The sequence below is a fragment of the Notamacropus eugenii genome, chromosome X, assembly GCF_028372415.1.
Source record: "Notamacropus eugenii isolate mMacEug1 chromosome X, mMacEug1.pri_v2, whole genome shotgun sequence".
Taxonomy (NCBI): Eukaryota; Metazoa; Chordata; class Mammalia; order Diprotodontia; family Macropodidae; genus Notamacropus; species Notamacropus eugenii.
Genome location: NC_092879.1, coordinates 57,930,817 through 58,178,771, shown reverse-complemented (window position 1 = coordinate 58,178,771; position 247,955 = coordinate 57,930,817). Strand labels below are relative to the sequence as shown.

The window sequence follows — 247,955 nt, the reverse complement described above, 5'->3', positions numbered from 1 at the left end:
GAAAGGGTATTCCCGTGCTTGGCCCCTCTGTTGTAACAAAAGCATGTTTGTAGAGATTCACTCACGATGAACATTTTACATGAACTGTATTTGATATAAAAACTTAAGAAAGTTAGAAGGAAACCAGTGGAGTTGGGAGAGGAAAGAACAGAGGCAGACAGATGTTCTCTGGTGGTAATCCAGTAGGGGTTATCGCATCTTTCTCCTAGCTGGTCCATTGATTGACAAGCTCATTTAAAACAAGAACAAAGACCTGTGCCTTCTAATACGCCAAGAGGACAAAATTGGGGCTTAAGCCCTGAGACTGCAAAAATGGTAGGGGAATCTGGAGGGAAGAGGTGTGTGACCTATAATATAAGGTAGGGAGAGGAGGATTAAGGAAGGAAAAATAGATCAGAGGACTGAAGAAACCTTGTGAAAAGATTTGAAAGGGCCACTTGGCATGGTTGGATTGGGTACTATTGTCCTAAGAAAGGGGAGGTGAGAAATAATCCAAAACTGGATAAGGGAATACTGTAGGGACAAGTGTCCTGTTCAGAGAAAAAGTAATCAAAAGATTACATGAAAAAAAAAAATTACACAAAGCATCCCCACCCACCCTGTGCCCTTACTCTCTGAAGAATGATCAGACACGGATTCTGCTTAGCCATTGGAAAGGAAAAGGAAATAAATGGAAGAGAGGAAACAAGATACAGGAAATACAGAATTGTGTAAAAGAAGAATGAGCTTCCTTACCAGAGGGAAAGGATGGAAATTCAGCTGAGTTCTTCTCCTCCCCTTCAGGAAAGTTTACTCAGGCCAGAGACTCCAGTAAGAATCATCCCCACAGGAGGAGCCTTATCAACACCTGAAGTGAAGGGGAGGAAAGAGCCAAAATGAGGTGGTAAACCAAGGAAATTACATTTGAGGGCATTGGGGGGGGGGGCAGACAAACAACTGGGAATGCCAGAAAAAACTTGAAAGACAAAAAGGCCAAGGGAAAAATTCTGAGTAAAAGCCTAGCTCACAGATTAATAAATCAACAGACATTATCATATACATGAAGGGAGAATGAGTAAGAAACTACAGGAAGTCCAGAACACAATGAACTGTGAAGGTATATGAACCAAAAGAATAGACTGACCCATATGGCTAGAGGTAGTGGTTCAGAAAGATCCTTAACTAATGTCTGAGTGGTTCCAGAAGAACACAGTGATGCACTGCAGGGGGGCAGGCAGTTAGTGTCATAGGACCAAAGTGATAAATGGGACTTTTCTGGAGGCCAGCATGGGTAAATGCCTGGGAGAGAGGGCAGCTCTAAACATAGGGAGAAGGGAAGACTGGGGATCATAAAGGTACAGTCTATATGGAAAAGAGCTCTACATATAAGACATCAGAAAAGAAGGAGCACCTGAACTTGAGCCTTCATGTTTCACATGAAGGGCATATAAGACCATTTTCCTTACCTATCAAAATGCACAGGTGCTCCCATTCCATCCTGTCCTCTCCAGCAGATTGTCCCTGCTGTCATCCCTACTCTCTCATTAAGATTTAATCCACCTTCCCTGCTGCCTACAAACATTCCCATGCCTCTCCTATCCTCAAAAAATCCTTACTGGATCCCTCCATCCTCACTAGCTATCTTTTATATCTTCTCCCTTTCATGGCTAACTCCTTGAGGTGGTCATCTACAGCCAGTTACCTACACTCCCTTTTCTATCCCTCTCTTTGAAACTCTCTATAGTCTGGTTTCTGACCTCATCATTCAACTTAAACTGCTCTTTTCAAAGTTACCAATGATGTAACGGTAAGATTTAGTAGTCTTCTTAATGCTCGTCCTTCCTGACTTCTCTGCACTATTGATCACTCTCTTCTCTTGGACAGGCTCTTCTCTCTTGGTTTTCTAGACACTGTTCTCTCCATGTTTTCCTCCTACCAGTCTGACTGCTCCTTCTCATGATCCTTTTCTAGCTCTTTATCCAAGTCATGCCTACTAACTGTAAGTATTGCCCAAGGTTATGTCCTGTGCCCCCCTTTACTCCCTTCATACTCTGTATTTGGTGATCAGTTTCCATGGATTCAATAATCATCTCTATACAGATGATTCTCAGATCTCTTTATCTAGTCTTAATATCTTTCCTAACTGAGTCTCACATCTGCCCGTTGGTCATCTTGAAATGGATGTGCTATGGCTACCTTAAACTCAACATATCCAAAATGGAACCTATTATCTTTTCCCTCAAATCCTAGTTTACTATTCCTTTGTGAGGGTGCTTACCATCCTCTCAGTAATCCAGACTCATGACGTAGGTATTATCCTAAATTCCTCAGTGTTATCAAATTCTGTCAATTCTAACTTCCCAACATCTATCTTATATACCCTTTTGTCTCCACTGACCAATCACCTCATCCCTGAACTATTATAATAGCCTGCTCGTTGCTCTCCCCTACTTCAAGTCTCTCTCCACCACATTCCATCTTCCAGTCAGTCAATGAACATTTATTAAGTACCTTCTATGTGTCAGGCACTGTGCTAAGCACTGGGGATACAAAGAAAGGCAAAAAGGTAGTCCATACTCTCAAGCAGCTTACAATCTAATGGGAAAGAAAATATGTAAACAACTATGTACAAACAAAGCTACATCCAGGATAATTTAGAAATAATTACCAGAGAGAAAACACTAGAATTAAGAGAGATTAGGAAAGGTTTTCTGTTGCTGGGATTTGAAAGAAATTAGGAGGTAATGAGGAGGGAGAGCATTCCAGTTCTAGGGGACAGCCCCCATCAAAATGCCAAGAATTGGGAAAGAGTGTCTTGTTCAAGGAACAGCATGGAGGCCAGTAGTAGTGGATTGAAGAATATGTTGCTGAGAGGGGGAAAATGGGAGAGAGAGGGAGCAGATTCTGAAGGGCTTTGAATGCCAAAGTGGGGGTTTTCTATTTGATCCTGGAGACAATAGGGAGCCTCTGGAGTTGATTGGCATGGTCAGACCTGTGTTTTCAGAAGATCACTTCGATGGTTGATTGGAAGGTGGAACTGAGGGAAGAAGGTGTGGAGGCAGGGAGACCAACCAGCAGGCTCTTTTAGTAATCCAGATGTGAAGAAATGAGGACCTGCACCAGGGTAGTAGCAGTGTCAGAGGAGAAAAGGGAGCTATTGTAAGATTTCAAAAGTTCAAGAGACATAATTTCTGATTAGTCATTTAGTCATTAGCCATTTCTCATTAGTCATTAGAGATCAGTGGCACTCTGAAATGCCAAAGACCTTCATGGTGGTAGGCTCACAGCTTATATGCCCTTGAAAAAGTGGGTAACAATCAATTCTGATTGGTTAACAATTAATGAGAGGATGAATATTACAATGAGAAGTAGGGTCACTCCAAAGAGGGGCTGAGAGAGTGACAGATCACTCTAAGATAAAGAGACTGTCTCAATACCCAGACCACCCCCAGCTTTGGGCAATCTAGACAAAGGATCTACCTCCACCCAAACTTGTTTGAGTGGAACAAAATGGACTTTCCCACTTTAGATTAAATTCCTTTAAGGTTGGGTGGGGTCTGACCAAAATGGAGGAGAGTTAATTCAGTCATATTATCAATAATGTCCTTCAAGAGACTGAACTTTGAAGTGAGGATTATAGAAAAAGGGGAAATGCGGATTTCCCCAAACCATTGGTTATTAATAATCATTTATCTCACTATGTAAGAGGTGCTTCAAAGGTAAAATCAACAGGCCTTGGCAACAGATTGGATGGGGGTGGTAGTGGTAAGGTCAAGGTACCCTATGGGGTTTGGGGTGCTCGGGACCCCAAAATACCAACATGCCAGGGCCTGCCAAATAAACTCGACTCAAAACTTCTTACAGGCAAAGTAAAACAAAGTTTATTAAAGGTTCACCATAGTGGGTTGAATCTTAAGGAGCCTAAGCATTTTGTGATGCTTGTATTGACAAGCTAGATGCATTGACAAGCTAGACATCTCAGCTAAACCGAGTCTGAGCACCTTCATGGAGACGAGTTGGAACTTATATACAGAAAATCCGTGGGAAAGATCTAGAGGTGGTCTAGTAGTCCGGGAGGAGAGTCTAAGGAGGATCTTCATGAGACTGGGGTGACTAGTGTTGTATTCAATGGTGGGAAACAGCTGTAGACAATCAGGAGATATCAGACAATGCTGGGCTTGGGTGGGAAGCAAGTGGGGCAATCCAGAAGCAACAGACAATGGAAGGCCAGGCTAGGCCAAAGGTAACAGATTTGAATATGAAAGGCCAGATTAAGTGGGAAGATTCAAGGGGAATTCAGAGAGGTTCCCAGAGTCAGAACCCCATCAGGTCAAGGGGAAGTGAGGAGTGGAGGATACCCCCTAGGTAGGTTGTAAGCACTAAGCTGCCAAAGTGATCTTCCTAAAGCGTATCTCAGACTATGGCACACCCTCACCCCCATTCCTTTCAATCAACTCCAATGGCTCCCTATTACCTCCAGGTGGGGCAGCTAGGTGGTGCAGTGGATACAGCACCAGTGCAGGAGTCAGGAGGGCCTGAATTCAAGTCTCTCCTCAGACACTTGACACTTGACACTCACTAGCTGTATGACCTTGGGCAAGTCGCTTAACCCCAGTTGCCTCATCCTGGATCATCTCCAGTCGTCCTGATGAATATCTGGTCACTGGTTTCAGATGGCTCTGGAAAAGAAGTGAGCCTGGTGACCTGCACAGCCCTCCCTCACTCAAAACAAAGTCAAGTGCAAGTTATGTCATCACTTCTCTGATAGCTTAGTCTTCTTTGGCAACGAAGGACGAACACATATTACCTCCAGAATCAAAAATCTAAAAATCCTATTTGGCTTTTAAAGCCCCCTTCATAAGCTGTCCCCTTCCTATTATTTTACTCTTCTTACACTTTATTGCCCTCCATACATTCTATAAACCAATGATTCGGGGCTCCTTGCTGATCTTTGAACACAACATTGTTCCATTTCCCATCTCAGTACATTTTCACCGGCTCTCCCTGGAATGCTCTCTCTCTCTTCCCCTCTGGCTCTGTTTCCTTCCAGTCCAAGCCTAAATCTCACATTCAGCTAGAAGCCTTATGTGATCCTCCTTAATCTTGGTACTTCCCCTAAGGTTATCGCCAATTCATCGTTATCAAAATCATTCATCAAAAACAAAAACAAGAATTTTGTTGGTTTATAGCTGTCTGCACCAGCAGTATTCCCAATAAAAGTGGGAGCTTCCTGAGGGCAAGAACTAGGTCTTTGCTTTTATTTGTATTGTTGACCTGAAAACTTGGTTAGAGAAAAGGCAACAGGCTAAATGCATACATTTTATGATTTAATTAATTAATCAATTCCCCATAAAGAAAACGGTTACATAGCGCTATGGAGCCAGGATCAGAACTGGCTGCTTAGTACAGAAATTGACTGTCTTAAGTACATTTTGCCATGAGAAAGGAGTTCTCACATTGTAAACACATTGTAATTGGGTTTTGTGATCCCAGGCTATGGGCATCTTCCTTCCTTAGCATACCTTTGTGATTCGAGGTAAGGAAAAGTCCCATCACCCAGATGGCAGACATCCTGTCCTCAACAGGCCTTTGAATTGTTTATTCACAACCCAAGGTGTAGGCATCCTCTAAACAAAGGAGACTATTAGGTCCAGACTCTTCTTAATTCAAACTTTGGCCCTTATTAAAGTCTGATAATGTTTAATATAAAATTTTGGAATAATCTCTTTGTTCTCTCTGAAATAAACTCAGAGAGTGCCTCTTCCTATGTCAGCAAAAGCCAGCCAAGGCCAACTCTACACTCCTTAAGGAGACCTTTAACCTAAGACACTATATCTTGAATAATGAGACTTTCCTTTGATGAATCTTATTATCTATAGACACATACTATGTTATGAATAATGAGACTTTCCTTTGATCTATAGACATATACTATGTTATGGCATATTAATGGTAAAGAAAAATAGACATCTTAGGTCATAATTTCTATTGAACATTGTTTACCCTTTCCTATGTCAGTTATCTGTTTAGGGCAGAAAGCCTCCCACTTACTAGTGGTGGGATTTCTTTCCTTATCACCGAGACATATGCTTACCCAGCCTGAAATCCCAAGGCCTGACTGACATTGCTTTGTTAATTGTCCTGTCTTACTGAATTTATGATTTGTTCAACTAGGAGAGTTCCTTTCTCACAGCAAAATGTATATAAGCCAGAAGATTTCTGCACTGGGTAGCCAGAACATTTCTGGCTCCATAATGCATTATGTTACCGTTGTCTTTAATAGGGAATTGATCAATTAATTAATTAAATCATAAAATGTATGCAATTAGCCTGTTGCCTTTCTTTTTAAGTTTTCAGGTCAACAAGTCTAAAATTTATATTAAATATTAACATTCCCTCCTTTTGGTCAAAGGCAAGCCGAAGGCTTTGCCTGTAGACCAACAAAGATATGAAAAACTAAATCTTCATGTAGGTCTTGGGAAAGCTGTCTCTGTCTGATGTCATCTTCTTCAGGCCCTTGTAAACTTGGAGGGCATGGTCCACTCAGGAGCAGGGGCAATGGAGGTGACAGATGGATCCAAGAGTCTATACAGAAAACCTGACAGGGTCTCCCAGAAAATATATGATTTGATAGTTGACATGAAACAATACAACATAGTTAACATGGTTAAAGGCACTTAGCAATAGTTCAGTTTCCCAGCCACGCAGGGCTAGGTTCAAACAACACATTGAAGTTTGTTTTTTTTTTCCAGGTCACAAAATTGCATTTTTACATTGTCAGGTACAGATGGCTCACAATAGACTAGTTTTGAAAGGGAGATTTACATGCACCAATATAAACAAGAAAACTTAAACATGAACCGTACAAATATATGTAATCATTAATTAACATTAAATTCCTGATATCTTAATAATCCATGCTTGATTTTCATTCAAACATCACTTTTTTGAATCCCAGATTTCTCATGTAGTTATCTGATACCTAGATATCTTTTCTTTAATAACAGGTTTTATTCTTGGGATAGTTCAAAAAGAAAATTCTGCCTTTCTGGTTCAAATCTAGAAGTTCCCAGATACTTCTGACAGTATAAATTAGTACAATTACTTAAAATTTGTTCTCCATTTTTGAAATTTCAGAAAATTTCAGTTTATCTTATTTGCTGTTTCTGTTTTTACCTAAATCTTCTACCTGCAATAAGAATCTTTTAAAATATAAGAGTTCAACCATAAAATGAACTCATCTGCCCTTTAAATTATTGGACAGGTACTTTAACAGAGAAGAAATAATTTACCACTATCTTATACAATCTTGTGCAAAAATCCAGATTTGAGATCTTATTATCAAAAGCATGATAAATTTTAGAAGCCAATCATATACTCCTGTATATAATTCTTAGAGGAATCAGTCTGATCCTGTTACCTTTCCTCAAAATTTGCTGTTATTACTTTGTCTAATCATTTCCTCGATATTATCTCTATATTATATTTCTTTTTATTTGGCCAGGAATGTAGGTTAAAATTGTAAGCTATTCATTCCTGCATCCCATTTTAGTAACTCAGAGATGCTCCAATTTCCATTTATTATTTGATAGACTTAGTTGTACTTACAGAACTTCTTAATTACAAAGATTTGCTATAAAAGAAAAAGAGAGGGACAATGTTAACAGAAGGAAAGGATTTCCTTAGTTCTGGTTGATTCCAGGAATAAGCTGTTATCTGACATGTGAGGTCACCAGGTGCTGAAAGCAGGGCTTCGGAGTAATCAGGTGGGGAATTTCCTTTTTCAGAAAGGAAGTAGCACATTTGGGAAATAGAGTTAGGAAGATCCTACCTAGGCCGTGTCCAAGGTCGTCTTCAAAACCTTTCCATGCATCCACCGTTAGCCTGCAGCACATGTCAATTGGCTTTATGATAACTTAGACAAGTATTCCTGTAATCAGAGCTTCAAACAATAGTAAATTGCAGGGCGGAGCCAAGATGGTGGAGTAGAAAGACGCACATACACATATCTCCGAACCCACAACCCACAGAACGGCTAGAGGGGACCAACCCATGGTGAATTCTGCACCCAGATGTCACAGAATATTGGAGCAAGGGAGATTTCTGTTCCGGAGAGACCTGCAAACCTCTCGCGGGGGGTCCTTCGAGCTGTGGACTGGGCGCCGGGACTGGGAGCTGAGTGCAGCCCTGCAGCGGCTGCGACACCATGAGGAAAAGATCCGAGCGGGCTATGGGGACGGGATCTCCAGCGGCCATGCGGGTCCCTCCACCCACAGAGGGACCTGCAAACCTCTCGCAAAAGGTCCGTCACTGCAGACGCGGAGCCCAGCCCGGACCTGCGGCGGCCGCAGCTCCAAGAGGTACAGATCCGAGCAGGCTTTAGGGACGGGATCTCCAGCGGCGGCACAAGCCCCCCCACCCACAGGTGACGAGGGTCGGTGAGAGAGTCTCTTTGGCGGGTCGAGAGGGGAGTGGGGTGCCCCCATGGCTTTGGCCCCCCTGGGAGATAGAAGCTGAGAGGAGGCTGCAGACGGGCTCCCCAAGCGGGGCGGGAGCCTGGATCCATTGTGGAAGGTCTGTGCATAAACCCCCTAAGGGAACTGGGCCTGAGAGGCGGCCCTGCCCCGACCTGACCATCTGAACTTAATTCTCACACTGAATAGCAGCCCTGCCCCCGCCAAAAGCCCTAAGGCGGGAAGCAGCATTTGAATCTCAGTCCCCAAATGCTGGCTGGGAGGACCAGGAGGCGAGGTGGGTGTGAGGAGAATATTCAGAGGTCAAGCCACTGGTTGGGGAGAATGCCCAGAAAAGGGAAAAGAAATAAAACTATTGAAGGGTACTTTCTCGGAGAAAAGACACTTCCTCCCTTCCTTTCTGACGAGGAAAAACAATGCTTACCATCAGGCAAAGACACAGAAATCAAGGATTCTGTGTCCCAGCCCACCCAATGGGCTCAGGCCATGGAAGAACTCAAAAAGAATTTTGAAAGTCAAGTTGGAGAGGTGGAGGAAAAACTGGGAAGAGAAATGAGAGGGATGAAAGAGAAGCATGAAAGGCAGATCAGCTCCCTGCTAAAGGAGAACCAAAAAAATGTTGAAGAAATTAACACCTTGAAAACTAGCCTAACTCAATTGGCAAAAGAGGTTCAAAAAGCCAATGAGGAGAAGAATGCTTTCAAAAGCAGAATTAGCCAAATGGAAAAGGAGATTCAAAAGCTCACTGAAGAAAATAGATCTTTCAAAACTGGAATGGTACAGATGGATGCTAAGGACTTTATGAGAAAGACAGATACCACAGAACATAGCGTGAAGATTCGAAAAATGGAAGATAATGTGAAATATCTTATTGGAAAAGCAACTGACCTGGAAAATAGAATCAGGAGAGACAATGTAAAAATTCTGGGACTACCTGAAAACCATGATCAAGAGAAGAGCCTAGACATCATCTTCCATGAAATTATCAAGGAAAACTGCCCTGAGATTCTAGAACCAGAGGGCAAAATAAATATTCAAGGAATTCGCAGAACACCACATGAAAGAGATCCAAAAAGAGAAACTCCTAGGAACATTGTGGCCAAATTCCAGAATTCCCAGGTGAAAGAGAAAATATTGCAAGCAGCTAGAAAGTAAATTGCAGTCCCAGTCTTATATAGCAAATCAATATTGGCTGGTATCCTTCAGAGAAAATACTTCCTCACTCTTTAAACCATCTGAAACTGACACAAAAGTGTCCAGAACAACTATGGGGGAGCAAGAGGGGTTTAGATAACCCATATTTATTCCCAAATCTTATCTACCTTTCATAGTTCAAGCAGAACTTAATTTATCTTTCCAAATCTCTCAATCCTATTATCCAGATTATTCCATTTGCTTTTGCATTTTAACCATAAGATAGCTCCTAAGTTATTACTTTTTTACTAGCATAACTGTACTGGAATCCTATTCCAGCTTAAACAAAGCAAAGAAGTTAATGACTAAACTTATAAATTGATGGAATTGTCTTTGTTTCACAAGTTGTTATTTTTCCCTAATTATATTCACTCTGGAAGAATGAGATACTTCAGGAATTAAATCTTTTACGTAATAAATTCAAATGCAAACTTTAACTAATTTAGGCCATAGAATGACCACATATTCAGATCAAAATAGCTTAATTTAACAGTATATTATTTTGAAGCTTTAGTAGGCCTTCTAAGAACCACACATGATTTTTCAAAACATTTCTTCTAAAAGTATTTCCCTTCCTTAAAAACAGTTTAAAATTTACTCTGATGTTCACTAAACTCTTATGAAGAAAACTAGTTGGAAACTTTTAAAATGCTTGATATCGCTTTCCTTTTTTTTTTAAGCAAAAATAAACCTTTAAAACTGGAAATCATTAAAGCTGAATTGTTACAAAAATGTTCTTAAGTAATATGAATTCCAAAGTATTATAACAAACTGAATTCTTAATTATTGCAATATTCTTAGATGTAAGAGACTGACTCACAGAAAAACACTGTTGCTTTTAAAATCCTTTTTTAAACAATGGGAACATCTTAAGGTGTCTTAAGTAGTTTACATAATTTTCTGCACATGTTCTAATTTCAGATAAAAATAATATTAGATTTCCCAGTAAGATTACACAAAAGGCTCACATGTTTTGCTGGTCACTTGTTATTGACCACAGAAATTTGCCATAGAAGGAAAAAGCAGGGACATGTGACATACCAAATATGACAGGATAAAACATTCTTTACTCTGTTGAATTCAGATGGGACTGAAATTCTCCAATCATGCAGTATCTGTTCATAGCCAGACTCAGGAATAGACAGGTGAGAAACATTCCTTTTTAAGGAACACAATAGGGAAACTGAGGCAGGGGGATCCCATCCTAGATTGAGTTTAGAATTGTAAGGAATCTTCCTTCCTTAGCATACCTTTGTGATTCCAGGTAAGGAAAAGTCCCATCACCCAGATTGCAGACATCCTGTCCTCAACAGGCCTTTGAATTGTTTATTCACAACCCAAGGTGTAGACATCCTCTAAACAAAGGAGACTATTAGGTCCAGACTCTTCTTAATTCAAACTTTGGCCCTTATTAAAGTCTAAAATTTATATTAAATATTAACAGTATCCCTAGCATTCAGCACATTGTAGGCACTTCATAAATGTTGACCTGATGACTGTTGTTGCTAGAAAAGAATTTCAACCAGCAGAGATATAAGGAAAAGTGTTCCAGATCAGAGAAACGGAATATGCAAAGCCATCGAAATACATGACATACTGTTCCAAGAAGGAATGTTAAAAACAAATTCGTCATTTGGAATTTTCAGGGACAGGAATAAAATCCAAGTTCAAACATCTCACCTCTTTTAAACAAAAAGCATCATTAAAAAAGCAGAAGGTACAACTTTTAAAATACCATCAAAAATGTCCAAAAAATTATCAAATCCAGTGTTGGCAAGGGTACAGAGAAACAAGCCCTCTAACACATTGTACGTACAACTCACTAATTAGGAAAGGTGTGAGAATAAGACACGAGTTACAACATTTCTTGTACTTTTCAATGCTATGTTTCCCTGGCTTGAACTTTGATTCCAAAAAGATCATGAAAAAAAGAGGACCTAGTTGTACAAGAATATGCATAGCAAAAACTTGGAAACTGCCTATATATATCCAACAATTAGAGAATGTATTAATACATTTTGGCAAGATGATGTGTAATGATATATTGAGGTACCATTCCCCCACCCCAAAAAACCCCCACAATAAAAATGAACCATTTAAGGGCACCTAGAAAGGGCTTATCTTTGCCCCCCAACCCATTCTTCTGCCTAACTTCCCTATTTTTCTCACAGATTCTGATTGCCATACCAATTCACCACCTCAGTCATCCTGGTTTGTCCTTCTTCTCCCTCATCCCTCTCACACACATACACAAATATCCAATCATATGCTAAGCCTTCTTGAATCTCCCTTCCCAACAGCCATCCCCTTCTCTTCAGTCTCACAGCCACCACCTTAGATCAGGTCCTCATCATCTCTCACCTGGACTACTGCAATTGTCTCTCAGTTTGTCTCATAGAATCACAGGATCTCAGATTAGGAAGAGATGTACCTGAAAAGAGACTCTGCTTAAAGGCCTCCAATAAGGGGAGCCCACCCTCCCTCCCCCATCAACTATGTTAGGCCTAAATCTACCCCTCTGCAACTTCTTCTTGTTCTTGGTTTGCCCTTCTGGGGCTAAAGCAGAACAAGTGTAATCCTTCTTGACCACAGGAGGGCCCCTCCTTCAAACATATACCTCCCCTGAGTCTTCTACAGGCTAACATGCCCACTTCCTTCAACCAGTCCTCATATGATATGGCCATCTACCATCCTCCTAATGAATATCAGGTCACTGGACCCAGATGGCTCTGGAGGAGAAAGTGAGGTTGGTGACCTTGGATAGCCCTCCCTCACTCAAATCAAAGTCAACTGCAAGTCAAGTCATCATCTTGATATCATGGTCCTCTGAGAATGAAGGACAAACACAACAACATATGGCATGGATTCAAGGCCTTTGACTAAACTTGTTACCCTGCCTTGAATGCTTTGCAGCCTTCAACCTCTTTCACAAAGTGTTGTACCTAGAACTGAACCCTATATTTCTATAGAGATAGATAATCAACATGGAGAGAGAGAGAAAGAGAGAGAGAGAGAGATCCATTCTCTATCCAGCAAGCTGTCTCTTTTAAAAAAGAATGAAAGGAGAGAAAAAAGCAATTCAGCAGAACTAACCAACATATCAACTGTCTTAACAATACATATGCAATCTCCCCATCCCTACTCTCCCAACCCAACAAAAAAAGAATGGAGATGCATTTTCTCATCTCTCCTCCAGAGTCACACCTAGTAATTACCATTCTATAGCATTAAGTCTGAGGCATTCTCAGAATTCTATTCATTTACATTATGCATGTTGTTTTCCTGGCTCTCCTTTTATCCCTCTGTATTAGTTCCCAGAAACCTTCTTATGCTTCTCTGAATTCTTCATATTTGCCATTTCTTATAGCACAATAATATTCTATTACACTCGTACCACAATTTATTTCGATGTCCCCCAATCAATGGGGAAATCTATCCTTTCCAGTTCTTTGCTACTACAAGAAGTGCTGCTATTACTATTCTGCTATGAACATTAAGTATGGGACCTATTTTTCTGTATTGGACCTCCTTGTAGTATGAACTGAGCAGTGGGATCTCTGGATCAGATCTGTTCTTGAGACAATTCTACTGGCTCTTTAGTCATTGATTGTATTCTTGATGCTTACTGTCTCTTTGATCTGTTCTAGAATTGTCCTGAGAATTGAAGTCAACACTAACCAGCAGCGTATAGCTTTTGTCTTTCCATTTTTGAAAATCAGAATGAGATTTCTCCTTCTCTATTCCTGTTGCTCCTAGCTTCTCTCCTAACCTTTATTCCTTTCTCCAATCCATTCTCCACATAACTGCTGTGTCTAACCCTAACCCTAATTCCTAAAGAACAGATATAATCATGTCACTACCCTTCTCAAAAAGCTCCTTCTTTCCTCTAGGATAAAATGCAACTCCTCCAGCATTGAAAATGCAGCATCGGTCTACCTTTCCGGGCCTGATCTCTTGTTATTCTCACTTTTAAATTCCAGCCAAACTGGTTTACTTTCTATCCTTTACAGGAGACATTCCATCTCCTACCTCCATGCCCTTGTACAGGCTGCACCTCAAGTATAGAATATGCTTCCACTTCCCCTCCCATCAAGGCTTGACTCAACTGTCACTTCCTACAAGAGGCCTCTCCAAAATTTCACAGTTAGTGCTCTCTGTCCCCCCAAAATGCAGTACAGAGTATTTACCTGTCTCATGGAACTCCTTGTGAGGACAAAGATTGTTTCTGTTTTTTCTTTGTATCCCTAAGGCCAACAGAGTGCTATCAGGGACCTAATAAATGTTTTCAGAATTGATCTATGGGAAGGAATACGAAGCAAAATCTTATTTTAATAAGTCTGTGCACATTGGCTACAATTGTATGTAATCTATATAAATTCTGAGAAGTCTATCCCAACTCCTATTCTCTGAAATGTGTCTCAGGTCCTAGAGCAAGTTTGCATCTCCCTTTTAACATTCTAGGGGGTACGTGGAAGAGCCAGAGTTGATTCTCTAATGCCTTGAGCCCCCACTGATGTGCTTCTCCTGAAAAATTATCAGCTGAGAATTATTTTAATCATCTAGGGATTTTTTACTACAGGTAAGGTTGACAATCTTTACTATCTTTTAACTACAAAAACAGTATCAAGCAAATTCTTTAAACCATGATTTCATGAGGCAACTGTTTCTGTGAATATTTTTTAAGAAACTGAGATTCAGTAATGTCCCTCAATTACACGGATACTTTGATCATTCTAGTACAATATTTAAGATAACTTTTGATGTACCAAGAGATACACTACTGGGGTGAAGAGCCAAGATGGCAAAGTAAGAGCACCAACTTTCTAGAATGCTTCCTCCAAGCTCAGTCAAATAGCTGTAAAAAATAGCTCTAAACAAATTCTGGAGCTGCAGAACCCAGAGAATGATGGAGTGAAGCAAATCTCCAGCCCAAGACAGCCTTGACGATAGCCAGGAAATGTCTATCATGCCACACGAGGGCAGGGCACAGTCACCAGCACAGAAAGTACCTGAGCAGGCACTGCGGAGACTGAATCTCTGGGCCTGTGGCAGTTTCCAGACTTCAGGACCCCAAAACACCAAGGACAAATTGGAAGGTCAGTGAAAAAGCCTGTGGGACCAGTGTGCGAGAGTGGAGTAGTCCAGTCCCAGGGAGGCAGAGGGGGATAGGGGGCACAAGAACCCTCAGAAGCCGCAGCAGCAGCAGGGGCAGAGACAGCAATGGTTTCTGGAGCTCTAAGACTACAGACTGTAGGGGAATCAAGTCACTAACATTACACCCCCCACCCCCACTGGAAGCAGAGATCTACCTTGACAAAGAGCTCAAAAGTCAAGTAAATGGCTGGGGAAATTAGCAAAAAAAAAAAAATCAGATTGTAGAATCATACTTTGGTGACAAGGAAGACCAAAACATGCAAACAGAAGACAACAAAGTCAAAGCTCCACCATCCAAAGCCTCCAAGAAAAATATGAATTGGTCTCAGGCCTTGGAAGAACTCAAAAAGGATTTTGAAAATCAAACAAGAAAAGTAGAGCAAAAATTGGGAAGAGTAATGAGAGTGATGCAAGAAAATTATGAAAAATGAGTCAACTGCCTGCTAAAGGAGACCCAAAAAATGTTGAGGAAAATAACACTGCAAAAAAATAGACTAACCCAAATGGCAAAAGAGATCCAAAAAGCCAATGAAGAGAAGAATACCCTAAAAAGCAGAATTGGCCGGATGGAAAAGAAGGTCCAAAAGCTCACTGAAGAAAATCCTTAAAGATTAGATCAAATGGAAGCTAATGACTTTATGAAAAATCAAGAAATTATAAAACAAAAGGAAAGGAACAAAAAAGAGCAGACAATGTGAAATATCTCATTGGAAAAACAACTGATCAGGGGTGAAACAAGGATGTCCATTATTACCACTGTTATTCAATATGGTACTAGAAATGTTAGCTTTAGCAATAAGAGAAGAAAAAGAAAGGGAAAGCATTAGAATAAGCAAAAAAGAAACTAAGTTATCACTCTTTGCAGATGATATGATGACATGCTTAGAGAATCCCAGAGAATCAAGTAAAAAACTACTTGAAATAATAAACAACTTTGGCAAAGTTGAAGATTACAAAATAAACTCAGATAAATCATCTTCATTTCTATATATTACTAACAAAGCCCACAACAAGACATAGAAAGAGCAATTCCACTTAATGGTATGGTAGACACTATAAAAATATTTGGGAGTCTACCTGCCAAAACAGACCCAGTGACTATATGAACACAATTACAAAACACTTTTCTCACAAATAAAGTCGGATCTAAGTAAGTGAAAAAACATCAGGTTGCTAATGGGTAGGCTGAGCCAATATAATAAAAATGACAATTCTACCTAAATTAATTTACTGATTCAGCGCCATATCAATCAAACTACCAGATAATTATTCTCTAGAGCTAGAAAAAAATATCAAAATACATCTGGAAGAACAAAATGAGCAAAATATCAAGGGAACTAATGAAAAGAAATGCTAGGGAAGGTGGCCTAGCCCTACTAGATCTCAAACTGTATTATAAAGCAGTAATTATCCAAACCACTTGGTACTGGCTAAGAAGTAGAGGGGTAGACTAATGGAATATGTTAGCTACTCAAGACACAGTAGTCAATTAATATAGCAATCTACTGTTTGATAAACCCAAGGACCCCAGTTCCTGGGATAAGGACTCACTGTTTAATAAAAATTAATGGGAAAACTGGAAAACAGTGTGGTGGAAACTGGACATAGGTCAATGCCTGACACTGTACATAAGAATAAAGTTTAAATAGATACATGATCTAGGTATAAAGACTGATACTATAAACAAATTAGGGGAGAAAGGAATAGTGTATTTGTCAGATTGATGGAGAATGGAGAAATTTTTGACCAAACAAGAGATAAAGAACATTATGAAGTGCAAAATGAATCATGTTGATTATATTCAATTGAAAAGTTTTTGCACAAACAAGCTCAATGCAACCAAGATTAAGAGGGAAGCAAAAAACTGGGAAAGAATTTTTGCAACTAGTGTCTGTGATAAAAGCCACATTTCTAAAATATATAGAGAACTGAGTCAAATGTACAAGAATACAAGTCATTCTCCAACTGATAAATGGTCAAAGGATATGAACAGGCAGTTTTCAGAGGAAGAAATTAAAGCTATCTATAGTCATATGAAAAAATGCTCTAACTTACTATTGATTAGAGAGATGCAAATCAAAACAACTCTGAGATACCACATCACATCTATCAGACTGGCTAACATGACAAAACAGGAAGATGATAAATGTTGGGAAAGATGTGGGGGAGTTGGAACACTAATTCATTGTTGGTGGAGCTGTGAGGTGATCTAACCATTCTGGAGAGCCATTTGGAATTATGCCGAAAGGGCTACAAAAATGTACATACCCTTTGACCCAGCAATATTGCTTCTAGAACTGAAAGGGTCCCACATGTACAAAAATATTTATAGCAGCTTTCTTTGTGGTGGCCAAGAACTGGAAATCAAGGGGATGCCCATCCATTGGGGAATGGCTGAACAAGTTGTGGTATATGAATGTAATGTAATACTATTGTGGTATGAGAAATGATGAACAGGAATATTTCAGAGAAACCTGGAAGGACGTATATGAATTGATGCTGAGTGAAAGGAGTAGAACCAGGAGAACTTTGTACACAGCAACAACCACAGTGTGTGAGGAATTTTTCTTGTAGACTTAATCCTTCACAGCAATGCAAAGACCTAAAAAAATCTCAATGGACTCTTGAGGCAAAATGCCTTCCACATCCAGAGAAAGAGCTATGGAATTGGATTGCAGAATGAAGCAGACCAATTTCTCTTGTGACATGTTTTATTTTGTTTTGTTTTATCGCGTCTCCCATTCTATGCAACATGACTAAGGTGAAAATGTATTTAATAAGAATGTACGTGCAGAACATATATAAAGTTGTATGCCGTCTCAGGGAAAGAGTGAGGAGGGAGGAGCGGTGGAAGGGGTGAGAGGGGAAAAAATCTAAGATATATGGAGGTGATTGTAGAAAACTGAAAACAAAATAATTTTTAAAAAAAGAAAAAGAAAACAACTGACCTGGAAAATATATCCAGGAGAGACAATTTAAAAATTATGGGACTACCTGAAAGCCATGATCAAAAAAAGAGCCTGGATATCATCTTTCATGAAATTATCAAGGAAAACTGCCCTGATATTCTAGAACCAGAGGGCAAAATAAATACTGAAAGAATCCACCGATTGCCTCCTGAAAGAGATCACAAAAGGAAAACTAGGAATATTGTAGCCAAATTCCAGGGCTCCCAGGTCAAGAAGAAAATATTGCAAGCAGCCAGAAAGAAACAATTCAAATATTGTGGAAATACAATCAGGATAACACAAGATCTACCAGCCTCTACATTAAGGGATCAAAGGGCTTGGGATATGATATTTCAGAAGTCAAAGAAACTAGGATTAAAACCAAGAATCACCTACAATATGCTTCAGGGGGGAAAATGGTAATTCAGTGAAATAGAGGACTTTCAAACATTTTTGATGAAAAGACCAGAGCTGAATAGAAAATTTGATGATAGAAGGGAGGGCAAATGGGAGGAGGGCATAATTAGAAGTAAATACTTTTGAGGAAGGTTAGAGTCAAAAAAGAGAATAAGAATAAATGAGGGACAAGATAGGATGAAGGGAAATATAGTTAGTCTTCCACAACATGACATTTATAGAAGTCTTTTACATAACTACACATTTATAGTCTGTATTGAATTACTTGCCTTCTCAGTGGGGATGGATGGGGAGGGAGGGAGGGAGAGAAGTTGGAATTCAAAGTTTCAAAAACGAATGTTAAAAATTGTTTTTACATGCAGCTGGGAAATAAGAAATACAGGTAATGGGGTACAGAAATCTATCTTGCTCTACAAGAAAATAGAAGAGATGGGGATAAGGGAAGGGAAGGGTGTGAAGGGAGGGCAGATTGGGAGAAGGGGTAATCAGAATCCACACTGCCTTGGGGTGGGGGGAGGGGAGAGATGGGGAGAAAATTTGCAACTCAAAATCTTGTGGAAAGGAATGTTGAAAACTAAAAATAAATTCATAAATTAGAATTTTAAAAAAGGAGATACACTACTACATTTAAACTGAACTTACCTTTTTCTAATATTCATCTTAAGTTCTTAACCAGTTCTTGTTATATAGCTAAAATAAAAACATGCAAATATCATCACCTTATGCCCCGTTAATATTTACTACATTATCACTCAGCCTTTCTTCAAAGATTCAGTGTATTAGGTTCACTGTATAGATTTAACCAATCTTAAAAGACTATTGCATTTAGAAGTTCGTTATCTTGCTTAGACAGCGGATTGACTTCACATTTGGTAGCCCAGCTGTGTGTATGCTAATTTAAAGTCTTTACTTCTCAATATATTTTTGTACATTTCATAAGCCCTAAGTTATTACATAACCTGCTAATGAATGTATACTTCGCATTTATAATTTACTGTATATAATTTAAACATCATATAGGTGATTTATAAATGCCAGCTAATAAAACAATAATTACAACTTAATAGTTATGAACATAAGAGCAAAATTAAACATGCATATTTCTCTCGACTTTCTTTGAATATTTCTCTAAGTCATGTCTACAATGGTAAATAAAATCTACTTTCAGTAAGAACCTGATTTAGCTAACTTCTACATGGCTTCTGCTCATTTTATTTTTCTCTTAAAATTAATTAAATATCATTGTCTTACGCACTTCAAATTGCAGACCAAATGCTTTAATTCCCATGTTTACAACAACGCAAATTATAAATGATGCAGTTTCCAAACTGGGAGGAAGGCACCAACAATGTGATAGCTAAACAGGATATTGTACATAGTAGGTGATCAACAAATATTTGTTGATCATAGAATGAATGATTTGAAAGACAATTATTATTGAACTAGTGTATCTGTTATTATTCCATGGTGAACTTTATTGAGCTAGAGAAATCAATCCCCCGATATTGTTCAATTGTTAGCCTGGAATTTTGAAATAAAAGACAACAAATCATCAAATAATTCATTGAAATAGTTAATTCTAGATACTATATAACAGTACTTGATAAAAAGAAAACCATACAATACTTACAGTATCTTGCATGTTTAACCAAATGAGGCACTGATAATTATTGAAATGAGAACTTGGGTTAATTTATACAGATTTGTACAAGTAGAATTATTCTGTTTTTCCAACTCAAAAGAATTTTATTATCCCAAGTTTAATTCCTCCATCTCCCTGGATACATAATATTAATGGAAGGGTGGTGCAAATATAAATATACAATATTTAGACATTCTAATGTCTTATTTTTCTGGGTTTGATATTTTTCTAAGTATGCAAATGTTTAATTAAAGTATGCTTTGAGTTCTAAGATGTGTTAGTTTCAATGTTCAATTTTTACCGTTCATACTGTCACTTCTAATGCAATAATAAGATAATTAAATAATATGAATAATTTTATTCAAGAAATTTGAATTTGATTCAATTTCTTATGTTAAAGGCACTGGTATAACATTTTCATTCAGTTACAGGATAAGAGCAATGGCAAAAACATTGATGATACAGTTCATAATTTGATTCTCCCATTTTATGGTACAGGTTCCATCAGATGTAGTATCTTGAAAACATGAGCTGCTGTGTATAAACCACTCTTCTACATCATTGCACAAGTAAGTATCTTCCGGAATTTTACCAAATGTGTTAGGGATTGTTCCACTATAGCTGCAGTCCATTGGCTGACATTATCGTGATTATAATGCACACTGCCCAATATAGCATCTACACTCTTTCACAATACAGAGTGCTTCATCAGTATAGAACCTAAGTCATGGTGGTGGGGCTGCTGTATCTACTCTATTAAGTAGCTTTTAGAAAGTGGTATTTGCTAAGATGGCACAATAAAAGCAGTTGATATAAATATTCCTTAAAAGTCTGTGATATACACACCTATCAGATCAGCTAACATGACAAAACGGGAAGATGATAAATGTTGGAGAAGATGTAGGGGAGTTGGAACACTCATTGTTGGTGGAGCTGTGAGCTAATCCAACCATTCTGGAGAATAATTTGGAACTATGCCCAAAGGGCTACAAAAATGTGCATACTCTTTGATCCAGCAATATTGCTTCTAGGACTATATCCCCAAGAGATCATAAAAATGGGAAAGGGTTCCACATGTACAAAAATATTCATAGCAGCACTCTTTATGGTGGCCAAAAACTGGAAATCAAGGGGATGCCCATCTATTGGGGAATGGCTGAACAAGTTGTGGTATATGAATTTAATGGAATACTCTTGTGCTATGAGAAATGATGAACAGGAAGACTTCAGAGGCCTGGAAACACTTATATGAACTAATACTGAGTGAAAGGAGCAGAACCAGGAGAACTTTATACACAGCAACAACTACAATGTGTGAGGAATTTTTCTAGTAGATTTAGTACTTCATTGCAATGCAAGGACTTAAAAAATTCCCAATGGACTCTTGAGGGAAAATGCCTTCCACATTCAGAGAAAGAACTATGGAACTGGATTGTAGAATGAAGCAGACCATTTTCTTTTGTATTATATTTTGTTTTGTTTTGTTTTATGGTTTCTCCTATTCATTTGAATTCTATTCAACATGACTAGATGAAAATGTATTTAATAGGAATGTATGTGTAGAACCTATATAAGATTGCATGCCATCTCATGGAGGGAGTGGGGAGGGAAGAGGGAAAGAGAAGGAGGGAGGGGAAAAAAAATCTAAGATATATGGAAGTGATTGTAGAATACTGAAAACAAATAAAATAATTTTTTTTAAAAGTCTGTGATATACTCACCCATAAATACATACTGAGTAGGAGAAAGTTGACTCCAGCTTAGAGAGCACAAGTGGCAAAAGGGTAAGCTCCCAAACCTATTGGAAGTCCATTCTTCCTATATAAATAGGAGGTACTCGGGAAGTTTTCCCAAGGCATGGTGTCTTTTCCTTTTTTTAATCAATTTATTTGTTTTTACTTTTCAACATTCACTTCTGTAAGATTTTGAGTTCTAAATTTTCTCCTCTCCCCTTTTTCCCCTCCCCATTCCTCAAGACAGCATATAATCTGATACAGACTCTACATGTACAATAATATGAAAATTTCCACATTAGTCATGTTTTAAAGAAGAATTAGAACATGGAATGTTTTCTTTGCTTGTCTCCTTATGGAGCCATAAATCTATGACCCATCTAGAATTAGCTCCTACTGCCATTGCTGCCAACTCATCTGTTGTTTGTCCTTAGTTCTCAAAGAGGACCATGATATCAGGAAGGTGGTACCATGACTTGCAGGTGAATTGAATTTAAGTGAGGGAGGGCTATGCAAGGTCACTAGCCTCACTTTCTCCTCCTGAACCATCTGGGTCAAGTGGCCAGATACAGATCAGGACAACTAGAGGTGAGGCCCTGCTGAAGAGTAATTAATAATAGCTGCAGAGGAAGAACTTTCCTAAAATTGTCCAATTTTTTCTCTACACCAATTTAAGCCTAAATTTGGGAGAGGGGGAAGGAATGCAATTATCCAGCTTCACACTTGATAGTATGGAGTTCAGCACCTAGAACCAAGGAGAAAAACACAGATATATGCTTTTCTTAGGCTTTTCAAAAATGTTCACATTAGACAAATTTCTACTTGGTCAGTCAACAAGAATTTATTAAAGACTTACTATGTGCCAGGCACTATGCAAAGTTGCTTTGGATACAAAGAAAGGCAAAGACAGTCCCTGCCTTCAAGGAACTCAAAATCTAAAGGAAGAGATGAGCATAAAAGTAACTTGGTACTTGAAGGTAATCTCAAATGAGAACACACTGGCAGCTTGGGAAATTGGGATAGTCCTCCTGCAGAAGTAGAGTCTTTTTTGAGTTTCAAATTCTCTCTCTCCCTCCATCCCATCTCCCACCCACTGAGAAGGCAAGCAACATGCTATCAGTTAAGAAGTAGAGAATATTAAAGGAAGCCAGTAAAACTACAAGGCTGAAGTAAGGAGAGAGCTCCTTCAAGGCACGAGGGACAGCTAGTGAAAAGGAAGGCCCCGGGATGAGAGATGGGCTGTCCTGTGCAAGGAACAAGAAGTGGACCACTGTGGCTGGATCATAGAATGTATGAAGGGGGAGAAAAGTGTAAGAATGACTATGAAGACACAATGGGGTCAGAATGTAAAGGCTTTCGATGCCAAACAGAGGACTATATTTTTGGTCCTAGAAGAAATAGAGAGCTACTAGAGCTGACCAAAGTGAGATGAAGAGTGGAAATATGGTCAGTTCTGTGCATTCAGTCTGACTCATGTTAGGCCCTGAGTGGAGGATGGATTGGAGTAGAGAGAAATCTGAGACAGGGAAACAAACTAGGAGGCTATTGCAATAGTCCAGATGAGATGAATCTGTAGAGTGAAAGAGAGTGAAGGGAGTTTGCCATTGAAAGACTTAATCCAATCTGGTTGCAACATGTTTCATGGGTTGATTACATACTCTACAACTCTCAGGTCCTGATGACTTGGTCTGCTTGCTATTTCCCAGATACACCTCCATGCCTTTATATAGGCTGCTTCACAAATGCTCTCCTTCCTCCTCACCACCCGTTGGAACCTCTAGATCCCTTAAAAGCTCAAGCTCAAGTGATGTCTTCTTCAAGAGACCTTGCCTGATTCCTCTCCCTTACCTTGCTGTCACAATCTTTTTTTGAAGTATGTGCTTCATGTAAATGGTCTTACTTTTGTTTTTCTATTCCCAGCACCTGGCACAGAGTAGGTACTTTATACGGGAATGCTTTGTTTGATTAAATTATTAAAATAATTTTATTGAAGCCTCATTGATTGATGGAAAGATGATCAAATCTTTGATTTTACTCAAAGTGGAGGAAAGGAAAATTAGGAGGAACAGGTTTGCAGAGGAACATATGAAATCAGTTTGGGACAGAATAATGTTGGGGTGATATGATGCAGAACATCCAGGTGAAGGAAACATTGAGTGGGCAGCTGAAAGTGAGGGGGCTAGAGCTCAAAGGGAGTATCAGTTCCAGAACCATCTGCATAGAGATGACAAGTGGAACACTGGATGTAAATCAGATTGACAAGTGAGAGGGTCAAGAGGAAAGAAGCAAGACTAGAGGAAAAGAAAGACAGGAACATCTAGGGGCAAGAGGGAGCTAGAAAAGGAGCCATGGGGGGAGCTAGACAATAGAGAGCTGAGGAGTACTGGAGCAATAGGGATCTGGGGCTAGGACCTAAGGGCCACTGTCAGCAATACCTCTTCTTAAGTAGGACACTATCATTCTCTACGTGACTTCTCCCATAGGGTCCAAGAGTCTCAGAAACGTGGGACCTTTTACTTTGGCAAGAGCACATTTTAACAGATCATACCTGATCCATACCCTCAAAGATCTGCCTTTGAAAACAAGAGAATAAATATAGTAAGCATGCCAGAGGAAACTAAACATTGATCACATCAGGAACTAAATTTTAGCCCAAAGACAAGTATGCAAACTGTTCTTCATCCAAATGGGAATTAGCTCAATCAGATAATAATTCTGTACAAGGAACTAAGTTCCAAGAGCATCTAACAATTATTCAGACAGAGAAAACACATACGGAAGAAACTTGAAGGGTATTGAAAGAGACAGGATGGAGGCCCACTGAATAGTAGGGATGGCAGTAACTCATAGGAAAAGGATTTACCAGAAGACATGGCCAAGCAGCTGAGATATCTTTCCAAGGGTTCCACCACTCATGTTCTTGCTACTTTGACAGAAAGCAAGAAAATCTCAGAGCCTCTCACCCCTGGGAGAACTCAAAGAAAGAACATGTGTCCTTCAAGAGAAGGTCAGAATAGGAGCCCTCCTGAGTCTACCTGCAAAGGCCTCTGGAGACTGAGAAAAACTTGACCTCTGTGCTCATTTCCAAGCCACAAAAAGAAAACAAAAACCCAGTCACTCCATGAAGAAAAGAAGCCAGAGAGAATCAAACTTTCCTCTTTGTTTGAAGACATACAGTCTTCAAACTGTAAAATATATTGGCAACTCCAACTGTCTCATAGTCAGGATGTACTAGAAGAGTTCTTTTTGCTATCTTATCTCCACTCCAGTTCTGGCTAACCTTGAAAACATTTGTTTCCCTTTTCCTTATACACATAAGAATTCTTTGGGAATCTTTTTTCAAGGCTCCTAATAAGTTCTTGCTAGAGAGAAAGAAAGATTTCCCTTGCAGAGACATTTTTTGTTCATGATGTTCTGCCAATGTCTAGTGTCACACAAGCTCTGGACTTAATTCTCTTAAGTCTTACTCTTGCTGGCAGACTAGATCCCCAACCAGCTGCTGTTACTTCTCCCCTTATGGTTCTTGGAGTTTCTGAGGGACTGAGGTGGTGAGGTGTCTTTTTAATAGCTCACAAGCCCCCACCTGTCTGATTCCCCTCGCTTCTTTCAGTTGATATCAATTAGTCAGCCAGACTTAATTAGCTTGTTTAAAGAACATCTCACTAAGGTGGTATAGAATGAACATTTGGTCACAAACATCCCCACTCACCCAAGTTTTCTCCCACCAGTGCCTATAGAGTCCAGGGGAGAGTGAGCTCAAGCTCACATAAGCATAAGTAGCACAGAGGGTGTTATCAATTCATGGAAGTCCTTTTGCTAGAGTCCTCAAGATGTCCCTTTTAGGTATAGTGTAACTTTCTCCTGGCCTCCTTGTAGAGTCCTTAAGCTGCCTTTTCTCGGTGTCTAGTTTGTCTTTGGCTCCCAAAGCTATTCCAGGGATGCTGCTTCCTTGCTGCAGCTCTTTCTTTGGTTTGGAAGAGGAGGACCAATGGCATCATGGGATGACATCTTGACTTGCTCTCCAACTGGATCTAAGTGGAGCAGAGCTGCACCAATCATCAGCCTCTCTCCTCCAGAGTCAGTCAAGACAACTAACTATGGCTGGGGATACAGTGGGTGACCTTGGCCTTTCTAAATTAAGGTCTTTCCTAGGCCTCAGTTTGTCTGAGGCAATGCCTTTACAATGTCTAAGGGCTAGCTAAGAATTGTCAAAAGACGGCCCATCATAGCTAGGACAAAGTGAAGAGTTCCACATCCCAATCATCTGACAATCCGAAGTTCACAAGGTCATTCTCAGGTCCCTGAGGGAAGAGAAAAAGGTGCTCTCCTACCTTTCTTGGCAGCAATTCCCTCTTGGGGGTTTAACTAGCACCAACACCAAGACTATTAAGCCAGACAATGGAGTATACAAATGTTAACTAGTTTGTTGATTTTAGGTAGGTGGCCCACAAAGCATGGCTAAAGTGTTCTCAGACAATCAGATTATACCTCTTATCACATAGTTAAAATGTCTTTGACCATCAATTGATTCACTCTTCTTACCTTTTTAAGTAGTCACTGTAAGTACCGAGATTGATTCTGTCTTCACACCCTTCTTAGCCTCCACGTCTCTTTTACTAGTCTGGGAATTACTGGCTGCCTTTCCTGACTTTTTGCTGGGCCTGGTTTCTTTTAATACTGCTTTGATCCTAAGTACAGTCTTATCCCAAAATTGCCTGTTCATTCAATATGTCTTCCTGCTACCCAAGGAGTATAACATGTAGCCCTGTGGTCAGGTTGCCCCTTTCAAGGAAGGAAAAGAAAATTTTGCCACAACCTTTTCCAAGGATGCTCCTTAATCTTCACGGCTCCTGGATATTGTTGACCTGAAAGTTTGGTTAAAAAAGGCAAACAGGCTGAATGCATATTGTTTATTTCCTTAAAGCTAGCAGTTACATGGCCATGGAGCGGGAAGGAAATCTCTGACTGACTGTTACAGGAATGATCAGGCTTAAATCTGTTTTAGGACAATTCCAGGGTGTCTGTGTCTCTCAGATGTATGGTCTGTATGTGTGTTTATTCCATGAGAAAGGAATTTCTTAATTACATAGGTTGCAAATACAATAAGATAACAGAGTTGACAAAGTTTCAATTGAAATTACGACCCAGGATTTGTTTTCTTTACAATTAACATGCCATAACATAGTATATATCCGCAAAATATTAAGATACAGAAAAAGTCCCCTTATTCAAGATAGTGTCTGGGGTTAAGGATCTCATAAAGTATGCTAAGTCAGTCCCATCTGGCCTTGTTGACATAGGAAGAGGTATTCTCTGAATTTACTTCAGAGAACAAAGAGACTGTTAGGTCCAGGCTCTTCTGATTGATTAATTCAAGCTCTGGCCCTTATTAAAGTCCAAAAATGATATTAAATGTTATCAATATCCACCTGGGACTTCTTCAATAGTCAAATGTGACACTTGGGACCACTATTACCATGGCTGAAATATGTTCTTCATGTGCATTCCAGGAAGTAGAATGCCAATACCAGATGAATGGGAACAGATTTAGTGAAGACTTCTCAGAGATATGGAGTTTTCTCCCTAGAGTAAAAGAGACCTTAGGCCCAGGTTTTGATTCCTCCAGAGTTAGGTGATTTCCATATAAGGCTATGTAGTGCATTAGGATCAATAACTGGCTATAACTCACTAACTCCTCAATACTCAGTTTGCATATGCGCACGCAGTCTGCAGTCCTCACATAGGTCCACCTGATTTGGGTAAGTTCTCAATGCCCAATTTGCATGAGTCATCAATGCTTCATTTGCAATGCCTAATTTGCATATAATGACTTATTTTCATAGGCTTTGTAACATCCGGGGAGTGGGAAATTTGAACTGGGTTCCAAAAGGGATTGGTTAGATTTTGCACCTAGAATGTAAGACCTAGCTTCTCGGCCAATGAGAATAATGGTCAGCAGTGGCAGGGGGATTTCCAAGTCAAGGTCTATATAAATTGCCATTCTGCTTCTGTAAGGTGCCTCCCAACTCCAGCTTTACTGGTGAAGGGACTTCTCGGTTTCTCTCGAGAACCAAATAAAGGAGATTTTCTGTTTTTACTTTGAGATGCCTCTGAGTAGTCAATTTGAGTAAGGAGGTGGGGGCGGTTCATGCTTTCCCTACACACCAGAGCTACAGGGACCTAGGTTGCAATGGATGCTGGGTACACAGGCTGACTTCCAAGAAGCTAAGTGATCCTTCCATTCAATTCTGTTCTGTCAGCATTTATTCAGCAGTTACTAGTCCCAAGATATGTGAGGTGCTAGGAAAATAATCCTTTGCCCTCATGGGACTGAGAAAGCCTTTAAGACAGGGAAGGCCTGGAGCTCAGAGTAGGCAGAGGCACAAGGCAATACCACACGATGGGACATGGGGAATGGAGGCACCCAGGGTCTCTAATGACTTCATCATGGTGGGATGCTGCCATATTGTTTCACTGGTTTAATGACTTTATTGGAAAATGTTGCTTGGAAAAACTGTGGTTTGGGAATAAAGGAAAGAAACCTTATAGTGTCAAATTTCTAGGAGCTATTAAATTCCAGCTATTCTATCCTCATCATCCCAAAATGTATTAGGGCCAAGTTGGTAAAGATGCAGGCCTGAACAGAGGACATTTGTAAAACCCAAACAAAGCTATTATTTGATCATCTTTCTCAGATATGTGACGTAGACTATAACTATCAAAGAGGAAAATTAAAAAAAGAAAATACACTTCCCTACAAAAGCAGGAAATAGTTCAGGACCACACTGAAGAGCAGTGATAAGACAGATTTGATTCAAAGACCATCTTTGAATTGTTTTTTATTTGTTTGTTTTAAAAGCAAGTAACAGATCTCCCCTTCCTTTCCAACTAGCAAAGCTCCATTTCTCATTCTCTCTCCTATACCTTTCTCTTTGTATACATAGAGAAATGAATAGTAGAATGCAATTTCTGAAATCTTGTTCCATTGACATCCATGTTTCCAAACCAGAATGCTAGAATGCCTCTGGTCATCAAAAAGCCCTATTTATTCCTCTAGTTCTTCTCCTATCTAGAAGCTCCTTCCCTATGCTCAGTGCTTTTCCTCTCTTTGCCTCCCAATAATACATGTTCGGCCAACTTGTAAGTCAGTTCAGGCTTGCTCAGTAGGAGCAATCTTCTGGTGGGGCTCAGGTAGCATGAACTTATCATTTCATTCAAACTCCCAGTGAGGAAACTCCCTCTATAGATACATGTCAGCTCCTGCTCTCTACCTTCCAGTGTAAAAGAGTGGTCTGGTTATGGAGAGGTTAAATGTTTCACCCAGAAGCACGTCAACCCAGATCTCCTGAACTGAGGCCAGAGGTCTATCCACCCCATTCATCATGTTGCTTCTCACATGGACAGTATGCAGTGTTAAGTTGGGGTGACTCCTCCTGAACAATCACCTCCCCCCAAGCGGGCAGCCTGGGCAAAATCATCCCTCCATTCCCTTTTCCCAGTACAGTTAAAAGATCTTTTCAAATGACTCCCTTGACCAAGACCCCCAGCCTCCACAAATGGGCACACATTTTTCACATTTTTGGGGTGCTGAGGCAAGACCACAAATTTACAAGCAGCCCGGAGGATGAAAAAGACAGAGTAGCCCTAGTTTGCCTGCTTCTGCTAGTTGTGGCAGGTGTTAACCTCCAAGGATACAATCAGAAGATACATGAAAACTTAGATCACTGATAATGTGTTTCAAGATGGCAGATAGAACCAATTAAACCTTAAAAAAATAAATTAACATTATAAATTTATAAACACTCTCAGTAAATGCTAATGAACAGGATATGAGATTGACCCCCCCACACACACACATATAACCATAGAATCAGAATGATTTCTATTTTCATTTTTTAAATAATGCTATTAAAAGTCCTTCTCCAAAAGCTTACTGTAGTATATAGGTGTCCCCAAGCTCTCAAAGGATGTGCCAGCAAAGCACAGGCCCTGGCTGGTCCTGTCAAGGTAAGAAGACTGCTTGTCCAGTCTTAGGGGTGCACCATGTCTCTTTCCTGAGGACCAGCTGAGCTAGGGAACTGGTATATATTATTTCACTATGACAACTTTGCAACTGTACACAGTTTAGTGGAAGTATAGGATTACAAGTGCTAACTCTAGAATTGCAAGAAACCTCAAAGGTCACCAAGTCCAACACCTTTATTTGCCAGATGAGGAAACTGAGGCCCAGACATTTTCAGTTACTTGCCCAGAATCCGAGAACTAATAAATGGGGCAGAATTTGAAGGTGGGTCTTCCTAATTCTAAGTCCAGTGCCCTATCCATTATGCCATGCTGCCTGTACTTGGAGTTAGGAAGACCTAAATCCAGATTTAACAAACTAAGTAAGAATACAATAAAACATACACAGTATTACATTTGAAACCTAGGTCAATGTGCAACCCACAGGGATCCTTAGGTATAGTTTAGTGGCCCCTTTTCTATTTGAATGTGACCTCACTGGGCTAGTCTAGACTCCAGATAACCATCACATAGCATGCATGTGGTTCTTGGATTGGTCCTAGGCCTTTCATTAGGTCTGGCCAAGAGCCTGTTAATGATAGGCCAGTGAGCTTGACTTCAATTCCTGCTAAAATGTCTTATTAAAGACATGACTAGTAATTGTCCAGAAAAGGATGAAATGATTCCAAAGAGCCAGCATAGACCCCCCTCCAGAACAACCACATGAACTTACTTTCTCTCTCTCTCTCTCTCTCTCTCTCTCTCTCTCTCGACACAATTATTAGACTGTTAAAACAGGGGGTACTATAGGTGTAGATTGCCTAGATTTGAGCTACACCCAAAGTATGCATTTTAATCAATGACTTGTGTAAGACAGATAAAACACAACACACTTGAGGGCTGCTAGCACAGGTTCACTCTTGATTTGGTCAGACAGGAAAGACACTATAAAGGGTTAATAATCTCACTTTATTCTAATCTAGTTCTCTCAGAAGAAGTTGCTGATAATGAGAGCACAAACTCTTCCAGCATTCCCTAATCACCCTTCACAGGGCGGGTGAGAGGGGGGGTCAGTTGAGACGGGCACAACTTGTACTTCCCTTAAATCCCCAAGCCTCAATGGGGGCCAGTTGAGGCACACACAGCATTTGTGCATTCAACCCTAAGGGTTCCCCATTCACTATCTAGTGACCACCTATTTTATAGGCCAGCAGACAAAGAAGGCATATTGCCAGCAATAGCCTCAGGAGTTCACATCACCTCACCCCTGTATCTCACTGCGCCACTGCAGTGGGTGTTTATATTATTTGCCATTATATAACTGTGTAAGCGTGGTGGAGACGTTTTGAACCCTAACTGTGGAAACTCATATCTGGTACTTGGGAATTGTTGATTGTTATGCCTGTGGATCCTGGGAAACTGAACTCTGAGAAATAATAACAAAAATTCACGTTACACACACACTAAAATCCACCTTACTTACACTAAAATTTACCTTACATACAATTTGCATAAAAGTATATGGGGTACATTTATCCCATTTGCAGCTAAGAGCGTTAACTAACCAGAGTCAACAGAATCAGTCAGGGCAAAGGACAAAGGACAGATAGGTTACACTGCAGTGAAAACTGTCCAGCCTGGAGTCAGGAAGACTCAGTTTCCTGAGTTCAAATCCAGGCTCAGATACTAATCTATGTGACCCTGGGCAAGTCACTTCACCCTGGTTGCCTCAGTTTCCTTATCTGTAAAATAAGCTGGAGAAGGAAATGGCAAAGCACTCCAGGATCTCTGCCAAGAAAACCCCAAATAAGTCATGGAGAGTCAAACACGACTCAAAACAACAGTAGAATTAGGCTCCTAAGACATCTTGACAGGCTGAGATGCTTTGCTGCCTTCATAGGGGGGGCTCCACAAGAGCAAGAGCCGTATTGTTTCATTCCTCCTTCCTTAATTTCTCTTGCCCCTAACAATCTTGGCATCATGCTAGTGACTAGGGGATGATAAAGTTGAATGAAAAATAATTCCTGTCTTCCAGAAGCATCCCTTCAAATGGGGGAATACATCATGCAAACACATGTATGTGTGTCTATATCTGTACACATACAATTCTGAGGTCCCTTTCTGCTCTAGCAGGATCTTTATTTAGATCTAGATATATCTATAGCTGAAAAGGGAGGGAGCACAAAGAACCAGGGTTAGGAAAAGTTTCTTCTTGGTGGGGGAAGCACATGAGCTGAGCCTAGAAATGTCTGTTCTCCAGCACATTGGCCCTGCTTCACCAGCCCCAGATCTTTGTGGAGTAAGGGCCCTCCTCCCTGGCCACCATGTATGTCAACTGCCAATCAAGTGCTGTCAATGGGGCAGCTGGAACCTTTCCCTGAGGGAGCATGGGCAAAAAGGTCAAACCATCCTTGGTGCCACCCCTCTGACCCCAGAGAAGACAGCCAGGCCCATTTATCCAAGAGCTCTGGCAGTAGCATGGGACCCCAGGCCATCAGTTCTGCTTCCAACCTCCCCTTTCAAGGGCAACTTGGTCCCTTGTCATGCAAGAGAGCAACTGACCTTTGGGGTTCCCATGTTTTAGACATGATGGGATTGAATTGCCTGAAGGATGTGCGAGTAAAGATGCCCAACAGGTAGTTGGTGAGATGGGTCTAGAATTCAGGAGACAGATTAGGGTCAGATACAGGATGTCCTAAAAGTCTTAGTGCAGTTTTAAGCAATTAAAGGCTAAAATTACATAGGGATGATAGTTGAAATCATGGCAAATGATGAGATTCCCCAAGAAAAAGGTTGTAGAGAGAAAGGAGAAAATCCAGGACAAAGTCTTCGGGAACATACACAGTTCACAGTTAGGGGCCAGGATAAGTAAATAAGAATTTATTAAGCACCTACTAGGTGCCCTGGCTAAATGCTTTAGAAATGCAGCTGATTCTCCTTTTAAATAACTTTACATCACACAAATTCAACATTAGTGAAGAATTTTGTAAGATATCCGCATTCCAAAAACACATCCGTATGAATTTTACTGTATAGCACTCTGCTCTCTTTCTGCTCCTTCAGCCTTCTATCCCCCTACCAAAAATAACTCCCAAAACTCAAAAAAAGAAAAAAGAAAAAACCCCACCAAAACCTATCCAAGTGAAAGTAAAACAGAGGAGGAGGCTGGAAAGATACCCCCCCCCCCCCATGGCCTGCAGGATAGGGGGCTTGGCTTGGGACCTCTGACACCCAGAGAGGAGACCTTTGCCTGCCTAGCCCACCCACACCAGCATCCGCCCCATGGTCCTTCCCTCCAGTTCTTGCTTCTCTGACCCCAGCCCCCACTCCTTCTCCAACAGTGTGCTAGCTCACTTCTTCTACAAGGTGCTTCCGGGTTCCTGTCTCCCTCCCTCCATCCCTTCCCACCTTTCCCAGGCAAATGAAAAACTCACTTTACATAGAGGTCAGCAGAATAGTCAATCCACTTATTTAAAGTGAAAAATGTATTATCTCATTTGATCTGCACAACAATCCTAAGAGGTAGGCACTATTATAACCTGCATTTTACAGATAAGGAAATTGAGACATATAGCAGTAAAGTGACTTGCCCTGGGTCATGCGGCTAGGAAGTATTTTGAGACTAGAGCTCAGGTTTTTCTGACTGCAGGCCCAACACCTGGAGTAGTTTTAGTTGAGCCACTTACTCTGATGCCAAATTGCATGAAGTTGAAAAGTGAGTGGGAGGTACCGAGTAGAGGCAAGGATTACGGACATTTTATTCTAGGATTTTAAATGTGAAAGGGAGGAAAGATATAAGATAACAATTTGAAGGGATGGTAGGGTCCAGTGAAGGGCTTTTTTAGGGACGAGGGAGATGACCATGTTTATATACAACAAGGAAAGATCCTACAAATTGGGAGAGACTAAAGATTAATTAGAGAGAGGAATGAATGAAGGAGCAAGATCCCAGTGCTAGTGAGAGAGAATGGAATGAAGGGCTAAAGCAGAAAGAAGAGTTAGTCTTGGTAGGAAAAAGGGTCACCTCTTCATCAGAGATTGGAGCCAAGGATACAGAAATGATGAGGGATGCTTTGGTGAGGAGCACCAAAGGAGAGGAGGGGAGGAAGCTCGTGACAGATGGCCTCCAGATTCTGGGGAAAGTAGGAAAAGTCATCTGCTGAGAAGGAGAGGAGAGGAGGTAGTGTAGGAGGCTTGAGGAGAGAACATTAGGAACAACTGCTGCAGGGAGTCAATAGCTGAGGAGAAGATTGCAGTGAAGCTCTGGTTGCTATTAAATCCAATCCATTGGTAGTGGATCCAGGTGACACTGTTGTGACTTCCTCCAGCAGTATTCAGCACTAGGATCAGAGAGGGAGGTTGGTGGGAGTAAACTAGGTAGAAAGGTGTGGCTGGAGGCCGGAAAAGATGCTTAAAGAGGACTATGCTGGAGTCAGTTCCTATCCTGCTCTGCAGAGCCAATTGTTAAATTTTCGGAATTGGAAACCCACACATCTGATCGTGAATGGATTTGTTGTTTTGTTGATTGTCTCTAGACTTAAGAAAGGGATGAGGAAAATGGCTAATAATTCAGATTAAATTTAGGAAAGTGTTGTGTGTACTTTCTCCACCCCCATAGCTGGTTGTTAAACATTTACCAATACACAACTTCACATGACATAATTTTTAAATTTGATTTATATTTTTTAATTTTTTATTATTTTATTTGTTTTCAGTGCTCTACAATCACTTCCATATAACTTCGATTTTTTTCCCCTCCCTCCCCCTCCTTCCCCCTAGGTCGGTCATCCCTCCCTGAGATGGCATACAATTTTATATAGGTTCTACACATACATTCCTATTAAATACATTTTCACCTTAGTCATGTTGCATAGAAGAATTAAAATGAACGGGAAAAATCATAAAACAAACCAAAACGTAATACAAAAGAAAATGATCTGCTACATTCTGCAATCAAATTCTGTAGTTCTTTCTCTGGATGTGGAAGGCATTTTACCTTAAGAGACCACTGGGAATGTTTTAAGTCCTCACATTGCAATGAAGTACTAAGTCTACCAGAAAAATTCCTCCCACACTATGGTTGTTGCTGTGTACAAAGTTCTCCTGGTTCTGCTCCTTTCACACAATAGTACTCCATTACATTCATATACCACAATTTATTTAGCCATTCCCAATAGATGGGCATCCCCTTGATTTCCAGTTTTTGGCCACCACAAAGAGAGTTGCTATAAATATTTTTGTACATGTGGGACCCTTTCCCATTTGTATGATCTCTTGGGGATACAGTCCTAGAAGAAATATTGCTGGGTGAAAGGGTGTGCACATTTTTGTAGCCCTTTGGGCATAGTTCCAGATGGCTCTCCAGAATGGTTGGATCAGCTCACAGCTCCACCAACAATGAATTAGTGTTCCAACTCTCCCACATCTTCACCAACATTTATCATCATCCTATTTTGTCATGTTAGCCAATATGATAGGTGTGATGTGATATCTCAGAGTTATTTTGATTTGCATCTCTCTAATCAAGAGTGATTTAGAGCATTTTTTCATATGATTATAGATAGCTTTAATTTCTTCCTCTGAACTTGATAAATCTAACCTCAAAATAAACAAGGAACAAGTGAAGGAAGTGAACAAAACTCTGGATAAGGTGGATATGATAGATCTCTGGAGAAAACTGAATAAGGATAGAAAGGAATATATCTTTTTCTCAGTGGTATATGGCACATATACAAAAATTGACCATGTACTAGGGCATAAAAACCTCACAATCCAGTGCAGGAACGCAGAGACAGTCAATGCATCCTTCTCAGATCATAACGCAATAAAACTTATGTGTAATCAAAGGCCATTGAAATACAAACCAAAAACTAATTGGAAACTAAACAATCTAATCCTAAAGAAGGAGTGGGCTAAACAACAAATCATAGAAACAATCAACAACTTCATTCAAGAGAATGACAATAATGAGACCACCTACCAAACCTTATGGGATACCACAAAAGCAGTTCTTAGGGGAAGTTTTATATCTTTGAATGCCTACACGAATAAAATAGAGAAAGAGGAGATCAATGACTTGGGAATGCAGCTGAAAAAGCTCGAAAAAGAACAAATTGAAAATCCCCAAGTAAATACCAAATTAGAAATATTGAAAACCAAAGGAGAGATTAATAAAATTAATAAAATTATTTAATTTAATAAAAATATTTATAGGAACTCTCTTTGTGGTGGCCAAGAACTGGAAATCAAAGGGATGCCTATCCTTTGGGGAATGGCTGAATAAATTGTGGTATATGAATGTAATGGAATACTATTGTGCTGTAAGAAATGATGAACAGGAAGACTTCAGAGAGGCCTGGAAAGACTTATATGAACTGATGCTGAGTGAAAAGAGCAGAACCAGGAGAACTTTGTACCCAACAACAACCACAGTGTGGGATGGATTTTTCTGGTAGACTTAGTACTTCATTGCAATGCAAGGACTTAAAAAATTCCCAATGGACTCTTGAGGCAAAATACCTTCCACATCCTGAGAAAGAACTATGGAATTGGTTATGTTTTGGTTTGTTTTATGATTGCTCCCATTCATTTTAATTCTTCCATGCAACATGACTAAGGTGAAAATGTATTTAATAGGAATGTACGCATAGAACCTATATAAAATTGTATGCTGTCTCAGGGAAGGAGTAGGGAGGTAGGGGGGAAAGAGGGGTAGGAAGGGGGAAAAAAAAATCTAAGATATATGGAAGTGATTGTAGAACACTGAAAACAAATAAAATAATTTTATTTTTAAAAAAGAATGAAACAATCTCTAAGTCACAATGAGCTCCCCTTCTAGCAGGGGAAACAAGAGGTCAAAATATAGAGAGAATAAATATAAAGTATAAATCACTTTAATTACAGAACGCCCTACATCCATTATCTCATTTCACCCTCACAACCCTGGGAGGGAGGTGCTATTATTATCATCCCTATTTTACAGATGAAGAAATTGAGGCTGAGAGGTGAATCATATGACTGTGTTTAGCCAGTTTGAGTGAAGGTCATGAGAGTTCAAAAGGTTAATGTACTTGGAGGCCAGACTACTTAAGGAGAAAATAAATAACTACAGCGAGACTGACCTGGGTGATAGAGCAGGTTAGAGGAGGCCAGATGCTGAGTGATGGCAGCAAAGGAAGGCTCTGCAAGTGGCAATGAGGAGCCAAGATGACACCAACACCTCCTCCTCCCCCTCTGGGCCCAGGGTGGCAGATGGCATGAATGAATGAATGAATGCATGAGTGGATAAATGAATGAATGGCAAAAGCATTTACTAAGCACTTACTATGTGTCAGGTACTATGCTAAAAGCTGGGGAAACAAATAGAAGCAGACAGTTTCTGCCCTTAAGGAGCTGACAATCTAATAGTGGGAGACAGCATGGATAAAAAGTAATTGATTTCCCTGCCTCAAATCACTCTCATTCTGATTCATCTTCTTCACAGCCGCCAGTGATGTTCTTAAATTGTAGATCTGACCATAGGGCAGCTAGGCGGTGCTTCAGTGGATAAAGTGCTAGGCCTAGAGTTCAAATTTGACCTCAGACACTAGCTGTGTGACCCTGGGCAAGTCCCATCACCTTCTTTGCCTCAGTTTCCTCATCTGTAAAATAACCTGAAGAAGGAAATGGTAAACCACTCTAGTATCTCTGCCAAGTAAACCTCAAATGGGATCATGAAGAGTCAGACACAACTGACTAACAATAAAAGATCTGTCCATGTCAAACACCAGCTCCCTCTCTCCCCCCCATCTCTTGTTCATTGAGCTTTCCATCTGCCCCCAGGATCAAAAGTAAAGTCCTCTCCTTGGTGTTTAGAGCTCTTTACCACCTGGCCCCCTTGCTATCTTTCCACTCTTTTTTAAGAATTAATTAATTTTATTTATTTTCAGTGTTCTACAATCACTACCATATAACTTAGATTATTATTTTTCCCTCCCTCCCCCCTCCCTTCTTCTTCTCTCCCCGAGAAGGCCTGCAATTTTGTATAGGTTTGACACATACCTTCCTATTAAATACATTTTCACTATAATCATGCTGTGTTGAAGAATTAAAATGAGTGGGAAAAATCATCTAACAAACCAAAACGCAATACACATACGCAAGGAAAAAAATGATCTGCTACATTCTGTGACTGAATTCCATAGTTCTTTCTCTGGATGTGGAAGGCATTTTGCCTTTGAAGACTATGGGGAATTTTTTTTAAGTCCTTGCATTGCAATGAAGTTCCAAGTCTACCAGAAAAATCTCTTGCACACTGTGGCTACCTTTCCATTCTTAAACTCTACTGCCCACCACATAGACTCCAATATTGGTCTATTTACTGTTCTTTAAACACACACAAAATTCCACCTCCACTCTCCAAACCTTTGCCCAGTCTGGAATGCTATCCCCCCTCCTCACCTTCACCTCTTAAGACCCTTAGCTTCCTCGAAGATTTTACCTGCTGTAGGAGGCCTTTCCCGAGTCTTTCCCTCTTAAGGTTACTTTCCATCTACTCTATATATCTTCTATGTATCTATTCATTTGCCTCACTCCCATTACAATGTAATCTTTTTGAGTGCCTGGATTGTCTGGTAACTAGGCTAGTTTCTCCATTTGTGTAAGCCCTCCACCCTTTTGGGTTGGACAGTGCCCTAAAGGTCAGCCCTGAGACCATTCTAGGCTATGTATGTATAAGGGCCTGTGACTCTTGCTGGCCTAACAGATCCCTGAACCTGTGGTAATGCATATAGAACGGAGAAGCAACTTAAGAAGGTTAGAGGTTTTGGGTAGAGGCAACTGAAAGAGGTAAGAATGGGTTTTTGAATACTACTGGTAGTGCTGAAAGCCTCAGACCCAGAGGGAAAGCCAGCCCCCAATATGTTCCTTGGCATGTTCCTGTGCTTGCTACCCTGACCTTTGCAGAGCAGAGTACCCCCCCTCATTCCCCCCCACCCCACCCCGCCCGACTCTACCCCCTTGTTATTGTCTTCTCTCAGATCTGTAGAGCTGAGATCTTATCTCACTCCCAGCTGAAAAACTCATTTATGCTTTCTTTGGTCTATTGTCATCTGTATAATTCTCACAATTTCTGTTTACTGCTTATTTTGATAAAGAGGCTTATTAGCTACTCAAAATGGTCTTTTGTGGTACCTGCTTTTTGTAGGAGGGAGCTAAGCTGGCAATAAGCTAAGTATTATCTCTTCTCCAGAGATCATGAAAAGTGGCCCCAAAGTAGTGTACCCTTAGACTGCTGTACCCTTAGACTACTAATTAGGGGCAACTAGGTGGTTCAGAGGATAGAGTGCCAGGCCTAGAGTCAGAAAGACTTCTCTTCCTGAGTTCACACTTGGCCTCAGATCCTTACTAGCTGTGCAACCCTGGGCAAGTCACTTCACCCTGTTTGCCTCAGTTTCCTCATCTGTAAAATGAGCTGGAAACAGCAAACCACTCCAGTACCTCTGCTAAGAAAACCCCAAATGGGGTCACAGAGTGTTGGGCACAACTGAATGACAGAATATTAATATGTGTGATGTGGTGGATAGATAGAATTCTAGCCCAGTCCTTCTCTTGGAGATAGATGAGGAAAGGTAGAGGTCCCCAGTCATTTCCTCCTATTCCTCATAAAGACCAAAGTAGAAGTCTACTTTGGAGAGGTGTAGGCCAGATTCCAGGTTAGATATTTATCTATGCCACACATGAACCAAGCCATCTTTTATATTATGCAGCCTACAGAATGTGTGTGTGTGTGTGTGTGTGTGTGTGTGTGTGTGTGTGTGTGTGTATCTTACACATTTATGTTCCTAGACCTTGGCACAATGCCTGCACATTGAATACCTGCTGATAGTTTGCCAGTTAGAGCCTGGGGATGGAGAACTATTTCACTGACGTTCCTATCCTCAAAGATCTTGTGATGGAATAGTTCTAAGTTCTCTCTCAAACACCAGCAGCAGACGTGGGAGATAGACTCAGTTATCTAGGTCTATAAATAACCTGGTGAGCAGGACCATCCCCCCTCTCCCCACCCCAAGTGTAATTCACATTCAGTGCCAGGTCCTTTGCAACATCCTAAGATGGGGGAAATAATGTATCAGAGCCAAAAGATTCCCTTCATGTGGAGCCAAGCATTGTTCCTGATGCTAGGGTTCCTACTCCAGGCTGAGATCATGATGATGAGGGCCACTTCCCAGGCATCTCCACATAGCCCACAGCTCTAGCTTCCTCAGAATGCAGCCTCCTACCCTGGGCTCTGGCACCATCAGCCTCTCCCCTGCTCCACTCCGCCATCTATATTGTCTTCCCCTATTAGAAGCTATGTTCATTGATGACAAGGCCAGCCTTGCTGCTTCATATTGGTGTCCCTAGCACCTAAACCCAGTGTCTGACACATAAAGAGCTTCATAAATGTTTTTCCATTCATTCAGTGACAAGAGGCCTGATGTCTGAGGCTGTATGTAAGGTGAATTGCAGTGTAAGGTGGATTTTAATGTATGTAAAGTGAATTTTTGTTATTATTTCTTAGAGTTCAATTTCCCAGGATCCACAGCCATAACAATCTCTTGTTCCCAGGTATTCGATGAGTTCCCCAAATTATGGTTCAAAACATCTCCACCATGCCTACATGAATAAAATAGAGAAAGAGGAGATCAATGAATTGGGCATGCAGATGAAAAAGCACGAAAAAGAAGAAATTGAAAATCCTCAAGTAAATTCCAAATCAGAAATATTGAAAACCAAAGGAGAGATTAATAAAATTGAAATTAAGAAAACTATTGAACTAATAAATAAAACTAGGAGTTGGTTTTATGAAAAAACCAATAAAACTGATAAAACTAAAAAAATTGGTCAATTTGATTAACAAAAAGAAAGAAGAAAACCAAATTACCAATATCAAAAATGAAAAGAGTGAACTCACCTACAATGAGGAGGAAATTAAAACAATAATAAGAAATTACTTTGCCCAGCTGTATGCCCATAAATTCGATAATCTAAGTGAGATGGATGATTATTTTAAAAGATATAAATTGCCCAGACTAACAGAAGAGGAAGTTGAATACTTAAACAACCCCATCTCAGAAAAAGAAATTGAACAAGCCATTAATAAGCTCCCTAGGAAAAAATCTCCAGGGCCAGATGGATTCACAAGTGAATTCATCAAACATTTAAAGAACAGTTAATTCCAATACTATACAGACTATTTGGGAAAATTGGGGAAGGAATCCTCCCAAATTCTTATTATGATACAAATATGATTTTGATACCTAAACCAGGAAGAGCCAAAACAGAGAAAGAAAATTATAGACCAATTTCTCTAATAAATATAGATGCAAAAATTTTAAATAAGATTTTAGCAAAAAGAATAAAGCAACTAATCATGAGAATAATGCATTATGATCAGGTAGGATTTCTACCAGGAATGCAGGGATGGTTCAATATTAGGAAAACTATTAACATTATTGATCATATCAACAACAAATCTAACAGAAACCACATGATTGTCTCAATAGATGCAGAAAAAGCTTTTGATGAAATACTATACCCATTCTTATTGAAAACACTGGAGAACATAGGAATAAATGGAACTTTCCCCAAAATAATAAGCAGTATCTACCTAAAACCTTCAGCAAGCATTATCTGCAATGGGGATAAGCTAGATGCATTTCCAATAAGATCAGGGGTGAAACAAGGATGTCCATTTTCACCACTATTATTCAATATGGTACTAGAAATGTTAGCTGTAGCAATAAGAGAAGAAAAAGAAATTGAAGGAATTAGAATAGGCAAAGAAGAAACTAAGTCATCACTCTTTGCAAATGACATGATGATATGATGATATAATATACTTAGAGAATCCCAGAGAATCAAGTAAAAAACTACTTGAAATAATAAACAACTTTGGCAAAGTTGCAGGTTACAAAATAAACCCACACAAATCTTCTGTATTTCTATATATTACTAACAGAGCCCAACAGCAAGAGATAGAAACAGGAATCCCATTTAAAGCTACAGTAGACACCATAAAGTAGCTGGGAGTCTACCTGCCAAAACAGACCCAGGGACTATATGAACACAATTACAAAACACTTTTCTCACAAATAAAGTCAGATCTAAGTAAGTGGAAAAACATCAGTTGCTCATGGGTAGGCTGAACCAATATAGTAAAAACGAGAATTCTACCTAAATTAATTTACTAATTCAGTCTCATACCAATCAAACCATCACAAATAATATTTGTGTTGCTAACTTCACAAGCTCTTGACCTAATTGTCTCCATAGTATTACTAAGAATTAAAGGACCCTAACTTATTGTTGTTGGTCTAAAGTCCTATGCCTAAGAGCTTAAATTTAGACTTAACCTTGGATGTTCCCTACCAATAATCTATAATTGAATAGATCTGGTATTAAGCTTACAAACCTTTTGACTATAGGAAATTGCCACCAATGGTAAGGACATTGCAGGGAAACAATATCTCCCCAACTTCATGTCAATTCCAGGCGGGGTTAGATTATCTACTTGCATTCAGTCAGGCTTAAAGTCTGCCAGGTGTCAGTGGGGAAATTGAGTCAGGAGAATCCCACCTCAGCCCCTGCTGAGCAGCCACTCTCCCACCCTTCCCTTGAGATCACCTATGCAGTTCACACCAGCATCTCATCAGCTTACTGGCATCATGTATTGGAGGCTCAGACCACCTTTCTTGCTACCCATACCTGGAGCTAGACTCAGAAGAACAGTCACTTAATAGTCCCATAGCATCTAAAAATGGCAAGTTCCAATAACCAGGTTTCAAATATGATTATAGTTTCACTTTGGCTAAGGAACATCTTTTAGGCAAGTCTTAAGTGGCTTACATGTCTTTCTATACATGTTCTAGTTCCTGATTAAATGGCAATCATAAAATCAAATTTACCATTAAAACCTTGACTTTCCCATCAATGCCAAATTTTACCCAACGTTACCTTCCTCTAGGAAATTTAGACTGAAATTCATTTCTCCAAACTAAAGATGTCATTGATTTATTCTCAGCAGTTAATTCAGTCTATTGTTTTAATACTAATTGCTTTTACCTCACTTTGTAACATGTCCAATTTTTCTCCCTATCACTCCCCTCCCCCCGCCCAATGGTCTCAAGGTAAAATGCCTTCCATATCCAGAGAAAGAACTATGGAATTTGATTGCAGAATGTAGATCATTTTCTTTTGTACTACGTTTTGGTTGGTTTTATGATTTCTTTCATTCATTTTAATTCTTCTATACAACATGACTATGGTGAAAATGTATTTAATAGGAATGTATATGTAGAACCTATATAAAATTGCATGCCATCTCAGGGAGGGAAGGGGGAGGGAGGGGGCAAGAAGAGGGAAGGAGGGGAAAAAGAATCTAAGTTATAGGGAAGTGATTGTAGAACACTGAAAACAAATAAAAAAAAATCTCCACCACATTTGCGTGGAGTTAGATAAGGTTAAATTATATAAACATCCATTGCAACTATGTAGTGAGATACAGGGATGACGTAGTACAAACTTGTGAGGCTATTGCTGGCAATGTGCCTTCTTTGGTTGATGTCCTATAAAGCACTTGGCCATTGATCAGTGAACAGGTTACCTTAGGGGAACCTTATGGTTGAATTCACAAGCTGGGATGCTCTGTGTGTATGTGTGCCTCAACTGGCCCCCGTTGAAGCTTGGGGGGAACCTTAGGATTGAATGCACAAATGCTGTTCCTGCCTTGATCTGCTACCATCAAGGCTTGGGGGGAATCTGTGTTTGCCTCAGCTGGCCCCTATTGAGGCTTGGGGATATTTAGAGGAAGCACAAGTTGTACCTGTCTCGATTCACCCCATGGAGACAGTGGTAGTTGCCCCCCTTCTTTTGGCCCCTCTGAGAAGGGTGATTAGGGAACACTGTAGCAGTTATGCTCTCATTATCAGCAATCCTCTTCTGAGAAAACTAAAGTAAGATTATTAACCCCTTTTTAGTGTCTTTGCTGTCTGACCAACTCAGAGTGAACCTGTCCTAGCAGCCCTCCTGTGTCTTAGAGAGGCTCAGACTTTAGAAGACCTCAGTCCAGGAATAAGCAGTTCTTCCAGGCATCCAGCTTTGTGGCGGTGGAGGAGTGGAGTCCCGAGTATACAAGGCCCCAGGGGAGGGAGTTTACTCTTGTGAATCTGAGGATGGTGTGTATAGCCCTCCAGAGAGCAGCTCCTCCCTCCCCTTGAAGGAGGCATTTATTCTTTGGGAGCCTTGAGATGGATTTCCTACCTACTTGGGTGGTGTTTACTCTCTGGGAGTCTGGTGATCACTCTTCAAGGTCCTGGACCTAGATGTAAGGCTTGCAAAGCACTGTACATACATTATGTCACTGAAGCCTCCAAAAATACTTGTGAGGAAGGTACAATAGGTCTTATTTCCATTTGACAAATGAGAGGGGGAAAAAAGCCATCCACATGTAGCCATGCATTTATTTATTATTAACTGGCTTATGCAACTGTGAAATTCTAGTATCAGATAAGATATTTTGCACCCTCTCAGACATCCTAATGTCCCCCAGGTGATTTGTAGGGAATGTAAATGGTTCACTGAGGGTGATTTCAGTTTTTGGCTGATTTGTGGGATGCAATAGGCAGGTAAAAAGGCAAGGATACGGAATGGTGAACCCCATGCGGATTTGGAATGGTTTCATTTACTCCTTATAAATAGTGTGCCCCTTTCCAGATGTGTGGATATTATGTGGAACCTTATAGTGTTTTAATCTGAGTGCCTCATTTACATATTAAAAGGCCAGGAAAGATACCAAGCCCCAGGGCAGACTACTAACCGGTTCCCATTCCTACCCCCGCCCCTTTGCAGTAGAAGCAATAATGTGTTTACTGGAAACATTTGCATATGAAAACAACAAATTCTGGTCTTGAGTCTGTGAGTAGACAGGTTTTGAGAGGGGAAGTCGAGGAAAGAGCAGACCTTCCTTGGGATTTCCTCAGTCTGGGTCCTTGTTTTTACACTCCTGGTAAAGCTGCTGTCCGTCTCTCCCCTTTATTTCTCTTTGTGTTTCTCCTCAGTATTTCTTTTCTCTGCTACCTCTGTGGTTCCATTGCTCTGGGCTTGCTCCACCCTCTCAAATACAGGTGTTCTGGATCTCACCATCCCCCATGCTGGAATATTTTCTCCCTTTAATATAAATGGCTTAGGGTGTGATCCAGTTTCTAACATAATGACTGGAATTGATTTAAGCTTTGGTCATCCTCAGTTTGTTTCCATCTGTAAGGGTTTTCACCTAGTCTAGATAGCTGAGCCAAAAGGAGTGATTTCAACCCCAACTCACTCGTCTAGGAAGATCAGACAGAATCATCAGTCAAAGTTCCAAGGGGCCTTATCTAATCTAAGCTCATCTAAACTGCCCTCAAAATGAATCGCCAGTCTGTACTCAGAGATCACTTAAGCCTCAGCTAGAGATCTCATTAGGGGGTAAGGGCAGGGATGGGAACCAGCACTTCTCAAGGCAGCCTACTGCACTTTGGGCCTGATCTAATTCAGACCAAGGTGTTTCTTTTTTAAAAATTATTTTATTTGTTTTCAGTGTTCTACAATCACTTGCATATATCTTACATTTTTCCCCTCCCTTCCCCCTCTCTCCCCCCCTTCCCCCCTCTCTATCCCCCTTTCCTCCTTCTCTCCCTGAGACGGTGTGCAATCTTATGTAGGTTCTACACCTACATTCCTATTAAATACATTTTCACCTAGGACTAAGGTGTTTCTGACCTCAAACTCAAATGTGCTTTTTTTTTTATAACTTTCACTTATCAGCCTTGATTCTTTCCTCTGGGACAAACAGATCAAATCTTAGCATCTAAATCATTCTTCCACCAGACTGTCCTTCAGATACTTGAAGAAAGTTAGCAAGTCTTCTCTCTGCCAGCTCAAACATGGCTAGTTCCTTCCAGCAATTCTCATGTAAAGTAGGCTCAATGCCCTTCACAATCCTAATTGTCTTCCTCTGATTATTTTCAAGCTTATCAATATCCTTTTTAAACTGTGATTCTTAGAACTCAACACAATATACTAGGTGTGTTCTAATTAGAGGAGAGCACAGAGGGACTCCTGATTCCTGAAATGGATGCCTCTCGACATGGCATGTGTAACTTAGGCTCATGACAATGTTTTCCTCAGACGGGAAATTAGGCATGTGTGGGGCAGTACATAGTAGATGTTCGATTAACTGCCTTTTTGGTGGGGTGCTAATAAGGTCCAAGCTCATTTCTTCCCCGTGGTGTCTTTCTTTCCTTCAGAGACCTTATGAATCAACCTCTCAACACTTTTAAAATTGGGTCACTTTGGCAGCGTTCCATGACAAATTGGAAATGCTGGACACTCAAATGTATCTGTGATTTCATCAATTCTGGAGTTCCCTTGCAGCAATGCAGATCACACCTCATCCAGGCTTGCCAGTTTTCCAGAGAAGGTTCACCTAATATGGTGTCAATATTCTTTCCTTGTGTTTTCTTGCCATTGTAAGGATATCAGTGGAGCATCCTGGCTGTCATCCCTGTCTTTTCATGACTGAGTGATCTTCATTTTCTCTTCTAAGATCCCTTGATGAAATCCTCACTGTTTTCCTAAGGCAGCCTGCTCACATCCATCGTTGACCTTGATGAAAGAAGTTGGTTATATATAGTAATAAGAAATCAAGCTGGTTAAGGCAGGCTGAAGCTATATTTGGGATGGCCTTAAATGCCATCCCAATGAATTTTATTCTAGAGACCACAGGAAACCATTCAAAGGTTTTGAGCCAGGGAGTGACATGATCAGGCCTGAGCCTGGGCAATTTGATTTTGCCAACTGTGTGGAGGTTGGAAAAGAGAGCCTGACAGGAAGCAGAGAGAGCAATCAGGAGGCTTTTATGATAGCCTAGTCTCAGGTAGTTGTGAGAGAAAAGTTCAGAGAGTTTGGTGGGGAGGGGAAATAGTGATGTTGAATCTTTTCATTTCTTTTGTAACCTAATATTTAGTTCAGTTCCCTCCGCGCACTAATTGCTCATTAAATGCTTGTTGAATGAATTTAATTCAATATACACAGGATTCTGGGTCATAGATTTAGAGCTAATAGGTACCTTTAAGGTTATCTAGTTGAACCCTTTTATTATATAGACAAGGAAATAGATCCAGAAATATTTTATATATATTATAGATACACACATATGTGTATATATATACATATACACATACACACACACGCACACACGTGCACGCACACACACACACACACACACACACATATATATATATATATATACACACATTGTCACCTTCCTAGAAGTTGGTCGAATTGACTTAACATGGACCTAATATTATAAAAGCTTTAAGAGGATTTCCTATGATATTTAAAAATCAGAGATTGTTTAGGAACGCTATCAATCTGATCTGCAGTCTGGCATAAGTGTTTTCTGAGTATGACTCTTAGTGACCACTCAGCTCATGGTCCAGTTTTCATGGTTTGCTGCTCCTGGTGCCACTAGAATTCAAGATGAGATGTAGCTTGGAGATCTAGGGCTGGAAGTGACCTCCAAGGCCAGCTAATCTAAACCTCTCATTTTACAGATGAGGAAATTGAGGCCCAAAGAGGTGAAGTCACATGGGTAAGTAGCAGCACTAGAATTCAAATTCAGGTCCTTAGACTCAAAATCCAGTGCTTTTTCCACTGACTTCTTCTGGAACCATGCTACTAAATTACACTTCCAGTTATTGTGAACTTCTGAAAAGTTCAAAAAGCCTTTTACAGGAAGTCTAAGGGAGGCTCCGAAAGCTATTCTGCTCCCAGTGCCAATGAAGTAATGAGGCTGGTGAATTCTTTCGTGGTTAATGAGAGGAAATGATTTCTTTATGTTCACATTGTGTACTTCAGTCTCCTACATTATGTAAACTCAGAAACTGCCTTATTGTTTTGTTTGTGTTTTTTTACCTTAGTTTTTAAATCTAGCCCAAGAACAGCAACTACTAAGCATTGTTTCCCAACTAACTTTCTAGGGAAGGAAGATTTTTCTTCCATATACTCAGAACCTTCATCAAAAAGACTTCTTTCTCCTTGAGGATCTTTAGGGGAGCACCTAAGGAGGCCACATGAGAAAGAGACCTAGAACTCCATTTCCTCCTCTGTAAATTGTGGGGATTGGACTAGATAAGTCTCAGAAATCCATTCCATGAAGTCTGACCAAAGGGTTACAAAAATGTGCATATCTTTTGACCCAGGAATATTGCAAGAATGCATCCCCAAGAAATCATAAAAATAGGAAAGGGTCCCACATGTACAAAAATATTTATAGCTTCTCTGTTTGTGGTGGCCAAAAACTGGAAATCAAGGGGATGCCCATCAATTGGGAAACAGCTGAACAAGTTGTGGTATATGAATGTAATGGAATATTATTGTGCTATAAGAAATGATGAACAGGAAGACTTCAGAGGGGCCTGGGAAGGCTTACATGTACTGATGAGTGAAAGGAGCAGGAGAACTTGGTACGTAGTAACAACCACAGTGTATGAGGAATTTGTCTGGTAGACTTAGTATTTTACAGTAATGTGAGGACCTGGAAAATTCTCAATGGACTCGAGACAAAATGCCTTCCACATTCAGAGAAAGAGCTATGGAATTGGATTGCAGAATGAAGCAGACCATTTTCTCTTGTTTTGTTGTTTTGTTTTGTCTTGTGATTTCTCCCATTCATTTTAATTCTTCTATGCAACATGACTAAGGTGAAAATGTACTTAATAAAAATCTATGAGTAGAACCTATATAAGATTGCAGGCTGTCTAGGGGAAGGAGGAGGAAAGGAGGGGGAGAAAATCTAAGATATATGGAAGTGATTGTAAAAAACTGAAAACAAATTAATTTTAAAAAAATCCATTCCATGTCAAACTATAAACTATGAATGAAAGAGCTTTTCACTCTTCCACTTCCCCCCAAAAAGGAGCTGTGGCGCAGTGGAAAGCGGGCAGAATCAACAGCCAGACAGCCCGTCTAGAAAATTAGGCTGTGCCTTGAACGTGGAGTAAGTTATGTACCAGGAGCGGGCTTCTCCACGCAAGCCGGCGCCCGGACGGGGGAGGGGTCGGAGCTGGGGTGGGGGTGGGGGTGTTCCTAAGGTTTGGAGTAAGTGGGCGGGCGGATGGGATTCAAGCTCGGCCCCAAGCCAAAGTGATTGGGCGACGGGTCGAGGCCTTGGGCAAAGAGGCGGGTCTGTAAGGGGTTAGTTCTGCCCCTTACGCTCGTGCTACGCTTTCATCCGGGTACTGTAGCCTCGTTCCCGGGCTGTATAAAGTTCGCCGGCCCCTTTGTTCGTTCTCATTGCGTAGTTGCGTCTGTCCTGATCTCGTCGTCTAGGCATCTTGGGGACCTTGGAGACCAAGGGTAGCTAGAACGCGTGCGTACAAAGTCCAGTTTAGAACGCGTTGTGGTGACGGCGGGAAGCCGAAGCGTGTGAAGCCAAAAGTAGCCGGAGAGCCTAGCGCCCTCCTGCCTAATCGGTGCGTAGGAGATGCCCAGCGGGAGGCTTTCGCTGCACTCCCCCCAGTTAGGTTGGTTTGGGCGGCGGTGGCCTGCACTTTATTTATAAAGATGGAGGGAGTGGGCGCCATTTTAGGTGGCACTTAGGGTGGGTAGAGGGAGGAAAGGAAGGGGGGAGGGGGGAATCGGGCCTAACAGCGGCTTGTCCGAACAGCCTTGGGCGCTGCTGCTCGGACTCGCGGTTTCAGCCTGGTTGGAGAGCTTGGTGGGGCGGGGATGGGTGGGAGGAGGAGGGAGGTCGGCGGCCTGTGAGCGAAAATGCCGGTGGAGTGGCAGGAGGTACTGTTTGGCCTCTGAGGCCGCTGGCTGGCCCCTGGAACGGGGAAGGGGAAGGGGGAGGAGGGGAGGAGTGGAGGAGTGGGCCGAGACGAGGTGCCGTGGCTCTTCCCGGACTGCCGCCATTTTGTCAACCACGCGGTAGCCCGCGCCGGCAATAGGGCCCCACTTGGGGGGAGGGGGAGTTGGGAGGGAGCCAGCAGTCTCCTTCATAGCCCTCCTCTCCCAGCGGGCCCTGCGCGGCTGTGGGCAGGGGAAGTGTGGGGCCAAGGCTTCTCCAGGGAAGTTCCCCTCTCACCCCCCCCCCCGCCCAACTTCAGCTTCCCGCTCAATTACTCAGAAGCGAATCCAGCCCTGCAGGGGCTTGGGCTTAGTCCTGCCTGAGTCCTTGGTGTGTCCTTGGACGGCTTGGCCACAAGCCTTTTAATCCGGCTCAATTTGGGGCAGCAGAGGGAGGCGCCCCTAGAACTCCCGAGAGGAGGGAGCCGGGCCTGAGGAAGGGGCTAGGGAGAGAAAAAGGAGTCTTAACACTGCGAGCAAGAAGAGGGAAGGGTGTTAACGATTCCTAGCAAGTTAGTTAAATATGTTGGGATACTTTTGTGGAAACGACTTGGTGGACTAGAAACTGTTTTTAGACTCTTAATTAAGAAGCTTCTGAAGAAAGAGGTCATCCTCTAAAGCATTTACTTTTTGATGGTCGTGAATTTCATGAACGTAAACTGTATCCTTTTGTTTTCTTTTGTGGATAGAATATAACAAAATCAGAATGGTTGAAGCAGATCGTCCTGGGAAGCTATTCGTAGGTGGACTCAATACAGAGACAAATGAGAAAGCTCTTGAAGCTGTATTTGGGAAATATGGGCGAATAGTGGAAGGTGAGATTACCTACTTGAAAATATTTTATCCCTTGCGTCCCTCCCCAAAGGCCTGGCAATGATGAATTTAATAGCATTGAACATGTGAAGTGATGATGTTTTTCTCTAAGAAGTTCTGAGCTGATTGATAATGATGTTCTGCCTTTAAAAAGTGGGAGGGGGGAGGACTAAAGTTTCGTGGGTTAATGCCAAGTTAGAAGAACTCATATTTCTCTCTTTCCTGTGTAGTACTGCTGATGAAAGACCGCGAAACCAGCAAATCCAGGGGTTTTGCTTTTATCACTTTTGAAAGTCCTGCGGATGCAAAGGATGCTGCCAGAGACATGAATGGGAAGGTGAGATTATACTCCTGGCAAATTGTACACCACCATATTTGGTATTATAACTAGCATTGTATTGTAGTTTGTGTAAAGTACAGGATACTTTGAATTTCACTTGTATTTCAATTGTCTAGGTTTGTCAGTTATATAAATAACCAAAATTAAGAAGTTTTCTTATCACTTTATTTATAACCAAAACCTAGTATATTTTCTTCAGATTTCAATTTTCCAATGTGGTATGTGGGGTTGTGTATATATTCTATAGGTATGATGAGGTGGAGGTGACCAAACTGCTGCAGACTACAAATGATTTTAGAATGTTTGAAACTTTGCTTAAAGTTATATAGTCCATTCTAGACTTTATGTGGAGAGGGAGGAATATTGATGAAACCACTTCTATATCCTTAGCCAGTGTTCTGCACTTAGGTTCTTGATGATTAAGCCAAATGTTCAAACTAGACTTGTATCAATTCACAGTGTAGGAGCACAATTTATTGAGACTACCTAAATTGAAAGGCAAGTTGAGCCAATGTAGGAGCTGTGGAAAATGCACGGGGCTGTTTTCTGGGTGGATTTCCTTGTCCCAACTCCATTTGTAAGCTGTTTTTTTCTTCAGTAAAAAAGCATTGGGGTGGCAGGAATATTGGTGTCATTACACCACAGAAAAGAGTTAGCATTAATGTGTTAATGCTCTGCTGCTTATAAACTCATTCTTTTTAGCTCCTGGATGGAAAATCAATTAAAGTTGAACAAGCCACCAAACCAACATTCGAGAGTGGTGGTAGGCGCGGGCCACCACCTCCACCAAGAAGCAGAGGCCCTCCAAGAGGTCTTAGAGGAGGAGGGAGAGGAGGAAGTGGCGGAGGAACCCGGGGGCCACCATCACGTGGAGGACACATGGGTATAGTTTCTAAGCTAGCTTTTAAATGGTACAAGGGCAAAATTTTTGACTTTGACCATTTGCAGTAAAATTCATAACATGTTCTACTTGTATCAGACTCACAGTCTTCCACCAAAGTATAGGCATAAGCCTAAACTGCTCCTTTTGGGCAAGTTCCTTATCTAACTGATAAGGTCCAGCGTCAACCAACAAACAGCTCCCTTCAGCACAACCAATTCAAACTTAAGGGCTCAGTACACATCTGCATGGGTGTTTGGATAAGAAAAATCAGCCTTATTATGCAGCTGGAAAAAATGGCTAGCGTTTCACCACAGAGAAACAAGAATTTTCCTTTTATGGTCCTTTGAGTCTTCTCTCTCACACACACATACACACACTCCTTTAAAACTACATTTACTTTTTACTTAAGCATGCTTTTAATCTAAGATTGAATAAGATAGCCAAAAAAAATGGTATTCTACCGCTGCATGCCAAGTAAATAGCTGAACTAGTATAAAAATATCTACAACCCTACCTATTAATCTAGAATAGTTTTTAATTTGCTTGATAGCCAGGTTCTATAGTGGACAGACAACATAGACTCCTTGGACATTATTTGTGCTATTATCATAACCTATGGTCATTGTCAACTGGTGTAACACTATTTTTTTTTCCTAATATAGACGATAGCGGATATTCTCTTAACTTCAACATGGGGTCTTCCAGGGGACCTCTTCCAGTAAAAAGAGGCCCACCACCACGTAGTGGTGGGGGTCCTCCACCTAAAAGATCTGCACCTTCAGGGCCAGTGCGCAGCAGTAGTGGAATGGGAGGAAGAGGTCAGTTCTATAGGTTGCCTAGCTGTAAATTTCGTTTCGCAAATAATATAGTTTGGAGTGGGGTATCATTCAAATAATCATCTATATGGTACTTTCACAGAGTGAGGCTCTTAAAAGCAAGAAATCTGGGAGGTTGGTTGGCTTAGAATCTTCAGAATAGAAAGTGATCCTGGTTTATCTAATCCAAATATCTACCTAAGCAGGAATCATGTCTGTACACCCGAGCAGACTTGTAGATGTACTTGTAGAACATTCTATTTTTGGACAACTTTAACTGTTTTTCCTTACTGAACAAAAGGATGCCTCTAACTTCCATCCATTGTTTCTAGTTCTGCCCTCAGGGACCAAAGAAAACAAACCAAATATTCCATGTGAAAATTTATCAGATATTTGAAAGACTACCACCACATAGGCAGCACCCCACCCCCACCAAGACTAGGCAACATATTAGATGGTTCAATGGATCCTTGTTTTGACTTAGCTCTTAAACAATGTGCTTCTATTAATAGGCTCTAAGATCTCAGTTGCGCCTGCCACATCCCCTTTAAATCACATTGGCCTGAGTCACATCTTCCTCCATCCTGTACTTTGTACAGTTGACCACAAGTATGAGACTTGAGTTAAATGCCTACTGTGTGCCAGGCATGATGCTAGGTATAAGGAAAAAATACATATCGTGATCTGCTGCCTTTAAGGACCTTCTCTGGTTTTAAAAAATTTTATTTTCTCCCCGGTCACATGTAAAGTCAATTAAGTGTTCATTTTAAACATTTTTTGACATGCAAATTTTTCTCTCCACCTTCCCCCTACCTGAGACAGTAATAAATTTGATAGAGCTTGTACGTGTTCAATCATGCAAAACATGTTACCATATTAGTCATTGTGAAAGAAGACGCACCCCCAAAGGGGGAAAAATACAGAAAGTGAGAAATAGTATCCTTTGATCTGCATTCAGACTTATCAATTCTTTCTCTGGAGGTTGGTAGCATTTTTCTTTGAGTCCTTTGAAATTGTCTTGGAACATTGCATTACTGAGAATAGCCGAGTCATTCAGAATTGATCATAATACTGTATTGCTGTTTATGTGTACAATGCTTTGGTTTTGCTTACTTCACTTTGTATCCTTTTATGTAAGTTACTTTATCTGAAAATCCCTTGGTTATCATTTCTTAACAGTAATACTTCAGTGTAGCTATTGTTCAGCTCTTGCCCAATTGAAGACCTCTATTCCTAACAATGGTTACATTCTTAACTGGTTGGATTTCCTTGATTCATTCGTACCTTCACATAAAGAAGACCCTGGGGGTGGAGTCCTTCTGTTAGAGTTAACATTCTTCCCTATGTTAACCTTTATAGCTACTCTTTAGGTTTAATGTAACCATTTTTCAGTTGACTAGGTTGATTATCTTGTGAGACTGTAACACAAGGTTATCTTATCTCTGGCATCACCTGAGAGTAATCTTACCCAAAAGGGGCACATTCTGTCCCAGTTTGTTTGTTCTTGATAAAGAACTATCCATTAGCAACTTATCTCTGAAAGAAAGACTTTTCTAGACTTGCCTAGGAATTTAGTCTGGCTAAACTGGAAGCCTCCATTAGGGATACCAGTGTATTTTTCATGTATAGTAACTTGTCACCTTTGGATCTGGTAGCTGGATTGGTGTGATTGAGGAAATGAGCACTACCTTCTGAAGTTGTCTCCTTTGGTGTAGAGAATGGAGGCGAATAGATAGGATTTCCTCTCTGACTGTCCTATTCTCACCATATATGGGCTCAGTCCTACATCATAGCTGTATCTGTAAAATGCAGATGAGGAAAACTGACATTCAGAAGTCCGTGATTTACCTTACTGCTTATTATCCACAGTCTCACATCAAGTAAGTTATCAATGGCAGGATTCGAAGCCAGGTTTCGAAAGTGCAGTCTCCACATAAATACATTTTTATCAGGGTCTTGCAATGTGTAAGCCTTCTAGGCATCAAGTGAGGGAAATTAGTCAAGTGCTTTTTGACTAATTACCAAAAGTAGGCCACACTTCTTTGTAAATGGTTGGAATCTGGGTAATATGTGGAAAAACCCGGGTTGATAAACATAACAAATTGGAATTATGTTAGATCCAAGATTAGACAAGAGCATTAAATGGTTAGCATTGTATTATATGTGATTATTTTATATATCTGCTTTCCTGGAAATGCAGATAGTTTTGTATGGGAGCTCTTACTTCATAATTATAATGCTTAGTATTGTAGATTTAGGGATATTGAACTTTAATGAAACTGGCTTTTAAATTGGAAAAAAAACTAAATGGAAATTTAAAAATTTAGAAACAACTTAAGAAGCATTGCTGTCAGTTTGGTATACTTGCCACTGTTTTAGATGAAGTTTGTTTGTTTCAAGCTCCAGTATCACGTGGGAGAGACAACTATGGAGGTCCACCACGCAGAGACCCAATGCCATCTAGAAGAGATGTTTATATGTCACCAAGAGATGATGGATATAATACTAAGGACAGGTAAAAAGAAATCCCAGAAAACTTTTGAAAAACTTTGGTTTTAGAAACTCAGATAATAAAATAGTTCTCTTCTCTTTAAGCTATTCAAGCAGAGATTATCAGAGTTCTCGAGACAACAGAGATTATGCTCCACCACCAAGAGATTATGCATACCGTGATTATGGTCATTCCAGTTCACGTGATGAATATCAATCTAGAGGCTACAGGTATAGTGCTTTGCATTTGTGGCTTGGGGAAGCACATAAGTGTCCCAAAAGTCTTAGTGAAATTTTCATTTTTAATAACTTAACATTGCTGGAGATTTGAGACAACTATAAAATGTGATGTTTCTGAGCTGACTCAGTCAAATGCTTTGGTTTCTTGTTAAATTTAGTGATCGTGATGGCTATGGTGGTCGTGATAGAGACTATTCAGATCACCCCAGTGGAGGCTCCTACAGAGATTCCTATGAGAGTTATGGTAAGAATTCAGTTTGAGGGTCTCTTAAGTTGACCCGTGCTTCTGTAGACCATGCAAACCAGTCTCAGGCTGCGCTTGCTTTTGAGGGATTTTATTTGCTTTGTGGGGTGAACTGATAGATTGAGATATTTTTTGAGTTTTAAGGGCCTTGAAGTTTTGCTAAGGAATTGATCTTCAGGCTTTTTGCTTGCCGTGGGGGAGGGTTGCTTGCTTTTTGAGGGTAAATTTGGCAGTATTATGTGTTTTCCCCCCCAACAGTGAAAGTACCATTTAAAATGCTAATTGACAAGATCAAATATTTACCATTACAATATGAAGCAAAATCTACAGTTGCAACTTACCACTGGACAATATGGCTGAGTTTCTACTGTAAAATAACAAGCTGTTCTGGAATGTCCTTAAAAGATGCCTCTTGAAATACTCTTCAGTTTTTTCAAACAAACGTAAACCATTCACTATTTCAGCAGATGAGCAATCCCCACTATAAATTACCAGCAGTGGCAGATTTTACACCTCCATTCCAAAAAAGTAAACATGTAATACAGGAATTCTTTAAATTCAGATTTAACTATTGTGTATATGTAAGATTTATAGTGTTGCCATATTACCTGACCATTGACCCTGCAGGTAACTCACGTAGTGCTCCACCTGCTCGAGGGCCCCCGCCATCTTATGGTGGAAGCAGTCGCTATGATGATTACAGCAGAGATGGATATGGTGGAAGCAGAGAAAGTTATTCAAGCAGCCGAAGTGATATCTACTCAAGTGGTCGAGGAGATCGTGTTGGCCGACAAGATAGAGGGCTTCCCCCTTCTATGGATAGGGGATACCCTCCTCCACGTGATTCCTACAGCAGCTCAAGCCGTGGGGCACCAAGAGGTGGCCGTGGAGGAAGTCGATCTGATAGAGGAGGAGGCAGAAGCAGATATTAAAAAGAAAAACTTTTAAGTTTTTGGACCAAAACCCCCTTTCAAAAAAACAAAGCAAATGGAGCTTGTTCTATCTTTACTGCCAGAGGACTACTAAAAAGGAAACAATTGTTTTTCCTTTTTTTATTGCCTGTTAAGTTCCCCTCCATGATTTTTATGCTTTTGTGAAGAACAAGTTAAAGCAATGTTTAATTTCATTTCAGATTTGTTTATTTCTTTCCAAAAAACAGATGTTAAATGTGTGAAATTTGAGCTCTGTGTACCAGTATTGTAAGTTCCAAAGTAAAAGTTTCCCTGAAAAGCTACTTCCCATCTGATTTCCTGACAATTGAGACACAAACCGTTCTTAAGACCTTCCACAAACATCCAACCATCTAAAATGGAAATGGATCCTTCTACTTGTTCAAACCTATCATTCTAAACTAATTAGCTGTTTTGGAGGGTGGTTGGGGGTATGCTGCTCCTTTAAGATTTCAGGTTGTCCTTTTTGAAACTGAAACCTATGCAAGATTTCCCAGTATATCAAATGCTTAGTGAGGAAAAAATTCAGTAAAAAAAAAATCTTTCAGTAAACTTGAAACCGCAAATGGATAGTCATGACTATACTTTGCCTTTCTACCATTTTCTTGTGAATCTGCAAGACCATCCCCCCCAATAAAAAAGCATTTACATGTATTAAACAACTACAGAATTCTAAATAAAAGTTTTGACTAGTTCCAACAACGAAGCTTCAAAATGATGCTTACTCTTACTGTTTCAAATTTTTGCAACTCTGTAGTGTCTCACTTTTAAAGGAACAGCTTGATTCCAAAGGCAAAGGAGAAAATAGATTTAATCTTCAACTTCTCAAAGGCTTATGACTTCTAAAAACAAGTGACTCTTTCAGCATTCCACTTCAGATATAAAGCATCAAATGCCTGTGAAACAGCAAAGATGGTAAGCAAAGCAAACTAGTTTTTCCGTCTAAGTCAAAATTGAACAAAGTATCTTCCTCATAGTACAGCGAGACATGGCTGTACGTCATGGCAAATGGAAGTGCTTTCTAGATAACCTTTGGAAAAGCAATGTTCACTAGAGTTAGAAGTCTTCCAAATTCATCATTCTCTTCTTGGATTTTTTAAAAGCATGTATAAGGCTTAAAGGCATTTACAATGCAACTCTTTATAGACAGATGTTTACATTTTGGGTTGGGGAGGGGGGGGTTTTTTTCTGTGTTTTGAAGACAAAGCTGCATATGCAATTTTTTTTCCCCAAAATTAATCTTTAGACATCATGAATTGGCTTAAAATTGGGTTTTTTTTCTCCAAGCAAGCCATTCCAAACTTAACATTTAGTTGGATGCCTGACTGAATTGTTTTAGTTTCATTGGAACTACACTGTATGGGGAAGAGTAGTCTCTTTCTTTTTTTTCTTCTTTTCTTTTTTTTTTTTTTTTTAAAGCAAAACACAAAACCTGAGGCAACATTAGCCAGGTCCAGCCGTGAAGTTGAAATGATGCTCTTGAATGTAGTAAACTTTGAAGACCTCCAACTAAAAATCCAATCTTTACACTGCACTATTCCTTCACAAATAATTCAACTTAATGGATTTAACATGGCAATCCACCATTGGAAAGGAATGAGAATCTATAAGCCATGCAACTTACCATTAAGCCAGTCCAGACCAGTGAATCTGCCACCACTTAAAAAAGAGTAAAACTTGAAATAGTAAACTGCAAGTCTGAACTTGACTTGAACATTCTGGAATCAAGGGCAGTTACATAGGCTGGCAAATTCAATGTTTTCTTTGAAAATTTCATGAGATAAGTTCTGTTTGTAATTTTTGCAGGGTGATCATTGCTGTCAGGAATGCTGGTTGTTAAATGCTGTCTCTTGTTATGTACTAGAGATGAGAAAAGCAGCTAATATATAAGGTAAGCAAATACGCAGGAAGCAACCCAAGTCTTATAAAAGGGATGATGGAGAAATTATTTCATTTGAGCTTTGATGCAACCTTTTGGCAAATATCTTTTTGTAAAATAAAGCCCAGAGGACCTTTGAATGCAGGTCTTCTTGACAATAAACTTGAAGAGGTTCTGGTCTATTGGGATCATAAGCTCAGTTGTAAAGAGGATTACATAAAGAATAGGGGGTTAGTCACAATATTTTGAGTGATAGAACCAGGTTTCAAAGCCATAAATTGTTCTTTTCCATTGTGCCACAATGACTAGGTTCAACCATAACCTGTGAAAGAGATGGTAGGAGTGTAATAGTTGAGTTGTAGGGACTAAACAAGTTAGTGATGACTGAAAGTATTCTTCCATTTTGCAGAGTCACTACAGAAGCTGGATGCTGAAATGTCACTGAAGTCATATGCATCTTAAAGTTGATTTGGGCTTGCACTACAGTTTTTGCCTTGGGTGATTTCCTCTGAATTGAGCTGAGCAGAGACAACTGATGTTGGCTACCATTACCCTTACCCTAACGTACATAGTCTTTATCGGAAATGTTAAAAGTTTGGCTGTATAGAGAGAGCAGAGAAAGTTGTCATTTTGAGCAACAGCTGATTTGTTACATACCCACAAGACAGTAAGGTTTTACAATTGGATTTTTGGGGGGGGGGGAATCATGCTGGGTGTTTTATTAGTGAAATTGTAGCACTTTGCCATTTAAATCTTTTCAATTTTCTCACACAAGAATGGTTGGATTGAGGTTTGGATAAATGGAAAATAGTAGAGCTAACTATAGGGAAATAATTGTTAGGAAGTAATTCATTACTAAATGCTTAAATGACAACTGAACCATTTAGTTAATACCTATATGAAAAGTTGGTTTACCATAAAATCCCCAAATTGGAAAAATCAATTATTTAAGTTTCCCAACAGTGTTTAAGTGGTTGGGAGTGATATTTTTTTGTTTTGAACTGTTACATTATGTGGTATCTCCCTCTCCCTTAACATATCCTATAAATTGGAAATGTAGTAACTGAAGCTAGCAGAAACAGGCAACTGCTAAAAAAGTAGATCATGGAGGGTTATTTTTTTTTTTAATCAGTAAAGATTGACGATGTGATATTTGATTCAGTTTGTGCCCTTTCCCTTATGTACTTGGAGTACTATCTTACTGTAAAATGGGAATTCATAGGGTAGGATTTTTTTTTTCCAGAGCTCAGTAGTGAAACCTAAGCTTACATTTAGGAAAAATTTAATCTACATATCAACTTTTGGTTTTATCTTTGTCAAATTGTCTGAAAACTTATGTTCTAAATATATTGATATAACTCCTATTTAGACTCTGTCCAGAAGCTTTAAATAGCTGCTTGGGACAGAAATTGATAGATTTTGCTTATTGATTTTTTTTTCTGGTTCATCCTACTTTAAGAAACAACCTTAGCTTGCATTAATATAGTGCTTTTGAGGGGGAGCACTAATTACTCTTTATAAATATATATATATAAATAAGTTTTGATTTCTTGAGTAGATGATCTGCGTGGTAGTAGACCTTTGAAAAATATTGAGCAGATATAACATGGGAGTACTGACAAGTTTAGTTTATGTAGTAAAGGATGAAGAATTGTATATCTTTTAAGATAAGAAGCTTGAGAAAGCAGAAAAAATACTTGGGTCCAGGTTTCTTTTTTACTGTTTGATTTGTAAAGGTCAGTCTTTGATCCACAATTTTGAGAGGAAGTAAAGGGAATGGAAAACCTTTTGGCTATCAGGTTGGCCACTGATTTATTTGGAACATACTTGGCAATTTCTTATAACACAATGTAATGTGACTGTGCTATCACTAGCTGTAATGTTTGTGTTCAGAGCCTTTCATCTCATTAAAGTGTTTATACTGTACATTCTTGGTTTTCTTAAATAAATGTATGGTTTTCTCTGATGGCTTCCTTGTTCTCTAAATCCGAAGTGCCATGCTATCTTATGACTCAGCACATTTTTAATTCATTGGAGTTAGAGCTAGTTGCAAAGGTGAAAGAAAAGGCACAAAACCATGTAAGACACTGATATCCCAGACCTGCTACAATGAAATAGCAATTTGGCATGTACTGAACTTGAGATGGTCGAAGCTCCCCAAATTAAGAGTATACTCTAGTGGTTGTTGGACTCTCTAATTTAGCACCTCCAACCTTATCTAGTTAGTAGTACTAACTTCTCTAGTGAGAAGGCTCCACCAGGGCTGTTGATCCAGAGATAGTGACTTATGTTTCGATTTCATGAGGAGATCATGATAGTGGATAGCAGATAATAGACCTTAGATGAGCAGGGAGTACTTACCGGGTAAGTGTAGTTTATGTAGTAAAGGAATTGCTAGGGAAAGCATAACAAATAGTTGGACCCAGGTCTCCTTTGTACTTTGACGGGAAAGGTTAGTCTTTGATCCACAATAACTTGAAGGGAACGAATGGGGAGAAAAGTCATATTTTTGCCCACGGTTTATTTGAAAGATTTGGCCATTTATAATAAAACATGGTTTTACTGTCACTAGCTGCATGCATGCACAAGTATAGCTAGTGGTCCTTTTTCCTATCTCTAGTTGGGAACTAGATACTAGAGTTCAAAAGAGCTGTTGTGTCTCTGCTCACTTCTCTCTGCTCTAACCAACTTTCTAAGACAAAGTTGAAGAGTTCTTGGTTGAGAGTCCCTTCGTACCAATGGCATGACAGATTCAGTCAGCCTATTGCTATGGTTTTTATTTCCAGACGTGTTGACAGGGTGGAAGGGACGCATACTGATTTACACTCCACATGGCAGAATTTGGGATGTCATGTATTTTTGTATGCTCAGCATCTACTCTGCCTTATTTTGTAGCTAGACTTGTGGGGGGAAGGTATTCCAACAGGAGCTTTTGAAGGTTAGCAAACCTTATCTTGCACTGTTTTCAGGCCCCAGCAATTATACTTCTTTTGTATATATTTACATTTTGCAGGGTCTTTTTTTCAGTAAGACCTGAGGTGAGCAGATTGGTGAGCCAGGGTAGCAATTTCAGACCTTTTCATACTCTCAGGGTTCCAAATTTGGCTACCGAATTTCACAGGGAGATCATGCTATAGTTCTGGAGCCATCCCTAGATACCACAGCGCAGGAGAATAAGCTTCACTCTCCCTGCCTTGAATTGCATCTTCTGACTTTCATCTTGCCTGTGCTTTTAATCTTAGCCTATCACATCTTCAAATCCATGTGGGATTATTCCCCAGAGGGAATCTCAAAAGTTAGAATAGCATAGTTAAGTGGCATGGCAAATCTTCCTAGACTTGAAAAGATTGGAGTACCAACCTACTTCTGCCCTCAGTAAGTAGGAGAGGCTTATTATCAGATTGACCACTAGGCCATTTTTCCATCTTTAGAAGGTCATGGAACCATTTAAGATGTTGATGAGTTGTGGCTTCTGTCTGAGTGTCCATAACCGTGAAATAGCATCCTTAAAGTAAATTTACACACAGATGTTTCTACCTAGAAGAATGTTCAGCTTGCAAGGGCAAATATTCCTTGCTATTCTCATCTTTCCTTTTAAACTTGCTACATTCACATGGCAGCTAGGTGGTGCAGTGGATATCACCAGTGCAGGAGTCAGGAGGACCTGAGTTCAAATCTCACCTCAGACACTTGACACTCACTAGCTGTGGGACCTTGGGCAAGTCACTTAACCCTAATTGCCTCATCCTGGGTCATCTCCAGTCATCCTGATGAATGTCTGGTCACTGGATTCAGATGACTGGAGGAGAAGTGAGGCTGGTGACCTGCACAGTCCTCCCTCACTTAAAACAAAATCAAGTGCAAGTCATGTCATTTCTCTGATGGCATGGTCTTCTTCAGCGATGAAGGAGGAACACACACACACACACACACACACACACACACACACACACACATTTGACATCAGATATTTGCAGCAATTTTTTTCACTCAGGAATGTAACGTGCTACATTCACATGAAACTTAGAATGACCTGACCCATTAAACTTGTGCCAAAATTGCTGACTTATACAATATTGTAATTTCTGTATATGTCTTGCCTCTTCCCCACTATCCTTAGCTCCTTAAGGCATTACACCTTTCTCGACTTTGTAAATACCACGCTTTGTATTCTCTATCCCAATAAACAATTATGGGTCTAGCCAAAGCTTCCTTGAACTGAGGATAGTTTGCAATAGAATTGCTGTTTGTTAGACTTAAGGATGGTCTGAGGGATTGCTGGGGATGTAGGATTTTCAGCCACTGGCACACACGGATATTGTTAATCAAAACAATTTGGTGAAAGCCAGTAAGTTTCTGCCTGTCTCCATGGGGAATGGGTTATGACAAGGGAATTGATTTGCTTTCCCTTACCCCTTAAATGATCTAGCATGTAGAGTTCTTAGCAAGTATACTTGACTGAGTTCATCTACTAAAACATACCAGTTGTCACACTGGAAAGCCAAAAGCCTGCCTTGGGAGGCCAAGAGAGTGATGATCAATATCACAGTATGATAGAATTCTTCAGTCTCACTTGTTTCTCAGCTATCATATTTAGTTCATTCCCAGGCTTAAAGCTGGCAGCTCCTATGACCTTAGAGGCAGCACAGAAACACAAGACCTGTTTGCTGGGGCTATAAGAATTTATGATCTGACGATTTTCTGTGTGTTAATGATAGCCTACTCTTCCCACAAGGATTAGGATGCATGTATTGGGTGGGTTGGGGAAGTATAAAATCCCTTGCAAGGGAATATTTCTGCAGAACTGAATGGTTATTTGATTTGTATGCTTTGCACCATATCAAAGCACACCTTAACTGAGATATAACATTTGTACCAGTGGTTGAATTCCTAGTGCAGTTTTCACAACCTCCAGTTAAACTTGGAAAGGAATATGGCATTGATGTTTCAAAGATTCATTTTATATGTGCTTTGCATTATAGACTAACAAATGTCAACCCAGCTCCAGAAGGCTTAAAAATGAGAAGGAGTGGCACCTAGTAAGGTAGAGTTTACTGCTAAGTAATAGGCTACTTACATACTTCAACCCAGCAATCCCACTACTTGACATATACCTCACAGAGAAAAAAATCAGAAGTCTGTACTGTATATCAAAATATTGTTAGCAGCACTTTTTCTTTGAGGTTGAAAAGGTCTCAACCCTTTTATAAGAAATTTATTTATTTTTAGTTTATAACATTCAATTCCACAAGCTTTTGAGTTTTAAATTTTCTCACCCTCCCTTCCCTCCTCCCTTCCCAAGATGGCATGCAATCTGATATAGGCTCTACATATACATTCATATTAAACATATTTTCACATTAGTCATGTTGTAAAGGAAAATTATAGCCAATGGAATGAACCATGAAAAATAAGAAATAAAACAAAATAAACAGAGCAAATAGTATGCTTTGAGCTGCATTCATACTCTAATTCTGGATAGTATTTTCCATCATGAACCTTGTCTTAGAACCTTGCATTGCTGAGCAGAGGCAAGTCTATCAAAGTCATAGCACAATGTATCTGTAACTGTACTATGTTCTCCTGATTCTGCTCCCTTCAACATCAGTACATATAAGTCTTTGCAGATTTTTCTGAAGTGCACTTGCTCATCATCCCTTATGAAATAATAGTATTCTGTTACATTCATATGCCACAACTTGTTCAGCCATTTCCCAATTGATGGGCATTTCCTCAATTTCCAATTCTTGGCCACTACAAAAAGAGTTGCTATAAATATTTTTATCCATGTAGGTCCTTTTCTCATTTGTATGATCTCTTTGGAGTACAGCCCAGAAGTGGTATTGCTGGGTCAAAGGGTATGCAGAGTTTTATAGCCCTTAGGCATAGTTCCAAATTGCTCTCCAAAATGGTTGGATCACAACTCCACCAACAATGCATTAGTATTCCAATTTTCCCGGAATTTATAATTTTCCTGTTTTGTCATGTTAGCCAATGTGACAGGTGTGATATGGTACCTAAGAGTTGTTTTGATTTGCATTTCTCTAATCAATAGTGATTTAGAGCATTTTTTTTTCACATGACTATAGATTCCTTTAATTTCTTCCTCTGAAAACTGCCTGTTCATATCCTTTGACCATTTATCAATTGGGGAATAACTTGTATTCTTATAAATTTGACTCAGAGACACTGGTTGTAAAAATTCTTTCTCAGTTTTCTGCTTCCCTCCTAATCTTGGTTGCATTGCCTTTGTTTGTATAGAAACTTTTCAATTTAATGTAATCAAAATTATCCATTTTGCATTTCATAATATTCTCTTATCTCTTGTTTGGTAATAAATTCTTCCATTCTCCATAAATCTGACAGGTAAACTATTCCTTGCTCTCCCACTTTGCCTATAGCATCAGCCTTTATATCTAAATCATGTACGCATTTTGACTTTATTTTGGTATACAGTGTAAGATGTTGGTCTATGCCCAATTTCTGCCATACTATTTTCCAGTGTTCCCAGCAGTTTTTGTCAAATAGTGAGTTCTTATCCCACAAGCTGGAGTCTTTAGGTTTATCAAAAAGTAGATAGTCACTCACTACTGTGTCCTGTGTACCTAACCTAGTCCACTGATCCACCACTCTGTTTCTTAGTCAGTATCAAGTAGTTTTGATGATTGCTGCTTTATAATACAGTTTAAGATTTGGTGCAGCTAGGCCACCTTCCCTAGCATTTCTTTTCATTAATTCCCTTGATGTTCTGGACCTTTTGTTCTTTCAGATGAATTTTGTTATTATTTTTTCTTGTTCTATAAAATACTTTTTTGGTATAGGAGCATTTTTCATAAAAAAGAACTGGGGAATGGCTAACCAAATTAATATAGGAATATAAGTGTGGCTGAAGAGCTGGCCTCGGGACCAACTAGGCCTGGGTTCAAATCTAACCTCTGACAGAGACTGACTGTGTGACCTTGGGCAAGTCACTTAAACTCTCAGTGCTTTCAAGACTATCCAGGTTGCAGAGACGGTTCCAACCTGCATTGGTGGAAGAAGTTCCTCCTCCACAACTTCCTGCACCAATGAAATCATAGGTTCAGTCCTTGTCCCTGTGAGGCATTGAGATGAAAAATATGAGGAATTCAAAGAAAAACTGGGAGATTTGTGTGAAGCAATGCAGAATAAAATAAATAGAGGCAGAAGATGTGTGCATGTATGTATATATTGTATACATATATACATTATATATAAATATATACACACATATACGTATGTGTGAATGAAAACATCACTAGTACTAGTACTAGTGAAGCCAGTACCAACATTGGAGGACAGATAATGAGACATCCCTTCCCTCAGCAGAGACATGAGAGGACTATGAGGGTAGAATGTGGCCTACATTGTCAGAGAGTGACTGTAAGTTTGGTTTTTGTTGATCTTTTTCTTTATTACAAGGAATGATTCAGTTCCTTACAGGTAGAGGGTTGGGTGTAACCAAAACAGACTGTGTTAAAACTGAAGGCATCAATAAACATTTTAAAAATCATGCTATTGTTCTGAAATGTAAGAAACCCATATAACGTGGAGCCAGGCTATCTGAGAAGGATTCTGTTGATGCACCAAATTTTATCCTGTCTGGTCTCCCTTGAAATGGTCTTCAATTTGTCCACTGTCTTTCATGATGAAAAGTAAAAGCTAAAGGAGATAGAGATATTGTTCCTTCAAACAGAGGACCATAGATCTCCAGCTGGAGTGGACCATGAGGCCATCGAGTCCAACTCTTCCATTTTACAAAGGACTAAACAGACCCAGAGAAATTAAATGAGTTGCCCCAGTCATATAGCCAGTAAATTTCAGAGGTGGGATTTGAACCCATATCTTTCCATCCACTACGTCATGCTACACCGTTCATCTTCATTTCTTTCCTATCTTAAAAGAGAAAAAGGAAAAAAAAAATCAACCCCTTTACTCTGTCCTACTGTTCCATCTAGTTGGCCAACTAATTTCTTTCTTTTCCACTGCCAGCAGATTTTCTATAGCTACTGTCTCCCTCCTTACCTTTCAGTTGTTTTTCAGTCATGTCCGACTTTTTGTGATCCCATTTGGAATTCTCTTGGCTGGAGTAGTTTGCCATTTCCTTCTCTAGCTCATTTTACAGATGAGGAAACTAAGGCAAACAGGGTGAAGTGACTTGCCCAGAGTCACACAGCTAGTTAAGTATCAGAGGCCAGATTTGATGCACTCTAGTCACTGCAGCGCCACCTAGCTGCCTTTACTATCTTATTCTTATTTGTTTTTAGTCCCTCGCTATCTGACTTGCATCCCCCCATCCCCACTCTACGGAAATGGCTCTTTCTAAGGTGACTAATGACCTCCTAATCACTAAATCTGGCTTTTTCTAAATACTTTTCTTTAGCCTCTAGAGCATTTAACATTATTTTTACCTTCATGAAGCCCATTCCCTTGCTTTCTGTGACAATATATTGTTCTGTGTATTTGACAAGGAGGGACATGGAGTCCAGAAAGGATGAGTTCAAGAAATGGAGAATTGACATAGAACACAGAGTGTCTGAGCCTGATTATGGAGGGCCTTGAATGACGAGGTAGGGGCTTGGACTTTAATTTCCCAGTGCACTACTCTGATCATACTTCTGCTTAAATGGTCTAGATAGAGACAATGGGAGCTCTGAACTGGAGTGTTCTTTGTGGGAAGAATTGAGAAAAAGCCAGTTTGGAGAGCACTGTAAGTCAGGAGAGATAGAATCTGACAACTGGTGGAATTCTCCTTTTTCCTTCTTTCCCACATCCAAAGCTCAGGAACCTGGAGAGGTAGGTGAGGGCAGAGAGATAAAGGTAGAAGCCAGTGATTTCCAAAGTTTGGGGCTGCAGAACCCCTTTATACTTTTGGAAATTATTGAGGGCCCCCCCACTAGAGAGCTTTTGGGGTAATGTGGGATATATGTATATGCATATGAATATGTGTGTATGTATATATGCATATGTATATATTTACTGTATCAAGAATGATATATTTGTATTATTATGCACATTATTTTGACCTTTTAGACCCCCTGAAAGGGTCTTTGGGACCCCCAAGAGTCCTCAGACCATACTTTGACAACCAACAGTGAAAACTGGGGAGTAGTTGAGATCCCTGAGGGACAGAATGTAGAGAAGAGATCCAAGGATGAGGCGTTATATACTCATACATATACACAGGCACATATTCATGTATATCTATACATATATGTGTGTATACTTACATGTATATGTATATACACACAACATATTCACATATACACACATTCATATAAACACAGATATATACTCAGTCATGTGTATGTGTGTATACACACATACATACGTGTGTGCATATATATTCACACATGTACATATACTGTATATGTATATTATGTATGTATATGTATGTGTACATATATGTATATGCATTTGCTCACCCACACACATATATACTCATACTCACATATATATGAACTCACATATTCATATACATATGTATACATACTCACATACATATAAACTTACATATGCATGTGTATATGTGTGTATATATACACTCATGCAGACATATTTACATATACACACTCATATATGTGTGTGTAAATATACTCACATAGACATATATACTCACAATACACACTCATGTATATATGTACACACAGACATATATACTCACATATACACACTCATGTGTATATACATACGTACATACACATGTGTATGTGTGTATATATACTCACAGACATATATGCTCACAATACACACTTATGTATATACATATGCACATACATACACATGTGTGTATACATACATACTCCCACAGACATATATTCTCACATATACACACTCATGTATATATACAAACATACACATGTATATGTGTGTATATATATATACTTACACAGACATATACTCACAATACACACTCATGTATATACATACATGCATACACATGTGTGTATGTATCCACACACACTCCCACAGACATATATACTCACACACATGCACCTTCACATATTCACATTTCAGAGGTGAGAAGATCTGGAGGAGAGCTGGCACACCCGGGGGAGGGCTGGGGTGAGGATTTGAGGGCAGTCCTACAGTGGCAAATGCCTCAGAGGTGAAGGAGGATGAAGCCTGGGGTCAGGACTCTTGGTTTGGGGCTGGTTCTGCCATTTTCATCCTCTACAACTGGATTCCTTCCCCTTCCCCTAAGAGTATTAAATCACATAGCGCTGCCTTTCATTAACAGAGCCCGGTTCTTTTTTGCTGTCATTAGTCTTTAGTCTTATTTAAAGTCATATAAGTCAATGTACTCAGCTTTTAGCTTTTTCGGCACGGCTGGAGTTCCTTCGTTGTGGGTGTTTGCTGAGTTCCTGCTGCTTTGTTCTTCCCCTTTGGTGTTGCAATAGTCATTTGTGTTAAAACTTGGTCGTTGTTTTAAGGCTTATCTTGCTGGTCTTTGTTTTTTGTGGAATGAATATGGGGTACCTAGGAAGAAGGGACTGGATTTGGAGTCAGAGAGGCCTGAGTTCAAATCTTGGCTCTGCTAGGCATACTATCCGTGTGCAGGTTGGGCAAGGCACTACTCTGGCCCTCAATTTCCTCCTCTGTAAAATGAGGAGGTTGGTCTAGATGGTCTCTGAAGTCCCTTCCCACTCTAGATCTGTGGGGTGTGTGTGTGTGTGTGTGTGTGTGTGTGTGTGTGTGTGTGTGTGTGTGTGTGTGTAAAACCACACAGAATTTAATATAGGCCCTTCAGCCCAGATCCTCAATAAATGTTTCTCATAGTTTCAGCAAAGATGAACTTCTGCCTCCAACGAATCTAGTTGTAGTGGGTAACATGACAAAAATACACATAATGCTACGTGCAGTGGGAGAAATGTAAAAGCGATGAAGTGCAAAGAAATGAGATCTCATTCAGGGAAAGGTTCATAAAGGAGGGCCATTTCAGCTGGACTTCGGTGGGTAGAAAGAAAGAGTTTGACAGCTGGGAGCTGGGATGACAGCTGGGATGAGGGAGCATGCCTGAGAACAATACCGTAGAAGCAGAATCACAGAGGTGGGAAAGCACGTTGTCTCCTTAGAATAGTGAATAGTCCATTTTACAAAATAAATATTTATGGATTTCTGTTGTTTTTAGATCACTTACATTTCCCAAATATCCTCTCCACCTCCTTCTCTCAGTAAGTCATCTCTGATAAGAAAGAATGAAAAAGAGGGGGAAAGAATGAACCCAATTTAGCAAAATTGACTGACACATTGGAAAAGGTCTGATATTTATTTGGTTAAGAAAATGTTATCTGAGGACACAATTTGGCTCAAAATGTGGGCATGAAAGAGACAGTGGTACAGTGGAAATAATACTGCTTCTGGAATGAGAGGATCCGAATTCAAATTCTACCTTCACACTTGCTATCTGTGTGACCTCAGGCAAGTTACTTCCCCTCCCTGTGGCTCAGTTTCTGCTTCTGTGAAATGAGAGGGTAGGCCTCTGAGGCTCTTCCCAGTTTTCAGTGTATGATCCTACGAGCCTATGGCCTATTGGCTAGTTAGGGTTGGTAAAAATGCATTTACCAGCAGGTTCACAAATCTAATCAAAAGGGCTTTCACCTGAAAAGGAGGAATAGTAGTAGAGGTAGACATAAATTTCCAGGAGACACAATTCAAGAAAGGAGATAGGAATAAACCTCTAGTCTCAGCTACCTATACACGAATGCACTGAGTACAGGTAACAAGCAAAGTGTTCAAACTAGAGCTTCTCATTTTTGTCATTCAGTTGTTTTTCAGTTGTGTCCGACATTGTGACCTCATCTGGGATTTTCTTGCCAAGGATACTGGAGTGATTTGCCATTTCCTTCTCTGGCCCATTTTATAACTGAAGAGCCAGGGCCTAATCTCTCATAATCCTGATCTATATCTGGCCACTGGACCCAGATGGCTCAGGAGGAGAGAGTGAGGCTGGTGACTTTGCACAGCCCTCTCTCATTTAAATCCAATTCACTTGAAAGTCATGGCATCACCTTCTTGATGTGATGTTCTTCTTTGAGAATGAAAGACAAACAACAACAGATGAAGAAACTGAGGCAAACAGGTTAAGTGATTTGCCCAGGATCATGCAGCTAATAAGTGTCTGAGATCTGATTTGAACTCATGTCCTCCTGACTCCACAGCTGGCCCTCCCTCCACTGTATCACCTAGTTCCCTAGGGCTCCTAATGTAAGGAAGCAAATTTGCTCTCATAGGTATCATTGAGACTTGGGGAGATGGGACATCTAACTGGATTAGTACTCTGCAAGGATACATGGGATTCAAGAGAAACTGACCAGATAAAAGGGGAGGGAGTGGGATGGATTTGCAATGTATAATCCACTGGGTCTCTAGGTCTGTAGAGTTCCTTCCAACAATACAAATTCCAACTCATCCACCCCTATTCATCCTGTATGACCCATCTTTCCATTAAATTCCCTTCAATAGGTCTGCCCAGTGCACTGGAGGCTTTGATTTCTTTTGATATATTCAAGATGCCAGTAAGACACTGGGGCTGTTCACTTGTCATCCCTTGCCCCAACCATGTGAGTGACCCATCTTCTTTTTCTAGTGTACATTTTCAGATTGTACCCATAACACCATTTTTTGGGTGTTCTATATTGCAGCCAGCTCATATTTAGCATGAGCCTACCTTGTCACTGACTGCTGCCAGATAATAATCCTTAGTTCCTGTGGTGCTCCATGCCTTGCATCCATAGAATATTGCTATTAAAAACATGGTCCTTTGTTTCTGGGAGGAGTTTGGAGTTGTTAAGGGAGATTTCTAATTTCCTGAAGCCAATTCAGTCCCCTTTCTTCTTCCTGCTTATATTGTGTCTTTGAACAGTCTTTCCCAGACACACTCGTGGAAAGAAATCTAGGAACCAGAATGGGGGAAGCGTAATAGAGAGTATTTAAGTGAAGACCAACTGAGACAAAAGTAGAAGTAAGAATGTCATCAGAATATACGAAAGATAACTTGAACAGAAACAGGAAATAGATGAGTTCAGGAAACAAATCCCAAGCCTGGTATGGAGGCATGATATAATGGTGATGGATGATTTCAATTATCTGGACATCTGCTGGCACTCTCTCTCTATCAAAAGCAGAGCACTTAATGAGTTCCTGACTTGCTTTAATGAGCATCAGTGGTATAATATGACTAAGTGATCTGGGATCTTAGACTGCTTCATGAAAGGCATGATATGTGAGTCTGGGGGATTGGAGTCTTGCTGCATGCACTGTCCTCAATGACACCATATCTCAAGTATTGCGGTGAGTCCTGGACACCATATTTTCAGAACATTGATAAACTGGAGAGTATCCAGGGGAACATGACTAAGACAGTGAAGGGCCTGGAGGAAAAGAAGTTGAGGTGGGAATAGTAGGGAAAGAGAGGAGAGCTATCTTCAAGTAGTGCAGGACTGCCCCGTTGAAAAGGGAATCATCTTGCTCCGCTTGGCCCCAGAGAGCAGAACTAGAAACAATGGTGAGAAGATTGAGTTTGCACATAAGGAAATGTTTCCTAACAATTAGGGCAATACGAAATTGGGAAGGGGCTGTCTTGGATGGTAGTGGGCTTCCCTCTAAAGCAGTGGTCACCAAAGTGCAAACTGTGTCCTCCTAAGGCTATTGTATTATTAGCCCAGGGAGGCCATGATCTGACTTCAAGTGAAATGTAATCAACCAATCAGAGGATCAGAAGACAGGTCATATACCACTCTCCCTGTGATAGCCAATCAGAGCTTGTGTCTCACAAAACATTTATCCTTGTCATCCCCACCCCGCACAGATGCCCCACTGTTCCTCCCCTCTCTCTCTGCTGTGCTGGCTGCCCACCTTCCCCCTTCTAAAACTGGTGCTGACTGATAATTGCTAATTAACCACTACACATGGCAGGTGCCACTGGGAAAATTCCATCTTCACCCCCTACTCCCTAGGTGGCTATAATAGGGGCCCTACAAGAGTAGACTCTGCTCTGGAGGGCAGTGATGGGTGAGTAAGAGCCTCACCTCCCCCCTTTCCATTTTACGTGGGCCAGAGTTGAGTCACACCAGATGAGCAAGCTTGGATGGATGAACAGATAGATGGAGAGTGGCATCTTTACTTTCATTATACGTTCTTTCTCCCCAAATGTACCTTCTTCAGAACTCTCATATTCTTGTTTTTAAATAAAATTTTATTCTTTTAGTGAACAAAGATCTATTTTCTCTCTCTCCTATCTCTCCCCATCCATCTAAAAAAGAAAACCTTTGGGACAAATATTAGTTATGTGTATATACATACATATATGTATATAGTGTACACATATACATATATGTGTGTATGTAATATATAATAGATATTATCTTATACAATAATATAACATAATATATACACTACATATATATAATCTCATTTGCATCCTGACTCCATGTAGCATGCTTCATCACAGGTCCTTTGGAATCATGGTTGGTCACTGTATTGATCAGAGTTCTGAAGTTTTTCACAGTTGTTTCTGAACTTGCCCTCTTACTGGTGAGGGGGCACCATCGTCCCTCCAGTCATTCAGGTTTGCAATAACCTTGTTGTACTCCTCAACTCCTCAATCTTCCTCATGCCATGCATTCAACTGGCTTTCAAATCTTGTTGTTTCTACTTCCATGTCTCTCACATCTGTGACCTTCTTTTCATTCCCACAGCCACCACCCCAGGACCTTCATCACCTCTAGCCTAGATTCTTTAGCAGGAAGCTTCTAATTGGTCTCTCTTGCTTCAAGTCTTCACCACAATTCATCCTCTATTCAACTTCTCAAATGATTTTCCTGAAGTATAGCCTGGGCTCATCACTTGCCTCCCCAGTAAACTCTAGTGACCTCCTTTAAAGTCTAGGATCTTGTTGGCGGAATTGTGAACTGATAGAACCATTCTGGAGAGTAATTTGGAACTATGCCCAAAAGGCTATAAAAATATGTATACCCTTTGACCCAGCAATACCACTACTCGGTATCCCAAAAGATCATGAAAAAGGGGAAAGGACCCACATGTAGAAAAATATTTATAGCAACTCTTTTTGTAGTGGCAAAGAATTGGAAATTGGGGGGAATGCTCATCAATTGGGGACTTACATGAACTGATACTGAGTAAAGCGTGCAGAACTAGGAGTATGTTATACACAGTAACAGCAACATTGTGAGATGATTGACTATTATAGACTTAGCTCTTCTCAGCAATGCAGTGATCTGTGTATATTTGTCCTTCATTGCCAAAGAAGACCATGCCATCAGAGAAATGATGACATGACTTGCACTTGACTTTGTTTTGAGTGAGGGAGGGCTGTGCAGGTCACCAGGCTCACTTCTCCTCCAGAGCCATCTGAAACCAGTGACCAGATATTCATCAGGATGACTGGAGATGACCCAGGATGAGGCAGTTGGGGTTAAGTGACTTGCCCAAAGTCACACAACTAGTGAGTGTCAAGTGTCTGAGGTGAGATTTGAACTCAGGTCGTCCTGACTCCTGCACTGGTGCTCTATCCACTGCACCACCTTGCTGCCCCTAATGCAGTGACCTAAGACAATTCCAAAAGACTCATGATGGAAAATGTTATCCATATCCAGAGAAAGAACTATGGAATCTGAATGCAGATGGAAGCATACTATTTTTTCTTTTTGCTTTTTTTTCTTTCTTGTGGTTTTTCTCTTTTGTTCTGATTCTTCTTTTACAACATGACTAATGTAGAAATATGTTTAATATAATTGTACATGTATAGCCTGTATAAGATTGCATACCATTTTGGGGAGGTGGGAGGAGAGGGAGAGGGGAAAATTTATAACTCACAGTCTTATAAAAGTGAATGCTGAAAACTAAAAATAAATAAATAAATTTTTAAAATTAAGTCTAGGATCAAATATCATTTCCTTTTTTAGCTCTTTTTAAATGTCTATTTTTGTTCAAGTTTTATAGTATATGTAATTATTAGCACTGGTAAGCTAGGTGACGCTGCTGTGGCTAGAGTGCTGGGCCTGAAGTCAGGAAGACTCCTCTTCTTGAGTTCAAATCCAGCCTCAGACACTTACTAACTGTGTGACCCTGAGCAAGTCACTTGTTTGCCTCATCTGTCAAATGAGCTGGAGAAGGAAGTAGGAAACCACTCCTTTATCTTTGCCAAGAAAACTCCAAATGGGGTCACAGTGAGTCAGACATGACTGACCAACAATAACAACAACAAAATTATTAGCACAGGAGTACATGTATATAATTTATAAAGAAGCATACCAGAAGATACTAAAAAATCTTTTACTCATAGGGGACCATGTCTTCAGGACTGATTGGATGACTCCTTATCAAATAGGGTTTTTTTTTCTCTTTACACCTTGGGTAGCTTAGATGGCCTCTGAGATTCTGTGATCACTAAGCTCCCTTTCACCTTTAAAGTAGATTCATTTCGAGCTTGCAGACTACTAAAACCCCGAGATCTTCCCCCAGAATTGGTTGTGTAGCTTGTTCTCCTTCATCCTGTGCTTGTGAAATTGATTTAATTGATCAATCATTAGCCACTTTCCAAAATACTCTGAATCCCCCCAAATGCCTCCTGATCATTCAGGTAAGAATTTTTTTAAACTTGGTACAATCTAATCAGATATTGTACTGTGTTTCTGACCTCACACTGATTAGTAAGAATGTGGAAGTCTGAAAAAGACAGCAGCAAAGCCCTGACCTCTTAAACATCACCTCAGCTTTCTCTTTGCCTTGTCAGAAGGGTAATGTCTAGTCTACCTGCTGAAATTTGTCAAAAGGAGACAGGAGCTAGTGTTCCAAACTATCTCAGACTCAGTGTGTACACACATATATTTCCTCTCTGCTGATCATTAATGGGTATAATTTATCAAGGAAAGGCAGTGTACCATAATGGAGAGAGAGCTGGTGTTGGCTTTAGAGTCAGGAAGATGAGGGTTCAAGTCTAGCCTCTAACTCATAATGATTTTGTGACCTTGGGCAAACAACTAACTTTCTAAGGTTATAAATTGCTGAGCGGGCTCTGATCTGCTTTGGTAGAGGAGTTTGCTTACCAGGAGTTCCTTGTACCAATGATATTACAGGTCCCCCCTCTCCCCCTAAGATTTCAGGGATATGTGATTTACTAGGTATAGCTCCCCATTCGTTGACACAGATCATAGCCCCTCTGTAACTTATTAAAGAGCCTGTGGCCAAACTGATGTAGAGCCTCAGTGAATTGAGTGAGTGTGGGTCTCCAGGGCCATAGTAGGTCTGAGAACCTCGCAGTGGGGTCTGTTGGTGTTGGCCACCCTCACCATAATGAGGCAATAGAATAAGACTTTGAGAGGGCACAGGAGGGATAAAGGGTTAAAAGCAATGTCATCTTCAAGGTTGTATGCTCAAATCTCCCTTTCCGATCTCTGCTCTGGGAGAGCAAATAGCCCACAGTAATCTTCCAAGTATTCATTCATTCCTCTTAAGTCCCTTTAAACTCTTTTGCTCTGGTACTGTAGCAGCTACTTTGAAGGGCGAGGCCTGCTTTCACAAGTTTCCACAGTACAGTCAGAGCCCATGTAAAATTGCCCAAGCAAACACCATTTCACAATAACAGCATTAATATGTTATAGTCAAACTCTCACCTTCATGTTAATTTTATAGTTTCTCCAATCTCTGGTGATCAGCCCAAGCCCTGCTCCAGTTTAGCCTCTTCCCCCAGCAGCTCCACCCCCACACCTCTGACATGCCAGCACCACCCTACTCCCATGGGACCCAATGAATTCAGTTCCAATTATCTTTTGTTCTGCCCTCTGGTCTCTTTGCCCCTTGACTCCATGGGCCTGTGGGGCTTCAATGGCATGTACCATTATTCTTCACCCTCCTCCTTCTTGACCTGTTGGCAATTTTGGACAACATGGACCACCTATTCTTCCTAAAATACTACCCCCCTTTTGGTTTTCATGATACGTCATTCACTTGGCTCTCCTCCTATCTGTCTAATTGCATCTCAGTCTCCTTTACTGAATATTCATCCATATCACTAACCTTCAGTATTCCCCAGAGACTCTGGCCTGCATCCTATTCTTTTCTCCCTCTTCAGTGATTTCATAAGCCCTCACAGGTTCAATTTCATCTTTATGCAGATGACTCCCAGATCTGCATATTCAGACCTCATATCTCCACTGAACTGAACTCCACTTCTGACTCACCAACTGTCTAGACATTTTGATTGGATGTCCTGTAGACTTCTCAAATTCTCAGAAACAGAATTCATTATCTTTTCTCCTAAACCATTCCCTCTTCTTTACTCCCCTGTTACTGGTGACACTACCACCAACCTCCCATTCATTTGGGCCCACAGTGTAAGTGACAACACTTCAACTCAACTTCTCAACTCTTCGCTTGCCTGTGTTCCACATATTGACTTGGTTGTTAAACCTTGTTGGTCCTACTTCACAACATCTCTATTCACCTAGCCACCATGCCAGGTCTGTCTTCATCACCTTTCACTTGAACTATTGCAGCTTCCTAACTGGCCTCCCTGCCTCATGTCCCTCCTACCTTCAGTCTACCCTGTGCATAGCTGACAAAATGACATGTCTTAAGCACAGACCTGACCATAGCACTCCTTTGCCTAGTAAGCATCAGTGACTCCCTATTGTGTCTAAGGCTCAAATATAAGCTTAGCTGTTTGGCATTTAAAGTAGATCATAACTTGACTCCAGCCTATACTTCAAGGTCTATTAAACATTATTCTTCATGGAGTTCATGATACATCTAAAATGATATTCTTTCTGATCATCACACATAACATTCTATCATCCCTCTCTATGTCTTTGCTCAGGCTACCCCCATGCCTGGAATACACTACTTCCTTGCCTCTTTGAGTGCTCTCTATTCAAATTTTACCTTCTACTTTGAATCCTTTCCTTATCTTCTCAAAAGATTACCTTGCATTTACTTGTATGAATTTTGTATTTTACTTCTAAGTGTTCAGGTTTTCTCCTATTAGAATGTAAGGTCCCTGCAGGCAGGAACCATCTCATTTTTGTCTTTGTATCTCTAGCACCTGCCACAGTGTCTGGAGCATAGCATAGACATCATAAAGAGTTGTTGATCAATTCATTGATTGATAAGTTTATTCCTATGTTGGTCCACCTAAAGATATACTTTTGTGGACCTGCCACCTCTTCCCTATTCCTGTTTGTAAGTATGCTTCCATGGTACTAAGCACCCATGCAATATTGTTTCCCCTAAAGTTGGAGAGTGGCTACAAGCATTATCAACAGTTGATGGGATTAGTGAAGTCAACTTTCATCCAGTAGACCAGTGTGACTGTACCTCTCTCTGAGCCCTCTCTGTACTAGGCTAGCATCTAACTTCTACATCTCTGAATGCAGAGATTGTTTGATTTTCCTATTAGCAAATTCAAAGAACACCTGAATAACCTCAGCAGATTGTGATTGTCTCTGAAGCCAAATATTGATCGGTATTTGGGGAAAAAAAATGCTCAAATGCAAAAAAATGTGTTAAAGCAGATGATTTCTGCTTAAAAAAAGAAAAGTTATTATGTATATCTATATGTGTGAGTATGTGTATGTATGTTTACACATACACACATATATAAACACACACACACCCACACACATAAACACATCACTATTACTTGCCCATATGTCCCTCCCTTGTTATCCAGAAGAGTTGGGTCAATGGACCATTCCAGTAGGTGTCTATTAACCCAGCTATCTCCTCTCATCCTCTCTAACCTTTACCATTTTTTTTCTGCCACCTTTGCTAATCTAAAGAGCAGGAGGGGAAACCTCCAGTTTTAGTTTCCCTTTTGTCATTTGTGATTAGAAGCATTCTTTCATATGGTTTTTGGTAGTTTGCTGTCTTTATGAAAACTGCCCGGCCCCAATCTTTGTTGTCTCTCTGTTGGAAAATGGTTCATGCCTCTGAAATAATCAATATTAATTCCCTCTATTTTGCATATTGGACCTTTATCAGAGATCCTTGCTTTGTTCCCATTAATGGTTCCTAATTGGATTGATTCTGTCTAGGGAAAAACTGTTCTGTTTTTGAGAATCCAGATTTACCATTTTCTCTTCTATGATCACATCCTTCTCTTGAATTAAGGATTCTTCCCACAGCCATAGTTATGTGAAGCATCCCCTTCCATTCTCCTTTTTTTTATAGTGTGATCTTTTCTACAAAGTATATCCAAGAATCTAAGTTATTAAAGTTTAAAACTGCTCAAAGACTGTTGGTACCTGCCATACCAATCAAACTACCAAATAATTATTTTCTAGAGCTAGAAAAAATAATATCAAAATTCATCTGGAAGAACAAAATGTCCAGAATATCAAGGGAACTAGTGAAAAAAATGCTAGGGAAGGTAGCCTAACCCTACCAGATCTCAAATTATATTATAAAGCAGCAATCATCAAAACCACTTGATATTGGCTAAGAAATAGAGGGGTAGACCAGTGGAACAGGTTAGGTACTCAAGACACAGTAGTCAATGAATATAGCAATCTACTGTTTGATAAACCCAAGGACCCCAACTTTTGGAATAAGAACTCACTGTCTGACAAAAATTGCTGGGAAAATCAGAAATGATGAACAGGAAGACTGTACATGTGGGACCTTTCCCATTTTTATGATCTCTTTGGAATACAGTCCTAGAAGCAACCTTGCTGGGTCCAAAGGTATGCATGTTTTTGTAACCCTTTCTGCATTTCCAAATTGCTCTCCAGAATGATTGGATCAGCTCACAGCTCCACCAACAATGAATTAGTGTTCCAACTCTCCCACATCTTCTCTTCCTGTTTTGTCATGTTAGCCAATCTGATAGGTGATTTGTATTGTTGTGTTATAAGAAATGATGAACAGGAAGACTTCAGAGAGCCCTGGAAAGACTTATATAAACTGATGCTGAATGAAATGAGCAGAACCAGGAGAAGTTTGTACACAGCAACAACCACAGTGTGTGAGGGTTTTTTGGTAGACTTAGTCCTTCATAGCAATGCAAGGACCTAAAAAATTCCCAGTGGATTCTTGAGGTAAAATGCCTTCCACATCCAGAGAAAGAACTATGAAATTGGATTCCAGAATGAAGCAGATCATTTTCTCTTGTGTTATATTTTGTCTTGTTTTATTTTCATGGTTTCTCCCATTCATTTTAATTCTTCTATGCAACATGAAGGTAAAAATGTATTTAATAAGAATGTATGTGTAGAACCTATATAAGATTGCAAGCCATCTTGGGGAGGGAGGGGAGAGGTGGGAAGGTGGGAGAGGGAGGGGGAAAAAATCTAAGATATATGGAAGTGATTGTAGAAAACTGAGAACAAACAAATAAATAAATTTTAAAAATTATTTTAAAAAGATGTTGGGACAACCTTGTATATTTCATACAAATACCTTGCATTTCACTACCTTATATCCATTTAGAGCATGTTGTAGCATATGATGTTCATATAAACTTAATTTCTGCAGAACTGCTTTCTAGTTGAAGCTTTTGTTGAACAGAGAGTCCTTACCCTAGTAGAAAGTGTCCTTGGATTTATTAAACTTTAGACTACCATGTTCCATTGTTTCTGGGTCTCTTTTATCTAGTTTGTTCTGTTGGTTAACTTTTCTATTTTTTAATCAGTATCAAATAGTTTAGATTATTTCTGCTTCATCATGTGCCTTAAAATCTAGGACAGTTAGACCCCCTCATTTCTGCTCTTTTATGATTTTTCTTGAAGTTCTTGACCTTTTGTTCCTGCAGATGAGGAACTCTTCACCTTTTGAATGTAGGGCAAACCCTACATTCCTTGGGCAGTCTGGGGAAGCATAGAGACAGTTTTTAAATACATAAAATAGAATGCAAAGAATTACAAAAGAAACCAATTATATGGAAATATACATATAGTTATCAAAATATATTTTAAAAAAACAAGGTCAGGGAGCCCAGATTAAGAAGCACTTCCCTCAATGAATTTTGTTAGTATTTTGTCTAATTGCATAAAGTAATGCATTGGTAGTTTGATGAGTATGTCACTATAGCTGTACATGAATTTAGTTGGTATTGTCTTTTTCCCCCCACTTGAAAAGTCAGCTGTAAACAGTTACTATCCCCCCAAACAGTTGTCTTCCTTTAAGTCTTCATGTACTGTAGTTATATTTATAAATCTCCTGAATGCATCTTTATTGGTTGACCCCCAATGATATTTTACATTTGGTAATTATTTTGGGTGGAATTTTAAAAATTTCTTCTTTTGCTGAATTTCCCAAGTAATATATAGAAAGACTGATGATTTTTGTAGGTTTGTTAGGTACTGTTTGTCACATTAAGGAAAGATTGAGTTATTCCTATGATTGCTAGGTTTTTTAAAAAATTAGAAAATGAGTTGTATTTTATGAGCCATATTTTCTGCATCTATTGATATAAGCAATAAAAGTCAATAAAATTATATAAAAATAAAATATGTGAAGTTATATATAACAAATAAAACAATGCAATGTAATTATATATAATATGATGTAAAATATATACTAAAATTATAAAAATAAATTTTAAAATGCTTCTTTGGTGTTGTTCTTTTTTTTTTATTTAACTTTTAACATTTATTTTCACAGAATTTTGGGTTACAAATTTTCTCCCCTTTTCTCCCCCCCCCCCAAACCCGAGCTTTCTGATTGCCCCTGTGACCTATCTGCTATCTTCTCTATCCTCCTCCCTGCCCTTGTCTCCGTCTTCTCTTTTGTCCTGTAGGGCCAGATAGCTTTCTTGACCCCTTAACCTGTATTTTTTGTTACCCAGTGGTAAGAACATTACATTTGGTCCTAACACTTTGAGTTCCATCTTCTTTAGCTCCCTCCCTCCCCAACCCTTCCCCTTGGAAGACAAGCAATTCAATATAGGCCAAATCTGTTTAGTTTTGCAAATGATTTCCATACTAGTTGTGTTGTATAGGACTATCTATATTTCCCTCCATCCTATCCTGTCCCCCATTACTTCTATTTTCTTATGGTCCTTTCCCTCCCCATGGGTGTCAACCTTGGATTGCATTCTCTTCCCCATGCCCTCCCCTCCATCCTCCCCCCCACCCTGCTTGTGCCCCTGTCCCCCACTCTCCTGTATTATGAGATAGGTTTTCCTATCAAAATGAGTGTGCATTATATTCTTTCCTTTAGTGGAATGTGATGAGAGTAGACCTCATGTTTTTCTCTTGCCTCCCCTCTTTATCCCACCTCTAATAAGTCTTTTGCTTGCCTCTTTTATGAGAGATAATTTGCCCCATATAACTTCTCCCTTTCTCCTCCCAATATTTCGCTCTCACTGCTTGATTTCATTTTTTTTTAAGATATGATCCCATCCTCTTCAATTCACTCTGTGCACTCTGTCTCTATGTATGTGTGCGTGTGTGCATGTGTGTGTGTGTGTGTACTCCCACCCAGCACCCAGATACTGAAATGTTTCAAGAGTTACAAATATTGTCTTTCCATGTAGGAATATAAACAGTTCAACTTTAGTAAGTCCCTTATGACTTCTCTTTGCTGTTCACCTTTTCATGGTTCTCTTCATTCTTGTGTTAGAAAGTCAAATTTTCTTTCTAGCTCTGGTCTTTTCATCAGGAAAATTTGAAAATCCTCTATTTCATTGAAAGACCATTTTTTCTCCTGAAGTATTATACTGTTTTGCTGGGTAGGTGATTCTTGGTTTTAGTCCTAGTTCCTTTGACTTCTGGAATATCCTATTCCATTCCCTTCGATCCCTTAATGTAGAGGGAGCTAGATCTTGTGTTATCCTGATTGTATTTCCACAATACTTGAATTGTTTCTTTCTAGCTGCTTGCAATATTTTCTCTTTCACCTGGGAATTCTGTAATTTGGCCACAATGCTCCTAGGAGTTTCTCTTTTTGGATCTCTTTCATGCGGTGTTCTGCGGATTCCTTGAATATTTATTTTGCCCTCTGGTTCTAGAATCTCAGGGCAGTTTTCCTTGATAATTTCATGGAAGATGATGTCTAGGCTCTTCTTTTGATCATGGTTTTCAGGTAGTCCCAGAATTTTTACATTGTCTCTCCTGATTCTATTTTCCAGGTCAGTTGTTTTTCCAATAAGATATTTCACATTATCTTCCATTTTTCGAATCTGCACGCTATGTTCTGTGATATCTGTCTTTCTCATAAAGTCCTTAGCGTCCATCTGTACCAATCCAGTTTTGAAAGATCTATTTTCTTCAGTGAGCTTTTGAATCTCCTTTTCCATTTGGTTGATTCTGCTTTTGAAAGCCTTCTTCTCCTCATTGGCCCCTTGCACCTCCCTTGCCAACTGAGTTAGGCTAGTTCTCAAGGTGCCAATTTCTTCAAGATTTTTTTGGTTCTCCTTTAGCAGGGAGCTGATCTGCTTTTCATGCTTCTCCCTCATTCCTCTCATTTCTCTTCCCAGTCTTTCCTCCACCTCTCTAACTTGATTTTCAAAATTCCTCTTGAGCTCTTCCATGGCCCGAGCCCATTGGGTGGGCTGGGACACAGAATCCTCGATTTCTGTGTCTTTGCCTGATGGCAAGCATTGTTCCTCCCCATCAGAAAGGAAGGGAGGAAGTGTCTTTTCTCCGAGAAAGTACCCTTCAATAGTTTTATTTCTTTTCCCTTTTCTGGGCATTCTCCCCAGCCAGTGACCTGACCTCTGAATGTTCTCCTCATGCCCTGCTCGCCTCCTGGTCCTCCCAGCCAGCGTTTGGGGACTGAGATTCAAATGCTGCTTCCCGCCTTAGGCTTTTTGGCGGGGGCAGGGCTGCTATTCAGTGTGAGAATTAAGTTCAGGTGGTCAGGGGCAGGGCCGCCTCTCTGGCTCAGTTCCCTCTGGGGGTTTATGCACAGACCTTCCACAATTGATCCAGGCTCCCGCCCGTTTGGGGAGCCCCTGTCTGCAGCTGCCTCTCAGCTTCTATCTCCTGGGGGGGCCCGAGCCATGGGGGCACCCCACTCCCCTCTCGATCCGCCAAAGACACTCTCTCACCTACCCCCATCAGTCACCTGTGGGTGGGGAGGCTTGTGCCGCCGCTGGAGATGCCGTCTCTGGAGCCTTCTCGGATCTGTACTTCTCGGAGCCGTGGCCGCCGCCGCCGCCGCAGGTCCGGGCTGGGCTCCGCGTCTGCAGCGCGACGGACCTTTTGCGAGAGGTTTGCAGGTCCCTCTGTGGGTGGAGGGACCCGCGTGGCTGCTGGAGATCCCGTCCCCGTAGCCCGCTCGGATCTTTTCCTCACGGTGTCACTGCCGCGGCAGGGCTGCCCTCTGCTCCCCGTCCCGGCGCCCAGTCCACGGCGCGAAGGACCCCCCGCAAGAGGTTTGGAGGTCTCTCCGGAACAGAAATCTCCCTCACTCCAATATTCCATGGTCTCTGGGTGCAGAATTCGCCCTGGGTTGGTCCCCTCTAGCCATTCTGTGGTTTGTGGGTTCGGAGCTGTGTGTATGTGCGTCTTTCTACTTCGCCATCTTGGCTCTGCCCCCTGGTGTTGTTCTTAATATCATGTATGATGTGCAACTTGGCTTCCATTCAAGCCTGGGGCAGCTTGTAGTCTGCTACATATATGGGGGAGGACACACGATTCATGATTATTGACTAAGAGAATGTTGAACATAGTGCTGTATACCTGTGTAAGGGACTTACTGAATTGCTTCCAGACAATCTTTGGAGAGAGACAAGTGCCAAGATCTCTCTAGAGCTGCAAACGCACAGAGAATGCTGGCACCCCAACATATCTGAATTTCTGGAGCTTGTAATCCAGAAGATTCCCCTTGGTTGAGCCTATTTTCTTTCTCCTGCTTTGAAATGAGATATCATTTCCCTCCCAGCCAAAGATCCATTCACTTTTGTGTCCCACAAAAGAACAACAATGGGGAAAATGGATACTGGGAGCAATAGTGGACCTGAGTTAGACGAAAGTGATGAGAGTAACCAAGGGGGACAACCTCCATGACAGTGAATAACTTCTGTTGTTGTTGGTGAGAACACATACACACACACACACACACACACACACACACACACTTTAACTGAGAAATTTGAATTGGCAGATCAGCAAGAGGAGCTATGCCTTCAAAGAATGGGCAGATAAGCATGGATTCTGAGAATGAAGATGAAATTGGAGTGTGGTGATTAAATCAGGACTTGGTACATGGCCCTCATTCATCTTATGTTGCTGTAGCTATGCAGTCAAAGAAACCACTGCCAACAATTCTTGAAGTAAGACAGGTACTTCTGACCTTAAGGGGTCAATCTACTCCAAAAGCCTTGGTTCCACTAGGTTTGAGACTCTCTTCTTGAGTGGGGGTCACAGAAGCAAACCAAAGGAATGGCACCGCCAGTACAGAGTTAATCAGGTGAGAGATGGAACAGGGCACAACACCATTTTTCTTGGAGAGGCAGAGAATCAAGGGAACTGAGCACATGAAAACCCAACACAAGAACATTTCTATCCAGTAATCACCAGAATAAAAGACTTGTCATTTGTTCTAACTGTGAATCCAGGGGCCATGTGCACATTTATCGTACTAGTGCCAGAAACACAGAGCTGGTTGTACAAAAATGGTCTTTTCCAGCTTCAGGAAACAGGCATGGAGGGAAGGAAGTTGCTCTGGACTCTGAAGACTTTGACTTCATCCTCAATTCCTTATAGATCTCTTCTACCTGGATGCATAGGACCTCATACAGAGATGATGGCAAAAACTGAGAACATGGATTGCCTCTGACACCAACTAGCTATGTGACCTTGGGTGAGTCACTTGACACTTCTTAGCCTCAGTTTCCTCATCTTTAGAATGGGGATAATAAGACAGCATTTCTCTCATAGGATTGTTATGAGGTTCAAATGAGAAAACAAAATGCAACCTTAAAGCTCTATGCAAATGCTAGCTAAAATAAAACAAAACAATAAATATGCAGAAGGAAACATGGCTCCTGAATGGCAGAGAGAACGCTGAGCATGATGCCACATACCTGCATAAGTGACTTACTGAGTTAGTCCCAGACATTGTTGGAGAGATAATGGTCTCAAACTATCAGCACCCCAATCTACAGAGAGCAATAGATATGTAGAGGAAGCTGGCACCTCAGCATGTCTGGATTTCCATAGCCTGCAATCCAGAGAGGACTCCCATTGGGTGAGACCATTCTCTTTTGTCTAGTTTGAGCTGAAATATTATCTTGCTCCCAACTGAAGAGTTCATTTGTTTTTATGTATTTTCTAATCTGTATAATTTCACCAGTTCAGTTTTCTTTTTACTTAGATAAATGGGTTTACTTGATATTCATTATTTGTGATAGTCTTTTGTGTAATCAGCATTTGGTGAGAAGAAGAGAAGCTGGTGAACATAGACTAAGGGATACTCTCTCCTGTTAAGAGCAGCCAAGGATAATGCCTCTTATGTCCTGAATTTCATAGCCCTTAGACTATATGAAGTGTTGGACTTGGGAATCAAGAAGACCTGAGTTCAAATCCTGCCTCAGACACTAACTGTGTGACCCTGGGCATATCGGTTAACCTTTCTCACTCTTGGTTTCATCATCTATACATCTATACAAGGAATAATAAGAGTACCTCACAGGATTGCTGTGAGATTCAAAAAAGATAGTGTATGAAAAGTACTTTGCAAATCTTAAAGTTTAACATAAATGCTAGCTATTATTATTAATATTCTATTTGAAGTGAGGCAGATAGATATGATTCTAGCCTGATACCCATCTCAGATATTCGAGAAGAGAGTGCCCAGCCTCAGTAGTACCCCTGTGACCATCTTGACCTTTCCCTCCAGCTACAGTGATGGAGGTCCAGGCTCTTGGCTCTCTTCTCATATCATATCTATCCATGTTCTCCCAAGAGCCCCATCTCCACATTTAGATGACTCATGAGCATGCTGAATTTTACATGTGGATACACCTAGCTCACAGATGCTTATAGTTTTCCTAAAGTTACTTTGCATTTCTGATATAAATATCATCTGCTAATATTTTATTCACTATTTTACATCAATATTCATTACCATATTTGAGTCATAGAAGGAGTTTGGTAAGGTGCCTTCTATCTCTATTTTTGTAAACATTTTGAGAGTTGGTTATTCTTTGAATATTTGATAGAAGTCTCTTGTAAATCCATCTGGACTTGGGTTTTTTTTTCCTTTGGGAATTCATTTTTATCTTTCAGAAATTGGGTTGTTTAAATTCCCTATTTCTTACTCTGTTAATTTGGGTATTTCATATTTTAAAAATATTCATCCATTTCAATTCAGTTTTCATATTTTTGTAAATATTCATTTAGATTTTCAGTTTTGTTGGCATACAATTGGGTATAATATTTTAAACAATTGTCTTTATTTCTTCTTCATCACTTGTGAATTTCCATTTTTCCTTCCTGATTTGGTAATTTGATTTCCCCCCTTTTTTCTTTTCACTGAGGGGAGAGGAAGACAAAGGAGCACACATTTAGATTACACTTATTATGTGCCAGGCACTGTGCTAAATGCTTTATAAATATTCTCTCATTTGATCCTCAGACCACCCTGGGAGACAGGTGCTATTATATCTTCAGTTGAAGAAACTGTGACAAACAGAGGTTAAGTGACTTGGCCAGGTTCACATAGCTAGGAAATGTCTGAGGTCAAATTTTAACTCAGGTCTTTATGACTCCAGGACCAAAGCTCTAACCACTGAGCAACTTAGCTGCCTCATTAAACCATTAAGTTAAACAAACCATTAATGAATGGCTTATTTAATTAATCTTTTAAAAAATCTCCCTGTTAAGATGATGAATGTTGGAGAAGATGTAGGAGAGTTGGAACACTAATTCATTGTCAGTGGAGCTGTGAGCTGATCCAACCATTCTGGAGAGCAATTTGGAACTATGCCCAAAGGGCTACAAAAATGTGCATATTCTTTGACCCAGCAATATCACTTCTAGGACTGTATCCCAAAGTGTTCATAAAAATGGGAAAGGGTCCCACAGGTACAAAAATATTTATAGAAGCTCTCTTTGTGGTGGCTAAAAACTGGAAATCATCCATTGGGGAATGACTGAACAAGTTGTGGTATATGAATGTAATGGAATACTATTGTGCTCTAAGAAATGATGAACAGGAAGACTGTTCTGATGCTGATGTGAAAGGAGTAGAACCAGGAGAACTTTGTACACAGCAACAACCACAGTGTGTGAGGAATTTGTCTGGTAGACTTAGTACTTCACAGCAATGCAAGGACCTAAAAAATTCCCAATGGACTTTTGAGGCAAAATGTCTTCCACATCCAGAGAAAGAACTATGGAAATGGCTCACAGAATGAAGCATTTTCTTTTGTATTATGTTTTGTTTTCATGGTTTCTCCCATTCATTTTAATTCTTCTATTCAACATGACTAAGGTGAAATGTATTTAATAGGAATGTATGTGTAGAACCTATATAACATGACATGCTGTCTTGGAGAGGGAGGGAGGGGGGAAGGAGGAGGAGGGAGGGGAAAAAAATCTAAGATACATGGAAGTGATTATAGAACACTGAAAACAAATAAAATAATTTTTAAAACTCTCCCAGTTTACTTTCAAGTACCAGTATGCTACACGAGAAAAGCCATGAGTTTGGAGTCAGAACATTTGAGTCTGCATTCTGACTCAGTCATTTACCAGATGGTGACCATAGATAAGTCACTCAACCTTTATGAGACTATATTCTCCCATCTACAAACTATAAATGATAATAGTAATGGGTCAACTAGGTGGCACTACAGTGGATAGAGTGCCAGGCCTGGAGTCAGAAGTCTCTTCTTCCTGAGTTCAAATCCAGCCTCAGACACTTTCTAGCTGGGTGACCCTGGGCAAGTTACTTCATGCTGTTTGCCTCAATTTCCTCATCTGCAAAATGAGCTGCAGAAGGAAATGGCAATGCCCTCTAACATCTCTGCCAAGAAAATCTCAAAAGGGGTCATAAAGAATTGGACATGACTGAGGAACAAGAAACATCAACCTCCCAGGGCTTTTCTTTTTTTTAAATTGAGGATGTTCTATAAACCACTGTTGTATAAATAGTGTAAAGCACTATTGTGACTTGTGTCAATGCTAGTGTTGATTCTCTCAGTTACATGGGCCTTGGTTCACTGCTTCCTTAAAATTGATGAATAATGTGACATGATATGTCTGCCAAGAATATTTCAAAGTGGTGAGCGAGGATACCTGCTTCCTCCTCTTCGTTCTGCCAGTTTTTTGTTGTGGGACTGAGCTGTGCTTGCCTGAGCTTTAGTTGAACCATCTGAATGATTTTAGGGTTGGTTGCAGAGTTTCTAGAATTTTAAAATAATACTAGTCCTGATAGTGTTGTAAAGATCTGCCGAGATACCATATGCAAAAACTCTTTGTAAGCGCGAGATTGGCCCAGAGAGGCAAATAGTTATTTTACAGGGGATGATCATTTGTCAAGGACAAAGTTATGCATATAGATTTTACATGACATCACATGTGTAACTGATATCATTGCTTGCTTTTAATATGTGGGACAGGAGCTGGAAGGAAGAAGATAAGGTGGAATTCAACATTTAAAAAAATGAATGTTAAAATCAAGTATTCTTTTTAAAATTATTATTAAATAATTTTATTTGTTTTCAGTATTCTACAGTCACTTCCATATATCTTAGACTTTTTTCCCCTCTCTCCCCCTCCTTCTCCCTTCCCTCCCCATTCCCTCCCTGAGATGGTGTACAATCTTATATAGGTTCTACACATACATTGCTGTTAAATACATAAAATCAAGTATTCTTTAAAAACCTATATACAAAGCATTGATCTTATGAAGGATTTCAAAACCATATAGATAATTAAAATTTATTCTTCAGAGCAGTAATTTTAAAGGAAAATACTGCTATGATATAGTATAAAGGGAGATGTATTGACTTTGGAGTCAACAGCTTGCGGTTTGAATCTTAGCAGTCTTATTTCCAATCTGTGTGACCTTGGGTAAGTCCCTTCACTTCACTGGGCCTCAGTCTCCTCCCCTCAAAAATGAAGGGGTTGGATTGTGCCATAGGGGGTCTCCTCAGTGTAGGTTTGTTGTGCTAATTTTCTGGGGATCTCTTCCTAAGGGTGGTAGACAACGAGCATATTACAGCAAGGCCTATTATGTACGCCAGGAATTGGACCAAGCTCTGGGTTATAAACGAAGGACAAACCAATCTCTGTCCTCAAGGAGCTTCCATTCCACTAGGGGAGAGGACATTAACTAGCTAACTCCATATAAGATAAAGACAGAGTTGAAGGAAGGTAATTTGGAGTGGAAAGCTCTTGGGTCATTGAGGACTGGGAAAGGCCAATCACACAGAGAGAAGGGGGGCTGTAAGCAGAGTCTTGAAGGAAGCCAGGGAAATTAAGAGGGGGGAGGCCAAATGAGAGCATTCTAGGCCATTCCAGACATGGGGGCCAGCCAGTGCAAAGGGAGGGAGGCTTGAGATGGAGGGTTCTGTTAGAGGAAACAGAAGGTCTAACACTAATCCAGTGTAGCTGGATCCAGTGTGTGCCAGGGAGCAGAGTACAAAAAGACTCACAGGTAGGAAGGGGCCAGAGTGTGAAGGGTTTAACTGCCAAATAAAGAACTTGTATTTGCTCCTGGAAGTAATAGGGAGCCACCGGTGTGGGTCATGGTCAGAAATAGTCAGATCCGAGTTTTAGGAAGGTCCCTGTGGCAGCTGAGTGGGCCATGGATTAGAGACTATGTAGGAGGCTCTGGTCGTCTAGGTATCATGGACCCAACCTGAGTGCTGCTGATGGCATGAGCAGAGAGAATATTTAGTTTCCCATCTTCTTCTGATGACAACAACAATTACTGAGCAGTCACTTCTAGCTTTTGCAAAGAACAATGCTATGGTATTCGTTTCCCACCTATGAGGGAGTGACAGTTTGGAGAGAGTCTACCACGTTGCCAATCTCATCCAATCCAATGCAGTCCAATAGACATTTATTAAATACCACCGAGGATCATGGGCTTTGAGCTAGAAGGAACTTTAGAGATCACTGAGTCCAAGCCCTCCCCACTCCCATCAGATCTTCTTCAGAAGAGAGGACAGTGATGCACAGAAGCGTCAAGTGACTTCCCCGAGGCCACATAGCTGGTAAACGTCTGAGGCAAGATTTGAACCGAGAGCTTCTGAAGGCCCCGTTCAGCTCTGACTCCTCTAATCTAAATAAGAGCAACAGCTTTCATTTGACTAGTGTTTTTAGGTTTGCAAAGTTCTTTTCTCCCAACCAGCCCGTGAGGTAGAGTTGGAAGATCCCCAATTTCCCAGTGTGTGGTGTGCACTCCTGGCAAATGCTATTTTGTTTTCCAATTCTTCCTGTTTTTGTCATTATTTTCTTCAATCCCCCGATCCCTTCTTTCCCCGCCACCCCCAGACACACTTATTTTTAAAGCAACATGTTCTGGCCCATGTTACTGTGTCCAAGCCTTTGGCATGGGTTTTGCAGCTGGATTGTGCAGTGGGCATCAGGTCCGGAAAGAAATACGAAAGGAGGTAAGTAAACAGGGTGGCAGATGTTCTCCTTCTATTTCGCTCTTTGTCATGAAAGAAAATGCCATCCTCCCCGCTTCTGTGCCAGCCTTTAGACTTCTGGGTCCTCCTCCCCAGACCTCTTAAAGAGTATCCCAAGAAGTCGTGGCACCCAGCATCTTTGGGTGAGAACTTGTGGCTGGACAGCCATTCCTGGGATACATTTCCTGCTTCTCCCTTCTTGGAGCCCCACTGCCATTTCCACTGATTCCCCGAGAAAGCCTGGATCTGATCTGTTGGACATCCAAGCCAGTTGGCACCCACTTCCTGACAGAAGCCAGATTTTGTTCACTGAGGCTAGACTATTGACAGCTTGTCCCCAGGCTGGCCCACTCACTTTCTCATTTGCAAGGTTCCCTGCAAGGCTGGCTCACCTCTTTTTTCCAAGTGTCCCTACTTCCTTCTGTCCCCTCCCTCCCCAGCATCCTCTTCACTTCCTTCCCTTACAGCCCTGGCTCCTTCAAGTGTCTGTCAGTAGGAGCTTGTTTTTCAGTTGGGGGGTGGGGTGATGTGTATTGAAAAATACAATCATGCTTGTCCCTGGTTCTTCCCCTTGCTCTTTCTAGCTTTGCATAACTGAGTGTGGTCTCTGTGGTTAGAAGATCCCACCTTTGGAGTGGAGGTCCCACTGTGGCCAGAGAAGAGTTATCTCCACTGTTTGCACAGCAAGTGCCCGAAGAGAGAGCCCGGAAAAAAGGAAGACAGCACCCGATGCAATCGCGGATGTGGGTAAGACCTTGCAGCTGCTTCGGGTGCACAGTCCTCGGCAATGAATCCCGAGGAACGCATCGTGACATGGCTCATCTCTCTGGGAGTTTTAAATTCCCCCAAGAAGACCATCTGTGATCCGGAGGAATTCTTGAAGGTGTCTCTGAAAAATGGGGTAGTGCTATGCAAACTGCTAAATCGGCTTCTTCCTGGAGCTGTGGAAAAGGTAACTGAAATGGCCATGGTCTGCTTCCTTGGCCTACTTGGCTGCTTCCTCACCCAGGGCCCACTGCCTCCTGCTTCTAGGTCTGGGCCCCGGCTTTCCCCCAGACCTGAAGTGCCCTCCCTGCTCACTTCAGCCTCTTAGAATCTCTAGCTCTTCCTTCAAGGCTCAGCTCACCTGCCTTCTCCTCTAGGAAGCCTTTCTTTATCCCTTTAGTTGGTCTTCTTCCTCATTAGGTGGTGTATTTGCCTATCTGTTTATGTGTTGATCCCCCCAGTGGAATACAAGCTTCTTGTGGGTAAGGACTGTTTCTTATTTTTGTCTGCCTCTCCGTAGCACATAGCACAGTGCTTGGCACATCAAAGTAGATGTTTAACCAATATTTCTTGGCTTCAGACTGCCTAGCCCACATAACCTGTGAGTCAAATACTTTGTGTCTTTCCACTAGCTAGCAATGATTCCTCATCATTCATGTCTGAGAGGGATGGGATATGGTTCATGGACCCCTGGTAACTACCTCAGTACGGCCATTCTAGCATTGAGACAAGGGCAACATCCACCAGAAAAGTATTTCTTGTTAGAGTGAGTGAGATGTCAACTGACCTCCCCATGAACTAAGGACACAATTTAATCAGAATCTATGAAATTGTAAGATGTTTAAATCTAGGGCTGATGGCATAGCTGAAATGAATGTATTTCTTTAAAAGTTTACTTTTAGCAACAAGGAGAACCAAGCTAGGATGCGTGACTTCCGATAACAACTGAAACTAAATGGGTATTTGAAATGGAACACATAATTCCAGGAAGATTAAAATGTAGGCATTCCCCCCCACCCCATCCTCCTTTTTAGATTAGCACAGTTAAATTTTTGATGCTTCCCCTGAGGCTAGATCTTTACTCCAAAGGTAAAGGCAGTTTTCTAAAGGAGAACTCCAGTATTTAGGGAGTGTGCCCAAATAAACTGAGAACTGGGGAATAGAGGTGGGAGCCAAGTATGACTTGGACTTGAGTTTCTACAGCCAGATTGTAACAACTTTCTAGGCTAGAAAAATGATATATTAAAATACCGTGCAGGATGCATTTGGACCTGGTACTTGTTGGGTCAAATGTCCAAGTGGGGTGCAATGGAAAGATTTCTATTTGGGACCAGAGGTCCTGGTTTCAAATCTCAGCTTGGTTGCTTATTAGCTGTGAGACACTGGGAAAGTCATTTAATTTCCCTGGGCCTCAGTTTACCCACTGTAAAAGGAGGGGGTTGGCTTGGATGACTTCTGAGGTCCTTTCCTTTTTAGATCTGTGATCCACTGTGTTTTTGCCTTGGGCAAGAACTTTTACCTTAATGGGCCTCAATTTCCTCCTCTATCAAATGAAGGAGTTCTACTACTGAAGGACTTTAAGGTCCCTTCCAGCGGTAGAGCTAGGATCCTACCTGTGATCTTGGACCAGTCTTTCCCCTCCCCTCATTTCCTCCTCTGTCAAATGAGAGGGGCTGAACTAGATGCCCCTGAGGTCCCATGAACCCTAAATCTCTGATACTATGAAGGTTCCTATGAAATGGTAGAAAGCAGCAAGGTGGAAAATGTGCTTTTCATATATTTGAAAACAGTAACACAGTTTAAAAAATCCAGACACATCCTAATATCTTGGGATGGGGACAGAGAATGAAGAAATGTATATAGTCCAAATAATTTTGGACTCAGAGTTGGGAGACCCTTCAGTGGGCCTTTAGCCTGGGGCTCTGTTCTGAAACTGATATTTGAAACAAAAGGCCGTTTAGATTTTTACATCATTTCCTTCAATGGTTACTTCTCTTCCTGGTTTGAAAGCAGCCTTCCCCTTTGCCTTCAAAAAAAAAAAAACCCCAAAAGCAAACCAAAACCAAAAACCTACCTAGTTCTCATAAAACATGAAGCATGCTGGGCCTGCTTGGGAAACCCAACTCACAGAGGTTCTCTTGATCATTTCTTTAGTACCATCAGGAGCCCCAAACGGAAGCTGACTGCATCAGTAACATTAAGGACTTCCTCAAAGGATGTGCAGGTCTTCAGGTAGAGGTAAGTCAGTTGGCCCTGGCAACCTCAGTATCAGCATCATTAGTGCTTTTGGTTTTGTTTTGGGCTTTGTCATGCCAATAAAGAGGGGATTTGGTATTGGAGTAGAGGAAATCTCACTTGTTTGCTTTTCCCAATAGCCATTGCAAGGTTGAAGATTAGGCCCTTTTTTATTCACCCCACAGGAGAAATTGATGGTCACTTTGGTGGGAGGCTGTCTTTCTCAAAAATTCCTGGAAAAGACAACAGCAGAAGCAAGATGATTGTCTTTCACAGTCCAGCATGAAAGTTTTAAGAGTAAACTCAGATGGAACTGATGTGCTCTATGGCTGCTTTTCTCAGTCTCGAGGAACATTAATGGTTTAGACCATGATGTCCAACTCAGACAGAAACTGAGGATCATTAATCTGCACATAAGGATTCCTGTGGCCTTCACACTGACCTAGTTTTAAAATGTAATATTATCTTTGTTTTACTGTACTTTTATTTCATTTGTTGGATATTTCCCAATTCCATTTTAATCTGATTTGGGCTACACTCAGGAGCAATGTGTGCCTCTAGCCTTCTGGTCAGAGTTTGACACCTCTGATTTAGACAACAAAGAGGACCACAGCTGTAGAGACAGTATTCCTTTGGGTTTCAGCTTGCCTTTCTATGAAATGAAGGGGTTGGGCTGCATCCTGGGTTCCCAAACTGGGCATGTGTACTTCCAGGGGGTTTGGAAAGCTTGGCAAAGGAGTACTTTTTCTTGATGATAATTTATCTCTTCAGTTTCTAGAATTTATTTCATATTTTATACTGAGTAGGAGGTGTGGGAAGGTTTCCTGAAAGCCAAAGGGTATGGAGATGGGAAAAGACCAGAAGCCTCTGACCTAGATTGTCTTTTCTGGGGTCTCTGAACTCTATGGTACTAAGATTTACAAGGTCTGAAAACAGAAGGAAGGCCCTGGCATCCTACAGCCTTTCCCATTAGCACATGAGCTTGAGGGCAGTTGATCAGATGAGAAGAGTGATGCCTTGGCTACAGAAAGCCTGACCCCTTGGTGGAAGTTATGTGACTGGGAATCTCCACAGTAGGAGAAAGGAAGATAGATGGGCTGGCACACATCAACAGGATACAAATCTTGCTTGACTCAAAACATTGCTTCTGACCAACTCGGGACAGAGGCTACATTTGGAATGCAAAAGGATTCCCATTAGGGAACCTTCTTAGAATGCAAAGTATTAGATAGGAAGGCAACTTTTGTCTGCTTATCCTTGCACATCTAAATCTCCCATTCTAGTGTCTTCAAGTCTCAAGATCAAGGGATTCTAAGCCCTGAATGTTTAACCATGCCCTTCCACTCAATTCCACCCATAGCTGTAGGCTCACTTCCCTTATAGTAAAACTGGTCTATGTCTGTTTCCCCACTGTCCATTTTGATGTATGTGTGTATGTGTTTTCTAGCTGAGGTGGTTTGAAAATTAAGGACCTCAATGGTACACCAGAATTTGATGTGGTATTTTCCCCTTGAAATCAGATGCAAATAGCTTATTTACTTGGAATTATGTAGGGATGCACCATTCTATATGAATTTTCCAGATAGTCAAAATTATTGTCAACCATTTTGAATGAAAACCTTTCTAAGATGTATTTATTATATGTTTCTTTTCCTTCTTAAACAGATGAAGCTGAACATGATCTAACCTTTTCTTTCTGGCTCAAGATCATCATGTGCCCCCATAATTATACGATTACAGTGAGGTTCTCAGGGTCATGGGTTCTTCACCCCTGCAATAGATGGCCCCAAATTGTTATACTTTGTGCCTTTTATAATTTTGGTTCTCTTATAATCTCATATTAATTATAATGTATAATAGAGGCCATAGAACTGGCCTGGAAGCCAAGAAGGACCTGGATTCCATCTTTGAGGCACATTGGCTGGGTGGCCTTGGGCAAGTAGCTTAACTTCTTAGTGGTCCAAGCAACTCTTTAAGACTCTAAGTTTCAGAAGAGGTGCTGGCTGCACTGGAAGAGGGACTTTCCTCACCTGGGAGTTCCTTATACCAATGAAACCACAGGCCTTGTTTCTGTTCCTGTTCACTCTATCCTAATCCCTCACTGTCAACTGTCATTTTTTGCTGCTGTCAATGTCCGCCTCAAGTAGTTCTCCCTCCATCTTCTTGCTGGCTTTTATTCTGCTAGGAGATGGAAAATCTAACCACCAAGACTTTTGAAATTCTGTCTAAAATAAAAGTTAATAGGTTCTGAGTGAGGGTCTGGGGCATTGTTCTCTGAGTTTTCAGCCTGGACTTTGTGCCATCTGTTTTGGCTGCTAAGAGGCATCTTTTTTTTTTGCTTACTTCCTGTTCTCAGCTCTGGTTTTTTTTTTTTACAGTGAGGTTGATGGATAAGTGACCTCCAGACAACTGAAGCCTTGTATTATACTGTATTCATTCTCAGCCAATGAGGACCACAGGGCTGTACTCAGAGGGGGGAAAAGCAGCCTGGAATATATGAGAGAATCATAGGGATTTGGGTTTGAAGGGATCTTATGTTGTAAATAGGCTTCCCTTTTTTCACAGAACCAAGAAGGCAGGAAAGGCCCTCAGCCCCCATCTAGTAGCATCAGTATGACCCATAGACAGCATCTGGTTTTAAGGGGCTGAAAGGAAAAATGGATATGTCTGATCTGATTACCATTTAGGCTTCAGGGAATGTGTGTGTGTATGTGGGGGGGGGGGGGTAGGCAGGTGTTGGGAGGAGCACTCATATATTTCCTCACCCAGTAAGGCAGGAGGCCATGGTTCCTAAGTGTCTAGCAGTCACTGTCTCCTTAGCTGCTTCCACTGTCCCAATGTGGAACAGGTGGGGATTTCCTTTCCCCTCTGAGTTCAGAGCGACCTATGAAAATACCTCAGGAAACATAACTTTTTACAATGGCCAATGTGTTTTGTGAAAAAGAATAATTAATAAGAATATAACAACCTTCACTGGTCTTGCAATCTAGGGTTTACAGAGCACTGCCCTCACAGTAACCCTGCAAAATGGGCAATACAAGTATCCCGATCCACAGCTGACTGAGAAGGAAACTGAGGCACAGAGAGGGGGCAGTGACTTTGGATTGTAGGATCATAGGAGAACAGAATTTGAGCTGAAAGGGACCTCAGGGGTGATCTGGAACCAGCCTCTTTTTGTTTTACAGAGGAGAAGACTAAGGCCGAGGGAAGGGAAGTGATTTCCCCCAAGTCACACACAGAACTGGTCTAGAGCTTGAAGGAACCTCAGGGGCCATCTAGTATAAGTCCCTCTTTTTTCCACATGAGGACACTGAGGTCCAGGGAGATGAGGCTTGTTCTGGGTCACTGGGATAAGGATCAGAGGTGTGGTTTGAAGCTAGGCCCTCTGATTTCCAAGACCTGTGATCTTCCTAGCACGCACTGTGCTTTCTCTCCCTGGCAGAGCCTTCTTCCAAAGCTGAATGCCTCCCTGGGGACATTCCATCTGCCCAGTTTCTACGGCAGTCTTCCAGCATGCCCACCCCTAAACCAGGACTGATTTGCCAACTTCAGGGGTGGGTCTTCATGGAAATAGTGCAAAAGCCTACTTGGAAACAGTCAAGCCCCTACTTTGCCAATTAAAAGAGGGTCCATAGGTCTAAGTTGGGAATTAAGCATGTCAGTAAACAAGCATTTATTATTTATTAAGCACTTAATAAAAGCTTTAACATTCACGATTAATACTGGCGACTCCTTAAGTCTAGCTAGTAACATTAGGAATACTATGTCTAAGAAAACTCAGTTTGAAATCCACCATCTTCTATAAAGAAAAATGCACAAAAGAAAATAAAAAGACTTTCTACTTTGCTCCATAGCAGGAACTTTGGTAGGTGGTGGGAACAAAAAGAAAGGTAAAAACAACCCTGGCCCTCAGGAAGCTTATATTCAAAGGGGAGAGTCCATATAGAAATCGATGTATGCAGAGTACATGGAAAGTAATCTCAGTGGGGAAAGCACTAGCAGCTGGGAGGGGGGTGGGGAGGGGACGACCACAAGGCAGTTTCCGGGCCCTGGTTACTTACTGTTCCTTCCTCCAATCCCCATTTCCTGAAAGAGTGTAGAAAAGGGATATTGCCCTGTAGGATATTTACTTCCATTTCGTGCCAATAGAAACACTAGAGGATCTATCTTAGTGTCTCTTTCTCTTCCTTTTCTTTAAGTCTCACGTCCCTAATGGATTTTTAAAAATTGATGCTTTTAAAAAAAATTCATTTTCCAGCATTCCCTCCCCCTCACCTCATCCCAGTAGAACCCGCCCTAGTAACAAAGGACAGTTAAGCAAAACAAATCCTAATGGAATTTCCATAAGTAACAAGAGTGCTCAGGAGGATATCTACTATCGCATTCATTGACTTAAGTGCTCTCAATTTTTGCCTTTTCTAATTTATGAATACCGAAGCCTGGTAAATATTCCCAGTTTTGTAGGCACTAGTCACTCCCCTTCCATAGCCCCCCCCCCCCCCCCCCCCCCAGCTTGGATCTTAAACCCCTCAGGATTTCTAATAGATAACCCTTGAGTGCAGAGGATAGAGGTTAGGGAAAAGAAAGCAAACCCTAACCAATGCATTGCAACAAGCATTTATTAAGCGCCTATTGTATGCTAAGCATTGGGCTAGGGTTTCAAGGGCAAAAACTGGACTAGTTCCTGCTCTGAATGATCCTCGGCTACCCCTTCCCCCTTCAATAACTTTGCTGAGCCAGAAGCCATCGGGTCCCCAGGAGCCCACGGTGGGGATCAGGGTGCCTAATTGAAAGAGGGGGCTCCGCGGGCTGCCAAGCTGTCTGCTAGGCTGCGATTCTAGGGTTGCTCTTCTGAGGGGGTCCAGCCAAAGTAAGGAGGCTGGGGACTCTCTCTGTTGGGCAGCAGCAGCATGCGCAGTATGGGGAAGGCGTTGCTGCTGCTGCTGCTGCTGCTGCTGCCGCCACCACGGCTGCTGCTGCTACCCGCGCCGAAGCTGCTGCTACCGGCGCCGAAGCTGCTGCTACCGGCGCCGAAACTGCTGCTACCCGCGCCGAAGCTGCTGCCCGGGTCGCCGTCTCTGCCGCAGCCGCACAAGTAACTGCTGCTGCTGCTGCTGCTGCTGCCGCCGCCGAAGTTGCTGCTGCTGAAGTTGCTGCCGTCGCCGAAGTTGCTGCTGCTGCTGCCGCCGAAGTTGCTGCTGCTGCCGCCGCAGAAGTTGCTGCTGTTGCCCCCCCAGCCACCGAAACTTCTGCTGCTGCTGCCGCCGAAGCTGCTGCTGCTTCCAAGGCTGCTGCCGCCGAAGCTGCTGCTGCTTCCAAGGCTGCTGCCGCCGAAGCTGCTGCTGCTTCCAAGGCTGCTGCCGCCGAAGCTGCTGCTGCTTCCAAGGCTGCTGCCGCCGAAGCTGCTGCTGCTTCCAAGGCTGCTGCCGCCGAAGCTGCTGCTGCTTCCAAGGCTGCTGCCGCCGAAGCTGCTGCTGCTTCCAAGGCTGCTGCCGCCGAAGCTGCTGCTGCTTCCAAGGCTGCTGCCGACGAAGCTGCTGCTGCTTCCAAGGCTGCTGCCGACGAAGCTGCTGCTGCTTCCAAGGCTGCTGCTAACTTTGCCGCCGTAACTGCTGCTGCCGCCGCCGCCGCCGCTGCCGCCGAAGCTGCTGCTGCAGCTCTGCCCTGCGCCGCTGTCACTTCCAGTTCCTACTCCTCCGATCCAGGTCCGGGTCATCGCTTCCCCGCCGCCGCCGCCGCCGCCGCTGCCGCTGCCGCCGCCGCTGCCGTCGCCGCCGCCGTCAGGAGCCCACCGGCTCAGCTCGGGCTCCGGCCGCTGCGGGCCCTCCACCCCAGCCTCCGCCGCCGCCGCCGCCGCGGGGAGGGGGCAAACGCTGGCGCCTTTCGAGAGCTGGGCAAGGACAAGTTGCAGACTGCGGCTGGTCGCCTCGCCTCCTCGGCCGGGCTGGGCCCCCCGCGCCGCCCCTGCGTGGCCGCGCTCCAGCCGCTGGGCTGCGCGCTGTACCGCGGGAGCCGGGCCGGCGTTGGGGCCGGGGTGCGGGCGAGGCCGCCGCCGGCGCCCCCCTGCCCCGCAGCCCGCGCGCTTTCCGCGGCCACAGCGCGGCGCCTCGTGCGCCGCTGCCTCCGCCGCCGCCGCCGCCAGGGCTAGGGCAGCGGGGGCGGCTCCGCAGCCCCGAGGACTTTGCGGCGCTGTCGGAAGTTGCGGGCGGCTTTTTCTTCTCTCTCCTCCCATTTGGGGTGGTTGGCTTGCTGGGGTCTGGGGAAAACTGAAATAATTCCTTTGGCTCGGCTGCGGCGGAAGGAGACTCGGGGGTCCGCTGGCTCTGCCGACGTCCCCTTCGGTCGCAGAGGCTGAGAGGCCGGGGCTCTGGGGCGCAGCCAGACTGCCCGGGGCGAGCGCTCGCTGCTCGGAGCCTTGGCACCGGCTTGCGCTGGCCAGGCTTGCCCTGCGATTCGGGGGCCGGGGCTCGGAGGTGGCAGCGGCTGGAGTCCGCGGGGGCCGATCGGCCGGCTGGACGCGGGCGCACGCGACCCAGGCGGCTCGGCTCAGCTCCGAAGCAGGGGGGTTGGGGGGTGCTGGAAAGGGGGGGGGGGCTCAGCTCAGTGGCCCGAGCATCCCTCGAGAGCTCCTCTTTGGCTTGGCGACCAGCTGATTTGTGGCCCCGCTCGACTAGTCGGCGGGGCAGGCGCTCCGGGAGATTGCGATCAGGGGCAGTGGAGGGAGGAGCTAAACTCGGGACCAAGTCTGGCCGCAGAAAGTATCTTCATTTGACTTCTCTCCACGGTGAGATCGCAACACTTTAGCAGTCCCTGAACCAAAGCGCCCGAAGGACCTCTCGGCACCCAGGCTGCCCCAGGTACGTAGGGGCCCCGAGAGGCGACCCTGGCCCTCCAGCCCACCTGCCCGAGGTGCGTAGGGCGGGCCGGTGAATCCCGACTTTGCCCTGGTCTCGGGGCTTACTTCCAGGTGCTTCTTCCCGAGCCCTTTAGGATCCCAACAGGTTCTCCGAGCTATCCCGTCGGACCTCCCCAGTACATCGCCCTGAAGTGACTCCTCGCCATGTCGGGGAACCCACTTTTTGGGGGGGTGGGGTGGGGTGGATGAGTGGGTGCGCCCTTTGTAATGTTTCCTTGGGAGGAGAAACTCCGGAGTGGTAGGACGTTTATCAGTACACACGGTGTTTGTTTTTAAGGCCAGCACCACTCTGCATATCCAAGTGGCAGTGAGATTCCCTTGCCTTCCCCCATCAATGTCTTCAGGGGACCGGCGTCGAAGCTTGAGTTCCGTAAAGAGTTGAAAACAAGCTGAAACCCCTTTAGTCACAGTGTCAGGGGCCAGATTGCCTTTCTGACTTGGGTTTTCCTGGAAATGGAGTTATTGGCTCTCCAGGCACAGATTCCTAATTTTGACTTCTACCGAAGCCCCAAGTTGGCCCAAGAAAATGATGCAATATTGTCTGGGGGATGATGGCAAAGAGCACCCCTGAAAGCAGTGGAGGACCCGATCCCGCCCCTTGTTTTTCAGTTCTTACATTTACCCCGGAGAAGTATCTTAAAACAAAGTTCTGTGCTACCCACCAGGCACTGCTGCAGCCCTTTCTTACATAAGCTCTTGTGCTCACTCACTCAGCGAGCTTCCTCGAACAGTTAAGACAACTGGGAAGGAGCTTGGATGGTGGGGGCTAAAGCCTCCCTTTGTCACAGAAGGACATTCCATTCGTGACCATCCCCTGGATTTGGATCACACTCTTATCTTATCAGAGTGTTTCCTGCTTTGTTGGTGGTTACTTACTTTATATTTTATCTTATTTTATTATATTGAACCGCCATCAAGTATGTAGGCCAGGCATTGGTGCCTTTGAAAAGGGATTAGCTTAGATCTGCTTGACCTCAGAGGGCAGAACTGGGATCAGTGGGTCAAAATTACCTAGAAGCTGATTTGAACTGTACATAAGGAAAAAAACCTCAACAACTTTTCTAACAATGAGAGATGATCCAAAGTAGAATGGGCTGCTTGGGGGAGTGGGCGGCTGATGGGAATAACAGTAGCTGGCATTTCTATAGCATTTTAAGGCTTGCAAAGAGCTAAACAAATGTGATTTCACTTTATCCTCAAAACAACACTGGCAGGTGGGTGCTATTATCCCCACTTTCCAGATGAGGAAACTAAGGCCATCAACAGTGAAGTGACTTGGCCAGGGTCACACAAGCTAGTAAGCTTTGAACTCAGGTGTTCATACAATGTAGAATGAGCTGCCTTGATTCCTGCTCCATGCAGGTCCTGAGGCCAAGGTTGAATGACCACTTTTCTGTATGGATTTTTGTTCCAGCATGGGTTGGATCAGATGGTTGCTGAGGTCCCTTTCCATTCAGAGATTCTGTGATTCTCCAGTTTACCTATGGGGAAACTGACATGGCTTAGTGACCTGCCCAAGGTCACACAGCTAGCTATTGATAGAGTCAAAATTCAAACCCTGATGTCCCTGGCAAGGGTACCTCTCACTAGACCAGGGTTTTTTAAGCTTTTTCCACTCGAGACCCCTTCAGCACTTCTTAAACTGTGGGCCAAGACCCCATATGACTTCACTAGACCATGTTTATGATATTTAATCCCGGGTTTGAGTGAGTTGTGGCTTTTCCATCTCTGGTAGAGAGGTCAGGAGGGATGAATGATAAAGGAAGTTGGGTTCAATCTGCTAATTTCATTTACTGATGTTATGCTTCCCTTTACCTTCTCTTAGAGTCCAAGGAGGCCAACTCTCCGTTTGAGATAGTTAACTCAAGTACAATATAACTAGCTACCTTTACTGAGAACCTCCATGGGGTGAAATTGGAGGATCAGGGTCTTTTTCACTTTTAGCATAATACTTGTTCATCCCTGTGCTTAAATCAGGAGTGGGGAACCTGCCACCGTGAGGCCGCATGTGGCCCTCTAGGTCCTCAAGTGTGGCCCTTTGACTGAATCCATTCTGTGAAAGGACTGCACTTGGGGACCTAGAGGTTCCCCTCCCCTGGTTAAATACTTTGATTTAAGGCTTTGTACTTTACTTATTGGTTTCTCAACTCTCAGTGGCCTTCACTATTTCAGATCCCAGGTGAAAGTCCATACCCTAAAGGTCCTGCAGTTCCCTTGCTGAGGAGGGCTCCTTAGGTATTTCACTCAGAGCTTATTTGTTTTTAATTTGTGCATAATTTTCATAAGCTTGGTGAGCTGGTTTCCAAGCTTGGCAAATCAAAAGCAGATTTTTTTTTTTGGAGGAAGCTTGTAGGGGATCAAACTGGATGGGCAAAGACTGTCAGAGGCATCTACACTTTAGCAGGCTGAAGACCTAGCTGATAAAGAAGAAATGGGAAACTAGAAAAAGCAGATACGAGAACTCAGAAAGCGCAGCAATATGGGGCCATTTGGCTTGGGGACAGTCTTGTGTACCTTAATGACCATTGGATGGGGGTGCCATGTATTATGATCCAGTACAATAATTAATATTTATAATGATGATACTGAGAGGCTGCTGGTCCTAGTGAAGTCAAGAAGACCCATGTTTCAGTCATGTCATGAAAAAGTGGTAGTGGGTTAGTGACTTAACCTCTTGGTGGATGCCTCATTTGCAGAATAGCTGCCAATCTGTGTGTAATTCCTTACATCAATGAAATCACAGATCTGAACTTCCTCCCCCCCATTATGATGATATTTCTAAGCTATCAACTAAAGGTTAAATTATGTTCCTTCTGTATAATCTGTTTAAGAAGGCAGGGAAGTGTGGCTATGTTAGAGAAAGATGCTTAAGTGTCTCTCACATGTTTCCTATGTGCTAGGTACTGTGCTAAGTTCTGGGGATACAGATCTAGGCAAGGAAGACAGGCCATCCTGCAGTTCATATTCCAATAAGGGAAGATACCCTATGGAATGGAACCCAGTAACCCTGAGTGTTTTGGCCAGTAATTGGAGTCGGTGCAGATTTTGCTATTGTTTTCAAAGTCTGGGGCTTGATTTCAGAGCTGGAGTTTGAAAGGGGGCAGGTAGAGTGGTTAGGGGACATTTTGTGCATGACATGGAGATGCCTGGGAGGTGTTGAGCCTGGCCCAGCAAAGACAAGTGAATGCTCCCTTATCAAAATCCAGGGTCACAAGGGTGAGAGTATGGGTTCTGTTAGGCGGAAGATTGTCATAAATAGTGGTGCCCACTCCCCCACAAAAAACAGCTTGATGCTTAAAGGGGTCAACTTTCAGCTATCCAGAATGACTTTTTCTGGGGGTTCTGGATAGATGAAATTTTACTTTTTGAGGTAAGGCAGGTTTTGAAACCCAAAACGTGAAAAGCTGGGCATCCTCTCCTACTGCATTCAGTAAAACTGTCATTTACTCGGCCTTCCTGACTCCTCTCTGTTCTCTCTCCCCTTCTCCTCTATCTCATGGATAATCAGCCGACTTTTTTTCTTAACTGTGCCTTGAGGTCTGGCAGTTTCTAGTGGTCATGCATGGGAAACTCATAGCCTCTGAAAATAAAATGGAAACCCCAGTCACTGACTCTCTGGGCTTCAGTTTTCTCATTTGTAAAAGGGTAGCTCCATTGGACTTGGGAGCTCCTTACCACTCTGAATGGATGATCCTGTGACAGGGTATTTGATAACCAGCCTAGCTAAGCTGTGCATCTCCATTGGTGGCCATCTGGGGTTGGCATACAAAGCAAGGGTAGGAGAAATGCCACCCTCAGACTGAAGATGAAGGCCCCATAGCCACGTTGGCAGTGCCACTGTGCTGCCATCTTTGTGAAAACCTGTCCCTGGGGACCCTGCCTGCTTAGCCTAATTAATCCTTAATCTCAGTTTCAGCTCTTGCTGACAAATTAGACTGTACCTGCTATAGAACACTCAGAGACCCAGCTAATGTTCTCTCCTCTCCTCTCCTTCTTTTTCCTGTCCCTTTTCCCTCCTTTTCCTCTCCTCTCCCATCTTATTCTTTCCTTCTTCCTTCCTTCCTTCTTTCCTTCCTTCCTTCCTTCCTTCCTTCCTTCCTTCCTTCCTTCCTTCCTTCCTTCCTTCCTTCCTTCCTTCCTTCCTTCATCTTTCTCACCTTTTCTCATTTTCTTTCATTTCATCAGTGCCTTTCGTTTTTACACCAGCCACTTCCAGATACGACATTCCTCCTGACCACACACAGAGTGAGCCTTCCCTTGTGCCAAAGAACAAGAGTTAGGCAAAAGCAGGCCTGCATCCCGGCAGCCATCCCTCGATGGTTTTTCATTCCCTCCCCATTTGGCCTCTAGCCTAACTTCACATTATTTCCCTTTGCACACTATGTTCCAGCCCCATTGCAGATGTGCTAGTTGATCTTCCACCTCAGTGTTTTTGCACAGGCTGGCCTCTGTGCCTGCCGTACATTAATTCTGGCCTATAGCTACCTGCTGGAGGGAACCTTAGAGGCCATTGAGTCCAACTCCCTTATTTTACAGATGAGGAAACTGAGGCCCAGAGAGGTTCAGTGACTTGCCCAGGGTCCCCTGGCTTGGGAGTGTCTAAATCAGGGTTGGAACTCAAGTCTCTCTTCCCATCCCTCCACTCCCTTTCTTCAGGCCTGAGCTCAGGCACCACTATCTCTTCTCTGGGAAGCCTTTCCTTATCTCCCTGGTAGTTGGTTCTGTTTCTGTCTTCAGATGGTTATATCTCCTCCAATAGATTGGAAGCTCCTTCAGGGCAGGAGATGTTTTTCTGTCCCATGTTGGGTTGGGGCTTCCTGTCCCCAGTGCTGAGCACACTCCACCAAGCGTTCTGGGTTGGGGTGGCTTAGCTTGGCCTCTTCAGCTCTGACCTCTGCTATATCTGACACTGGGTAATGAGCTCTGTTGGAAGTGTCTCCAGAGGCAGCCTACAGAAGGTGTGGTGTGTGCACGCTGAGGCCCAGAGCTCAATGGATGGCATTCCTGATGCTCCTTGTTATCTGAGCCCGCTTCTCCCCTCCTCGGGCTGTTTGGATTATGTCTCCTCAGCACTGACTGGCCCTTCTAAAAATGACAGACCAGTTTTGGAAAAGCAGCTTCTATATAGACCTCTGCAGGAAGCCCAAGAATTCCTTGCCCAGTGCATTTCTATTGGTTGCCAGCTCCAAAGGGGGAAAGAAAAACCACCCCAGCTTCAGAGCAACCCTCTAGTTGCCCTGAAGACTAGAGGTAGTGACAGGGACCTGCTGCAGCCTCTGACACCGTCTGTGGCTCCTGCTGGCTTGCTCAGGGTGAGTTCCCTTGCTGGGACATGGTGGGCTCAGCTGGCCTGGCTTTGTGGAGAGGGCCACAGCTGGGGCTAGGTTACTCTGGGCTCCTCCTGCTCTGTTTGGGGCTGTTGACAATGACACTCTTAGATTAGGGAAAGTATCGCACACCTATCCCCAAACTCAAGCCCAGCCCCAAGCCCAAGTCCATGGCTTTCTACCTTCCACCCTCTCCTGGGCTAAGCCTGGCTCCAGAGTTTGTGTGGGAATAGGAGGGAGTCAGATGTCCTGTATCAAGTGGAACAGGATAGAAATTGTGGGCTCCATCTGGACCAATAGAGCCAAGCTTTCTGCTTTAAGTGCTAGGTGTGTTTCTAGAAGGCTGAATGTAACTTGGAATGCTCTTTTTCATTCATCAGGGGGCAAGCTGGTATAGTAACTAAAGTATAAGATTTCAACTCCGGAAGGCCTGGGTTCGAATATTGCCTTTGACTCGTGCTAAGTGTGACTTTAGACAAGTCATATCACCTTCTGTGCCTCAGGCAACTCCCTGAAACTTAGTCATAGAAAGGTTGTGATCTTCATTAATGATGGAAGCTTCCATGCTGGGAGTTCCTCAGGCTAACAATTAAGCATTCATTGAGAAGGTTCCATGGTGGCAGCACTATGCTGGGGACTGGTGGGGTGAAAGAAGATACTGAAGACAGAATGATTTCTATCCTGCCTCTGATTTCCCACCCCCCCCACCAAAAAAAAAAGTTCAGTTAGGGGGAAAAGATGAACACACAACGTACAACAAAGGACAATTGAGTTAAGTCCTCTTAGGGATTGCCTCTCTGGTGCTGTAGAGGAGGAGGGAGGAGGCTGGAATAAGCTGGCCCTGCCACTTAGGAGCTCTGTGATCTTGGGCCAGTCCCTTCCCCTCCCTGGGGCCTCAGCATCTTCCTCTATTAGAGGAGGCAGTTGCCCTTCATGGCCTTGCAGGTCGCTTCCAGATCTGGTCAGGGGAGGCTTGGTGGAGGAGACACTTAAGTGCACCCTGGGAGCTTTTAGTGAAAGGGTCTCCAAAACCCTAGGATGCTGGAGCCCTGGGTGAGCTGAGAGCTTGTCTCACCTGGCCCTCTGTTCTTTTATGAGGACACCTCCCCAGAGAGGGGTGATACCTGTTCGAGGTCATATGTGAGGAGATGGTGGAGCTGGGTCCTGAGCCAGGGTCTTCCTAGCCCTAGTCCAGGGCCCTTTACTATATTGTCCCCTGTCTCCTGGATCAGGCAAAGCCAAGCCTTCTTCTGCACTGGGGAATGTAGTGCTCATTGCCACCTTGACTCAGTGGGAATAAGGGGAGCCATCACTTCTGCCCTTCTTTTTGCCCTTGGGCCTAGTATCCCATTTAGCCCCCTCCCTCCCCATCCCCCATCTCGGAATGCCAACCAAGCCAAAACTAGATGAGCTAGACACGTTGCTGTGGGTGAGGAGGGCTGAAGGAGCCCCATCTCTCGGACCTACCGCCTCCCCCCACCTGTCAGAATGGGAGATGGGCAGGACATGGCAGGCCTCTTGGAACCTAGCCCAGGCTGTCCTGGGCCATTGGCTTGGCTGGTCAGCAGAGCGAACCAGTGGATAGGGCCCTGGCTTTGGGGTGCCGAAGACGTTGTTTCAAGTCTCTTTAATGCCTGTGATTTCATGGAGCCTGGAGCTTTTCCTTCCCTAGGCCTCAGTTATCTTTTCTGGCAATTGGAGGTGGGGTTGTAGTAGCTGACTTCCAAGGGCCTTTCCAGCCCCGAAACTGAGTAGGGGGCTAGTGCCAGTGCTGGAGAATGATAGAGGGAAATTGGCCTCAGAAGGGTATACATCTTGTCCAAAAGGAGGAAAGTTGAGCATATGTTGGTTTTAGAACACATTTCGTATGAGAAAGCCAACAAGGGGAAAGGTGAATACATAAAAGCAGCTTCTAGGAGCCTCTTTAAGTCCATTGTAAGTTGGATGAAACTTGCAAAGCATTTTTTCTTTTTAAAAAAAAAAAAAGGTTATATTGATGCTTTATCTTTTATATTGTTGTCATGTCCCAATGACCACCCCCTCTAGAAAAACCTTTCCTCCCCCCATGAGCCTACCTGTATAACAGAGTATGGCAGCAAAGAAAAACAAACCAATAGGTCACTTCTCTCTGGTGACTGTGCCCCATTTCACACCCAAGAGGAGTGGAGGGCTTCTTCACGATCACTCCTTTGGAGTCATGGTTGGTCATTCTGTTGATGCTAGCTCTACAGTTATATCTTTTATTGTGGCTCTCTTGTATGTTTTGTGGTCGTGATTTAATGTGTTCCTTTGGTTTTGCCTACTTTGCCCTGCAAAGTTCTTCTCAGGCTCAGTCTGGGAATGGGGCAGGAGAACATAGAGCACTGGACTAAGGGTCAAGAAGACCTGAATTCTAACCCAAGAATCTCTGCTGCTTAGGAGCCTCTGAACCTTGGGCAGGTCACTCAAAACCTCTCTGACTCTGTATCCTCCTTCTGAAATCAAGGTTTTATACTAGCTGGCCTCTGAGCTGAGGTCCCTTCAAATACCTGTGTGTGACCTTGGGCAAGTCACCAGAATCTCTCTGGGCCTCAGTTTCCCTATCTGTAAAAGGAGTGAGCTAAACTAGATGGCCTCTGAGTCCCCTTCCAGCTCTAAATCTTTGGTCTGCTGGCCTTATGAAATACACTCCCCATAGAAACGGCATGCTGTTTTTATGGGCAGTTACATTAAGAGCTGACTCTTGGTAGGGTGGTTTTTTGTTCTAGCTCTGGGAGCGGCTAGGAGCTGGAGTGCCAATTGCAGAAGCCCAGCCCTGGCAAGAGGTGGGGTGGGGGCTCAGTGATGGGGCTGGAAACTGGGGGGAGGGGAGAGAAGAGGAGGGGGCTGGGAGCTGGGGGGAGGGGAGAGAAGAGGAGAGGGCTGGGAACTGGGGGGAGGGAAGAGGAGGGGCCTGGGGCTCTGATGGGGGAATAGGGAGGGAGGGGGATTGAAGGCAGCAGGTGCTTTGGAAGTCATGTGTTTGTGAGGCGGGACCGATCGCAGCAGCTCATTTGGCCGGGCTGGTTAACAAGGAGAGAGGCTCTCCTTTCTCTCATGCCTATTTATTGTTGGGTAGGTTGTCCAAGGACAGGACTATTCCCATTTTGTCATCTTGGGGGCCTCCTCCAGCACAGGCTACTTCTCAAAGATCAGCCTCGTCCACAAGAGTTCTTTCCCTTTTTGTGTGTTCAAGCCCCTCCCCACCCCCACCCCCAGGAGTCCCAGTAGCAACAATGACTTCTACTTCTCCCCTGCTTTCAGTCTTTGCAAGGCTCCCTCCCCCACAAGACCTGGGGCAGAAGTAGTATAAAAGTTATTGTCCCCATAGTACAGATGAGGAAACTGAGGCTGAGCAAGGTGACCTTCCTCGTACAAGGTCGTCTTATTAATGACAAAGATAAAGCTGCCACCTGTTGTGTCTGGGCTTTTTGGTGCCTTGGGTCCCCTGGCCCAGCCAGGGAAGCCTATGGGGAAGAACTCCTTGACATCATGTCTTGTTACCTACATTCATAATGGAAGGAAATGCCAAAAATCAGGTAAAGGTTAGGGAAAAAAATCATTTTCCCCCATCCAAATTCACAGACCCCTCTGCCATCTTTCTGTGGGCCCCCAGGTTCTGAACCCCCAATGTAGTCTCTTAAGGTCTGCAGGGCACTTTGCTATATACTGAGAAACCCTGGGATGGATAGTCTTGGGCCTAGAGTCACCAAGACCTGAGTTCCGTTCCAGTTCTACCTCAGATATCTATGAGCTGTGTACCCCTGAGCAAGGTACTTCCCCTCTGTTTGCCTCAATTTTTCTTCTCCATAAAATGAGGGCAGAGAAATCATTCCTCTCTGATACTTCTTTTCATCAAGCCAATCTTAGGAGGTTGGTAGGATCTCATTTCCATTTTATGGATGAGATCACTGAGGCTCTATGAAATACAAGAGACTTACTCAGGGTCTCCCAGCAAGGGAGTTTGTGTGTTAAGGGACTGGTCCTAATTTGTAGGCCAACACCTCCTCTCCTGTACCCTAGAAGTGCCGGTGCAGAGCACTGTGATAAGGAGAGTCAAACAGGGCAGGCACCTGGGGACTTTGCTCAGCTTGGTATCCCAGGGAGCCCCTAGCCCTGAGTCCTTGATCCCCATTCCAGGAAGCCCTAGTGATCGATCGAGCAATCATTCGATTTTAAGGATTGAAGGATCTCTGCAGTTATTCCTCCTGAGTACCAAGCAGACTGTGTTCCCTTAATTGTTGAAAGGACAAAAGATAGATAAGCAGATAAGGCTTTCACATTTCCTTAAAATTAGAAAAAATCATAATGAGCGGCACTGTGGCATCATGGGTAGAGAACTAGCCTAGTAGTCCAGAAGACTTGGATGGAGACTTGTCCCTTTCTGGCTGCATGATCCTGGGCAATGGCCTGTTCCTCCCTGCTCTGGGCAGCTCTTAGACTCTATGGGGCGGTGATGGGTCAATCTGTATTCACAGAGGGAATTTGTAGTCCCTTTCTCTAGAAACTTAATGTACATACTTAATGTATATAGAAATAGAAGAAGACTTATTTGAAGAGTTCCTAAGGGTGTAAGAACTCTTTTTACCAACTGAGCCCCCAAATCCTAGGGGGTGGCCTGAAGCACATGGAGGCCCAGTTGTGGTCAACGGCTGGGCCACCATAGCACTCATTCCAGAGTCCACTCTTCCTCTCGAATACAACGTAATAAACAAGAACAGTCCAATCAATATGCAAAATAAAGAACACCTGAAAAAGCCTGACATTTAGTAACAAAGGACCCAAGTACCAGCCCCCAAATCCTTTTGTTCTCCTGCCCATTCTCCCTGCATCCGAGTTTGATAGCCGTTACATGTTTACATGTTACTTTGCTACATGTTACTTTACATGTTACTTTGTTTACATGTATTATACGTTATATAAGATGTCCATGTACAGAATATATTCATGCACATTATTTATCACATTTGCAAACTGGTTACTTCAGAAAAAGCTTAATTGATGCCTTTTCTTTTTATATCACAGCTCCTCGGTGCTCTTCACCCAAGCATTGAACCCTCCCTTGTTAATAGGGGAAAACAATTAAGCAAAAACAATCATTATGTTGAGAGCATCTGACAGCATATTGAAAATCTTGCCCCTGTGGTAGCCCTCCCCCCCTTTGAGGAGAGGAGGGAAGGCATGTTTCATCATTTAATGAGCTTTAATTTGGACATGTTGAGTTTGAGATGACAGCAGGCCATGCAAGTAGAGATGTCTGACAGTTGGCACTTTGAAACGGAAGTCAAGAGAAACATTTCAGCTGGAGATATAGGTTTGAGAGTTATTTGCTTAGAAATAATAATTGAGTCCATGGGAACTGATGAGATCTCAGAGGTATAGAGAGAGAAGAGAAGAGGACCCCAGCTGGAGCCTTATGGGATACCCATGCTAAGAGGAAGGGAGATGAGTCATGAGGTAGTGAGGAAGACCAAGAAGGTAGCAGGGAGAGCCAGAAGAGGCAGTGGCTTGGAACTTCAGAAATGTCGAGAAGGAAGAGGACTGAGAAAGAGGCCATCAGAGTAACCATGAAGACACCATTGGTAACCTTGGCGAGAGCAGGTGTAGTAATTTCATTCTAGCTATTTCTTCAGGTCTGGGCACTTGCAATTGCAATTTGGCAATTTCCCTGGGAAGTTTGGGGCTGTTATCACAGGACCAGACAAACAGCCTGCTCTTAAACGGTCAGAAAGCAGTCAGCCTGGCCACTGGCTCTGATAGTTCCGATGGGCTCCCATGGCTCCCACACACCATCCAAACACCTTTACTAGTAGCTGCTTCTCTCCTTTGAAATGGAGAGAGACTTTAAGTAGGCTTAAATAAATGTCCCTTCCTTAATTTAAGCCTTGCAAGTAAAGGCTGCTTAGTAGACCAGTGGTGGAAGAATTTGAGCAAATAGCTTTGAAAGGAAGAAATATAAACTATCAAAACCACATGAAAGAAATTTTGACAATCATTGTTACTCAGTGAAATGAAACTTAAAACAATCCTCTCACACCCATTAAGCTAGCAGGGATGGGAAAAATCATTGTTGGAGGGACTGTGGGAAGACAGGCGTGCTAATTCACAGCTGGTCCAGCTGTGAATTGCTTCAACCGTTCTGGAAAACAATTTGGAATTATGCAAGAAAAATTACTAAATTGTTCATACCCTTTGACTCAGACATTCCAGTCCTGGGACTATCCCCCAGGGAGGTTATTGACAGAGAGAAAATATGTACAAAAATATATACATAGCAGCCTTACTTGCCCAAGGACACCCAGTTAGTTAATGGCAGAGCTGGGATTTCCACCCAGTTCTTTCGACTCCAAGTTCATTGCTTTTTCAGCATTGTTCCACATTGATTCTTCTCAGTGCTTGTGGTTAAGAGTGTAGAATGGTGAAAGCTTTGTTTTTGTTTTTGGCTTTGCCAAGCACAATGCCTGGAACTGAGGATTCACTTACTAAAATGCTGGTTTAATTGGATTTAATTTCCTCAAATTTTGTGGCTATTGTAAACATCGGTGCTGTAGGGCTGCAGAATCCTCAGGTCTATTTTTAGAAGCAGTAGTTAGGAAGAGACGGAGAAAGTTTGCCTGGACAGGGCCCCTGACTTATTCTGGGTTAGTAATGTGGAGCTGGTGGGCAATAGCATAACATGTTTTAGCTGAGTTCCTGCCAAAAGGATGAGAAGCTTTAGCTGAACTCCCCTCAGAGGCATGGGAGGGTTTCTGGAGACCAAGAAGAATGGTTTTGCTTTGGTGAGTTCCATGCTGGTGGACAGACCTGCTACTTTATAGAGGAGAAAAGAAGAGATTGATTCTCCTTGGCATATAGATCTCCCCCAAAAGAAGACCGGGGGGGTGGAGGGAACCTTTGCAAAAAAGATCGCTCATTGTCAAGTTCTGCCTACCAAGATAGGGTGGGACTTCATGATCATTGTGGTTTCTCTTTCCCTAGCTTGAGTTGAAAAAATCTCTGCTAATGCTTGTGCGGAGAATAGAGCTGATAGGTGACTCGTTACATGATGTGACTGCCTGTTGACAGGCTCTTTCAACAAAGATTTAGTATGTGCTCTTTCACTGTGGGAGATACAAAGATGAATAAGGACTAGTCCCTACCCTCTTGGAGCTTAAAATCAGATTCTCTGCAGCAAATCTACATTTCCTTCAGTGCTTTCTCTTGTCTTGCTGCTGTACCCTACCCCAAAAATCTTCTACTTTTTTTAGGGCCACCATTTCATTTGTGCTTTGGCCAGACCCACTTCATTTTACGAGTGGACATGGCCAGTTGCTAGCCAAATGGTTCCTGCTCAAGTTCCCCAGAGCCATTTTCCCCACTAGATGGGGTATTTCCCTGTGTCTGCTCAGTCTGAGGCCCCAAGGGCCCACTTGCCCTCTCCCATTAATCCCTGATCCAAGTCATCTTGGATCTTTCATTCACACTGAGAAATAGCATGATTTAATGGAGTCCAGAGATCTGCTTTCCAGTCTCTGCTCAATCACTTATTGGCCTTGTGACCACGGCCTGCTTCCATACTTTTCTGGGCCTCAGTTTCCTCGTGTAGAATGGAGATGATAATAACAGTATTTGTACTACCTGCTTCACAGAAGGCTCTTGTTAGTTTCACAAGTCAATGCAAGTGCTAGTGCCCATGTTAGACATAACTATTTAAGGGATAGTTTAACTAACAAATCCCTTTGGGAAAAACGAATATTTTAAGTATGGAACCTAAGCATTAAGGTAGAAGTTCTGGTATCAGCCACTGATTTCAAGCAAGGAGCCCAAGTCCAGGAAGGCGGTTACAACAACAACTCAGAGCCCAGGCCGGCGACTGAGGCGCAAATAAAGTGGGTGTCAGGTAGAAGGCCTGGGCAGTATGAGGGGAGAGTCAGGACCTAGGCACATGGGCTATGTAAGGGGGAAGTAAGGCCATTCCTGTTCTCAGGACTTGGGAAGCAGGCCTGAACCTGAAGTGGGGGCCTGGAGAGGGGCAGAGAGAGGGGACAGTGCCAGACAACAAAGAGCCCCAAATAAAGAAATGACCCATTAGGATAAAAACTGAAGTGCCAGCCTCTTTTATTGGAAGTGTCACCTCATTTATCTGTTGCTAATTATAAACAGTGACAGCCACACAAGCATGGGAGGCAGTGTGGTGCTGTGGCTAGGGTGTTGCATCTGGAGTCAGAAAGCTCTGGGTTTTAATCCCAACTCACTAGCTGTGTGACCCTGGCCAAGTCCCTTAGGTTCTCTGAGCTTTAGGCCCTTCTTCTGTCAAACAGGGATAACAAGAGTGCCTCCCTCTCCAGACTCAGATGTTTGTGAAGGACCCTGTGAATTTTAGGGTGTCATACACATGGGGGGTGGTTACAATGGCAGGGCAAGCTAAGTGCTTGGAGATGGCCTGGGAAGGGAGAGGCTTTCCTCTTGTACACCTTGAGGTGGGGGGGGGGGGGGAGGGCTCGCTCTCACCTGCTTTTCATGTTCTGTTCTCCTGTATTAGGCAGACTGATGGGCAGGTTGGCTGGCAGGTCAGGTGAGTGGGTGGGCAGGTGGGCTGCCTCTTTTTTTTGGTCCCACAGTATACACTGAGGCTTGCTTCTTGGCTTTTCAAATTGGGTTGGTGATCTGGAAGAAGATGCCCCTTCCTTCCTTCCTTCCTTCCTTCCTTCCTTCCTTCCTTCCTTCCTTCATTCCTTCCTCCCTTCCTTCATTCTACCATGGCCTGGTAGCTTCAATCTAGGGAGTCCCACAGTTCACCTCTCCCTTTTCTTTCCCCTGCAGGTCTTTGATCCTTGTGACCTTTACACAGGCAGCAATTTCTCCAGAGTGCTGAGTACCCTTTTAGCTGTCAACAAAGCCACTGAGGGTAAGGCTGGGAAGGGTGTGTGTGTATGTGTGTGTGTCTGTGTGTGGGGGGGGGAGGAGGGGTGAGTGGGAAGGCTTCTTATTTGTGTCTACTGTGCCATAGGCATCTCTTGGGTACTCCACGGCCTCCTGCTCACCCAAGGGACATTTGGTGGGAACAGTTTTGGTATTAAGGTTGGTTACTGTCCTTCATTCTCCAAGAGGACCAAACTGACATCACCATGATAAAGTGAAGTTTCAATGTGTCCAGCTGTGGCTAATCAGACCAATACAAGCTCAGAATGCTCTACCACAGGTTGGGCACAGATAGTCTGTATGAACATCTGGGGTGGGTACTCCGAATTTACGCATCCTACGTTTCCTTTGTGCCGTTTCAATTCTATTTTGCTCATAGAGCACAGTGCCCTTTCTGATGTGGGCACACCATGCTGTACGCCATTAAGGTATAAAGGTATAAAGGTATAAAGGCTGAAACAGACATATTGCAAATACCCAGACATCTTTGCATAATGTCAAGAACAAGGGGCCTGCCTTCTGCCAAATAATCAGATGGGTGGCATTACGGACTGGGTGGGGGTCAGTGTATGGGGGGAGAGAAGGGTAAAGGTCAGTCCCCTTTCTCATGGGTTGCAAATTGAGGCCCTAACTCCCCTCTTTCCATTAGAGAGGCAGATTCTTAGCATCTTTTCTTTCCCCAGCTTCTTTCAGCTCTGGTTACTGGTGACTGGACAATGCTAGATTTGGGGTTAGGGGGAAGAAGACAGGGTTCTAGTCCCTGTCTCTGCTAGCTGCTTATTGCGTGACCCAAGGCAAGCTACTTCACTGCCCTCTGTCTCAGTTTGCTCATCTGTAAAACAGATAATAACAAAACCTTCAAAAACAGGGTTGTTGGGAGGTGCGCAGGTGATTTAAGGTCCAAAGGCTTTGAAAACATCATCAAAACTTTCAGCCACTCAGTGAGTGGAAGAATTATCTGTATATTTGTATATTTCCACATCTGGGGAACCTGCAGCCTCAAGGTCACATGTGGTCCTCTAGGTTCTCAAAGGAATTTGTTCTGTGAAGTTTGGATTCAGTCAAAGGGCCGCACTTAAGAACCTAAGGTTCCCCACCCCTGCCCTGGCCTGTTTTGAGTACTTCATAGAAATTCTAATCATAATATCATCTGCCTTAACTCTCTAAGTTTACAAAGTGCTTCATATACATTCTCTGTTGATATTCAAAGTTGTCCCTTGAGATAGGTGCTAATATCTCCATTTTACAGATGAGGAAACTGAGGCTGAGAGTCATAACTCTCACCAACCATGTTGATTTACCTAAGAGATCAGAATATGATGATAAACTTTGTGTGGAAAGCTTCCCCTTTTAAAAATCATCTAACTCCTTCCAGAATATGGTGGGGTTCTCCTTGTATCTGGGTAATTGGAGATTGCGTCTATTGAAAGCTCAGTTTTGATATTTAAACAACTGGGTGGCCAAGGGGGCCAGAGGGCTGGCCTGAGCTTCTGACAGACTTGGAGTTGAATCCCGCTGCTAACCGTTCCTGATTGGTCGACCTTGGGCAAGTTACTTAAGCAGCTTCCTCAGCCTCAGTTTCTTTATGTGTAACTGTTGGGGATGGAAGCTCAATTCCATGTGGACAGTCTCGGGCGGGTAAAGGTGGGAACTTCTAAATCTTAGAGTTCTCACGAGACCCCCCAGGAAACGGCTGGGAATCGAGGTGAACCGAGCTATCTCGTGTATTTCCGCCTCTTCCTGTGAGAAACGTGATGGGAGAGAGCTCTCCCCGCCCTGGAGATTGTCCCGGATCTGGGCACACTATTGTTATCTAACAGCATGGTATTCAGATGCAAACTATGCCGCTGCAGAGCTTAAGTAGGATCAGGAAAGCCTGAAAGCGCTCTTGGGCGGAGGGGCGCGGAGCGGACAGGACAACAAGGCTCCGCTTTTCCTCTCTCTTCTCTCCCCTCCCCTTCTCTCCCCGCTTGTACTTCTACTTCCAATCTCTTATTGCAAGATCTTTGCCTCCTTGGGAGATCTTTCTCTTTCCCTCTTAAGGAAGAATTCCCCTGCACTTGTAACTAGACCCTGAAATAAAGCTCAACCCTTGTTCGACTCTGGAACATCCTTTCTCTCATACGAGCATCCGGTTTGGCCAACCGAAGACCTCGGGAGGTGAGGTAAGAAGACTCGGGTAGCCCACAGGCCTCTAGGCCTGGCATGTAACAATGACAGGAGCTCACATTTCCCTATAGCACTTTAAGGTTTACAAAACTCTTTCCATATATGATCTCGTTTAACCCTCAATGATCCTCTGAAGTAGTTGCTATTATTGGACCCATTTTACAGATCTGCAACCCGAGGCTCGGAGAGGTAAAGTGATTTGCCCCAGGGTCACACAACTAAGATATCTCTAAGGGAGGATTGGAGCCTAGGTTTTCTTGACCAAAGTCCAGCATGGCAGCCACCATGTAACCTTGTTTCATTTACCTCTAAGGCCCAAATTTCTTCTTCTGTACAAAGGAGGGATTGGACTGTATGAACCAGAGTTCCCTTTTAGCTCAAGATCTGGGATCCTGTGTGTGAATTCAGGCAAATGACATCCTCTCTCTGGACCTGAGTGACCCTTAAAGTTCCTTTTAGTTCAAGGTCCATGATCCTGTGGAATCTCTCGTGGGATGAATAAAATCACCAACCTTTTGTTATGAGCCTCAAATGAAGTCATGAGTGCTCAGCCCAGCTTCAGGCACTGTAAAAATGTCTCCTCTTGTTAATGGTTAATGTAATTCAGCTGCAGTTCACTAAGTACCTACTGTATTTCTGTTGCTGAGTGAGAAGGGAAGAGATTCCAAGGTCAAGGCATGGCTCTGCCTTCAAGGGGCTTCTGGGTTGGGCAGTTTTTCCCCTGCCCCTGGAACCCATAGGGTCTTGGGAAGACCAGATAGACACCCAAGCTGACCCCTTAATGGACATCCCAGTCTGAGGGTTCAGGAGTCCTTGGCACAATTGACAATGGCAACATTCAATGTGAAAGGACATCACAAACTGCCTTGGCTATTTTTCTTCAGCCTAAGGTATCGTTGGAAGGCTTGTAGCAGAAAGCTCAGCTGATTTCAGGAACTGGCTATGACAAGCATCCCTGTGGGGGCCACACAAGTGATACCTTCTCTTGCCAGACTCTTCTGATCAGTTTTCTAAGGCCCTTCCTTGCCACTGCTGTTTCTAAGAATACAATGAAAAAAAAAAAAAAAAAAAAAATAAAAAAAAAAAGAATACAATGAAGTGGATGTTAAGACCCACAGTCTCAGGGAAGTCACTTGGCTACTGAACTATCTCCTAGGGAATGCTGGGCCTTTGGAGCAGAGGAGGAGCAGAGCACCCTCATTTCAATTTGTCCCAAGGCCAGCCCCCAGCTTCTGCACACAGTCAGCCAGTGGGGAAGGCAGGGCCACACAGTAGCCTTGCTTTCAAGTTTCAGGAGGTTTAGAGGAAAAGTAGATCCTGCATTGGCCTGGTGGGGGTTTTAATGGGTAATCACCCATTCAGTGGCTGCCAGATACACACACACACACACTCACTCTCTCTCTCTCTCTCTCTTTCTCTCTTTTTCTCTTTCTCTCTCTCTCTCTTCTTTCTGTCCCTCTCTCTGTCTCTCATTCTCTTTTAATCTCTGGGTCTCTTTAGCTTTCCCGGTGGAAGGGAAACATTGTAGACCATGCAGGCCACACAATTTCTTACATGTGGATGTGGGAAAATGACTTGATGGAGGGCCAAAAAGAAAAATTAAAAGGAAAATTGGAAATATTTCTCAACGAAGCAGTTGCTTATGATAATAATTAAACTTTCTAGAGTACTCTAGGTTTGGCAAAGTGCTTTACATACATTGCCTCATCTAAGCCTCATAACAATGCTGGGGCATAATACCCATGTTACAGCTGAGTACACTGAGGCTCAGAAAGGCAGGATGCCTTTTCCCCATAGTTACTCACCTAGTAAGTTTCAGACACGGGATTTAGACCCAAGTCTTCCTGGTTTTAGGTCTTTTGTTCACACCGTCTCCCACTCACTATATTTACTTGGGTGCCAGGTTACCTCCCCCTTAACCCTCCTGGGTGACAGAACAGGGCCTGAACCTGTGGGGAAGAGCTGTCAGGATGTGACTGTAGGGGGAAATATGACTGTGTGATCTTCGACCTTACAAAGGAAATGTGACCAAGATATTTGGGAAGGAGCCTGGGCCCCAAGAGAGGCTGAAGCAATAGTTGTCCAGGACGCGGTCACAGCACGGCCAGTTGGGAAGGAGCTCAGAGCCAACTTGCCATTCATTGATAAGTGACTTCCTGTTACGTGGAAAGGTTTGGGGTCCTAGGCCTTGGGTTTGAATCCCAGTTCTATTACTTCCCAAATGACCTTGGCCAAGTCTGCTCCTCTCTTGGGCTTTGAGCTTCCTCTTTTAAAGGATGAGATCAGATTACATGATTCCTTTCCCTCCCTGCTTTAGCTATTCTGTGTTGTCATATAAACAAGCAACTTGTAGATGGGGCTTACATCTCTGTCTTTCTTGATCCCACAGATCACCAGGTTTCAGAAGGACGATGCCAAACTTTTTCTTCCATTAGTACTGTTTCCAGTTCCCAGATAAACCTCTCAGGAGCGGTTTCTAACTCAGCACCAGTGCTAAGAAGGCAATCAAAGGCAGCAGTATGTATTATACCTGGGGCAAGTCACTTGAAAGGCACCCTTAGCTGCATGGGGCACAGCGTATGGGAGGGGGCAGGCAGAGACTGTGGGACACCAGTGTGAGGCTGCTTATTGGGGAAGCTACTGTCAAGAATGGTGGGTGGGAAAGAAATTTGCCCCAGTGTGCTGAAGGCCTGCAAGTGTTGTCTGCATCCTCCAAATTTAGTGCCTTGGATAAAGCCCCTGTTGCCCTGCCTTGGTTGCAACTCTGCTCTTTGCTGCTCTCCTGTTAGGTATGTTCCAGTTGGAAATCTTGGCCTGTGGTGACATCCTCAGTTGAACTCTCACCCTTCTTCCCAGTTAGAGGATCTTTTAGGTGGGGGAGAAACTTCCCAGCTACCATTGTTCCACAGTAGAAACAGGGCAAAAGTTTTCAAGTGCATTCTCTCACCTAGTCAGATTATATCTGAGTTTGCTCCTCTCCCCTGGGGAGTGGGGGGGTGGACCCTAAAAGCTGGTATCCTTAACTTCATATAACCCAGTCAGGAGAGTGCCAGACTTGGAATCAAGAGGGCCCTGGCTTCAGATTCCACTCTCTGCCACTCTGGGGCTCTGGGCAAGGCATTTCATCTCTGTGCCTCAGCTTTCTCATTTGGAAAATGAGGATGATGATAATAGTCCTGACCTCCCAGGGTTGCTATGGGCTCCACTACGAAAAAGTAGCAAGAGTATCTTCCAAATCTTAAAGACTGATGGCCGTACAGTGGGAGGAGAGCTGGCTCTGAAGTCAGGGATCCTGGGTTCAGATCCTGCCTCCGTTGGTTCTTACAAAATATTTTGCTTCCACGGGTTGGCCTTAGTTTGCTCGTTTGCCTTTGTGGTCCCTGCCAGCTCTAGTTCCAGGATAACACCGTTCTTTTCCTTTGGAATTGTCCTCTCTCCCCCTCTTTCTTGACTTGTATCTTTCTTCTTTTAACCTTGTGGTCCACAAACCCAGAGAGGCTTTCTCTTCTAAAACATTAGTCCTCCTTTCCCTCTCTGCGCCCTCCAATCCACTTCAGTGACCGATGGGATTGGCTTCCCGCCTCCTCCCATGTCCTTTCCAGTGACCTGGAAGGGATCCCAGGCAGCTTGGCTTTGGTCATCCATTGGGGGAGGTTGACCTATTTCTGCTTTTTTTTTGGTTCTTGCTCTCCTTTTTGCTTTGATCATCACTGAACTGGCCTTACGTCCTTTTGTACCAGGAGATGACTGAAAATGGGAACCACCAGTTGGTAGTAAAGGCAAGATTCAACTTTAAGCAGACCAATGAAGATGAGCTCTCAGTCTGTAAAGGCGACATCATTTATGTCACTCGAGTGGAAGAAGGTGGCTGGTGGGAAGGCACGCTCAATGGGAAAACCGGCTGGTTTCCTAGTAATTATGTCAGAGAAATTAAGCCTAATGGTAAGTAATGCTTGGTAGAACTTTCTGACAGGAAGACTCACTGGTGTTTTCTTAAGCATTTACATTTTTTTTGGTAAACGTCCTTGGCATTTCCCAATAACCCACTTTGGAACAGCCCCTTGTAACACAGAGGAAAATCAAACAAGGCAAAGTGACACATAGTATACACTATGTATACATAGTATGACACATACCATGTATGACAGTGTAGGCAGCATTCTGTATCCATAGTCTACCACCTCTCTATTGAGAGGAGGCAAGTATGTTTCATCATCAGTCCTTTGGTCATTCCGTTCTTCTGAATTCTTATGCTTGTGACATCTTTGTGTATATTATTCTCTTCTGAACTTTCCTCCCGAAGGTTTTTTGTGAGCATCACTGACCAACAGCAAATTTGAGGCTGGACATGCATCTCTTTAACAAAGGCAACATAATAATAGAGCAGAGAGATCCAGCAAAGCCTCTCATTTGGGCTTGCTATGCCAAGCTGTGCTTTAGGAACATCAAGGTTGCAGGCAACACAAAGAAAGCAATGGCTCCACCTTAAGTCGATCCCTTCTTCTGCCTAGAGACTGAAGCACATCCAGCCTGTCAGCGCCTGTCCCATGGTGCCTGCCTGCTGACCTCAGCCTCTTGGGATGGCAGAATAGGATAAGCAGATATGTCTAGAGGTCTTATGCTAACTTCCTTGTTTAGCCAGGGGCTCTTAAGGAGGCCTCAAGAACAAATGCCTCATCGATGTGTCAGAGAGAATGGAATTGTGTGTCTGAAATGGACTAGGCTGAGGGGTCATCTGGCCCATCTGAGTGAGCCTACTTGGCGATCATCTCAGACAAATGGCGGTCCTAACTGCCCCTAGAGAAAGGCAACCATCCGACCCCTCTTTCAGCCATACTTTGTGATCCCTGGATTTGGGAAGCTTGCCTAAATGCCTCCTGTTACACAGTGAGCCCCTGTCCTTGTGGTCCCCCTCTCAACATTCCTTTTGCTTTCTGGAGACTATCACCAAGTAGCTCTCTGTGGTGCTAATCTGGCCAGGCCCTGCTTCAAAAGAAGGGGCTACAGGCAACTGTTTCCTGGCCTACACCAGTTCAGGAGAGATGTTTAAATGACCTGCTGCTCCTCTGGGATTTCTAAGCAAGTGCCTTTTGGGAGTATTCAGTCTCCCCACGACTTTTCAGACATAAATCTGCAGCACTAAGTGAGGTATGCCTGTGATGCAGTCTGTATTTATTGGTACTAACCTTTTTTTTTTTTTTGAGAGGTAGCCTGGTGTAGTGAGTGCAGAGAGGGCCCAATTTAGAGTCAGGAAGACCTGGGTTCAAATCTTGCCTCTGACTTGGATTGACTGTGTGACCCTGGGCAAGTCACTTAACCTCTTAGTGCCCCAGTCAATTAACTCTCTCTTAAGATTCTAAGTGGCTGCCGAGCTGCCACTCCGATTCAGTAGAGGGGTTCCTGGCTCTCATGAAGTCAATCACTGGTTCAGACCTAAAAAGCTCCCCAAAGTTTTGATCCCCTATTTGTAGAGTTCTTGATATTTTCCCCATTTTGAACCTTTGGAAGGAATATACTTTGTTTTTTGTTTTTTTCCTCTTTTCTTTTTAAAAAATATTTTATTTTTTCCCAATTACATGTAAAGACAATTTTTAACAGTCATTTAAAAAAATCATGAGTTCCAAATTTTCTTCCTCCCTCCCTCACCTCCCCCCTCCCTGAGATAGTGAGCAGTTTGATACGTTTGTGATCATGCAAAACACATTTCTATATTAGTCATGTTGTAAAAGAAGACACAGACCAAAAGGAAAAAACCACACAAAATAAAGTGAAAAATAGTATACTTTGATCTGCTTTCAGACTGCATCAGTTTTTTCTCTGGAGGTGGATAACATTTTTCATCCTGAATCCTTTGGAATTACCTTGGATCATTGTGTTAGTGAGAAGAACTAAGTCTGTCATAGTTGATCAGTGCACAGTGTTGCTGTTGCTGTGTACAGTGTTCTCCTGGTTCTGTTCACTTCACTTTGCATCAGTTCATATAAGTCTTTCCAAATTTTTCTGAAATCAGCCTTCAGTATGTACTTTGGCAGATTGTTCAGAGTATGGAGCTGGGCTCAATCAGTTCATCAGTAAACATTTATTAGGTACCACCTGTGTGCCAGGCACTGTGCTCAGTTTGAGACCTCTCTGGGGCCTTCCCCTGGGGCCTTGGCTCCTTCTTCCTAAGGATTGCCTCCTTGGCCATTGCTGACCCCTGTATCCTGAGCTCCTACCCACTTTCTCCCTAGCTTCCTGAATAGTGATAATTAATAAACACTACTATTAATGATGATAATATGTGCTGATAGAATAATGATGGTGATGATAGTAATAGTAATATGTGTTTGTCCTTGGTTGCCGAAGAAGACCATGCCATCAGAGGAATAATGACATGACTTGCACTTGACTTTGTTTTGAGTGAGGGAGGGCTGTGCAGGTCACCAGCCTTACTTCTCCTCCAGAGTCATCTGAATCCAGTGATTCATCAGGATGACTGGAGATGACCCAGGATGAGGCAATTGGGGTTAAGTGAGGATGAGGATGATGCTAATGATAGCTAACATTTCATGAGGGCTTTCAAGTTCACCAAATGTTTTACAAGCATTATCTTAATTTGCTTTGAATATGAACAGAGTTCAGAACTCACTGAGGGTAGTCTCTAAGCCAGACTGTGTCTGTCATTCAGAGACCAGCCTAGCTAAGCCCAGAGAGCTTCTGCAGCAGCTTGGCCATGGGATGAGGAGTTTTTCATCATTAGCAACTCTCATTATGCAGTAGAATGGAAGGGTTGCAATCTGTTGGGTTGGAGCAGCATGTACCCATAAGGATATAATCTCAGATCCCTGGAGTATTGAGATTAGATATGTTCTCCTGTTTCTACCTCAGGTGTGCTGTAGCAAAAAGTTAGGCATTCAGAGAGGCAATTAAAGGGTGGAAGTGAAACTGGAGGGAAATCCCTAATGGAGTGCCACAAGGCTCTCTTCTGTCCAGCATCACCAATGGACCAGTCTAATGAGATGAAATTGAATATTGATAAATGTTAGACATGAGCCCAGGGTTTGGTGGACCATATGTTCAGTATGAATTAATGATGTGAAGTGGCTGCCAGAGGCTACATTAACAGAAGGGTAGTGTCCAGAATGACAGAGGTAATAGTTTATGCCACTCTTTCTTGGCCAGGCCACTGGGTTCAGTTCTGGGTGCCATGTTCTAGAAAGACAAAGACTGAGTGACAAAGTGGAGTTTGGAGGGTTCATGGAGGGGTGGATTGAGTTCTGCTCTTGGAGTTAGGAAGTTCTGGGTTCAAATCCTCAGACACTAACTATCCATATGACTCTGGGCCCTGAGACAGCCTCTGATACCCTAACTGATATTTTGGGATTTTCTGAGTTTGCTGCCAAGAACCCAAGGTAACTTGCAGAAGACATCATTGGAGTGCCACAAGCCCCTGACTTGTTGGCATGCTGATTACCTGGAGAGTGACTCTTAGAGAGTCAGTGCCCAGGCTACAGGAAGGTCATAGTGATGGTGTGTGTCTAGGGCAGAACTCAAACCCAGCTCCTTGGCCTCTCCCCTCCACCTCCTCTCCATCATGGATGATGGCAGCAACAGCCAGAAGAATTGTTCTGCTCCTTTAAGGGAACTTTGGAGCCCAGTCAGATACTCACCTGGAAAGAGATCGAACATAATTGCCCTGACTTTGAGGAGGCAGAAGGCCTTTCTGACCTTTAGTGTGGCTCAGGTTCCCATCATACACATACTGCACCCTGTTAGCCCAGAAGTTATATCACCTTTGGTTTTCTTTTAGCAGGAGGCTTAATTCAGAGAAGCCATTTGTCAGAGGTGGTGATTGATTGGAGCAGAACAAGGAGCCATCTTACCTGACAAATGTTTCTGAAGCACCTACTGTGTGTCAGGAAATTGTACTGGATCCTGGAGCTACAGAAACGAACAAACAAAGCAGTCCCTGCCCTGAGGAGCTTATGTTCTGCCAGCTATAGTCCTGGCATCTGAAGGTCAAGGTCATTGCAAACTGGAAAGCACTAATTCCCCATTATTGGGGGCCATATTGCCCACCTACTTCCCACAAGAACCTCACAGTCTGCCCCCTGGAACCCTGCTAGACTCTGAGAGGTGAGCCCAGAACCAGGCTCCCCACCTCACTTCTATAAAGCCATTCCTGACTTCCCTGATTAGAATGGAAACTCCTAGAGTAGAGAGAATTTTTTTGTTTGTATTTGTAGCCCTAGTATTTAGCGCAGTGCCTAACACACAGTAAGTGCTTAATAAATGCACACTCGATTTATCTTTATTATCCATCTGTCTCTCTTTTTGCTACCAACCTACTTATCTAAATGTTAGTTATTATTACTCAGCACCATACTTTAGATGTTTTGATCTTTTCTTGAATAATAACTAGAGGACAATAATATCTTCTGTGATATGTTTGCCAAGTCTGGTGCCAGGATTTCATGGTGATATCGATCTGTTATAAAAATTGCTACTGTTTCTTGCGATCCCCTTGGCAACCTTACATAGATGGTTTCAGATGAATACTTGGCACGCCATGTTGTCCTGGTCTTTCCTCTCTCCCTCCCATGTTGCAGAAGCTTCATTCGCAAGCTCAGGACTTTTTCAGGAAATGCCAATGATGATGGAGGAGGGGGGAGAGGAATGGGGGATGAGAATTCCATTGGGGGAAAGGACTTGTTTGACGAATTTTTTGAGATGTTCCGAGTGACATCAGTACTGAAGCATGTCTTCCAAGGTGAATGAATGGCCTGTTCTGTGAGTGAGGGAATGAGGCCCTGCAGTGTTTCTGAGGGCCTGGCAGTAAATGCAAGGATTGTTTGTAAAAGCTATTGGAATAGAATTGCATTTGCCCCTATTCTTGACCAGTAGGTGCTCAGTCATCCCCACTGACTGGTAGCAGATGGCTTGTACGGGACAACCCTGTGTGTGGTTTAGCAACATGCAGGTGTTAAGATGGTGGCTGCGCTGGAGAATTACTGTGATCTGATGGCCCCCCCCCCCCCCCCCCCCCCCCCGCATTCCCCCTCCGCCTTTGCCTGGGCCTTAGCCTGAGGAGAAGAGTGAGCTGGTCAAGTGGGTGCTCAGCAGCTGGGCCAAAAGGGAGGGGGAGGAAAGATAGTAAAAGAAGGGGAGGCAGGAGCTGACCCCAGAGTTTGTTGTTACTCTGCAGCACTGGGCTTGCCATCTGGGGCCTTTGGTTCAGCTCAGCAGCTTTTCTCTGAGTTCCTGCTGAGCACGGTGCTAGGCACCATGGCAGGGATAGCTTCCCCCACCCCAGCTACCCATTGGTAGCTCAGCTAAATTCAGTAAACGTTTCTGAAGCCCCTTACTGTGTGCAGAGCACTGTGTTTGGTTCTGGCAGGGGTATAGTTGGGGAGAAGGACTAAAAAGCTGAACTCCCATGAGCCGTCCCCTGCCCCTAGGGAGCTAATAGGGGTAATTGCTCATGATTGTGTAGCGATTTCTTCCCAATAACTCTTGGAAAGTAGATAATGCAAGGATTATTGTCCCTGTTTTACAAGTGAGGAAACTGAGGCTCAGAGTCAAAGGCAGGATTTGAATTCCGATCAAGTCTAGTACTGTATCTATTAGGGATCACCGCCTCTTAATATCAGAGTAGTGGTATAAGACACCAGAGTAGACAACTCTAAGACAAAATCGTGTCTCCTACTGAATGCTAAGTACATTATGAAGTTTGAGGGAGGAGAGGTCACTCCTTCCTGCTGTGTTTATGGCTCAGGGATGAGGACTGGCAGAAGAGTTATGATATACAGTGAGTGGTTCATTGCCTGATGTGCCCAAGAAATCCCTCTTGAATTCTCTCTCATCCTCAACCTCCTGCCAGCCTCCAGCCTCTAGGCCCACTCCCCTCAACCAAAACAGCAAGGCCCTGGCTAGGACTGGCTAACTTCAGGGGCCATATCTTTCTGAGTTTCATGTTACCCAGAGACAGTGTGGCTCAGTGGGTAGAATACTGGGTTTGGAGTCAGGAAACTGGGTTCAAGTCTTGTTTCTGTTACCTATACTAGCTGTGAGATTCTGACAACTCACTTTAGTTCTCTAGACCTCAGTTTTCTCATCTGTAAAATGGGAATAATACTTGTGGTACCTGCCTCATAAGGTTGTTGTGAGGATCAAAGTAGAGAGAATGTATGGCAGATGCTCTGCAAATCTTAAAGCTCTTTAGAGTTATTATTATCCCTTCATATAGGAAATTTTCTTGTGCTTCCTTGTGTTGTTTTTCCTTATTATATATGAGCATACCCCCAGAGGAGCCCTGATGATTAAAAGTCTCCTTGGAAAACTGACCTTTTGCCCTTTGACTGATACTCTAGGTCCTTTCTTAGGTCTCCAATCAGGAACCCAAATCCTACTGCTGGCTTGCAGTGGGTAACCCTATAAGCCTGGAAGTGTCACCTCTGAAGGGCTCAGCACAGCAGATGCTGTCTTCCCCCCTGGGCTGATGAATGGGCAAATCCTTCCTTTGTGTCTGTTAAAAAGGAGCAGCTCCCCTCCCCCCAAGCCCAGGCTGCAGATCTTTGTACCTCCTAGTGGGGCACATTTTTCCTCCTAGGATCCCAGCCTTTTTGGAGAGGCCTCTAGGAATAGGGCTTGGGCTCCCACCGAGGCCTTTGTCTGCTCCGGTCTCCCCGCCAGGGCCCTCCCTCTTCTCTGCCCAGCCAGGAGGAGATACCATCCAGAATATTACAGACATGCACAGAGGGGATGGACTTGATTCTTTTGGTGCCACTGGTCCCACCACACACACATACCCACACGCACACACACCTTGAATCATATTCTAAGTGCCAAGGACTGTTAAGTCTGCAGTAAAATACATATATAGCTAAGATTCAGCATGTAGGAAAGTAAAGGTTGGTGGGAATTTTCAAAATTGCACACTCTTTCAGTTCTTTCTGAGCTAGGTTAATTACCATATTATTAGCATTATTAATAGCGAGCATTTCTATGGGGCTTTACACTTTGCAAAGTGCTTTATTCTATTATCCCCATTTTACAGATGATGATGATGATGAGAGCTGACATTTTTATGGGGACACACCAGAGAAAGAAATGGAAAACCACTCCAGTATCTGTGCCAAGAAAACCCCATGGACACCATGGTCCACAGGGTCATGCCAGACATGATTGAAAGACTAAGCAATATATAGCACTTACTAAGGGCCAGGCGCTGTGCCAAATGCTTTACAAGTATTATCTCATTTGATCCTCACAACAACCCTGGGAGGGAAGTGCTCTTATTATTTCCATTTTTACAGATGGGGAAACTGAGGCAGACAGAGGTTAAAATGACTTATCCGGGGTCACACAGTTAGGAATTGTCTTCCTGACTCCAGGTTTGGGGTTCTATCCACTGCCATTTAGCTGCCTCGTATTTTGGTATCAGTCAAGAGTGAATACTGTATCTGTATTCTGATGGATTAGGTTTCTTCCATCTACTTTCCAGCAGGGAAGAAAAAAGATAGTGATAGAAAGGCCTGGCCAGGACTTTGCAGTGCAGTGAGAGAGTGTTGGCTTGGGACTCAAGGAGCCCTGGGTCTGAATACTCCCTCCGACCTTCCTAGCCGTGTGATCCTGAGCATGTCATCTAACTTCTGCACAACTCAGTTTCCTCATCTGGAAAATGAGGAGGCTGATCAATGAATGCCCGTAGTAGCTGCCTCACCGGGTTGTTGGAAGGTTCAAATGTCATCGTCATGTACTGGAAAATCTCAGGATGCCCATCGGTACCTTCTCAAACTGCGATTATATATGTAAAGCACTTTGCAAACTCTCAGAAGTTGTGTAAATGTCAGGTATCATTCAATCTTCTGGCAGAGCATAAAGGCCACGGTACTAGGAAGCGGCTCTTAGGAAAGCCTAACAATCCTTTGGGCAGCATTCGTGTAGGGGCCATTCCCACACCTCCTAGGGCTACAAATCCTCAGCAGAATGACATTTGATGTGCAAGAGGCAAAAGGAATCACTCTTCCCTGGATTATTTTGGGGCAGATAAATGGGAGAGGAATGAAATTGGTGCTGATTGACTGCTCCACCTTCTGCCTCATGAAGCCTCCTCTGATACAGCCCAAGCCAGAGCAGGAATCTCTCCTGCCTCTCTGTTCTACCCTGTCTTCTGTCCCTTAACCCATCCTGACTGGGATCATACTTATCCAGCTCTGCGTTTTAGCTCCTACTTGTAAGCTTGCTGGGGTCAGAGACTGGCTTTTTTTCTTTTTCTGTTTGTATCCCCAGAGCTTAGCACAATGTTCAGCATGCATTAAGTGCTTGATAAAGGCTTTTTTGTTTGTTTGTCAGAAAGGAAATGTAGACATCAACGAAATGGGTTATTTTGACAGTTAATGAAGTGGTAAAATGGACCACTCTTGTCTGTGAGGCCCAGTGCCTGGCATTGGAGTTAGTCAGTAAACATGCATTAAGCACCTACTATGTGCAGGTTTACAAAAAGATACTCTTGCCCCAAGGAGCTTGTAAGCGGGTGGGGGAGACAGCAAGCAAACTAACTGATACAAACAAGTCACAACAAAGAGAAGTGGGAAATGATTAAAAGAGAGAAGGCTTTGGTGAAGGCTTCCTGGAGAAGATAGGGATTTGGGTCTTAAAGGAAGCTAGGGAGGTCAGGAATCAGAGGGATCTAGGCCTGAGGGCCTGCCAGAGATGAGGCTTGATAAATGCTGGCTGAATGAACTAATTGAAAGGCAGATGTGGTGCTGGACTGTAGGAGGCCCTTATCCCAGGAACAGCCTACCTAAGTTGGGGCAGGCTTGTTCCTATGCTAGGCCCCGGGTGATGCATTTGTATCCTCCAGAGCCACTGCTTGGTGGAGGGGTTTCCACTCTGCCCTCCTGCTTGTCGATGTGTGGTGTGATGAAATGGGTGCTTGGATGGCTTTGGGATTACTTTCCCCACTGGTCATCGTTTTTTTGTAAGCTAGACTTGGAATTCTGCTCCCAGTTTGGTATTTCGACTGTTTGTTTGCAGTCCCCATGGGTATAGGCCATATTGATTTCATGCCCAGAGCTGCTACTCAAGTCCCAAAGTGTCCTCGGCGCCCTCTAATCATGGAGCAGGCAGCAGGAATCCATGTTAAGGGTTGAGGTGGGGGTGGGGAGGGAGAGAGGAGAATGAAAGTCTATTGGGGAAGGAGCTTTTGCACTGGGTCTCAGGAAGTTTTCTGATGGCTATTTCTACTGGTTGTTTTGCCTCTGCTTTCCACTTTTGGCTGTATTTTCCCTGAAGCAGATGAACTGATGAATTTCTGTGTCCCGTAGATGTGATCTGGAAGGAGTGTTTGTGTGTATGCATGTGTACACGTGTGTACCAGAGTGCTCATGCAAACATGCATAGGACCTCCCAGTTCTCACTTAATAACCCTTTGCAGTGATATGATTTTCATTCCCTCCCTGGATCTTCACCTATTCTTTCCCTCCATGCTGCCCAGGTCGTGCCACACTGTGGCACTCAATACCACGTGGAAGTTGAGCACCAGTACATTTCTTTTGATTTGCCTTTTGTTAATTGTGTCACTATATTACTCAAATCCTTCAGTGGCTCCCTCTTGCCACTAGGATAAAATAAAAAGTTTTCAATTTGACATTTCAGGTCCTTCCTAGTCTGGTTGCCACCTCTTTTTCTGGCCCTTATTTTGTATGATTTTTTAGGCTCTGTGTTCTAGACAAAATGTTCCCTGGCTCTGCCTCTTATGAACTCTGTGACCTTGGGCAAGTTACTTCCTCTCCCTGGGCCTCTATTTCCCTAGCTATAAAATGAAGGGGTTGGGTTATCTGGTCCCTATGGTCCCTTCCAGCTCTAAATCAATAATCCATGATCAACATTCTGTCTTCTACTTTTTCATTTGCACAGGCCCTCCCCCATGCCTGGACCACCCTCTCTCCTCATCTTTGAATTTCCACATTTTCATCTTCCTTCTAGGTATGGCTCAGATACCACTTCCTCCAGGAAACCTTTCTTTATTTCCTTCCCTCAGTTAATGGTGTTCCTTCTTTCTTCAGATTGCCTTACATCTTACTTAAATACATATCCACATATCCCCTACTTGACATGCTAGCTCCAGAGGCAGGGACCCTGTCATTTTTCAGCTTTATATCCCTAGTACTTAGCTCAGTGCCTTGTACATAGGTGCTTAATAAGTGTTTGGCTCATTGAATTGACTGGTTTCCAATCTGTTCTTCTATGTCTGTCTGCTACCCACTGTTTGCATGCTTTTCTGCCCATGTCTGCTACTGCTCCCTGATGTAAACCACAGGTCCTCTGTAAGGACCTTTAAGAACAGGACTCTTTTCTGCATTATTTTTTGTTCCCTAGAACCCCAAGTCCTGGGGCAATGTTGAGGCAGGGGCCAGAGGTGACAGAGTGGACACGACTGGCCGTACTCACCAAAAGCAGGTCTTAGGAAACCCTAAACACAGTGTGAAACAGGCTCATCTAGGGAGAGGGGTGGTGATGGCCCACACAGCTCTAGAGAGCAGTGGATCCGGGTAGATAGCTAACATTTCTATGTCGTTTACTATGTGCCAGACACTGTGTTAATCCTCACAACGCTGTCACAGACCCTGAGAGGAAGGTGCTGTTATTATCCCCATTTTACAGATGAGGAAACTGTGACAAAAGAGGTTCCATGACTTGTTCAGGGACACAGCAGCTAGTAAGCCTCTGAGCCTGAATTTGAACTCAGGTCTTCCAGACTCCAGGCCCAGTACTCTATCCACTGCAGCGCTACCTTGCTGCAAGCTGTCAGAAGTAGGTGTGGAGTAGGGAGTGATGAAGGAGACAAGTTATCATGTGATGTAACAAAAAGAGGCCCAGATTCTTGGAGTCCAAAGACCTGGGATCTCGCCCTAGCCCTGCCATTTACTCATTTTCTGTCATTGGGCTGGTCCCTACTCCTCTCTGGGCCTCTGTTTCCTCATCAGAAAGACGAAGGGCTGACCCATAAGGCCTTATCCAGCTCGAACATTTCACCATCTCATTCTGTGGTCTGTGGTCTCAGTAGGGTGGTTGTGTGGTGTTGTTATCCTCATGTTATAGGTGAGGAAACTGAGGCTTGCTCACAAAGTGTCAGAGGCAGAATTTGAACCTAGCTGTTTCTGGCTTCAGACCCGGTGCTCTGTCCGTCACACCTTGCTGTGCTCAGCATTTTGTACAAAGCATAACTGTCTGTTTCTCTGTTGGGTGCTTAGAACTCTTCATAGTCTTACCTATCCTAAAAGTCTTTATACTTCTCCCTCTACATGTTTCAAGTCCATTAGTCTACACAATACTCCCATCTCCCCCCTCTATGCCTTTGTCCTGGCTGTGCCCCACATCTGGAATACTCTGCCCTCTCATCTCCCACCTTCCTTTCTGCAGGAGAACTTTCTCGTGTCTCCATCTTCCAATGTCTTCCCCTCTAAGCCTACTCTGTCTGGATGTGCCTAGTTATTTACTTGTGTCCACCATTAGAACGTGAGTTCCTTGAGGGCAGAGGCTGTATTTTGGCCTTTCTTCACATCCTCAGTGCAGAGCACAATGGCTGACACATATTAAATGCTTAATAGATGCTTGTTGATTCAACTGACATTCCTTCCCATCTTCCCCTTCTCTCCTGGGCCACAGGCTTGTTATTGCAGCTGTTTCCTCCTCTGGGGACTGGTTTTGGTGGTATACTCTGAGGGTCTTGTATTGACCGGAAGGTGCAGAGAGGAGAGAACATGATCCTAGATTAGATCATGTTGCCAACAAAAAGCTATGAATGAATGAAACCTACTTGGTGACCCTTGAGAAAAATCGGGCCAATGTGAATCCAGTAGGCAGCAGGAGATGAGGCAAGGTTAGGAAGCAGTTTGTTAGAAAACGGTTTAGAGTATTTGCTGAGCAGCAAGCTCAGTCTGTGGTTATGGTGGGTATAGTGAGGTCCTCCGATATTCTGCCTTCATCAGCCTATGTCTGGAGTATTGACTTTAGTTCTGGCTGCCACATTTTAGGAAGAACATTGATAAGCTGGAGGGATTCCACAAGATGGCATTCAACTTGGCAAAGGGCCCTGATTCTGGGCCTTTTGAGAATAGGTCAAAAGAACTGGGGATGTTTAGCCTAAAGACTCAGGGGATATGAGAGCTGCCTTCAAGTGTTGGAGAGGCTGCCCCGTAGCCAAGGGATTTCACTCATTCTCTCCAGTTCCAGAGGGAAGAAGCAGAATCAGTGGGTGGAGGCCATAAGAGACAAAGCTTTCCCACCAATGAGGGCCTGCCCCAAGTGGCATTCACTGCTCCCTCCATCAGGCCTAGGCTGGATGCCCACTTGTCCGCTACATGGAAGAGGGCATTTTTCTCAATGCAGGACTTGGATCTGATGGTTGTTGAGGTCTGTTCTGAATCTGTGATTCTGTGAGATGCTTCAAGAGTTCACCTGTGAGTAGGAGATCCTTAGAGTAACAGGGGAAAATTCAAGGCAGGATAATTGGAGAAGCCTCAGCGTTCATCTGCCATAACTGTCCCCTCTGCAAGGAAATAGCTCTTTTGAAAGGGGCAGGACTTTGTGTTTGAGAAGCAAAGGGACCAGTTAGTGAGTTGGGCAAGTGGAAATTGGCATGTGTGTAAGCCTTAGCACAACCTTCCATAGGGGTTCTTCTCTTCAAGGAAGGTACTTTGTGGGCCCAGGAGTTGTTTGAGTTTTTGTTGGCAAGTGTCCGTTGTATCAAAATGTCTCTATAAACCCCCCCACCCCCCACCCTTGCCCTGTGGAAAAAAAGAAGAAAAAAAAGAAATGGAAATGAATTTCATAGGAGTAAAGTTTAACTTTGTTCAAAAAAAGTATGTATTCCAGAGACCATTCCAAATGACATATGAATATCCTAAGTAAAGGAGAGTGCTTTCTTCATTTTAGACCCATGAATACGTTCTCAGTGAGTTACAGATCCAGGTCTCACCAGGCTGACGACTGGAAAGGGCCGTTTATTATCACTCTTGTTATTTCTGTAGCTTTATGTAAACCCGTTTTGGAGAGGAAGAGTGGTGTAGGTAGAGATCTGTACTGGAAGTCAGGAAGACCCGGCTTCAAGCCCTGCATTGACCACTCAGTTGATGTGCTATTATATGTAAGTCTCTTAGTTTCTCTGGGCATCAAATGCTCTGAGAAAGCACCAGGAAGAGACAGAATTGTTGAGACTCAAAGGAACAAAGAGGTTTCAAGAAACAAGGTGGCCAGAATTCCTTTTCTGTTGATGTTTTTCCTGTTAACCCAGGAGAGACAACCCTGGACCTGAGCACAAGAAGTCCAGCTCTAGTGAACTGGGGTGGGGATGGGGTGCAAGGGATGAATGAACAAGATTATCTCCCTGTCACTATTGGTTGGTGATTTGCATTGGAGGGAGTTGTCCACAACTGTGATATCTCAGGTCCCTGAGACATTGCTGGGGATCTCGATGGAAAATAATAAAGAATAACTCCACTTCTAATGTTTTTGCTTCTCTTGTACATTTCATTTGAATGGAATTGAGAGACTGTATATCTGCTACCATTGAAAGTTGTGAGCTTGGAGTCAGGAAATCTGGGATTCTAGTTCCAGCTCTGCCACTAACTAGTTGTAGGACTAACTAGTTGTAGACAACTCTCTTGACCTCCAACACGAAGGCCTCATTCCTGGATGAGTTCACTAAGGTCTTTTCCAGTGTTCTAATTCTCTGATTTAATAAAGTTAGGGTTAGGCTTCCTTAAGAATGTCTATTTCTGATTGATCACTCTAGACGTCAACCTTTTATAGCCTCTCAATGAATTTAATGATGTACAAGGATTGTGTCACTCCATTAATCATTTCAATGTATTTTTCACAGAGAAACCTGCCTCCCCAAAGACTGTAAAAGGACTCGACACTCTTCAGCTTACCAAGAATTACTACAGTGTGGTGAGTCTTCAAACGTTCAATTAATATGTGCCTGTAATCTAATCTGTGTAAATCAAATGGTCCCAGTAGTGGACTGCATGTTTTGTCCAAGGACCAGCCCATTGAATTCGGAGAGATTCATCGCCAGGTTGACTGCAGGGGGATGGCTCCTCTCTCTGTAACCCTTCGGTCACTCATTAGGCCTCTACTTCTGAAACCAAGGCAGTCCCCCTTCTTCTCTCCCTAACTTTGATCTACCCTTCCCCTGTCTCTCTTGTCTTATTTCTTTCTGCTTAGCAGATCTTACCTGGAAGCAAATGCTCCATAGGAGCATGTTGTAATTATAATTATAGTCTTATTCTGAGCCCCAAAATGAGGTCGAGAGAATGACCAAAGAGGCAGGTGCAGAAGAGAGGGTCCAAGAGCACTTGGAATATTTGAGAACGATAAGAGAGCCCCAGCTACTGGGGGAAGAATTCGCTATTGGGCAAAAACTGCCAGGAAAACTAGATATCCATGTGGCTGAAAGTAGGGTTAGAGCAACATTGAACACCATATACCATGATAATCTCCAAATTGGTACATGACTTATACATAAAGGATGATACCATAAGTTAGGGGACCAAGGAAGAAATTACCCTTAGGATCTATGGCTAGAGGAATGATTCATGACAAAACAAGGGATAGAGAAGATTGTAGAACACAAAGTGTGTACTTTGGATTACATGAAATTAGAATTGTTTTGGCACACAAATAGTGAAGCTAAGACTTAAAGAGAAGCAGGTGACTGGAAAGCTTAGGAGGTCTACGAATTGAGGATTGGCTGAACAAATGATGGCACAGGAATGTGATGTAAGAAGCTCAGATGAGCTCATGCTGAGTGAAGGGTGTAGAGCCAGAACAATTTATACAATGCCAGCAATATGGTAAAGACAAGCAATTCTAAAGGCTTAAGGTCTCTGATCAACACAATGATGAACCACAATTCCAGAGGACTCAAGATGAAACAAGCTGCCTACCTTCTGATGGACAGGTGGTGGACTCAGTGTACGGAATTAGACATACTTTCTTGAACTTAGGCAATGTGCAATTTAATTTTCTTTGACTATGCATATTTAGTACAAGACTTGTGTTTTTGTTTTGTTTTGTTTTTCCACTGAGGGAAGGGAGTGGGGAAAGAAAATAGACTTTTGTTAATTGAAAAAAATACATAAAGAAAGCATATGAGAGAGGGCAGTTGTGGGATCGGAGGGCAAAAGAAGGTCAAAACGATGGGAGCTGTGTGTTTCTGGAGTGTGGCAAAAGGAAAAGATGAGACAGAAAAGCTGGCAATCAGCTTCTTGATGTAAGGGAGAACTTCATAATGATTAGGGCTGGTTCCAGTGTAGAAAGGGTGGCAGTGTGGTCCAGTGAAAAGTGGGCTTTGAGGTCTGAGGATGTGAGTTCAAATCCCACCTCTGACACTATTACTTGTGACCTTTAGATAAGATGGCCCCTGAAGTCTTTTTAGCTCTAGACCTAGAATTTCGTGACCCTTCAAACAAACACCAGATGACCTCTTGTTGGGAGTATTGTAGTGAGGGTTTTTATTCCAGTCCACATTGGACTCTTTCACCTCTGAGGACCCTTCCAGCTCTGAAATCCTGTGATTCTGTGAACATCAAAGACTGTCTTCAAAGTCAAAAGGGGGCTGTGATCTGGACTGGAGGGGGAGATATTCCCTAGCCCCCCCATGAGATGTCTTTGAAGCATTGAAGACGTGTAAATTGAATCCCTTGGCTTAGCAAGAGTTGAAGTGTTGAGATGACAAACGAGAGGCTTTAGGGTGTTGGCTTGGCCCAGCCTCACAGGGTTCCAGTGTGACACATTCAGCACTGTGCTATATAAGGATCTCTTACTAATACCTGGAGACATTTCACACCCACCACCCTGAAAACCTCAAGGCCAGGAGAAAGACACCCTGCAAAGAGCCCCTGAAAAATGGTTAAAGATGAAATTGTTAGGGCCCCAGCATCCTGGTGAGATTCAGCAAGGAGATCCTGTCCTTCCTGAAGTTAGAGGACAGATGAAGAAGCCTTCTGGAGGCTCCTTCCCCGCCCCCCACCCCAGCTGACCTTGCTATTGTGGCTCAGATCTGAGCTCAGAGGGACATCATCCAGGGTGGGCTCACAGCACCGGCCCCTCCTCGCTCACCCTCCCTTGGGCAGGAGAGGTATGTTCACTCTGCGTGATGGTTTCATGCCCCAGAGTGATCCATAGCTACAATTTAAATGCTATAAACGCTCTTTTATGTTATCCTCTCCCTCCCCCCCCACAAAAAAAGAAAAAACTAACTCACTTTAGTTAATTTACCTTTAAACAAAATGTGACATTCATAAAAACAGTTTAGAATAATAGTATGGGTTTGTTTTTAAAGAGACATAGGTAACTTCCTTAAAATACAGATGAACATTCTGATATTTTTGTTTTTAGGTTTCTGAGAGCAAAACAGATTACTTAAAATACATTACAAAGTAGGTAGAATCACCAGTAGGCGTGGATTATCCAACATATAAAACAAAGGGAGGTGCCTATAATTCCCCCTCACCCCCAACAGGGGCCTAACCCTCTTATGAATTGAACATAAGGGCCATACTTGATGCCAATACTATTTCTTCTGAAACAGTTTTTTTTCAAAGTTTTTGGGATGTCTTTTGTTCTCCCATCACACCCTTTTTTAGATATACCCCCCCCAACCCCTCCAACCTCCACTCAGTGTGCCTTCCTTTGGGACTAAGAAAAAGTTCAACAAAACCTGCAGACATGGCAGACGTAGTTAGCATGTCTGACAATATATGTAGCATTCAGCACCCATGTCCCCCCACCTTTCCAGTGAAAGGCCAGAGGTATATCATGTAGTTTGTTATCAGAATTAAGAAAACGTAGCATTTCACGCTACGTTAGGTCACATGTTACATTTCATACAACGATCCAAGACAGTTCTGAAGGACCTATGGTGAAAAATGCTGTCCACCTTCAGAGAGAGAACTGATGAACTCTGAGTACAGATTGAAACAGACTTTTTTTTTTGCTTTCTTTGCCATTCTTTCTTTCTTTCTTTTTTTTTTTTTGCAACATGGCTAATATGGAAATCTGTTTAGCACCTCTTCACATGTGTAATCAGTATCATATTATTTGCCTTGTCAGTGGATATGGGAGGGGTTCCAGAGAAGGGGAGAGAATTTGGAACTCTAAATGTAAAAAACAAATGTTAAAAATAAATCAAAATTAAGAAACAAACAAGCAAAAAGAGAAAACAGCATTTCTGGAGAACATACAAGCTAATGGCAGGGCCCTCCAATCTCTCTCTCTTTCTCTCTCTCTCTTCCTCTTTCTTCGTGAAATTTTTCTCTTCCTTTAGCTTCCAGATAACACAGTCAGCTCAACCCCCTTTTAGTGGCAGGACCCAGCCGTTGGATGAGTGAAAATGCCACTGGGGTGCCCTCCAGAGGTTTTCTTCTGGTTTTCCCTGTCTCCAGTTCCTGTGATTTGGACTGATCTGGATGCTAATGGCTGCCATTTTGTTTTCATCTCTCAGGGCTAGGGTGGCCTGTAGAAGGCCAGAAATGGATGGAACTCTTTCTAAGTTCTATCTGTTTGAAATATCCACAGGGTTTCCAAAGTGGGCTAGTTGCCAAGGTATCTCAGGATGAAGATACTTAGATATAGTGCACACTTGCCTCTGGCTGACACCAGTGTCTTTGGAGCCTTGAATTGAGCTTTTGAAGTCCTTACCAGGGGCCACTCTGCAGTTTCCAGTACAGTGAGGAGTGGGAACAATTCTGAATTTGGAGTTGGAGAAACTGGGTGCACATTCTATCTCTAATACTTAACTGTGTATTTGTGTCTAGAGTTATGAGCCTCAGTCTTCTCATCTGTAAAATGGAGATAATAATATACTACTGCTTCATGGGAGGGTGGGGAAGATATATTATAACATAGAAATATGAGTTGTTGTTATCATTGTTTTTCCCTTTGGAATGGGCTACTGAGGTAGGGATATGAATGGAGATAGGAAGTGCTGGGTGAGGAAACCCATCTCTACTAATGCAAGGCCTTTCCAAAGGCGAGGCAGTCCCTTCTCTCTAACTTATAGTCTTAGAGAGTTGCCCACACAGGGTCACATGGAAAAGATGCATCAGAGACAGCCATCTTAACAAGATCAAGAGGCTAAGTAGTGAAATCATTTGTTGATAAAATCCCTAAGCTGGAGAGAGATAGGAGCTCAGACACTTTTTCATTTTCTTGTGCCTCATTTTCCTCATTTGTAAAATGAGGGGCTTGGGCTCAATGGCCCCATCTAGCTGTAAGTCTAAGCTCCCATGATCGCATGAGTGAGAAGATATTTTGGGCCATAATGTGCTGATGTGTGTGTGTGTGTCTGTGGTGTATTTGTATATTCCTATGTCTTCATTCCATCATTACTTTCAAACTGTCTCTCCTTTGAGTGTGTGTGTGTGTGTGTGTGTGTGTGTGTGTGTGTGTGTGTGTGATTGAGAGTGTTGAGATCATTTCTAAAGGAAATAAAATGGTAGAATCTCAGCCTTTCCCTGTGGCCATCTGCCTAGTTTAGGCCACACTAGAGTGGGAATTTCCTGCTCTCTTCCCCAACAAGTGGTCATCCAGCCTTGAAGACCCCAAGACAGGGGAGACTGCCCCTTCCCATCTGAAGGGCCACTCTCCAGCTCCTACCTATTCTTCCTGCTTCTGCCCCCTGGGCCCAAACAGACATGACAGCCTTCCTTGCGTCCTACATCTTTTCTTCTCCAGGCAGAAATGTCCCTGGTTCCTTCAACTGTTCCTTCTGTGGTGAGTGAGGGGAATGGAAATAGAAGCAAAAATAGACAGCAGTTGAAGTGAGAGACTGAGGAGAACTCTCTTTTCCAGTTCTGAAGAATTAAAAAAAGGCATCCTGGAATACATTCATCCCAACAGCCGCTTGTTCTCACTGCACAGACAGCAGGCCTTTATTTTAGGCATAACTAGGATTACTCTTTTTCCAATATCCGTCTCCCATCCCCTGTCCTCATCTCTCCCCCAATTAAATTCAAATCAAGGCTTAACGGATCTTTACCAGTTATCTCATCACAGCATCTAGATAGATCTGGAAAGAACCTCAGAGGCCATCTAGTCCAGCTCCATCATTTTACAGTTGAGGAAACTGAGGCCCAGAAAGTAGTGAAGTGACTTTCCTGAGGTCACTCAGAGTCAATGAAAGAGTTGGGATTTGAACCCAATTCCTCTGACTCCAAATCAAATACTCTTCTGTACTACACCATGCTGCCTCCAAGCCTACCACCCATCTCCCACTCATTCTTCAGTTAGACCCCTCTTATTCTTAGTCTCTTTAATTAAGTTAGCCTGCTTCCTGTCTCCCCCAGCTCAGGAAATGCCTTCCCACCATTGTTAGGTTTTGTCATCCTGGGAAAGGATGAAAGGAAACTCACAAGGGCACAGGAATTCCTCCCCGTCTTACCAGAACATCCCTTTCCCTCCCTTCCCCTCTTCCTACAAATTCTCCCCAGGGTGAAGGGAAGAGGAGAAAGAGAGGGAGGATGCTAGCTCCTTTCTCATGAGTACATTGACATGGCTTTGACTCCATGTCAAAGTCTGGATACTCTAATGAGTACAGTTCTCTCCCATGATCAGTTCTGGAGGCCTGAGGCAGAAAAACAAGATCTCCCCATCCTCCCAGAAGCCAGTGCATGGCCAACTTGGCCATGAACGCTGAGTCTGACTGACTTTAAATGGATTGTGATTTTATCTCCTCCTAGACATGGCCAGATGGTATGGCTCCCAGGCTGTGGTTTGGCCACCCCTGGTTAATTGATTGGAATCTAGAGCGTGAGAACGAGAGCCCAGCATCCTTCTGGGACCTGGGGCAACACAGAAGTATTCCTCTATGTTGGTAGCTTTTGGGGCTGCTGACCTTAGCTTAGTCCCCCGTCCACATGGGAACCCTTGAGTATGTCCTGTGACATCGGTCTCTGTCACCGAAAGAGTGTTTTGTTTTCCCCTTTCCTCATGCTTCCAATCACCTTCCTTTGAGCTCGGACTTTTCCTTGCCCACTGTAGTTTGATGTTCTGTGCCAGGAAGACTGGAAACAAGGAAAGTGAGCCCATATGTCTTAGCTGCCAGGTTCAATTAGAGGATGCACCATTTAAGCTGTTACAGAGAAAACAGCAGACTTAGCACGGAAAGCGCATTCAGGTTATATTTAGCCAGACTCCGGTAATGCACCAGCCTTTCTCTCTGGGCCTTGTTTCATTTGAGCTGCTCCACCTGGCCTTGCTCTCCAGGTGACTGACGGAAGGGGAGCATTTAGCACTTCAGGGTTATCAGAGCTAATGCTCATTTACATGCCAGAAGGCACAGTTGTCAACAAACATTTATTGCTCTCCTAGTGTGTGCTGGGCACTGGGCTCAGTACTGGGGCCATCAGAAAGAGGATCTTGCAGGCTGTTTGAGGATAAGGACCAGCCAGTGCGGGAGGCAGGATGGGAATATTGAGAGAGAACTCTAGGGCCGATGTGAGATAACTGGAATGGCCAAGGTGTACTCCCTTTATTAGTTGTGCGATCATGGGCAAGCTCTCTCTCGGCCACAGGTTCCTCATGTAACATGATGGGGGCCGCACAACATAACCTTGAAAGTCCTTTCAGCTCAGTGTTTTCTAAACCTGTGATCACCCAGGCCTAGGATGGTTTTTGTGGAGGAGGCTGGGTTGAGCTGAACCTTGAAGGATGGAAGGAAAGAAGGAGGGAAAGGAGGAAGGGAAGAAGGAAAGGAGGCAGGGAGGAAGGAAGGAAGAAACAAGCATTTATCAAGCACTTACTATGCTTAGGAACTATGCTAAGCACTTTACAAATATCTCATTTGATCCTTCCAGCAACCCTGGGAAATAGGTGTGATTGTTATCCTCATTGTATTTTCCCCAGTTGAGAAAGCTGGATCTAACAGATGTTAGGTGACTTGTCCAGGGTCATACAATTAGCACATATCTGAGGCTGGATTTGAACTCAAGTCTTCCTGACTGCTGGCCCACTGCTCTATCCACTGCAGTGTGGGCTTAGAAGGAAGAAAGGCCTTTCTGGTAAGGGGAATGAAGTGAACAAAGGTAGGGAGGTAGAAACATTCAGGTCAGAACTGCAACTGATTCCAGACTAGGCCGAAAGACCCCTGAATCTCTTTCTTGAAGTCAGCTTGCGTGATTCCATGTCACTGGTCAGCCTTCCATGAAGCCAACAGAATGATGATTGGGAGCAGGGACTGACTGGATAGTGACTTCTTGGTTTCCTGTTACTCGGGTACCATTGTGGCCCATGGAACGTAGAAGGCTGGGTTTTCCTTCTTGTTAGACCCAGCATGTCTTGGAGCATCAAGAGTCTTGTCTTAGTGGCTATTTGGGCAGAAGGGAGTGGGCTACAGATAGTGTTTCTTGGTTGTTCTCCTGTATTGCTCCACCATCTTGTGCCCTCATGATACTGCATTTGGCTAATGACCACTTCCATGGATGGTGCCCACATAGCTATTCTAGCTCTTCATTTGTTTTTACCCAAAGTTCCCCGGGAAGCCACTATGTAAGTGACTGGTGCCAAGTAGGATGAAGAATAGCTATGATGAAAACAGTGAGAGCTGGGATAATGTGTCCACATTGGCCTGGGAGCTCCTCAGAATATGTAATCAAGACAACTAGCTGCCCAAACCCTCCAGTTTTCTGGACTTGATTTGAACATGGCATGAGAAAGGCAAGGGCACTAATGTTCAGGTAAAAGGATACTGTTGAGAACTTAATTGAAATTCAAGCAATGATTGAATACTTACTGAATGCCAGACACCATGCTAGGCACTGGGATTACAGAGACCAAGGCAAAATGGACCCTGTCCTTAGGGAGCTTGTATTCTACTGGGAAGGGGAGAGAGTTAATATGCACCCAAATAAGAAAATGCAAAGGCTATACAAACTAATGAGAAATCATTTCAAGAGGCAGAGTGTGCTAAGAAATGGGGAGGGGGAAGAGGAGAGATCTCCTGTTGGAGGTAGCACCTGAGGTGATCTTTGGGGGAAGCTAGAGTCTCTGAGAGGTGGAAAGGAGGCAGGAGGGCATCCCGGATCCACTTGCTGGCTCTAGAAACGTGTGGCTGAGTCTTGATTACTTGGAGGACGCCAGCCAGTTGAGTTGGCTTGTCCAGGTCTCCAGCTTCTTCTGCCCTCTCCGTTGTTCCCAGATCCCTTTAGCTGCTCAGCTTTGGGGCATTTTGCCCTTTGCCAAGAGTTCCGAAGTGATTGGTGAATATTAGGCTGTTCTTACTCTTTCTGGATTTCAGTTCCTTAGACATTTTCAGCAGGTTCTATGCCACATGGAAAGATGGCAGATTTAGAGCTGGCTGTAAGGGACCTGACATTTGACAGAGAAGGAAATTGAAGTCCAGACACTAGTGCATTGGCTACACTTTTCTCCTCCCTCTCTACAAGACTTTTAGTGGATGAGGGATTTTGAAATTGTAATAAATTATGCTTCTTTTTTGTTATTGGGCCCTACTTATTCTTTCCTTCCTCACGTTTTCTCCTTTGTTATTTTTATTGACTCAAATCAGTCGTGTCTGACTCTTTTTGCCATTTCCTTCTCCAGCTTATTTTACAGATGAGGAAACTGATGCAAAATGACTAAGTGACTTGTCCGGAGTCATACAACTAGGAAGTGTCTGAGGCAGGATTTGAACTCAGAAAGATGAGACCTCCTGACTGCAGGGATGGTACTCTATCTACTGCAGCACCACCTAGCTGCCCTAAAAGAGTATATTTTTTTGAGTCATGTCCTTCTCTTTGTGATCCAATTTAGAATTTTCTTGGCAGAGATACTGGAGTGGTTTGCCATTTCCTTCTCTAGTTCATTTTACAAATGAGGAAACTGAGGCAAACGGTGAAATGACTTGCCCAGGGTTACCCAGTTAGGAAGTGTCTGAGAGCAGATTTGAACTCAGATCTTTCTGACTCCACTGCAGTGCCATCTAGCAGCCCCTATCTTTTCCCTCCAAGGTTCTGGGGAGCAGCTACTTTCTATATAAGCTCTCTTCTGGTCCCTCTTCCTTGTGTTCATTTACCTTTCTTATATGTTTTGTTTCCCAGTTATACCCTTTTCAGATTGCATTATTTTTCCTTAGCTCTCTATGTGTTGTATTCCCCAAAGGTGAGAAAGTGTAGTGAGTGGGTAGAGCACTGCCAGGACCTGAGTTTGAGTTCTGATGGGCACTGGCTGTATGACCTTGGGCAAGTTATTCAACCTTTTAGTGCCTCAGGCAGCTCCCTAAAGACTTCAAATTGCAGACCAATTGCTAGTCTGCTTGGTAGAGGGAATTTCTACTCTGGGAGATCCCCTACCCCAGTGAAATCACACGTTGAGACCAAAGAAGAAAAACCAAATAGCCCAATAGAATATAAGGTCTTTGATGGTAGGGACTATTTGGTTTCTGTCTTTGGATCTTTGGCCACTTCTGATAGAGACTAGCCTAGAAAAGGAGCTCAGCATGAGCTTATGAAGTGAGTCAAATAGAAGTCATCGGATGCTGTTTGCCTTTGAGCAGCTCTGTTCAGGTCTGTCTTATTTTGTTGTGAATCAGGCATGGGCCATGAAACACCGCACTGAGCTCTGGGGATGAGCCAACCCCTCTGTGGAAGAAGTGGTAGCCCTCATTCCTCTGCCTTTCCAGTAGAAGATGTCAGAAGGGACTGATAGGCTTTCTTCCTCCTTTCCTTTTCGCTGACTCTTTGAGGACGTCTTCTCTACAGGATCTGTGTCCCCTGTACCCAAATGTGACTGGGAAGGCAGAAGGTAGGGTGGGGGCGGAATGGAGGAGGAAGGTTGTGCCGTACTTCATACAGAAAGCATAATTAGTAGCTTGTAATTGTTTTTCTGCCCGCCCACCCTCTGCTGTGCCCGCCATCTTCTTGGAGCCAATTTGCTGCCTCTAATTTCTTCTACCTCTTTTTCTACTCCCCCACTCTTTCTTTCACTCTCTCCCTTTACTCCACCCCCTCTGCCCTGGCTTCTAGACTGCGTCATACATCGACCCGTTGATTCTCTTGCTTATATGCCCTGTTCACTCTTACCCATCCTTTCTGTGTCTTTCTTACTCAGCCATGTCTCCTTCCCATCTGAGCATCTTGGGGCACAGACACTGACATGGGCTTCCAAATGGCTGTGTGGCCATCCATCCATGATGTGGGAGCTGGGAGTTGTCTGGGCAAAAGGCCTGGGACCTAGAAGACTGAACCAATGATGCCTACAGACGGATGGCTCCCCTGGCACATGGCTCACAGTACATGGAGCTTCTGGGAAACATTGATTTGTCTTTCTCAAAGCATTTCATTAACATATCTTCTTGATATGGCAGCTATCTCAGTGTTCCTCAGTATGTTTTGGCCTTCTATTGGTCTTTATGAGATCAATGAATTTCCCTTGCAGTGTTGGCCTTTGTTTATGAATGGGTTAATCTCTTAAAACATCAACTCTCTCTCTTGGAGAGTCCAGTGCTCTTTGTCTTTTAAAAAATTTAAGTATAGATGTGGTCTACGTAAACTCTGGGAATCCATATTCCTATTCCTGCTTGCACTGGACCAATTGGGTCCTTGGCATATGACTGCTATCTTCCTCTCTAGATCCTAGGTGTACCCTTTTTGTGTGTGTGTCTGACAACATGTAATGTATATATGATGAATAAAATATATAATATTTTTAATTATATTATTGTTATTATATTATAAATAAAATATATAATATTTTAAATTATATTATAATATAAATAAAATATATGATATTTTAAATTATATTATTATAATAAATAAAATATTTTTAAAATTAATTATTATAATATTATAAATAAAATATATAATATTTTTGCTTCCGTAGTCTCCAGTTCTCTTCCAAAGAGAGGGAAATGTATTTCATCATCTGTTTTCCGAGACCTCTATTAGCCACTGCAATTAATCTGAGTCCAACTGCCTTTTATAGCGTTATTTGTGTTTAAATTGTTACGGTCATTTTGTAGATCATACTCATTTTTCTCATTTCACTCTGTCAGTTCATGTAAGTCTTCCCATGGTTTTCTGATTTCCTTGTATTTGTCATTTTTGACATGGCAATAATATTGTATCATATTCATATAATGCAATTTGTTCAGCCTTTCACTAATCAATGGGGACCCCACTTTGTTCCAGTTTTTTGGGTACCATATACTATATAATAGGTGTATAGAGGATATCTTCTTAAGACTGTCAGCTTTAGTGTCCATTCCAGGGTGTTCTCCCCAATATGAATTGCCAGTTACAGTTAGGATTTCCTTTATTTCATTGATTTATGTCACAGTATCATTTAGCCAATAAACATCAATTAGCTTTTTTGCACAGGGATATTTATCAAAAAGATCTAGTAAGAACAGAAATATAAGGAGTTCCTCCTTCACCTCTCCAAAAAAAATCTGGGGCACACTCTCCTTGGGAAGAGTGGGCTCAAACTGAAAAGTATTTGATCCAAGGCATTCACCCCCACCCCCACCCCCAAAGTCATTTCCAAAGGCAGGCTGGGCAGCAGATGAAATCATTTTATAAAATGGCATCTCAGCTGCTGGGTCTGACTCATTGTTAGGCTGGATCGTGCAGGTCACTCACTCCTTGGAGGCTGTGCTGGGGGCAGATTTTGGGGCCACATAGAAATGATTATATCTACATCGAAAAAAACTTAACAGATGATATATTTTTCAAGTAACAAAAAGATGGCGTATGTGTTGTTTAAAGAGAGCTTTTCATTATCTCATTTGATTCTTATAATGTCCCTGGGAGGGGCATAGTGCAAGTTGTGTCCTGATTTCACAGCTAAGGAAAATGAGACTTGGAATGGTTCAGTGATTTGCCCAAGGTCATACTGCTAGTAGATTTCAGAGTGGTGATTCAAATATGGCTGTTCCAACTCACCTCCTTTCCGTAGATCACTCCTCCCTTTCTTGTTCCACATTGGATGTTGAAACAGCTTGGTATGGCACAAAGTGCAGTGGCTCAGGAGTCAGATAACTTGGGTTCAAATCCTGCCTCCATGCCTATTGCCTATGTGACCTTGGCTGAGTCACTTACCTTTGGACCTCTTCTTTAAAATGAACTCCTTGGTCTCTGTGGTCCCTTCTAGATTTAGGATCCTATGATTTAGAGCTGAAAGGAACCTGAGAGATCAACTAATCCAACCTCCTCGTTTTACATATGAGGAAACTGAGACTCAGAAAGGAACAGAGACTTCAGGGTTGTTCCACAAGTAGAAAGTGGCAGAGCCAAGTGTCAAATTCAGGGCTCCTAATTCCAAACTGAGTGTCCTTTCTAAACTGTAGGTAGCAGGTTACAGTGGAAAGAATGTTAGGCCAGGAGGGAGAAGACCTGGATTTGAGCTTTGGATCTGCCACTAACTAGTGTGATCTCGTTCATGTTACTTCTCTTGATCTCAGTTTCCTCATCTGTTGAATAGGGTAATAATAGCACCTGCCCTGCTGACCTCCTGTTGAGATCAGATAAGATACATACATGGGTAATGTTTAATGGTTTAGAAAGCTTTCTTACAGATACTAAAGATTAAATCTGGCCTTTTGTTCATCAGGGCTGAACAGGTCCCTACTTGGTTGGTAAGAGGTACTTCTTAGAATTTAATGCCGTGTTCTTTGTAGAGTACAAGCTGTTAAATACATTGATCGTGAGATGATTGTTATATATGTATCCATCTGGCCATCAGCCCATCACATGGTCATGAATCACACTGGCCATTTGTGCTTGTCATTAGCCATACGGAGCACGAATACCTTCCACCACCTGCTCCGGGGGAAATTGACATCTCTTTAGATTTACTCATTGCCACTTTCCATTTGGGGAACTCCAGTGTGAAAACAAACTTACTTTCAAGATAGAGGAAGGTGGGGTACAGAGCACTGAGTCTCAGTCGCTTTTGATCTCAGGACCCACACAGAGAACTTTTGTTTATGTGCGTTATATCTATCAGTATTTACTATATTAGAAATGAAACATCTGAATATTGTTATGAAAATAGTTTTGACTTTATGGGCCCCTGAAAGGACCGTGGGGACTCCCAGGGATCTCTCGACCACACTTTTGAGAACCACTGGTATAGAGGAAGGAACACTTCACTAAGAGTCAGGAACCTTGGGTTCAAATCCTGGCAGTGTCACTGACTAGCTGGGTGACTGTGGGCTTCTGTTTTTCCATCCATAAAGTAAGAGGGTCAGACTTGATGCTGCCTCTGCAGCCTTAGACTTCCATTTTCCAAGAGCATTTGCAAACATTTCTTACCAGCATGCTGATGGTCACGTTGTCACTCATAGACTCTGATTTATGTCTTGGCCTGCCCAGCATGTGTGTAGTAGTTATTTGGGGAAGAAGGATGCTTTGCTCTCCTTTCAATGGAAGCATTAGGGAAACAGAGAGCAGGGCCTAGAGGCCTAGAGGCCTAGTCTACTTGGCACAGTAAAGAAGAGATGTTGTGGAGACTAAACTATAACACTCTGAACCTAGTAGCCCTGCCACGTGCCCCACACCGAGGGAGGTCTTCTGGTAGGCAGCCTCTTCCCCACATTCTCTCATGTCCTTTCATCATCAAAGACTCTGGGAGTCCCCAGCAGCTCCCCTCCTGGGGCTTCAGTCAAAACAATGAAAAATCAAAGAGATCATTGGCGTTAGAGCTGGGAGAGAGCTCAGAGACCAACAAGTCCAACCCCCTCCCTTTACCCATCAGGAAACTCAGGCACTGAGAAGAGAAATAGCTTGCCCAACGTCACACAGGTCACAAGTGGCAAAACCAGGATTTGAACATAGACCTCTTGACTCCAAATCCAGTGCTATGTCACCTCCAGACTAATTTAGGGAAGAACGTAGAGATACCTCAAAGAAGGTGTTCAAATTTGGCACCCAATTCATTGGAAGAGCTCCATCAGTCATCTCTGTTCTCCATGTGTGCTACTCATGGGCCTGGCAAGGAGCAGAAAGTGTCTACATGCTGACTTTTCTCATACCAGTAGTTTCCTTTCATAGGTACAGCATCTTTATCGCATTTTTATTCGGGACAACCCAACCAGGTAATATAGGATTTCAGAACTATAAGAATCCTTAGGAGTAATCTAGGTCAGCTCTCTCATTTTACAGAAGAGGAAACTGAGGCCCCGGGAAGGCAAGTGATGTGCCTAAGACCATAGAGTGAGTTTTAGTGGTAGAGTTGACAGTTATATAGCAAAAGTTTGCAGAGAGTGCTTGACATACATTATTTCATTTGATCTTCACAACAATCCTGGAAGATTGGTGCAATTATTATGCCCATTTTCTAGAGGAGGAAACTGAGACAGAGAAAAGGAAGTAGTTGGTTCATGGTCACACAGTTAGGAAGTATCCAGGGCTGGATTTCAATCCCAAGGCTTCTTGACTCTAGGTCCAGCACCCTCTCTAGTACATCACACTGCCCTCACATTAGAGAGAAGCCTTCAAGCCCAGGCTGGATGGAGTGTGGCAGAGGGGATCCAAGTTCAAGTCCAAGTTGGCCTAAGTGGTCACCGAGGAGCCTTCCAGCACTGGGATTCTGGGAGTCATGATGGTTCATGGCCATACTCATTCAATTTTGTCTCTCTGTAGGTTTTGCAAAACATCCTGGAAACTGAACAGGACTACGCCAAGGAATTACAGTCTCTTCTTGGGACTTACTTACGACCACTCCAGGCCAATGACAAGTAAGATTTCCATTGAAAGGTCCTCACTCAATAAAACCCAATAATGCCAGCCAGTGTAACCATTACACTGGTGTCTTGGAGCTGGGCAAATGCCCTTTAACAGAATTCCCATCATGCATGAGTTGCCAAGAACATGGTCAGGGCAGCAGAAATCCTCCAAGATGTCGCTCCCCAAGAATTTGGCTGTGGAAGAGAAGATCTGATTTCCCTTTCTGCCGGGTGCCATGTTCATCCTGGAACTTTTTTCCATGGTGTGTCTGGCTTTACCTTCCAGAAATGAAATGGGCTCCCTGGTTATTTTACTTTGTGGTCCTCGCCAATAATCCCTGTGAGCATGTGAACTGGGCAGGACGCAGATTGACTCTGACCTTTGCTCTCCAGGAAGGCCTCTCTGCTGGGATCTGATAGTGGGAAACCCCAGCAGAGGGCTGCCCGGAGGAACTGCAGGAGGCTGACCTCAGACAGCTCCCATTCACTGGCAGAATTTCTCCTTCACCTTTGCACTGGTAAAAAGCAGTTACTTAGAAAGATGGCTGGCAGGAAACTAACCTCTCCTACCTCTTCCTCATGGCTCTCCCTGCTTCTGGTTTCTTGGAGATATCCTGGAGTCTTCCTTTTCCTCCCCCATCCAACAGTCTGATCAGTTATCTGTTTCTTTCATTTCTGCCTCTGCAGCTTCTCTCCCATCTTTTTCCTTCCTCTCCACCCACAGAACCACTATCCTAGGTCAGGCCTTTATTAGCCCTCACCTGGATTATGATAACACCTTCCTAACTGCTTGGAGTTAGAGCTTCCAAGCTCTCCTCTCTCCTGCTTCCAAAAGAATCTTCCTGAGGCACAGCTCTGACCATGTCACTCTTCTACTCAAGAAGCTTCAGTGGCTCCCCATTTATCTGGGGATAAAATACAAACTCCTTGTTGTTCATCCTTCGTTTTTGAAGAAGACGAATGACATCATGTTGGGTGATGTCTTGATTGGTGCATGAATTGGATTTAAATGAGGCACAGTTGCGCAGAATTGCACAAAGTTGCCAGCCTCACTCTCTCCTGCTGAGTCATTGAAATCCAGTGGCAGGACAAAAGTCAGGATGATCGGCGATGGCTCAGGATATAGTGGATGACCTTAGCATCTTCCATGTCTGACCAAGCTCTAAGGGCTCTACAGTGCCCACTTCAGCTGCCTTCGTGGCCATTGGAACAAATTATTCTCATCCACCCATTCCATCCAGGGAAATCTTTACATGCTCGGGGTGGACATCCCCCTAACTCATCGATGGGTTTGAAGCCTGTTGGCTACTCTCAACCTGGTTTAGCCCATCTACCAAGATGGTTTTACCGTGGTGTGGCTATTGTGCATGCTACAGCTTCTTGGGGCTTCAGGTGAGAGAAAGACTCTTAACCTGGCATTTAAGGCCCTCCACAATCCCTCTTCAGTCTACCTGTCTTTCTCCCACCTCCCATCTCATATAGATTAGTCAAACTGGACTTAACCCTCACCTCCAATTCACTTCTGTACCTTCACATATATGATCCCTCTGCCTTTAGTGTCCCTGTGTCCCAGGCTCCATCTTTTATGAAGAATTTCCTGATCCTTCCCCCCTCCGCCTCCCCGTGAAAGTGACCTTTTCCTCATCACATTTCACCAAGCACTTCTCATGTTCTTCCTTATCTACTCCTTCTTTGCACTTGGGTCTCATCCTCCATAGTAGAATGTAAATTTCTGGAGGATGAGGCCTATATCATTCCCCATATTGCACAGGGCCCTGCAAACAGTTGGCGTTTACCACATGCTTGTTGTCTTCAGTTGTTTCTTGACCATGTGAGAGAACCATCGAAAGACCCAATTGAGCCCTCTTCAGTGTGAGGATGTCCAGCATTTGTAAACACAGACTCTTTGTATAGCCATGTGTTAATATTTACCTTGGCCAAGCTTTATCAGGGATTAAGATATTGGCAGAGTCCAGTGAAAAGCTGAGTAATGATTTGCAATCAGTCTGTATAATTGAGGACAAAACTTTCCCCGGCTGCTGTTCCTCTCTGAGCTGAGCTTTTTGTATGCCTACATGGCTTCGTTAAAGGGAACACAATGCATGTTTTGCTCTCCCTTCTTATAGTTTACCAGTTCTTTCCCTGATGTGGTAGAGAGAGTAAGACTTGGGGCCTGAAATCCTATATGGAGATGTATGTGGAAACTTAGTACAACCTCTGCTGTTTACCTGAACGATCTGGGGCAAATCCCCTCCTTTCTCTAGGCCTCAGTTTCTCCATCTCTCAAAAAGAGAGGCCTGGACTAGACGACCTCAAGGTCTAAGATTAAGCCTTCTTGTTTGGTTAAGCATTGCCCCTTGCTGAAAGTCTCGACTCCAAACCATCTGTCCCTAAAAGATAATAAAAGGAGCTATTTGTAATGTGCTTTGCAAACCTTAAGGTGCTACATAAATAGCTTTTGTTGTCAGCCCTTGTCCAGCCCTACATTCCTGAATTTTCCCTCATTCCCACTTTTGTGGACTTCCCTCCTAACATTAGAGATTGTTATTTCAGGAAGGCTCTAGCTTCTAGTTCCTAGATTTAGCACTGGAAGGGTCCTCCGAGACTGTCTAGTTCATTTTACAGATAAGGAAACTGGGGCCCACCCCAGTAGTAAGTAGCAGAACGGGTATTCAAACTCACATGCTCTGATAGCGAATCCAGATCTCTTCCCATTGGACCACCCTACCCTTCCTTTCTTGTACCCTCTGACGTCATGGATATAGGGAATTCCTGGTAGGGAAACTCCCTCTAGCAATGGAAAATGATAACTCTTCTGGAGTCTTAGAGAATTGCCCAGGTCATAGAGCTCCTCCATGTCAAAGACAGGTGAGTTGAGGCCTTCTGGGCTCCCAGACTGTCCCACTGTCCTGCTCCATTGCTGTCTCTCTCTCACACTGGAATGAGGCTAGTGGTGATAAATCAGAAGACATGGTGGAGATTATGGGAGCATGGTAAGCTCAGTGGATCTGAGATCTTGAAGGTAGCAGAACCCTAGTCAGTACTTGCAGCAGGCTGGGAAGAGGTTTTCTGGTTTGATTCTCACAACAGAGAATAACAATAGCTAACATTATATAGCACTCTCTACATGCCTGGCACTACCTCATACCTGGCATTACCCCATAACAACCCCAGAAGGTGCTCTCATTATCTCCTTTTTTACAGATAAGAAAAATGAACCTAAGTGACTTGCTCAGGGTCACACAGCTAGTGAGCATCTGAGGCCAAATTTGAACTCAGGACCTCCTGAGTCTGGGCCTTGTGCTCTCTCCACTGTAGTGCCATCTAGCTACATTATGGTAGGAGACAGGGGGATAGACAAGGGAGATAGCTGGATACCAGCAAAATCTTGAGAGAATAGAGGAAGTGTGACTAGGGAATGATTGAGGCTACGAGGGAAGGAAGAGAGAAGTCAGAGAAGGTGGACACACATGTACCCTGGCCTGTGCCTGGGGAGAAATGCAAGTGAATCAACCACCGAGTTGCTTTTCCTGTCTTGAACGGCTCTGGTTGAATCAGGCTGCTGACAGTGTGATGTGTTTACAGGGTTCAGAGGGCATGGTGAAGCTCCCATGGCCCTGGGCAAGGCAGCAGGATTTTGGAAGATTGCCTTTTTCATACCTGCAGCGAAATGAGATTTTTTCAAGTCATCCCAGAGAGCGGAGGGAGACCTTTTAAAGCTCTGGGGCCTTTCAGTAATATCTGAGTCTTCTCTTTCTTTCTTAGCAAGTTATTCTGTCTATAAAAATGATGTCACCTAGATACATTTTCTCTGACTGGGGGGAGGATTAAAAATCGTAGGCCTCAGAAGCCATCTGGTCTCCCCTCTACCTGGAGCCTGAGCCTTCTCTACAGCATCCTGGATAAGGGTCATTCAGTCTTTACCCGAAGGCCTCCAAGAGGAGACCCCACTGCCTCTGAAGGCAGCACAAGCCATGCTGGAATAGCTCCACTGGACAGAGGAGGCTTTCCCTTACATCAGGCCTTAGTCTGCCAGCCTGCAGTTTCCCTACCCTGACTGCTTCTAGATCTGCCCTCTGGAATGGAGTGGGACAAATGTAATTCCTCTTCTACCCGACAGCCCTTCCGGTTATTGAAGGCAGTCTCCAGGCTCCCACTAAGCCTTTTCCCCTCCAGGCCCTTTATCAGTCTCTGTAGGCTTACCAGCTGGGCAGAGTCTTTCCTAGATTGGGATGGCCAAAATTGAAGCCAACATCATCAGTGTTGTCTGAGCAAGGCAGAGATGGTGAGACCATTGCCTTCTTTCTCCTCCACAGCTCATGGCCATGTTGGCTTTTTGGGATTCCATGGGATACTTTTCCCTCTGGTTGAACTTACAGACCCCTAAGCCCTCTAGGTCTTTTCACTGTGATCATTATCTAGTCCTGCCTTCCCTGTACCGTACTTGTAGAGTACTTTTTTAAACCAAATTATAGGACTTTCTCTTTATCTCTGTTCAGTTTCAGCTATTCCATTTGGCCCATGGCCCTATTGTGTTGTGGTCTTTTGTAGAATCTGTCTGACCTCTACTGCGTTAGCTGTCCCTTCCAACCAAGAGTGTGCTGGAGTAGTGGAGAGAGCATGATTTAGTGGAAAGCGCCACAAATTGAGTCTTAATTTGTTGTTTTGTAGATGTTTAGACTTAAGAAAATGATGAAGAAAATGTTAATAATTCAGATTAATCTTAAATGTATATCATAGGTATATGGGTTTTTCCTGCCCCCAGAGCCAGTTGTTAAACATTTACCAACACACTCTGTTCCCAGCTTTGTTCCACCTGTATACATGATAAGTATATTGTGTGTATGTTGTTCACGTCATTGATAAAAATGTCTGATGGTATGTGGCCAAGAACAAATTTGTGAGATGCCCCACTGAACCTTCTTTGGGGTTGGCATTGGCCCATTAATGACTTGTCTTTACGTGTGCTCGGTCAAGCAGTTTTTATACCTTCCTGAAATAATTAGTTGTGAACTGAACCCATATCTCTTCTTCATCATAGCTACACCAAATGCCGCCGGAGACTTTGTCACACACCTTCCAAAAAATCAGTGGTGTCTGGCATTTTCTTTATGAATCTGTTCAAAAAGGACCATAGGCTAGCTTGACGTGTCTTCCTTTTTGATGAAGCTGTAGGCTGATGCCTGGTGCTGGTGCTTTCCTTCCTAAATCTTCATCAACTATTCCTTTAATAATCTCTTACAGAATTTTGTCAGGAATTGAAGTCAAGTCCACCAGCCTATAGTTTGAGGATGATGCCCACTTCCCTTTTTGGAAGAATGGTGATGATATTTCCCATTTCCATTCTCAAGGAATGGATGTTATTCTCTGTGATCTTTCAGAGGCTGCCAACAGTAGCTCAATAATCACCGCTAACACTTCTAGAACCCAGGGAGGTCGTTCATCCTGACCTGATATTCATCTTGGTGTTCACTGAGAGCTGCTAGTCTCTTCCCTTCCTCTCTTCTCCTTTATCTTTGATTTGGACTTCTTGTTAATTATTTCCAGTCTTTACTTCTCAGATGAGGATCGTTTTCCTTGGCAGAGAAAACAGCAGCTCTGTGAGAGTTGAGTAGTTCTTCCTTCTCTCCACCCATGGCCCATAGGTATTGTCCTTTCTGTCACCCTTAGCCTTCAAATGTGTCACGTGCTGCCTTGAAACCAGATTTTGAGGAAAGTTCCTCCCCAAAGTTTTCCAACTCATTCTGGTTTTGAGATCACTGATGGATGGAGCTCTTGGAAGGTCACCAGAGACAAATTTCACTGACTTCCCTAGAGATGACCTGAGTTGTTCCCCTCCTGGCACCCTCGTTTTCCCTCTGAGTTGTACCCTAACACCTCTCTGATTTCACTCTTGTTCTTGGTGACTGCCCATTCCTGCTGGAGTATTAATTGGTGATTAAGATTAAAGTATTAGCTGATTAGCTGACTAAAGTATAACTCCCCTCCCTGCCTAGTTACTTGCCTTTGTGAATAAGGATAATCTTGAACATCCTTCAATAATAATACTACTGTCATTTCTATAACAATTTCAAGTTTGTATAGGGCCTTACTTGTATTATCTCATTTGAGCCTCCCAGTATATCCTTCCAAGGGAGGGACTACTGGCCTTGTTCTCTGAATTTTACAGATGGGGAAACAGCTGCAGAGAAGTTATGTGACTTGCTTGTGCTCACTTTGTAAATGTCAGGATTTGAACCCAACTCTTTCTTACTCTAAGGCTGGTACACCTTCTACTATGGCTCACAGACTTTCTAGACCAGAGACCTGGACTCAGAGGAAGTCTGAGGACCTGAGTTCAAATTCTAGCTCTGTTACATACTACCTGGGTGACCTTGGGCAGGTCACTTGACGTCTCTGGGCCTCAGTTTCTCTCTCCTCTCTGGAAAGTGAGACGGTTCCAGTAGCTGATCTCTGTGGTCCTTTCCAGCTCTAACATTTCATGATCCTATGACTTGAAGGAATGAAACTGTCATGGCGAAGGGACAGGTGGTGGGGTTGATATTTCAGCCCTCGAATCATGCCATATAGGCCGTCACCCACTTGGAAGACCAGACTGGGCTGTCCATCTGAGCCGTGTGATTCCCCAAATTGTGAAGCGATGAGTGAAGTCGGCACTATTCTCATCTTTGGTATGGCTGCAAAGAACAACCCAAAAGGGCTTCTCAAATGTATATTCTTAGCAACTCAACCTTTGTGCTCGTGTTCCGAGGCCAGTTGGGGACTGTGTCCTTCAAAGGCAGTGGCTGCTGCCTGCCTACTCAGCAGCCAGCGGGCCATTATTGTCTCCTTGACGTTGCCCCTGCCCCGCCTCCCCACCCCTACCCCCAAGGTGTCCTAGTGTGCTGAACTGTGGTCGAAGGGACTCACTGGCCTTCCCATGGCTGCCTGACTCCTTTCTGTGTGGGCATCTGCCCCATGGCTTTCTGGGGCTCCAGAGGTCATTGGCCCAGAATGGAGTTGTCTGTGACACCAGACAAGGCTCTGCTGCCCTGATCTGTAGTAAGAATGTGTGTATATGAGGGATGCAGAGGCTAGGGGGCTGTTAGCTGATTGGGTCACTCTGTTCTGGTCATAGCTTTAGAGCTGCAGGGGACCTTAGAAGTCATCAAATTCAACTCACTTATTTTATAGAAAAAAAAACTGGGGCCCAGAGAGAGGAAGTGATTTGCCCTTGGGCGGTTAGGTGGTGTAAGGGCTACAGCATTGGTCCCCTGGAGTCAGGAAGACCTGAGTTCAAATCCAACCTCAGGGACTTACTAGTTGTGGGACCCAAGGCAAGTCACTTCACTATTGCCTGCCTCAGTTTCCTCATCTGTAAAATGGAAATAATAACAGTGCCTGCTTCTGAGGGTTGTTATAAGGATCAGATGAGATATATCTGTACAATATCATGCCTGGCACCTAGTAGGTACTTAATAAATGCTTATTCCCTTCACTTTTCCCTGAGGTCACACATAGATCTAGACACATTATAGACCTACACTAGAAGGGACCTCCACGGCCATCAAATCCAACCCCTTCATTTTACAAAGGGAGAAACTGAGGCCCAGAGAGGAGAAAAGACTTGCCCAAGATCATAACAGTAGCAAGTGTCAGTGCTGGGATTAGAACCCAGGTCCTTTGGCCTTAGATGCAAGTATTCTCCCCACTGTACCACACTTCCTGTTTTTTGTAAAACAGTAAATTGTTTTATATCAGGATAGAAACACACACCACTGAGGTGCAGGCAGATGGGCTTCATTTTTCTTGGTCGTTTTAAATATTTTAAAATTAAAATTTATATTAATGACATGTTTAAATTAATAAATTTAAATTTATTTAAAATGACTTTCCCCCCACTTAATAATGTTTTTCAATTACATGTAAAGATAGTTTTCAACATTCATTTTTATAAGATTTTGAGTTCCAAATATTTTCTCTCTCTCTCTCCCCTCCCCAAGATAGCAAGCATTTTGATAAAGGCTATATATGTATAATCATATTAAACCTATTTTCACATCAATCATGGTTTTTAAATTAATTAATTTATTTGTTTTCAATTTTCTGCAATCACTTCCATAAATCTTAGATTTTCTTCCCCTCCCTTCTCCATCATTCCCCCCTCCCTCCCTGAGACAGCATGTAATCTTATATGGGTTCTACAATACATTCTTACTAATACATTTTCACCTTAGTCATGCTGCATGACAATATTAAAATGAATGGGAGAAAGCATGAAAAAAACCAAAACAAAACACAAGAGAAAATAGTCCGCTTCATTCTGCGATCCAATTCCATAGTTCTTTGTCTGGATGTGGAAGGCGTTTCCCATCATGAATCTTTTGGAATTGTCTTAGATCACTGCATTGCTGCTAAGTCTATCAGAGGTGGTCATCACACAGTGTTGCTGTTACTGTGTACAATGTCTTCCTGGTCCTGCTCACTTTACTCAGTATCAGTTCATGTAAGTCTTTCCAGGATTTTCTGAAATCCACTTGCTCATCATTTCTTATAGCACAATAGTATTCCATTATATTCATATGCCACAGCTTGTTCAGCCATTCCCCTATTGATGGGCATCCCCTTGATTTCCAATTCTTTGCCACCACAGAAAGAGCTGCTGTAAATATTTTTGTACATGTGGATCCTTTCCCCTTTTTTATGATCTCTTTGGGATACAGACCTAGTAGTGGTATTGCTGGATCAAAGGGTATGCACAGTTTTATATAGCCTGTTGAGCATAGTTCCAAATTGCCCTCCAGAATGGTTGGATCAGTTCACAACTCCACCAACGATGCATTAGTGTTCCAATTTTCCCATATCTTCTCCAACATTTATCATTTTCTTTTTTTATGACTTTGGTTTTTAAAACTAAGGAGACCTAACAAGAATCAGGCAGAATCAGAATGGTTATGTAGCCTTGGGCAATTTAAAGGCCAGGTTTGCTCAGTCAAAGTGAAATATTCCATTCTGTGCCTTGGAGTATGAGACTGGAAGTCAGGACACCTGGGTTCAGATCCAGCCTCTGAAACCACCTCAGTGTATTCATAGACAAATCACTTCACCCTTTGGTGTCTCAATTTCCTCATCTGTAAAATGAGGATCTAAAATACTAATGTTGCCTACGTTATAAGATTGGGTTATTTTACAAAGCTAAAAAAAGCTTTTTATCCAATTATCAGACATTTTTTTTCCCTTCTCATCTCCTTTCCCCACCCCACTGGGGAAAATAAACAAATAAGGAAGTAATCTTGCAACGTAGAAGCAAGCCAAATTCCTACATTAATGACTTCCAAGAATCCCACCACTGACTATGATGACGGGTGCCTGAGATTGAGCTAATCTGAGATCTCCCCCCACAACCTGCCTGACTAAAAAAAAAACCCATCAACAGCGACTACAACAAATCAAATTCACTTTCAAGTCAAGAGAAGAATAAAGGACCACAGCCTGAAATTGGAATTGAAAACTTTAATTAACTTTGTAATTAAAGAATTGGTTTGTTGGAGCATATGATCAATGAGCTTAATAATAAGAAAAGCCAAAGTCACCTTAGCTTCCTATTGGGGAGCTGCCAAATGACAGGTTTGGTTTACACCAGGACTGGGGAACCTGCAGCCTCGAGGCCATACATGTCCCTCTAGATCCTCAAGTGCGGCCCTTTGACTGGATCCAAACTTCACAGAAGGGGTGGGTAACCTGCAGTCTTGAGTTCCCTACCCCTGGTTTATACATACAGATCTTCTGATACATGAAAATGGGAAAAGTTAGCGATATTGTGAACGGTACACACTTTAGGCCATTCACATGATTAAGAAATGGCTCATCTGAAGGTCTGATAGCTCTTTGCAAACTAACATTAATCATCTCTAGGTTATTAATTGGAATTAAGCTGAAAGGAAGAAGCAGTGACCCTAACACATCTACAGGTTGAGGCAGCTGCCCGGCCATTTGTCATTGACCTAATCACTGAAGACTGTTGTTTTGGGTTCTTTTGGTTGAAACTGGTTTCTGGAATTCTTCCCTTCTTCCATGGAGTGTCTTGAGAGGCAGTGTGGTAGCGGATCAGGCCCTCTCAGTGACTGTTAGTCTGACTTGTCCAACAGCTGCTCCAGTGATGGAGGGAGTTTTCCCATCAAGAGTTCTCTGTGCCAATCAACACAGACTTTAATCCCACCCAATGCCCCCACCCCCAAAGCATAACTACTGGCCAAGTAGTTTGGCCTAAATGCTTTGCTTTGCAGTCTTCTTGCTGAAGGCTACAAGGCCCTGTTTTAGATTAGTCAGCCACTCACTAAGCCTTTGTTGGTCTGCCGCTGTTCTGGGTACCAGGTGCTGTGTAAAGCAGTCCTTGCCCTCAAGAAGCTTCCATGCTAAAGGGGTTTGATTTCTACAGAGGTTGCTTTTCACCTTTCTGAGGAGATATTGAAGCAGGGTTATTCTCTGAACAACTAGGATTTAGAAAACCTTTTGAAAATACTCTGATCCTCCAAGGGGATCAGGGACATTCTCTCCAAGGATGTAGATTGCCACCCATTGATCCACACCCATTGTTCCTATCCTCCCAGACATTTGCCTCAAGGGGTTTACCCAATGTGCCAGAAACCTTTGTGTCCTCTGGGCACCACAGGATACCAGTAGATACCAGCAGAGCCCTCAGAATGAAAATATTAAATTTGTCAAATGTGTACAGCCCATTTATTCCTTCTTAGAAATATTGGCCCTTCTCTACTTAAGGGGGACACTGAGGGAAATAGGTTAAGTAGTCTGCTCCCCAAAAGCCTCAAAGAGAACACAGATAAAAGCAAGGGTGACCCATTAGGAGCTCTTGACTTCTGATCATTTGGCCAGTGCTCTCAATCATTCAGCTGGACCCTTGGGAAACTGAAAGTGTGTCTCAAACTCTAATCAGACATCTTTTCCCCTGCAGGCTGAGCGCTGTGGAATTTGCATCTTTATTGGGCAACTTTGAGGAAGTGTGCACATTTCAGCAGACCCTGTGCCAGGCCTTGGAGGAGTGTGCAAAGTAAGCCTTGGAGGTTGGCTGTGGAACTCAGGGGTGCAGAGGCCTATGGGAGTGGGGTGGGTTATAGTAAAGACCCTGCAGGGTCATGCCTGCTTTTGTTACCTACTTGGCCACAGTGGAGAAAATGATGCCAACGATGATTGTAGCATTGGCAGTGGGCATCAAGGTTGTAGGAAGTACCTGTGATCAGTGTTCATTGGAAGGTCACCTCAGTTTACTGAATCTGGTCCATCTGAGAAAGATACCAGGTTGCTGGAGACTGCCTCAGCATCCTCCTGCCAGAGACCTAATGACAGACTTTTGTACCTTGGACAATAGAGGGTAGATTGGGCAACTAAGTGGTGCTGCTATGGCTAGAGCATTGGGCCTAGAGTAAGAAAGATCTGAGTTCAAATCCAGCCTCAGACACTTACTAGCTGTATGACCTTTGGCAAGTTATTTCACATCTGTCTGCTTCAGTTTCTTTGTCTGTAAAATGGGGACAATCAGAGCGCTAACCTTCCCTTGGATGCTATGAGGATCAAATGACATGATAATTATAAGCGCTTAGTATGGTGCCTAGCACGTAGTAAGAGCTATATACCATTGTTAGCTATTATTATCATATTGGGAACTTTGGACTTTTTTCACTGATCGCGCAGCATCATTTAGTGGTATGGAAAAAGCATTGGTTTGGGAGCAGAGGACGTGAGTTTGAGTTCAGTTTACCTTGTCTAACCTTAGGCAAGTCCCTTTCCCTCCCTGGGCATCAGTTTTCTCCTCTGTAAAATGGGGGGGATAGACTCAGTAGCCTCTGGGGTACCTTTTATCTCTAGAACTAGGATCCTATGTATGACCTTGGGCAAGTTCTTTCACTGCCCTGGGCCTCAGTTTCCTCTTTTGTAAAATGAAGGGGCTGGACTAACTGGCTTTTGGGGTCCCTTTCAGCTCTAGAGCTAGGTTTCTGTGATCAGTCTCTGGCATTTTCATTGAATTCCAAGGAAGCTTGGAGCAGAAAAAGTATATCCTTTTGGTAATGCAACATGGGATTGTGGGATTTATTCCTGTTTGATTATGTAGTATATGTTGCTGAAGTGACATCAAGAGTGTGACTTTTGTAGTGGGACTTTTAACTCCAAGGGCTCTAGTGTGGCAAAGGCTGGTTATGGGAACTGTAGCTCCTGACTGTCCTTAGGGAGCATGGGCTCTGTCCTTTGAGATGGGCCGGACGAGGCCACTGGAGGTCTGTAGAAAGCAGCAGGTGGGCAGGCAGCCAGGGTTCCAAATGATGGACAGTCAAAGGCTGAACCAGCCATCCTTTCTGCTCTCCTCCTTGCCCTTCTGCATTCTCATCACCCAGCTTAGGTCACATGTCACTTTTTGTTCTTTCTCTTACTTTTCCCCTTAAGGTTTTCCACAATATTCATTTTATTTTGTTCTTTAAAATAAGTTTTATTGGTGCCTTTTGTTCTTCTATCACTTTAATTTGCAGTTATATACCACTGCCATACCACAGCTCAATCCTCTCCTATAACAAAGGAAGATGGTTAATTGAAAGAAATTGTAACAGTGCCCATACCTGACAGTATTTATAATATTCTGCCCTCAGAGTCCCCCACTTCTCTACTCAGAACCTAATTTCTCCCATTTCAAAGTGTTTGCCTATGGGAGGCCCACATAGTGATTTTCCTTCCCTCCTTCCTTCCCCTCCCCTCACTCCCCACCTCCCATCCCTCATGTAGATGGGAGATGGTGGGACAGGCTACAAGGATCTCACTTCATTTCTAGGCACACAAATATTTAGATGTATCCATGTCTTTTCCTTATCTTGTTCCGCATTCATTATCCTATATTCCTTCTAGCCCTCTCCACACTATTGATCCTTCCCTTGAATCAAAGAAAAATAGTTATGCAGAACTGACTGACCATATATGAGATGGTGTTTACACCATTCCACACCTGTAGTCCCCTGCTGTCTGTGGAGGAGAGAAGTGTTAGCTCATCATCTGTTTTTGGGGACTAAGATTGGTCACCACAGATAATCTGAGTTTGACTAACTTTTAGCGCTTGCTGTTCTCCTTTCCTTTTTGTAGGCACTGTGTACATTGTTTTCTTGGTTCTGTTGACTTTTCTCTGTATCAGTTCCTTCCCATGTTTCTCTGTATCCCATACATTTGGAGTTTCTTACCACACATTGCATTCCATTGTGTTCACATGCCGTGTTATACTCATCCGTTCCCCAACCAGTGAACTCCCTCTGTTTCTAGTGTTTTGGTCTTAGAGGTTTTTATTTAGCCGGAAACATTCTCATATTTTACTTTGAGTCTTTCTTTAAAAACTGCAATCTATCTACCAATGCCAGGTATGTGTCTGACCCTTTGTTGAAGTAAAGTCAACAGAGTTTCTATTTTTTTTAACTTTGTTTAGCAAAATTTTCAGAACTTTTAGACACTACCCATTTTTAATAGACAGCTAGGTGGTACAGTGGATAGAGTACTGGGCCCGGAGTCAGGAAGACTTGAGTTCAAATCCAGCCTCAGACACTAGCAGTATGACCTTGGGCAAGTCATTTAACTTCTGTCTGCCTCAGTTTCCTCATCTGCAAAATGGAGATAAGGGTGGTGTCTAGTTCACAGGTTTGGTATGATAATGTTGGATAATATTTGTAGAGTGTATAGCACAGTGCCTGGCATATAATAAGTATTATAAAAAGTTAGTTATTATTATTTTAATGGAAAGTATCCTCAAGTATTTATTACTTATGAGATATCTTTTTTCCCCTCTTTCTCTTTTTGGAACAGACTTCCAGAGAATCAGCAGAAAGTCGGAGGCTGCCTGATGTCCCTAATGCCTCAGTTTAAAAATCTATATCTCACTTATTGCGCCAATCATCCCTCAGCTGTGAATGTTATAACTCAGCACAGGTAATGAATGCATGATCCTGTTGACATCCTTACCAGATTGCCCTCCTAAATGGTTTTTTAAAGTAAGCTTTTTAGATGCCTTTCATTTTTTACTTCCTAATCATTTCTGATAAACACCCATTTGCTTGCCCTCCCCATGCCAGAACTGAACCTTTCCTTGTTTTTTTTAACCATTTAATTTTAATTTTATTTTTCTTAATTACACTTAAACATAAATTTTTAACTGAACCTTCCCTTGTGGCAAAGGAAAACAAGTAAGCAAAAACTGTTGAGTTCAGTGATAGTATCCAAACACATATCCTGTATTCAGTGTTTTGCCCTTCTAGTTACCTGTTTGTCTGCGGAGAGGAGGGAGGCGTGTTTTATTATGTTCTTTAAGACTCATTGGTTTTTCGTTTTGTGGACTTCAGTTTCCTTTTAGTGATCTTCTCATTTACATTGTTGGAGTCACTGTGTATATCATTCTTCTAGGTCTGCTTATTTCATTCTGAATAGAAATCTTCCTATGTTTCTCTGAATTCCTCACAAATATCATTTCTTCCTCTTTTGACTTTTTAAAGTCAGACCTTGTAGGACAGTGGCAAAAATGCTTTATTTAGCCTCAGAGGCCCTGAGTTTAAGTCCTGCCTTTGTGTGACCATGGGCAAGTAACTTCCCCTCCATGGGCCTCAGTTTGCTCTTTTGTAAAATGAGTGGGTTGGACTTGATGACCTATAACATCCCATTCCAGCTCCAAATCTCTTTTCCAGATGCATCAGGAAACCAAGGTGTCTGCTTTATGGAATGACAGGTATTGGTACCACTGGATTTTTGTGACTCCAGGGAGAGAGCTGGGGTACAAAAAATAAACATATCATACAACAATGTCATTTTAGGCAAAAAGGAATATATCTCCTCCCCCACTAAGTGATGAATTCAAGCTGCTGACAAGCCAGCAACAATAGTTAATTTCATTTCTTTTTACTCGCCCATTCCTCTGATAATGGTGACCTTTAAGAGGTCACAGTTATAAGAGAGGAGTAGGAACTGGAAAGGACTTAAAAATGACTTAGTACAATTCCCTTCTCTGACATCAGGAAGATTGAGGCCTAGAGAAGCAGAAAGAACTTGTCCAAGGTCACATAGCAAATTAGTATTAGAGCTTGTCCTTTAAACGAGTGTTGTTAAATTCAAACAGAAACTGATTCCTCCAGGCCACATGTTGACTTAGAAAATCACAAATTAGCATTATCTATGTTTTATCATATTTTAATTTATTTTTTAAAATGTTTCCCAATGACATTTTGATCTGCTTCAGCAGCACTCTGCTTTAGATTTGGAGGTCAGTGCCCTTTCTCCAATGAAATGTCCAAAGAGGGAAGAAGTGAGAGAAATAGAGGATCCTAATCATCAATCTGCCTGACTTGTTAGTTTCTGGATAATTAAAAGTTGAGTATAGGTTAAAACGACAAATTTTCATTGTGAGATTATCTGCCTGACTGACCCAAAGGAAAACAAAGTGGGTCCCAGCAGGCCAAATGCCCTTCTAAGAAGCCTTATAGAGTTGCAGGGTAGAGCTTTGGACTTGAAAGTGACCATGTCATTGAAAGCCTTTCTGCTCCCATGTGGGATCCCAGTAAGACTGCCATACTTCCATGTGGGATGCCAGTTAGACAGCTATATTTCCATGTGGGATACCAGTAATGCCTCAATATTTCCACATGGGACACTAATAAGGCCTGTATGTATCCATGTGTGATACCAGTAATGCCACCATATTTCTATGTGAGATACCAACAAGACTTCCGTATTTCCATGTAGGATACCAATAAAACCCCATATTTTCATGTGGATACCGGTAAAGCCTCCATATTTCCATGCGGGATACTAGTAAGGCCATCATATTTCCATGTGGGATACCAGTTAAGCCTTCATATTTCCACATGGGATGCCAGTTAAGCCTCCATACTTCCATGTGGGATACTAGTAAGGACATCATGTTTCCATGTGGGATACTAGTAAGGCCATCATATTTCCATGTGGGACACCAGCAAGGACACCATGTTTCCCATTTGTAGCAGATTTGCCTTCCTTTGAGTGTACCCTTGGACATACTTTGACCTCAGCTTCAAGTCCTAAACAGCCACAGTTTTGCTAGGCTACTCAAGTCCAAGACAGCCCTCCTGGACCTCTGCTGTCATCTTAAGGGGTGGAGATGGAAGACTGTTAGGACAGCAGGCTACCTTTCTGTGTTCATCCCAGTCCATTGTAAGCAGGCTTGGCTTACAGGTTGTATACAGAGCAGCACTGAGGCAGAATTATTCTACAGGTACCATGGGAAGAGCAGGTGGGCTCCCTTGATCAACACTAGGAACTCCTGCTGTTTTCAGGAAGATGTGTGCCTACAGAACAAATGGGCTCCTGGGATGGCCATGTGGCAGCTGTGGTGAAGGGGAAATGTTGAATGCCTCTGGTGATCGAGGCAGGCAGCTCAGCTGTTTGGTCAGTTGCCTAATTCCGGCTGCTTAAGGCAGACTCTTCTCCCAAATGAATAATGTAGGAAGTTCTGACCCATTTATAGCTCTGCCACATAATCAGCAGAGACAACACACTTATAAACAAGTGCGGCCCCAGAGGCAGACAATGGCATTTATGAGGTCGCTGGTGATGTTGGAAAGATTGATAATAATCGTGACTGTGCTTTCAAGTCTGGGAAAGTACTTTAGAGCATTACCTCTCTGGCACCTCGCAAGGATCCTGAGAAGTAGGTATTGCAGGTGCCATGATCCCAGTTTTTCAAATGAGGAAACTGTCGTTCGTTTGTTTCAGTCATGTCAGATTCTTCATGATCCCATTTAGAGTTTTCTTAGCAGAGATTCTGAAGTGGTTTGCCATTTCCTTCTCCAGCCCATTTTACACATGAAGAAACTGAGGGAAACTGAGGCAAACAGGGTGAAGTGACTTGCTCTAGGTCACAGCTAGTAAGTGTCTGAGGCTAGATTTGAACTTAGGAAGATGAGTCTTCCTGACTCCAGGCCTGTACTCTATCCACTGTAGCGCCACCTAGCTGTCTTGCTCATGTAGCTACTAAGTGTTAAAGGCAGGATTTAACTCCAGATCTTTCCGCATCTAAGTCCAGCATGCTTTCCCCTTTGCTGTGGACACAAAGCTATTTTTAGCCCCATCAGTGGCTGTGCTTACTTCCTGTGAGGAAATTCCAGGGGCTTTCTCCCTTGTTCCCTGCTACCACCTAAGGGGTTAAAGGCTCCTGTTCTGGGGCCAGTCTTGGGAATATAGCCCTGCCTTGTGTTCCTCTCTTAGCCTCCTTCTCCTAAAACCCTGATACTTAAAAGGCTAAAACTGGGCTCCAAGAAGGTCCGCTGAAGCCCGAGATAGTTGTTGATTTCTCTCTTGTCCCTATACCCACAAGGCCAGTTAGGTCCAGCCTGGGTGAGCTTGTCCAAATGTTCTTTTCTTGCCTCGCCCTTAACTTGCTCTATTCTCCCCATGCTCTGGAAATCATTTTCAGCTTTTTGGGGTCATTTACCTTTGTTTTCCTTCTCCTTGCAGAGATCCAGGGTATCATGTCAGCCTCTGTTGTTTCCTCAGCAGTTTCTCACATACCTCCAACCCTCCTGTATAAAGTATCTATGTTATCGTTTAGCACACACAAGAGATCTCTAACCTATAGCAAGAAGGCCTTTGTCTAGAGAAAGACCTATTCATCACATCCTATTCCGGTGTCATTCCTTGGCACACAAAAGAGAGCATAACCTCTCCTACTAGTAACAAACAATTCCACAACCTTAGAGATTATTTAGTCTAACACCCATCCCCTCTCCCCGCCAACACACACACCACTGATCCCCTGCCATATTTCAAATGAAGAAACTAAGGCTCCAGGAAGTGAAGTGGTTAGTCTAAAGTCACTCAGGGGTCAGAGCCAGGACTAGGACTTCCAGAAGCATCATCTTGTTGGACCATGTCAAGTTCCTCTTGGTCTCCTGGACTCAGTTTTCTTACCTACAAAATGAGAGAAGTGGGGTACAGAAACTGCCTTCCAATGCCAACCTCCAGTGTGTCTAATTTTGGAGTTTCCATTGCACATGATTCCTCTTTGACAATTTAGGATGTTTTTCACATATACCAAGGGAGAGAATCTCATAACACAATAAAGATGGAAATTAAGGTTTTTGTATTACTTGTTCTCCCTAGGGAAGCTTCTCTTCCTTTTGATCTAAGAGGAAAAACTATGAGCCCAGTAGAGAGAGTTTGAGGGAAAAAAGCCAGAAGAGATGACATAGTCAAAACGACAAAGGGTGCATTGTGCTAAAGCAAGTTTTTGGTCCCTTGAAAGTTTCACCTGTAATCAATGATGCATGCTCCAGTTTTATTATTGGTTGACTCATTTCCCTGGGTCAGGACTTGAAGTTCCCTGATGGGGTGGAAGTTCCTTCGAACCTGTTAGAGTGGCCCTAAAGGCATAGTTTGTTGAAAAGTTTCATTCAGTGATCTCAGGATCATAAATTTTTAGACGGAAGGGCCCTTGAAGGTCAACCTTCTCATTTTACTGAGAAGGAAACTGAGGTCTTAGTCAATGAAGTGAATTGCCTACGGTCAGATAGGTGTCCAAGTTGGAGGTCAAACCCATATCCTCTGACTGTACATTCTTAACCCCCTTGACCTTTTTATTCTCTCCTTGCTGGTTTTCCAAGCCTCTTCCTCTCTCTGCCCCCCCCTCCCCGCTGCCCCATCCTTCCAAAAAGGTCATTTTCTGTGTCTTTATTAATCACTGAAAGAGAATTGTGTTTGGAGAAATTCACACCATCCCAAAACCATGGCAAGTTATGTAAAGTTTCATAAAACCCAAGGCCAGAGCAACTGGTTTGTTTACAAAAATGACCACTTCATTGTTTGAGTGTTAAATCAGGAAACCTGAGTTCACTCCCCAGTTGTGACTCTAATGCACTGTCCATTTCAAAAGGGAGCACATCATGATAGCACAAACCCTAGGCACAGGTTTGACGGGTCATAAGAACAATAATAATATATATGTATATATATGCATATATGTACATATATACATATATGCATACACACACATATATATGGGATTGAAAATGTAGCTCATTTGCAGGCCTCAACAATCTACCTTTGAGGAGGGGACCACTATTATCCCTATCTTATCAAGGAGAAAACTGAGGCCAGCAGAGGGAAGAGACTTGTCCAGAGTCACACAGCTAGCAAGTGACTGAAGCTGGATTTGAACTAGGCTTCCTGCCTCCTAGTCCAGCACTTTCTCCATTATATAGCATGGCACTTTTCCATTTAATAGGTGATCATGGGTTAGTTATGTCCCTTCTCAGGGCCTTAGTTTTCTCTTCTGTAAACACAGTGGGATTCATCAGTCCTCATCTGTAGAATTGGTGTGACTGTCAGATGAGTTCATCTCCCCGAGGACTATGGGTAGGAATGCTGTTTGCAACCATATCATGGTTATTTAGGCTATGATGGGATCCAGGTAGGACACAGGAGAATGAGACCGCTGCCACCACCACCAGTCCTGAAACCTAGTTAGCAGGAGGATTTCCAGGACTTTCTCTAGACCTTGACTGTCAAGGGAGAAAATGCACATGTTGGGGTTTCTCGCCCTCTTTGGGTTTGGGGACTCAGAAGCAGGAGATGATAGGAGGGCAATGAACAGGAAGGAGAGGGAGAAGCTGTACTTCTCAGCCCTGGCCGCCATTCATGCATTAGGTGAATTTCTTTGTGTAGGCCTCTAGGTGGAATGAGAATACCAAAAATGGGTGTGGAAACCTTACTAGCTGGGCCCTCCCTCTGCCTCGAGAAGCCTCTGAACCCTGCCATTTAGAGGAGCCTTTGGTTTTTCTAACCCTGATGAAGTCAAGTCAAGCCCAGCACTGTACTAAGCACTGCTTCAGAGGCTAAAGCAAGTATTCATGAAGTACCTACTAAGTGCCAGGTGCTGGGGATGCAAAGAAAGGCAAAACACTCCCTGTTCTTGAGGTGCTCCCAGGCTAATGGGGGAGATGATACACCAATGACTGTGTGCAAACAAATGGGAGCCAGTCACAGAGGGAAGGCCCTGACAGGGAGAAGGCTCAGGAAAGGCTGCCTAGTGAAGGTGGGATTTTGGCAAGGACTTGAAGGGAGCTGAGGAAGCCTGGAGGCAGCTGAGGAGGGAGAATGGATCAGGCGGGGGGTATGGGGGGAGATGGGAGTGATTTGGGTAAGGAACAGCATGGAGGCCTCGTCCCTGGGTCACAGAATACACGGAAGGGAGTAAGACATGGAAGACCATGGGAGTAGGAAGAGGCCTTGTCATGAAGGGCCTTCAAAAGTCAACAGGATTTTGTGTTTGTTCCAGGAGGTACTAGGGAGACCGCAGAGTTTATGAAGTTGGGGAATGATGTGGGCAGATGAGATGGAACTTGGCTCAAATAGTCCAGTGCACATGTGACACTGGGCAAATCATTTAATCTTTTCTGTGCCTCAGTTTCCTCATACAGAAAATGGGTCCAAGGCCCCTTTCAGCTCCAAACTCATTGTAAGGTTGAGGTAAGGGTCAAATGAGAGAATGTGGTTGGCAGAACAGGTGTCCATTAAGTGGTAGTCAGCTGCACGGGGCTATAGGTGGAGATGGTTCTCTGCTTCAGGTGCTCTGGCCCACTGTGGCCCAGCCTCTGCCAGCCCTCCTGGCTACCCTTGCTGGAATTCGTTTCACCTTCCCATTTGGTGCTGCTTCTGCAAACATGGCACTTTCCCTCTGCTCCCTCATTGTGCTCTCCTTTGACGGTGCAGGAGAGTGGTGTCAGGAAAGGCCTTGTAGGAGTACTTGGCACTTAAGGTGAGCCCTGAATGGAAGTGAGTCTCCTCCAAGGCAAAGGTGAAAGAAAAGGGGGCAGGAGATGTGGCCAGTTTGGTTGGAAAGTAGTTTGTGAGGGGTAGAAATGTCGTCATCATGAGGCTAGCTAGCATTTACATAAAACTTGAAGGTTTGTGAAGCATTTTACATATGTTATTTCATTGATTCTCACAGCATCCCTGGGAGCTGACTGCGCTTATTATCCCCATTTTACAGATGAGGAAACTGAGGCAGACAGAGACAAAGTGACTTGCCCAGGGTCATAGAGCTAAGGCTCCAAGGCAGGATTTGATCTTAGGTTTTCCTGACCCCAAATCCAGCACTCTGTCCACCTAGCTGATAGGAAACCAATCAGGAAAGGTCAATTGAAAGTAGATTGTGATGGATTTTCAATGCCAAGCAGAGTTGGTATTGTTTCATAGACATACTTGGGAATACTGTGGACCTAGCTGTGCTTTGCAAATTTGAAGGATGGATGAATTGGAGAGGGAGAGGATGGATGGAAGGAGGCCAATTAGGAGGCTATTGCAGTAGTCCAGGGGAGTGGCCATGAGGGCCCCAAACTAGGGAGGTGGCTCTCCAGTGGAGAGAAAGAGATGGACGAGCGAGATGTGGAGGCTGAATTGCCAAGACTTGGCAACTGATTGAATGTGGAATGTGAGGAATGGAGTAGACTGCTGTTGGGAACCTGGGTGACAGGAAGGATAGAGGTGAAGGGCAGCAGTGTGACCCTGGGCAAGTTACTTGTCCTCTGTTTGCCTCAGTTTTTCTTGTCTGTAAAATGGGGATAATAATAGCACCCACTTCCCAGAGTTGTTGTGAGGATCAAGTGAGTAAATGTAAAGTTCTTGGCACAGTACCCGGTGCATAGTAGGTACTATAGAAATGCTTCTTTAACCCTTTCCCACCTGCCAGACTAGCATTGTGGAGCGCTTGTGGTCTGTCTCCTTCTAGGGGCAAACAGTGGCACGCCCCTGTTCCCCATGGTAACGTTCTCCACGACCCATGAAGTGAAGAGTGCTTTTGTTTCTCCTTAGTGACAGTCTGGAAAAGTTTATGGAGAGTCAGGGAGCAGCCAATCCGGGAATTCTCCTATTGACAACAAACCTCAGCAAGCCCTTCATGCGACTGGAAAAATACGTGTCTCTCCTCCAAGAGCTGGAGCGCCACATGGAGGTAAGAGGCAGGCCGCAGCCCATGTGGGCAGTGTGGAAGGTGCTCGCCTTGGATCTCCTGCTGGCATTGTCCCCAGGTTAAACAGTTTATCCTCTGCATGGGGAAACTGAACCCCGAGTTGTGGTGTAGTAGCCCCAGACTGGGGCTCTCTGTAAGGCCTTTCTCTCCACTTGTCCTGCCCCATCCGTGATCTCCAAAGGCAGCTTGATAAGACCAGGCTTGGAGCTAACTGCTCTGCTGCTACCTCTGGGGCCCTTCAGCCAGGTAGCTTGGGGGCTCACAGAGGAGCTTTACTGTTCTTACCCTTTTTTATTATTTTGACAACTTAATTCAAGCTCTGAGTGTAACAGTCTCTTAGCGTTCAAGGTCGCAGTAAAAATTTCAGGTGCTTCCCAGGGAAATCTAAACTCAGAAATGGGTTCAGGGTTGATTTCTTCATCTGTTGATGCACAAATATGTGACCATTGTCACACATTCACCTCCCCCCCACCACTTTAACAATTTTTCTCGATCTCTTTCGTTCTTGTCTCCTTTATTTCCAAATAGATCCCTTTCCCTCCTCTACTTTCCAGCCCTCTTCCTAAAGGATAAAAAAAGAAATCAAAACAAAATGGTTCAGCAAAACTAGCCAACACATCAACCAAGTCTGATGGTATATACAGTGCTCCATACCCATAGTCCCTCACCTCTGAAAAGAAGGAAGGCAAACCTTTACATGTGGAGTCTCTGTTTTACCCAGGATAATTGTACTATAGTTACAGTAACTTCATTTAAATAATTGAGACTTGGGTGAGGCCTTAAATGGAATAACATCCTAGACCCTTGATGCTTCTTGGAAATATTTCAGCCAGTAAGAATTTCATGAGCACCCACTGTGTGCCTAGTCCTGTGCTATCATGTCTATATATTCTGTGGCTGTAGATGGGGGAAGAGGGCCCATTTGGGGAGCTTGCATTTACCCTGGTTGCTCTTCCTGTTGTCTGGGGAAAGGGTTTGAGGTTTTAAAAAGGCTCGGTTAACTTTAAAGAAAGAGGCTCTGTACTTCTGTGCTAGCCCCACCGTGTGCAAAACCACATTCTCAGGGTACAGGACCTGCCCGAAGCCAGGAGGCAGTAGGGGAGCTGCTGAGCAAAGGCTGCCAGAGTGGGGTTTCCGTTATGGCTCAGCAAGGAGCTGACCTCTGGCTACCTTTCCAACAACTGAACTATCTGAGGCTTGCCCATCGGTAGCTATCATGAAAAATCCATATCTGCTGTCGATCAATACTGTGCATGCTCAGGAACAAACAACCCAGCCTAAAGAAACAAAAGAAAGCCAAAAAAAAGACCAGCCCTTTCCCTGCTTGAACCCCCTCCTTGACATTCCCCTTCACTAGAGTCTCCATTTGGTGCCTGCCTCCTCCAACCACCAAATATCTCGTCTTTAGCTGGGTCAGAACCTTTCTCTGGCTTTCTGATTTTCTTAACAGGGCAGCAAAGCTAAATGGTGGATCCCAACATGAAAGTGACAGCATCGAATGCCAACTTCTGCTGTCTTATCCACCCTACTAAAATTGAAAAGTAACAACTTAAATCTAAAAGGAGTTTGGCCTCTTTCTCCCTGGTCCTTCATTGTGAGAATATAAAAAAAAAACCCTAGCAGTAACACCTGAGAGAACCCTCAAACTAGCAGAGTAGGTCTACCCTCAGATAAGGCTACTTCAGGTTCAGAGTCTACTATGGATTTGTAGCCACTCAGAATCATAGCTCAGGAGCCCCCATCAATTTGTTTACTTTTACTGATCAACCAGGGCAAAAAATTAGTTCAAAACAAAAGCATTTAATGAAAAAGAATATTTTTTTTTTTAAAAATAGCACAAAACTTAAGCCCAGAGGGAATACCTCTATCTTTCCATTTCTAAAGCAAATTACTGTATTTATTAGGTTTATGTGACCCAGTAAAGCTTTTTTAGACTTTGAGCTTCCTTATGTATCTGTCCTGGATCATAACCATAGTCCATCCACCTTTGTATTCTATCACCAAAAGATGGCCCAAAGCAGAATGTTTAAAGTTGCCCTTTGGTGACATTGACTTCCAGAAGTTAAGAGAGGTCACTCAAATATCTCTGTCTTCCTTTTGTAACTAGCTTTAGATCCATCATCTGGGACTTGATCTAAACCTGTCTGGAATCTATTCATATTTTCCACTTTGATGATTTACTTGGGGTTATAAGTTCCATGAGATTCTAAGGCCTTGTTTCAGAAGTAATCTTTGGGAGGAAACTTTGACATTTCCCAAGTTGGGTTTAAGTTGGGTCCTACAGCATCAGTAAATAAACATTTTTGAAAAGCAGATTTGGTTAATTGCTTTATTCCTCACACTGCACCCCAAATTCCCTCACTCCTGGCATTCTGCCCTAGTGATAGCTCCCTTTGGAAGAATTCTTCTTTTTCCTCTTCCTCTTCTTCCTCCTCTTCTCCTACTTCTTCTTTTTCGTCCTCTTCTCCCTCCTCTTCTTCTTCTTTCTCTTCCTCTTCCTCCTCTTCTTCTTCTTCTTCCTCCTCTTCTTCCTCTTCTTCTTCTTCCTCCTCTTCTTCCTCTTCTTCTTCTTCCTCCTCTTCTTCTTCCTCCTCTTCTTTTTCCTCTTCTTCTTTCTCTCCTTCTCCTTCTTCTTCTTCCTCTTCCTCCTCCTCTTCTTCTTCTCCTTCTTCCTCCTCTTCTTTCTCTTCTTCCTTTTCTTCTTCTCCTTCTTCTTCCTCTTCCTCCTTCTTATCTTCTTCTCCTTCTTCCTCTTCTCCTTCTTCCTGTTCTCTTTATTCCTATTCTTCTTTCTGGACCCGTGATATCATTGCCATCAAATGTTGGTGTGAAGACTACCTTCAGTGATTAGAGATGCAGTGTTTGTGTTGCAGTACTTCCAGAGAGTTGCCTGGGGACCCTGAGAAGCGAAGCAAGTTGTCACACAGAATTCTTATAGGTATCTAAACAAAAATGACAAAAGGGGAAATGGGGACTTCTCGGTGACAGAATCTGTGGTGTGAAACCAGATGCTTGATGTGTCTGCATCCTCCTTGTAACAGAAGAGAATGGGATACTGGGTTTCCCAGTACAGTGGTTAAAAAATTAAGGAGTATCTCTCTTTTCCTAGGAGTCTCATTTGGACCACCAGGATGTTCTGAAAGCTATTGGATCATTCAAGGCACTGGCGGTAGGTGATGGTCCCCATTTCTGTGCTACGTCCCTAAAACCAGTGACTCAAAGCTGACACTTTTTTCCAAATACAAAGGTCTCAAGAGTGGAAACAGTGGGCTCAGGGACAGTACCACTGGGTTCAAGTTTCATTTAACTTTTGTCTTCTCCATATTCCAAAAAATTATGCTTACCTATCAAAGCTTGCAAACCTTAGTGTATGAAGTCAACGCATTTTCAATATCTGCCACATAAAGCACCAGTGTGTAGGTGGGGGATTTCCTTTTGTCTCTATCTCTACCCCATTATGGACCACCTTGTATTTTGTGCAACTCATGAGTCACCAAAATGAGCCCGACATGATTGTTGGAGTCAACTACCAACAGGCAACAAAGTGGAAGTTCATTCATAGCAAAGGAAGTAAAAATCCCTCCTCATACCACAAAGGAAAAAAGTGCTTTATGAAGCTTTGGACCCACCCTTCCAAGGGCACCTGCGGTCTCAGGTCTTTGAGGATGGTAATCATTTTTTTCAGCTTTGTAGTCAAGTCACCATTTCCCTGAAATCGACAAGGAAAAGACAAAAGAAGATTCTGGGGAATGGTCACAGGGAGGTTAGGTAGCCGAACTCTGGAGATCTCTCTCTCCACTTTAAAGAACCTTTCTTTCTTTCGTCCTCTGGGTGCTTTGGGATGTAGCGACAGCTCTGTTTGTTTCCCTTTCTTTTTCCTGGCGGGGGAATATGGGCAAATGACTTACTCATCACCATCAACTTCAAGACCAGAGGTCTCCATTGCTTAGTGTCTACAGTACCTAGCTTGGCCTACTTAGCCTTGTTGCGGCTCTCATTTTATTTTGCGCCCTTACCATGTTCCCTACGGTTTGGATTATAGTCCTTTATTGGCAGGCTATGTTGACTTCTAATCCTTACGCACAGGGTTTTGGTCATAATTATAGGAGGCTAGGGACTGGCCTTGTGATTTCATTGGTCTGATGAGGGAGCTCCCTCTACCAGTGGAGACTGGAGCCTTCTCTCTGAAAGAGGGTCTTTGAGAGTTGCCCAGATCACTGAGACATTGGGTGACTTACCCAGGGGTCCCCAGCTTGTAGGGTTCAGAGAACTTGCTGGCGCCAAGGCTCTCTTCCCATCTATGGCACCATCTTGTAGCTGTTTGATCCAGAACATTTTGCACATGTCATTTATAGAAGTGGAAAGAGTACTGGAGCTACAGTTAGAGGGCCTGGGTGCAAATCCTCCTGTGACTTTGGCTAAGTTAGGGTTTTTGGTTTTGTTTTTGCCTTTCTTGATATTTCCTGCACTTAGCACAGGGTGACTTCCCTTTCTTGGCCTTAGTTTCCTCTTCTGTTAAATGAAGGAGGTGGTTAGATTATCCTTATAGTCCTTTTAACTCTAAATCTGTGAGTCATATGAGGTAGGTTTGATATTCCTCATTTCATGGAGATGCAGACCGAAACCCAGAGAGGGGAGGTGGTCCTTTATGCAGGGACACAGAGACACAAACTTCAAATTGAAAGAGACCATCTCGTCCAACCTATAGGTGAACAAGAATCTCCCAACAATATACCAGAAGACCTCCGGGCACAGGGAGCTCAGTATCTCCCAAGGTGGCCCAGTCCACTGTTGGGAAGTATTTTTTCTGCAATCAAATGAAATTTTCCTTTCTTCAATTCTCACATATTTTTTCTAGTGGGGCAGCTAGGTGGTGCAGTGGATAGAGCACCAGTGCAGGAGTCAGGAGGAACTGAGTTCAAATATCACCTCAGACACTTGACACTCACTAGCTGTGTGACTTTGGGCAAGTCACTTAACCCCAGTTGCTGCATCTTGGGTCATCTCTAGTCATCCTGATGAAATGTGGTCACTGGATTCAGATGGCTCTGGAGGAGAAGTGAGGCTGGTGACCTGCACCTCCCTCACTCAAAACAAAGTCAAGTGCAAGTCATGTCATCATTTCTCTGATGGCATGTTCTTCTTTGGCAACAAAGGACAAACACACACAGATTTTTTTCTAGTTCTACCCTTCAGGGCCAGGCCGAATAAGTCTCTCCTTTTACCACATGTGAGCCCTTCTGGCACTTGACTACAACTCTCATGGTCCTCTTAAGTCATCTCTACTCCAGCTCCTTTGCCTGATAATCATATGATTTGATGTCAAGGCATTTTTTACTGTTACCCATCCCAGCCTCTGTCCATTGGACATCTTTGTATTCTTTCTAAAGTATGGTACCTAGAATTAAGCATGGTGTTCTTTCCAGATGTGATCTGACCAGGGCAAGGTACAGCACCTACTGTCAGGTCCAGGTCCTCAGTTTGGGGTGCCATGCCTCTCTTAATGCACACTAAGGTTGCATTTGCTTTCTTGGCTAATATATTATTATTGATCCATATTGATCTTATAGTCCACTGAAACCACCAGATCTTTTTCAGTTAGACTGCCTGCTAGCCATGCTTCCCAAATCCCGTGAAGTTGTTTTCATTTTTTTATTTAAACATAAGACATTAATTACTTATTCCTATTAAATTTCATCTTATTAGACTTCAACCCATTTTTCAAGCCTATGAGAACCTTTGCACCCAATGTATTATCTGTCCTTCTCTCTCTCTATCTATATTTTTCTACCTGCTGGCCTATCTCCCTCTCTACCTACCTGCTGACCTTTCTTTCTCTCTCTTTTATCCCTCTTTCCTTCTTTTCTTTCTTTCCTTCCTTCTTCCTTCCTTCCTTCTTCCCTCCTTCTTTCTTGCCTTTCTTCCTTTCTTCATTTCTTTGTTTCTTTGTTCCTTCCTTCCTTCCTTTACTTCCCCCTCCCTCTCTTCCTCCCTTGCTTCTTTCCTTTCTTTGTTTCTCCCTTCCTTTCTCCCCCCTCCCCCATCTATCATGCCTATGTCTGTGTTGTTTTAATTCTGAGAATACTATCTGTTCCTTTATCCAAGGCATTGATTAAAATGTTCAACAGACCAGAACCACACCTGGATCCCTGGGGCACTCCACTGGAGACCTTATTCTAAGCTGACATTGAACCATTCAAGACTATTCTTTGGCCCTTGCCATTTGACCAGTTCTGATTCTGGCAAATTATACAATTGTGTAGCACACATCTCCCTGTCTTTTCCAGAAGAGTAGCTTGAGAGACTTTATCAGTTGCTTTGCTAAAAATCCAGGCACATTCTGTCTCTAACATCTCTCTGATCTATCAGACTAGTGGTTCTGTCCAAAAAAACCAAAAAAAAACAAAAAGGAGGGAGATCCATGTGCTGTGGCCTCTTACTGATGAAGCCCAGCTGGTTGTCTGTGACCCTTTAATAACACATTCTAGGTCTTTGCCAGGTGTCACAGTGAGATGCACTGACCTATGGTTTCTAGATTGTCCTCCATCCTTTTTGAAAAGAGGGAAGTGATACACAGAACAACCACAGTGTGTGAGGAATTTTTCTGGTAGACTTAGTCCTTCACAGCAATGCAAGAACCTAAAAAATTCCCAATCGACTCTTGAGGCAAAATGCCTTCTATATCCCGAGAAAGAATTATGGAATTGGATCACAGAATGAAACAGATCATTTTCTTTTTTGTTATGTTTTGTTTTGTTTTATGATTTTTCCCATTCATTTTAAATCTTCTATGCAACATCACTAAGGTGAAAATGTATTTAATAGGGATGTATGTGTAGAACCTATATAAGATTGCATGCCATCTCGGGGAGGGAGTGAGGAGGGAGGGGGGAAGAAGGGGGAAGGAGGGGAAAAAAATCTAAGCTATATGGAAGTGATTGCAGAAAACTGAAAACAAATAAAATAATTTAAAACAAAATAAAAAAAGAAAAAAGGGAAGCAGATATTAGCCCTTTGCCAGTCCTGTAGCATCTCTGCTACCATCTTTCAGTGATCACTGATGGGGGCACAGCCACCATTTCTTTCCAGACTGGCATTGTTGTCCACCTGGGCCTTAGCTAAGTACTCCCTTACTATCTTATTCCCTATCCCAGGTATCAGCTCCTCTTATCCTCCTCCCTCCCCTCTTTGCTCCTTTCAGCCCAAAAATCATTCTCTGTGGCGAAAAAAACAGAAACAAAGTCACAATTGGGCTGCTTTACCTTCCCAGTCATCTGTCATTACCATCCTCCCAAACACTTTGAATAGAGGTCCAGTTCCTTCCTTGATCTTCCTCTTTCACCCAGTACAGCTCTAAAACCAATCTAATCCTTATTTGTTCCCCTTTAGCATCCATCCTCTGCTCTCTCAGCTTGTTGGAGCCTTATCGATCCTGGCACTCTGCTGTGCTGTATTGTTCGTTGATCTTCTTCTACCTGTCCTGGCTTTCAGCTTTTCTTCATGTCTTCTTCTCATCTAAATTGGATGATGAGTTCCCTGTTTATCCCTGTTGGTCCTTTGAGTCTTTTTCTTCCTCATCAAAATTGTTTCTTTTTGTGTCTTTAGAACTTCATTCTTGAGAAATTCTCATCACCCTCGGGCTGACTTCCCCTGTAGAACTTTAATCTGTGGGATCCTACTTTGAAACCTGCTCTCTCCAAAACTAGGGTACACATCAGTCTCTGGTCAACCTTCCTCTCCTTTTCTGTTATAAGTTCTGTGATGAAATGATCACTTCTCTCTAAAAGTTTCTCAGTACAGTTCCTCCTTGTTGGTGAGAGTCAGATCCAGAATAGACGTTCCCCCTTTTTGCTTCCTCTGCCTTCTAAAATAATGAACTTGTCATTAAGGCAAGTGAAGAAGTTATTAGTTGTTCCACTTTCAGTAGAGAGAGCTCCAGTGGGTGTCTATACGATTGAAGTCCTACAATCCTGGCTTTGTGGCAGGCTAAGAATGTGTTTCCTTGATGCCTTATTCATTTCTTCTTGCTGCCCAGGTGTCTGTAGTATACTTCAAATGACAATGGTGCTTTGCTTTATGTCTCTGTTCATCATTACCCATATGCTTTTTACCATGCCTTTTAAGTCTAGTTCCCACATTTTTCTTTGACACTACTGCATCTTCTTCATATAAAATTGTCCTCCCCGTGCCTTTGTGTCTCTTTATCCTTTTGAATAGGTTCTATCCTTTTGGTTCCATATTCCACTTGTCAAAGCCTCCCCCAGAAAGTTCTGGTGAATTTGTTGAGGTCACTTTTCTAGACTACTGTGCTTGTTCCTCATTCCTTGGACTTTTGTGTCTCGCTGTCTGAAGCAATGGTTCTTGCTGTTCCTATCTCCTTTGGATCTGTCTCCTTTGAATTTTTGACTGTCTCTAATCCTATTTTTCCCACATTGTGGCTTCTTCTGATGGCATAGAGTGGTGTTTCTCAAATCATGCTGCAGGTGACCCTGAAATACCCCAAGTTTGTTTTTTAAAATGAGCCCTAAATCATCTGTTAATAGTCATTAACAAGAATCATTTTAGAGAGTTTTACTGCAAGAGTTCTGCCAAAGTTTTGTTGAAATCAAAGGGTTCTGCCACTGTAAAAGTTTGAAAACCAGTGAAATTGAAATTGATGGAAATAGTTTTCTCCTGCCCTCTTCCTTTTTAGTGTAAAGTTCTTTTGATTAGATTTGGAAGACTGTATGCAAATACTTTCTCATCTCTTCTTGTCAGATGTATCCTATTCCTGGATGCAAGCCTCACATTTCTATATTTTGAGCCTTGGTCTAGAGATCCAAAGTTTACTCTCACTTGACATATTTTTAAAAACTAAATTATTTTATTTGTTTTCAGTGTTTGACAATCACTTCCATATATCTTAGATTTTTTTCCCCTCCCTCCCCCTCATCCCCTCTCCCTCCTCGCTCCCTCCTGGAGACAGCATGCAATCTTATATAGGTTCTACATGTACATTCCTATTAAATACATGTTTACCATCTTTTTTTAAAATTAATTTATTTGTTTTCAGTTTTCTACAATCACTTCGTTAAGTCTTGGATTTTCTCCCCCTCCCTCCCTGAGACAGAGTGCAATCTTATATGGGTTCTACACATACATTCTTATTAAATACATTTTCACCTTAGTCATGTTGCATAGAAGAATTAAAACAAATGGGAGAAACCATGAGAAAAACCAAACCAAAACCAAACATCACACAAGAAAAAATAGTCTGCTTCATTCTTTGTTCTGATTCCATAGTTCTTTCTCTGGATATAGGTGGTATTTTGCCTCAAGAGTCCTGTGGGAATGTTTTAGGTCCTTGCATTTCTGTGAAGTACTAAGTCTACCGGAAAAATTCCTCACATACTATGGTTGTTACTATGTACAAAGTTCTCCTGGTTCTGCTCCTTTCACTCAGCATCAGTTCATATAAGTCTTTCCAGGCCTCTCTGAAGTCTTCCTGTTCATCACATACTATGGTTGTTACTATGTACAAAGTTCTCCTGGTTCTGCTCCTTTCACTCAGCATCAGTTCATATAAGTCTTTCCAGGCCTCTCTGAAGTCTTCCTGTTCATCATTTCTTATAGCACAATAGTATTCCATTACATTCATATACTACAACTTGTTCAACCATTCCCCAGTGGATGGCCAGCCCCTTGATTTCCAGTTCTTGGCCACCACAAAGAGAGCTGCTATAAATATTTTTGTACATGTTGGGACCCTTTCCCATTTTCATGATCTCTTTGGGATACAGTCCTAAGCAATATTGCTGGGTCAAAGGGTATGCACATTTTTGTAGCCCTTTGGGCATAGTTCCAAAATGCTCTCCAGAATGATTGGATCAGCTCACAGCTCCACCAACAATGAATTAGTGTTCCAACTCTCCCACATCTTCTCCAACATTTGTCATCTTCCTGTTTTGTCATGTTAGCCAATCTGATAGGTGTAATGTGGTACCTCAGAGTTGTGTTGATTGGCATCTCTCTAATCAATAGTGATTTAGAGCATTTTTTCATCTGACTATAGATTCTTTTAATTTCTTCCTCTGAAAACTGCCTGTTCATATTCTTTGACCATTTATCAATTGGGGAATGACTTGTATTCTTGTATGTTTGACTCAGTTCTATATCATATCATATCATGTCATATCACATCATATATCATATATATCATATATCTATAATGTAATATGTAAATATAATATACATGAGGCCTTTATCACAGATACTAGTTGCAAAAATTCTTTCCCAGTTTTCTGCTTCCCTTTGAATCTTGGTTGCATTGGGTTTGTTTATGCAAAAACTTTTCAATTTACTGTAAGCAAAATTATTCATTTTGTACTTCATAATGTTCTCTATCTCTTGTTTGGTCAAAAACTTCTCCATTCTCTGTAAATCTGACAAATATACTATTCCTTGCTCTCCTAATTTGTTTATAGTATCAGTCTTTATAACTACAGCATATGTCCTTGGACTTTATTCTTGTGTACAGTGTCAGGCATTGGTCTGTGCCCAGCTTCTGCCACACTGTTACCCAGTTTTCCTAGCAGTTTTTGTCAAACAGTGAGTTCTTATCCCAGAAGCTGGGGTCCTTGGGTTTATCCAACAGTAGATTGCTATATTCATTGACTGCTGGTCTACCCCTCTATTTCTTAGCCAGTACCAAGTAGTTTTGATGATTGCTGCCACTTGCCATCTTCTTAAGTAGATGTTCACTTACCAAACCTTCCTTTCTCTTCTGAAACCTTTGCCCTTGATGGGCAGCACTGATGACAGCACTGTTTGTGTCTCTGAGGTCTTCAATTTCTTGCTCATGACTTCATAATCTTTGACAATAATGTCTAGGCTTCATTTGGCCATATCCTTTGTACCTACCTTAATCCCTGAATCTGGGGATTTGTCATCCATTTTGATAGATCTTGGAAGGTTTTCTGTCATGTCCCAGAGGATAGTAGAGCTCTCTGCTATTGTCACTTTGACAAATAACCACCTCCTTCTCCCCTCACTTGGGAATTACCAGTCACCACAACTCATCTTTTTTTTTCTCTGAGCCATAGTAGATGAATTCTCACCTGATGAGATCCCACCACATCCTCATTCCTCAGGAGGTGAGCAAGCCCTTCCTCCTTAGACGTTCCAGCTCCTTCCTCTACAGAAAGAACCTCCCTTCTGTTACTTACTCCAAGCATTTAGTGGTCCTGCATCTTCCTTTTCTCTGCTCTGTTCCATTTTAGCCACGTGGTTAGGAAGTGATATAGACAGCATTCAGAACTGATTTACCAGACTCTAAGGCTAAGGAACTTCTGAGTACATTCTTTGCCTCATACCATTTGAGAAAAGATGTGATGGTTCCATTGAGGAAGACAGCAAAGCTTTGAGGGAAAGCATGAAACGAAAACAATTTACTTCCTTTAGAACGATTGCATGTGCTCATACATGCACTTACTATCGGAGGGATGCCGTTAAATTGTTCTCCAGTGTTAAAATTTAATAGAATTTTGACACTTTATAAAACACAATTGGCAAACTGGGAGTTGGAGCCTTTTTGTTTTGTCATCATGGAACTGGGGTTATCCCAGACCCTCAGAGTTGGAAGAGATCTCAGAAGTCAGCGAGTATCTGAACAAGAGTCCCTTTCCCATCATTCTTCATGATTCCCCAGCCTTCGCTTCCAAACCACCAATGAAGGGGGAGCCCACTAGCTCACAGGCAGCCTGCTCCATTTCAGGACAACTGAAATCATTAGGAAGTTTTTCCCTTGTATTAAGTCTAAATCCATTTCTCTTTATGTAGACGACTTCATACTCCTCTCCATCGTCCTTTAACTCTGGCTCATAATCTAAAAAAAGTCCTTTTTGTTGTCCTTAGCATTCTCTGCCAGCCCCAGCTCATTCTGAATTACAAGTAATTTTCTTCATCTTCTCCTAAGACAATTTATTGCATTATTTAGAGAGACCTACTGCTGGCCTAATTAAAGTGTAAGCCACAAAACATATGTTTTCATTACAAGATTGATTTGAATGGTGATGACATAAAGACTAGGATTTTCTTTTCAATCTTTGGGTTATTTTCATCTTATTGTCTGTTTTCTCTCATTTTCAAGAAGCTACTTGAGGACTGAGCAAAATTGAGATTTTAGCCAAGCAGTTGGTAAAGTCGTTCATGATAGTCTTGTGGAAAATCTGGAGAGATGTGGGCTAGAGAAGTACAGTTAGATGGATCTGGAAATAGTCGAATAACTGGACTAAAAGAAAACTCATGAATGGTTCCAAGGCAAAGTGGAAGGAAATCTCCAGTGGAGTGACCCATGGATCTCTGCTTATCCCTTTGCCACTTAATTTCTTAATCAATGACCTGGATAAAGGCATTATCAAATGTGCAGGTAACACAAAGCTGAGAGGGCTGGCAATGTATTGGATCACAGAGAGGAAATTTAATATGGATGTAAACTATGTAAAATCCTAGACTTGTTCTAAAAAATCAACTTGGTAAGCATATGATGGGAAAGGAATGACTAGATGGTGGTTCATTTGAAAAAGACCTAGAGATGTCAGGAGCCTATAAGTGAGCCCAATGTGGGTCAATAGCATGATACCCTGGCCAAGAAAGCAAATGTAATCTTTGGCTGTGTTAAGAGAGAACTGATGTCCAGGACTATGATGGTGGTAACACCATTGGGCTCAACCATGGTTGTACCACATCTGGAGTGTTACATTCCGTTTTGGACATTCTGTTTTAAGAAGGGCACTGATGATACAGAGAGTATCCACAGGAGAGTCACCAGGTACATGGGGACTGAGCAAAGGAACTAGGAATGTTTGGGTCTTAGGGGGAAGCTGATAGCCATCAAGTATTTGCAGGGTGGCTGGCACTTGGAAGAGGGATTAATTAGCAATATGCTGCTTGGCCCTAGAGAGGGCCATTGTGTAGAAGTTGCAAAGAAATAGACTTCTATTTAAAGTGTAGAAAATCTTTGCAACCTTGTGGACTGGCCTAAAGTTGAATTATGTGCCTCAGGAAGTGGTCGCCTCACCTTCATTAGATGGGATCAAGCAAAGTCTGGATGGCTACTTGTCAAGAAAATAGAGAAGATGCTTGTTTGTATACAGATTGGACTATCAACCTCTGATATATTTGCCTTTGGACTCTGAGATTCTATGATCAGCTCCCTACCAGGGCTTGCATTGGAGTGGTCCAACCTCTTGCCAGTCTTATCACCTAAAATCCCCTCTGACTTGTTTCCCCAGAAGGTGAGTCCCACTTTGAATGAGAAAAGTAACAAAAGAGCTTGTTCTTTGGTTCTACAGGCCCAGTGTCAGGACCTGAGAAAGAAGAAGCAGCTGGAGTTGCAAATTCTTTCTGAAGTCATTCAGGGCTGGGAAGGAGATGATATAAAAACCTTGGGCAATGTCATCTTTATGTCACAAGTAATGGTGCAGTGTGGTAATGAGGTAAGAGATGGCGACCTTGACATGACTCTTTCCTCCATCAGGGTCCAATACGAGGAGTTTCTGGACCAAAACTTTCTGGCCATCACTGTGCTGGGTACCTTGGAAGTTAGGGGATAAACATGAGGAATGTTGTCTGCCCTTGAGGAGTTGGTAATTTATCTGGGAAGGGAAAGCAAGCACATGAGAAACCTCTAGAAAAAATACAATATAAAATTGTAGTCTGCACCATATATAATACAGGTTGCCCCCAAAGTCTTAATGTAGTTTTAAGTTTTAATAACTTAAGTAGCTCAAAATGCTACTAAGACTTTTGGGACACTCTGTATATGTATATTCATGCACATATGCATATACACACGTACACATAGATATGATATTTAGGGGAACCATGAGGCTTTTCACTGGCCAAATATAGCACCTGAGCCAAGACTTGTTTTTGCTGCCCACCTTGAGACGGAAATTCAAGCCTGGAGGATGGAGGACAATGACCTCTTGTTTCCTTTATTTAGATCTAGGTTTTATTCAAATTAATTTACATGCCAAGCCTAAGGGAAAATTTTAGTAATTCCTAATCCTAAATCAGATAGTTGTTTGGGACAATGGACTCAGACCGGAGGTAGAAATGAAAAATTGAGGTAGAAATGAAAGATTTAATCTTTGCCTTAGGGCATTCTACCTGACTTTTGTTTAGCAGCCTCATTTAACCTTCTGTGGGGATCCTCAGCCTTCAGAAATCCATTTTAGGAGTCAAAGAAATCTCATAAGAGCTGTGTAGACACTGGACTACAAAGTCCACCTTCCAAGATCTTTTGGAGATCTGCCTATCTCTGTCTGTCTATCTAACTAGACAGCTAGCTACTTACCTACCTACTTACCTGTTGAGTATCAGAGAAAGAGAATCCCCTAGTCTCCAGTTAGTTTGGGCACTCAGCATCACAGAGATGCCATAGTTCCATGTAAATTGGAATCATGGAAGGCTTTTGGAAAGAGGTGGAATTCAGTTGGACCTTGAAGAATGGGAAAGTTTTGGTTCAGGAAGTGGAGGAAGAGAAATCAGAGAGACATCATTGCAGGAATTGAGGAAATGAAGGAGGAGAAGTTTAGTGGGATGCTGCGTTGGAAGCCAGATTGAAGAGTTTAGGACAAAATCGTAAGAAAGGAAGTGTAAGCAATACAAAGAAGGCATTTGGAGGGAAAGAACTTGGTAGGTAGGTGGAAGGGGTAGCAGGATGGGGTCAGGTTGAAGGAAGGAGTTGGGTTTTTAGCTTTTTTTAGGGTAGAAAAGTTCCAAGTACAATAAAGAAGGTACTGCAGATTCTGAACGAGGGATAAGGCATGAATGGGCTTGTCATGGACTCTAGGGCACCTGTGGGGTTAGCTTTCAAGTTGAGGTGAGACTCTCTTGGTCCTTGGACTGGGGGAAGGATGAGAGGGTGTACACAGAGAGATAGAGGAACTCTTCTAAAATGGCTGAATTAGGGAAAGTGGTAAAGAAATATAGCAAGATATAAGTTTGCCTCTCTTTTCCAAGACCATAGAATGCCATTGGGGACTAACTTTTTGGTAACTAAATGAGAGTTTTTGATGGTCCCTCTCTAGCCTAGGGTTTCTTAACCTTCTCTGTGTCATGGACCCCTTTGGCAGTCTGGGAGAGCCTGTGGATACATTCCTTCTCTGAATCATGTTTTTTTTTTTTTAAATAATTAGAGGAAATGTTAAGTTTCAGTTAGAGATCAGTGGAAATGAAGATGGATTTTTATTCCCCATCCAAGTTCATGGACCCTCCTGATAGCAAGGAGTCCATGGATCCCAGGTTAGAAAAATCCTTGTTCTGGTTGGACCCTGCCTAAGTCAGTTCTGTTTGTGTCTGGATCTATAAGTGGCTGAAAGAATGGTAACTCTGTTCTGGAGTATTCCAATGCATCATGACCAAGCATTTGATGCAAATCTTCTGGTAATGAGCTTCCTGCACTATGTAATTCATCCCCTTTCCTCTCCTCCCCCATTCCTGACCTCCCTTTCCCCAGCCTGTCTTCATTTTACCAATCTCACAAATTTAGAAATCATTTTTTATGATATAAAATGAAATCATTGGTGAGTATGGAAGCTCAACCTGCTTGGTCTTAACCATGGGGAGTTTCCTAGTGTCGAAGCTTAGGGAAGCTGCTCTGTGTTTTTGCACACTTAATGGCTGTGGCCTAATATCCTACTGGCCCCTTGTTGTCCCAGGCTGAGGCCTGTCTCCTGGGCCTGCTTGGGGCCATCTTTGAAATACCAAATCTAAGGATGCCTGAGGCCTGTGACTCTGCAGGAACCATTGGTAGTGCTTTCCAAAGGCCAAGGGGAATTACCCAGAGGGAGGCAAGGTCACACCTCACACTGGAGCAAAGAGAGAACCTTAGTGAGGGATCCTGGGGGTAGGGCAGCATCAGATCAGAAAGACCTGGGTTCAAATCCTGTCTCTGATCCTTCTTTTTGTCTTTGTGTCCTCAGTGCCTAACATGGTGCTTGGCACATTACAGGCCTGTTGACTGGCTCGCCTTTCTGAGCCTCAGCATATTCATCTGTAAAAAAGGAAATTATGCTTTCTCTTTCACAGAGCTGCTGGGAAGCTTATAAAAGTGCTATAAAAACTATTGTTATCTTTAAAAACAAGAAGTTAAGCTCATTTTAAAATACAAGTGTAAGAGCTGGTGGCTTCATTCAGTTTTCTTAAAAAATAATTATTTTATTTGTTTTCAGTGTTCTACAATCACTTCCATATATCTTAGATTTTTCCTTCCCCTCCCTCCTTCCCCACTCCCTCTCTGAGACGCCATACAATTTTATATAGGTTCTACACATACATTCCTATTAAATACATTTTCACCTTAGTCATGTTGAATAGAAGAATTAAAATGAATGGGAGAAACCATGAAAACAAAACAAAGGTCCATGTGACCTTGGGCAAGTCACTTCAGCTCCTCTAGGACTCAGGTTCCTGGCCTTGGAGCCAGAGCTCTAGAGCTAGGATCCTGTGATCCAGCAATTAGAAAATATTCCAGGTATATAGCATACATGTACTTGGACATCCACATGGACCTACATGCATATACATACACATGTATACCCATCTACATCCATATGCAGCACATACATACACACATTCATACATATAATATATACATATACACACATATACAGTATAGATAGGTTTGTAAAACATTTTATATGTTGTTCATTTGGTCTTCACAACAACCCTGTGTGGTTGTTGCTATTATTATCTTCATTTTACAGTTGAGAAAACTGAGGCAGACTAAGCTAAAGTGACTTTCCCAGGGTTCACACAGCTAGTAAGTGCCTGAGACCTCATTTGAACTCAGGTCTTCCTAACTCCATACCCAGCGCTTGGTGTATTTGCTGCATCATCCTTTTGAATTTTAGGACTTCTTAACAAACCATACCTGTTTTCTGAACTTCATGGTTTTTTTTTTTCTCTCTCCCCTTCACAGAAAGAAGAAAGGTATTTCTTGTTATTTCCGAGTGTTTTGCTCATGATATCGGCAAGTCCTCGGATGAGCGGCTTTATCTATCAGGTCAGTGGTTGGTTGATTTGGCTCTTGAGCGCAGCCCTGCTGGAACCAGTGTCTGTCTTCAGGTGCCCCTTGCTCTGCATGCATCGAACCTCTGTCATCATCACTGGTGTCATCATGACAGCGCAGAGCTCTTGCCCACCCACCCACACACCTGGGCCTGCCTTCCTTAATTGTTAGATGCATCCCTTAAGGGCAGATAGTCCTTAATTCAAGGCATATTTCGTTTCCTCCTAATGATTGCATCCTGTGTGCTCTCTGCTCTGGCTGTCATGCCAGGCATCCATACCGGAGGTCTAAGGGGGTGTCTAGACAGTATTAACAGCAGCGCTTGCCCACCTCACATCACTGACATTTAGAAAAGAAAAAGGTCACCTTAATGATAGCCACCCTGCCTAATTAGACTCTCCAAGCTGTGCACTTCAGGAACCTTGTTAGACTTTTTAAAAAAGTAAGAGTTCCCTTGGTCTGTAATCTCAGTTCTTTCAGGGCCTTAGAAACATCCGAAACTCAAAGTCACTGACACCTAGTAGATAGGCCTCAGACTTTCAGGAATGACTAATTAGGAATTCTGGCACCTGGAGCAAACTTAGCTGGGGACAAAGCTGAAGTATGTCCACTTCTGTGTGCGACTGGAGAGAGAGGTCATGGAGATTGGGAAGGTTGAGGAATTGGGAAGCCAGGGCGCTTGAAAGGGGACAGATGCTGAGCCAGTCACTAAATTTTGTGGAGTAGGGGGAGAATGACCTAAAGGTTTATAAATGATAACAACCAGGACCTGGATAAGATGGAGTGAACCTCAAAGGAGAAGACATGGTTGCTGAGTGACACCAGCAGAGGGAGGGTCTGAAAGTAGCCATGGGCAGCGAGGAGATGCCAATTACCCTGGCTCGTTGCATCTGGGAGCGGGAGAGAAGAAACAGCCAGTCTGGGAGAAGGTACCAAGAGCAGTAGTACGGGCCTTCAGGAGAAAGGCAGGTTCAGGGAACACCAGAAGGTGAAAGAAATGTGAGAGGGAACATTCTAGCATGAAGGGGAATTTGTTAACTGTACAGAAGGACACAATGAAAAATGATGTGTGGGGAATGCCAGGGACAGGGAAGAGCTATGATCAAGCTTACTGTAAGTTGGACGCCCCCTCCCTGAGCCCAGCCCTCACACTAAGCCTGGCTGTCCCTTTTAGTGGGACCCCAGGCCATGTGGGGCAGCCCACTCTGATGAGAAGGCAGCCCCAGGAAAAGGTCAGGATAGCATTGGGCCCTACTGAGTGGCAGCCTGAACCCTGGGCCAGAGAATGAGATTGTTCAGGTTTCCCGTAGGAGGAGGAGGCGTCATAAGCATCATACCCCACCTCTCCCTCTCAGCTCAGAGCCTTGTGACAGGCCTCAGTGACCCCTGTGAGTTCTAGCTCTGCTTCTCCAAGTTCTGATCAGTACATTAAGAAGAGGTGACAGACAGTCCAAAATGAAATGAGGGTTGATTAGTAGCCTCCTGCAAGGAGTTTCTCCATTCCTTCCTCTCTTTGAGCAAGTTAAAATTCACATTGGAGAGATGTATTGATAAATGAAAGAGAGCCAGCATAGCTTCATGAAGACCCATGCTCCCATCTCATCCCTGGCCCTGCATGACTGTATGACCTTGGGCAAATCACCCTTTCTGGGCCTTAGTTTCCTCATTTCTGAAGTAAATGGCTCGGTCTAGTTGGTCTATGAGGCCCTGTTTAGCTCCACATCCGTGATCCCATGACCCTCACATGAAAAACTCAGCAGTCAGCTCCTGAGAAAGTCAGAAATCATAACAAGAATGAGTGGGCCCTTGGAGATCTGGAGTCATCAGTAACCTCTTCTCATTCTGGCAGGGAAAACTCCCAATTTCGGGAATGATGCTAACAAGACTGGATGAAAGTGAAGGCAGTGACTATTCGTTTGAAATAGCAGGTCAGTACCACATGGCTCCTCCACCATTGGAGGGGCAGGGGTGGCATTTGGCATGAGCATGGTGGCAAAGCCAACGAGTCTTCCCTGGATTTCTTATGGGCAGAAAGATGGGAGAGGAATGAAATCGAAAGTCTCTCCCCTTCTCTCAATCCAAAACCCTGCTCAGGGGCAGCCTTCTCCATAAAGCCTTCCCTGTCCTGGTTCAGTGAGAGCAGGGTTCTCAGCCATTGCAATCTGTTTGACCCTTTCCCATGTACTCAGCCCATCCTAGTTAGGACCCCTGTCTTAGCTCCTCCATTAGACAATATGCTCCTTGAGGTCAGGGCCTCTGGGGTTGTTCAGTTTGTCCTCCGTTTGTGTCTCCAGCACTTAGCACGGTGCTTGGCACATAGTATGCCCTTGATCAATGCTTTTTCATTGATTCATTCATTCATTGGGCCATCTGCACTCTGCAGAGTGCCCAGCGCATGGCACGTGCTTAATAAAATATTTGTTGAACTTAATTAAGAGCTATTGAGGCAGAACAAGGATGACAGAGGGCAGCTTCCCATCCTTTCCCTCCTGCCTTCCATCTTCAGGTGGGAGGTCTTAAAAGGTCCCACGTCTGGGAGCAGGAAGGAAAAGCAGGCTGTGGATAGGCTTGGTTCTCACCCACCCTGGGAGAATGCAAGATTTGATTTTGTCTAAAAAAAATGTCCTGGGGCCAGGAGGAGGGGGTGGGAAAGAGGCATACAGGAAAGGAAGATTTCCTAGCAGTGAGAACTATTCTGACAATGGAATGGACTCCCTTGGGGGGTGGGGTGAGTCTGCCGAATCATAGAATTTTAGGCTCAGAAGGGACCACAGTGCTCATCTGGAGACTTTTTAATGGAGGAAAAAGCTGGAACATCTGGATTCACATCCTGCCTCAGACTAGCTGTGTGACCCTGGGTAAAGCACTTAGCCTCTCTGAGGCCAAGGCAAGTCTCTGAGGTCCCACACTGCAGAATAGTGTTTGGACTAGATTTGTGGCAGATGTTTCTGCATTAGGTATTCTCTATACCCAAACAATCAAAACTGCAAGAGATAGCATGGAAGGCTGGCCTTGGCATCAAGAAACCCTGGGTTCAAGTCCCACCTTGGGTGTATATAAAGTGCATGACCATGGGTGAGCCCCTTCAGCTTTCAGGGTGTCAGGTAGAAATGACAGACAAGTTGTCCGTCTGTCTGTGGAAGGAATTTCCACACTAGGACTTCCCTAAACTGATGAAATCATCAGTCTGAACAACAACCAAGAAAGGGTTTAAATCTGTGATCCAGAGAGACATTTTCTGTTGAGGTTTCACTGTCTCTTTAATGGGACGTAAGGAACAAAATATAAGACATGGCTGGAAAGTGACAAGACGGTTTCTGTGACCTACAACACATTACTTTTGGAGAACTTCTAAATGAAGGTAAAATAAATGAAGCATTTATTGTGTGCCTATTGTGTGCAAAGCACTGTGCTGATGTTGATGATGCCAACAGAAGAGTCAGCACAGAGCTCCCATTCTAATGGTGAGATTTCAGCTCCATGTCAGATGGAAAGGCCCCACAGTCTCTAGAGTGCAGGGGCAACTCACATGGTCAGATCTCTTTTTTAATGTCATCCTCACTGATAAAATGAGAGCACTTTCGGACATGGAACCTTTTGGCGGTGCCAAGGACTTGGAAGGCCAGAACTTTCCTTTCTAGATCTCCAGTAGTTGTGGCTGCTGCCCCTATAGGAGCCGTGGGCAGGGATTCATGGGGCTGAGAGTCTTCCACACATGACTCCTTCAAAGCAGAGGGCCATGAGCCACCTGTGGCGAGGCCAGCAGCCGAGGTCGGCTCATCTTCCATGTTCTCCCTCTTACAGGCCCCCTGTTCGAGAGGATGATGGTGTTCTGTCCCAGCAGCCAGGATCTCCAGGAGTGGCTGGATCATCTGCACAGACTGATTAGGGGCACTGGTGCAGGTGGTGTGCTCGTGAAAACCCAGTCGTGGAGTGCCCCGTCTGTAAGCACTGGGCTAGGTTCTGCCCCTGGGGAGTCTGATGAGGTCCAGGTATCAATGAGTCTCTCTGCTTCCACGGCAAGTCCCGTGTGTCGCCCTGTGTGTCGAAGACTTCTGAAAAGCCGCCAGCATGTGGCCTGTGTTTGTATATTGCACCTTATACTGACTTTTGGCAGGCAGAAAACTTCCTAACATAGACGATGAGACATGCTAATGCACAGCCCACAGTAGTGACGTAGACACTAGTTCTTAGAGATTTGTAGTTTGGTCACCTGTAGCTAGAAACGTGCTGTAACAATAGCTAACAGCTCATGGTTTCCAACAGGAGTTTCTACTTGGGAGCATCTGCGAATGAGCCAGTTTTTTTGTAAGCAATCACAAATCCAATAACAATCGTAACTCCCATCACTATAGCACTTTCTAGTTCCCAAAGCCCCTTTCTTACAGAAGCCCTGTGGGAGTAGCTAGCACTCATGTCATTAGGCCTGTTTTACAGAAGAGGAAACAAACTCAGCAAGGTCAAGCAACTTGCCCAAGCTCAAACGGTAGCAGGTGGCCAAGCCAGTGTTTGAACGTTATGTTCTGACTCCCCCTTGGGTGTTTCTTCTCACTTCCTCCCTCCGTTGCTTGGGAGCAAGTGTGCTCCCTTCCTCCCTTAGTTCTAAGTGCTTGGGCCATGTTCCCTGCTGCCTCACCCTGGCTGTCCCTAGAATTGATTCTTTTGTCATCCTTGAGTACAGAGTTCAAAGGGGACTAAAAAGTGATTAAAGATCGCCCCCTGGAGGGGTACCCCCAAGTTCTGATGTCCCCAAATCCAGATTAGTGAGATGACTTCTCTACCAAAGAAGCTGTGACTTGAAAGTCAAACTCGGGAGGCCAGTATTCCCTGTATCTGTTCTGTTTTCTAAGTTTAGGAAATAGAACCTGCCTGAAATCTTTTAAAAAAAAAGTCAATTAAGCTTTGAGAAAACAGATAATAGATCTCTTAGATGGGGTAGTACATTTAACATTGTCCACATGGCAAAGCAATCCCATAATCTGGGATGGGAAAATTTAGCGTCACAACTTTAGGTCATTCTCCCACCCATACATGGGGTAACTCATCTTCCCCTTTCTGTTTTCTGGGGTGGACTAGTCTAGTGTGAGCCAGTGAAACCACCCTGGGCAAGCACTCTGGGCCTCTGTTTGCCCACCTGAAAAATGAGGTGGGGGCTGGTGGTAGACTAGGTGCTCTCTTGGGCTCTCTGCAGCTCTGCTGTTCTCTGTTCTGTGCCTATGACTTGTTCTTTCCTCATGTACCTCATGGTAGTGTTGACATGGCAGAATGCCAGCATCTCATGAGCCATTTTCCCAGTCTTCTAGTGCTGCCGGCCAACCTCGAGGAGCCCTGGAGCCTCCCCCAATCCAAAAGCCCTGGAGCTTAAGTTGTCTCAGACCCGCACCTCCTCTTAGACCTTCTGCAGCTCTAGGTTACAAAGAGGTAATCTCATTACAAGGGGCTATTTCTTAGTGTGGAGAAGGGAGTTTCAGGGCCATTTGTTTCCCTTTGGCAGAGGGTCATTTAGGGGCTGGACCAACATTTTTGGGATCCCATACACTTCGCTAGAACCTAAGTGGTAGCTCTACATCGTCTCCACTGTGAGATTTACTGACTTCCCCGCAGGCTGTTGATCTCCACAGGCTGGGCTCCCATTTTGTGTGCCCTGCTTATTTTGTAGGTACCTAAGTCCTAAGTGCAACAGCTTCCAACTCAACCCTACTTGGAATCTTTAATGAACTATCAGACTTTAAAGTGATTTATGATGTTGGACAGCTCACCCCCAAGTTACAAATAAGAAATGGGAAGCATAGGATGGTGAAAAGGTGCTCGATTTGAGGTCAGGGCACTTGGGTTTAGATCTTGACTTTGCCACTCATGAGCTATTGGACCTTGGGCAACTCCCCTCCCCTCTTGAGGCCTCAGTTTCTTTGAGTGGGGCTGAATTGCTCCTCTGAGCCCTCTTTCAGCATTCTTGCTTTTCAGCAACTGTTTCTCAGCTCCAAAGGTGGGAGTGGTAGAATTGCTCATGAGTCACCTGTTTTTGAAGATGGCAAAGCATCAAAGTGAATTCAGATGGGAAGGCCAGAAGAGGGAAGGTCAGAACTGGGAAGTCAAGGCCCGATGTACTGCAGGCGTCGAGGAGCGAGGATTCTCTGTAAAAGCTTTCGCAGAAGAAGGGGGAAGGGAGCCTCTTAAAGTTAAGCCCAGAGAGCCTACTGGGCTTAGGGGATGTGGGGATTTCACCCTCCTGTTCCTGTTCAGGTCGTAGCCAGGAAACCCCAGTCACCAGCTGACGTAACCTGTGTTCAGTTTTTACCTTTTCCAGCCCATCAGAGCCTATTTCCCTGACCTGTTTCTAGTCTTGGTTTCCGATTTCAGAAAAGATGCTCAATCACAAGTAAAAGTTCCTTTTCCAGGTCTGATTCAGTGTTGAGTGCACCTGTTTTTGTCAGCTGGAAGCAGCCTTCTTGGGGTAGGAAGCTAGGGTGGGAGGTGAGGGAAAGCATCCCTCTGGGTGGTGGTCAGGGGATAAAACACAGTTGAGCTCCCCTCCATATCACTTTCAAGGCAGATGTTTGGCTGCCTTGCCAGATGTGTGGCTTCAGCACTCAGAGCAGAAAAGATCAGAAGAAAGTGGGGGCCCCCTAGGACTCACTGATCTCTTTGTCGAAGCCAGAACCTGAGTTGACTTTTCTGTTTATGTGGGTCCCCAGGAGGGGGACTGAGAAACACTCCATTTGCTCTGGCTTTCCCCAATCATGCAGGGGTCCTCTTTTGAAGATGGCCTGAGTGTAGCGGCCCTATGTTTCCCAGCAGCCTCTGTCCTTGTCTCTTTTAAGTATTCTGTGTCTGTTAAACCATTAAAATGAGAGAGACCATGGGCAGGAGTCACGTAGGATGGGCAGGCATCTTTGGAGGGGCCAGGCACATCAGTGGGAAAATGGTTAGGTTCTGGTAAGGCAAAAACCCCCAAATCCCTCTGCACACAACTAATCTATTAAAACTTCAGGCATGAACCTTTTTGTCCCCCTGCTGGAGGGAGTGGGTTAATGTGTCTTCAACATCTGGGATTCTGCACGGAGCTGCATTCATTGGGCTAGCGCATGATTTTCAATGGAAAACTAATGGGGAAAGCTGTGAGGATGGCGGTGCCCATTCCTGAGGGGCTAAGGGCAGCACTAACATTTCCCTTGACGGTTTAAGATGATTGCGCAGTGGACTTGGCTGGTGTAACAATCAACCTTTCTCACGCTTTTCTTCTCTTTCTTTACATATCCCTTTTTAGAGGATGTCTTATATCTTAAAGGTAAGGGTAGCAAGTGTCCCCGCAGCCTTACTGTGACCTCCTAATGCTTGCCCTGCCCTACTATATACCTCCTCCTAATGCACGAAGCGCTTCCCCTCTGTCAGTACTTGAGAATGTAAGCCCACCATGGTGAGTACTTGGGAGATCTGTGCTAATCTGGCCCATGGCCTGGAACTGCTGCATGGCATTCCCCGCGCCCTCTGCCCCCTCTTCCCTCGTCCCCCTCCTTGTTGTTTTCAAGTCAGAAAGGGTTAACTGTGACTGGGGGAGAAAATGGGGTCTTTTAGACCTTCCAAAGGTAGCACATGATTGAATGGTGGTGGGAGGGGGTTGGGGTAGGGAGGAAGGAAAGCTGTGACTGAACCTGTTATTTCATCAGGGTAGGGATCTCTCCCCATGTGTAAACTCTCTCCACCAGTACAGATTGGCAACTCATCTAGAACTCATGGGACTTGCCCACTAAGGTCATAGTTAAGTGTCAGAGGCAGGATTGATAATACACTGCCCTACAGGGACAGGACTTGGGGTTCTGTGACCTCCAGGTCCCTTCCAACTCTTGGATCCCCATCGATTTCTTCCTGTGGAATGATGGACAAACCTTTTGTATCTCCTTTGTGCCAGTTTCTGATTTCAACTTAGGAGTCGGGCCTGAAAATCTGTTCCTTTTCTGCCTGTCAGTATGGGAGGTACCTGTTCAAAATTTGGCCAGATATGGCTATGTACATTCAGTCACTTAGAGAGAGTTTGGGGAAACATTGATTAGGCCACCAAAAGCCAGTCCTATGCACCAAGAAGTTTTTTATTCAGTTCCTGTCTCTGACACATTGGTGGAAGTCACTTAGCCTTGAGGCAGTGAAGCCTCAGTTTCCCCAACTTGGCGTAGGGACCAAAGAAATCTTGCCAGAATGAATCCTTTAAACCTGCCTGAAACTTCCTGATGACCCCAAATCCAGGCCTCCCCAGGAGCCTTACCATTTCTCTTTATTTGCAAGTGGCATCCTTGGGGGACCTACAGGGCATTGCCTTCTTGGGGCTTCTGTAGCCACCTTTCTGGGTGCTCACCCCAGGGAGTGCTGGGAGGGAACTTGAGTGGCTTCTCTCTTCAGTGGCTTCAAGCTATCCCCCCACCCTAGTGCAGATAACTGGGCAAATGCAGGCAGGGGCCTTCTCTTTGCACGTCTTTGTCTTTTTGAGCTTGGGTTCTGCTTTTTTGGAAGGAATTAGTATATCAGGAACATTCTGTCCCTTGCAGGATTCCAGCAAGAGTCCTAAAACAATGAAGAAATTTCTCCATAAAAGAAAAACGGAGAGAAAAGCATCAGAGGAAGAATATGTCATTAGGAAAAGTAAGTGCTGTGGGTGGGCAAGTGGTGGCTTCGGGATCCTCAGTTCTGAGTAATGCCACCTGTGCCCACTCCTACCTACTCTAGGAATGAGTAGAACCAAAGAGTGGGCACGGCCATGTAGTGGTGGAGGAAGCAGAGGGTTCAAAGGCACTTTGGAATGTGAAGGGGAGAACGGGAAGAGGAAAGGAATAAATGTTTATGTGGTGCCTACTGTGTGCCAGGCACTACTCTAGGAGCTTTACAAATCTCACCTCATTTGATCCTCACAACAATCCTGGGAGGTAAGTGTTGTTATTATTCCTGTTTTGCAAATGGGGAAACTGAGTCAGGCAGTGGTGAAGTGACTTGCCCAGGGTCATACAACTAGGGAGTATCTGAGGCTAGATTTGAACTCAGGTCTTCCTGACTCCAGGTCCACTGCTCTATCTATGGGCCTGCCACCTACTTGCCTCTTTAGAGAAAAGTATGGATGGTGCCCTGATACTGGTATTGAACCGTGTACATTGCATGTATCGGCAGCTCCATCAAGGCAGTCACATGAAAATTCCATTCAAGATTATGGGAGTGGGCATGGTATCGTGCCTGGAGTTTTGGACTTAGATTCAGGAAGGCCCAGGTTCAAATCCTACTTCTGATACTATGTGACCTTGGGCAAGTCACCTCCTTTCTCTGGGCCTCAGTTTCTTCCTCTGTAAAAAGGGAGAGGTTGGACTTGAAGGCCCAGGAGGTCCCTTTCAGCTCCAGCTCCAGGAGCCTGTTACCCAGTGACCCTCAGCTAAAGCAATGAGGCCTTCCTTGCCCTGAGGCTTCTCAGCCGTGAAATGGGGGGATGGACTAGACTCAGGGCTTCTTAAATTTTCTCTACTCTCGACCTCTTCAGCGCTTCTTAAACTGTGGGTCTCAAAAATGAAACTATAGTGGGAGTCAATGGGAAAAGTAAACCTGACTTGGAGTCAGAGCATTGGATTCGAATCTTGATTTCATGCCTTATTTCCTCAGGCAAGCCATTTCTCTTCTTGGGGCCTTTAGAGGCAATGTAGCATAGTGGCTAGAGTTCTGGACTTGGATTCTGGAAGGTCTGGGTTCAAATCCTGCTTCTGACTCTAGGTGATCCTGGGCAAGTCTGTTCATCTCTCTCAATCTCAGTTTCCTTATCTGTAAAATGGATTGGTGAAGAGATCAAATGAATGATAGAATGTATGTAAAATTCTTTGCAAACCATAGAGCATTATAGAAATGCTAGCTATTATGATAATGGCATAAGTAGCAGCAGTGAATATGGACAAAGTCAAATCTCACACAGTAGGTCCACAAATAGCATCACCTACAGAGTTGAACACAGTGCCTAGAGATCATTGCATGCTAATATGTGAAATAGAAACATGATAGAGCAAGAAAAGCACATGACACCATAAAGCACAAGTTACACCCAGCACATTATAACACGACCCAGCCACAGATGGTCCATGTACCCTGGCAATGGGTGCTGTCCAGCTACATGGGCAGCTACTTCTCTCCTTTCTTCCAAAGCCTCTTAAGGAAGCTTAGCCCCTGACCGAGGCCTTCAAACGTGACTCCCCTTCTGAATCTGTGGGAGACCGATGCTCATCATCAGCATCCCTGCTGTCCCCAGGCTCAGTGGATGCCCTGCATTCCCTAAGACCTTCTGTAGCCAGAATATTAGGTTGGAACAGGCTGGCTAGTTATATGTGTAGGCTTGGATTTTATACCACTGTGTAAAGGTAGAGGGTGGCCAGAGGGGTGGGGCAGGCAGCTAGATGGCGCCATAGTGCACAGAGCACTGGGCCTGGAATCAGCCAGACTCCTCTCCCTGAGTTCAAATCTGACCTCAGACAACTTACTAACTGTGTGACCCTGAGCAAATCACTTCACCTTGTTTGACTCAGTTTCCTCATCTGTCAAATGAGCTGGAGAAGGAAATGGCAAGCCAGTCCAGTATCTCTGCCAAGAAAACCCCAAAGAGGGTCATGAAGAGTCAGACACGATTGAAACGACTGAACACCAAGAGGAGGATGGGGAGAGCTGTGATGCCTTTGAGCCAAGATGCTCCCTTATACCTTATGGGCAACCCAGTCAGATGTCACTTGGCTTCATTTTTGTGGGAAATCTTTCAGACTGCCCCTCCCAAGCCCACAATTGCATAGGGGTATGTTCTGTAGTCACTTAGGGGTACATGAGCCAGGCCTCATGAGTGAAACCTTCTCAGAATCTGAGGACACTCTAGTGTGCTGTGAATTGCCTCAATTTCCTCATCTGTAAAATGGGGGTCATAATAGCACCAGCTAGTTAATGAAATGATCATTGTAAAAGACTTAGTATAGTGCCTGTCACATAGTAAGCACTATATAAATACCCTCACTTACTAATACCTGAGAAATGAGCCACAGAAATGTGACCACCACTGGGGGAGGGCTGGACTTAAAAATCAGACTAAAAAAGTCTGTCCAGTGTCTCTTAAGCAGTGATGGGGCAGGCTGGCCATTGGCTACGTCCTTGAGGCCTACGTTAAGGAGTGAGTATTATCTCTGGCCCAGAGAACTCCTGGGTTTCCAAAGGGCCATGAAACAGATGGGATAAGAAAGTGTCCATGACATTTGAGGGTTAACTCAATCCAGTAGAATCTGATCTTGGGTTCCTTGGAAACCCTAGATTTGGTTATGTGGTTGGCAGGTCCAATCAAATCCTGCGTCAGTCCCAGTCCCCACCTGTTCCTAGGAGTTCACATTTGCAGAGTTGCTTTTCATTTATTACTTCACCTGATTCTCATGACAACCCTGAGAGGTAGGTGTCCTTTTTGTCCTCATTTTACAGAGGAGGAAACTGAGGCCCAGAGGAGTGAATGAAGTGATGTGCTCAAGTGGTAAGTGGCAGAGGTGGGATTTGAACCCAGATCATCCAGACTGGGTATGGTGCAGTGGGAGGAACACTCAAAGGAGCTGGGTTCAGAACAAGTCACTTTGTTCATGTCTCTGTACCTCAGTTTCCTCCTTACTCTCATACCTCCCCTCTCACAATGAGTTGGGGCTCAAGGGAATTACTATTATGGCTGTGATTGTTATGACACTGAAAGCCTGGGCATGGCCATTACCCTTGTTTCCCACCACAAGCACCATGGCAGGTCCTACTGTATAATGATGCCAAGCAGGGGGGTAGGCGAGTCAAGGGTTGTACTGTTGGGCTGGAAGATAGATGCAGTGAAATGTGGAAAGGTGACCTTGGAGCTGCATTTTAAAGGAGGACATGATACGCAGAAAGAGTACTGGGATGAGCAGTCAGAAGACCTGGGTTCAAATCCTGCCTCTGTCATTTACTACCTGTGTGATATTGGGCATGCCCTCTCTAGCCTCAGTTTTCTCATCTGTAAAATGAGGGGGTCAGACTATATAACTTCTAATGTCCCTTCCAGTTACAGTGAGAATACAGCCCTGTGACCTCTCTGGGCTTCAATATTTTCTTCTGTAAAATAATAGAGGAATGCTTGAATGACTTCTGAGGTCACTGTCCACTCTATCTATGGTCCTGTAAGGCTCCTGTGATGTGATACTTTGGATGAGAAATGCTTTCCCTTCTGCCAGGGTTTCAAGGGAAAGAGGAAGGCCTGACTTGGTGCTGGTGTAGCCCTGAATTATGGATTCTCCCTTGTTCCCATCATCCAGAGGGAGGTACCCCATGGCTTAGGTCCAGGCTTTCTTTGGAGGGGTGTTTGCAAAGTGATTGCTATTTTTCTCCTGCCAGGTACGGCAGCCCTGGAAGAAGATGCCCAGATCCTGAGAGTGATTGAGGCCTACTGCACCAGTGCCAGTGCAGGCCTTCAGCAAAGCCATGGCTCAGGTAGGTGTTTCTCCCCGCAGGGATGTATCTATTGCTGCCTAACACCTGGGGAGCTTCTCCATGATGGCTGCCTCTCCCATGTCACTGGGTGCATAGTGTGACAGAAGCAGTCATCAGGAAACAGGAGTAGTGTAGGCTACACACAGGACTGGATCTTGAAGATAAGGCTGTTGTAGCAACTCAGCCCTTTGTTTATGCGTTGCTCAGCTCCACCTAGAGAGAGAGGCAAAAGAGTGCAAAAACTGGAGGTGATAAAAATGAAAAAGACAAAAAAAACCCAAACTTTTTTAAGTGCTCTTTCTTTGAAGTGTGCAGATGCCTTCACCAGCTCTTGTTAGGAATTAAAGAGCCCAGAGAGTGCCTGTATCTGTGAACAGATGCTAATCTCATCTTCTAGGCACATTTGGAAAGGAAGTTAAAATACCATCTTTGATCAGATGCACATTTTTGAGAACGAGGCTTGATCAAACCCAGCTTTAGAGCTGTTCTGAAAATCTGGAAATAGTGCCTCCTATGCAAGGTGCTGTTGGAGAAAGGGCAAGAATTAAGTCAAGGAGCATTGGCTTTTGGCCTGACAGCAGCCAGAGGTCAGTGGCATTGGCCAAAGTGAGTCAACCATCCTTTCAGTTCCTACTTAGGTTGTTTTTCAAGAGTTCTTCTTCCCTGAAGCCATAAGAAACATAAAATACTGGTCCTGCGTGCACTCTGGGCATTGCATTGTGCTAGGCATTGAAAGAGAGTCAGAGGTCAGTGAGAAGGAATGTTCCTTGCCCTCTTGACACTTACAGTCTAGGAAAATGTATAAACATATACTAACAGGTATTTGGTTAAGTCTTCTCTTGTGGCTTCTCTGTCTGAGAGGTCTGAAGAGGCTGAGCATATAGTTGGGTTTAAATATGATTGGTTGCAGATGAGGTAGCAGCCTCTTGTGATAGCAAGTGACCTTCCCGTTTATCATCCGCTTTGTTTTTTATTTTTTAATGGGGGGATGTTTCTCGATACTCTTTTCTTACATTGCTGTCTCTTCAGTGATTTCCCCAGTGCCACAGCGGATCCCTTCCCTGTTACAAAGGAGGATAGTTAAGAAAAGCAAACCAACCACTTGTCCATGTCTGACAAGACATGCCTTATTCTGTACCTGTGACCCCCCCACCTCTCTGTTCCGAGATGGGAAGTACTGCTGTGCCCTTTGAAGAGGGTGTGATGTATGGCCTTCACAGGCCCCCTGAGTCAGGGTATCAGTTAGATATTCTTGGGCACATTTGCTTGTCGACTGTAGCCTGCCCACTCCTGCCCTAGAGCTCATGTTTAGGAATGGCAGAAGGGACTGGCTTTCTGCATAGCCTTTCAGCTGATGCCTCTGCCCCTTTTTCTCCTTCCCAGGTGCCCGCAAGGACTCTATCCCACAGGTCTTACTCCCAGAAGAAGAGAAAATTATTGTGGAGGAGACCAGAAGCAATGGGCAGACGGTTATAGAAGAAAAGTAAGTTGAGTGAGAAGGCCTTGATTTTTTGTGTGTGGGGCTTGGAAAGGCCTTCCCGCTTCTCTTGTGCCTAATCATGCCACCAGTAGGGGGTGGTCAAATGTGGCACCCTAGGAAGAGTACTGGATTTGGGGTCTGCTTCCTGTGTGTCCTGGGGTGCCTCGGAGGCCCATGTTTCTTCCATTGAGAAATGGGGAGTGCAGACTAGATAGCAGCTGAGATCTCTTCCAGTTCTAAGTTTCCTTGTTGTGTCGCAGTCTGTGTTGGGCTTATTTGCATATTGGAGAGATCCAATTTACATATTGAAGACTGAATTCAATCTCTTGACCTGGGAGTGCAGTGACATCTTGGTTCCCCTCTCTCCCACTTCCTTTGAAGCCTGCTGTCTGGTGATTCTCCCCAAAGGTCTGTCCCAGACTCGGGCCATGAGGACAATCATGGCAGCCTGGTCATCCCAGTCAGGCTTATGAAGTCCTTGGGGGCCTCTGATAAACCCATTGACTTTGTAGTAGGAGTCAGTGGTGGAAGGGAGGTTTGAGTTAGGGGCAGCCCTCCATGGTGATGACAGTAGTCAGGGCCGTGCATTTTGAACGGGCCTACACCTATCCATACTGGCAGTGTGTGTGGGGGTCAGAAGTTGGGTTGCCCAGTTATTGGGTGGCTTTTGGGAACCTGACTCTTTTGTTTAAAGGGCAGAACTAGAAGGGGCCGAGAGATGCAATCCAATCCCCTTGTTTTACATAAAGTGGACCTTAGGCCACCCCCAAGGATGCACAGTGAACCAAGGTTGTCTGCTCATGTTCTTCCTGTTCTCTTAGCAGCCAGACCCATGTGATCAGGGTAAAGAAGCCAGGCTGTGTCTGGCAGAACTGCCAAGGTGGGAGAGTTGGGCTTTTGTCTTTCCTGATGCTTTGAATGGGTGCTCTGTGGCCTGGCTGCTGTCTGGGCTGTTCTGGGCAGCCCATCCTGGCCTCTTGGCTATTCCAGGCAGGGTAGCTTCAATCCCTACAATCTTCAGGCCTGCCTTGCATCCCCTCCATGCTCTTTGCAGCATTTTCCAAAGGAAGCCTTCCTTAGGCCCCACCTTCTTGCTTTTGGTTCTTCATGGTTCATAAAGTACTTTAAATTCATCGTCTCCTTTGATCTTCCCAACAACCCCACTGGGGGAGGCAGAACAGGGATTAATTATCCACCCCATCCCACAGGTGAGGAACCTGGGGGCCAGTAAGGTCAAGTGATTTGGCCAAGGTCATATGGCTGGCACGTGGCCGAGCCAGGACTCAAACACACATCTTTCTGACTCCTTTGTCCAGTGATCTTCCCAGTGGGAGAAGGCTAAGGGAGGTACTGGGTGCATCAGTCAGTCAACACGTATTAAACTCCTTCTATCTGCCAAGCACTGTGTTAAGCAGTGAGGATACAAAGAAAGACAAACGAGAGTCCCAGCCCTCAAGGGGCTCACAGTCTAATGGGGAGATGACATGCAGACAACTATATATGAGCTGGCACTCAAAGGAAGCCAGGGAAACAAGGAGGCAGAGATCCTCAGGTAGGGAGAACAGTCCAGGCAGGGGGCATAGTCAGAGCAAATTCCTGGAGTTGGGAAATGGGTTTGCATCAGAAACAAGAAAATAGGCAATTGAAGGGACACTTGGTGGAAAGAGATGTCAGGCTGGAGAGGGGAGGTCAGTGACCTGACAGGTCAGTTTGGGGGAGGGGCCTAGACTTTATGGTGGGGTTCCTTCTGTCTTGCTCCATAGTCTGAGACCATAAAGAACATGACAAATATGGTGGGGTTTGCAGAACAGGAGTGAAATGACGCAGTGCTTGAATTAACGTTCACAGCTGTAATCTACCCCTAAGACTATGAAACGCTGACCCAATTTCACCTCTGAGCAGTACTACTAATACTCTGCCAACCCAGGAGATTCCACTTCTAAGCCCTGACTCTGCCACTTTGCTTTGTGATCTGCTTTCCCTCTCTGGGCCTCAGTTTCCTTAAGTGTAAAATGAAGTGGTTGAGTTAGATAATCTCCAAGGAGCTGTTTATATCTCAAATGGTTTATGATCTGGGGCTGACTAGAAGATGAAATACTCCCCAGGGTCTGGGCTTTTATAAATGTGCTTTGATCATTAACTACCCACACATTGACTCCTGACCTCTCTTTTGTGTTTATTTCCCAGAAGCCTTGTTGATACTGTTTATGCACTGAAGGATGAAGTCAAGGAATTGAAGCAGGTAAGAGAATGTGGGAAGACCAAACCAGTGAGTGAGTGAACAGTTGTGCTTTTCCTTACATGTTTGTTGTTAAAGTTGATGGGTTTTTGACCATGAGCATGATCTGCCTTGCCCAAAGCCATCAGTGGTCTGGGGCTGGAATTCCTACTTCACAGTGAAGTCCCTAGGCTTGACTCCATTACTTATGGAGTCTTGATTTATGGTTAAAACTCATGTTCCTGTCCCCTCAGACAGGTCTTTTGTTAAGGAGGCAGTGATTACTCCCAACCATGGATGTGTGAACATAATTGTAATTCGTGTATTGGTTCTTCCCATTAGCCAGCATTCCACAATGAGCGGGCTTCACTTCGAGTCCTGAGTTGGGAACTGAAGAACTAAGACAGATTTGGGGTACCGGAGGGAAGGGGCAGGGGTGGCCAGGTAGTGAGTAGAAATATTTCCCCCTTTCACTCTTACCATAACCTGAGTCTTATCTAGAACTGACAAATATCATGGTGATGGTGACTTGGCCATGGCCTTATCTTCTAGGCCAGGGATAGGTAACCTGGGACCTCGAGGCCACATGTGTGGCCTCAAGTGTGGCCCTTGGACTGAATTCAAACTTCACAGAACAAATCCCCTTAGTAAAAGGATTGGTTCTGTAAAACTTGGACCCAAGGACCTAGAAAGCCACATGTGGCCTCGAGTCTTCAGGTTATCTAGTCCTGTCCTAGGCTATATGTACTTATTCTGCAGCTGGGGTCCCACACAGCAATAAACTTTGGGGTGGATCTTGTTAAGTTTCATACCACAAGCCCTCCTCCCATATTCTCTCCTCTCTCACCCCATATCAAGCTGTGAATGATACTGCACTCTGGGACTAGGGCTGGTTGATACGTGTTCTCTTTTGACTTCTGCCCCTGGATTCTGTGACTTTGATTACTGTTCTCTGGAATAGACTTGTTCTTGGCTTTTTGTTTTTTGCCCACTTAGGAGAATAAAAAAATGAAGCAATGCCTAGAAGAAGAGTTGAAGTCCAGAAAAGACCTGGAAAAGTTGGTCAGGAGACTGCTGAAGCAAACAGATGAGTGCATGAGGGCAGACCCAGGCAGCAAGGCCTCCCTCCTGGCTTGAGGCTTCCCCATCCATGCTGCTGGCACTCATTCAGGTGCCACTTGGGATCTCCGGGAAAGGAAAATCAGACCCTTTGACTCACTCTGCTCCTTGCCTAGTCTGCTTTCTGTGTATTTGGCTGTTTTCTGTTATAGGAAAAAAATGGAATCTGTAGTGGAAATAGCTTTCCATTCAATAAGGAAATGAAACAAATAGAAATTATTGGAATAAGAGGGGGTCAGCAAACGACTCTAGGTTCAAGGTTCATCCCATCTCCTCTTCAGCTGGATGGGTCACTAGTGCTTTGGACAAAGCTACTCTCAGAGCAGCTGCCAAGTGGTGCCCAGTGAGGGAGGCTGGCACACCCACTCCTTCCTCCCAAGAGCTTTCCTTGATCTTGAAGCCCCTCAGTTATTCATTCAAGAAGCATCTGTAAGCCCCCACTATGCACCAGGCTCCATGCTCAGTGCTGGAGACACAGACAAAAACAAAACGACTCCTGCCCTCAGCAAAATTATGCTTTACTCAGGGAGGAGTCAATACCAAATATATATGAAACCAATATGGAATCATTGGGGAGGTCCTAATGACTGAGGGGGGGTAGGTGAGGAATCGAGAAAAGCCTCATGTAGGAAGTGGTACCTAATTTATTAAATGGTAAAGTCCTATGGCCCATGCACCCTTGTCTAAACTTGCCCTCCCCATATCATGTACCCATATTAGTTTTTTTCCTTTAATTTTCTAACAAGATAGTGCTGGAGACTCAGTAGGCTTTTTGTTGCTTTTGTGTTGGTCTCATTGACATGCTTGATTTAACCCAGTGGAGCAGGAGCTTTCATCATTGCCACAAACATCAAGCCATAATGCTGGCAGGCTATTTCTAGCATGTGATGACAATGTCGTGGCAACTTCTCTGGCTAGAGCATCGTAGATGTAAACGTTTTGCATTTCCCCTGTTCTTTGACTTCACCATACCCAACAGTACGTCATTCTGGTTGGAAAACGCTTTTGCTCACTCCCCTTCCTGTAGTCAGACCATGAGCTCTTCTGGTGTCCTGGTTTTGGATTCCAGCCTGGTGAATCTCACTGGGGAGTCTTAAAGTCTCCACCAAGAGAAGAGGCTGGCTTCTAACAGGAGATTTTCATTCTGCTTCGGCCCACTTAGAGACTGGGGCAAGAGTTGGGGCGGTTCCCTTGACCCCCTCCAGAGAAGGCCTTTCAGTATCATTTACAGGAACCTGCTCTCTCCATCCCACAGGTGGGGCCTGCTTGGAGCTGGCTGGTCTACTGATCAGGCTCCCCTCTTTTCCTCAATAACTTTGTTGTAATCCCAGCAATCCAAACACAGCTATAGCTCATGGACATAGAATAGTCAGCAGATCCCAGGCATCATTCAGCACCGTTTAGCAAAGAATGTGTGGTAGATGATTAGGAAGTCCCAAAGGCAGGTGAAGTCTGACCAGTGTGGGACAGATCCCTTTTGAGGGATGGAAAAAAAAGGGGCATTAGATCGAAAGACAAAACAAAAATAAACAAAAATAAGTTCTCCAGATGTGTTTGTTATGAGTACTGATGAGTGTCAGTTTATGCAAATGCTGTATAAAAAACACCCAAATTCCAACTTGAAATGCTTCGCTCCCCAAAATGGCCACCCTCTCCCCCCCTGGTACTTGGTGGTCTCTAGTCCCTGCTGCTACACAGTATGGTACATGGCTTTTTGCTTGCAGCCCCCCAGGGGAAGTACTACCCTCAGGAAGTGGGCCAGCCAAAGGAATGCTGGGAGCAAGCCACTCACCCCTCTCACCTAGCTAACCTCATCTGGGTCAGCCTCTGCCTTGCCTTTTGTTCCTTCCTGGGGCTAAAGGGCCAGGAGAGACTTTCTGAGAGAGGGACCTTTACCTTCTAAAGGTAGCTCAGCTCTCTCATTTTTCAGATAAGGAAACTGAGACTAGCAAATTGAAACTATCTCTCTGGGCTCCATTTTTTGTCCTCTGTAAAATGAGGAGATTGGACTAGTCTTTGAGGTCTCTTCTCACTGTAGACCAGCCCTCCTTAAACTGTGGGCCACAACTCCCTATGGCGGCCCACAGTTTAAGAAGCACTGAAGGAGTCATGAGTAGAAAAAGTTTAAGAAGCCCTACTCTCGACCTCTGATGAGCTATGATCTTCACATATCAAGGAGCATGGCTGTTTTGAGGGCTCACAAATCATCCCAAATCAAATCTGGGCCTCTTGAATTGTCCCCTCCTAAGTTACTGAACAGTGTGAAGGTCAGTAGGAAACTCTTAGTGACATAAGGAACTCAAATGGATTATAGTCACGGTAGGAAAGCAGACCGTACTGAAAACCAATTTTCCAATGTTGAGCTCTACAGACGCCTGCTTAAGAGGCCCCTCTGAGCCCCTGATGGGAGAAGCATGGTACTTCAGCTAACGGAACCCATACCAAGCATGGCTGTTGCTGTTACGAGCCAAATAATGAGAGCGAGGAAATGAAGCCATGTGAAATCGACAGCACTGGTTCCATATTTGCGTTGTTTACAATGCTTTTTGTAAATTCTCTGGTCCCGTTATCCTCCCGATTGCTACCTAACTGCGAGGAGGCGGCTCCATTCACCTTCTCCCAGGGTAGGCTAATTTCCTGTCATTTCTCTTATGCAAACCCAGTTTTTCTAACCTGTTTTTATTTTGAACACTTTTTAAATTGACATTTTCAGTCAATAAAGAAGGATGACAATGCCTTATAAATGAAATTTCTGTGTGTTCTCACTCTCCTTTATCATTGGCTTGGTGTCGGTAAAGAGGAAGGGTGGGGGATGGAGCTGAGTGTCTTAGGATCATGGCGTTTTGGTAGTTTTCCATGAGTGTGGGCTTCTGTTGGTTTGAAGGAAGAGTTCAGAAGGAACTCATGTTGCCTTTAGGACTTCAGGAGGCTCTAGTCTAGAAGGAGCCAGAAGACCTAGGTTCCAGTCCTGACACCATCATTTTTTAGCTGTGTGATATGAGACAAATCACCACTCTGAACCTCGGTTTTCTCATCCTGGAAAATAAGGATGAGGTCAAAACATGGCAGAGTTTTCATCCAACCTGTCTGGATTTGAGTGAGAATCCCATTGATGACATACCTAGCCAGTGAGTGGTCTTTGTGTGAAGAGCTCAATGAGGAATCACTCCCTCTAGAGGCGGTCAATTCCCTCAGTTCCATTTTTGTCAATTCTGTCTCTAACCTTTTTTCCCCTTTACATTGAACATTACATTTACCTCTCTCCCAGTTCTACCCATTGCTCCTAGTTAATAATTTTAATTCTAATAATAATATTACAGCAACAACAAAATAGTTAGCATTTGCATAGCACTTTGAGGTTTGTGAAGCTCTTTACGTATTGTTTCATTTTGTCCTCACAGCAACCTTGGGAGGCAGGTACTGTTATTATCCTCATTTTAAAGATGAGGAAATGGAGACACAGAGACACAGAGAGTGTCTTGCCCAGGGTAGCACAGTTTGTGAGTATCCAACACAGGATTTGAACTCAAGTCTTCTTGACTCCAGATCTTGAACCACCTTAGCTGCCTCATAGATCCTTCCCCAGGGGCCAAGGAAGCCAAGTCAGATACCTCTGCCATGGGATAGTCCTTCAAAAAGTGGAAGATACTGATCATGACCCCCTCTAAGTCTTCTTGACTTCAAGCAAAACATCCCTTTGGCCAGTTTTAACATGACAGGATCTTGTAAATGTTAGCTATTTAATATTGTTCTTATTTTGAGTCTAAGCTCCCTAAAGGCAGGAGTGGTTTTGCTTTTGTCTTTGTAACAGTACGTAGCTCAGCTCAGTACCTGGCACTTAAGTGGATTGAAGACTGGATGTGGAGTCAAAGAGACCCGAGTTCAAATTCCTCCTCAAATCCCTTTTGGTTTTTGATGCCCGAAGCCTCAATTTCATCATCTGTAAAATGGAATAATGGTGACCTCCAAAGTTATAGTAAGACTCCTATGAGAGAGTGGGACGCTGGATTTGGAATCTGGACTCAAATCCCAACTTTATTCCTGATTATCAGGGTCATCTTGCACAGGTGATCTTATAGGTCTCGGTTTCCTCATCTATCAAATAAAAGGGGGTGTTTGGATTAGATGATTCCTAAGAGCCCTTCTGGATTGAAACCTGTGACCAAATAGTCCTATGAATTGAATTGTGGAGGTAGAATTGGTCAAGCCTTCTGTAGAATAGTGTTGTAGCTACTTGGGGCTTCTGTAAAATAAGGGAGTTGGAGGAGAGGGCCTGCAAAAGTCCCGTTCAGCTCCCACTGTCTATGACTCTAAAGATCGAAACATAAAAACTCCACGTCATGGTCCTTTACTTAGCACCAGTTAATAAGCACCCACACTCCGATTTTGTTAGTGGTGAAAGTTATTAAATGGGCAATGTAGCACCCTGATAGCTTCCTTCTTTGCTTATGTCTACTTCTGGCTCTCAGAACCAAGCTCCCATTTCTTTGCTTCTTTCACTTGGGTGTCACAACAGGATTTCCTCTGGTCTAACCACATGGGCAAGACCTCTTGTCTGTACTTTTACTGCTTGCTAACTGGTAATTTCAGAGGGTTCCGCCATTTTAAGCTAACTCCGACCATTTTTGCGCACTCTGGGTTTTAGCTTGGCAAGATAGAGCCTTTGGGATATGTACCATTACTTGGCCCAGAATACTCAAGCCCTTGGTATGGAGACATGGGATTCTGCGAGAGCTGGCTGTCAGCTGATTTCTATCTTCAGAATAAAAGCAGAGGTGTGTTCCACAAGAAAACTTGTGAGAAAAATCATCCAAGTGTTCAACAAATAATTTAAAAGTATGTATGTCAATTCAACAAGTATTTATTCTTATTAATAACAAAAGGACTAGTACACACACACACACACACACACACTCACACATATATAGTGTTTTAAGGGTTGCAAAGTACTTTGTAAATATTATCTCATTTGATACAACCCTGAGAAGTAGGACTATTATTATCCTTATTTTACAGATGAAGAAACTGAGGCAGACAAAGGTTACGTGACTTACCCAGGGTCACACAGCTAGTAAGTTTCTGTGACTGAATTTGAAATGAGACCTTTCTGACTCCAGGCCCTGCACTGTATCTACTGTACCATCTAGCTAACTCTAAGTTGGTCCTATTAAGTACCTACTGTGTGCCAGACATTGTGCTAGGTGTATAACAACAAAAATGAAATAGTCCCTGCCCTCAGGGAGCTCACATTGTACTGGGAGAGAACAACATATGTGCAGATGCTAAATACACCTCCTGGGAAAGAGAAGACAGTGGAGATGGGAAAGCTGTCTTCAAGTATTTGAAGGACTGTCATGTGGAAAAGGGAATGAATTTGTTCTCCTTGGTCTGAGGGCTGAACTGGGAGCAGTGGGGGAGTTGCCAAGAGGCAGATTCAGGCAGATCAGGCAGGACCTGATACCTGGAGAAGATTGCCAGTGATGAGAGCTGCCATCAGACATAAGTTCTCTGAAGTCCTCAAACAAAGACTGTTTGTCAGATGGTATGAAGGGGAGGTTGGACCAGCATGTGATTCCATGTGTATCAAAGCAGGGGCTTTATGGGCAAATGCCCCTTTCCTCCCAGATTCAGGGATCTCCACAGTAAGACTTACAAGCCCCTTGAGGGCAAGAACTAGCTTTGGTTTAGGTTTTTTCATCTTTGTATCTCTAGTATAGCGTTTTACATAAATTAGATGCTTAGTAAATGTTGGTTGAATTGAATACATTCACACTTGAGAAACTGTTCCCTTCGGGTTTTCTACCACTGATGGGTCAACATTTCCCTTAAACTCAGTCTGTAGCTCTTTCTGGAGCTTCATAGGTAAAACTTCCTAGGATTTGGTGCTGGAAGGGACCTTAGAAATAATAAACTCCAACCCCTTCATTTTATAGGAGAGGAAACTGAGACACAGAGAAGTAAAGTGATTTGCCCAAGGTCATACAAGTATGAAATAGAGCAGAGATTCTGTTCCAGGTCCTTGGACTCCAAACCCCATACTCTTTTCACTAGGTCATGCAGTTTTTCATCCCATAACCTTAATAGCTAAAGGTACATTAGAGAAATTCCCATTTGAATTGTATCTAAGTGAGCTCCTTCCAGGAATCTGGTGCCACTTTCTGAGATTTCCTCAACTCCCTTGTGTCTGCCAAATTCAGAGGCGGGGAAGCTAAATCTAGCCCTACATATATAGGGCCCTCCATGACTATTTCCAGTTTCTTGCTGAATGTCAGTGGTACCCAAAGATGTTGGCAGAAATCCTCCCCGACCTACATAAGTTGGGAGAAGAGATGCTACTGCTGCTGATGTCAGGCTCTCCCCGATGCTGATTGGTGAGTAACCAAGCACAAATCATCCTGGATTTAAGCCTCTTGAAATACTGGGATGGTCCTGTTCCCTCCAGCCCCACCCCCACGCCACTCTGTGACAGTTTATGTGATGTCATTGACACTGTGATTTCTGTGGAGCCCTGGCATGTGTTGGGGCTATTCCATGCCCAAATACAGCACAAAAGATTGACATATTTCTCTAAGCAGCAGTTGTGGTGGTGGGAGAGGTTTTGTTCTTTGAAATAAAAAATGGCAATAACGTTAAGTAACATTTATTACTCAAAAAAAAATAAATAACAAGGTGATCACAGGTTCACTTGGGAAACAGTGAAGACCACAGCTGGATACAGTAGATTTCCCATAAGCAAAGTCAACTCCCAATGGTCAACATGTGGATTCTCTATAGGACCCAGAGATTATTCTATTCCCCTGCACCACCTCACTGGTCGTAGGGCTGCTTCCCTCTGCCCACGAGGGTCCTTGGTGGGAATGGATGGGGATAAACAGGAGTTGATTGTAAATGAACATGAGGCATGGAGTCTCCCTTCCCCCCTCCTCACCTTTGGAGATGATCCAATGTACTGTCCATTGGAAGACTCTAGATCAGCGCTTCTTAAAACTGTGGGTCACAGGGATCACAACCTACAGTTTAAGAAGAGCTGAAGGGGTCTTGAGTGGAAAAAGTTTAAGAAGCCTTGATCTAGATAGTACATGTCAGCACTAGGTCCTGAATAATGAATCCCCTGAAATGGTCACATGTATTTGAATTCACACTATTCCAAGTGACAATGATAGAAAAATGACAGTTGGTTCGAGCCCAGGGAAAATAAGCAGTGAGAATTTGAATAATGCAACCACTTCAGGGGATTCCTTTGTACTAATCAAGGCCTGGCTTTCTTCTCTCTCTCTCTCTCTCTCTCTCTCTCTCTCTCTCTCTCTCTCTCTCTCTCTCTCTCTCTCTCTCTCCCCCCCCCCCCTCTCTTTCACACACGCATCTCCACACCCACTTTCTATGTGTCTCTGTCTATATCTCTGTGTCTTTATCTCTCTCTATCTCTGTCTCATCCTCTCATTCTCACTCTTGGTCTCTGGGAGGTTCACTGGATGTCTGCCTCAGTTTCATGTGTAGGGCAGGGACTGTGTTTTGCTCTGGGAATCCCTTAGTATGTACAGCACTGCCTATGTAATAAATAGTATTTGATTAAAGAAAGTCCAAGGAATATAAATAGTCCAAGTCAGGAAAGCCCAGTCAGTTCCAAAGGGTTTAGTTTGAACTGCTTTTTTCTATATGGCGAAGATTGATGGCATCATCTTTGGCCACAAAATGAGGAGTTACATTTTTTTTTCACAATTTAAATAAACCGAAATATGTGAATCCTGTCCCGTGACTCACTTGGGTGGGATCAGTCACATTGATAAACACTGAAGCACCTTGTTGCAGGTCAAATGTTCCTCCCAAGCGAATTGACTGTTGCCTACAAGGTTTAGAGGGTGTGTGGGTATTTGCTGCTCGGAGGAGGACTCTCTCTGATCCACTCGATTTCAGGCAAAGGCTGGCGATAAATGGTGCCTGACTGGAAGCTTCTCGGCTGGAGCAAAAGGTGACTTGGGAATAGATATAGTAAAGTCCTGAGCCTTGGACTGTCAGTTTCCCATCACTATAGGATAATGAGTCACTCATGGTGTAATATCCTTTTTTGGTCCACTGTAAAACTGTGTAGGAAAGAAAAAACAAAGTGGTTGATTGGAATACGTTTCATATTTCATATTCTAATGAACAAGAAATGTAAGACCATGCAAGGCCATGAATTATTATCTCGGTGACCTCAAGAAAGCCCTTTCCTCAGTCGGGGCCTCAGTTTCCTCTTCTGTTAAAGGGGGTTGGACTAGAAGGTCTCACAGTTCCCTTCTAGCATAAAAAGATGCCCCTATGTGGAAAATAGAGGAGCTGTCACTGACAATAGCTATTCAATTTTAGGAAGGCCTGGGTTCAAACCCTTCCTCTGAGGTATACAGGGTGTGTGACTATGGGGCAAGTTATTTAACCTTACAATAACTGAGGCAGCTCCCTCACCATCCTAAGTTACAGGTGAGTTACCAGGCTGTGCCGATGGCGGGAAGTTCTACATGGATAAAATTGTAAGTTTGAACCTGGGATTTCATTGATGGGGGAACGGAGGAAACTCCTAGGGAGGAACTTCCTTCTCACAGTGCAGGTTGACACCTGTTCTGCAATTTCTAGTTTTGGAGAGTCGTCTGGGACACTGAGAAGTTAAGTGACTTGTCCAGGGTCACCCAGTCAGTATGTATGTATGTGTATATCTACATACATACATATACTTATATATGTATATACTTATGTGTAGGGGAAATAAAAAAATTCCTCAACAAATTAAACGTAAGGCCTCATGACTCCTTAAAAGCAAATCCCCAAATCCTACCATTAGTCAACACCATGCTTCAATTTTACAACATACACCACTTGTCAGCTGCAGCCCAGCAAGGCAAGAACTGATTTATTCCTCCCTAATCATGCTGATGCAAAGCAGGCCTGCCTCCCACTGAGGGGACTAAAATTAGGAAAGGAAGTATGAAAATAAACTTGTCAAGTTCCCCGTCTGTTTTGATCTCCCCTTGTAGTGGGCGCCACTGCCTTGCAAGCTTGGTGGTATGCAAAGCCTCTGTAGTCTTGTGGCTGAGCCCAAGCACCCACCAGCGACACCCTGTGCCATTTTCTTGACTCAGGCTGAGTGGGGTTCAAAGTGGCAGGTGTGTGCGCCAGATTTCCAATCTCAGCTCCCACAGAGAGTTCGATTGGCGGGGGTGGGGGCTTCGTGGGAAAGAGCTTGAAATCGTGTTGACTGAGCAGAGCTCCAGTACACACACAGGCACACACACACACATCCCTCAGGGTGACAAACCAGTTTTCTCATGTCATATCGAGACCCAAGAATCTGGGGAGACGTAACTTTAAGTGTTAGGAGCAACAACTAGTTTAGCTTGAAATCTTTAGCCCTTACAAACCAGCTCTACCTTAAGAGAGAATATCTGACAACCAAATCATGCCCAAATTTTGCTTGTTTGGAATGTTCAAATACACAATTAAGGGGCAAGTTCCTTTTCATCTAGGCCATTTGGTAGTGAAAAATCAACACAGAATCGGTTGGGAAATGTTGGATGATTTTTAACTAGACTCTGATCTCCCCTAAACCTGGGGGATTCCTATGAGGCAGAATGACAAAAATCCCAGGTCTAACATCTAACTCATCTAATGTGAGTTCTCTCAGGGAACTACATCCAAAGACCAGGAAACATGATCTATTGAATGGTGCCTTTCATTTCTTTAGAACTTTCTTTATAACCCCTCCCCTACCAGGTGGAAAATACTCAGATTATTAGTCCCACTTGACAGCTGGAGCAACAGATGTTTAGAAAGGGGAAAGTGACTTCCATTGTCATACAGCTGGTTAGTGGTGTAGTCACTTTAAGAGAATTAGTAGGATTCTTGAAGAAAGTTGTTAACTTTGGGGCATTCTGTTTGTCTTTTGACATAAACACATTGGAATTCACTTGATGACCGTAAAAAGTCCCAATCAGATTCTCAGAGGTCATCTATCAACTTTCTCATTTTACAGAGGAGGAAACAGGCCCAGAGAGGGGAAGGGACAGGATTTGAATCCAGGTCCTCTGATTCCAAAGCCCCCAAGTGCTCTTTGTTTTATACCATGTGAAGAGCCTGGCTAAAAATTTTAAGCTGTTGCTGTGGCCTTTAGAGACAGTCAAAGGTTAGCCCTCTGCTCTTGAGGTCACAATCTCAGAGTGCATGTATATGGCTGGGAGGGAGGTGGTGACGGCGGTGGAGATTTTGTGCTTGGTGACTTTGTTTCCATTGTTTTATCAGATGCAAAGCATCCTGCAGTACCAGGTAGGTGCCATGGCCTGACTCAGGTCTGTGATACTAGAAGAACGTTTGTGGAAATAAAATCATTCGGAGGTGAAGAGATCAGAACACATCATCTGTTCTTACTTCACTGGAAAATTTGACGTTATCATCCATTGATCTTTGTAGAATGATTTTACCTTCAATTTCCCTGGGGCTAGCCATAATGAGTCTGGGGTTTACTGTAGGGGGATCAACAGATGGGAATGTGTCCCTTGGATCCTATTTTTATAAATGTGAAGGCTAGCCTTCATTTTTCAGGCAGTAGAAGCTGGGGGGGGGGGGCGGAGTTTAATGGCCAGGAGTCTGTCCACTAGGTGTTTCCTCTGAACTGACCAAACACCAATCCCTCCACCTGACGTTAGCTCATTTGGGAGCAGGCAATGAGGGAGGTAGGTAGGGACTTTGGTCTCCTCTTTTCAGTGTCTCTCCCAATCTCCCCTGTGCTTAGGGCTCTCTTTAAAGACAATGGAGAGGAGGGGGAATGGATGGGCTTGTCAATCAGATCCCAAAGAAATAGACCCACTCTTCTGTAAAAAAAAAAAAAACTTTGGCTAACCAATGTGATGACTCCAGTGGGAATTGAATTTTTAAATGCTACAAGACTTACCAGCTGTTGATTTACTGTTGGTGTTACTTGTCAGATGAGCTGCAATTGGTAGCTGCTTCTGATCCCCTGAAATTAAATAAAAGCCATGAGATATGTCAGACACAAACATCCAAATGGGCTGAGATCTCATGTTACAATTTTCTCTATGACTAAGTCTCCTAAGCAAATCAGGGAGGTACAATTGCCTGGCTCACTCAGGCCAAAATCCTTGGCCTGTGTCTGTGTAGGGAGAGTACAATGGCCTGGCTACATTTTGGTTTGTGCTGCTTGTGCCCAACCCCATCCCCCAATGCTGTCAACAATGCTTACAATCTTCCTTTGAGGAATAAGTCATGAGATAAGTGATGGAGAGGTGGAAGGAACTCAGAGGCCATTTAGTCCAGCCTGGGTGTCCCCTCCCCATGTAAGAGATGAGGAAACTGAAGCCAAGACAGATGAATTGAGTTGTCCAAGGTCGCACACATGGTTATATTGGTTGGGTAGGTCCTGCTAGTCAGTTCTGCCCCAAGCTCAGCCTAGTTGGCCACCATTTCTCCCCACTTCCTAGGTTTACAGTCTTCTCCCCTCACCTAGCTTGGCAGCTTCTAGAAGGCAGAGACAATGCCCAGCAGGGTACCTTGTACACAGTAGGCATTACTTTTATTGGATTTTATTGACTAGTGAAGGATGGGAACCATGGCCTTGGGAGCTTGTGACTGGCTTGATTATCTTGTGGTATTCTGAGTAGAAGGAATCCTAGAATCTTAGAACTAGAATTCAATTCAGTTCAATTCAGTAAGCATTATGCCAAGTGCTGGGCAGTTCCTGCCCTCAAGGAGCTTCCAGGTGATAGAAGGCATGTACCCAGATAAGGAAATAATACTAATTTTTTTCTTTTAGTCTAGATCATTGATTTCATCAGTTTGGGGAAATCCTGGTATGGAAACTCCCTTCACTAATGTGAGTGAGCAATTTGTCTGTCATCTTTGACCATTGCCTGAAGTTAAGAAGTGACTTGCTCAAGGTTACACAATTATCCTGTATCCAAAATAGGACTTGACTCTGAGTCTTCTCGACTCTAAGGTTGCCTCTCAAATACAAGTACAAAGAAATCTGGGGAGTCGCAGAGAAGGCTAATACCTGGAGACGAACAAGAGGCCTTCCACTAGAGCCTAGTGGCAGAGGTTGCCATTTACCCTAAAAAGATCATCAATTCCCTGACTGAAGACTTCCAGTGTCCTACACCAAGTCCCCATGAGGCCCATTCTATAGGGTGTGGGTAATATAGGTCACAGATTGAGAACCAGAAGGGACCTGAGAAGTCCAATGTCCTCATTTCCCAGAAGAGGAAACTGAGGCCCCTAGAGGTGATTTCTTAAGGTCACACAGGTTATAATAGAGCACAAGAGGACTTGAACTCAGGTCTTCTGACTCCATAGCAATTGTTCTTTTCACTCCATTGCAATGCCTTGCTTCTCTCCCCTTCCCACTCTGTAGACTGTTGGACAGCTCCAATTTTTAGGAAGTTTGACCTTTCCCCAAGTTAAAACTGCTTCTCTATAACTTGCACCCATTTGTTCCTAGTTCGATTCTATCAACTGCCCCCCCCCACACACACACCTGAGAAAGGATGTGATATCGTCAGGAGTGTGCTGGAACAAGCTCAAAAATGAGCTGATTGTAAAATTTTCATTGTGAACATTTATACCTTGAAATTGCTACAAATCTGGACTTGATTGATTGTTTTGTTGATTGTCTAAGCTTAAGAAAGTGATAGAGAAAGGGTTAATAATTCAAATTAAACTTCAAAGTGTTGGGGATGCATTTTTTCAGTCAATTGTTAAATATTTACCAGCACAGAGTCACAAACTACCATTCAGAAAGAAATAACTGTCTGGGCAGGGGAGGAGATGGGGAAGGTCAGTCAGTTAATAAACTCTTATTAAGGGCCTACTATGTGCTGCGCACTGTGCTAGGTGCTGGAGGGTATTGTTCTGTTGTCAGTGGTTGCTGGTTAGACCACATGGGCTGCATTATGTCTAGTTCCATGCCCTGTGAGGAACAATATAAAGAACTAGGGAGTTGAGCGCAGAGAGGAGACTTAAGGGGAAGTGTGTGGGGGGGAGACAACATCTGAATAGAAGGATCTGGCTCTTTCTCTGAGACTGAATGAGTGAGCTGTCCAGCACTGAACATTTTTAAATAGTTTTGGGTTTGAGAGCCAATGGAGGCCAAGTCCAGCCTGAAAGCTGCAGTGGTTAAGAACAGAGGAACTAATGGCCCTGGCCCTAGATGTAATTGAGCAGAGGCTGCATGACCACTAGTCTTGGCCAGGATGCTAGGGCAAGACTGCATTGTGGGAGGATGAACTAGATCTGACCTACAAAGAGGTCTTCCAGGCTTCAAATTCTATGCTTTCCATTTGGAGGTTAACTAGCACAACTCTGGGACGTTGACTTCAAGCCCCATAAACAAAGCTGATATGGTTCCGTGGTGAGAGAAGAGAAACTTCCTAGTCATCCAGAGGAATGAAAAGTCAGAAGGATAGAGTTCCACACTCCATCTTGTGGTTCTAATGTCTTGATCCAATTACATGAAGCCTGGAAGAGCTCTTTGTGTATACTTTGGATTTCCTGATCTGTATGAATGCTGTAGCGTATTCTCCTTGAGGGCAGGGACTGTTTTCATTTTAGTGTTCATACCTCAGCACTCAGTACTATGCCTGGTCCACAGTGGGCCCTTTGAAAAAAAAATACTTGTTGAATTGAATCAGCCTGGGGTAGGTAAGGGTAAGATCATAGGATCGTCAATTTAGAGGCACTCTGGGATAGTGGAAATAGCACTGGGCTCTGCAGTACAAGGACCCGGATTCAAATCCCACCCCTGATGATAAATGACCTGTAGACCAATGGCCTATGTAACTTTGAGTGAATCATTTTGCTTTTTGGGACTCTAGTTTCCTCTTCTATAAAACGGCACCCCCCTTCTAGTTCAAAGCCTATGAGGATGCAATCTTTTCTGCTCCCAAGTCTCATTTCTCCCCTTTCCACAATAAGGAAGTTAGACTAGATGTTCTCTGATTTGCTCAGCTTAAGTCCAGGCTCCTCTGGCACTCGAAGGGAGGGAGCTGTCCCCAAAGACCAGAACCTTTGTTTCGATTGTATTTTCCAGGTTCAAAACAACCCACCTTCCAAACGTTTGGTGCATCTGCTCTTCCCCACCTTTTCATTTGCCACCCATTGTTCCTTTCCCTTTTGAAGTGCTCCCAGGAAATGTCCCAGGCCACCTACCTTTCTGCTTCTCAAACGTCTCCTTTGTGGGGCTCTCCTCAGGCTGAAATGAAAAGAAGCATCGTAAGTCATTGGGACAGTGGGGGGTGGCACTGACGTTGTCCTTTCTTGTTCCCTCCTTCCCGCATCCCACCAATGGACCCCCTCATTTCTGAACCTTTCCCTAATGCCCTCGTGCACATGTGAGAGCTGTGGGCCAGGCTTCCCTAACTGCATCATGAGCCCAGAAAGTAATCTAGAAAACGCCATTCTAGGAGCCTATCCAGATGAGAGGCTCAGGAACCACTTCCTCCATGAAGCAACCCTCTCCCTCCACTCCCCTCCCCCAAAGGGATCAGAGGATTAAAGTTTGATCATAGACTTTTCACCTGGAAGGGACCAACCTCACAGGCCTCCTAGGCTAATTCCTTCACTTTATAGGTGAGTAAACTTAGAACAAGGAAAACCAAATGACTTGTCCAAGGTCACATATGTGATCCTTGTTTTAGAGCTGGGAGAGACCTCAGAAGCTGGCTAGTCCAACCCCCTCACTTTACAGTAGAAGAAACTGAGACCCAGGGAGGAAAAGGGACTGGTTCAAGGCCACGCAAGTAGCAAACAGGTAGAGCTAGTATTGAACCCCAGTCTCTCTGCCTCCAAATATAGTAGTACTCTTTAGTCAATATTTCCTCTAGCCCTTCATCTGGAATTCTCCTCTGTTCCTGGCATATAACAAGCACTTGACAAAGGTTTGCGACCTTAAAAAATCCCTGATGCTGATCACCCCCAGGACATCGAACTCCCTGGATCTGATAGGTGACAACGAATGGGAGAATCACTTCATACTTGGAGTTGGCATTTGGGGTTGCCTGCAAATGGTCTTTTCATATGAATCACTGAAAAGATGGGAAGCCCAGAGCTGTGAGGAGTTGAAGGTCCTCACACACCTTGTAAGCAACATTGGTTGGAATCCATCGTTAATAGAGTCCTATCATTTGACTGGCTTACACAAAATGTGTTTTTATATATGGAGTAGATATTTTCATTTAGGGCTCTATACAATTCACTCAGCCTGGGATATACATAAAGTCCTCTCCTATTTGTCTTGCCTACATTTCCAGGCATATTTCATATAAATCCCCTTCACAAATTCTCTCTCCCAAACTGGCTGATGCCCATTTCCCACCTCCTGGCCTTTGCATAGGCTGTTCTGCATGCCTGGGATACTCTCCCTCCTCACCTTGACTTAGAAGAATCTCTAGCTTTTTTCAAAGGGCAACTTAGATGAATTTTACCACCTACACAAGGTCTTTCCTGATCCCAGGAATTGCTGTTACTCTCTCCCTCTAGAATTTCTTATCTTTTCATGTGTTGTCTTCTCCCTCCCTCCTTAGACTAGAAGCTCTTCCAGGGCAGGGGTTATTCTTGTTTTTATATCCCTAGTGCCTTACATACAATAGGTGCTTAATAAATATTTGTTCATAGGCTCTTAGCTTTAGAGCTAGAAGGGACCTTAGAGGTTATCTTGATCGATACCTTCATTTTACTGAAGAGGAAACTGAGGCCCAGACAGGTCAACTGACTTGACCAAGGTCACACAGCTAGTCAGTGTCAGAGGCAGAATTTGAACACAAGATCTCTGACTCCAAATCGAGTCATCTTTTCTGTCACCATGACTGTCTCTCACAGTTATTGAACTGAACTGGATTATCAATGTATTTGAATTTGCACTATTATAATTATGTTGTAATTATGTAAAGTATGGTAGTTACTTCCAGCCCAATGGAAATATGCAGTGCAAATTTGAATAATGAAATCACTTCAGGGAGATTCATTATTTGCGCTGTTTGGTACTGAGTTGTAAATCGAACCAAACTGAACTGAACTGAATTGATCCGAATTGAACTGAACTGAATTGAAAGGAATTGAATCAGATTGCCAGAGCCTAGGCTGTAAGTCACAAAGATCAATGTACCATCTGCCCCTTGAACTGCCTACCTGTGCAGTTGAGTTTTAATTTTCCGTTTAAACCAGAGTTTGGTACCATAAACATGTGGTGACAGGAAAAAATACAGTCAAGACCCAACAAATAAATGACTGCTTAGGACGCTTGCAAAAAAAAAGAAGAAAAAAAGGCGAGGGGGGGGGGTAGAGTGTGCTGCGGGGAGGGTAATGATTGCAGCTGAGCTTTGGGTAAGCTGGCACAGGCCACCAGCAAACCAGGTCGGGGGGTTGGCAAAGGTTGGCTTTTCTGGGCCTAGGCTCTCTGCTAGGTTGAGTGAGGTTGCCTCTGGGGTTCCATTCCTTTCCTGGCCCATTCCGCCCTCACATGGATTACAAAAACAACCCCCCCCCCCCCAACCAGACTGGCCTCAGGAAGAGGCCCTGTTGAGTCCTTTCCAATGTCACATTTTAAGTGACTGTGTTCAGTCTCCTAGGGGGTATGTTAATTGTAAGCCTTTTCTGTGGAGAGAGTTTTATCCCCCAAAAAGGTTTGCCAGGCACCAAGGAGCAGCCTAGTCCAGGGGAAAAGCCCCGAATTTGGATTGGGTTTGAATATCAGCTATATGACTTTAGGCAAGTTGCTTCCATTTCCTGAGCCTTCATTTCTTATTTGTAAAATGAGGCCTGGAATTGATGATCCGAGTTCCATTCCAGTGCCAAATCTATGAAACCTCTCTGGGTCTCAGTTTCCTTAACTGTAAAATGACGGGGTTAGACTAGATGATGCACAAAATTCTTTCCAGCTCTAAATCTATGGTACCGTAATGTTTGCATGTGGAGGAAGAAAGAGGGGAAAGGAAGTTCCTCTGCTTGCCTCTACCTCAGTGGTCAACTTCCAACTCAACATACATTTAGGAACAACTTGGACTGCTATTTCCCACCACCACCACCCATCACCCCCACCCCCACCCCAACCTGATAGCATAGAGCCCCCTAAAGTGAAAGCTTCTGAGAATTTTGTGCCATCGGAAAAATACACAATGGCCCAGAAAATTAGCAAACTGGCCTTGGCCAGTGCCTGGCATGAATTTGGTGCTTAATAAATTCATGTTAATTAACTGACTTGCCAAGAAAACCGAAATGTAATCCGAACTCATTATCCTGATCAAGAACATGAGAGCTGGAGAACCAAAAATAAAAAAGAAATCGGAGGATTCTAGTTGGTGACTAGAGGAATGGGTCATTGGAGAAAAGCATATTTGGTGTTTAACCATTTCAGCTCTGTGGCTATATGCTAATGGCTCAGGTAGCCAGCCTCCTGAGGTGCCCTTTGGGGCTGACACCTTGAAGTCATCGACTGAAGCAAGAGTTCAGAAGGGAAGTCCTGCCTGGCATCTTTCTTACTCCCCTGCCAGGTAGCTGATTTCAGACAAAGCCTCAGGTAGGTGGCATAAATTCGGGGCAGAGCCTATTTCAGTGCCAGCCTACTCTCCCTGCCAAGGGAGGGGTACTTGTTGGCAGAGCCATCAGGGTACTATCTGTGTTATTCAGCAGGGGTTCTTTGGGGTTTGTTTTTGCCAAGGATTTGCCCTTATTTATTTCAGGATTTGTAGAATGTCCAAACTGAAGAAGACCTGAGAGTTCCTAATGCAGGGCACATCCTCTGTTACAGGGATGCTAGGCACAAAGAAGCAACATTGTACAAAGGAAAGAGCCTGGCTCCAAGGCATCAAAGGACTAAGTTCAAATTCTAACTGTGTGATGTTGGGCAAGGCATTTTAACTCTCAGTGCCTCAGTTTCCTTAGCTGTAAAATGAAGGTGACAATGCCTGTAATACCTCTTTCACAGGTGGACTGTTTAGTGAAAGAATATAATCCAAGTTCTGACTCTCGCTTAGCTCCATGGTCCTTTCCAAGAAACCCCTGGTCCTTTCACTACCTTCAGATATTGCCTGGAACTGTTGTCTCGAGTTTAAGGCTAAAGACGCTAAAATAATCAGGAGGTTTGGAGGGAGCCAAAGGTTTCTCTAACCCATTCCAATCCAATCCAGTTCAATCCAGGTCAATAAGCAATGATTAATCACCTATTGTGGACAAGGGATGTATGGTGCACTGACCATCCAAAAAGTCTCATCAACCCTTACCCTCAAGGGGCTTTCAGTGGGATGCCTAGATTGGTGTAAAGAGCTCAGCAAGCATGAGTTCCAGGAGTCTTCTCTGGGGTTCCTGTGGGCACTTAGTACAGGAATAAACCCTTGGAGTATGTAGTTGGAGTGAGGATGGGGGAGGGAGACAGACACAGCCTATCTGCTATACTGCAAGCACTTTTCCTGTGTAGACTGTGGCCTAGTTAGTGATTCAAGATGGGGCTTCAAGAGGGATGACCTCATTAAAGCTAAGGGCAGAGTATACCAGCAATGTAGTGAGAGGGAAGAGATGCTTGAATTAAGTTCGTTGAAGTTCCTGAGAGGGTTCCCTGCCCTCGATGACAAGAAATCCAGCCCCCCCTTGACATTGTCCCTCATGGACACATTCACACACACTGTCTAAATTCCAAATGGACGGACAAGATGAAACATTTCACATTACACATCACAGACTCACAATTATAGAGCTGGGGAACAAAGTGGTTTACCCAGGGTCACACAAGCAGTATGTGACAGAGCCAGAACATAGGTCCTCTGACTCCCAAGTCAGCATTCTTTCCATTGCTTGGGATTTATTCAATGCCAAGACTGTGGCATAGTATCCTTAAACCAGTATGAGTATGTCAAATTAACCATCATTTCAAGGCCATCAATGTGATGCCTTGGAGAAGAGAGCTGAATTTGGAGCGAAAGGACCTGGCTTGGAATCCTAGGGTTGCCTTCTACAGCCCATGTGACCTTGGGCAGGTCATGTCATCTCCTTGGGTCTCAGTTTTCTCATCTGTAAAATGAGCTGGTTGGACTAGGTGGTCCTTCTGGCTCTAAACCTTTTTGAGTGGAGCAGGTTAAACCCTAAGTGATGAACCACTGAGAAGGGTCTCCTCCTTCTCTACCACTAATCAAGCCCCCTTCCACCAGCCACTCATGTCTTCCCCTCTCAGCTGGAAATTCTACCAGGAGCACTGGACGTACATTCCTTTGGATCCCAAAGGCCTTTTAGTCTTTGAGAATCTTCTATTATTAGAGGGCAGAGCTAGACACCGTAGGTGGAAGCTGCCAAGAGGCAAATTTTAGTTTGCTATCAGGAAAAGTTTCCTCCTGATGAGCGATGGCTGTTTAGGAGGTGCCAGGTTTTCCCTCCTTGGAGCTCTTTGAGCAGAGGCTGGCTGCCCTCTGGACACCCATATGTCATCTTGGGGACTCCTCTGCTGATGCAGGTTGGAAGGGACAGCCTCCAAGGTCCATTGTAGGAAAGGGTGGGGTCCCCATCCTCAGCCAGTCCCTTGGGAATCCACTGGAGAGAGAAGGAAGAGCTCCAGGTCCTAGGCAAGTGGAGCTCCCATAGGTGTCTGGGTCCAAGAGGGGGTGTTGACAGGAGATAGCGGCCTCCTTCTAACATGAACTTCCCTACACAGTTTTGCCTAAAGTGCAGGTTGTGGGTCTCTTAGTGGGGATTTTTTCTCAGAGATGCATTTTCCATTAGTAGATCAAAGATTTAGAGTAGCCTAAACACTGAGAGGTCATCTAGTCCAGAGCTTCTTAAACTGTAGTTTTTGACCCCATATAGGGTTGAGGGGTGGCAAGTGGAAAAAGTTGAGTCCAATGGTGTCACTCCCAAGTACAATCAGAACCAGATTAAAATGTATTTAGGAAATATTTAACAACATAAGCAAAAATACAATAGAATATAGATAACGTAAACATGTGATTTTTCTAAGTCAGTATGAAGTCTGATACGATCACCCAGGGAATCAAAGAGGCAAGTGTTAGAGCCAGGCTCAGAACCTAGACCTCCTCCTCCAGAATTCTGATCCTTCACAATAAGTTTCCCACATGTGTTTTGCCTTTCTTATGGCATTTTCTTTGTATTCATTTAAAACTTACATTGTTAAATGTGGCAGATTGGAATGAGCCCTGAATTTGGCTGGAGATCTGGGTTTGAATCCCGGCTTTGCCATGTATTAGCTGTGTGGGCAAGTCACTCAATCTTTTTTGGCCCTCAGTTTCCTCATTTGTAAAATGAGGGAGTTGGACTGTAATGGAAAGAGAAGTGGTTTTGGAGTTGGAGGAGCTGAGTTAAAATTCCCAGTTCTGCCATTTATTAGATAGGTGACCCTTGGGTAAGTCATTCAACTTCCATAAAACAAGAGATTGAACCAGGTGGCCCTGAAGGTCCTGCTCATCTCTAGCTCTTATGACCCACATAGACAATAAAATCAGTCATAGTTTACCTTAAGTTGCTTCTGAAAATAGGCTAGAATTTCCGGGCAGTTCAGGTAATTGGTGAAGTCTTTCTGGTTGCATTTCTGTAGCATCTGTAGCATAAAATAGCCCTCTTGCTGATGCATCTCCTTTTCTACCTGGTTGTGGAAGAGCAAAGATGTGAGCCCCATGAGGCTGAGAGTGCATCAGGCAATGATGCTTCAACACCCAGGCCCCCTATCCCCTCCCATGGTGCTTTGAAAGAAAAACGATTGGGGGGGGGGGGGGGGATGACATCTAAAACATGCCAAATAGTGAGTAATGGCACTGAATATCCAACTTTTTAAAAAAATGTAATTAATTTATCTGTTTTCAGTTTTCAACAATCACTTCCATAAGACTTCAGTTTTCTCCCCTTCCCTCTCCCCTCCCTTCCTGAGATGGCATACAATCTTATATGGGCTCTACACATACTGAATATCCAACTTTCAGGGAATTGGAGGTCTCTATTTCCTCACAAGCCAGAAGCAAAGTATCCTGGGATAACTGGCGCACTAGTGGGACCTAGGCAGAAATCACAACCTAACTAAAAACATGATACCCCCAAACCACAATCACAATAATTGTTATATTAAAATCACACTTTAGCATTTGACTATTTGAAAAAGTGTTATTTCATGTGCTTTGCTCACTGTTTAGCAAAGCTTGCGGGCTACGGGGTGCTACATCACATGTACTGGATTGATGTGTTGGGAAATGTTACTAAGAAACTTTTTTTCTTTTTTGACTCTTTGCTACAAAGGATAGCTCACTGGGTAGAAAAGGAAAGGGTGATAGATTAGTAAATGAAAATAATATAAAATAAAATATCATTAAAAATAAAAATTTTTTAAATAAAAATTTTTTAAACTTATTGCTCTTCAATTTACTTAGATTTTCATTCAGAAAGGACCTTAGAAGAGATCTAGTCCCAACCCCTTCATTTCACGGATGAGGAAACTGAGGTCCAGACAGGTTAAGAGATTTGGCTTTGGCTATCCAGCAAGGATAAGAGGCAGAACTTTAGACTCCAAGTCTAATCTTTTCTCCATCACCCCAGCTACCAACAACTTTGGAACTTGATAGAAACTTTTCATCCAAAAATATTGTCACAAGTCCTTGCAATTCATATGCCTCAGGAGATTTCAGTATGTGGAATTTAAGCTGTATAATCCCTTTACTGCAAACCATCGAGGCATTTTAAGACTATTTCATGAATTAGTCATTGTCAAAGACTCCATTCTTGTAGTCATCTTTTGGGTAATGAGTTTCTTTCTTTAGGTTTATCTAAGCTGGTCCTCAGGCAGTAGACAGAGCATATCACCAGGGCTGGACACCAGGCCCAGGGCTTCTCAGCTTGGTAAGACTTGCCAAAGCTTGTACTCCACTAGCAGTGCCTCCAAAGACCCAAGGGTCATCTGCATACCATGATGAGGCATCCAAGGAGAACACTGGCATTTTAGCTATGGGGTTAGACATGGGTGCTAAAGGAAAGCTGGGGCTACACAGGTAAGAGGGGTATTTCACCTCCAGAACCAGTCAAGTGACCAGACACTTGACTGACAAAGGCCAAACCCAAAGCTTCTCTGGCTCTCCTTGTTAACTGGCTATTGAGCCACCAGGATCCTGATCGTTGTATCTAATATTTCTAGGGTCTCCATTATGCCCGCTAGGCTATGGCAATGGCTAGCCTCACAGCCGTGGGGACGACAGATGGACAAATGAAGAATTCATCATTACCCACATGTTCGACTTGTATACTGGTAAAATCCAGATTCTTAGAAGCTTCCATATGAATAATTGTATGGATCATCCCTCTTTCATCGAAATGAGTGGCATCCTCTAGAGCGTGACTTTTTAAACTGTGGGTCATGGTCATACTGAAGGGGTCAAGAGTGGAAAAAATTTAAGAAGCCCTGCCCTAGATATTCCATGTCTCTTGTTAGTGAGAGTGTCTGTGGGAACAAAATGCATCTTCCCTGTTATAATTTTTTAAGAATTCAAATTGACCCGCTCTATTACCCAACTACTTTTGCGTTTCTGAACCTAAGTGTCGAAGGACATGGACCAACCTAAGACGGGCAATGGAGCTTAGTGGGGAGAATGCCGGCTTTTGAAATCAGGAGACCTTTGAGCTCTGTGAATCCCAATTGCACCATCTATAAAGGGGGGATAATCATTGTGGCACTGAGAGGAAGTTTAACCTACAGTGGTCCGATAGTTAGGAAGACTTGAATTCAAGCCCTCTTTATGACACATGCTAGCTGTGTGGCTGTAGGAAAGTTACTTGGCCTTTCAGAGCGCCCCAGGTAACTCTCTTAAGACAATAAATTGCAGAACAGTTGTTAATATGCGGCAGGGGACAACATTCCATGCAAACCATTCCTGATCTGGATGAAATTACAAGTCTAGCCAAAAAAAAAAAAAATCCTGACACTACTTATCTACCATGATTATTGGAAGGAAAGTTCTTTGTAAAGTTGGTTGTGCTACGGAAATCTAAGCTATTTTTCAGAGAAAAAAATCAATTTGCTACCTTATCACAAATGATTCTGCAAAGAATACCTTTTAATTAGTGACAGAATATTCTTGTCCTCTCATGTCTGTGCTAATTGAAAATAGGATGAAATATTCAATTGACACGAGCTTATCCATTGCTAATGAGCTCTTCTATTGTAAATTTCAATTAAAAAAATTCAAAAGTGACTTTTCATCACACGGAACTTTCTGAAAGAGCAAAAATCTGAAGGACAAGAAATCCTTGATGAGGTAACCAAATGTGTAGGGGAAGAATATCATCTCCCTCCAACTTCTCCTCTTTCCCCTCATTTGGGTAGAGTTTGAAGCCCAACGTTAAAACTCAAGATGTCAAGTCAAGAAAAACAAGCAACCCAATTTCATCAAGCCTTGCACTTAGTCTTACCTCATCCAGCCTTCTATGAAGGTAGACACCAAAAAACGCCGTCCCAATAGTCTGAGCAATTACAAAAAGGGTAAGTAAAAACATAAAGATTTTCATGGTGCCCACAGAGATGGTATTCCCAGCCGGGGGAGCAGGTGGGTTGTACGGTTCATTCATGCTTCGGGTGAGTTGAAATGCGATCTTCTGAGAGAGGAGCTTGCAGAAGCAGCATTAGAAGGCTGGTGTACTTGCTACCCTACTCAGGATTAGTTAAGAGCACACAATCATCACAGCCCACACTTCCTGGAAAATGTGCTTCGTGGTGTTCTCTCCCAGTAAAAAAGTTACGTAAAGGGTTGTTTTTTTTTTAATTGCACCCATATCGTTCACTTCCAGGCTTTCCCCCTTTGGGTGGCAAAGAAGAGACGAGTTGCTTCTTCCATCTATTCATTCCTGCCTTGAAACGTTCAAAACCTTAGTAGCCAATGGCAGTATTTTCCTATGGCAAGGCTTGATGGGTCTTGGTTTGCCCGTTTCCAGGAAAATGACAAAGACTGACTAGCTTCAATTTCGGTCTTACTAATGTGTCTCCAGTTTATGGAAAAGAAAATAGGCCTAGGAAAAAAAAGATTGGATTGATTTGACTATCAAGAATGGTCAGCTAATTGCTCCTCACACAGAATCAAGGCTGGTTAGGCTGGAGCTGTCCATCCCAAAGCAAGGCAGAAGACTAGCAATTCTCAGATTCATGTTGGTTTTGTACAGTTCAACACCACCACTACCCAATCCATAGGCCAAGAGAAAGAAGGACTTGAGGTAGTCATCCAAGAGAATTAGACCCAAACTTTGGGATTAAGGAGAATGGAGAAATTTTATTCTGACTTAGCCAAATTCATTATTCACCAGGAGCAAATCCATCAGATAATGACATCTTCACTTTCCATCAACTTTCGCTTGCTAGCAATCCAGAACAAGATCACCTGGTCTGGTCCTGGTTCCATTATTAACTTGACACATGACTTTATGTAAATCACCTTTCCTTTCCTCATCCAAGGAATGGGAACAATGAAAGCCTACCCTGCCCACCCCTCTAGCTCCTGATGAGACTCAAATAAGATAAAACATGTGAATGAACTTTGGATAAAATATTAAGTCCTCTACCAGGGTGGGGAACCCGCATGTGGCCCTAGGTTCTCAGGTTCAACTTTTTGACTGAGTCCAAGTTTTACGGAACAAATCCTTTCATTAGGGGGATTTGTTCGGTGAAGTTTGGATTCAGTTAAAGAGCTGCACCTGAGGCCCTAGAGGGCCACGTGTGACCTCAAAGTCACAGGCTCCCCACCCCTGTCCCATACCAACTCATGAGAGGCAGCATGGTATAGTAGGTAAAACTGGCCTAGGAACCAAGTCGATTTGGGTTGATGTCCTGCCTCTGACACTTATTGGCTGTGTGGCCCTGGGCAAATCACTTAACCTTGTAGTGTTCTAGACTCTAGACTAGACTCTCTAGGTCTCTTAAGTTGGAGAAAAGTCAATACTGACTTGCATTGGAAGAGGGAGTTTTCTCACGAGGGGATTTCCCTATGAAAATGAATTCCCTTGTCCAGGCCCTATTCTCTGTCCAGTCACTTGCTATAAGCTCCTCATTAGATTGGAAACTCCTTAAGTGCAGGCACTATTTCAATTTTTTTTGTCTTTGTAGGCCCAGCACTGTCACAGGACCTGGCACATAGTAGGCACTTTAATATGATTGTTGAATTTAATCGACTTGATCTGACGTTACTCCCATGAATCATCCGGATTTTCTCTAAGCATGACCTGAACTTGCCAAATAAGTGCTAACATTTCACTTCGTAGTGAGACAGACAACCCACTCCCGCACCCCACCCCCCCAAGCCCCAAAAGTATCAGCAGCAAATTACTTAGGTGTCAAGAAATCCACTTTTCTAAATGCTATTTGCATTTTCTTCCCACAAGGCATTCATGGTTAAAGAAACTCTTGAAATGTTCTGTGACAGGCAGCAAGTGTCAAGAGACTCATGTTTGGCCAGAGACCACAATGAAAAGTTTGTTTCTGTAATGAATTCCAAATTGTTTTGAAAGAAAACAATGTCAAATGCAGCAGTGATCAGATATGCACACCACCAGTAGACTCAGCATCAGCTCATCACCACCCACGCTCCAGCATCCTGTCCTCTGTGTGTGTGCGTGTGTGTGCAGCAAATCAGCTCCCAGGCAAATAGCACGATTTTTATCAGAGCTGGACATCTCCTTTCTTCCACAAGGTTGTTTAATTCCACTGAGGGAAGATGCTACATTATGAAATCTACTGGGCTAGACACTGGCTTCCCAGGCCCCTAGGTTTGAGAAGTCAGGATGTTATAATATTAACATTGGCTAGCATGACCAAAGGTCATAGCAGTGAAGAGGGGGAAAAGGAGAAAAGGACAGTGGGTCAGCCTAGGGGCTGAGGCTGGGTTTTTGTAAACCCGTGGAAAGAAACCTTGGGCAGCTTTATAAGGTGTCTCTGACAGCAATGGGAGAGGAAGGGTTTACTTGTCTTTGTGGCTGTCTTGTCATCTCTAATGCAAGGGATAAGGTGTTTTCTTTTTTGTTTCCTTTTCTTAGACTCCAGCCTTGAGCTACAGATTTTTCTTTCCCAGTCTGATGAGAATACTCCAGGAAGTTCTATAACTAGGGTAGGGCAACTGGAATTTTGTCCTAGGGCAAGGGAAATTTAGAGGGTGCTAAAAGCACTTGGAGTCCTTCAGCATCTAGAAACAACTGAGCCTAACACCTAGTTAACAGTAATGGTTAGTTCAATAAGGAAGCCATTAGATGATCCCTCCCTCTCTGGTGGCCAGTGGCCACACTCCAAGTGAATTGTCCAGTGTCTTGGGATCTCTTTGTTCCATGTACAAAAATGTCCAGTCCTAGCACTGATTCCAGGTCCTTTATCACCATCTGGCTCAGGCAAAAATCTTTTACTGTAGTGGGAGGGAGGAGTACAGTGGGAAGAGTGCTGACTTCAGGGTCAGAGGACCTGGGTTCCAATTCCACCTCTGATACTTACTATTTGTCCCACCTTGGGTAAGTCAACTAGCTTCTGTGGGCACCAGTTTCTTTATATGTAAAAACAAAAACAACAACAAAAAAACCCCAAAAGGATTGTATTAGATGGCCTTCCAGCTCTAGATCTGTGATCCCAAGAATTTGAGGGCACAAATTCTATATAGGTAGGTATTCAGCTTGGGGTATAAGACTGGTTATTACCACTTTAGTCTGCTTCACCCCCCAGGATCGCTGTCTTCTCCCTGGTCTGTGCAGAACCTCAATTCTTTCTTGTTGGACTTGGGGGCATAACCCTGCTTCCCATGGCTGCCAGAAGCCCAAGCTAGCTGCTTCTCTAGGTTCTACATCCAGACATCCTTCAAGACAAGCCACTCTAGCTTGGACCGTTGTCCATGAGGGACTATTCTCTTCACTGTCTCCCATTGACTAAGTTCTAACAGCCTTTTCAACAAAACGACAACAACTCATACCGGTCTTCTCCTTGATTAAACTCTTTGTCTTCTGTTCCTTCTTGGAGTCTCACTACCTACCAGGTTCTGCCTCCAACAACTCTTGGCTTGTTACCAAATCAGTGTCTTCAAAATTCACATTTGTCTTACCAGGCATTGAGCTAGGAATAAAGACAATTCATTCCTTGTTAGAAGTTTTCCCACTGTAGATGTGGTTGTCCTGGGACAAAGTCCTGATCACTCTCCTCTAGCTTTGGGAGGGAGACAGACAAAAGAACTCTTGACCTAAGAGTTTTGAGACTTGGGTAATTTTAGTCCCAGCTCTACTGAAAAGTTAGCCATTTTCACACCTGTAAAATGATGGATATTGGACTAAGTCTTTATCATAGTGGGGAAAGAGCTGAGGCTGGAGTCAAAGGAGCTGGATTCAAATTCTGCCTCTGCTACTTGCTATCTGCATGACCTTAGATAAGTCACTTACCTTTCTTGGGCCTCAATTTCCTCATCTATAAAAAAATCAGCGGCTTGGATTAGATGGGCCCTGAGATCCCTTCCAGCTCTGGAGCTGGAATACTATGGGCACCAAGATCTGATTCCAGATCTAATGTTCAATAATGATCATATTAACAAATACATATATAATGGATCTTGAGCTCAAATGGACCTAAGAGACCATCTAATCCATTCCCTTCATTTGGGGTCGTTACCCACAGTTTAAGAAGTGCTGAAGGAGTCTCTAGTGGAAAAAGTTTAAGAAGCCCTATGATGGATGACAAAACTGAGGCCCAGGGAAGGGAATTGATTGGCCCAGGGCCTCACCATAGGATCGATGATTTAGAGCTGGAAAGGATCTCAGAAGCCCTCTAGTTCATTTTAAAGAGAGGGGAGATAACTGAGGCCTAGAAAGGGTATGTGACTTGCTCTGGGTCACAGAACAGTCAGGTGGCATTTCTTCTGGAACTCCAAATCCAATCCTCTTTCTAGACTATGCCATGCTGCCTTGAAATATGGATATAGCTCCAGGCCTTAATGCTGGGCCTGGAGTCAGGAAGATGTAAGTTGAAATCTAGCCTCAGACACTTACTAGCTATATGACCCCGGGCAAGTCCCTTCACCTCTAAATGTCTCAGTTTCCTCATCTGTAAAATGGGGCTCATAATAGTATCTAGCTCCCAGGGTTGTTGTGAGGATCGAATGAGAAAGCAATTGTAAAGTGCTAAGCACAGTGCCTGGCATATAGTAAACATAATACAAATATTAGCTTTTCTCCTTATTATTATATAATGTGGAGATCTCTATTATACTTCCACAAATCAAAGGTGCAAGGGGAAGGAGGGACTGGCCACTCCTTGGAAGCACTCTCCTTCCTTCTAGTCCCCCCAGAATTCTCAGAGGACGTTCTTCTGCCATCTGCTGGCTGCCATCCTTTGCATGGCTCAAGACCTCTGACATGAATCAGCTCACACCTACAGATGTGAGCTATGACTATATTAGCACTTCCTTCCCCAGGCCGACCTCAATTCATTAAACTGGGGGCTGCTGGGTCCAGTCTGGGCTCCTGACTCAGCAAATGCAGCAAACTGTTCTCCACCATTGTTTACATGGACATAATAGATGTCTGGTGGAGGTGGGAGAGGAGAAATTTCTTTACAGAAAGGAAAAGGAGACAAGGATGGTTTAAAGTCTGTGATCAGAGCTTGAATCTGACTAGACTAGTCTTTCACTGCACCAATCACCCAGACAGTGCAGGGAGAAAGGCAGTCCCAGCTCTGCCACTGAGTCACCTTCCCTCCCTGGGCTTCAGCATCTTACTCTGTGAAGGGATGGGGTTGGACTAGACCAGGGCTTCTTAAACTTTTTTGAGACCCCTTTTTGTGTTTAAATAGCATTGGTTGGCATTACATAGCCTGAGGACACAGTGCACAGTACATATGCTTTATGTTCAGAACCAAGTGCTGCCAGAAACATCTCCGATTCATTACATGCTTGATTTTTATTTAATTTTTTGGTTGTTCCATCTTTGGAAACCTTTTACTGTTGCCAAATTTTCCGGGTTGCAACCCACAGTTTAAAAAACACTGGACTAGAGGATCTCAAAACTCCCTTTGAAGTCTACTAAAGCTAAGTTCCTGTGACCTTCAGTAAGGAAACGCTCCAATGGGGTTTGTCCCAAAGGAATGAAGAACACAAATGTTGGCGTGGTGTCCAAAAAGTCCTCCTATCCTACCCTACTTCCACATGACAAGAGCAAGAGAGAATCAATGGACAGTGAGTGGGCTTCAATGGTATCCTCAAGGGAGCCGTTTGTCAACATCCTTCCTAAGACATGGTATTTTGAACTGAGTGATACTCCCCAGATGGTCTGATCAGGGCAGAAGACAAGAAGATTCAGTTCAATAGACATCTATTAGTCATTCACTGTGTGCAGAGCACTGAGAGGGTTGCCAAGTTTGGGATAAGGTCGAGTCCCAGTTCTTCTGGTACCCACAGTCTAGCAGAGGGATAAGATTCCAACAGATGCTGAGAAGACACTAGATTATATGAGTGCCTCAGAGAAATGGGAGACAAGGCAGCTGGAGGTGAAGGGTTGTTACTGACAGTAAAGGAGGGTTCCTGGGAGATGGGGAGGAGAGACAGAACAGAGAAATCAAGGAAGGCTTCTTGGAAGAGGGAACTTTAAAGGAGGAGCTGGAATCTAGTAAGTGAAGATGAGGGGGGAGGCAATCCCAGGTGTGAGGAATAGTGAGCAAAGACTTAGGGGGCAGAGAGAACAATATGGTTCAGCTGGAGACAAAATACATAAAAGGAAACATCACAAAATCCCAGAATGTCAGAGTCTGAAGAGCCTCCCAACTTGTTGGGTGCATTGTCCAGGTATAGCTTGGACCTCCAATGAAGGGAAACTAACTACCTCCTGAGGTGCTCTACTGCATGTTTGAACAGCTCTCATGGTTGGGAAGTTGCCTTATTCTAAAATTTCTGTGAACTTGTGATCTCATCAATGTGGATGTCTATTCTCAGCCCCCCTCACCACTGATGCAGCTCATAGCCTGGATGTGCATGCCCCTCTGTGACTCACATCCACCTTCTACCAGAATTGCCATGCTGGCAACCTTCCTAGCTGCTCTTCACATGGATATCAGTGGAGTATATAGACTATCCTCTATCACTTAATCTCACTCTGGGTGGTGCTGCAGTGGATAGAGTTTTGGGCCTGAAGTCAGGAAGACTCATCTCTCTGAGTTCCAATCTGACCTCAGACATTTAGTAGCTGTGTGACCCTGGGCAAGTCACCTTACCCTGTTTGCCTCAGTTTCTTCATCTGTAAAATGACCTGGAGAAGGAAATGACAAATTTGACTGGCAATGGAGTCAGGAGCTGGAGAAAGAAATGGCAACCCTGAGATAGGTGCTATTATTACCCCCATTTTTTAGTTGAGGAAACTGAGGCAGACAGAGGTCAAGTAACTTGCCCAGGGTCATACAATTAGGAAGCATCTGAAGGCAGATTTGAACTCAGGTCTTCTTGACTCCAGGCCCAGCTTCTATCCTCTATACCATCAGTTCCAGCTTAATACATGCTTATTGACTGATCATACACTTTTTTGATGGCATCTTTGACTCCAGTTCTCCTTGTTTTGAATGTGTTAAAGTCTGCACAGGCCAATAGTACAATACTCCATTGCCCTCTGGGTGATCCTCAGTTTCGGTTCTTTAGACACTGTAAGTATTTAATGATGCACGGTCATGCAACATCAAGCCCAAATTTCTCTCTTTGCAACTTATACCCATTTTTCTAGGTGCCATCCCCTATGGCCTAACAGAACAAGTCTAATGCCTCTACCATGTGGCAGCCATCCAACACCTGAAAGCAGCTCTCATGTTCCCACCAAATTAAAGACACCCCCCCCTCCTGGCTCCTTCAGCTGATCCCCTATGGACTCAATGCCCTTCACCACCATCAGGGTCCTCCTTGGACACCCTTTATCTTATTAATGTCCTTCCTGAAGTATGGAGCCCTGAATTTCACATAATACTCCATGGGTAGTTTTACCTGGGCAGAGGTGCACTGGGGCTAATGTCCTTCTTCCTGGAAGCTGGGCCTCTTATCATGAAACCCAAGATTGCATTAACTTTATTGACCGCCATCTCATACTGCTACCTTGAATTGATCTTACAGTCTTCACAATGCTCATGGTCTCCATTTCCTTCCCCCATCCATTAGTTTCTTACCCCTTTGTAAATTTGATTTCTGACCCCTTTACCTGACTGAAATCTTCCACTCAAAGATTAGCAATGACTTAAAATATTTGGTTTTTTTGAGCCTGGGAGCAGTGATTTATAGTGTAAAATACTCCTAGTTTCTCCTCCAATATGGATCAGCAACTCTTTTGAGACCTAAGATAGGCGGAGATGAATCTATGGAGAGAATCTGTGCCCAGACCCAGGTCATGTATATTCACAAGTAATCAGGAAGCACATTCCATCATTTTATCTCCAGATCCATGCCTCTGGAGGGCAGCAGATGGCTGCATTATTTAAAGCCATTTGACAAAAAGCTATAATGGTACCCCTTGGCTGTGAGTCACCAGCCATCTCTACTTGTCTCTTCTTCCTCTAACCCTTATTGGATGACCTCTCTCCAGATGCCAAATCCAGCCTCAGACACTCACTCACTGACTGTGTGATCTTGGGCAAGTCACTTCACCTCTGTCTGCCTCCGTTTCCCAATCTATATAATGGGGATTGTAATACCTCCTAGAGTTGTTGTGAGGCTCAGATGATAACATCTGTAAAGTGGTTAGCCCAGTGCCTGGCACCCAGTGCTATATAAATGCTAGCTGTTGCTGTTTTAGTTTTTATTCTGCTTCACACTGTCATTGTGGACGAGGCATGGATTATGTGATAGTCAATCAACAAGTATTTCCTAAGGCCTTATTCTGGGCCTGGTGCTGTGCTAAGCATGGAAGGTCCGGTATATTGTATGGTTAGGTATGTTCCAAACTGGTGAAAGGACCAGACCCAAATTACCTTCTCTAACAAATGAACTGGTAGCATCTTGGAGATAGGTCTCTAGGGGAGTGCTTCACAGATCTGCCCTAGGCTCTGTGCTTTTTAACGGTATTATTAATGACTTGAATAGAGGAATAGATGGCCTGTTTATCACATTTGCAGATGATGTGAATCTGGGAAGGAAAACTAACATGTTGGATGACAGAGGAGACCCATGGGTTGAAATGAATGAGACAAAATTGAAAAGGAATTCCATATTTGGGTTCAATTGACAACTTCCAGAAAGGACAAGATGGGGGAGGTATGGCTGGATGACAGCTGGGGAAAAGATGTGGGGGTCTTAGTGGACTGCAAACTCCAAATGAGTCAAAGGTTGGACAAGGCAATGAATTAAGCTATTGCGGACTGCATCAAAAGAGAAAGATATAGGGTCGAGAACTCGAGAGGCAACAGTCCTGCTCCATGCCACTCACATTTCGAGGATTGCACTCAATTCTCTGAGCCATATTTTAGGAAGTTCCCTGATACGCTGGAAAGCTTCTGGAGAAGAGCAGTCAATCAAGCCATCAACAAACACACATTAAATAGCTCCTGTGTGCCAAGTACTGTGCTAAGCACTAGACTATGCCTGGACCATATGAAGGTTGGTTGAAAGTACTGGAGATGTTCAGCCTAGAGGAAAAAAAACTTTTGGGGGGGCACTATTACTGTCTTTAAGTATTGGAAGAGGAATATGACTTGATCTGCTTGGTCTTAGAGGGTACAATGGATGAGGATTGGGGGGTTGAGGAACGGGAAATTGTGGAAAAGTCAATTTCAGCTTGATGTCAGAGAAAGTTTCCTAATGATGGAGTGGTCCTCATGTGCACTGGGCTGCCTTGGGAGGTAGTGAGCTTCCTAGCATTGAAGGTCTATAAGTAAAGGCTAGATGTGACCACTTGTCCAGGAGGATTGGAGAGAGGATTCTTTTCTTGGGGTAGAGGTTGGCCTAGGTACCCCTGAGGCCCCTGCCAACTCTGTGACACTATGAACTAGCTGAGTGCAGCCTAAGTACCAGGAATAATAATGTCCATTCAAGCTCACACACATTTGACCAGGCCTGAGAATTCCCATTTTTCATGAGCTACTGATCAAATTCCCTCCATGGCCCTTCAAAAAGGGATTTCAAATTCCTGTCCGAAGCTTGATATCTGTTGGGATTTAAAGAACATAGGCCAGCTGAGTTGGAAGAGACCTTAGAGACCATGTCAGTGTATAGAAGAGGAAAAAGGCCCAGAGAGGGGGAGTGATTTCCTCACATACAACAAGCTCCTGGCAGAGATGGGCCTAGAAGCCAGGTGGCCTGCATGGAGCTCATCAAACCCCACAGTGTGTGAAGGTGATTACCCTTTGAGCTGTTAACTCCTTTTGAAACTAGAAACGGGAACAGAGCTCCCTTGATGCTCATTCTTTCTCTGACTCTTCTCAGGCAAAGGAAAGACTCAGCTCCAGGTAGCAGTCATGTGTGAAAACCGCAGGAGAGGTTCTGTGATGCCCTGTTCTCGCAGCTTCTCTACAAGTTATTCCTAGACCAAGGCCACGGATGACACCTGAAACTTGTCAGAGCAGCTTAGAGATGAGTGTTTCACTGAAATGAATGACTGAGCAAGACCGGAAAGTCTACAGAATCGACATCTATTGTCAATGGCACAGGAAAGTTATACGTGAGCTATGGAACATTCTTGAAGGGAAATCTCGAAGCCATGGCCCCAGGAGGGTGGGGCAGGAGGAAGGTGATTTCTTTCACCTTTTATCTCGGCTCTCTGCACCTCTTTCCTAGGGGATCTTAATCAATCATATCGATAGCTGTCAATTAGAGATCTAATCTGACGTGAGTCTCACAGCAGCTGTGCCAGGTAGGTCCTTTAGATTTCATTGTCATTTTGCAGATGAGGAAACTGAGAGTCAGAGAGGAAAGTGATGATCCCTAAGCACAAGTAATACCACATTTGCCCTCAGATGCTTCTGGGGAGGCCATGGGGAGGAGGAGGAAGAGGTAAAGGGAGTGAACAGGCCAGAGGGTAAGGGGAGGATCTCCCCTGGGCTGTGAGGGATGAGGTAAGGGAGAAAGTGGGCCATCTGGCAACTTTGGATTTGAATGTATTATTCTTGTTAAGCTCTAGGTGCTAAGCTCAGTTGTTTTTGGGCTGCTGTATCCTCTATATTTCAACACTCTGGGGCAAAGCCCTGGATGTCCTGTTCCTATTAGGCATCCATCAACTTCAGAGTCAGAATGGGGATTCAAACCTAGGAATCCTCAATTCTCCACAGGGCACTCATTTCATCATGCCTCACTATTAACGCTTAGTAAAAGAAATGTGAGGCAATAGAAAAATATCAGAAATAGTTTCATGAAGCACCCCACCATTTTCAATTCCAAAGGAATTGACTTGGCCCTCAAATGCAGCAGGGACCTCTCTTGCCTCCTTGGATGGCATCCCGGTAAACAAATCTTAGTGTAATGGAGGGGAATGCCATTCAGGCATGTGAATATCCCCTCTCTGTGCCTTTGCTCATGTTGCTCTCTCATCTAGGATGCCCTCTATTTTTCCTTCTGCCTCCTCAAATCTTGCCTGTCCTTCAAGGAAGCTCAACATCATGTTCTCAAAAATCATATGGATAGAGCTGACAGGGCTCTTTTGGGTCATCATTTCACAGAGAATACTAAGAGACAGAATGCCTTGTTGTGGCCTCAGTTTCCTCCTCTGTAAAATGAAGGAGACAGCCTCTGAGGTCCTTTTCAGCTTGATATCTAGGAACCTAAAACTCAAATCCCTCTTGGGCAGGCACTCCAGATGGCCCAGAATTGAAAGGAAGGAAGAGAGTGGGCTAGATTCCGTTCAAGAAATTGTTCAGTACCCAACAACTCATGCAAACACCCAGGCTTTCCTTAACTTGAAAAACACAAAGGACCTGCCACTTGAGCCCATAAACAGTCAAAACCATAATGTCTCCCTCTCTGGGGAATCCCATCTCCCAGGGACCTCCCAATTTGGTTCTTCAGACTAGGTGGTATAGGGTGGCTTCCCCTACAAAGGAAAAGTACCCAGAGTTTTTAGAGGATCAAGTAATCCATCCTTCCAGTAAGCCCTACCTCCCACAGACCTATACAAACCTTCTGCCTTATGTAGTGTCCTGGTATTTCCCTCACCCTCCACCAAAGAGAGCTAAGTACCCCACCACTCTGGTGAGCTCCACCTCCCAGAGACCTGTACTGCCATGATTCATGGTATTTATTACCCTGGGGAAGCAAATGATCCCCACTCCAGGGCAAACCCTCCTCCCTCCCAAGGACCTAAATAGTCCTTGTGACTTTTATCACTTATCCTTGGATAAGGCCCCTCCATATGGGGTGGAGGGCTGAGCTTAGGATCACTGGTGAAGGGCAAAAATTTTGCCCCCATCCCTCTGGCTCTTGCTTGATCCAGGAACTCTTCCACTGGGTCTAGGAGGCTTGGTCTAAGATCTATTGGGCACAGGCCCTCCTCTGTGGCTTCACTATTGGTGTGGGTCCGTATAGCTGCAGTTCCCAGCTTAGATTAGGAACCAACTGTCTCTTCAAAGCTGACTCCATTGACAGCTATCCCTAAGGCCATGTGACTCTGTGAGTATGTGTATGTGTGTGTGTGTGTGTGTGTGTGTGTGTGTGTGTGTGTGTAACTGCTTTCTGTCCTCTCCAGCTTCCTTTTTAAAGACCAAGACTAACGGTGTATGAATTGACCATGAATCATCAATAAATCGATGTCAACATGTTGGCACCTTGTAAGTGTTGGCACCCCAGTTGCCCAGCCCTAGTTATGGCCCTGGGGCTTTTCTGGGGCTTTTCAGGGATGCTGAAGGTGATAGGATGAAAAGTCTGGGTTTGCAGTTGGTTTCTCCCATTGAGAAAATAAGGTCAAGTTCTCATGTGGTACTTATGCTGCAACTGAGTCACCTCTTCAGGCCTTGAACCCAGGATCACATCTACCTTGGAGCTCCCCACACTACCTACATCTACAATGACCATGCCTACAAGTCTGGCAGAGACTGGACAGTCATTCTCTTCCCTTGAGATCTTAAAGCTGTCATCAGTATCAAGTGAGCAGGCTTTCCTTCTCTTCGGGGAATTAGCTTCACATAACTTTTCCCCCACTCCTTTTTGAGGCTCTCTGTGAGGCTAGGAGGCTTGTCCCAGGGCCCCAAGCCTTGGAATGACAGCTCAGATCACTGGGGATGACCAGGAGCGATGGTGGCAATGAGCCTCCTAGTGGCCAGAGGACTCCAGCGCAGTGCTGGGGGGCTACTCCCTCCTCCTCAAGAAGCCATATTGGATGTGGACACTCCTACTCTCTCATAGTCGGCCTGCAGAGTACAATTCAAATTCAGTGAACGTGAGGAGGAGCTGATTCCTTCTCCAGGCCCAGCACTAGAGGCACAAGAGAAGGTCTACTCAGTGGTACTAGAGAGGGTGACCAAGAATGGGTGACTTCTGGGGGAGCCAAGCTTCAATGAGTATAAGGAGATAGGGATGTGAGAAGAAAGGAAGTTTGCTAGCAATGGAATAAGAGTTCCAGAAAATCCAGTGGAAGGGGGAAGTCAGAGGAGGGGAGTGATTCAGGAGAGGCAGGGCTGAGGTGGGTGGGTATGAGAGAGCTGGGAGTGATGAGAGGAGTTTTTGTCTGAGGAGCCAGAGGAGCAACCCCTGTAGAGAAGGGGCCTATCATTCCCCTTCACTACCCTTACCCTCAACTGCCACCCAACTGCCAGCTACCTATAGGCAGGTAAACCCTTGGAAAGACCCATGTATTCTGCTAGAGCACCAGATCTCAGGTTATACTCCCCACATATAGGTGAACAACCCCTTCCACCAACTGCCAAACAACTACCACCAAGAGGAAGGAACATTGGCACCTTCCTCTACCCTCACCCCAGATCATCAGCCATACTTTCAGACTATCCCTGAGACTGTAGTCTTATGAAACAACCCCACTGTGGGGGTAGAGATGGAGAAGGTAACCCACTCCCTGTTTGCACTGTGATTTGTCCATGTGTATGGTTTCAAACAATCTTTAAAACATACCAACAAAGACTTTTCATGATATAGAATTATGTTTTGCATGGCTACACATGTATAACTTGTATCAAATTGCTTGCCTTCTCAATAAGGGGGGAGGTGAGGGAGGGAAGGAAGCAGAGAATTTGAAACTCGAAATTTTAAAAAATGAATATTGAAAATTGTTTTTTACATGTAATTAGGGGAAAATAAACTATTAAACATTTTTTTAAAAGACTCTTCAAGGGAGATTCTTAAAAGTCCAGCCTCAAAGTAAAAGGATATTTTCAGATTAGATTTATTCTTAAAGAATGTGGTAATGAGAACAAATGAACATAATGTTATATCTTAGATCTTCAAGGTTGAACATCTCTCCGCTCTGGTTTCTTCATACCAGGTTCAAGACCTGCACTTAACCCTTAACCCAACAATGCCAGGTGTCAGTAATAGCCTATTTGTATGTGTATGGTGGGGGTGGGGGGGATAAACCTTATTCTCTCTTTGCTTTTTGCTTTGTCCATGAGTAGGGCCAGATTGTATAATCTGCAAAGCAAATCATAGGAACTGAGGAAGATCCTTAAAATTGAACCTCAAAATAAAGAGTCAATTAAGATTACAATCCTGGGGTAAGCCTGGCAGTAACAGAATCTATGACCTTTAGAGTCAGATGCTGGATAATTATATGGATTGTTTTGTAGCATTATCAGAACCTGCGGCAACCAAATCAATAAAGTTAGGTTGTCAGTGTAGGCCTGCTTTCTTGGGAGTGTGTGTGTCTGTTGTCCACATATGCTCAAATAAACTCCCTTCCCCTTGTTTACACTTAATTTGCCCTTGGTATGAATTTGTACAGTCTACAAAACAAATAAACAATATCCTTGAAAATTCATGTTTGGACTCATAGTAAAGGGATGCTTGGAATCTAATCCTGCCGTAACCCTGACAACTGGACACGACACAATCTATGACCTCAGGTCAGACACGGTACTTTCAAGAATCAGCTCTGTATCTTAATGTATGCAAGCAGGATCTACACCTTCCTACACAAGTGTCAACATGGGCCTGTTTCCTTATGTGTATTTCTGTATATGATTATGAGTTTGTGTATGTGAGTTTGTGTGTGCATGTGTGAATATCGACCCCATTTTCCCACTTTGCCCTTTGGTTAGGGCTATAAAATCTGTTTAAAAAAATCAACGCAGATTTTTGAGAATGTTGATGCCCAAAATTTATAATAAAAGGATATTTAGGATCATAACGGGGGTGTAGGGGAGGGGAATGTAACCCTGGTAATGAGACAAAACAGAATCATTAACTTTCATGAAGATGGTATACTGGACGTTCTACAGATCCTCAGTTCTGTATCTTAACACGTATACAATCAGACTTTGACATTCCACTCCAACTATGCTAGTTTTTCAATAATAGTCTGTTAGTTTGTACATCTGTGTATGTGCATGTGTATGTATGCATATCTGTACACATGTGTGTACAAATCCCAGATTCTTTCTCTTTGCCCTGATACATGATTTGGGACAATCACTGATATGTTCATTCTTGACATCCATCCTCAAAATTAAGGGTTAATTGAGATTTTAATGCAAGTGAGAGGGCATGACATAGGTGACTGGATGGAACAGAATCTCTTTCATCTCCAAGGTCAGATGCTGCATATTAGGGAAGCTCAGTCTTGCAGTACCAAATTACAATGAAGGCTTGACAATGTTTGTCTTTTTTTTGGTGTGTGCGTGTGTATGTATGCGTATATGTAAGTGTGTGAGTGTAAAGCCCATTCTCCCTATTTGATCTTTGCCTTTTCTACGCATATGGTCTGGGGTAATCCGTAAAACATAAACATAGATGCTTGAGGGAGATCTTTGATGCTTAGCCTCAACCTGGAATGATAATTTGGATAATCCTGAGATAACCCTTTCAATGGGACATAGTAGAATCTGTGACCTTCAAGGTCATATGCCATATGGACCACCAGTTCTGTGTTAATACATCAGGACCTGCAGCCACCAATGAGTGTGGACTGGCTTTCTCAGCTCTGTCTATATCTGTGTATGTACTTGGAAATAAACTCCTTTCTCCTTCTTGCCCTTTAAGAATGAGTGAGTACAGTCTGTAAAACAAACCAATAGATTTCCTTGAGGAAGATTCCTCATGAACTACCTCACAATAAAGGGATATTTGGGATTAAATCTTACAACTGGACATGGATACAACAGAACCTATGACCTTCAAGGTCAGACAGCGTACTTTCTAGGGAGCCTCAGCTCTGTGTCTTAACACACTTTTATAGGAGCAGAACCTGTACCTGTCAACACAAATATCCAAATTGGCCTGTTTCCTCATGCGTGTTTGTTTGTATGAGTATGAGTTTGTGTACATGAGTTTGTATGTTTGAATCAACTCCATTCTCCTTTGTTCTTTGCTTTGTCCATGAGTAAGGGTGGGTAAAATCTGCAAAACAAATCAATTCAGATGCTTGAAGGAGAATCTTGATGTCCAGTGTCGTAATAAAGAGATACTTGGAATTATAATTAGATGGGTAGGGTACAGTAACTAGCAACTTGATTTAACAGAATATTTGACCTTCGTGAAGGTCAGATGATGGACATTTTTGATAGCCTCAGCTCTGTATCTGAACACATGCCAAAAGAATCAGAACCTTGACATTCCACTCCAGGAATGTTTGTTTTTTTTAAAGTACTGACCTGTTGCACTCCCTCCCTCCCTCCCTCTCTCTCTTTCTCTCTCTCCACCCACCTCATGTGTGTGTGTGTGTGTGTGTGTGTGTGTGTTTATGTATTTATAAACTCTGGACTCTACCTTCTTTGCCCTTTGATTTGTCCATGTGTATGACTTGGGACAATCTGTAAAGCAAACTAACAAAGGTCCTTAAGGGAGATTATTGATGTCCATACCCAAAATCAAGGGAGGATTTGCGATTATAATAGAGGTGGGGGAGTAACCCTGGCAAATGGACATCACAGACTTTTAGACCTTCAGGGTCAGGTGATAAGCATTCTACAGAGCCTTAACTCTGCAATCTTAATAGGCATATATAGAATCAGGAACCTGTACCTTCTAGTCTAGTGGTCAGCACTGACCTATTTCCTTACCTGCATTTGTGTGTATGTGTGTATATGTGCACATATTAACTTATTCTCCCTAAGTAGGAGTACAATCTGCAAAAGAAATCAGTACAGATCCTTGAGGGGGAATCTTGATGTCTAGTCTCATAATAAAGAGATAATTGTGGTCATAATAGGATGATTATAGCAACTGAAAATTACAGAATTTTTTTACCTTTAAGGGTAAATAGATGCTAGACATTACAGAGTCTCAACTCTGTATCTTAACATGTATCATATCAGGACCTTAACATTTCAACCCATTGTTGATTTTGGCCTTTTACTGTGTGTGTGTGTGTGTGTGTGTGTGTGTGTGTGTGTGTGTGTGTGTGAGAGAGAGAGAGAGAGAGAGAGAGAGAGAGAGAGAGAGAGAGAGAGAGAGAGAAAAGGTATAAACCCCATTCTCCCTCTTTTTTGTCTGCATCCATGAGTTGGGTTGGTTATATATCCGCAAAGCAAATCAACATTACAGATTTTTGAGGAAGATAAGTGAAGATGAACCTCAAAATAAAATGATCATCGAGATGATTATCCTAGGGGTAACTCTAGCAATAGGAATGAACAGTATCTATGACTTTCAAGGTCAGATGCTAGACATTCTATGGGCTCTCACTTCTGTATTTTAATACATATACATATAGAATCCAGACCTGTAGCAACCAAATTAATAATGTTTTGTCATCAACACAGGTCTGTTTTCTTAGCTACGTGTTTGTGTCTGTGTATGTATGTGCAAATAAATGCTTCTCTTCCTTTTTGCCCCTTAGTTTGTCTTTAAGAATGACTGAGTACAGTCTGCAAAACAAATCGATAAATATCCTTGAGGGAGATTCATGTCCTGCCTCATAATAAAGGGATGCTTGGGATCAAAACCTGTGGTAACCATGGCAACTGGACATGCCAGTATCTATGACCTTCTGGTCAGACATGATATTTTCTAGGGAGCCTTAGTTCTGTATCTTAATATGCATTTATGGGAAAAGGACCTGTAACCTCCTACACAAATGTCAACATTGGCCTGTTTCCTAGCATATTTGTGTGTGTGTTTGTGTCTGTGTCAAGCCCACTCTCCATCTTTGCATTTTGGTTTTTCTATAAGTAGGTAGAGGTGGGTACAATCTACAAAAGAAGTCAGCACAGATCCTTGAGGATCTCATAGATTCTTGATGTCCAGCCTCAAAATAAAGGGATTCACAGAATTGTAATCATGAGATAACCCTGGCAATGGGACATAACAGAATCTATGACCGTTATCATCAGACGTTGGATATTCTATGGGCCCTTAGTTCTGTATGTTAATGCAGGATCTGAACAACCAAATCAGTAATGGTGGGTTGTCAAGATTCTTCATGTACAGACTCATAATAAAGGGATATTTGATATTAAATCCTGTGTTAATCCCTGGCAACTGGACACAACAGAATCTATGACCTTCAGGTCAGACACTGTACTTTCTATAGATCCTTGGCTCGGTATCTCAGTATACATCTATAGGAGCAGGGCCTGCACCTTCCTACGCAGTCTGTCTTCTTATGTGTGTTTGTGATTGAGTTTGTGTATGTGAGTTTGTGTGTATGTGTATATAACCCCATTTTCCCACTTTGCCCTTTGGTTTTTCTAGAAGTAGGAAGAGGTGGGTACAATCTACAAAAGAAGTCAGCACAGATCCTTGAGGGAGAATCTTGATGTCCAGTTTCACAAGAAAGAGATATTTGGAATCATAACAGGGAGG

General features: G+C 43.3%; 3 protein-coding genes and 1 non-coding gene across 13 annotated transcripts; 3 read left to right on the top strand and 1 right to left on the bottom strand.

Moving 5' to 3' along the window:
- Positions 1-48,771: 48,771 nt before the first annotated feature.
- RBMX (RNA binding motif protein X-linked) lies at positions 48,772-60,070 on the top strand. 6 transcript variants are annotated; one of them, XM_072626379.1, is made up of 11 exons: positions 48,772-49,074; positions 50,140-50,265; positions 50,494-50,600; positions 51,306-51,486; positions 52,149-52,304; positions 54,702-54,816; positions 54,897-55,022; positions 55,190-55,275; positions 55,903-57,140; positions 58,032-58,116; positions 58,514-60,070. In XM_072626379.1, exons 2-9 carry the CDS (start codon positions 50,157-50,159, stop codon positions 56,205-56,207), a joined length of 1,185 nt encoding a protein of 394 aa, XP_072482480.1. In that variant the 5' UTR covers positions 48,772-49,074; positions 50,140-50,156; the 3' UTR covers positions 56,208-57,140; positions 58,032-58,116; positions 58,514-60,070. The 6 variants fall into 6 exon arrangements, with proteins under 6 accessions (XP_072482480.1, XP_072482478.1, XP_072482481.1 ...); XM_072626377.1 differs by having other exon boundaries at positions 48,810-49,125; XM_072626380.1 differs by having other exon boundaries at positions 48,828-49,074; positions 54,708-54,816.
- Positions 50,321-50,388, top strand: LOC140516499 (small nucleolar RNA SNORD61). Its single transcript, XR_011971387.1, has one exon. It is a non-coding gene; the product is annotated as a small nucleolar RNA SNORD61 (small nucleolar RNA).
- A 31,083-nt stretch (positions 60,071-91,153) lies between the features above and the next one.
- On the top strand, positions 91,154-208,828 carry ARHGEF6 (Rac/Cdc42 guanine nucleotide exchange factor 6). Of its 5 annotated transcripts, XM_072626560.1 has the most exons (22): positions 91,155-91,622; positions 93,590-93,673; positions 114,734-114,818; positions 119,391-119,518; positions 120,742-120,943; positions 134,868-134,938; positions 149,629-149,723; positions 160,663-160,758; positions 163,539-163,661; positions 171,564-171,702; positions 174,830-174,889; positions 185,052-185,195; positions 188,687-188,770; positions 190,626-190,704; positions 192,581-192,720; positions 194,072-194,197; positions 196,044-196,064; positions 197,317-197,410; positions 201,167-201,262; positions 202,646-202,745; positions 204,930-204,984; positions 205,957-208,828. In XM_072626560.1, exons 1-22 carry the CDS (start codon positions 91,458-91,460, stop codon positions 206,095-206,097), a joined length of 2,328 nt encoding a protein of 775 aa, XP_072482661.1. In that variant the 5' UTR covers positions 91,155-91,457; the 3' UTR covers positions 206,098-208,828. The 5 variants fall into 5 exon arrangements, with proteins under 5 accessions (XP_072482663.1, XP_072482661.1, XP_072482662.1 ...); XM_072626562.1 differs by lacking the exon at positions 194,072-194,197 and having other exon boundaries at positions 91,154-91,622; positions 192,581-192,768; XM_072626561.1 differs by lacking the exon at positions 196,044-196,064.
- Positions 208,829-213,421: 4,593 nt separating this feature from the next.
- On the bottom strand, positions 213,422-229,762 carry CD40LG (CD40 ligand). Its single transcript, XM_072626065.1, has 5 exons — positions 229,501-229,762; positions 226,568-226,696; positions 220,267-220,309; positions 216,998-217,063; positions 213,422-214,160 (listed from the first exon to the last, which is right to left on the bottom strand). Exons 1-5 carry the CDS (start codon positions 229,654-229,656, stop codon positions 213,793-213,795), a joined length of 762 nt encoding a protein of 253 aa, XP_072482166.1. The 5' UTR covers positions 229,657-229,762; the 3' UTR covers positions 213,422-213,792.
- Between the last annotated feature and the right edge of the window lie 18,193 nt (positions 229,763-247,955).

Excerpts from the sequence above, each read along its gene's own strand:
- RBMX (XM_072626377.1), top strand. The coding sequence starts at position 49,086 with ATGCCCAGCGGGAGGCTTTCGCTGCACTCCCCCCAGTTAG. Across the intron at positions 50,266-50,493 it reads ATATGGGCGAATAGTGGAAG|TACTGCTGATGAAAGACCGC; the intron begins GTGAGATTACCT and ends TTTCCTGTGTAG. Across the intron at positions 55,276-55,902 it reads AGATTCCTATGAGAGTTATG|GTAACTCACGTAGTGCTCCA; the intron begins GTAAGAATTCAG and ends TTGACCCTGCAG.
- ARHGEF6 (XM_072626560.1), top strand. The coding sequence starts at position 91,458 with ATGAATCCCGAGGAACGCATCGTGACATGGCTCATCTCTCTGGGAGTT. Across the intron at positions 160,759-163,538 it reads GCCTTGGAGGAGTGTGCAAA|ACTTCCAGAGAATCAGCAGA; the intron begins GTAAGCCTTGGA and ends TTTTTGGAACAG. Across the intron at positions 192,721-194,071 it reads AGTCGTGGAGTGCCCCGTCT|TCTTCTAGTGCTGCCGGCCA; the intron begins GTAAGCACTGGG and ends CCATTTTCCCAG.
- CD40LG (XM_072626065.1), bottom strand. The coding sequence starts at position 229,656 with ATGAATGAACCGTACAACCCACCTGCTCCCCCGGCTGGGAATACCATC. Across the intron at positions 220,310-226,567 it reads ATTTTCAGAAGCAACTTAAG|CCTGAGGAGAGCCCCACAAA; the intron begins GTAAACTATGAC and ends TTTTCATTTCAG. Across the intron at positions 217,064-220,266 it reads GACGTTTGAGAAGCAGAAAG|GGGATCAGAAGCAGCTACCA; the intron begins GTAGGTGGCCTG and ends ATTTAATTTCAG.